The sequence below is a fragment of the Ochlerotatus camptorhynchus genome, unplaced genomic scaffold, assembly GCF_037179485.1.
Source record: "Ochlerotatus camptorhynchus isolate MF236.1 unplaced genomic scaffold, CSIRO-AGI_Acam_v1.1 ptg000298l, whole genome shotgun sequence".
Lineage (NCBI taxonomy): Eukaryota > Metazoa > Arthropoda > Insecta > Diptera > Culicidae > Ochlerotatus > Ochlerotatus camptorhynchus.
In genome coordinates, this window is record NW_027040786.1 from 139,367 (window position 1) to 357,539 (window position 218,173).

A 218,173-nucleotide genomic window follows, 5' to 3' on the forward strand; every position below is an offset into this window, starting at 1 on the left:
CTTATGAAGGTCAATATATAGTAGGTGAGCGTAGACTACACTTATTGGACGTGCATTGCTTACGGAAAATAAGTGGGCCAACTTCAATGAACATAATCCACTTGGAGCTTTCCATGTCCGCTGAAAATTTTAGTTAAGAGCATGTTTAACAATTTGTATCCAAAATGGACTAGGACTTGTACTTAATGATGTGAGATGAAATGGGTTTTGTTAACCCCAACTAAAGTATTTGATCCATGAAAAAATAAAGCTCTTGAATTATTGCTTATCGGCAGAGAGTGTAGAGAAGACTGGCCCACAAAAATAACAGTTCTAATTTACCTCGGGCCAGCCCCTAGATTTGTGCCTTTAGGTGAGAAAATCATTATCTAAAAGTTTCAGCTCATTTGGTTGTAGGATAAGCAGGCGCTTTTAGTTTGAATTTTGTATGGGGATTTTGGATAAAATACATGAAAAACTACTCTCTATCGATCATAAAAAAGTTTCCTTATTCTCGATTTAATTCAAATTTTCAAATTTTGTAATTCAAACAATGAGTAACAACTTTGCTGCAAACTGCATTATGAATTCGATGAGTGTTATTGAGAAATTCGCTTTTGAATGTATATGAGCATTTTGTATATGAAATTTTCAATTAAATCCCCTATATAAACATTAAACCAAATGCACCAGTCCGTGTAACAGCTGAAACATTCAGAGAGTTGTTATCTCACTTACTGGCTCAAGTCTGGATAATCTGAAAAACTATCAATACCAACTTAAATCGTGATGCTGTCTTGAGCGTTGTTGTTCCTTATAGTTTAAGCTACGTGTGCTGACATTCTGAGCTTAATCGAGTTTGCTGAACCAGTTCTATGTATGAAAGAGTGTAGGAATGTTATTTCTTCATACATTTCAACCAATATCCCCACCACAATTTTAATTCAAAAGAGCCAGCTCAAGTTACATCCGAATGAGCTGAAATTTTCAGAGAGAGGTTTTCTCACCTAATGGCACACAAATGACAAATAAAAAATCTTCCATATAAATGTAGGCCAGTCTAGTGTAGTCAGGGATTTGCAACAGATCAGCGATAAATGAAGAATATACACAGCAATAAATGGTTGTCAAAAAAAAAACCGTTTAATGGCACTGGTTTTTTACAAATGCTCAGCTTTCTTGATTAATATAAGTATGGCCAAATTTACATTTACATTTACAGGAATACATCTTAGTCCTTGTTACTTTTTATGCCATTTTGATAGTGACAAGACTTGGCTTTGTCCACGGAGGATGATCTTGAAACAAGGAAAAAAAAATGAGTTAATTAGTCTTCATCTATGTGGCTCCTAATCTTCGATTCGTTGTTCTCTAGTTTGATAAGGTTATGACTCCAACACTCCGAAGGGTAGAAATAGCCGGACCTTTCAATTAGAATCGATTTCTTGCGATGAAGGCAAGAATGACAACTGTATCAAAACCGAATACTTCATCATTTTTCAATAGTGATGGAGTAATACGACATGCACTAAACTAAGGACAGAACAGATGAAAAATATGGCAAAATTTAGCCTATTTTGAATCATTACTATGCAAATTTCTTATTAACCCTTCATTACGCATTGGCATCCATATTTTCACCAAATTAACCACCAAAAATTAATATTTTATCTGATCACTTACAATATATTTACAACTTTAACTGATGGAAACTTCTTGCGTTTTCCAACACTCCTTATTTTTCTGTGCCACATGAAATGTAAAATTACAATTTGAGGCAATATTTGTGTCAACAATATTGTTTGTTCTTAAAAATATAACAATTTGATAATGCATTTTCAAAAGTGATTTCGAATCTTTCTGAAGTGAATCAGTACTTTCCGAAATGAGTCCAAACATGTTTGGTATGGTTCCGCTCTATTTGAATAAACTCGAGCAATGTTGCCATCTCACCGTAGAAGTTCGAATCAGTGATGAAAATCCTGAATGGTTCTTGACCAAGATTCCAGAAAGTTGCCATCAGAAAACGATACCGAATAATTGAGCGCTATTTGTACTCGAGAAATGTTGCTATCTACATGTAGAGATGCTTGTTATTCATGGCAACTTAAGCGGCGCCGGTGGTGTAGTGGTAAACGTGATTACCTCTCACCCCAGCAGGCCTGGGTTCAATCCCAGTTGGCGCCGCCGGGATGTTCTGAGGCATAACATCTCTGATCACGCCTTCCTTCGGAAGGGAAGTAAAGCCGTTGGTCTCCGGTTCATGAGTTGATGGGTCGATAGGTAGGGTCCAGATGTGGGAGCTGCCTCCCTGGCGTCGGTAGCATTGGTGATCAGCACGGAAAACAAGATCGTCGGAAAACAAATCAAGGAAAAAATATCATGGCAACTCCTAATGGCTCTTGACTCATACTCCAGCCTCTCTGAATACTTCAATAATTACCTTGGAACGATACCAATATATTGAGATTCATGTTATTCTACCCAAGAAGTGCTGCCATCTAACGGAACGACTGCCATCTTTCGGTTGAATTTAGAGTCATTCATGGCAACTCTGGCTGCATCTTGACACATTATCAAAATTTACTGGACATTCGAAATCGCTGTCTTGAAACGAAACTGAGGTATTGAGCTATAATTTAGTCTACTTCATCAGTGTTTCCATCTACTGGTAAAATTTTGTATCATTCACGGTAATCCTGTATGGCCTCGAGATCCTGAGCAGATAGAAAGTTACTGTTTTCGACAAACTTGTTCAGGGGGTCAAGACTTTTTGGCTGGTGGACAGTAGCCCAAAATTCTCTCACCACGTGGCGCTAGTAAACGTGAACAATTCTCGCGTATCAATAGTTCTTGAACAGGTAGAAAATTACTGTCTTCGAAAAAGTTGTTCATGAAGTCAATGTCTATTGCTTGGTGCACAATAGTTCAGAATTTTCACACTACGTGGCATTAGTATACACGCGAAATTCTCGCATGTAAAATATCTAGAGATTCTGATCAGTTACTGTCGTCGACAAAGTTGTTCAAGTGGTCATAACTTTTTCGCTAGTGAAAAGTAGTTCAAAATTTTTTCACTACGTAGCGCTAGTATACACGAGAAATTCTCGTATGTGGATTGTTTCGAGAACCTGACCAGATAGAAAGCTACTGTTTTCGACAAAGTTGTTCAGGAGGTCAAAGACTATTGCTTGGTTTACAATAGTTGAGAATTTCCTAAGCGGCGCTTGTAAACACGTGAAATTTTCACATATAAAATATCACGAGATCCTGACCAAATAGAATGTTACTGTCTTGGGCAAAGTTGTTCAGGGTGCCAAGGCCTTTTGGTTGGTGGACAGAAATTCAATTTGTTTTCCACATCATTGCGCTTGTATACACGTGAAATTCTCGCATTAGATATATTTCGAGCAAGGTTGTCCAGGAGATCAAAACTTTTTCAGAGTTGGTTGGAAATGCTAACATGAAGCTTTAGTGTGATGATTTATTAGCTAGAGAATGATCTTTAGAAGAGGGTAGGTGGATAGTTCCGTTAGAGTACGGCAGTATGAAAATTGAATAGAAGTTGAAAATGAGCGAAGGGCCATTAAAGCGACAGTTTTCAAGATAGACGCACATTTTTGCCTAGCTCGTACGATGTACGCGGGGACTTGAAGTATGTCTCCAAGTCCACAGGCAAAAATGTGCGTCCCTCTTGTTGCTCATAAACTGACTGCGGCTGTGGAATAGTTCTAGCGACGTTTTCATCACTACCTAAAGCCCCACGTTGCGAGAGCATTTCCAGTCGATGGTGTGTTATAATGCAGCAACACAATAGTTGGGTAAAGAAGAATTGAGTTAAAAAATATATATTTGAAATTAAAAGTAGTAGTCGAACCCTTATTCTATGCCATTCATACCATTCAAATAACCTAAGGAGATCAAAAATTGGACGTAAAATGAGAGAGCTTTGAACAAAACACATTTGCATGAATTTTGGGGGTATATTTAAGCTTATGATCGGGAGTGTAGGTTACTCTGCGCTGAGTGAACTACGCTTTTGGAAATTTCTCCAGACGACTGAGTAAAGCAATCTCACGACTGAGATAGTCCTATGGCTCGACTGGCTAACTCGTGTGTATATATTTTATACATTTTACATTACATTACACATTTTAGACGACAGAGTAGATTCTTCTTGTTTAGATTTATGTAAGGTGTATGTAACCATAAATTCGACGTCACAATCCTAGCAGCGTAGGAATAGCGGTATAATGAAAGAGATGATAATTTCATATTATCAGGCATTTCCTTTATGACTATGGATGGACCTACACACTTAGAATGTTTTTGCCAAGATGGGCACCACCGAGCAGCTCGGTATTTTATTTTGCTGGATCTCACCGAAAAACTTGCCACGTGGTGAGAAAATTCTTAACTACTGTCTACCAGCCAAAAAGTCTTGACCCCCTAAACAATTAAGCCGACGACAGCAACTTTCTAGCTGATCAAGATCTTGAGCTGAATATGCGAGAAAGGCACTATATACTAGCGCCGCATAGTGAGAAAGTTCTGAACTATTGTCACCAAACAAAAAGATCTTGACTTCCTGAAAAACTTTGCGGAATACATTTACTTTCTATCTGGTCAGGATCTAGAGATATTTTATATGCGAGAATTTCACATGTATAGTAGCGCCACGAAGTGAGAAAACTCTGAACAACTGTCCATCTGCGAAAAGGCCTTGACCTCCTGAACAACTATGCCGAAGACAGTACCTTTCCATCTGGTCGGGAAGTTGAGATATTTTATATGAAAATTTCACGTGTATACTAGCGTCGCGTAGTGAGCAAATTCTGAACTATTGAGCACCAAGCAATAGGCTTTGACCTTCTGAAAAACTTTGTGCAAGACAGTAACTTTCTATCTGGTCTCGAGATATATCACATGCAAAAATTTCGCATGTATGCTAGCGCTACGTAGTGAGAAAATTCTGAACTACTATCCACCAGCAACAAGGCTATGATCTTCTGAAAAACTTTGTTGGTGACAGTAACTTTCTATCTGGTCAGGATCTCGACATATTCCATGTTGTAATCAATTAAGTCAAATCCCACGTAGTATGGTCACAGTTTACGCGGTTTCCTTTTACATTTTCCCTATTATCCGCGTTTTTATGTGTTTACTGTAATCAAAATTTAGCTTGTTTAGATCAAAACAAGTTTTTTTTTTTTGAGGAATACACGTTGCTTTCAGATCGATTGGTAACTCAGCAACAAAATGGCAATGGAAAATTCATGTGTGTTGTACAAAGTACAACAGCGCGAGTAACGGAGGGTTAAACAAATAACTGGAAAGGATCTCATCAGTAATTAGCTGGCCTCCGACTATCTCATAAACTTAAAATCAATCACAACTCGAAGTTCACCGCTTAAAAAATCTATATACATATTTAAAAAAAAAGTTAACTATATCGCGTCGTTATTTCAATATAAAAACCCGAATTTATCCACCTATGGTGTGATCAGACCCTTCTTACTTATTCAAGTTTATTTATTTTATTGTCATTATCAGTGACCAAGCCCCCCACCCCCGTGTCATCCAGTGACGCTACGCCACTGCCTGGGGGTACCCGGAATATATCCGGGTGTAGTCTATTTGGTGAGGCTACCAATCACCTTATCATCGTATTTTAATGTGATTTAATGGGTCTTAATTCAATTCATATTCAAGCAACTTCCCCGGGGTACCCGGAACATGTCCAAGTGTGTCCAATGTGGTCTGGAACACTTAACACGACTTGCATTGATCTTATTTTTGAATTCTGTAGTCACTTGATGTGTCGCATGATGGTTTTGATACGTTTTCCGTTAAATCCAGCGTGAAGGCCCATATTCACCGGATCTTATTCCGGCCATATCTCCGGAACCGGTTCACCGATTCCAAAACCGTTCACACATACACACACACACACACACACACACACACACACACACACACACACACACACACACACACACACACACACACACACACACACACACACACACACACATACACACACACACACACACACACACACACACACACACACACACACATACACACACACACACACACACACACACACACACACACACACACACACACACACACACACACACACACACACACACACACACACAGACATGTTCCGATCTCGTCGAGCTGAGTCGAATGGTATATGACACTCGGCCCTCCGGGCCTCGGATCGATAGTCGGTTTTTCAAGTGATATCTATACCCTTCTTTGTAAGAAGGGTAAAAAGTATTGAACTAAATTTTAGAAAATTCCCGAGCTGAAAATAAATTTTAAACATTAAACTCTGCCTAAACAAACGCTGAAAAATAAGTGAATGTGAAGATGTTCCATCATCGAAGAGCAGAACATAAACTTAAATAATTTCATCCAATATATCTAGCCTGAATAAAGGCTGACAAAGTTAATCATTAAAATATAAATCCAAAGATTTTCCATCATCGAAGGACTGAAAAACTACACACTACTAAAAACTCAATTTCGGTTCCCTGAGACCGACACATGTAAGCGAGCCTTTTGACATAAGAATCAGTTGAAAGAAACGTGAAAATCAATTCAACCAAACGTTCTCTTCGTTGACTAGCTGATGTTTCGGTTTGAGAACACTTAATTTTACATGAAATGTTTATTTACGTTCTATAATTTACGTCCAATATGGATTACGTCTCGTGTAAAAGTAGTTATTTCTAAGTGTGTAAATCAATAAACAATCAATCTTTACCAATTGATCGAAGTGTTTAAACATTTTTTAAATGCACAGTCACATTTACTTTAAGTGTATTTCACCTTAGTTCAATGTGTTATACACGTTAATTTCTAGTGTTTCACACATTGGAAAGTTGAAAATCTTTCACTATCTATTCAAGTATATTGCACATTGAATCACACTACTGTTCAAAACATCGTAAACATCGAAAACAAGAGTTGTGACTTTATCCTATCAACCCGCCTCATATATGAGAACAACCGTGGCACAGTGAGATCGAACGAAGACTCCGACAGCAGCACACCCCAACAGTCCATGATCGAATCCCAAATCAGACCCATTAAAAAGATATTTGAAAGCTCTGGCCTCTGAAATTTGTTTATATATTTATCGATTCATTTTTAGAGTCGGTATAGTAGAAGTCGATAAAATAGAATATTGTAGAATATTGAACTATGATGTGCAAAGCTATTGATATCACCATATGAGGCACATAGAATCCAAGTGTGTCACAATTCAAATCCATAGTGTTCAGGCATGGTTCATAGCGTAAGATTCACACATGAAATGGATGTGTTTCACAATAAGCGCAAAATTAGGTGTGAGACACATGATGGTGACGTGTGCAATTTTTTGAGTGCATGTTCCACATTCACTCAATCAAAAGCGTTTCTAAAGGCATTCTATACATTTTTTCATCGTATCATCCATTTATTCTACTTGCACGCACTCTACCCAACATCAAGGTCATGCAGAAAGAGGAACCAAGTGCTGCAAATCTACACACTTAGAAATAACTACACGCAAACCAAAAATCTATTACAATGAATGTTAGTTCCATTTCCTATCATCCTCTGTTCATGAACATCGCAGCGAATGTTAGAAGGTGACCTTGCAGGCGATGCAATGGTTTTTTGCCTTTTTTTATTTCGTGTTCTGTCTGTGCTTTCACCTACACAAGCAAGCATTTGCCTTGATTTTTATGTATGACATGGTAGAACGACGCACACCCTTGCCTCGAATCTCTCCAGCAGAAAAAGCATACGAGGTCGAGTGTGAGAGGAAATGAGCGCTTCTTGTTTGCTTTTAGGCTATCCTTATTCAGAAGCATGGAGAGAGCAGTGGAGAAAGCACAGGTCTGATAATCGCAACGTTCGTTGTTCGAGTCCAGTCGGCAACCTTTTTCCTATTTTTTTTTCGACATAATTAATTTACCTCACTAATACACTCTACATTTTTCGGTCTCCAATTTTCTTGCATTGGACCGCAGCTAGGTATATCGCATCCTCGGTTCATGCGGTCTCCACTTACATCCTCTGATGATGAATCCCACATAATTGTAAGCGAATCTTACATCCACCGGTTGGGTGTAGAAAGTTTTCTGAACGATACGATTTCTGTAAAGCTTACACAAACTGCAACTAAATGTTTACCAAGATTGATGAACTTGTAAATATTTCCTATGTGTCTGAAGTTCTATAAAAAAATGAATCTCTATGGAATTTCCAAAGCTATTCTATTTTTTTTAAAGAAATTCTAAAGACAAAAGAATATCCCAGAATTTTAAAAGAGTTATCTGCAATAAAACAAAGTTTCATTAACTTCATTGAAGCATTCCAAACTACGATTTCACTTGAACGTCTCCCAAGCCAATGTTTAATGATACTCAACGAAGGTATAGAAAAGTGCCAGAACTATTATAGGGCCTAAAAAGTTTTCTATGGTGCTATTGAATTTTCGGGAGATTTATTTGATTTCTTGAAGTTATATAAAATGCTCTAAACTTCAAAAGTGTCCATAAATCTACGAAACCAATTTCATAGTCATAGTTTCTACGAATTTTTCATAATTTCAAAAAAGTTGTTTATATCTCTGTAATGTTACGTCCAATTTTCGTTCTCCTTTGAAAGGCGTTGAATGAAACTTACTTTGTACATAAAGGGCTCATTTTATATTTCAGATTCTGTACTTTTACACCTAAAGTTACAACATTTTTCTAAATTTCCACTGTATAATAATGACTGATTTTTTTCAGAATTGCCTAGGCCAAATTTTAAACTGAAAATGTTGGTAGAATCCTTGTTTTTATTATTCAACGGGCTCCAGTTGAGAAAATTTTAAGAAGTATTAAGGAAACATGTGAATCATGTTGTATGTATGTATTCAAGTCATCGATCAAAAGTGTGTGGTCGCTCCACAGTATGATGTATATATCGCTTAAAAGTTTAAAGTCAACCTCAAAACAAAACATGACAATATGTTTTAATGATACCTTTGTTATTTTCCGTCGAATTTTAGATATTTGGTAAGTAGATTAACATATTTTTTAAATTTTAAAGTGAAATTTCACAATAACTTACACCATTGCCATACCGTGGAGTAACTCCAAACTTACCATCGGTGGCATGAATAAAAAATCTTAGGAAGTAATTAGATAAGAAGTAAGGAAAAATTTTATAAGCGGCGGCGGTGGTGTAGTGGTAAGCGTGATTACCTCTCACCCCAGCAGGCCTGGGTTCAATCCCTGTTGGCGCCGCCGGGATGTTCTGAGGCATAACATCTCTGATCACGCCTTCCTTCGGCAAGAAAGTAAAGCCGTTGGTACCCAGTTCATGAGTTGATGAGTCGATAGGTAGGCTGCAGATGCAGGAGCTGTCTTCCTGGCTTTGGTAGCATTCGTGCACAGCACGGAAAACAAGATTGACGGAAAACAAATCAAGGAAAAAAAGTAGAAGGGTATGTGCCTAGGGGCACGAACGGAAGCTTGACGTAGGACCGCTAGTGGACGGAATAAATGTGAAGAGCATTTAGTTCTTTTAATTGATCAATTATCTATTATCTCAGCTCTTTCCGTTTTTAAATTGTAGGCGTACCAAATTTGAAGTTATTTTTTTCAAAGAGAAAGTTGATTAAGAGAATCAATCAAAATCACAGGATTACAACTCTGGAGAGCATTTTGTGTGGTCGTTGGGGGCTTGTGGTTCTGAATATAGACAAACAAGCACAGATAAATTCTATTCCAGCTCTTTACTGATGTAAGCTTGATGGCCGTTTTATTGAAGATGACATCCATGGCCACTTACGCTTCACGTGTTTACTGTAGGTGACAGCATCACGGATCTCATTTTTCAGGAACACCTTCAGCACACCTCGTAAATCAGACCGGAGATACGTCTGACACCGCCACGGCGAGCCAGACGACGGATGGTGGTTATCTTGAAAAATTTGCGTTTGGTTCTGAATATGGCGATGAGTGTGCAAAATATTACGCAATTCCATCTTCCCTATTCGCACGCGCCCGAGGATCGGAGGCGAATGCCACTACGACTTGTTTCGTCTACTTACTACTCTCTGACGACTGTGCTGGGGAAGCAGCATATGCATGTATGTAATTGATGGATTTGTTAGTTAATCCGATGCTTTTGGACAATGCTGGACATTTACCAGTTTTTCAATAGTTTCTTGTTGAAAATCAAAATTCGGAAGCATTGTTATCCATGCGTAGCCACATTTATAAACAATTTGTGATAAAATTATTGAAATTAAACCAGGGGCAGCTGAGTTATTAACGTTCAAAATCTTTCTTAATTTGTTACATGTTCCATTTTCGGTTTTCACAAAGTGTACCCCCATATAGAAATCAAAGACGTAGTCCTACGTCAAAAACAAAGTAATCTGTATAACAAGAGAGCATCTTGTTAGCATTCGCATCATGTAACACCAATAAACCATAGGCACGTTGTTTCGACTTTTTGGCTGTATACAACTGAAAAATGGCTATACCAGTGTTTTCAAGTTTTGATGAGACCCGTATATAGCAAAAAAGGCGAAATAACGTGCCCATGGTTACTTGGGATGGTATCGATAAGATATTAAATCATCCCAAACGTGGGCTTGTTTATGTATGTTGGTGGAATGCTGGAACTAAGATCTTGAAGTTCTACATGCTCCAGCCGAGTCTGTAAAACCCAACAGAGCTTCTTGACAGCATATTCATCATGGAATGATATGAAAAGATATGTAATACTCACTTAATCTTTGTGGAGCAAAGATCCTGTACAGACTCAAGGATGTCTTGACCAAAATCAGGAAAATCTTAACGAGTCTGTGATACTACATAGCGCCTCTTGGCAACATGCACAGCATGGAATGGTGATATTAATTGCTGTCCAAACTATTCTGGAGCTAAGACATTGAAGTTCTGCAAGCTGAATAATGTCTTGATATGGCCTGAAAATCATCATACGACATATTAATTCACATGAAAATTAATATATAAGATCATTGGCGGTCTAATTGAGATCCTTGGCTCACATTGGCCACATCCAACTCCACACAGATCCAGGTACATTCGGGGAAGCCAAAACCACCACGGGAGCTATTTAACAGCTTCAGTGTAATATCAATGTACCCCGGAAATTCGGGCCGAATGGAACGCAAGAGAGGTACCATGATTCTAAAGAATATTAATTTATTGATTTTCAATCGATCAACTGGTGCCGGAGATATGGACGGAACAACACCCGGAAATTGTGGAATTCTGGAACTAAGTGCTATTTTTCGGCAACCACATAACCGAAATAAACGAAACACCCAGGAAATTAAAGATATTCTGATCTCATTAAAATTTAGAATCGGTCAATTATTTGTGGAGATATGGGCGGGACAAGTTCCGAAAAACATGGATTTCGGGAACTAAGTCGTATTTCTCGGTAATAAATAATACGAATTGCTCGCAAAAACCACCAAATTAAAAGAATGATGATCCCATAACATTATTGAACATATTCAGAATCGGTCAACCGGTGCTGGAAATGTGGCAGGAACAAGTTACGGGGAATGTGAGCCTAGCTACAAAATTTGACCGGTAAGGAATAAAAATGCCCGAATGCCAGACTTGAATTAAAACCTATCATAATGAATTTTAATTTCCTCAAATCGATTAAATTCCAAGATATAAGGAAAACAACTCAACATCAGTAATACGTCTCACTTAAAATTTATTCTTAGCTTGCTTTCGATGTCCACATGAAGTTAAACAAAAACATGTTTTCTGATGCGAAAAAAGTTGTGCCACTAACAATGGCTGACCGCACTGCTTACGCCCGGTGGAAACATCTACAATTTGTAAGTGGGTACGTGAAAGTAAGGTTTTCTGTCTAGATACTCGGGGGTCGCCAAAACCTAACATGACCAACATCACAGCACATGTGAATTTCAAATAACATTTCTGATGATTATATATTATACCAAGGTCCATCATTTTAAATGAGCCCCAAACTTATCTTGCAGTGCATCATATCACATGGAAGCTAAATTAACAAAAATACATTGGCTAAACAAGCCCCGGGTACCATCGGGAAAGTGGCCAGAATCTTAAGTAAACGAAAGTAACATCAACATTCAATTATATGCACCCGGCATGTTACGACTGCATTCTGTCTAAAATCTGCCATTCAGTCCAAACGTATCGCATGCAAATTCAAACAACAGATTCAGAAATTACTTTACTTCTCTTCCCTAAATGCGAGCTTGAGCAATTTTGTCTTGTGGGCGCTGTGGTTAGATTTAACGATGTGGGTAAATTTCAAATTGATTATTTTCAATTTAATTTTTAATTGACAGCCATCCCTCTCCCTTGATAGGTTCGAATGTAGTGTGAAACAAGTAAAAATTAACGCAATCAAATTTAACCAGGAAAAACGATTGATTGGTTGTTTGATTATTACTGACAGATGGATAACTAGAGAACGGGTATCTTCTTGACCAATTGGAAAGATAAATAAATAAAGTTCGAATATATTGATTGACCATGCACAAAATCTACCTCCAACAAACTTTCCGATCAATCTTTAATGTATTCTTCCTTTTTCGTACACAATCACTCACAATAATACAGGTTAAACATTAATCCCACTATTTCACCTAGCAACCTTCCGAAAGTCAGCGAACGGCAATCCGATTTTAAAACAATCAACCCACTTCAATTGTTAGTTAGCTAGCGAAGAGCGTCTAGGCTTTTCGCCTAAGTAGATAGCCCCCCATACTATGTGTTTCGACGACCTGCATGAGAACACACCCATACCATCCCACAGGCAACACCTTTTAGGTTTCCCTGATGATCGTGGAATGGAAGATGTATTCTGCCTCGTCCCAATCTTTTTCCGTCTCCTCTTCCCAGCCAACAATAATGTTTACACGTTGTGGCCTACTTCTTGCTATTCATGGAGCTTTTATTTCTCGTTACTTTGGTCGTAATGTGAGGAATCCCTCCGGTTCATCCAGGTTCCCGCTATGTTCAATGTTCTCGCTTGCCAGTTGATGCAGTTGGTGACTCTGCATCCCTGGAAAATGTGCCACAACAACATGTATGACAAATTTCAATATTCTGGAATGGAAATGATCAACTTTCCTCTACAATACTTGTTATGTTAAGCTGATAATAAACGTCAAAAATGCTCAGCATGTCCAAAAACAACTTTCATAATTTTCGATAAGTGAGATCTGAATAAATATGCGCGTTGTCCTCATTTAGCTTTCCATACTGCTTTGGTAAAGTTCTTCAGTTGTTGCTTGCATTAAAACAAGTCCATTTCCCGTAACCCGTTCCATCTCTTGGTTCTCTGGCCACAAGATCCATCCGATCGTCCAGCCGTATACGAACAGTTAGGTCTTTTCTGATTTACTTCCCTTGTGCCCTCCGCTTTCCCGATTCACCTTCCCTCCATCCCCCTTACTTGCTGATGTTCTGCTACTTCTCAACTTACCATCGTTAAGTCTCGTAAACGTAGTCAAGCTTGGTATGGAATGGTACGGTAGGTACCTCAGCCAGAGTGCAAAAAGAAAATATAACATATAAGAGTAAAAAGGCCTTAACCAACCAACGGAATAAATATTTAAATCATTTCTTTTCTTTTCGTCGATTCTGCTTTGTAAACTTTCTTCGTACTCCCCGGGCGAGCAGGCAAGAAATTTCTTTTTCATCCCCACCGCCCGTGCCCGTCCATCCTTCCATCGCGATCCAACCGATCGCAACCATCAGAAAGACCCACAAAAGCCACCGCGCGAGTCCCCGATTCGCATTTCCTCCCCATCCCCAGCCTCCCTAGCCACAACACACTCACACCAACCATCAACCTCACCAACGGCGGCCTAAAGCTGTTAGTATTTCCGCGCCGATGATCGCGATCATTCTCCAATCCTCCTTTTTGGAACTTTCTTCGCATGCTCTGCTCTTCTGTGTGGTGTCGCATTCGAGCGAAGAAGAATTTTTGTTCTCTCGGCTGCTACTGCTGGCCAGGCAGGCACTGCTTCATCACTGATTCCCTGTCCCGTTTTCGCACTCGCACAACGCAGCAACCCTTCCTACGACGGAGTTGATCTTCGCGCATCTTCGGGTGACCTGCTTTCTTCGGTGGCTAGATCAAATGAGAGAACGAGCCGATGGCGAAGAGACCAAAAGCTCACAGCCAGAGAAGCCTACCGATCGGACCCACGTGTGTGAGTTCTTTACAGTCTCAGATATTTTCTCGTTTTAGGCTCTGTGTGGAGAGTGGTACGATCGCTCACACATCTTTTTGGATACCTACCTTTTTTCTACATGGAGTACACTCAGGCAACAGCGTTGGTGCATGCTTTGATTGGGGCTTTGAGGAAAAAGTTGATTCTTTGATTCGCACATTGGGATCAATTTTACCAGTCGCGTGCTTGTAGCCAACCTATGAAAATTCTTGATGTTTAGCTGAAGTGACGTGTGTTGTTTGGGAATTGAATTGAAATTCCGTTGAATTAAAATTTGAATTGATGTTGTTTTTTTTTTTATTCGGAAATAGAAAAACGTTCTGAACCTTTTTTCGGTTACAATCCATTTCGAAAAATTTCATAAGTCCATGACAAATTGAATATATATTATTTAAGGTAAAATGAACTATACTTACATTAAAAAAAAAATTAAAACAATGAGTTCCAAAATTAGCGTTATAAAACCTATGGAAAAGCTTAAAAATCAATTACTGACCGAGAAAATCACAAAAAGAACGACTGTTGTTCATTTTTTTCCTTTCGTGAGCTGTTTCAATCTTAGCCACCGAACATCACCATCGTTACCGAAATGAGTAAAAAGCGCAAGAACATCAAATATTCGCCAATTTTTCTCATGACTAAACGATATTTGACTATTCCCGATGTCACAATCTTTATTTTTTTTCCTCTGTTCGGGACCTAATACCACTGCGACTAGTAATTTGATCTATTGTAGTATATCCCGTGTCTTTAGTTCAGTGCATGTCGTAGTACTCCATCACTTTTAAGAAATGATGAAGAATTCGATCTTTTTACAGTTGTCCTTCTTGCATTTATTGCAAGGATCTAAATCTAATTGAAAGGTCCCGCTCTTTCTACCCTTCGGAGTGTTGAAACACCCTCCAAAGGCGCGCCCCTTTGTCAGTCAAAATTTGATTCCTTAGCAACCAAATTAAGAAATGACAATAATAATGACCATGCATCGGAACCCTAGTCTTAACCACTTCAAACTAGGGAACAACGAATCGAAGATTAGCAATCACATATATTTAAAGATAAAGATTCTTTCTTTAGTAAAGAGACTTTCAGCCATCGCACTATGGGCAAAAATGGGTCCAAAATTACCCAAAATTCAATATCTCAACAGCCCGCTGAATTCCGGCCATGAAAAACGACTTTTCCGAAGGGAAATCATCCGGGGAATCGATTGCACGTAGTCCCATATACCGGAGAACCTTGTAGGTATGTGTTTTGGACCATTTTACCCCATTTACCCCTACTTTTTTGGAGGAAATGTTTTTTCACAGCTCTATTTTTCGTAAAACATAAGCATTTTATGCATGGTTTTAGAATACTATGTCTTTAAACAACAGTTCATGAGATATTAGGGGAATATGGGGTACACTTTATAGGGTAGTAAGAGGTAAAATTGAAAATACAATCAATGTTTTTTTAATACAAAATCCGTTTTTTTTAATATCATATTTTTTTTCTTAAAAATACTTTTAATTAACTTTCATTTGGTATTTTGAGTTCCGTCATCGGCCAAATAGTTCAAAAGTTATAAATTTTTGAAAAAAAATCGAATAATTTTTTTTTTACCACTCTAATATATAAATAGTCACCCTAATGACAAAATAAAAAATACGGGTCTAAAATGTTGCGATAAGGAACAAAACTACCAATTTTTACAAAATTCTGAGAACCACTATATCGTTTTGCTGTATGCAGACAAAAAAAGTGAAAACTCTTTTTTAAACAGATAGCAGTAAATTAAAACTTATTTAACCCCAATTAACCTTGAATTTCGTAAAAAAAAATCTCATTATTGCAGGCAACCTTTGGGGACATTAAAAAAATCGCAACGTTCAACATTTTTATGAATTAAAATAAATTTAGCGAGGGTTCACTTTTACCCCTTATTCCCCTATACATTGTACCCCGTATTCCCCTAATATCTCATGAGCTGTTGTTTAAAGACATAGTATTCTAAAACCATGCATAAAGTGCTTATGTTTTACGAAAAATAGAGCTGGGAAAAAACATTTCCTCCAAAAAGTAGGGGAAAATGGGGTAAAATGGTCCAAAACACATACCTACAAGGCTCTCCGGTCTATGGGACCACGTGCAATCGATTCCCTGGATGATTTCGCTTCGGAAAAGTCGTTTTTGATGGCCGGAATTCAGCGGGCTGTTGAGATATTGAATTTTGGGTAATTTTGGACCCATTTTTGCCCATAGTGCATCGGCTGGTTCATCTATGAGCAATCACATAGATGAAAACTAACTTACTCATTTTTTCCTTGTTTCAAGATCATCCTCGGTGGACAAAGCCGAGTCTTGTCACTATCAACAAGGCGTAAAAGTAACAAGGACTAAGATGTGTTCCTTTGATTACTGAAAAATCATGATCCCCTAGTTTGAAGTAGTCAAGACTAGGAATCGGTGGTAGATCTTACATCCCGTAACGAACCACAAAAAACTGATACACCTAAGTTAAGGGTATCACACTCTATACCAGTGTTTGGAAAAATTCAAAAACTTAAATTTCATGCATGAGCTTATGCGCGTATAATTTTACCTGAAATGAAAATTCAACGTCGCAAAAATCACCGATGAGTTTTCAGGTTCAAAATTCATTGCTTTATATTTTGGCGTTATTCATTGTTATAACTATTGTTTGTGCATCAGGGGTTGGAAAACTAACACAACATGCATAGGCATGAATCAATTGACGTTTGAGTGGTTTTTATGAGTTTAAAGCTGGAATGATTTTTCTTCGTTGGGTGAGTGCGTGACTATGCATGAGAATCTCATGAGAAGCTCAATGAATGAGATTTGAGAATGATTTTCCAAACACTGCTACATTTTAAGTATCTTCTTAACTTTTTTTTATTCATCGCTTCAACGATAGTTCACGTTTGCGAAGACCTACACGCAGCCGATGGGAAACGTAAGCAAATCCGCTGCAGAGCGAGTGAATCAGATCTTACTTCCTACTGTTTGTATACTTTTAATCATTTACAAAAAGAAAGCTAAAATCTAAATACAGAAGCTAATGAAAACATGGCAACCGAAAAAAAACAAAACTCGTCCATCCGCCAGCACAGCACACATAGAGTTACCATATGGTATCCTAAAGGGGGACTTGTCCTCCTTTTTCAATATTTTTTTCAACATCCTTCTTTTGCCCGAAAATGTCCTCCTTTTTAATCCTTGTATTTTTTTCCAGTAACATAGTCGTAAAATTGTTTTCAAAGAGCGTTGTTTGCAGAGCTTATTTGTATAATTATGTCACAACCTCATCTTATCTAGCAAATGCCATTCGATGGTGGTACTAGGAGTATACTACAGCTGTCAACCCCTCTACATTTAGGCTGCGGTCCATTTGGTGAATTTTCATAACTTATATTTGACAGATGGAAATTTTTCAAATAAACCTACTATTCTACCAGACTTGTTTCAGACAAACCAGGAATCAATTTTGACAAACAATTTCTTGAAAATCGGACGATCAACAACAAAGGGATTTTTGAACAATATAATTTATTTTCGAAGTGTCAGTGAAAATTCATCGAATGGAACACAGCCTTAGGGTTTATTTGATTTATTTGATTATTATCTGTCAAAATTAAATAAAAATTCACCAAATGGAACACAGCCACACAGATTGAATCCAACATGTGTTCGATTTTGACGTTCTGGTTCTATGGGATTTTAGGTATTTCAAGCATAACTATTATTCAAATCAACGTATCTGATTTTGTAAATAATCACTGCAATCGACGATTTGGGGCAACTGCAAGTTCACTCACAGAAACTAACAACACCAGCTAGTTGGCGAAAGTTTCCTCTGTCTGATGATGTTGTTTGTTTGCGTGGATGTGTTAGCAGTTAAGACAAATAGTCGATTAAAGAGATTGTTTACAAAAGCAGATACGTTGATTTGAATAGTTACGCTTGATTTGTTTAGGCCGCTGTCATACTAAGAGAGGAGAGGCACGCGAAGCGTGAAATCGAATGTAAGGAATAATAAAAAATAATATGAATTATTTTGTATAGCACGCTAAGCACGCCTCTTCGCTCCCACTATGGCAGCGACCTTGAAGTTCTATGCTTAATCAATGGTAAAATTAACAGTTTGCTGAGATGTTCCATATTGGTTTCAATCAGCGACGACATGCATCATAATGTATGTAGATGCTAAAAGTTGGGATGAAAAGCTGTAATTTTAATGTAAATCAGCTTGACTAGATTATTTCTAAGTATCAAAAATGAATTATGAAGGCTAGTTTGATGCATTTTTCAGAAGTATAACGAGAAGATGAATTGAATTGATAACGACTACAAGTTATGACAATCTCAATTGAACCTTTGCAAATCATTAGTTTTGTTCTTTCCTTTATTTAACGTCGGTCTCTGTTCCGCAATCTAGTGCCAATCACCGACGGACATCGATTGCCATCCATTGACGGCAATCGAATGTGCAGGAAGGCAGCTTCCACACCTGCGTAGGATATCGCACCCATTCAACACACATGGGCCGGGACCAACGGCTTTACTTTCCTTCCGAAGGAAGACGTGACCAGAGATTTTTATGCCTCAGAAAAATCCCACCGACCTCGGCTGGGATTGAACCCAGACCCATCGGGGTGTTAGAAAGCAGTCACGCTTACCACTACACCACCGGCGCCGGCTCATTAGTTTTGTGATAGCGCATATATTATTAAAACGTTTGATAAAAACTCAATGTTAAACTTTAATGTTAAGAAAAGGAATCATTGTCCTCCTTAAACTTCAAACCTCAAATGAAATGTCCTCCTTTTGATGTTTTGGATATGGTAACCCTAAACACTTCACTTTCTTCGACTCGATTGCACTAGTTGAGTATTCATACAAGACAGTGGAGAAGTCTGCACATTGTTGACGAAATACGCGTAACCTAATCCTAATACTAATCCTTCTATTTGCCCATATTATATTTGTTGCCTTCGTGGTCGTAACGGGTGGCAACTAAAATTTTGGAATTTCTTTCTCAAGCTGTCAAAAAAAGACAAACATACTTGAAGAAGATCTGATTTATTGAAATTAAAGATACATTGTCCTTCGCTTAAAAAAAATAGTGAACATTTGAAAACGGTCCGTAATCGGATGTTCGGCGAAGCTTCCGTTTGATGTCGGAACAGGAGCGTTGTACGGCCTTCATGTCAACTTTGCGAATGCATCCATGCCAATCAACTGTTTGCAATTCATGGCTCTCCAGTTATTTTTGTACACCAAGGAGTTCAAAACCCCGAAGAAATCTTCGATTGGGCGACACTGAGGCAGATTTGTCGGGTTGTGGTTTTCGGGTACAAATGGGATCGAATGGGTATTCAGGAACGATTGTGTTTTTTTGGCGTAATGCGATGACGCTTTATCTGGCCAAAACACGTATTGTCCATCAGCATGATGTTTTTGTAGAAACGGGATCAAAATTTTCTTCAAACATTCGTTCTGGTACACATATTGATTGATTGCCAAACCAGAGGGCTTGAACCATGGCACGAGAAAGAGACCGATGTCCTTTTGCGTCCATAATTTTGGCTGGTCGTCCACTACCTTGCTTGCGAGCAGTTGTTGGGGATCTTAGGATATGGTAAACAGTCGAAGCCGCAACATTTTCGCTTTTAAAATGTTGTACCGTATACTTTTTGCCGAGATTTCTGTGCAGTTCGTAGAACTGTACAACGCGCTCGCGAAATACTTCTCGTTTCGGCGGCATTTTGAGCAAAACTAAGCAAGCATAAATAATACAGAAAATACTAGCAGAAAGAGGAGAGAGAGCTAACACATACACACTCTTATTTCTCTCTGAGCTCGTTTGTTGTTGAGCATAGAGGCCTCGAAAAAATTCCAAAATTTTAGTTGCCACCCGTTATACTTCGCTCAGGTGAAGTGTGAGTGCCTCGGAGTGAGAATTCAATTCCAACTCCAGTCGGTGGAATATTTCATATCAGGAAATTACTCTACTGACCTATTGGCTAGTGTCAAGATTACTAAATAAATTACTGTAACTATTTACTACTTTTACTAGCGACCACAGTTGCAATAATCAGCCATTTCCGTCGATCTTGTTTTCCGTGCATCAATGCTACCGACGCCAGGGAGGCAGCTCCCACACCTGGAGCCTACTGATCGACTCATCAACTCATGAACCGGGGACCAACGGCTTTACTTCCCTCGGCGTGATCAGAGATGTTATGCCTGAGAATATCCCGGCGGCACCGACTGGGATTGAACCCAGGCTTTTTGGGGTGAGAGGTAATCACACTTACCACTACACCACCGGTGCCGCTTAGGTTAACTCATTAAATTTAAAAACGTTTTTTATCTAATAATGGGCAAAGACCTTGTACGTCAAATCATCGGGTACTTTTCATCCATTTTCTGAATTGTAACAAATGTATGAAAGGGGTGAAAAGTACACAACTTCAATTATTGATATAATTAGGATTGTCTTTAAAATTTTATTCATCCCACATTTCATTAAATTGAGGAAACATTGACTAATAAAGAAAACAAATTTTAAATATTTCAATTGCAATGAATCCAGCTCGTATTCCCACCAGTGTTGTCAACTTTTCACCGTTTCCCCTTTTCAAAATTTCATAGATTTTCTACGGCACTTTTCAAATAACCCTGAAAAATCTGGAAAATTCTTAGAGCCACACAGATAAAAATTCTGAATTTTAATTGTGATGTAATTCATCTCACGCAACCGAGCAACTTGTAAACAATGTTGTTTACAAAGATGGGCTTTTGTATACAATATTTGCTATATTGCATCAAATGTGTCAGAACTTTACATGATATATAATGTAAACGTATATGATATGTGACGCTCCATTTATGTGCATTATATTGAACAGAAATTTACACTACTTTTTCGAACTGTGCTTAGTTATTCTTAAATTCCGTAGATCTACCCATATGCCCAACACTGATTCCCACGTGGTATCCAAGAAAGCTCATGCATCTGCCACTTATATAATCTTATCCACAGATACTCCCAGAAGGATCCTACTGCTCGGATCAAGGGTTTCCTGTTCACTCGGAATCCGATGCATTCGATTGCCTCTGCTTTTTGATTGCGTTTCGATTGCCTGACGCTTTTGCTTCGGAAGCACCTTCTTGTGATCCGGGAAATTTCGTTCTCAACCACTTCAACCAGAATCTGAAATTATTCAAATCAAAATTATTAAATCAGCTCTGGCTGAATGGGTAGTTTGGCCGAATGCCATGTGGCCGAATAATTGGGAAGATATTTTCAATTTTCAAACACTACTTAATTTTTAAACATTTAAAACTTCTTGTTCGGATTGACTTTAAGGTCCCAGATCCCAAGCTTAGTAGAATGCTACAATCCGGGACTAAGATTTTTTTTTTTAATTTTACTCTTGACTTTTCTCATGGTTTAAGGAGATTCCGAAAATAGGAACATTTCAAGAGGTAATCAACATTGCACACTGTGCGAAAACACAGCATGGCACATGGTTCGGCACGCTAGGGCACACGTTGACAAGTAGGATACAAGCATTGTAGTATACAACAGCATCACTGTCGAATGTTGACGTTTTGCCAATCGGTGCTAAGATTGACTACTCTTTTACTCCATTGGACTTAACAGTGGGTTCGAGGATCGTGCTTTGCATTTTTTTCGGAAAATTCCAAGGAAAAATTTTGTTAGTATTTTATTCTACATGAATATTCTCAAAACCGACAAATCTCATCCGATTTGTATCGGAACTCTCAGCTGGTTCCATCCAGAACAGCTTCTATTCGGGCCTCATGCCAACATTATGGTCGGTAGAGAAGGATTTGCCGATACGGCAGTCAAGACGGCCGAAATGGGTTACTTCCAGCGACAGTTGGTCAAATGACTGGAAGATGATGGTACGGTTGGGGTCTTACCAAGAGTCTTCCGGGATGGAAATTTTCACGTTTTCCCCTGCATTTTTCCTCAGATATCCTTACCAGTCAGTTAGTTAGAATTGGGTATGGATATCGATGGGGAATCCACTCGACTTTATAGGAATGTCCATACAAGTCACTGTACTGCTGGGGGGTGTCGATACGCTATCCTCAAATATTCCATTTAATTTGGACCTATGTTCAGATCTCTTAGCGCAATAGTATAGGGTGCAATTACATTCCATTCCTTGAATCCAGCATCAAGCACATACCCATCAACAACGATCCGGTAATTTTGCAGATGCATCCTTGTCATCATCCTTCTGTTGAACTGGATTGTCTTAAGAGGCCGCGATGCGATGGGTGGCCTTCCGATCAGTTCTTGTAAGGTCAGTAAGGCCTTGCTCAATCTCTAAAATTTGTTTCTGCCCCTGGTTCAATTTCAATAAATTTATCACCAATCGATCAGAAATATAGCTACGCATCAATAACAATGCTTCCGAATGTTGATTTTCAACAAGAAACTATTGAAAAACTGGTAAATGTCCAGCATTGTCCAAAAGCGTCGAATTAACCAAAAAATCCTCCAATTACATACATGCATATGCTGCTTCCCCAGCGCAGTTGTCAGAGAGTAGTAAGTAGACGAAACAAGTCGAAGTGGCATTCGGCTCCGATCCTCGGGCGCGTGCGAATAGGGAGGATGGAATTGCGTAATATATTGCACACTCACCGCCATATTCAGAGCCAAACGCAAATTCTCAAGATAACCACCATCCGTCGTCTGGCTCGCCGTGGCGGTGTCTGACGTATCTCCGGTCTGATTTACGAGGTGTGCTGAAGGTGTTCCTGAAAAATGAGATCCGTGATGCTGCCACCTACACTAAACACGCCAAGCGTAAGCGGCCATGGATGTCATCTACTCTGTTTGGTTTCGGAGGTTAAATCATCACCAACTTTGGCAACAAAACGGCTCTTTTCAGGGCCACCAAGCTTATTACAGTAAAGAGTAGGAATAGAATTCATCCGCCCGTTTGTCCATATTCAGAACCAACGACCACACAAAATCCTCATGTAATCAAACTGGAAGCAGGGGTACACATTATTTTGATCAACTTTGAATCGCCACGGCCGGATATTTTCGATGGAAGAAGCAACAATCTAGCATCTAATTCGACGAAGACGGCAGGAAACATCTGTGAAGCCGAGTGTCGATGAAGAGAATCGATCAATGTAGATAGGACCTATTGAAAAGTGACGCGAGATTTGTTTTCCGTACTGAGCTCCAATGCTACCGACGCCAGAGAGACAGCTCCCACACCTGGACCCTACCAATCGACCCATCAACTCAACCGGGGACCAACGGCTTTACTTCCCGAAGGAAGGCGTGATCAGAGATGTTATGCCTTAGAACATGCCGGTGGCGCCGACTGAGATTGGACCCAGGCCTGCTGGGGTGAGAGGTAATCACGCTAACCACAGGCGCCGATATCTTTCAAGGTGATATCACGGCGAATGAGAACGACCCATATTTGAGCTTAGTTATCTCAGAAATAAGAAATAAAGTGCAGGAACTCAGCGATGAGTAAATTTGCTTCATGTTTTCCCAGGATTTTCCAGGGAAAAATTCCCGAATTTGAGAAAAGTAAAGATTGGATTCACTCAGTCTATTGGTACTGCTCTGATACTGAATAAAATTTTCGTCAATTTCCTCATTTTCTGGCAGATTTTTTAGGTTTTCCACAGGAAACCATGAGACATTTTTACTCATCGCTGAGTTCCTGCACTTTTGGCGATTATGAGTGAACTAAACTCAAATTTGGGTCGTTCTCATTCACCGTGTACGCAAAAGGAAAAGAGCCAGTGTCGCTACCTGATAGCAAACTACTCATAATGGGAGGAGTCTTTGTAGCTTTTATATCACTTGGTTGCACATAATTCTGCTTTAACCTGAAAAGATATAAAATAGCGCTGCTGTATGGCATTTGCTCATTTTCGCTTCGGACGGCGTGGTGAACAGCAATAGCAGCAGTAGGAAGGTGGTGGCTAGTCCACTCCTTCACACCTAACAAGCAACAATTGACTGGTCGTGGCAAAGCAGGAAAAGGTCTGGTAAAGGAGGCGCCAAGCGTCATCGCAAAGTTCTTCGAGATAACCACCATCGGTCGTCTGGCTCGCCGTGGTGGTGTCAAACATATCTCCGGTCTGATCTATGAGGTGTGCTAAAGGTGTTCCTGGAAAATGAGGTGTGATGCTGACACCTACAGTAAACACGCCAAGCGTAAGTGGCCATGGATGTCCTCTTCAATAAAACGCCCCTTTTCATGGCCATCAATCTTACATCAGTAAAGATTTGGAATAGAATTTATCTGTGCTTGTTTGTCTATATTCAGAACCACAAGCCCCCAAAGACCACACAAAATGCTCTCCAGAGTTGTAATCTTGTAATCAAACTTGGAAGCAGAGGTGCAAGTGATTTTGATTGATTCTCTTAATCAACTTCCTCTTTGAAAAAGATTACAACAAATTTGGTACGCCTACAATTCAAAAACGGAAAGAGTTGAGATAATAGATCATTGATCAATTAAAAGAACTAAATGCTTTTCACATTTATTCCGTCCACTAGCGGTCCTACGTCAAGCTTCCGTTCGTGCCCCTAGGTACAGACCCTTCTACTTTTTGATTACTTTTAAATATAGAACACCAACGTTAAATTCAGTTAAGTCATCCTAAAAAAGATAGTTTAATGCTTTTAATCTCCCTATCAAAATTCAAAATTTTTGAACCGCAGAGCCAAACTCTGAGTTTTCACTGAAGGTACATTTAAAAGCGCTCTCGAGTGCACCTTCAGTGGAAATACAGAGTTTTGCTCAGCGGTGCGCAAATTTTGAATTTTGATAGACAAATTAATACCACTAAACAATCTATTTTAGGATGGGTTAACTGAACATTCAACTGAATTTAACGTTAACATTCTATATTTAAAAGAAATGGAAATGTCCCAAAAAAGCGATCCATCACTGCCCACATGACAACACTAAGCAACTTGCTGTTCGGCAAGAGCTCATGGGCGAACTGATGAGCAACAACAACCACAGGGCCCTGCCTCCAGTAGAACTACAGATGTGAAGCTTATCTGGATCACAAACCATTTCCGAAGTAAGACTGATCTGGAGTGGGGAATATTTTATGGTTTTCAACGGTGGTACATTGGCCTTCATTGGTAGTGCATTGCAGAAGACATCATAATAATAATCAGCGACACGATAGGTTTGGGTGATGTCTTCAAGGTCACGTCTTTCTGAGTCGATCAGATGACCTGGTTCGAGGATGTTGTTTCTACAGTGGGATTGAACTTTCGCCCGGCCGAGTTCTGGTTTTGATTTTGTCAGGGAGCAGCTGGAGGAAATTTCGTCCACCACCCATCAGGTTACACCTTCGTTTCTACACACGTTTCTTTTGGACGGGTCGAATTTGCTGGAACACCATATAGGTTGGATGACATCGAGTTCCTCTTTCACTGCCCGTTTCGGTCACGCTTAATGTTTGCCAGAAACCATAAAAGAAATGGAAAATGAAAACACATTCACAAAAGGCATTATAACATCAGGGTTGCCAAACTCATGGGATATTGACACCTGGATTGGTACACTTCGGCTTACTTCGGTACGTTCGGAACAGTACTTTGAACAGTTTCGGCACAACTAAATTTCATGGCACAGATTAGAGCGTGCAGAGTTGAATACCCCCTGGAACATTTTAAAAATTATGTCTAAGGGAAATTTGCAACGCATGTAAACAATTCCTTCAAACGCCAATTTCCCTGAATTTTTTACTAGCCCACGTAAATTAGAACTACCGTCAAGCAAGTGTACATTTCCTGCATTCCATTTCCATTACATGAAGATGAGGTTAGTTTGTGTAGGAAAGCTAGCAGTTACGAAACATTTACCTTAGAAGTCATTGTTTACATTTACTACTACAACTAGTCGTACTAAGTTGATTGGAAACCTATAACAAATTCTTCTCAAGAGTAGCTGTTAACGTAGCAACAGCAAGTTGAACAGGAACTTGGTGGTAATTCCGGAGTGATTTGATATTTGGGCGTAATTGTATTTGTTAAAAAAACAGGTCAAACACCGATTTCTCGTGCATAAAAGTTCAATCTTATAAACAAACTACACCAAGTGATAGAGGAATCATACCTCTACCTCATAGTGTTATTATTTTTTAAATTGAGCTTTTGTTTGCGATAAATCGGCGATTAACATGTTTGTTTACAAACACAATTACGCCCAAATCTCAAATCACTCCGGAATTGTTTGTGAAATAAGGAGCTCGGTAGCTTTGTGGTGACCGATTTTGCTTACTGAGCAGAAAATTATGAGTGCAATCCCATGCTCCTTAAAATTATACTTTACATCGGCTGTCTATCATAATATGATGTAAAGCGGAAAGCAATTCGGTTGAAGGGTCGGGCACGTAAAAGAAGCAATATTTCAGTTTCAAATCCTTCTCAAGAGCAGTTGTTGTCGTCGTCGGTGAGGTCACCGCCGGGATAACAACAAGTTGAACGGAAACTTGATCGTAATTGTTTTGTGAAATAAGGCACCCAGTAGCCTAGTGGCGACCGATTTTGCTTACTGAGCAGAAGACCATGGGTTCAATTCCACGCTCCTTCGCGCTATTGAATCGTTAGGACATCAATTCAGCATATCGTTTACCAAAACGAATCCTGCTGCAATCCCAATCCTTTTATCCAACATCCCAGTGATATCTCGTGGTAGTGCAGAGGTGTTCTTGGCTTTCATTAAAGCGAGTATTACGTCAACATATTCTTACCCATTCTTTTCTTGACCAGCACTTGGACGTGGCCACATTGAGGATGATTTCTAGTCCCAAGCATCGTCTATTGGTTCTCTGTGTAATTACAGCTGGTCTGGCAATAACGGAGTTGCATCCACGGGTGGTCAATCATGCTCATTGCTCATGCTCAAAATGAATGGAAGGCACCCTAATCAGTATCTTGAGATATGCAGCAGTAACTAAAAAATATTTGCATGCTCACCAAACCAAATTGATTTGTCCACCACCAAACTCGGGAGAATACAAAGTGAATTCTCAAGAGAACTCCAAGTGAATTTTCCTGACAAATCTCCATTGAAAATGGAAGGGAACATTCAGAGGTCTTCAGAACTACTTGAAAGTTCCAAAAATTTCCCTGAAGTTAATAAAACTGCCATGAAGTCGTTTTGTAGTTTGAAAAACCAGATGCTCACAATACTTCTCATAAAATTTTTAATCTTGCTTGAATTTTTTCGAGCTTCCTAAAGTTTCCTGAATTTTCCTAACGATCATGGATCTTCTCTAAAGTTTAACAATTTGCTGACATTCATGAAGCATCTTTAAAATTTATGTAATTTCTCTAACGTAAACGGAACTGCCCTGAGCTTCTCTGTTCTTTTTTGAAGTTCTCGATAGTTCTCTAAAGTTTTTACAATGCTCATGAAGCTTACTGTACTGCCCTAAATTGAATCGAACCGTCTTCAAATCATTAAGCTTCCATGAACTTCTGAACTTATGAGAAGACCTCAATAATTTTCCTAGCATATCTGAAGTTCTATGAAATTCTGGAAACTTCTTAAAAGTAAAACGAATGGCACTGAAATCACCCTGAAATTCCTCTGAATTTTGGAGTGTTAACTTTTTGAAATGCTCTCGCATTTTGTTAATGTTCATGAAAGTTCCAGCAGTTCTCGGATCATCCTTAGGTTCCTTAGACTTCTATGAAGTTCTTAAAACTGTTTCTGATAATCCCTGAACTTCTGTGAAGTTTTCGAAGTTTTTCCAAAAAAAAAATTGGATTTCTTTAAGCTCCCAAAATTTTCTTGGAATCAAAACGGAATAATTAATACTGTTTTATGATTTTCTATAAAATTTTCGAGATTTTTCGCAAGTAAATGGAACTGCCTTTAAATAATCGACACTGATTAATAACTTCTTTACTAGTCAAGACTTTTGTGATGTCATTAAAACTGCCCGAAAGATTTCTGGATTTCCGTGAAGTTCTCTAGAATGCCCTTGATTTCTCAATAATGTTTATAAGAACCCGTTATTTTACTGAAATTGATTGAATAGCCGTGAAGTTTCCACAATTTCCCTTTAGTTTTTTTTTAAACTTTATAAACGCTCGCGGAGCTTTGCCTTAAATAACTAATTTTCCCTGAACTTATCTGGAAAGCCTAAAGTTTGCTATGCCAACCTGTAATTCTCAAAATTTGTTTAATGTTCTGGTAAATTTTCTGATATGTATTGGTGTATGTATCTATATGTATGCAAGTTTTCAGATCAATCGTAGAGTTCTTGGAATATCCCATAATTCCACGGAACTCCGAGTAAGTTGCTGTAAATTTCTTCAAGTTATTGGGATTGTTCTGAAGTTATTTGATCATCCTCGAAGTACTTAGAACATTTTTTGTCCTTGATTTGTTTTCCGTCGATCTTGTTTTCCGTGGTGAGCACCAATGCTACCGACACCAGGAAGGCAGCTTCCACACCTGGACCCTACCTATCGACCCATCAACTCATGAACCGGGGACCAACGGCTTTACTTCCCTTCCGAAGGAAGGCGTGATCAGAGATGTTATGCCTTAGAACATCCCGGCGTCGCCGACTGGGATTGAACCTAGACCTGCTGGAGTGAGAGGTAATCACGCTTACCACTAAACCACCGGCGCCACTTACTTAGAACTTCGTTGTATATCATGAAACTATCTTAACATATCTAAATTTATGAGGTGTTCTCTGGAATTTCTTGAAGATATCGGAGCTTGCTAAAAGTTCTAACATTTTTTTAATTAATCAAAATGTTCTCTTATACACTTAGCAACATTTTCTAAATTTTTTGAGGTTCATGAATATTCCATGATATAACACCATTAAAATACTCTCACTATTTCCGGATGTTCAAATATTTTTTTTTGGGTTTGAGAAATTCTCTCGGAGCTTTGCTGAAGTTTCCGAAAATTTCCTGAGTTTCTCGAAACTTCTTTAAGGTTTCTACAATTTTCTGTAAATTATTTGAACTGTCATTTGATTATCTGATATTTTTGTTTGTTTATTAATTTATTTGATAAGCCTCAACCGAATTAACTTTACAGAGCCAAAGATTATTGTTGACTATACAATACATCTTTCAACTATAGTCAAAAGGTACAACACAATAAGCATTTTATCTTCCGCTATCCAATAAGCCTCCTCCACCAGAACCTCCACGCTTCATTGTATGGCAGATTTGCAAACGGGGGTCAGAGCGCTTCCATTGCCGCAATGAACGCAAAACGTGGTCAGCACTCACACATTCATCACGAAACGGTTGCTTTCCAAAGTCGACGACGCATCGACCGAAAAAAACTGCTGATGAAGAACAATGAGGAGGACCACACAATGGTTGCTGCCGAGTAAACAGACGATCGCGTGACACACATTGAGAGTGGTCTGCTTCTGTCGACAGCCAAGTGAGCATTGGTTATCTGATTTGAAGCTCTCAATTCTATTGAATATTGGATCTGCACTGAAATAAATGGAATTCTCGTAAACACAGTAAAGCTTCTTTGAAAATTTCTGGACTTCTGTGAAGTTCCTGCAATATTTCTAAAGTTTTCATAAATTATAGGAAGGTTTCTGTACTTCCCTAAAATTCTCGGAACATCTTAAGGGTTCTCGATTTTTTTCAGCACATCATGGAATTTTCCTAAATTTTTTCAATCGATTTATTCAAAATCTATTCAAAATTCTGGACTACAGTTACGGAAACTGCCCTGAAGTTCTCTGAAATTTTCCAAAGATCTCTAGATCTAGATTTTTTGAGATACTCAGAACTTCTTAAAAGTTTCCACAATTTTCTTCAAGTTTTCTATATGTTTAAAGTTCTCTGACACCGTGAAATTTTAGGAGATTATAAAAACCTGCTGCAGTATTTCGGAAGCTAATAGGACCACTTTGAGGTTCTTAAAGATTCCAGTAAGTTCTGCATATTTTCAGGATGTTAACTTTCCTTATGTTCCCGTAGTTTTTTTATGCAGCTTCATTCTAATTCTCAGCATTTCTTTCATTCCTCAAAACATCTGTAAGACTTCTGTTGTTGCTGTGAAGTCAATGGGACTTTACTGAAGATCTTTAATCTTTCATAATGTTAATAACAAACTTTAAATTAATATGTTTTGTTTGTTAATTCTTCATTAATCCTACGTACAGCAGCCAATACTGACCAGCCAAGAGCCACTGGCTCGGAGGAAAAATTTGGCAATCGAGAATATTTAACATAGAAAGCCAAATTAACGACCAGTTTAGGGCAGGAGACAACTTGGCGGCAATCAGACATTCCGTCGCGGAGATGCTAAACTCCGGGTACCCCAGGCATAGGCACCGTTTTACGGACAGGTCGAAATCGCACAACGGAGTTGGGATAGGCATTGCGGGAAAGATATAGCCAACAAGTTTGAGCCTACCGCCAAAATGCTCTGTTTTTTTTTTTCTGCGGAGGTAGCGGCGAATTTCGAAGCAGCAATCAAACCATCCGACCGAGCAGTCCTAATCCTCACTGATTCACACAGTGTAATTTCTGCTCTCCGGTCCAACATGCCCACTCATCCGTGGATTCAGGGGTTCATCAGACATGCCCCCCCAACACAGTATTCGCTTGGGTTCCGGTTCATTGTGGCATCACTGGCAACTCCGACGCTGACAAACTGGTCGGGGTGGGACCATCTGGAGCCAGGTACACCGACGAAGTTCCCCTTACGAACATCAAGCGATGGGTCGAAACTTCCATGCAGGTTAGGTGGCAAGAAGAATGGTTGGCAAACCAACCATGGCAGGACCTTGGGAACCTGAAGAAGCAACGAGTCATCTCCAGGCTTTGCACAGGTCACACCCGGCTCTCACGCGATTTCGGCGGAGGAGTTTTCCGCAAGGCCTGCGTCGTCTGCAATATTCCAGCCACCGTCGAGCACATTTTCTGCGTTTGTCCAAAGTACGAGCTCGTGCGGCAACACTACGGCCTTTTGGGGAATATCGGCGACATACTGGGCGACGAACCTTCGATCCTGGCTGCTCTGATCTCCTTCCTGAAGGACGCTGGTTTGTTTTTCAATATTTGATTTCTTCCTTTCGGACGTTGGGGCATCTCTACCGGACGGGAGCACCGCCCTCCACGGTGGAGCTCTGCCTTGTTCGGATTAGTTAATAAGTTAACTCAATGTCAATGGTCTAGTTTGTTCTTCTGTCACTGGCGTGCACAGGGTGGGGCAAGGTGGGGCAATTGCCCCTCCTTTTATAAATAAGATTATGATATAAAATAACTTAGTTTCTTGATAACTTGATTTGTATGTATGTATGTATGTATGTATATACAATCCAACTTCCACTGTCCGGCAGTGTTTTTATGGAAGAAAAATGTTTGCAATATAATCTATTATTATCTTATACTGATCTCATTGCAAACAATTTTAGCCCGGAAGTTGAAAGGTGATAGCTCTGTTGAGATTCAGTAACCCATTTCAGAATGCCTGGTCACTCACGTCCATTCCGAGGTTACTTTCACTTACAACAAGCCCCGCATACACGTAGTACCGATATAAAATGTATATTGGTACTGCGTGTACACTTCCATCATCAAAGCAATTCCTGCTTTGTAGATGGCACGTATTTAGTAGGATGCATTTCATATTTTTATATCTAGTTGTAATCAGTTAGATCTCACCGCTTATGTATTGTGTCCTCGACGTGGAAGCATCGTAGTCTAATCTGCAAATTCATCTTTCCCGTTTTTTGTCCAGGGGGCAGAACGCCAATGCTTCCGGAAGTGGAGGCGTAGCACCGAAACACTAGCACGACGCTACAGCAACACAACTATTCAAATTATAACCCAGGAATTTTCACAATAATTTACAATATTAAAACACCGATAAATTAATCATGATAAATCTATATTCACATGATAATAATTTCTTGATAACTTGATTTGAAGCTAAAATAACTTCATTTCATAAAATAAGGGCACTGAAAACCTTTTATTATGTCATTTCCTTTGAGATGGTGCCTGAAAATTGCACCACAGAGGTGCATGAAGGGACAAACTTCAATGAAATTTTTTGGTCAAAAAATTATACCACGGTGGTGTGTTGCATACAAAAAATTTCTGGTGTAAATTTTTTTTTCAATCTGTTTCATGGAGGGTTAAAAGAAGAGGGTAAATTTAAGGCTGATAAAATTCACCTTCGTGATGGTAAATCGAAGAAAAAGCTTTTTATTTAACATTTCTAGTGTAAAAATATCATCACGTTGGTGCATGAAGGGATTAATCAAAATTAAAATTGGAAAAATTAATCACGCTTAAAATTTGGAGGTGCACATTTAACTGAAAATGTCTGGTGAAAAGTTTGCTACACTGTGGTGAATGTAGAAGCAAGGTTTATTCATTTTTCTGGTGCATAATTTGCATCGTTCTAATGAATACAAGCTTCATTGAAAATTTATGGTGGAAAATTTGCAGCATTCTGGTGGATTAAGAGGCAAAGCCTGAAAATTCCACCACAAAGGTGCATGGTGAAACAAACTTCACTGACAATAATTGGTGCACCGTTCTGGTGGAAAACTTGCACTGGTCTGGTAAATTAAGGCACAAGCTTTATTTAAAATTCAGCTATCTTGAAATTTTTTGGTGAAAAATAAGCACCGTTCTGGTAAACGGATAGGCAAGCTTTTTGGAAAAAATTGGTCTTAAATGTGCATCCTTCTGTTAAATAGAGAAACAAGCTTTAATAACAATTTCTGGTGTAAAATGTGCACCATTCTGATGATTGGAGGGAAGCTGCTTTACTGACAATTTATGATGAAAAATCTGAAAATAGGGCAAGCTTTATTTGGTGGAAAACCTGCAACATTCTGATGTTAGGAGAAGCAAGCTATATTGAAAATGTCTGGTGGAAAATGAAAAAAAGGAAATCTGCACCAATCAGAAGATTGGAGAAGCAATTTTTATTGAACATTAACGGTGGAAAATTTACATCGTTCTGATCAATTGAAATTTTCAGGTGTTGCCCCCAGAAAGCAAGTTTGTATTGAAAATTTCTGGTGTAAGATTAGCAACAATCTGTTGCATGGAGAGGCAAGCTGAATTGAAAATTCCTGATGTAAAAATTGCACAGTTCTGGTGAATGGAGGGGCAAGCTTTATTGAACATTTCTGGTTGAAAAACTTCAACGTTTTGGTGAATGTGCGGACAACTTAAACTTGACTGCCGAGAAGATCCTCAAGGGTATTGAATTCTGAGGACAGTTCTTAAAGAAAAGATTTCTGTGGATGATGCCATGAAAATTCTGCGAATAATTTACAAGATAATTTCGAAAAGAATACTGAGAGAATCAAATTTTGAATGAAATTCCAAAGGGATGTTGAGAAAAATTTCAAGGGAATCCCGAGGATAATTTCAAGCTTATTCTGGGAAGAATTTCTGGAGAATGCAGAGGAGATTCTTCTGAATATTTTGGGGAATTTCAGTTCCAAGGTGTTCTGAGAATAAAAAAGTTCTTAAATATTCCGAGAAGAACCTCAAGGATATTGAATTCTTATGACAGTTCCAAAATATTTCTGGGAAGAATTCAATAAAATTCTGCGGATACTTTCTAGTGCATCTTGTAGATAGTTCCAAGATAATTTTTGATGATTTTAAGCAAAATTTCAAGCGAATTCCGAGGATAATTTCTAGATCATTCAGTTCCAAAGTGTTCTGAGAAAAGAGTTCTAATGAGTTCTAATTTCAAAAGAGCTCTTAGGAGAGTTCTAAAAAAATCTGAGAAGAACCTCAAGGATATTGAATCCTGAGGACAGTTCCAAAGGATTTCTAGAGAGTATTCCAAGAAAATTTTGCGTGCAATTTTTAGTGAATCTAACATATAGTTCCAAGATAATTCCGAAAAGATTACCGAGAAAATTAAATTTTGAGTGAAATTCCAAAGGGATTTTGAGGAATATTTCATGGGAGTACTGGTAATTTCTAGCTCATTCCGGGAATAATTTTTTGAGGAAATTCTTCTGAAACTCTAAGGGAATTTCAGTTCCAAGGTGTTCTGAGTAAAAGTCAAGAAGAGTTCTAAAAATAATTCCAGAGGACTTTTGAGGATGGACTTTATCGCAGCTGTACAAAGACAGCTTTTGGATTCCCTAATTGAAAAGTGGGTATTAATTTGCCATTGAACTTTGGTCTGTTGTTGTCTTACTAAAAATTCGTCTAAAAATCTTCTCCGAAAATTTAAATTCATTTGTTACCGTTGTTAAATAGTTACAGCTGTTTATGTACGCTACAATAAATTCAGGTTTGTCCTTTATATCATCTTTAAGACATGTTGAATTTTCGGCATCATTTTCTTCAAGGCAAACTGCTTTCAGACAGCCAATGGAAATTGGCAATTTAATCCCATCGACGATGTTTTGATGAACCGTCCTAAAGTACGGCGGTACTTTAGGACGGTTCATCAAAGACATCGTCGATGGGATTAAATTGCTAATTTCCATTGGCTGTCTGAAAGCAGTTTGCCTTGAAGAAGATTAACCACCGCCGGAGCAAAAAATGAATAAAATTAGCTAAATTAAAACAATGGAAACAATGGTGGGTGGACAACACCATCTCCCACGCACTTTAAAGTACTCCCCGTCCCCAGATTAAATGCACCATAGAAACAAAATTGCCCCTCCTTAACAAGATTCCTGTGCACGCTAGTGTCTTCTGTGTTTCCCAAATTTTAAATGTTGTCTTACCAAAGCTCTGTAAATTTCAAATGTGTTTGTTTTTCCCAAGGCAGGCCTTATACCTCTGATATTTTTACTGCAAAGTGAAGTACTAGCCAATGGCTAAAATTCACTAAAATAAAGAATAAGAAGACACTCTGATTTTTTTTATCTTGAATATGTACATGTTACATGAAATTTGAAGACGTTGAATATTTTGAGATCTTAGACTTACTAAAATGAAGAAAGCATTGAACTTCAACATTTAATGCATTTGATTGATTGAAACTGAAGTAAAAGTTCTGGAATAACCTGGAAAACTCAGGGAATTTTATGTAGCCAAATGAGTGACATCCTGTAGATAAATAATGACGATTAAACGCCTAAAAGCTCTATAGAAGCACATCACCTTCGAATTGTTATAAAATAAGATCAAAATTTAGTATAAACGGCGCCGGTGGTGTAGTGGTAAGCGTGATTACCTCTCACCCCAGCAGGCCTGGGTTCAATCCCAGTCGGCGCCGCCGGGATGTTCTGAGGCATAACATCTCTGATCACGCCTTCCTTCGGATGGGAAGTAAAGCCGTTGGTCCCCGGTTCATGAGTTGATGGGTCGATAGATAGGGTCCAGGTGTGGGAGCTGCCTTCCTGGCACGTCGGTAGCATTGGTGCTCAGCACGGAAAACAAGATCGACGGAAAAAATAAACCAAAGGAAAAAAAAAAAACAAAATTTAGTAATCGATTTGATTATCCTGAGGACCTGTCCTTACTGGAAAAAGAATGATTAATATTGCAAAAAAAAAAATGTACTAAAATAGTTGAAAATAGTGGCTTACTACAAGAAACAGTGACTGGCTTGAAAAAAAGTGACTATATAAATTCGTTTCACGATAAAACATTATCAAATAAAATGGAGATAATATTGACTTAATATAGTGCTGAAGTTTTGCATCCGCCTTAGTCCATCTTACCCTACTGCACATGAATTTGAAGCACATCGCCACAGATTTAATCCCCAAAACAGCTATTTTATGGCCACCCCGGCCGTCCACCATTCCCACAGTGCCATCGATAGAAACTTTCTTCAGCTGTTGCGCTTTGCTGCTTTCTTCTGTTCCCATGAACGCACATGATCATCACCGCAAATACACCCAAACCCCTCTCTTATGATTGCTCATTCGCCTCGTCCGTCGTCTCTCGCCATTCGAACAAGGCTTAACCTCAAAAGTGTAGAATACGAACGCCTTCTTGTTCCACCACTCACGAATTAAAGCAGCAAGCGAAGAAAAAAAAACTTCTCCCCAAAGAGCACAAACAACAATCAAAACACACTTTACCTAGCGAGCATGCTAACATACATAGATCTCCGGGGGGCAGTTGATGGTGGAACTTTTCCTCCGAGGAATTTAAGCTTTCTAGCTTAAGCGGGTTGTAGGACTACCTACCGTATGAATGTGTTAGCGCACGTTATTTGAGCTGGGACTGCAAGTGAGTGTTTGCAGCCGCGGCGGAGAGTTACTCACCAAGAGAAAGAGCGAAAAGCTGACTTGACTGACTGGGTGGTTGAATTGCGGTTCGCTTTGGTGGGATTTTCTTCTTGTGTTTTGGTACACTCTTTCTTATACCCACGCGCGGCTCTCGAAGAAGTGAGTTCCTGCGGACGCTTTTTGGACTCGTCGAATTGTGGTGTCTTGGGGACCTGTTGGCAGCTAGAAAGCAGAATCACCAATCAGATTAGATCGTACCCGCGCCGAGGAAAGAAAGTCTTTTTCCGTCCTCCTCCCAAGAAGTTGACGGGCCTTCTTTCGGACCTCAGCGACTCCACCAGCAGTGTAGTGTAGTGTACGCGCGCATGTGAACGCGTTCAGGTCGCGTGTCTAGTCGGTAGATTATTGGGCATCTCCGAGTGCAAAACGGATAATCTCTTCTCTGAGCTGAAGAGGGTTCTTGAAATTTGATAGTTTGGTTCTACGGATCTAGGTCAGCGGATTTAGTTAAGTGAAGCTCCCAGCAACTGCAAGCGACAACGGAAAGTACAAATGTGAAGAATCATTCGCCAATAGTCAGGAATACAAACTAAGTGAAGGATTTTAGAGCTGCCGAGGAACGTAAATATTGAAAAAAAAAGAATTTATAGTGATTGAAATGTGTGCTCCGAAGAAAATGGGTTTCTTAAATCAAGTGTCGCCAACGATTGGCTTGGTGGGCCTTTAAGGCGAAAAACAACGCAAAGAAACAGTGAATGCTATTAGATAGTACTTATCTGATATCAGAGTTAGAATCTCCTACTACAATAAAACGCAAACGGCAGATAAGCAAGCAGGAAAAGAGACCAGTCCCGCGTGGAGGCCTAACAGATCTAAAACAGTTATAAACGAATTCTTGTTTTCTGTGTCACTTCTTCATCTGTGCGTTCGTGTGTTCTGCGCGGACAGAGCGCGATCTTCCTACCAATCACCGTCTTCATCATCCGCAGCAGCAGCAGCAACAGCAGTAGGCTAAGATTGGTCTCCATAGTGAAGTGAACCTAGAAGAGTGAAGCGAAGCGAATAGACGGAGAAAAAAAAACCGTAAGCCCAAGAGCGAAACGCAACCAAGTGCTGGAAGAGGTATAATAAAATCGAGAAAAATTAGGACACTGTCGTGTGTTCTTTCCCGATTGAGTGAGTGTGTGTGTTGAACAAGTTGTTCGAAAGAGTTACAGTACCTAAGGGGGAAGAAAAAAAAAAACTAAACTTTTCTCTCAATCAGTGGAAGAGGAAATCAATCAAACGCGGCAACTTTAGCGCTCCGACAATAATGACCCAGCCGATGAAAACGAGTGGCAATACTATGGTAAATAGTATTGGGAATAGCATTGGGAACAGTATCAGTGTCGGCATCGGAAACAATCTAGTGAACAATCTATCCAACTCCAACGGCAACGGAATGTTAGTCACCAGTAACGGACCCAGCAGCAACATGAGCACCCCAACGCCGAGCACACCGACCGGCAACAACTGCCAATCGATCCGATATTGCTGTAAGTATACATAGATGTTCTTATTACTGGGTTGATCGTTGCAGAAGCTCCTAAAACGTATGATTTATTACTAAAGGGATTGTTTACAGGGTTTTTGACTGAACATCAATGTAGGTCGACCATTGAATGATGCATCCATAACAAAAAGCAATTGATGGAAATGTTTCATGGTTCTGATACAATTCGTTCCAATGAAGCCATGAAAACGGAATCTAGAATTGAGAAGAACATGGCGACTCAATTTTTTTAAAAGAATGATATTATATCTTTTGCTTTCGGCTCCGTAAAGCTACAGCAATGGAGCCTGATCATACAAGAACAAAATAAAAATAAAACAAAATCTCTTTCACCAATTAAATCATGGTGATGCATAACAATCAATGACCCAGTCAACCAGATTGCATGTATATCAAAGTTGTTTTTATGATATACAAGCATATAAATCTACGAAAAAGTCGAAAGTAATACAGAAATTAGCGGGCAAATTGAGAATTAATTAGTAAAATATTTAATGTGGCATCTTATACGATTTGTTGTATAATAACAAATTCAGTTTGACAAGTATTACGAGTTTATCCAATTTATTTGATAGTCTTGTACGATTCATAACATATTATACAACTTAAACACTATTAAATTCATTCTCATATGCAATTTGGACTTCTGTAGTACCATTAAGGTTCTATCTGTACATTGCTATACAACTTCTGGTTGACTGGGATTGTAGCTGAACAGAAAGAACAAATGTTGGTTGTTGGCTGATTTAAGGTGTAGAAAGAAGATTGACAACAGACTGAATTTAAAGGTGATTAGTCGTTCTTACAACCAACTTTCTCCCCATTATTAAACTTTAAATCAGATGAACAAGAGACCGAACAAAACTTCATTGCACTTTTTTTATATTAGACTGAATAAGGGCTTATCATCTTTGGGTGCGGTGTTTGGTGGATCAATTTCAGCTGTGTAGGATCCATTTAAGGTGAATCCCTGTAAAGTCCTTTTACATGTAAAAATAATAAGGTTTCTATGAATGCACGTGTAGATCTTGAGTTGCGTGCTCTTTAAATTGCGAGGTGTGATGGGAAAATGGACTCTACAAGGAAACACCTTAAGCTTATCAATACTAATGCTGCTGGTGCAGTTAGCAAAGGATTTTTTTTCGGTTGTTGATTCATTTTGATGCTCACTTTAGTGTCATGTTTTGAATGAATTTTACTTAATTTATTACCAAAATGCATCACACGGCTGGCTTGGTAAATACTGTGTTGATTACACTTAAAATGGATGGACGAGTTTCACTGAAACCATTCGATGGATAAGATTTCCTGTATGAGCTGTATTATTCAATCACTATTGAGAAATTTTGAAAAATGGTGAACTGGGGTAATACGTGCCACGGGGTAATAGTACCAACGGCCCTTTTTCTTGTACTCATCACAGACTAGTTGATATGAACGGCTTAATAAATGATAGTTCATCTAGTAATTTTGGGTGAAAAAACTTTAAATTGGTATTGTAAAATTGTTATGTAAACTTGTAGGATATATGAAGCTTCACTTATTCATAGTAACATAAATTTACACTACTTTTTCGAACTGTTTACTCTTTGAAGAGTGGTAGTACAAATGCACGTCCTTTAGTCAACCAATATTAAATTCCATAGCGCCAAGAACAGGTCACAAGACGCATATTTTGATGGTGTAGAGCCATTAGGCCGAACGCCATTAGGCCGAACGCCATTAGGCCGAACGCCATTAGGCCGAACGCCATTAGAACGAACGCCATCAGGCCGAACGCCATTTGGCCGAATTGGTCATCAGGCCAAATGATGCATTAGGCCAAATGGTTCATAAGGCCAAATGGGCCATTAGGCCGAATTTCGAATTTCGCCAAGAACAGGTCACAAGACGCATATTTTGATGGTGTAGAGCCATTAGGCCGAACGCCATTAGGCCGAACACCATTAGGCCGAACGCCATTAGGCCGCACGCCATTAGGCCGAACGCCATTAGGTCGAACGCCATTAGGCCGAACGCCATTAGGCCGAACGCCATTAGACCGAACACCATTAGGCCGAACGCCATTAGGCCGATATTGAAAACATAACACAATCTTGAATATTAGCTTTTGAGTGGTGAGCCCAACCCACTTAAATGCTCTTCATAAGGGATTCCATGGTTTGACAAAATAAAAGTATATTTTTTCTGGAATTATCATTTAAATATTTGAATTGTATTTTTCTAGATAAAAATAAAAATCTTTAATTTTATCAAGATCTCATTCTAAGAAATATAAATTAGCATCCCAAACTCGGTCGTGCTAGCAAACTTTTCTAAATTTGGCAACTCAGATAAAATTTATGATCATGGACGTAGACAAAATTTTAAGAACTGAGACTTGGAAAGATTTGCGATACCTCCGCTGATGCATTTTTATGTAATGATTATTCGTAGAAGATTTTTCCTTCTTTGAATCATGAACAGGTCTTCCGAGTTTCAAGATTTTTTAGATAAATATTTTTCATAGCAGATTTTTCCATCATTGAAACTTTAACGGTTCTTTCTTGGCATATTGCAGCAATGGCTTCTGACATCCTGAATGAACTGTGTATCGACATTATTCTGACAACTTAATTTGTTGTTAATCATTTTCTTAATCTGGAATAATACAGATGCCTCATGATGGAAAGTGAACAACTATTAGAAGTTCGACTTAATAACCCATTCAGCCTAGTGACCCATATTTCCTAATGACTTTCGGTGTATGGACTAACGGCATTTGGTCTAATGACCCATCACCCAGAAAGCTAATCCATTGATTCTTGTTTGAAAACCATCCTTGTTTGATGAGATTCGAGTCTTCTAACTATCAACAAAATGAAGCAAGAATTAATACCCCGTTTACACCATAGCCTATATATCGTGATATAGAGTATTTTGATATCAAACTTCTTACGTATTATTTCCAGTGAAAACTTGATGTACGAACTCTGATATTAAGATAGGCTGAATAACGTTAGATAGGTTGTAGTGTGAACGGAGTATTAGTTCTTGTTTCGTTTTGTTGATAGTTAGAAGACTTGGATCACATGAAACGAGGATGGTCTTGAAACAAGAATCAATGGTTTAGTTTTCCGGGTGATGAGGCCAAATGCCGTTAGACCGAAAGCCATTAGGCAAAATGGGCAAAGATGTCCTCCTTTGATTCTTGAGTAAATCGGATTCCTTTCATTGAAGTAGTTAAGGACTACCCAAGTAACCATCAAAATCCCTCATCTACATTGTTTTGCTATATAAAGCTTATATACGGTTAATAAATCGTGTTGAAGTTGGATTCCGGCCACCATAAATTACTTAAGGTACACCGCGGCAAGTTGAAGTGTGGGGTAAGTTAAAACGGAAGGCGTAACTATTAGTAAAAGTGAATAATCACTAGTTTAAGAGAAGACATAGAAAATCCCGGTCACAAATGCGTTTTCCGAAACATTTAAAGCATTTCAACTTGCCCCACATTTTTACATACACCCCATGGGGTAAATCGAAATGAGAGCATCACATTCTCAATGCAAAAAATCAGTTTAATTGGTTGTAGGACAGCCGGGAAAAATCAATTGCGTTATCCTAACTAATGAAAATACACTGTTTCATGTACACACATTGGGTTAGTTTATTTAATTAAGCTGAATAAGTGCGGAATGAGCCTGCTTTTCGCTGCACAAGGCAATATTTGCCTGCACAAGCTGTTCTGTAGCTAAAACTGATTGCTGAGAAGCTCCATCCGATACATTTTTAAACTGATGTACTGTTGACAATTATGATAACACAAAAATGTACTGCTAACCTCAAGACAGTCGGAAGTACTCTTATTGTGGTCATACTGTGGTCATTTGACCAATACAATACATTTATAATAGGGTTAATTGTCAGCAATAAAATGTGTTTGTATGGTTATTTCATCGTCAGTTCATGGTTATTTTTTATGGACTACACTGCCTACCACCCAAGTAAGTTATAAGTTTTATCGAGTTTTATCATGGTCTACAGAACTCTAGTAAACAGTTACTTGGGCTGAAAAATGCTTTCGTCAACGGTAGACTTTAGGTAGTGATATACAGTGTTAGATCTATTCCCTGCCGCTGATAGTAGGGTAGAGAACTACTGCGGCCTCATCGCCTATTGTGGGCCTATCGAGCAGAAAACTTCAAATAAATCCGTGATTTCAGAGTTAACAAGTCTATTATGCGTTTGGTACGATACTTTAGTTAATAAGCTACCAAACGAAGTCAATAAGAATGCGTGATATAAAAGTTTGCACCCATTATTCCCAAAAACAAAAGAAGCGCTCCAACCGAATCAATTTTTATCTTCATTCGATAGGCCGAGGTGAATTCATTGGCGTTTCAATGGCGTTTCAATGCGTTAGGCCGAGTTTAGAATCCGTAAGCCGAGTTTGACGTCAAGAAGCAGTGTTAGACTTTTGAAAATATCTCAACGATTGGTTTCTCTTTATCAAATCTTACGGAACGTACGGAAAGGTAAATAAATTTGGAAGCCATCAGTAATTACAACATTCCATTTGGTGCTAAAATGCGCTAGATTAAGAAAAAATAAATGCGGGTTGTGCTTAATACGCTGGAAATGGGGTAGTTAACCCTACTTGAGCAAGTCATGCGCGCTCTTCTTTTGTCAGTGAAGGTAGGGTAGCCTCTACGTTAACCCTCCTTCCCTTCTCAAACTGGAAGTTTGGCAAAAGAAGTACTCACTTGATTCATGCTCAATTTCGACTTGTATTCAATTTTCATACTGCATCTCTAGCTAAACAAATTCGCTCCATGTCTCATGTTGATATTAGATTAGTACTTTCCTTTCAACTTTGACAGAGACTGTTTTTGAATAAAGCATTCCAACAGCTACCAAACTTCATGGCAGAATTGAAATCATGGAACGAACGCTTGTTGAGTATTACTTTGTTTTGTGAGAAGCTCATGGAAAGGGATTTCAAGTCAATCAACATACAGTGTATCGCAAAATTAAGCGTTAAGCTTTCCTTAAATTTAATGAAAACAGTTGTACTAGCACAATTTCAGTAGACAGATACCTTTATTTTTAGCTGCTATCTAATCAAACATTTATCGGTTATCGGTGTAGTATTGGGCTTATTTGGTTGAGTGTGTAAGAAGTTAGAGCAATTTTAGAAGAAAAAACGCATTTTTCTCAAAAGCCATATTTTCCGGGAATAACAATGAACCAATCATTTTTTAGTAAATTTGGCTCATTGTAGTTATAATATGCTACTAGTTTTACTATAATTCATCCACTGCAAAAAAAAGTTGAACATCGAGCGTTTTACCAAAATTACTCAAATTTAATACAAGTTCTGCCAATATAGTCCAAAACTATATCGATAAATCCGGAGTGATTTGAGATTTGGGTGTAATTGCTTTTGTAAACAAACGCGCCAATCTCGTTAAAAAACTATACCAAATAACAGAACAATAAATCCTCTACCTGATAGTGTTATACGTTTTCGAAAATGAGGATTTATTCGCGAGAAATCGGTGATTGACGTGTTTGTTTACAAATATGATTACGCCCAAATCTCAAATCACTACGGAAATCAAAACAATACTTGTCACGATTTTTAGAATCCATCTAATGACAGTTGCCCATTCAAGCGCATGTTCAAATTTGAGATGCTGTGTAGTCAAATGAGTTTAAGATCGCAGTAGGCTCTGCTCGAGAGTAGTTGATTTTCGATTTGGCTGTCACGAGTTTGCTTCGGATAGAATTTTCCCTTAGGGCCGTTGAATTTAAGTAAAAGTTTCCAATAATGTCGCGTATTACCACCATACCCTGTGTTCGGTAGTTGGCAAAGTCGTAAACTCGAAAGTGTTTTTAAATAACTGGAAGAGGAGAATCCATTGTGTGCTAAGGAGGATGTGTATGAGCAAGTGCAATCGAAATCAGGCTTGTTACAGATCATTCCGGTGAATCCCGAAATGAGCTGCAAAGCGTAGAGAAAAACAAAAATACGGAACCCATGGATTGGAGGATCAAACTAACATGCTGCTCCAATACTTTTTGCAATCTAAAAAAAAAAATACGTACCGGGATTCAAAAGAACATTTTGAAGCTGGAAGTGTGTGTGTAATACTAATATCCAATTGATAGAGGTGATACATACATGCGAGGCTTATTGTAAGTGAAAGTGACTCTTCAGACTATCTGAAATGGGTTGCTGGATCTGCAATAGAGCTATCACCTTCTAACTCCCGGACTAAAGCTGTCTACAATGACCATAACTGTGTGATTCAACGTTCAACTAAATGTACAATAATTGGTCTTGCATTCTTATTGGTTTCGGCGCTTTATCCATGTAAACATGGATTTTACATTTTTACTACTTTACCAACACCTACAAATACCTAGACGGGTTTTCTTTTAGATCTTTTCACATACATTCAGCGTGGTGATTTTGTTGAATGTACTGATTGATTTTGAAATTCAGCATACCTCCTCCAAATCTAGCAAATATCAGCGACATGAACTCGTAAGCAAAAGAAACGCACTTATACTTTTTTAACCATTTGGTGGTAGTTAGGGCTGGCAAATGTCATTTTCAATTGAAGATCTCACGCGATATTTGCAGAGATACTTCTGTCACTATCATTGGATCAGAAAACGATAATAGAGATTTTCTTCAAAATCTCATCGATTTTTTTTTTGTCATGACAGAACATGCTAGCTATTAAAGTTACTTGTACCGAGGAAATTTTAAAAATGTATTCACTTCACCGATTACATACGGTTGTTTGCTTAAATTCATCTTAATCAGTTAGAAATGTTGATGTCAAAACCACATAAGAATTAATCTCATGAGTGCTTGATCATTGAAAAATGACAAGAAAGCTAATGATAGGTAGTTTCATCTCGTGATAGTGAGAGGTCCTGTTTTCTCATCGTCACATGATGGCCGTGATATTTACCAGCTCTGGTGGTAGTGTATTGTACCCCGTTTCACTGTGAAGTTTCTAGGTTGCGCATCAAGTGGATATATTCACTACTTAAGTAACAATTAGAGTTTTATGAGGGTTCTGGAAACCATGATTTAAACTTGTAGAATGCTTTAAAACCATGATAAAACTTACAATGTTACTTGGGTAGACTGTTCGTAGCATCAGTAAGTTGCCTATCTTGCCAATTGAGAGTCTTTGTTTTGGGTCTAGCATGTAAAATTTATTTAATTAACTGGCAATGAGAAGGTGAGCATACAGCCAACTCTCCCTTGCTCGAAATTGAAGGGACTATTTTGGAACAATTTGATTCGCCCTCCTTCTTCGTGGATGGTTGATCATACGCTTTTACAACAAAAAAAAAATGTATAGACTATAGACACTTACCAACATCTCACCCTTATACTTATGCACTTTACCATTCAGTCTAAGGTCTGATTGTCCTTTGCTGTACTCATAGTTCGTCTCCATTCCATTCGACGCGTTTTAAATTCCAGTGGCTGGTAGGTGCCTCAGTACCTGAACCTTCATTGGATCAATCTTGACATTGGATCATAGGTGAGTGATCATTTTCGGAGTGCAATCTTCGATCCTCATTTCATCCAAGTTGGGACTAGTCCCTAGATCCTAGTCCCAACGTAATCTTGTGAACTCATGCCTCCCGTTAAGCTTAATCAGGTCAGTGTTATCGTCATCCCAACGAGTCTCACAGGATCAGCGGAGGGGAACATTTATCTCACTCTTGCTATTTCATTTATCCCGACAATCGTGTTGAATGAAGTGGAACATAGTTATCAGCTCGAACTAAATTTATCATAAAATTCGGTTAACATTTTTTTTTTTAAATACACAATGAGTCTATTATTGATCATTCAAAAAAATTAAACTATATTAAGAAATATGTCTGCCATGCGCTTATTCGATTTTAACCTCAAAATATGAGCCTGTGCTTAAAATACTTTATTTATATTGATGAAGATTCAAAGGCCCCACAACAAGTTTAAAGTTTGTATCAATATTTTAACGAATTCTTTTTAAATTTTACAAATAGATATCACTCTATCTTTAATTGTAGATGACCTAATGCTGTCCAAACTGAATATTTGCTGACTAAAACAAGTGTTAAACAGCCTATTTCTGTTGTGATGAAGTTGATCTTCTTCTTGGCATTCTACGCTTCTGTAGCGAGCGTTTAGCTGATTCTCAAAATAGTATTCTAGATGCACTTCTTTAGTTACCATTAGAGAGCTTTCTATGCCAACCAATGCATGAATTTGTGTATTGTGTGGCAAGTACAATGATAGTATATGCCCAGGGAAGTTGAGAAAATTTTCAACCCGAAAGACTTCTTCGACCGAAGTGGTATCCGAACTCACCGCCTCCAGCTTGGTTATACCATAGAGGTAACTCTAAGACCAGAAGGTCCCGAAGAAACGTGCTCAACTTTTTGGCTCAGCTCTGGTACTCTCTTCGGTCCCAAGCTAATCGATGCACCCCTCGAAAGGTAGGAAAATCCACGAACCCATCATTTTATTTGTCAAACTTTCATATCGAATCAAAAGAAACATAATGTAGTACTAGAATGGGGTACGTTAATCGATTTGCTTGGGACCAATTGGTTAGTCAAGTAGTGAGCCAATTTAAAATCGTTAGTTTCCACTGGTTGGTAATACTGTGTATTTACTGACTATGCTATCTGATACACTTTATGGGTACACATTTAACCAGCATGGTAGCAGGGTAATCGGGGTAACATCACCAGCATGGTAGCAGGGTTATGATTACGTATTTCTAAAGCCTCACACACATTGCATCTGTTAGTAATAGTAATAGCAAGAACACATTAAATTTTGATAACATTTGGACATGTAGAACCAAAATAAGAACGACCCTAATGATATTTAGAAATCTAAAGGGTGTTAAAGATCGAAATGAGCCACACAAAAACAGCTGTATCTTTGTTGATGTCACCATATAACTTAAGAATTGAATTGAATATTATTTTGATAATACTAATTAAATGTTAACAGTGTTAAGGATCTATGATGAGCAGCATCCCGATTTACAATTTAAAACCTTTTGCGTGAAACCTAAAGTTTCGGCAATCTTGACCATTTGATACACAGATTCATATTTTTGGGTTATCAGTCCAGGTATCATTAGCAGGGCTGGAAAGTGCCTCAGAATATTTGCAAAGCAACTTTGTGAATGCATCGAACAACACTCGATAAAGAGAGTGTTGTTCTCCCATTTGCTTCGCACACTCTTTTCCAACTAATCTTCGAGAAAGCGATCGACACAAAGAGCGTTACACTCCGTGCGGCGCAGGGAGCGAATAAAATACAACAAGCAGCTAGTGTCTTCTTTGAGTTCTTTGCTTACCACGATTGAATGCATAGGATATGAAGAAGTACATAACGAAGAAGAATTTAGTCTTTTTGCTGGGTTTTCCATTTGTAGCCGTACACTAAGTGGCGCTCTTTGCGCCGGAGTGCTCGGAGCGGTGGCTACACTTTGCGTTTTCGTTATTTCTGGGTGTGTGTTTTTCTTCTCTTCTCCGCTGCCGTACACTTACGCATGGTGAAATACTAGCAAACTTTGTGTTTACTTGATTCTCACTTTGTGGATTTAAAAAAATTCAGTAGATCTCCAAAAGGTAGCACCATTAGCAGTAAAAGGGATGCCAACCTTTTCCATAATTTCTAAGAAAATTAGGTACATGAATAGTCGTAACTAAAGGTAGTATGGGAAACTACAGGAATCAATATTAATAATCGCTTAGGTTTGCATTGTCGGATACCAATTTCGTTGTTTTTGCCTTCTCCGAAATTCAATTTCCATTCTGCTCTAAAGCTTTGATAACAAGATTCCAAATCTGATTAGTCTGAATCATACTAACATCACAAACATGGACGGATGGTGATACAATGATGTGCCCCGTTCCTCTAAGTCATCGACAAAACTCTCAGAACCCACACAACAACAAAGCCTCATTCTGCTGTTCATTTACCGACCTCACTCTCTCACTCCAACCCCCTCCCCCCGAAGGAATTATCTGCTCCTTATCAGCTGTGATATTTTCTTGCCCACTACACCCCACCTTCATGCCCCTTTCTGTTTAACCCCCGGTCCCATCCCACACGGCTCAATCAATGGGCAAGGTGATTTTGATTTCATATTTGGCTAGAATAAACTTGTAGTCATGTGGTCGTCCGAGTCAGCAGCAGTTGATAAGTGTCGGACCAAATAGCTTACGATGGCATTCCCCTTGTGTGGAGCGGAGCACTGATACAAACAACGCTTGGAGATTAGATTTTCAAGACAGTCTCGGTTGCACAGAACACTTGTTCGCTGTCAGCAACCGACTGGGCCCCACTACGTATTACTACGTGGACAAATTTACACTCATGTAAACAACAATGTTCTTTCGGAAACAGAGGTTGTGCGGCCGGGAGGCTTATCAGTAGAAGCCATTGACAGGAGCTTCTGACAGGTAGGCGGACAACTGTACTGTGTAGATCAGTGTAACTAATCTGAGTATGGGATAATTTACACCTTCAACTTGCTCATTTACTCTGGTCTCTCTTCAATTGTCGAATAACTTGCCCATTATTCGGAAATCTCAACACTTGCATAGACGGGAATTTCTACAAATTCTTTCCACTTAATAGCCAAAGCACTTCTTTTGTACGCCAGCAAAGGCCAGAAGAGAAAATAGAAAATTTCTCCACCAGCTTTCTTTCTCGACTTTTTATTGCATTTTCTGTTTTCAACTCGTTACCTTTGCTCGCGAGTAGTGCACACACACCCATTCACACTCGCACTCACACCTGGCCTAGCCATATATACTAAGCGCGTACTGCTTTCGCATGTCGTTCCTCTGCTCTGCTCTGCCTGCTGCGATGGTTCATGCATGCCCATCTTTATCTCGATATCGTAGCGTCGCTGGCATGGCTTGCTAAGCTCGCTCCTCGGCATCAGCAGTCAACGGAACGACGAGAAAAGAAAAGAAGCAAGATCTTCCACAGCCTGCTGCCAGCGCGCGCGATCGTTGCATTTGGGGAGGAAAGCTTCTGTATGTCTCTCGAAAAACCCCTCCGTGTATCCCCTGAAGCTTGATCTCCATCAAGGAGCAAAATGCTGCAACAAAAGAAGAAAGAAGTTTCTTTCAATCGTCGTTTCAAAAGCGAACCTGATGAGGAGAAATCAGCAGCAGCATTTCTCCTTGCCCATCTGCTGCTCTCCCGATGATGAAGAGGGTTGATAACTTGAAACCTAGCACAACTACTACCGTTGTTGGTGGGTAGGTACTAGTATTTCTATACAGTAACAACAGCGGGACCAGTAGTAAACCACTGCATTGGAGGTTAGTTGCCTTTCGATTGAGGCACATACTACAGCAGCTATTATAGGTACTTGAAGCTTCGTTGGCTCATCCATCCGACTGACTATAGTCGCACGTACGGGTGGTAGGCATGCGATCAGTAAGTAAGAAGTAACTGCGCGGCCGCCAGATCCGGGTCACCTTCTTGCTTTCTTTCTTTCACTATTTCTTGGGGTGGCTTCTCGCGTGTTGGGATGGGCAGAGGTGGGAGGGGGTAACAATTTAACATGGCCTGGACGGGGCTCCCTTAAAATTATAATTTAAAAATGTTCAAAAATGTCAGAGTAGTGTTTAAGGAATTCATGTTCTCCTTGACTGCACATTTAGAATATTTCATGTAAATTTAGGTGCTCTGAGAGTGACATATACGAACGTCAATTTTGACATAAATTTGAGTCATAACAGACGCGAAATGTAGCTTAATCAAACGTACTTTTCTTCGAGCAACGGACTTTTCAGTCTCGGAGCACTTAATATTACATGACATGTTTGTTTACGTCTCATCTTTTATGTCAAAGATGGATTCAATCACGTATAAAATTAGTTATTTCTCTTTGTGTGTGTGTGTGTCAACTGCTTTCATTATCTTTACGCTTGCCCTCTACTAAGAATTGATTGAGTTTATCCACTGTGGTTGGTGGAAATTTTTCAATGCTACACACTTAGAAATAATCGTTAACATGTTTACCGAAATCTCAACAGCTGAACTGTTTGGTAAAATTTAGGTAGTTCAGCTTAATTGTTACAAAGACAGGATTTGTTTTTTTTAATAAGGTTTAACCTGCTTTGAAATTATGTTTAAGTAAAACAGGCTTTAAAATTAAGGTCAAAGTTTTACCAAACGTCAGCTGTTGAGATTTCGGTTAAATATTACCGAACATGGTAATAATTTCTGAGTGTGATAATTTCCAACCTGAAATTGATCATCCGGACGGGTAGTCGAACCTGTTACCTCCAGCATGGATTTCTTTAGAATTGTACCTTAACCGACTTGTCTTATGTGAGGAATTCAGATGGCCATTTATAACCTATATATGACTAATTAATATGATTAATTAAATGGTGAATCAGTGGCCTTGTTGTTATATTGAGAGGTCTTGTGCTGTTCATTTATGGAACTGTTACATTTGGAGACAGTTGGGCAACATACCAGATGTGGATGCAAAGGAATTCGATGTTAATTTTAGGGATTTTCTTTGAGTAAACCCAAATCATGTCGATTACATGTCTAAAGGTCTTTCGAACCCGATTTCAGAGATTTGCATGGAAAGAAATTTGAATATAATGCTCAGAAGGCTTCACAAGTATCAATTTAGAATTTAATACAGTATACGACTAGAAGACCACGTTTGAAATTCAAAGAATTCTTAAAACCTTGTACAAAACTAGCAATGTTACTTCAGTTTGGAGACAAGTCCAGTAAAATACTGAAACATGACATGCAGTTATTATTTTGGAAGTCGATCCACAGGACTTTCTCATACAAGCCGAGAAAATTTCGGAAGTGGGGCCTGAACACACATTTATACTGAGCTTGCAATGTAAGTTCTGAAGGAGTTTGTACAGAAAGTTCTAAAAATCATCCAATTAAGTCTATGGGCCTTACCTTTGAAGCCCATTGAACTTATCACCATGATTCACTGGACATCTCGGTTGAGGCCTTACTTAATAATTAAGCCTTCTGAGATCGTCTTTCATGTGGTCAGTACCAGTGCTGATAAAAATCATTCCTTCTACACTAAACTTAGCTGGAAACGAAGACAACCTCAACAGATCGACCAACTACCTGCATGAATTTGAATTTTGACATAAAAACATTCTCTTGATCAAGGCAACCTCTGAGTATCGCAGTCAAATTTTGTTTTTGTGTGCATTCGTGGTTCATTATCGTTCGTTTTCATCCTGGTGGGGATGATTTTGAGAATCAAAAGAAAAATAATTACTTTCATATTACACAAATGTAGCGCTGTAGAACGAGTTGTGCTGGCTTTTACACATGATCTATGGAAAAATATTGCCTCATGCTGAATTGATGATAACATCGAGGTTTTAGGCTCTGGGGTATTTGAAAAAACTACAAAGGACAGCCCTATGGGGTTGTACGCAATGGTGACGTAGGGCTACGTGGTCTTATGTAATAAATGTTATTTTTTAACTGCAGCAGGAGCTTGTGTTTTGTGTAGGAATAGGAATTAGAGCGGGGTTCTCTCTGTTTATACTATGATTGCCCTGAAAAAAAAACCTTTTGATATGAAATTTAGTTGGGACATGTTCAGAAATTTAACTCTTTTGGAAAATCTTGGTGGCCCTGAAAAGAGCCGATGGTAGTACAGGCCTAAAGCCTTTGGAAGATGATAATTATTTTTATTTATTTTTGTTTTTTGAGAGGTATGGATGCTATCCACTACGCCGGGATCACCTTTGGAAGATGATGATGACGTGTAGGCAGCTGGATCTGCAAATCATACCGGACAATCCCATATTCTTCGGTTCAATGATTGGGCACTTGCAAGAGTCTCGCCCCGTCTGCTGTTGGACAGGGGTTGAACTGGTGTCTGCGACATGTCGGAAGGCCGCAGAATATCAGTTGTGCACTAGACTGATGCAAAATTTTAAACTTTCGCTCCACGGTGTTCAAACGGTTTCAAACCGGTTAGCCTCCGAAAGTTTATATGGAAATTACTATGGGAAAACAAAACTTTTTGTTCATTGTCTATTAGCCCTTTTACATATTGTACCGTTAACAAGTTCTATCGCTATTCTTATGGAAAATTTTCTCAGCTACAGCTTGCAGAAGATCGTTTTTTAGCCAAGCGTCAAACTGAATATTTATTAATTGATTAAGAGATTGATAATCTTATTGCATGATTAAGCAGTTCTAGATAGAGCTGGAACTAGGGCGTAACAGCTTTTGTAAACAATGACTTCTCTTGATGATTTCTCGAAAGTCATGACCCTCCCTGGCAAACCAACATCACTGTCGAGTAGGGGAAGACTTCCTGTAGGCGTACCTTGAGTTCATAGAAATCAACGAGAGAAGTCATTGTTTACAAAAGCTGTTACGCCCTAATTCCAGCTCTATCTAGAGTTGTATCAAGGGCAACACTGTATTCTGCAGTGGGACATAGTAGCCATGATTTTTGTGATCTATTATAAGCCCTAGAAACACCTATGTTGCTTGCTGAACAGTTGATTGAGCATAATCATATGACATCAGTGACTGGAATCAATAATAACTTATGTTCCTTACATGTAATCGAAAAGTAGTTTTGCACAAAGTTGTACCTGAGAAAATTTTCATCAAGCGCAGCTATCATTTTCTTAAGCAGAGTGAACTGTTGAATTTTGAGATAGATATGAACCAAAATTTTGGTTTTCCCATAGTTATTTCGATATAAACTTCAAATGCTTTGTACCAAGTCAGTTTCTTACTAAATAAGTTCAAATTTTGGGAGGCTAATCAAGGTCCAATTCGGAACCGTTTGAGCACTGTGGAGCGAAAATTTCAAATTTTGCATCAGTCTAGTGTCCACCCAGCTAAAGCTCCGCTACCTTTTAGTTTTTCCCGTTAAACTCCTTCCCTCAACAAGTTGGTAATTTTCGGAGAATTTATGATCCTGTTTCACGTCATGGTTCTTCTCTATACCTGTTCAGATAAATTACTACTTTTATTTATTTTCTCACCTGCGCTAAATCAAAGGAGTAGAAATAAAAAGGGATGTCGGTTACGCGCTCGAGTAATTGAAAATTCGATAACTATTCAATCGAATAGCTGGAAAAATCTTTACGATTAATTGTTAATCGAATAATTGGACTTTTAGGCATCCCTAGAAAATCATGTAATTTCATGTTTTTTTTTGTGGTCCTTCGAAAATGTCGAACAGCAGAATTGCAACCAGCAATTGTAACCCAAGAACCAAAAGCAGTGCTATGCTAGTTTTCGCTACAATCAAGACGACTTAATTAAGGGGCTTATAAGCAGAGGGATGAAAGTCAATTCTCTTCATCGATTTCTTCTTTAGATGACCATGGCTTCACTAACCTATTGCGCACTATTTCTGCTATGCTCTTCTATCATCCAGAACAAAAAACGTATCAATGAATGTGTTTGCCGTCGAGTTATTAACGAAACAGAAAGTCGATGAAGAGAATCGATCAAAATCACTTGCACCCCTGCTTCCAAGTTTGGTTACAAGATTACAACTCTGGAGACCATTTTGTGTGGTCGTTGGGGGCGTGAGGTTCTAAATATGGCGATGAGTGTGCAAAATGTTACGAAATTGCATCCTCCCTATTCGCATACTCCCGAAGATCGAAGGCGAATGCCACTTCGACTTGTTTCGTCTATCAACGACTCTCTGATGACAGTGTTGAGGAAGCAGCAATGCTACCTCGACATGTTTCGTCTAGAAACGATTCTTTGATGACTGTGTTGGGGAAGCAGCATATGCATGTACGAAATTGGCGGATTTGTTAGTTATTGCGACGCTTTTGGATAATGCTTCACATTTACCACTCTTCAAAAATTGCAAACATTGCTATCGATGCGTAGAAATGTTTCTGATCGATTGGTGATACAATTATTGAAATTGGTCCAGGTGCAGCTGAGTTACTAACGTTCAAAATCTTTCATAATTTCGTTACATGTTCCATTTTTGGTTTTCACAAAGTGTACCCCCATATAGAAATCACAGACGTAGTCCTACGTCAAAAGTGTGATACAAGTGCACGCTTATGTCGAATCATTTTGTTGTTTTTGGTGCACTTATTCCTTATGGAGCAAGAAATAAGTGCTCCGAAGACAACAAAACGATTTGACGTAAACTTGCATTTTTGGAGCAGTCCACAGTGGTTGAAAAGTCCATTTTGACGCTCTTAATTAATAGCACCATGGAGAGCGGATTTAGAGTAATGACGTCTTGAACAAAGTTGATGAGTATGACAAGCTTCATATTTTAAAGGCATGGGTTTTGTGATTAATCCCCCTAAAAGTGAAATGAAAAATTTATTTTTTCACAATGTCGAGATAAATGGTTGACGTTTTCAGCAAAGTTGTAGCAAAAATGATTACAAACAACTTTGCTGAAAACATAAAAGTCCTAAATTTCACTCAAATCGAGATAGAGAGCGTTGTTTGAGGACGGACCCCCAAAAACACGTTTTTCATCAAAACACATATTTTCTTTAATTTTAGGTCCTCATTATGTTCAACAAAGTTGATTGGTATACTAAAATACACATCGTTCTAGAACATACTATACCTGCATCATTTTAATAGTATGAGTTATTGATAAATTTTCTTCTATTTTCCTCATATTTTGGACTTGCGTTTCTTTCTTAGGTGCAGGAAGGTGCAGATGAAATCAAATGCATCTAAAACTACATTAAAAGAGCTTTCAAATGGTGGTTAATTTGTCCGTCCACGACCGTCTGCTGGGGAGTTGTGATCAAAACAAGTATCTATATCTTTAAACTGTTTTATGGTATAACCAGTATAAAAAAGATAATCAACTACAATATATCCACATATTTTTCTTGATTAAATTCTTTTTGTTCGATTGGTTTTGCATTTTTGTTGTCAATATTTTGTATTGTATTCAATTATCATCATTATTATCATAATCATAACCATTAATATAATCATTATCGTTTCCTTCAGCTTCTTCTGCTAGCAGCTGCTTAGTATCGCTCGGCAATGGCTTCTCGTGCTTTTTAGGCCATCCACGAATGCTAGTAATCAATGGATCTGATAATACTAGGATCCAGTTCAATAGATCACGATTTGTAAGCGATCTTGATTGCTTGCGGGTATTGAACTCTTGGTACCTGTCAAATAAAAGTTTTATTAATTTATTCGTTGTTATTTTGGTTAAATACATTTACCTCTTCCAATCCTTGTTCCTTTCCTCCTGTGCTTCCTCAGAAAGCTGACCGATTAGAACAAGGAAATGTTCAATCACGGCTGATCCATGTATCAATATTTTATGAATACTAGCTGGCAAGTAATACCAGGTTCGATAGGTTGGTGTTGATTAACAAAGCCAAAGCTTGTAGATCTGTGTATTCGGGTATAGGGTTGCTCAAGGACTTCTTCAAAGAATGAACCAACTTATTTTCATCTGCAGGACTTGCGTGAGAAACGGTTTTCAGGATATCCGTCACCTCTTTCTCACCTGATTCTCTCATCTTCATTTGTGTCGCAAATGCTAGCTCATTAAGATGGTAGCTATTCCGATCCTCTGCAGTTTTCTTCCTCTACGTTGTTTCACAACATTCTTCGAAAGGAACAACCTTCCGTTCTGCCACACTTTTTGCATTTTCAGAAGTAGACGGGAAGCAAGTTTAAAACGTTTTCAGGAAGCGTAAACGGCTTACTGAAATATTCGGCGTGACACTTGACAACCATGCAAGAGCATGTTTGGTCCAGAGCTTTTCAAAAAAAGTCGCACATCGTTTTCACGGGTTTTCCGACATGTGCAGCCACATCCGGCATAATATTAACATTTATGGCATAACACTGGAGTACCTTCTTATAAACGCAGTTGAATTTTGATGATCGGCCTCCACTCGTTTTTGACCAGAGTGATAAGAGATCACGCTTATCAATTTCAACTTAAATTGAATCAAGAAAAAAAAAGATCATTGGCACTTGTTGTGATCTAACGATGAATTGAAAAATTTAAAAGAAATTAAGCCCTTCCAGATAATGTCATTTTACTTCAAAGCCCTGATCTCGTAGCTTCCTCTGCTGTCCGGTTTCTTTGACAGAATTAGTCTCTCTCTCCTTCACTTGGCTTCCGCAGTTCTTCTATCTTACATGCTTTCATATACTTTCACAATTCTCGATAAAAATTTCAAATGGTCCTATCTGCTTTGATCGATTCTCTTTATCGACTTTCTCTTTTGATAACCACTGCTATGCAAACAGATTTCGCACTTATTATTCAACATAGTTTAATAAAGGAGATTCTTATCTAGCATCCAAAACGTGAAATACAATAGCGAAAGGTTTTGAAGCTGAGTTAATAACGGAAGAGAAAGTCGATGAAGAGAATCGATCAATGCAGATAAGAGCTTTTGAAATGTTTATCTAGAATTGCTTCACGCTTGATGAAAAACAGTGATGAGCACTATGGAAAAACACTTATCGACTCACAAGTTTAGCTGAATTTTCATTCTTGATGCTTCAGTTTTGCTTTCTGGGCAATTTTTGGAAAAAAAAAATGTGCCGTTCTTGAATTTTATAAGCTCTGAGAAGTAGGAAATTTGTTTATCGAGTCGGTTACTATGGAAACGAATTTATTACGCGGTATAAAACACACTATCCCCTTGTTGTTGACATGACTTCTATAAAGCCTATCTACGGGTGTTTGTTTTGATCATAACTCTCCAGCAGACGGTCGTGGACGGACAAATTAACCACCATTTGAAAGCTCTTTTAATGTAGTTTTAGATGCATTTGATTTCATCTGCACCTTCCTGCACCTAAGAAAGAAACGCAAGTCCAAAATATGAGGAAAATAGAAGAAAATTTATCAATAACTCATCCTATTAAAATGATGCAGGTATAGTATGTTCTAGAACGATGTGTATTTTAGTATACCAATCAACTTTGTTGAACATAATGAGGACCTAAAATTAAAGAAAATATGTGTTTTGATGAAAAACGTGTTTTTGGGGGTCCGTCCTCAAACAACGCTCTCTATCTCGATTTGAGTGAAATTTAGGACTTTTATGTTTTCAGCAAAGTTGTTTGTAATCATTTTTGCTACAACTTTGCTGAAAACGTCAACCATTTATCTCGACATTGTGAAAAAAATAAATTTTTCATTTCACTTTTAGGGGGATTAATCACAAAACCCATGCCTTCAAAATATGAAGCATGTCATACTCATCAACTTTGTTCAAGACGTCCTTACTCTAAATCCGCTCTCTATGGTGCTATTAATTAAGAGCGTCAAAATGGACTTTTCAACCACTGTGCAGTCCAGTTTTAGTTGCAACCAACAATAGAGAAACGGCTCGTTTCGGTATAAAGCTTGCGTCATTTCATTATTTTACTATTTATCACTCTATTTATTTTACTGCAGTGCTCCTAGCGGTTGGATCTGAAATGTTGACAGCAGTTTGTTTTGAAATATTTCCTCTTTCAGTGCTGAAAAGTTTGTCCCGATTCATTTTGCTTAAAAGATGTTATAGGGGAAATGGCTCTAATGTTGGCCTATGGATCTAAGATTGGGCCCATCGCTAAAAATCTGCTATTTATCAATTTATTCTAGATGGACGCGTCATTGGGCGGTACTAATGGATATTTTTGGTCGCTATTGAAAATTTAGTCGATTGCTGGATTTATGTGTGGGCCCAAATTAGGGGTATTTAGACCGACATTATATCCATTCTCCCTGCTTGAAGAAGCTGAAAATCGAAAATTAAATGTGGACGCCCACTTGGAAAATCCGACCTGGTCAGGTTCAAAAATCGAGAAGTCGTTGAAATTGGCTAAATCGACCGTGTGCAGTGTTCTCAAACGTTTCCATGAGCGGTATACTATCGATCGGCAGGATCATAGCAAGCGTCGTAGTAAAACTAAGGATCGGAAGCTGAATTTGAAGGTGTTGAGAAGGGCTGTCAGATTATCATATTGCCAAGAAATTCAATACCCGTTAGAAGGATTCGTCAGCGAGAAGGATTTCGATCTTCTTGGGCCAGCAAGCAACCAAACCAGGACTCTGAAGCAGAATCTAGTGGCCAAAAGACTTGCCCGGAAGTTGTACAATGAGGTTCTTACAAAGAAAGAAGGATGTATCCTCATGGACGACGAAACGTACGTGAAGCTTCCCGGACAAGAGTTCTATAAAGCCACTGGTCGAGGTGATGTCCCTAGCAAGTTCAAATTTGTTTTTGCCGATAAATTTGCTAGAAAACTTTTGATCTGGCAGGAATTTGCTGCTGCGGATTCCTTGTATTAAGGCTCACAATGGACCTGTAAAGTTTTGACATGCTGCCACTGCAGCGGATAGGTTCTACAGTAGTATCGAGACAACGGGGTAGATTTCTTCGAAAAGGACATCAATCCACTCAACTGTCCTCAAGACAAGAAATATTGGGCAATTGTCAAGCAGCAGTTGAAGAAGAGTGGAAAGGGGACTCGGGATGCGACAGAGATGAAGAGATGATGGAACAACACGGCTGCTCAGGTTAGCCAACAGAGTGTTCAAAATATGATGAGTGGTATTCGAAGAAAAGTTCGAAATTTCATTAAAACCAAATCGGATTAATTTTTTCGTTATTTGTCCTTTAAAGTGCAATAAATGACCTTGATTTTGAGTACTCAATATATTTATTTCATTGAAATGGTTCCGAGATACATCGGATTTTTGCGTCCAGATATTTAATGACTCAAGCTTTAGAAGCTGATCCTAGACTCGGGTAGGACATTAAATCTGAGTAGCTACGGAACAATGGAGTATTTTTCCAAGGGTAATGGAGCATTTCATCGTTTTATGGTACGAAAACAATTTTCCCGTTAAAAAAGAACTTTACAGAATCTGTTTCTCCGATCAAACATTACAAATTTTGTATACTGTTTCTGCAAATCTGTAATAGAATCTTATATTTCCCGGATGGGTGCACCTAAACCATGGTAATTGTCACCGTCAGACATCCAAGAATTTTGAAACATTGATACATATTACAACCCAGTTGTGGACCATCAGAATTCCTAAAGCTTTTTCCCATTGAATAGATTTCATGAGCTCGCACAAATAACCTGATTAGTACTTTCTACTTGAACATAACTTTCCATTTTTATCGATCCCTTTACTGCAAACACAGCTTCCTTCGCGATATGAAAAGCAACTCTGGCTGCATGCAAGAAAAATCAGAAAAATGTTCAATGAAAGGAACCCTAAACTATGTAAAGGAAAATTCAGTTGCTCCTGAAATCTCATGCTGGTAGACACTGATGCCCTGTTAACATTATGCTGGCATTTTTTTTTTAGAGTGCTAGTAGACTAGCGCTAGCTAATCCGCACAGATGTAAACACCACATAAGGGATGGAACATTCGCTCTTGATCACTTTTAGACAGTCGTGTGAATCCAATTAAGAAGTCCCAAGCGTCCAATATCAGCGGCTAAAGTTATCAGTTTGAGAGTTGTTTAGCCCTTCTACGCACGCTGGAGGTGATTTTAAAATTAACGAAGGTACGAAAAATGATTACAGGATCTCTTCAAATTTCATTAGCCCTCGGACGACTTCAGGAATGTTGCTCTCCTACTGTTTTTAGAACTCCTATAACTGCTGAAACAGAACCATAGCTATAGCTTCCGAAAGCATCGGAACTCAGAAACCGCGAGACATTTATGTGCTTCCGAAGTATTCTTTTTCTGGAACTGTAGAAGCTGCCAGAGGTTCTAGATCACCATTAGGACAAGAAGCAAGTGTTTTGAAAACTCTAAAAACGTCATAATGTGCATGGCTTTTAAAAACATAAACTAGAGAGGGTCTAGTATAAAGCTGGGTTTAGACAGAGCAAGTCAATTGATCAAGTCAGTTAAATTCAACTGACTTGAACGCGAATTGAACGTGTAAACCATGCCATTCAACTGACTTCAACAACTCACTTGAATTGAAAAAAGTTGAACCAGACTCAACTTTTCAAGCAAATTGAATTCAACTGAGTTGATCATTTGCCTTGTCTAGTCTAAGCCCAGCTTAAGAGAGAAGTGGACTGGCTGGTTTTGAGCTAAACGAACTGTCAAAGCCAGAGCTAATCGGGCAGCGCCTATCTATTTATTTATGGTACGAAAACAACTTTCCCGTTAAAAAAGAACTTTACAGAATCTGTTCATCCGATGAAACATTACAAATTTTGTATACTGTTCATGCAAATCTGTAATAGAATCTTATATTTCCCGGATGGGTGTACCTAAGCTATGGTAATTGGCGCCGTCAGACATCCAAGAATTTTGAAACATTGAAACATATTAAACTCCAGTTGTAGACCATGAGAATTCAGACCATCAGAAAGTTACTTCCCATCGAATAGTTTTTCATGAGCTCGCACAAATAACCTGATCAGTCCTTTCTACTTGAACATAACTTTCCATTTTTATCGATCCCTTTACTGCAAACACAGCTTCCTTCGGGATATGAAAAAGCAACACTGGCTGCATGCAAGAAAAATCAGAAAAATGTTCAATGAAAGGAACCCTAAACTATGTTAAGGAAAATTCAGCACCCACATTTCAAGCAGACGAAAATACATTTGAAAACAATCTCCTCAATCAATTAATTGAAGATGCATTCTCCTGCCTTATGGTGTTGTTCTTGTTTAGTAATTGAGCCTTTATTCAGCACTTGGACGAGTCATTGCTTACATAATCAGTATCGACCTTTTGAAATGTTTGCCTTCCAGTACTGATGACACTCGATTTCAAAGCTTCTTTCTTGAGCAGTAAATAAGTCAAGTACGAATGCGAACCGGCATACCTGCACAGAGCCGACGACCCACGAACGGAACTGGCATACAGGTGTGTCATCCGCGAACCACTCGGCTCTGCCGCTGGGTAACCTAAATTCATTTCACTTTCTTTTTCACGTTTCATCGAATCATCGACAGCAGCACCAGCAACGGGAAGAACTGGTTTCGGTTTAAACATTCTTCCAAAAGCCACGCAAAACAAAAACTATTAACGATCACTTACGCCATCCGGAACCGTTAACCCGTCGTCGTGTGTGTGTGTATGTGTTTTTTTTGCGTTGGTGACTAAATCCTCTCAAGCAACCGATCATTTTAAGAAAAAGCACCCAGTCCTTTTCCACATTCTGATCTCGCTTACTTTGCGAGAGTTTAAATTACGAGTTCCAGTTCGAAAAACTTTCTCCAACGGAAAGCGTTCAAGTCTCTTGTTCAAGGAGCGACATAGGAACCGTTCTCAAGACCCACAACAAAGCGCTCATACCATCATCATCGTAGACGTCGTCCGTTGTTGACTCTCGCAATCTGCGACGAGCACATACGGGCACAAGGGGCGGTCGTAAAAAAAAACAAAGCAAAACAAACCTTAATCATATTCCAATACTTTCGGAGAAAGTTTTGGCCCCGCTCGCTACTGCACCGCACAGCACAGGTTTCGGCCACTACCACAGGGCACTTGCTATGCGCGAAGCACAGTGCCCGTATAGATTTTAGCGATCCCTTCCGATTCGCCCGGTGCGTGACATGGCCTATGCGTGAAAACAGGTCTTTTGGGATGGTATGTCTAGTGGTGGATGTGTGTCAATTCAGCGGACAGGAAAAAAAAATCGGAAAGTGACCGATCCGGGCTGACAGGTAGACCCACCGACATGGTCCGTCGTTTGGTTGATTGGTCAATTGGTTCACGATCGACAGTTGTTTGCATTCTTATTAGCATCATTTCGATGAATATGAGAGTGAAATTTTCTAATATGATAAACGTCTGCAGACAGCAGGGTAGCAGAATATTTAAAAATAACAATTTTAGGAAGCTGGTTTATGATTCTGCACACGTGGAACTTCTGAAAAATCAGCAAATTTTTTATCTCCATGTGCTCTGGGGCCTCCCTCAGCTACGAAGCTACAAAGCAAGACCACGTTGAAGGTGGCTGGGTTCGATTCCCGGTCCGGTCTAGTAATTTTTCGGATTGGAAAATTTCTCGAATTTTCTGGGCATAGATTATGATTGTACTTGCCACACAATTATACTAATGAAAAAATGGTACAGGCATCGCAAGCTCTGAATTGATAACTGTTTTTTGTTTTTTGTTTTTTTTTTTTTTTTTAATAAAAGTTTAGTTTTTATTGTCAGTGTTTTTACAATTAGTTTTCTATATCTAGATGAAAATTCAACTCAGCTACATCAATTCTACCGTTACTTCCATTAACAAAGCAGATGTAATTAATAAAAAGTTTAAGAATTTCCACACGTTTCGCATTTCCTATTCCTATTAAGGCAGGTCTCACCAGGTCTTCAAATGTGAGTCGTCTCCATCCATCCAAAATGCCTGTTATCCTCTGTTGCAGGACCGTCCAAGCCGGGCCAACACGAGTGCAGGTGCAGAATTTATGGAGGAGAGTTTCCGCCGTTTGATTGCCACAATGTGTGCAGTTCTCGTCCGCCACTCGCTGCATCACAAAAAATAGCTTGCGATGCTCGATCTTCTCATTGACCAGGATGTACAGTCTCGTCCGCTGCGCTGAAGTGAGCTGCTTCGCCGCAATGTTGCGCCACGTGCGCGGCCAGTTGGTTGTCGGGCTATTACGTTCCACCCTTGGCAGGTCGGTTTGGAGAACGAAATGTCGGTGGATTTGATCGGTGGAGGGATTTTGTTGGATTTGGTGGGGAATTTGGGATAAACTAGATAGGATTATTTTGAGGTCAGGAAGATCTATAGAGATTACTGGGCGGGGATTTACGTGGAGCAGAAGGGATCTATAATAAGGAAGGGAATCGATCTCACGAAGGTGCCGGTTAATGGCCAACGACTTACATTTTAGTGTTGGTAGATGCAACTTCAGTCCTCCGTCTTCTCTGCTCCGTTCTAGCTGCACCATTGGGACGTGGGCCAACATTCCTCTCCACAGGAAGGTACCTATCGTTGATGTAATTTTCGCCGTGTGCTTGACAAGGAGCGGCAGTATCGACGACAGGTACCATATCCTGGAGGTGCCGAACGTGTTCAGCATGATGACTCTTTGGTGCAACGTTAGTGTCCGTAGAGAGTGCAACCACATTTGCTGCACGAACTTCCCTACCTGTACATCCCAGTTCAACGTGGTCATCAGGCGGATTGAGTTTGCGAAGACAACACCCAGAATTTTGACTACATTCGCTGTTTGCAGCCACGGGGTGATGATCGCGTTGCCTTCGCAAAACCCAACGTCAATGGCAATAGTCTTCCGCAAGTTCAATTTGGCGCCGGCGGCTAGCTCGAAGCGAGTGAACAGACCATTCATCGCCTCGATTTGCCCGACCGATGTGACGATGACGCTGATATCATCCGCGTAGGCCACTAGCAAAATAACTGTGGCAGTGTCTCTATAGAACACTCAGTTGAGAGCACGCAAAAAGAAAATATGCGCTAAAAAATAAGCTTGAAATGCAAAGAAGAAGAAAGAGAAGTGCTCCAAAATTTAATAGAGTTCTTGCAAAGCTTTCGAAACTCCAATAACTTTCAATTGAAGCTGTAGGAATTTCAATTTCAGTTAGAAGTCCCAACCCAAGTAACAATTTTGATTTAGTAAGGGTTCTGTAGACCATGATTCAGACTTGTAGAATGATTTACAACTTAAAAATTTGCATTTTTACTTAGGAAGAGTCTTGGAATTATCCAAACAATAAAACACGTTGGAAACAACGATCACACTAGAAATTACTAGAAATACTCGACTTTCAGGATATCTGGAAGTCTCTGGATTTCCTAAAAATCGAGTTTAAGAAAAAGCACCCAGTCCTTTTCCACATTCTGATCTCGCTTACAGTGCGCGCCAGGCTTTGCGAGAGTTTAAATGACGAGTTCCAAGAGTTACACCCGAACTTGCAGGAAGTTCTGAAATCTCAGGTACTTTCTAAGCTGCAGTACTTCAGGAACCTTTGGAACTTCAGCAACTCTCGGAGATGCAATAAACTCCGAGACTCCTAACATCATAACAACATTAAAGAACTCTCAGCACTTCGGAAACATTTAGAACAGGTGAAACTGCCAAAACTTCCAAAACTTTGAGAACAACCTGCAATTCCTCAAAACTCCAATAGTTACGGGGCTAAACGGAAGCTCCAGCTCTCTTGTTTCGAGTTCTTTACTGCAGTTTCTCGAGATACAGCTGTTTCTGATTATTTCCGGAAATTTGTGAGTTTTTGAAAATTTCCGGAGCTTTCCCGATATTGCTGGAGTGGTGTTTCAATTTCATGGTCATTTTGTTATACCTAAGAATCGGTGAAAATTTCTACTCTGTCACCAGATAGGAAATAAGATTAAGTTGTGAATGCTTTTCATTTAAATGATTATGTCTGAACTTTCGTAGTTTGAAGTATGGAATTTTATTAACCACTTAATTTTTGATTTCACTCAAATGTTACTTTATATTTTACCCCCAAAAACTTGTTCCAGAATTTCTGAATTTTTAGTATCCAATTACTCCAAAGAAATTTCTCCAGCTATCTCAGAAAATGTCATCCAACTTTCATTGGATCTTTTTTTATCGACGTATCTCTCAAGTTTTGGAGGATTCTGACAACTTTTCCAGGAATTTTTGTCTTGCAACTTCCTCTGGAAGTGCCTTCTGACTTTCTCTGGAAGTGTCTTCGGACTGGCTGTGGAAGTGTCTTCCAACTCCACCAGCAGTTTTTTTTTCTCGGATTTTCCCGGTAGGTTCATCCAACTTCATCCCTCCGGGGTTACTCTCAATTATCTTTACGAAGTTTTCTTTCAACTTCTCCGGAAATTTCTATCGATATCCTTTGAATCGATTTCCTCTGAATTTCTCTTGAAGATTATCTTGATTGCTCCTGAAAGTCCCAAAGAACTGTTTTCAGTATCCCCAGAAGTATCTTCTGACCTAGTCCAGAAGTTTCCGGAGGTACACCAGCGTCTGGCTGAAAATCTCCTTAGGGTTCGTCTATTAATTATGTCACACATTTAGGGGGGAGGGGGGTTTTGAAAACTGTGACGAGCCATACAAAAAAAAAATTAAGGTCCATACAAAAAATGTGACAAAGGGGGGAGGGGGGTTGAAAAGGGGTGCACGACGTTAGGCATACGGTCGTTAGGCATACGGACGTTAGGCATACGGTCGTTAGGCATACGTACGTTAGGCATACGGACGTTAGGCATAATGTAGGATAGGCATAATGGACGTTGGGCATAAAGGACGTTAGGTATAATGGACATTAGGCATAATCTACCGGATGAATTCCAGAAGGATGATAATGGAGACCGTCTGTTGATTGCTGACTTCGGTGACAATAATGAAAGAGCCTTAATTTTTGGAACTCATGAACGACGTCTTGGGCAGGCAAAGTATTCCCTAATAAAAAATAACCATAAACGAACGATAACCCAAATCATTGAACTATTCCACAAATGGTTTGGATGATACCCAGAACACGTTAAGCAAATTAACCATACAATTTTTATTAGGGTTGGGTTACAGATGGTACGTTTGCCACAGTTTGTTTGTTTCGGCAACTCGTCACTGTTCATGGAAGTATCGCTCCCTCACATCAGCAGACGGTTCTGCTAGTTTTCATTCTGATGACAACAAAATCAGAATCGTTGTATCGAAAAATATGGCAGGAAATCCTGGAAGCAGCAGGTATGTTTTTTTGTTATTGAATGAAAAACCACAGAATTCACCATTCTTTATTTCATGAGCTGTTCTTTGAGGAAAACCTTTTCTTCTTTGACTTTTGCAATATGTGTGTAAGAATTTATTACAACAAATGTGTGATTTTTTTATTTCTAGATGCGATTGATTTCAAGATATAGTTCAAAACTAAGCTGAGTTTTCATTGTAAGATTACTTAACCACTATCGCTACTAATCATGGATCTAAGTAAATATGTAGATACGTCACTTATGATATGATAAATAATGGATTCCAAACTGTGCTTATTAAATAAACTATGTTTGTTTAACTTGTATAATTTTTTATTCAACGCTAAGCCTAATTTAAGCATTGTTTACAGGTTTACAGGTTAAGCAGGTTTCTAGAGTTGCACAGTAGCAAGGTATTTTATGCCTAACGTCCATTATGCCTAACGTATATTATGCCTAACGTCCATTATGCCTAATGACTTTATGCCTAACGTCCATATGCCTAACGTATTTATGCCTAATGGGGTACACTCGTTGAAAAGGGGCCAAGTTTGTGTGACATAATTAATGGACCATCCCTAGTAAAGACAACCAACCAACCAATCTAGTCCAGAAGTTGATCCATACATTCTCTGAATGTTTCTTCCGGCGTTTCTTCCAAAAATTTCTATCAGTTTCCCCCGAAAGTTTCGTTCAACCTCCCCTGGAGGTGTCTTCCGACTTCTTTGGATTTTTTTCAAACTGCTTCAGGACTTCCCTTAACCTTTATGTGTGTCACTTCCCTTAACCTTGTGTGTCACGCAGGGTTAAGTTTCCTGTGGAAGTTTCTCCTAATTTATTGATACAACGTCGGGATAATTTCCGGGAATGGTTTCCAGGTCAGCGAAATATGTTATTCCACAAAAAATAGCTGTTTCCCGGGAGTCTGAACTAGTTTTCTGGGAATTGGAAGACGGAATATTTGGTAAATTTTCCATCAATGGTTTGTTGTGGTGCACCGATGGTTTTGGAATTTCAAAAGTTTCTGAAGTTATTAATGTTTCGAGTGCTCCCGGAGGCTCTGCATTTTCGATACTCATTTGCCTATGTTCTTTGAGCTCTTGCCACTAGCGTGCACAGCAGAAGGTAATGGGCTGTTTATGCTATTATACTAGCTCACCATCTCAATCAACTAGCACGAATTTCAGTTGCTCCTGAAATCTCATGCTGGTAGACACTGATGCCCAGTTTACATTATGCTGGCAACTTTTTTATACAGTGCTAGTACACTAGCGCTAGAAAATCCGCACACATGTATACACCACATAAGGGATGGAACATTCGCTCTTGATCACTTTTAGACTTATAAAAGTCGTGTGAATCCAATTAAGTAGTCCCAAGCGTCCAATATCAGCGATTAAATGAAAAAAAATGGCTAAAGTTATCAGTTTGAGAGTTGTTTGGCCCTTCTACGCACGCTAGAGGTGATTACGAAGGTACGACAAATTCCATTGACTCTCGGACGACTCCAGGATTGTTTGCTCTCCTAGTGCTTTTAGAACACCTATAACCAGGGCGTCACAATATCAACTTCAATCGACCAAATCGATGCGACGAAGAGACTGCTGGCTTTCTTTTTCTGTTAAAGTCGAACAGCTTCGCAGCATTCTAGAACCTCAGTCGGCGTGCACAAACAAATCTAGATAGAGCTGGAATTAGGGCGAAACAGCTTTTGGAAACAATGACTTCTCGCGATGATTTCTTGAAAGTCATGACTCTCGCTGGCAAATCGACATCACTATCGAGTAAGGGAAGACTTACGCTGCCCGATCCATATGTTGGTTAGTGTAGGCGTGCCTTTAATTCTTAGAAATCAACGAGAGAAGTCATTGTTTACAAAGGCTGTTACGCCCTTATTCCAGCTCTATCTAGAAATGTTCAATCGCTTGTCTCTCTTTCTTCCGTTGCTCCATTGGTCTTCCTTTCAAGCTTCGGTGAAACGGATGAGCGAAACAGCGCTCGACTTTGATAGTTTTCTCTTTCATGAAACACATCAACAGAGGTTTCATGACGTATATGACGGAAAATTAAATTACACATTTAAAGCATTTCTCACGTGAAAACACTTGAAGATTACACGTAATATGTTTAATTTATCTTCCATCCACATATCTATCTAAAAAAAAATTAACAAGAACGGGACATAACGCATTTTAAACAAATTGAAAGAGCGGTGATAGAGTGTTCGTGAAAGGGAATTGAAAGCCATAATGAAGTTTCGTTTAACTAGAAAATCAACATTCCTTACATTGAAAGCGATGAGCAAAGCAACGACGAGAAGATCCACAGCCAGCGTTTCCTTCTAAGCGTGCTTCTTTTTCATTATCATTTCTTGCTGATAGTCTAGCTAGGCGTTATAGAAATGAAGCGTTGAACACGTGTGTATGAGAGAAACAAAACTCGAGTTCATTTTAGAGCTTCGAAAATGTAGAGCCCTGCCTATAACTGCTGAAGCTGAACTATAGCTATAGCTTCCGAAAGCATTGGAACTCCAGAAACCGCGAGACATTTATATGCTTCCGAAGTATTCTTTTTCTGGAACTGTAGAAGCTGCCAGAGGTTCTAGATCACCATTAGAACAAGAAGAAATTGTTTTGAAAACTCTAAAAACCTCATAATGTGCATAGCCTTTAAAAACATAAACTAGAAAGGGTCTAGTATATAGCTGGGCTTAGACAGAGCAAGTCAATTGATCAAGTCAGTTGAATTCAACTGACTTGAACGAGAATTGATCGTGTAAACCATGCCATTCAACTGACTTGAATTGAAAAATGTTGAACCAGGCTCAACTTTTCAAGCCAATTGAATTCAACTGAGTTGATCATTTGACTTGCCTAGTCTAAGCCCAGCTTAAGATAGAAGTGGACTGGCTGGTTTTGAGCCAAACGAGAACTGTCAAAGCCAGAGCCAATCGAGCAGTGCCTATCTTGGTTGAATTGGCAGTGTTGCTAGAATTCACCTAGGCCAAGGCAGTTAGTTTTGAATCCGATCCTCTCTTGGTACATTATCTTCTTTAAAATTAGAATAGTCAAAACTGCCTGAAGTTCCGTAACTCCCCTTAAAATCTTGAAACTCAATTGAAGTTTTTGCAACGGACGCTCCTGAAGTTTCTCCAATTTTCCTGAATTTAATAGAGTTGCTCTGAAGCTCTTGGATGTTCACTGATGTTCTCTAAACTTTCCTGAAATCTATGGAACTACCCTGGAGCTATTGGAACCTACACTAAAGGTCTTAAAACTTCCATGTTGTTCTAAACTTTCTTGATGTTTTAGAAATTACCTTTAAATTTTTGTAATTTCTATTAAAATCTCAGATCTTCCTGATGGTTCTCGCAATTTTTCTGATGTAAATGGTTGGTAAGTTGGTTTTTTTATTAAGGAGATTTTTAGCCAGACGCTGGTTCATCTCCGGTAATGTTATGGAACTTACTTAATGTTTTCAAAAAATCTCCAAATGTTCTAGGAACTTCATCTGAATTCCCGCAATTTTCTGACGTCCATGACACTCTGAACTTTGTTGAAATTTTCTGGACTCCGTTCTTAGAACATCTGTAATGTTTCTGTAATTATTATGAAATTACTTGAACGCACCTGAAGTTCTTAGAATTGTTCTGAAGTTTTTGGAACTTCCCTCAAGTTTTCACAACGTTCCGGATGTTCATGGAACTGCCCTAAAATTCTCAGAACATTCCCAAAATTCTCTGAATTTTCCAAAAGATCTTTGAACTTACCTGAAGTTTTCTGAAGTTTCTTGAAGGACTTTTGAATATCATGGAATTTTCCTGAAGTTAATGTTACTGTCGTGAAGTACTCTAATCTTGATCAAAATTCATGAACTGAACGGAATTTCTCAGAACCAACCATGAAGATTTTTAATCTACCCCTAAATTCTACTTTCTAGTAACTTTTAGAAATTTTCTGAAGTTTTTGAAACTTCTCTGAATGCTTCAAATGTTAACTAATGTTCTTGGAACATCAATGAATTATTCTAAATTAATTTAAAGAACTCGGAACTTTCCTAATTATTTCTGAAGGTTCCTGAATTTTTCAAAACTTCTAAACATTTCCTGTTTTTTTCCTGAAATTAATGGAACTGTCCTGAAGTTCTCTGCGACGTACTTTGGAGTAACCACCTTGACAGGCCTGCATGGTAGCTGCTTGATCATTTAATTTGATTACGAATAACTATTTCATTTGACGTTTGACGCTACAGCGATCGTGAGCAATATAGAAAAAGGCTAGAAGGTGATGAACAAAAAGATTGCTATTCCCATAATTATCCCACATAAACTTCAACTGGTTTTTACACAGTTAGTTTCTAACCAAATGAGTTCAAATTTTGGGAAACCAATCAGGATCCGATATTAAACCAAGGAGTAAGTCACTCAGCACATTGTGCCGAAATTAGATTCGGCACAGTTTGGGCACATCCATCGGCACACCGTCAGCATACCTTCGGCACAATCTCGTAGGCATTGGATTGTTGTAAATAAAATGGGAGCACTGCTGGACAACTGTCATTGAAGTTGTTCACAACATTACGTGCTGTTTGACTGTATATTCAGGAACATCTTCTAATTGAATATACCAGAGGAGCTCAGACCAGCAGTTCACTTTTAGATCTAAATACGAAATGTTGGTTCTAGAGTGGGCTCTGACCCTTAATTCAAATAATGATGCAACTCCCACGAAACAGACTAGAGAAGTCTATTCATCATCCTTTTTAGTCGGTCTCCAACACTTTTCCCTACCGGATCCATCTCTTTCCGGCCGCTGATAGACCGTTGCTTGTCACAGCACGATAGACTAGGTTTCTGATATGCCTTTGAGGGCATTATTAAATCCTAAAATACAGGACTTTTATTATCTTTTGAACATAAAACACCAAAATTTCGCACACCCGCCACTTTCCGCGTCATCCTTAATCCGATTTATCCTTGCGATTTCAAACCAAAACATTCCTGGTGTCAGAAATACCGGGTTGCCGGGATAGGTATTTTACAAACAATCGCAGCTTGCTCTATGACCGACACAATTGGCAAACCTGCGGCACACTGACAAAAAAGATGACCCAAGATTGGTGTGTGGAGTGACCTACCCCTTGTATTAAACCGTTTGAACACTGTGGAGCGAAAATTCCAAATTTTACATCATTCTAATGGTCAATTATAATGGCTTGGTGCTGTCACTACCCGGAAAAAAATAACCATACAATTACCATAACATAAAATACAATCACAACAAAATCTATTGCCAACAATCAATCTTATTGAATGGAATGTATATCATACAAGTAAATTTAATATATTGTTATTACAATAGATGTACTATACTTTCCATATAGTATGGATTTTCTACAATATAAAAACAATAAAATTAATGGTAAATGGCTCAAGTTTGTTAGGGAAAAATGGGTTTTTTGTACGGTTAAGATACATAACAACCCCCTTTAGATTTCCCAATTTACCATAGATTCTATTGTGAAAACAATAAATTGTATGGTAATTTTATCGTTATGGACATTACGATTTATTTTGCATACCATAAATTATATTGTATGGTTACAGTACATTGCATTGTACATCTATGGTTCTTTTTTTACTGGTAAGAACTCGCATTTTGATTGATGAGAGGGAGATGCCCCAGAACTCTTCAAATTATACGGAACATCACAATTGAATGAGGATTTTTTTTTTTTAGAAGAGCAAGTATGTATGATAACTGTATCGAAAACGAATATCTCATTACATAGTAATGAGGTTTTACGACGTGAAATAAACAAACGACACTGGATTATCACAACAGATCAATGGATTGGTCGCAGTAATCTATGACTTGAATAGAAAAATTAATCCTTGAAACTCTAGGAGCTTCTAGAACTAGAGCAAACCTGTGGAAAATTCAAGGAACTACTATCAAAAGCTCCAGTAACTATCAGAATTCAAAAATTTTCAAGAACTTCAGCATCCTTTACAGCTCTAGAAACTCCAAAATTTGTGCAACTCTGAGAATTTACAAAAAGTCTACAACTGGAAGAACTGTAGAACTCCAGAAATATTAAGAAATACAGGAAAACTCACAACCATAGGAGTATCTGAAACTTTAGCAACCTAAAAACTTCGATAATCTCAAAACCTTTCAAACACTCTCAGCTCACAGCTTTAGAAACTTCATGCACTCTCAAAACTATGGATTTATTTCATGGAGCTTCAGATACATGCAAAACTTCCCCAAATGTTGGAATTCTCTAAACTCTGGGAGCTTTTGATGTCTTGGATCTCATGAATGAAAACTATCGCCTATATGAACTGTTTGATACTTTTTTCAGCTTCCTAACAAAGGATGCATAAACTATAACCAGTTTCAACAATCCACAAAGTTATTAGATCAATAAAAGGCAACCTCCAACAGCCAACCAGTTGACACAATTTCCTCGTCTCGAAAATGTGTCAATTCTCACCGAAACAATTCTTCTCAAGCACAACCCGCATCTTTTGCTACTGACTCATACTCTACACTCGGAGCGACACTTGTCTGTCACAATACCGCCAATAAAATATGTTAAACAGTTGAAAAAATAGCATACTGTTATATGAGTACTCTCCGGCGCTCCGCGAATCCCCTCAAAACAAAAGCTGCTGCCATCACCTTAAGCTCCCCTAAAGCTGACGGGGATCGTGGCACGGGAAGGGGTGAGGGTGCGACTCTTCGATGAAAGTAAAAATTTACATACTGCTGCTGGTGACAATGAAAGTATGATCTAGTAGAGGTGCCATTTTACTGCCAGTCTGTGTACTACTGCGTGCCATCACGAGACCTTAACTTCGCTTGCGCGTATGTGACATTCGAAAAGTTTCGATTCTCAAATGATGGCGGCGGCGATGGAATCACCTGTTGAGAGCCGAGAACATGTCATGAATGGGAGTTGTGCGGTGCAGAAAGTGGGTCAAATGACAAATGGCCGCCCTGCGGAATGAATTTTTCTCGCTCGGTGCTCAGCAAACCAAAGAAGAAGTACCTTCCAGTCGAAAGTGGGTCACGCCGCTCTGGTGGAAGAATGGTTTGGCTTGTTGCCTCGGTCGATGTGTGCTGAGCTGACTGCCTAAAGAAGACGCGCGGTGGTAGAGAAGAACCCGAGGAGGCCCGCACAGAGGTATTAATGTTGTCTGTTTGTACGTACACATTACTTACACACTGTAAGTTGGCAAACAAAAGAAGTGGGTTTCGGGAGGAACGGTTTTTCGAAAGTTGTTTCCCCCGAAAAATCGATGCTTTTGTAGCATTCTTCCACACGGGCAACACAGTAGTTGACTGCGGGAGACGTGTAATCAGCCTGGGGGCATAATTTCCCAGTTGCTCATAAGAAGAAATCACACGTCAAGCGAAAGTGAAAATGATTGATTAATGGCTTCTCTTTCTTCCATGTAATCAGCATTCTTCATCTGCTGCAGAAGTCGTCGACGAATTCAAATCACGATGCACCGCTCAGCGGCGTGAAGCCTTCTTATCTACCTAGGGTTGGTAGAAACTCTCGAATCCATTAAACCTGCCATCGTCGTCGTCGTCGTCGTCGTCGTTGTGAAAAGTGCTATACAAACGGAAAGTGTGCAATCTTGGAATCTCCTCAAAAGAGCAACCAACTAGCCGAGCCATTTGCCAGGCTCGTAGCATAGTTTCATATTTTTATTGCACTCCCTTGTGTGCGCGTGCACTCTCTCACACACACTCAAACAGACATTAACGACGAGCATATTTTGTTCCAACACACCCCGTGGTAATAATTCACGATGATCATCGAACTCCAGGTGAAAGTCTTTCTGTTTACCGAGCATTCCAAATGCGAGTAGGCAAACTTCTCGATCCGTCCGTCCGATCGTCATACCTCCTACCACAAGAGAGTCGTTTCGAAATTCCTTCTGCTCAACTGCGCCAGAGCCGAGGAGGGTGCCCTATAGAATTCGCACGGAATCGAATGCAACGCTGCACTAATAAGGCAAGGCAAGTTTTGTGTGCACTTGTGCACGGTGCAGCAGCAGCTGCATCGGTGGGAGGGGGGAGGGTGAAAATGTAAGCGAAGAAAATCTGTTTTCCACTCTGCAACACGGCAGTAGCACAAGCGACGAACCTTGGCGTGCACTGCACTCGAGCTAGCTGGGTAGGTTGATAGTCTTGAACTTGAACCTGGTTCCGATGCTGGTTTGTACGGATCGGTTTTGCGAGAAAACGCCACTGCATCCGCGGAGGAAAAGCGGAGCACGATTTGCGAGCCAGGGGTTGAAGCCCTGCATGATGATGGGGTTGCTATGGAATTGAGTGGGGTGAACAATTTCTATACAGTCAAAATTGGCGGTTTGAAGATCCGGTGTTCTTGGAGCAGTACTACGGTTGTATTTCCAAGACCCAACCAATACTTAGCCAAATACACTACACACTTAAAAAATTATGTCATTTTTTGAAACGTTATTGCTTAAGCAATTTTGAAAACCGACGAATCTTCAGTTTCAATTGGGAAAAACGCATTACGGTTTGTAAGATAAGAACTGAGCCACTCAATGATCCAGATGTGTAATTCCATAAGCTGAACCTAGTTAATAATATGAGTGTATGAGATCGGATCAAAGGCCTTAAAAACCGAGTCAACCGCACGACGAGCCGCTACTTCGTGATATAGTGAGTTGGTATAAACCAATAGGTTATTCATTGCTAACCGCCATTTGACAAAACCATGATGGAACTCGCATCGGCTTAGCGGCATTTCACAACATGAGTGCACCAGTTTTTTAGAAAACCTTTCCAAGGGCAGCATACAATCAAAATGGCTCAACAGTTTTCCACTTGATTGAGGCTACCGATTTGGGTGGATTATGTTAGAAATTTTCCACCTAGTTGGGAACGACTGAATATCAAGATTACGTGTGTCACTTGCTGTAATGTACACACTACAAAAAAGACATGTAAATTTCAGTGCCCTGAGGCCGACACATGCAAGCGGCCTTTTTGACATAAGAATCAGTTGAAAAGGACGAGAAAATCAATTCAATCAAACGCACTTTTCGTCGAGTTGCATATGTTTCAGTTTCAGAACAATTAATTTTACATGCCATGTTTGTCTACGTTCCATGATTTACGTCAAAGCTGAATTACGTCTCGTGTAAAAATAATAATTTCTAAGTGTGTACAACTTTCGATGATGAAAGAACGTAAGCCGTCTATGGCAGAATGGCTCACGTTGTACGATGGAACTTGCTGGAATCTACCGGGTGAGGAATCAGCCAAGATCCGCACAACGAGCTTTTTAAAATGTTTACAAATAAGGTTGCAGCAGTCTTCAGAAATTCGCAATTCGGATCGTGATCGATCCCGAATGAATATTTTGGAGCTGGTGGAATTGGAGTTGCAACTGAATTCAGATGAAGGATAGGTTTTCATGCGATATGGGGAACTTTCCATCGAAATGTACTATCTTTTTTAATTTGTCTTGATATTGATGTATTTATGGCAACCATTTGATAGCTTTCAATCAGCTTTTTTTTTAATATTGAGGCAACTCAGGTTCAGAACCCAGTACTAGGATTGAAGAAAAAGGTTCAGAAATATAAAGACACATACATGGTGATTCGAATTAGCTGTCACTTAAAACATGGGTCATCACGATTGCTCGTTTCTATTTATTTTTGATATCAGTATATTTCAGATATACAACACATTGCGGATCTTAAAAAAAATCCATCTGGCGGCTACCGTAGAGTTCTACCGCAGCTTTCAAAATTCTACAGCTTTGCAAATGAGCTGAATATTGAAAAAAAAAAACAAAGTATGCATTGACATACTTAAAGTGTTTTTGCTTGCGATTCTTCAAAGGCTTATTGATTTTAAAGTGGCAGTAAAACTTCTTCTAGGAGGAATTAATCCGAAAAACTGAAATAAATCTCCGTAAGAGCAATACATAACCTTCACCTTAGCATTTAAATCTCCCTCCTTTTACCTTAATAATAACCCACATTTGTCACGAAAATTTATTACAACTGGCACGCAAGTTTTCTGGAGTCCTGGCGATCATTGGCGTAGCTAATGGGGGTGCCAATGGGACCAGGCCTCTTCGGAATTTATTAGGCCCCTCCTCCAAGAATTTTGGGTGTTTTTTTTTATGTACCGGTATTTTATAAAGCAGGTTCGAGGTTACATTTAACAGCGAATAATAAAAGTAGTTGGTTGTCTTTATTAAGAAAATTTTCAGCCAGACCACAAACAACGACTATGCAAAATTCTAAAAATTTCGTTTTCGAGTTTTTTTTTAAATTTATTCAAATGAGTGATGTTAATCATCGATCGAGTTTCCACTTGCTGCAATTACGGCCTCCACACGCTTCCGGAATGCACGGCAGGTTCTAATAATGTAGTCTGGATCCATTTCTCTCCAGGTATGGGTCAATGTTTGTCTGAGGCTTGCTGTACTCGGGTGGCGTTTAGAACAGGCCTTGGCCTTCATGACGCGCCATATTGAGTAATCCAGCGGATTAAGATCGGGACTGGATGGCGGCCACATATCCTTCACCCAAAACGGAAGATGTTCCTGCAACCACTTCTGAGTGCGGTTCGAGGTGTGGCATGGAGCCCCATCTCGTTGAAAAACAACATTTGGCTTCGGACCGTACTGTTCTTTGATCCACGGAAGAACATACTTACTTAAAATCCCGATGTAGACCTCCGTGTTGACCTTGTCGCCTTCTGGAATGAACACCGGGTCCATTTTTTTTGCCATCGGAAGCCACCAATCCAAACACCATAACGCTAGCTGGATGCTTGGTCAGATACACGTTCTTGTGCTCGGTGGCCACGTCTTTTACCGGAAGAGAACTAATATACCGGTCGGTTCTGGAATTTGCTAAGCACAGATAAAAATTCTGAATTTTAATTGTGATGTAAACATTCATTCACGTAAACTTAAATTTAATTTCACACAACCGAGCAACTTGTAAACAATGTTGTTTACAAAGATGGGTTTTTGTATACAATATTTGCTACATTGCATGAATTGTGCTAGAACTTTACATGATATATAATGTAAACTTATATGATATATGACGCTCCATTTGTGTGCATCATATTGAACAGAAATTTACAACACTTTTCGAACTGTGAGGGGTCCACGGTAAACATGCTCTCGTCGGTGAAATGGATAACCGGATTTTTTCGGATCCGATAGCGATATCCCTCGGAACCCGAGCTGAACTCGGACGACCTGTGGCCACCTTCGCGGATAGTTGTCCTTTCTTTTCTCGGTCTAAAACCCTTTTGACGGTCCACCAGGACACTCCCACGGCGATTGAAATTTCTGTTTGCGACATTTGCGCGTGATTTGTCCACGAATACGCTGCCAATTCGTCATGGTACAACTGTCAAACTAAGTAAATCATTTTCTTTTATACACAGCCTACTACGGTATGAGCTATAGATTACGTGCATGCAAATTGGTTTTCCCAAGGCATTGTATGCACAAGTGAAACGGGAGTCTTATTTTTAAAATGGTGCAAACATTATCACGCATACGGTACAAGGGGGTCAGGGGCCGTGTCACCGATGTGAATATTCACACCATACTACACCAGGGAAGGGGAGAGGAGAGAGCAACACAGCATCTTTACCCATGGGGGTTAAAAAAAGTTCTGCGAGGTACACTTATGGTGAACCAGCTGCTCAGGGATTGTAGAAAGGAAAGGGTTGGGTAGGTTTTGTGTGAAAAACGCATAAGTTATTATCGTAGCGTATCGTTGAAAAATGACCTCGTTTGGTTTGCGCTCTCGTCACATAGTGCATCGATTACATCACACCGTCAATGAAAAATAAATTATAAGAGATTGAAAGGGGTATATTGTGTGATTTACCTATTTGAAATAAAATTGTTTCCGTGTACTTAACAGCCATCCTTCTTGCCCTCCCGCCACCAAATCGTCTGAAGGAGTGTGACGTCAAACTCCGTCATCCATTCAATCAGCCGGAGAACGAAAGAGCGTGCAATGAGCGTCAGCGACCCTAATAAAGGGTGGGGGGAGCACCATACATGAACGATACCACAAATCGTGCCACCGTAACACATATTGTTGGGATGATGACCCGAATAGGTTGTTAGGCACTCCTTACGGTTATCATTCATGTGGGTGTTTCAAAGCAATTTACATCTAATCCACCCTCTGTGCGACCCAACCCGTGCAATGTATTGATTGTTTAGAACCTTGTGTGCTTTATCATGAGTGATCACGGATCGGCGAAAACGACTACGATCTAGCCGGCTTACAATAGATTTTAAACAAGAGTACTAGAATAGATCGTAGTATACTTACAGTTTTCGACGTTCCCATGTACTTGGATATGCCACTTCCATCATCCCTCTGACACAAAATCAGTGTTGGCAAAATCAGAAATCAATTGATATTTTTCCGCTTTCATGCGCTCGCAATATCACGTATGATATTGGAACAAAATATCATGCTTGATATTGATTTTACAAGCCCCTTTGATATTGCGAGACTATCCACAACGTGCATAAATCAAGCTGAGAGTTGACTCGACTCAAAAATGATTCCGTTGCACATCGTTTTCTTCACCGATAACAGACACGAAGTGACTGCTGCCAGCCGTTATGGAAGTTTCGGTTGCATTCGGGTGTACAGCAAAAATCATGAAACTCAATCTCACCACAGTTTGTTGAGATTTGCAGCTGGTGAGTTTTGTTAACTTGATATTCCGAGCTGCGATATCACAGCTTGCAAAATCAACCGCCGTCTGTTTGCCTGTTGATTATTGTCTACAAAAATCAAGCGTGATCTTGGGCGTTGGTGAGATTTGATTTGTTGATACTTTCCAGATAATGGATCATCGCTCCGGAATGTCTTCAAAACTGGGGGGGGGGGGGGATTAAAATCGCTCCTCTTGCACAACCCTTCCAGATGACAGTCCACTCAGCATCCGAAAGAGCGCTCGGTCCGTAATACATTTGATATGGTTTGTAATGTGACATAGAAAACAACAAAAAGAGAAAACCGTAATATTAGTAATAACACAAAGAAAATAATACAAGCGTAACATTGCATAAGGTCCCAAGCAACACCGACAGACTCTCTTCATCGATCCCCTCCCTGCATCCCCAGGGCCATGAAAAGACATTTTTAGCCATTTGCAGCACACAGTTCGATATGTGCTGCTATTATCTATTATTATTATTATTTAGCTTTATTAAGGAGGCTTTCAGCCTTAGGCTGGTTCGCCTCCAAGGCTATTATCTAGCGCATTGAACGGAAAACACGAAAAGAAACAGTTTTTTAGCATATCGCTAAAGAGACTCGATCAATGTCACCTAGGACCCCACGCACTGCTCAGCTTGTATAAACAATATCACATCACTCCGCTTTGAATGGGAAATGGGTTCCGTATCATTTCGGCAATCATACAGTCATCGAAATGAAGGGTTCGTACAACAATTTGGAAAAACTTAATGATGTGATATTGTCACTGTGGAACTAGCACTTAGCTTCAGGTCTCTACAAGTAGGAACCCTTACTGAGCCCTTGCGGCACGTCAAGCCGGCCAGTTTAGCGCATGTCGAGGAATTATATTATATCGATATTTAATCGATAGCTTAGATGAAACGTCTTCAGGCTCTACAAATTGGGCAAGAGTTTAGAGATTTTTCATTAAGTTCAGGGAGCCTTCTGAATATATGTTAGCAAATTTTTAAGTATTTCAGGAATCCTCACGTCAGATTTATGAACTTCGTAGCTGTTTGGCAGAGATCTTACTTCAATAAACCTCGATGAACTTCATGGAAGTTCTGGGTACTTCGTTCAATTTCGAGAATTTTTTTGGAAGTTCAAAAATATTTGTAGATAATAGGGGTCTTTTCAGAAGTTCTAAGATGTTCAGGGATCTTCTTTGAATTAAGGTGAAAGTTAATGCTTTTCCGTTGATAGTGAATCCACACTGTCAATCCAATAATGGGAAGTATTGATATTTTGAACATATTGGTAAACACAATATTATTGTATACTACTGAAATGACAACTTCAATTCCAAGTTCAGGGCAGTCCTTCTAATGCTCAGGGAAGTCTTGCCGTCGTTCAGGGAAGGCCTGCCGAACTTCAGCGAAGTCCTGCCGAAAGTCCTGCCGAAGTTCAGGAAAGTCCTTCCGAAGTTCAGGGAAGTCCTTCTGAAGTTCAAGGAAGCCTTGCCGAAGTTCAGGGAAGTCTTGCTGAAGTTCAGGGAAGTTCTGCAGAAATTCAGAGCAGTTCTGTTAAAGTTCAGGGAAGTTCTGCCGATGTTCAGGGAAACTATAGGAAAGTCCTACCAATGTTGAGAGAACTCCTGCCGAAGTTCAGAGAAGTTCTACCGAAGTTCAGGGAAGTCCTGCTGAAGTTCAGGGAAGTCCTGCCAAAGTTCAGAGAAGTTCTGCCGAAGTTCAGGGAAGTTCTGCTGAAGTTCAGGGAAGTCCTTTCATTTCAATTTTCGGAATCAGGGAAGTCTTGATTCAGAGAAGTTCTGTTAAAGTTCAGGGAAGTTCTGCCGATGTTCAGGGAAGTTTTTCCGAACTATAGGAAAGTCCTACCAATGTTCAGAGAACTCCTGCCGAAGTTCAGAGAAGTTCTACCGAAGGTCAGGGAACTCATGCCGAAGTTCAGAGAAGGTCTGCCGAACCTCAGGGAAGTCCTGCCGTAGTTCAGGGAAGGCCTACCGAACCTCAGGAAAGTTCCTGCCGTAGTTCAGAGAAGGCCTGTCAAAGTTCAGAGAAGTGCTGCCGAAGTTCAGGAAAGTTCTGCCGAAGTTCAGGGAAGTTATGCCGAAGTTCGTTGAGTTATCTAATTATCTTTAAAAAATACCAAGATATATCAGAATACCTTCATAAAAAAGGCTAAAATTTTTACAAAATATACTCAAATACTTGTGATACCACTTGATAGATTTGAAGATCAAATTGGTTTAAAAATATTTTATTGATCAATGGCATATTTGAAGATATACATAGTTCAATTTATCTAATTATCTTTAAAAATAACAAGATATAACAGAATACCTTCATTAAATAGGCTGTAATTTTAGCAGAATATTCTCAAATACTTGTGAAACAACATGTGAAAATTGAGAAAACTTTTGATTAGAAAAATAGACCATACTGGAGGTGGCTGGATTCGATTCCCGGTCCAGTCTAGGATTTTTTTTTTGGTTGGACAATTTCTCGACTTCCCTGGACCACACAATTATACTAATGCAAAAATGGTACAGGCTTCGAAGGATCTCAATTAATAACTGTGGAAGTATATCTAGAACACTAAGAGCACGCAATAAGCTTCATATGCGAAGAAGAAGAAAAGAATAACGTAACAAATCATAAACGGTGAAGTTGATCTATCAAGTGTATCTTCAGTAAAATCTCTCTTACTCAATATGTCCTTTAATTCGACCAAGAAATGGTGATGAATCTGCCTACCACGCAGGTGGAAATGTGTAAGATCGGCTGAATAATGCGCAGTGCGAGGAATTACTCTGCTAGTAACTCTGCAGGAACTAGGTCCTAGGTAATGTTGTTCGTGCGCTTGTTTGTATCGGGTTTTGCAAAAGTGTAACACTGTCTACGGATTTGTGCATGAGCATGAGCATGATTGACCGTCCACGATTGCTACTCTGTAATTGCCAAATCAGCTGTAATTACACAGAGAACCAATAGAGGATGCTTGGGACTCGCAATATTCCTCAATGTGTAAAAACTGGTGATCTCAAACTAGGCAATACCAGCGCCGGCCGCGCCCGACCACAGGTCAAGAAAGGAAGGGGTAGGAATGTGTTGACGTGACACTCGCTTTGATGGAAGCCGAGAACACCTCTGCACTTCCACGAGGAATTACTGTGATATTGGGTAATAGGGTTGGGTTTGCTGCAGGGTTCGTTTTGGTAAACGATACGCTGAATGATGTCCTAACTATCATATAACGCGAAGGAGTTTGCGTTTGAACCCACGGTCATCTGCTCAGTAAGCAAAAACGTTTGCCACTAGGTAGACGAGATCCTTTTTAATCATCGAGTTGCTGTTATTACCATGTAGTCATGTTAACAAATAAAACACTTGACGAATCCTGCATGTGGATGGGCTTGAGATTAGAATCGTTATGTTCTACTCAGTAAGCAAAAACTGTTGCTCTAAGGCCATTGAGCCCCTCATTCACATTTATACCGTTTATCAAGTTGTTATAACTATTCAAACCTGGCACCGACGAAAACGAAAAGTTTTATAAAATACACGATAAACAAGCGATCCTACCATACATTTTTAATATGAAAGGTCCTGGGACCGCGTTTTTCTGCTCAGTAAGCAAACCACTGCAACCGACGATCTTGCAAATCCTAAAACTAAAAGCTACGAAAGAGTAGTCAGGCCTTGATTGAGTTCCACTTTCACGCGACGTTCAATGTTTCGATTTGCTCTTTACGGCAATCATAACAAGCTATGACCGACGTGACGATTGTTTAAGCCCTTGATCAGAAACCATGGTTGACTCGTTCCGAGGAGGTTATTCTATGTGAATGCCATCGTTTCTCTCGTTTTCTTACTTTTGCTACATTTTGCGTGACAATCGCCGTCGACACGATCAAGGTGTTCGACGCAGTCGCAGTGGTTTGTAGTGATATGTGGAGCTCAGTGGCATAATGGCAACTAATTTTGCTTACTGAGTAGAAGACCGTGGGTTCCAGCCCATGCTCTTTCATAATAACAAGTTGTAAGGGTCGAGTCATTGTTTTTTCTCTTCTCTAACTTAAATCGGTTCCAATTGAATAGCTTCATCTTGCTAAATTTGAGTGATCGTTAGTCTTAATGGTTTGTTGTAATATAAGGAGCTCAGTGGCCCAGAAGCGAAAGAGCAGAATATTTTGGGTTCCATACTAGGCTCAGCATTATCGTTTGTTTTTTGACATAGAATAAAAAGCAGGAAAATATCAATGGTAAAAAATGCTTCGGTCGCCATAGTTGGTTGGGATTAAAGAGATTCGGTGGCCCAATGGTAACGATTTCAGTCAAAACAGAAATCGGAAGTGTGCTGATTTGAAATTATGATTGAATCCCTCCAGGGAGGTCATTAATCCGGAATGGCTTCTTTTCTATCGTTTTGCTGCAGATGTATAATTACGCGTTACAGTCAACAGTCATTGAAGCCACCTCCGGAATTGAACGATAATAACAACAACTCAATCGGAAAATATAAAATGGATCGCGGTAGCCTAGAGGCGACCGTTTTTGCATACTAAGCAGAACATAAGAGGGTCGAAATTGAAGCACTTTCATTCTATTAAGTTGTTAGAGTTACATTGCAGTTCAAATTTACAGTACTTCTCACGGTATCTCTGAAAAACATTAATAAGGGGCTGTTCATTAACTACGTAGACAGTTTTTTTTATTATTGCCCCCTCCCCTTAGTATACAATTGTCCATTAAATTTTTTTAAAATGTGTATGGGCCCCCCTTGAACTTTCTACGTAGTTGATGATCAGTCCCTAAACACTACAAAATTAGGCAAAGATGTAATTTTACGGTAGTTGGCAAAGTTACATTTACATTGAAGATGCTCTCTAACGGTAACAACAAAGTGCTGGAGTAATTCTTGAAGATGGATGCAAGTAACGCTTAAGTAACGCTTTACGAATGTGTTCTTTCATAGTTTGAAATACTCCGAGCTCAACGAGTTCGAAAAGCGGTTCTAAAGCGCTCGGCAATTAGAGATTCGGTTACCGAAACAACATGGACGAAGGCTATCCAATCCAACTTTGATTACTGATTACCAAGAATCGTGGTTTGAAGTGAAACATGCAGTTTCTAAAGTCTTTCTCCAGAGCAGATCGTCTTTGCCCTTTTAACTCAGAGAGTTGATTATTTTCCGAAAGAACTTTAAACGATGATGCTTGACCGTGGTACTTAACACACAAATCAAATTCAAAAACATAAGCAGAGACATACACATTTTGTTGATATTCGATAATAAGACCTTCTCTCCTTTGATTGGCGCATCTATCAGTAGGAGGTCTTATACCCTAAGTCAGTTATATGAGTAAACATGAGCTCTCTCAAACTAATCAAACACAACCCTTCCATTTTGAAAACCGTTCTGTCCAAACGACACGAAAAATGTTTTAAGATTTTTCTCATCTCGATCCGACCCGCAGCCGCTGTTGGTTGCTTGTTTTTGACAGCTGACCTACATACTGTCCACTGTAGGCAGTCAGTGGTTGTGTTCAAACAGTGGATAAAAAACAAGCATTTATCTCCGTTGCTTTCTTCAACAAAACCAAACCTGATTTGGACAAACGACCGCACAAAAAAAACTGCCTCATCCCCTGAATAGAAGCAGCAGCAGCAGCAGCAGCAGCGGTACTACGGTTTGGTGTGGATTTGTGTGAGTGTCCGTACGCTCACTGAAGAAGGGAAAGCTTTCCCTCTCAACGATGACGACGATGACGACGATTCCGTGCATAGTGTGTGACTTCCACGGATCGTGATCATGCGATCAGCAGAAGGGGTCCTATAACAAAAGCAACCCCACGGCGGTAGTGGTGGTAGTGCGTCCATGTACGACGACGAAACCCGTCCAACCATCCCTCACAAGCAGCCATCCTTCAGCAACGAAAATAACAACAAAGCTTCAACCAACGACCATGCAAGGTGAATCAAATCGAGTTTATTGACTTTTGCCAGCTGCCTTACATCTCCTGCTAAGCGACCAAACCAACCAACCCTTCTCGCCGTCTGTCTACTAATGCTAATGCCACTACCACCACCACCACCACCACCTTCCATCAGCTGTGGAGAGGAAAGAGAAATGAGAGTCATCAGCAATGCGGTGTATACTAAAAAGCAGTTAGACGCAGCAATTTGGCCTTCAGGGTCGTATCCCTTAGTATCACAAAAATTGAAGATTTATAAGCATATATCGATCTGCATGGTAGGTAGTAGCTGCATCCCTGCAGCAACTTTTTTTTTCCCTCGAAGGGGTGGTATTTACAGAAGTAATCCGTTTTCTAAGCAGCCAAGAAACGAAAACAGAAAACGATTGTGAAACTTTTGGTTGGTATTTTTTTTTTCGGCAGCCGAAAAGCCCAGATCTTAGATGGAAACGAAACTTCGCGTAGCACTACTGGTAGAGCAAGCTCACGTTGATATTTTGTTTTCGGTTCGCTTTCCGACGACACCGTGGAAGGGATGCATTTTTATTATTGTTATTTCGGGCTGCTGTTGCGACTACCGCGCTGGTATACTAGCTGTTACTGCGTAGTAGCATTTTTTTTTTGATCCGTTGGCGAGCATGGACCTCTCATGGGGGTACGCGCTTGTTCAACGGACCTATTACATCAGCCAACAGCACAGGCGGTTCATGTATGTGAGAAGAATTGGTGGTCGTTGCTGCTGTTGTTATTGTTGTTTCCGAACGGTCGGTGGATGGGGTAGTTTTGCTTTGGGAAATACCCACTTGAAGAAAGGCGAAGCGATCCAAGTTCTGAGCTTTCGATTATGACGACCACGGGTGAGATGACTGAGCTCACGCAGATGTGGTCTTATGCAATAATTTGTTTGTGTGATATGATAACTCAAATCAAGATGCATTATGCTACTTTTCTGAAGGGGAAAAGGGGTGAATGTTTTTGTGTGATTCATCGGGGCTTAGGTTGAAGGAAGCATACTGAGCGGTGTTTTTAGGGCACAGACCGGACTTAATTTGCATCAGTGTGAATCATTGGCCATTCTTGCATTTATATGGAAGCTTTTATCTTTATTAATTTTAAACGTCATTACAGTTCTTATGTATTGTACATCTGCTCTGTACTTTGTGAAATGTTACAGATGAGAGTGGCAAAGTGCCCTACTATGAGGTTCGGTGAACTTCGGGACACATTGAGAGGACTCACAAATTTGAATTCATGATCAGATTCAGGATATTCAAGAATTTGGGAGTTCAAACACAAGTCCGACTCATATTGACACCAAATTGACCATTATAACTTGTTTTAAATGTGATACAGATGCGGGTTAAGGAAACTTTTAGTTAGAGGTGGGAAGTTCACGAAACTTAGAAGGTCATTCTGGAAGTACTTTTTTATGGTAGACTAACACTCTTGGGCCATTTGTGACTTGTCCTAGGGATGACCTATAAACTCGTGACTTTGGTGTGAGAGGTATGGATGTTAACCAGCACGCCATGGCCTTCACCCATTCTAGAAGACTTCAATGGACATATAGTGGGAGTTTCAAGACTGGCCGACATGACTTTTGAGGCAAGTTGAGGGGGTTTTAGTGAAATATTCGGTGTGCTTTATAGGAACGAAGCGGTTTACTTGAGCTTTGGCTGACCTCGAAGGTATATCTAGAGCATTCTAATAACAGATTCAAAAAGGTTCGATTGCAAGCTGTCATAATGTATCCGTGGGATCGGGAATAAATTTATCAGACCTTAATCACAGGCCGAGACAACTATTGATGGGTTGACTCTACTTCATTTACTGATCTATGTCTTCTGGAGAACTTCTGAGCAGGGATGGAAAAGTTAGTGACGTCCCTTTACGAATCGCAAACATTTCTCATAGCGAATGCTTTTTGAGCTTTTTAAATGAAGCTTCATCGTTGTCTATGAGATTTTTGGCTGGTTGGTTGTCTCTATTAAGGGGGTATTCCCAATCTTTTGCCTTTTTTCGGCCTGTTTTTCAATTATTTTTTTTTCAAGGAAAATGAATACTAATGCGCCTAACTCTTTGGGATTCTTGTTTATTGAACATTAAAGTTTACAAATAAATTTTTTTCGACATAAAAAAAGACATTATTAACGTCACAAAATGGCGGCAAACAGACCCCTATTCGCCGAGAACGCCTGGACGGGCGAAGACTTTTCTCTGGAACGGCTTCATCTGAAACAGATTTCGTGATAAAATTAATAATCTGCATAAGATTCTCTGGAGCTTCTCCCGTTGGCAGCAAAAAATCTTGCAAATTAACAAAATGGCGGCCATATGAAAAAACAGGCGATTTTTAGCCCGCTTTTTTGCAGCTTTAAGGTGCTTCAAACAATGTTAAATGTTAATATTTTTGGCTGAAAGTGGGAGAAGCTCCAAAGAATTTAATAAGGAACAAAATGCGCAAAGATTCAAGTCAATATCTTTTATAGTTTCTGAGAAAAATCTTCGCCCGATAAAAAAAATGTGGTTTCGAGAAAAACGCGTTTAAAGTTTTGACTTTAGTTAAAACCATTTGGGGGTTCTTACCATTAGTCAGCTATGCCTGGACACTGAATTCGCTGATCGGAAAACGGCTTGGGGGGATGAAAGTATATAGTCTAAAGTACAAAAAAACGTGAAAAAAAAATTTGATTTTTTGAAAAAAAAAGATCGGGAATACCCCCTTAAGGAGATTTTCAGCCAGACGCTGGTTCATCTCCGGAGCAGATTCCATGGTGAATAATCATAGATTAGTTCCTCCAAAGGGTACAGTACTGCTGTCGTAAGTCCAGAGGACAGAAGTTTGAAGGACAAAAGGTCCAAGGGAAAAAGATCGAAGGATCAAAGGTCAAATGGGTAGAAGGTCTAAAGGTCAAAGGTCATATACAAAAAACCAAAATTACAAAAGATTGAAGGGTCAAACGGTCGAAGGCACAAAAGGTCAACGAGACGAAAGGTCGAAGGAAAAAAGGTTGAAAAGATTGAAAATCGGATCGTTGCTGAGTTGAACATCCAAGATATGTTTTATGTATGTATATATGCATGTACAATTCAACTCCCACTGTCCGGCAGTGTTTTTATGGAAGAAAAATGTTTGCAATATAAAGCTGGGCTTAGACAGGCAAGTCAAATGATCAACTCAGAAGAGTTCAATTGGCTTGAAAAGTTGAACCTGGTTCAACTTTTTTCAATTTAAGTGAGTTGATCAAGTCAGTTGAATGGCATGGTTTACACGTTCAATTCGCGTTCAAGTCAGTTGAATTCAACTGACTTGATCAATTGGCTTGCCCTGTTTAAACCCAGCTTAATAGATAACAATCTTATACTGTTCTCATCGCAAACATTTTAAGCCCGGAAGTTGAAAGGTGATAACTTTGTTGAGTTTCAGTTACCTATTTCTGAATGTCTGGTCACGCACGTCCCTTCCGAGGTCACTTTCACTTACAACAAGCCCCGCATACTCATAGTACGAACATCAAGAGGATACTGGCAGTATGTGTACACTTCCATCATCAAAGCAATTTATGCTTTGTATATGGCACGTATTTATTGGTATGTATTTCAAGTGGAAGTAGCGTTAGTTTCCGCAAAAACAAAGGTTGTGTCGCTGAAACCAATCACTATTCCAAGATTGGAGCCTCTGGCAGTGATGAAAAATATCATGACACTCACTCGACTCTCTTCAACGCATCAACCGACAATCGCTGACAGAACATTTTGTCACTCAGTGAGAGGTAGAGCCATGGCAAACAACTATAACTAGATATGGTCGCTGTTCACAGGCAAAACATAACACTCGCTGCTGATGATATAAATCACAACGAAGACAAAAGAAAATGAAAACAATGCCTGCGCATTCCAGGTTCGTCTCGGCAAGCACGACTGTGTGAGTTACAAACAAAGCAGACAAAATTAAACGGAAGCTGTTGGGCTCACTCACCAACACACTCACATAAGCAAGCAAAGCAGCAGCTGCTTCAAAACGAGCACAGAAGAGTGTCGTGATTGTCGGGAATGACCAGATCGGTGATGGATCACCACCGAATACGACATTCACCAGTTGCTTTTTACTTCTTTCGTCAACTTGATGGATGGTCATTGTGATAGGTCGAAACTCTGACTTCTGGCCTGCGTGCTGGAAACACGACTCGCAAAATACATTATCGACGACCATTCCTACTTGATCAACGAGCGGGTATTTTGGAGCGACTTGCAATTACAGTCCCTATGTAGCGTACCGAGTGTCCGAGATATTGGAAGCGACCGACCGCAGCGAGTAGCGCTGGGTAGCATCGAAAGATAATCCAGCTGACGAGGCTACGAAGTGGGGAGCCGGACCGTACTTCAAATCCAACAGCATCTGGTACAGCGAACCTGGATTTATATACTTACCTGAACGAGACTGAAAGAGTGGTGATCCGGAAAAGCAGGAGAAGAGGAGCTACGAGCCTGTTCATCGGGAGATACACGTTCCCGAATGTATTGTGGACATCGACCGATTCTCGAAGTGGACGCATTTGCAACGTGTCATAGCATACGTCCACCGTCGCCATCAACAACTGTCGCAATGTTCGCCGTAACACCAAGGTTCTTACGAAGAAGGATCTGAAGTTGCTATTATTCAACTTTAATTTGACGCGTTTCAAGCTAATGATCATATCTTTTGCCACACATATGCTTAAGTAGTCCAGTAGGTATGGTTTTCGCCTGTAAATCAGCGACTGTCAGTTCGAATCTCGAAATGCAAAGATGATTTTTAGACTTACATATAATAACAATATAAATATGAAAGTCCAATTTGTCAGCAAACAAGATAATGCAGTCCCATGCAAAATATAAGATTATGAAGGGTTCTTCCTTTATATTTTTGTTTTAAATAAAACTATAAGGCTGAACAAGGGTTGAAAAAGACTGTTATTTAATGCCTTAAAAAGCTTATAATTTATTTTACTGTTAAGCCTTCAGCTGATTAAACTCACCAGATTTAAATGTTTAAAAGCTGAACAATGGTTTAAGTGGTATGTGAATAACAATTACTCAAGTTAAAGCTGAATTAAATTCGTCGAAACAACACTTGTTAAGCATCAAATTGCTACCTGTGTATATCCGAAGACATCACCAATGTGCTAACTTTGCTAAGTTAAGAGCAGAGTTTCCATTTCCCGGCTATTTCTGACTACCCGGGAATCGAAAATCAGCTAATGACATTTCCCAGGAATTCTCGGGAATCGGGATAAATTTTTATCCAGCGACTAATAATTCAGTTGAAAGTTTTTTTTTTTTTCATTAGGATTATAGCTATGTCCGACTTTGCACGAAAGTCTTTACCAAAATCTCCGCGAAGTTTCTTCAAACCTACCCTGAAAGATGTGTTGAAAGATATGTTTTTCTAGAAATTTATTCCAATGTTCTGTGGAAGTTTACTCAAACCTTCCCCGGAACTATCTTCCGACTTCCAACAGCAGTCCTACTGACTTCTTGGAAATGGAATTTGTTTCATATTTCTTATGGGAGCTCCTTCTGGCTTGCTACGGAAGACTTCTTGTTTTCCGACTTGCGCGGAATTTTTTTTTCAGAGTTCTCCCAGAAACTTCTTCCGATGTTTCCTGCAAGTGTCTTCTATCTTTCTCCGGAAATTTATGTCAACTTACATCGGAAATTTCTACCAGCTTCTCTGAAAGTTCCTTCCGACTTCTTTAAAAGTCTCTCTGGCTTCCTCTAGAAGTTTCTTCAAGTTCCACGAGTTGTTTTTTTTTTCGGAAATTGCTCACGACTTTTTTCGGAATTTTCCTCCAGAAGTTTCTACTGGCTCCACTGGAAAGGTCATGCTGGTTTTCCCAAGTAAATCAAATAGGTACATTCCCAGGTGGTGTGGTCTATTTTAAGTGAAAATTTATGTTTTTCCTCTGCCTAACACCACTGCGACCAGTAGTTTGATCTATTTTAGTATATCCCATGTCCTTAGTTTAATGCATGTCGTATTACTCCATCACTATTGAGAAATGATGAAGTATTCGATTTTTTTAACAGTTGTCATTCTTGCATTTATCGCAAGGATCCGACTCTAATTGAAAGGTCTCGCTATTTATACGCTTTGGAGTGATGGAACACCCTCCAAAGGCTTGTCCTTTTGTCAGGAATGACACCGATAATGACCATGCATCAGAACCCTACACACTACGAAAAAGACATGTACATTTCAGTGCCCTGAGACCGACACATGCAAGCGGCCCTTTTGACATAAGGATCACTTGAAAAGGACGAGAAAATCAATGCAATCAAACGCACTTTTCGTCGAGTTGCATATGTTTCAGTTTCAGGACACTTAATTTTACATGCCATGTTTGTTTGCGTTCCATGATTTACGTCAAAGCTGAATGACGTCTCGTGTAAAAATAATAATTTCTAAGTGTGTAGTCTTAACCACTTCAAACTAGGAAACAACGAATAGAAGATAAGGAATAACATAGATGAAAAATAACTAACTCATATTTTCCTTGTTTCAAAATCATCCTCGGTGGACAAAGTCACTATCAAAAAGGCATAAAAAGTAATAGGGACTGAGGGTTGATGCATATATTATGTCACGCTCTAAGGGGGGAGGGGGGTCTAATATTTTGTGACAAGCAATGCATTAGGTAGAGGAAAAACATTACGATAGGGGGGAGGGGGTAATTTTTCGCTCGATTTAGCGTGACATAATTAATGCATGAGCCCTAAGATGTGTTACTTTGATTACTGAAAAATCCTGTACCCCTAGTTTGAAGTAGTGAGGACTAGGAATCGGTAGTAGATCTTGCATCCCGTAACGTACCATGAAAAGGTGATCTACCCACGTTACGGGGCAAATGTGTGTTTAGTACAGCTTATTAAAAAAAAAAACAGATGTTTCCTGGGAAGTCGAACCCGTTTCCCGGGAATCTAGAAATGTGAAATTTTGATAAATTTCCCGGGAACTCTTCCCGGAATGTCCCTTCTAAAGGGAGGTCGATAATTATTGCGACATTTGCAAACTTGCGTAACTTTTTTCATACTTGACCGAAATTAAACAAATTTTGCCTAGATTTTCTTTCGAGTGTTATGTTTACATCCACTCAGATGTGCAGTTGTCAGTGAGATTACGGTTGAGATGGAAGAAAATCAGCAAACCGTTTGCGATAGGATTTTGTTCACCCACATGCAAAATCCCGGGGCATAGCGCCTTGGGAAACTGATGAATATACGTCTCAAGGGTCCTCCAAAGGTTCCAGGAACGGATGATAGTGGATCACAAACCAGGATCTAGACGGAAACCGATTGATTGCTCATATCAAGAGGAATCCGAACATTCCGACGCGGGACTTGGCCTAAAAACTTGATGTTTCGCAAAGTGTCGTCCAGAGGGTCAAAAAACGATCCGGATTGAAAACATACAAGGTTCAGAACTTCCCAAATCAGGACGAACGTCAGCAGAGTGTTGCGAAAACTCGCGAAATACCTGTGCTGCGTCGTAGATGATAAAACCTACATCAATGCGGATTCTAAGCAGTTGCCGGGACAGGATTATTTCACGAAACTCACTGGGCCATGAAGAAACACGAACATCAGAAGACCAAAGGAGAGGCGAAGGACGAAAAAGAAATGATGAATGGGAAAAAACTGAGAAAAACGTACCGGAAACGACTGTACTGGCTTTGATGGAGGGCATCAATCGCAGGGTTGGTAGCAGGTCACTTTTTAGTGACATGGTCACTATTTTCAAATCAGTCACTAAAATGTCAATTTTTTCATCAAAAAGTCACTTAAGTCATCAATGTTGAGAGAAAAGAGTTTGATTTTAGAAACTCAGAGTAAAGTCTTATATGAAGACTGTTGACGGAATCTAATATTTTGATTTTTTTTTATCATAAATTTTCATAGATTTCGAAAAAAGTACTACACTCAATATTCAGGCTATTTTACATTAAGATCTTGAAAGTTGTCCAAGCCTACACGGCAAAAAAAGTTTACGTAAAATGCACATGCCTTTTCGAGCGTAGATATTTTCCATCACACTTTTCAGGTGAATAATACGTGTTTTGGGGGAGAGATTACATTTGAGTGATTCACATTGGCATCTTCAAATTGGCATCACTTAAAAGTTACGGAAACTAGTAAGTTATGTTACTGGATTTTATAGTAATGATAAAGTGAATTGGTAATTGACTATATATATATATATATTTCGAATTATTTGAGTCATTAAATGATTGCATTCTAGGAAAATACACTAATTTACAAACGCTATATATTAGAAATACTCAGAGGGAGAGATAGGCGGAGAAAACAAAATACAATTCGGCAGCAGGGATTTGTTCCTAAATTATATTGCAACCCTTGCTAGAAGCTAACATTTCACATGACTTGTATTTTTGATTCGATTTAGGTGCAAAATAATAATTAATTGCATCGCAATATTTTGCACATTTCTTGGTGCCATTCGTTAACCGGCGAAGATCAATTAATCAATAGAGTTAGAATATTGTTTTTGATTCCAAAAACTAGTTGAATTTGAGAAGCACACAAAACATAAAGGTGATTGAATTTCTGTTCGATTGCAATACTCTCAAATTTATTCTAGTAAGAATAAGAAAAAAATCCAATTGGAATGTTCGATTGGCTCAGATTATGACAGTTCATGATGATGATGATGATGATGGTCATTCAGTTGAGTGTAACCTATACATAAACGGAGCTCTGGTCGACATTCCGGCGAAAAACCTAAGCCAACCAGACACCAACCTGACTTCTACCAAACCCCAACCCGATGTTGACTCGACATTGACCCGACATTGACCCGACATAAACCCAAAATTGAACCGACGGCAACACGACATTGGGTCGACATCGACCTTAAATTAGCCTTACATTTATCCGACATCGGGTCAACTTCTCCGTTCGGGACCATTTGTCTGGGTTTTTTTTCCATACTCCACTGTCGTATATCAAATGATAGTGAGTGACTCAATGGACAGCGACAATGAGCTTCGAATGAGAAAGGGGCTCTTCAAATTATGGTCATGTGAGAATTCGTTTACACAGAATTGATTGAATGGTTGTATTGGTTCATCTTCAATCGTATGATATGAAAATTTACAGCACTGATCCTGAGTCGTTTTGGCGTTTAAAGCTTATCTTGCTATTACTATTTTTAAGTCAATTGTAGTACTATTAACACCATGTTGGCGATTCTACGCCGTTTAAGAGTATTAGATCCATTACGATGTTAGGTCATTTTCAGAATGTTTTGACGTTTCATGCTATTTGTGCGCTGTGAGCTGTTTTAGCGATAATTTTTACGATTTTAAGAAATTGTAGGCATTTGACAGCTCCTTTGTCAATTTTCAGATCGTTATGAATTTTTTAAATCATTGTTGTGTTGTCTTGTTATTTCTAAGCCCAATCGTGTGGTGTTTTGAGAATATCTCGTGGGATTTGGGAGTCATATTTTGGACGGCCTATTTCACAGAAGAGCATTTGGAAAAATGGGTGCTTCGCAATCAACAGAGCCGCTGAAAAAGACCGACATACTGTGGCTTCATCACATAAGATTTGCCTGTCGCCTTTAAAAGAAACATCGGGCAGAACGTTTCACAAATGACAACTAAAACAAAACCCATCAATTCAAATATATACTTCAAATCTAATTTCTCATCTTTCTTTTTTTTTCCAGGGGAAGCCGACAAAGTGAAAACCCTGATCCGACTACGGGCAGAACTGTCACCACTTTTCACCGGCAAACGAAATGCATCGAAATACGCGTGGGCGTAAGTATCTTCCATCTTTGTTAAATCTTCTTGTGCTCAGACAGACCGAAAAAAAAAACTACCCACATTCCCCTTCCCGCTCCACACACCTCATCAGAAGAAACCAATCCGCAGAGACTAAACCAAAAACCACGTGACCTACATTTTCCCGACAGCGAACCGCCGTCGAATACAAAAAAGCAAAAAGTAAAACAACAAAAAAAAAACTAGGTTCTTCCTCGATCAGAATGCTTCCTCACTTTGTTGGTTCGGTGTTCAGCACCGGCCGAGCCGGAAAGTGGAACAATTTCCGATCCCGGCTTGTTCCCACATTCCATATTCGCGCCTATTATTCCACATCGAAACGTGGCTCTCTGTGTTTCCTCTTTTTATGTGTGTAGTCGATTCATGTTTTTCCTCCGCCCCTCTCCTGCCTCTCTCCGGCGGACTTCGGTTAACGGATGGAGATAAAGCGAATCATTAGACCCATGGGTCTTAACTTTTGGAGGGTTTCCTATAGTTCTTTCGATTATTTATTGTATTGTTTTTCGAGTAGATTTTGAGGCTGGAATTTTCTGAGCAAAAGATGCGCAATGCAATCGAAATGAGGCAGGCCTGGAGGGGGGAAATATAAATCCGTTAAACCATTAATGTAATTGAGGAAATTTTGCGGGCTCACGTTAAAATCGAACAAAAAGGGCGTGGACGCATCGACAGTGAGCTTCACGGGAAGGGAGCTTAGGGAAGGGAGAGGAATCTCGATGTGTGTACGATTTGGAAGTAGATCACCGGAGAAGAAGCTCATTTTCCACGTGGTCGGAAGAAGAGGAAGTGCATCTAAAGTGGAAAAATGGTAGACGCTGGTCAAGTTGCAATATGAGAACGTGTGCTAATTATTGAGAATTTAAGGAGCAATTCTCATTTCTGCTTGATGCCAAAAACAGAAAAAAATCATATAAACATTATCTACGAAATGCGAATATATTCTACGTATTTTAATGTTTAAATTAAAATAAAATCATGTTCTCTGACATTTAATAAAATGAAAATATTTGCTATCGTGTGAAATTTCAAGAAATTTTTTTAGAAGAAAAGCTAACCAGGGAACAAACACTTTTTGCGAAGTCTAGAAAATAAGATAGAACTAAATAATGACCTGCAAAGCTGTTGGTTTCTATAAGAGCTGAAATATGGTGTTCATTAATTTTGGGATGGATCACTCACTGTCCCCAGAACAGTACAGAACCTGTTCGGGGGAAGTGGCCAATCAACAAAACCAGATGTGTGGTTTATAAACATTTTCAGTTTTTCATGGGTAATTCAATAGAGACCAAATTTTCGCGATTCGGAAGGTTCTGCAGAAATGCCGCGAATACAACGTGCCCACACATCATTTGTTCATCGATTTCAAATCCACATACGATACAATCGATCCAGATCAGCTATGGTAGATTATGCACGAGTACGGATTTCTGGATAAACTGACGCGATTGGTCAAGGCGACGATGGATCGAGTGATGTGCGTTGTTCGAGTATCGAGGACACTCTCGAGTCCCTTTGAATCTCGAAGGGGGTTACGGCAGGGTGATGGACTTTCGTGTCTGCTGTTCAACATCGCGTTAGAAGGTGTGATCAGAAGAGCAGGGATAGCACGAGTGGCACGATCTTCAGGAAGTCCATCCAGCTTCTCGGCTTCGCCGATAACATTCACATCATGGCACGGAACTTTGAGACGATGATGGAAACGTACATCAGACTGAAGGCTGAAGCTAGGCGGGTTGGACTTGCCATAAACGCATCAAATACAATATACATGGAAGGAAGAGGTTCTAGGGAAGACAATGTTAGCCTCCCACCCCGAGTTCAGATTGACTATGATGAAATCGAGGTGGTCGATGAGTTCGTGTATTTGGGCTCACTGGTGACCGCCGAGAATGATACCAGCAGAGAAATTCAAAGACGCATTATGGCAGGGAATCGTGCCTACTTTGGACTCCGGAGGACGCTCCGGTCGAATAAAATTCGCCGCCGCACGAAGTTGACTGTCTACAAGACGCTGATTAGACCGGTGGTCCTCTACGGCCACCAGCTGCTGGGAGAACCATCCATCGTCCACATTGCAAGAATTGGGCGACTACGGTGGGCTGGGCACGTCGTAAGAATGTCGCACGGTGACCCAGTGAAAATGGTTCTAGAAAGCGACCCAACAGGAACAAGAAGAAGAGGCGCGCAGTGGGCAAGGTGGATCGACTAAGTAGAAGGTGACCTGCGCAGACTACGAGGCTGGCGGAGTGTGGCCATGGATCGAGTAGAGTGGAGACGAATTCTTCGGACAGCAGAGGACAACAAGGCCTTAGCTTGATTTGTAAGGTAATTCAATAGAGACCATGTCAATTAAGCAGAGTGATAATGGCCACCCAATTCTCTGAATAAATTTCCAGAAACCCCGAAGGAACTGACCGATTTCTGATTTCAACAAATGCTAAAGGGTGATACAGTCAAAATTTGGTCAAGGGAAAACGCGTGTAAATCGGTGAAATCGTTTATTTAAAAAATCAAATTAAATTTCTTTTTCAAGTTCAATTAGTCAAAATTCAGGAAAAATATTCAGTTAGGCTTCCGCTTTTCCAAATCCGAATTGCCGGGCCTTACGCTTGACCCCTGCCATCAGATTTTGTACAGCCACCTTGTCCACCTTCTTCGCCGCAGAAAGCCAGTTTGCCTTGAACTGCTGCTCGCCCTTAGCAGTTTTTTTGGTCTTCTTTAGGTTCCGCTTGACAATAGCCCAGTATTTCTCAATTGGGCGGAGCTCTGGCGTGTTGGGAGGGTTCTTGTCTTTGGGAACCACCTGCACGTTGTTGGCGGCGTACCACTCCATGGCCTTTTTACCGTAATGGCAAGATGCCAAATCCGGCCAAAACAGTACGGAACAACCGTGTTTCTTCAGGAAAGGCAGCAGACGTTTATTCAAACACTCTTTCACGTAAATTTCTTGGTTGACAGTCCCGGAAGCTATGAAAATGCTGCTTTTCAAGCCACAGGTACAGATGGCTTGCCAAACCAGATATTTCTTTTGCCGTATAAAACTCCTGTCCCGGAAGCTGCTTGTAGTCGGCTTTGACGTAGGTTTCGTCGTCCATTACCACGCAGTCAAACTTCGTCAGCATCGTCGTGTACAGCCTCCGGGATCGCGCTTTGGCCGTCGTATTTTGTTTATCATCGCGATTTGGAGTCACTACCTTCTTGTAAGTCGATAGTCCGGCTCGTTTTTTGGCTCGATGCACGGTTGTAGACGATACACCCAGCTTATTTGCGGCATCTCGGAGAGAGAGGTTAGGGTTTCGCTTGAAACTACCGGCAACTCTCTTTGTCGTCTCAGCGGCTTCCGGTTTTCGATTTCCCCCCGATCCAGACTTCCTGGCTGTTGACAAACGTTCCCCAAACACTTTAATTACATTTGTAACGGTTGATTTGGCAACTTTTAGCGATTTTGCCAACTTTGCGTGCGAGTAGCTGGGATTTTCGCGATGCGCGAGCAAAATTTTGATACGCTGCTCTTCTTGCTTGGACGGCATTTTGACAACTGAAGAGTGAATTCCAAAATCAAAATAGGAGCAACATTCTACACACACACACCTTCAAAATGAGGGGTGTTCAGGTTTTTTAAATGCAAAATTGAAAGATATACGTCAAGTTGATATTGACCAAATTTTGACCGTATCACCCTTTAGTCATGTGGCATTCCATAATGTTTATGGACATGTCATTAGCGGCCATCTCAATTGAGCAGAGTTGCAATGGCCATCCAATATTCTCGGAACAGGTTTGGGTAGCCCCGCAGGAGATGGTCAATCTCGTATTGCGACAGAACACTGCGCCATACCTAAAGTTTCATAATTTTATGGACAATGGCCATTCGATGTGCTCAGAATAGATTCTGGAAGCCCCAGTCCGAGGGAATTGGCCAGTCTCTGATTTGAACAGAAACAGGAGCTATTGACACTCTGAGAAATCAGAGGGGTAGCCATTGTCACTCTGTTCAAATGACATGGTCCTTAATTAGTTGTTTCAGAATTTAATTTCTGAAATATTTCGCACGTTGTTTTCGTTGAAATCAGAGATTGGTCACTTCTCCCGGGGATTGCGGAATCTGTTTCGAGGATATCAGGTGGCTGTTGCCTATCTTCTCAATTGGCGTGGTCCCACTAAAATTTCCGAAAAATATGATATGGCTCATGTATGGTTTTGTTAAAATCATAGATTGGTCACTTGCTGTGGGGCTTCCAGAATCTATTCCGAGGACATTGGGAGGCCATTGTCACGCTGCTTAATTGGCGTGGTCTCTAATGACATGACCAAAAAAAATCTAGAAAAGTGCTATATGCCACATGAGTAATTTTAGTCAAATACAGAGATTGGTCACTTTCTCCGGGGCTTTCTGAACCTTCTCCGGAGTCGAGGCGTGGCCTTTGTAACTCTGCTCAGTTGGCACTAGTCTTTAATATGCCGCAATTCTGGTTTTATTGAAATCAGAGATTGGCTTTTCTCGCGTGGCTTACGGAGCCTGTTTTAGAGACACGGGTTGGCCATTGTCACTCTGCCAATTCACATAATTAACTGTCCAAAAATTTCAGAAAATTCGATATGGCAACGTGCGGTTTGTTGAAATCAAAGATGGACCTCTTCCTCTTTGCTCTCTCTGCTGAAGTGACATGGTTTCTTGTAATATTAGCATTAAATTCTGAAAATTTATGAAATGCCGCATGACTTTACTCGTGATTATTTATTTGTTTATGACTAAACATCAACAGGCGTTTTTGGCCCCAATGATATAACCTAAGCAAGTAAAAAGTACTAAAACTAAACATCAATAAGCACATAGATAGTCAACTCGTAAAAAAAAATTCACATTAATAGACAATCTAAACTACAAGGGACAGCCCTATGGGGTTGTACGAAATGGTGACGCAGGACTACATGGTCTTATATAATAAATGTTATTTGCTAGCTGTAGCAGGAGCTTGTGTTTTGTGTAGGAATAGGAACTTGAGTTCTCTCTGTTTATACTCTTTAGTATGACGCGCTTGACATAGATAACCCACAGCGACTCACGAAAAGCTACTGATTCCGATCAATAGCGGTGTGGCTTCTTCCTCCTCTATGGATGCTCATGTGGGTTGCAGCTCACTGCTTGCAGGCAGCCTGTCGTTGTGTACTGGAGAACACCACCACTCACCACGTGGTTATTGAATAACACCGTTTGGTGAGACTGGATGGAATTCAACTTTGAAATCTGTGTTAGGGAAATCACGTTTCGCAGAAAATCTGTGATAATTTTAATTTTCATTGCAACATTAGTGCAATTTTCAATAATGACTTTTTAAAAATGAAAAAGTCTTAAATTCAACGGATGCGTAGAAATATTTCTAATCGATTGGTGATAAAATTATTGAAATTGGTCCAGGGGCAGCTGAGTTATTAATGTTCAAAATCTTTCATAATTTTGTCACATATTCCATTTCCGGTTTTCACAAAGTGTACCCCCATATAGAAATCACAGACGTAGTCCTACGTCAAAAAACGAACTAAACCTCCGGCGAAGCAGCTGACGAGTCAGGTCAAAGTAAAACAGTGCGGACATCCTATTGAAGAGTCTCTGTAAACCACCGATTGCACCGAACATGCTATAATTAGTTCGCTGTATGGACAGGCGCAGCATTGAATTATTCCGTAGGGCTCGGGGTTGAACATTGATGTCAACTTGCTCAAGGAGAACGGGGCAATCCGCAATTAGCAATGTCCTTGCTGTATCTCTTTGGAGCGATAGGGGCACCAGATGGATCAGTTGTAAACAACTTTCGTAGCTAGGCAATCGGAAGGGATTCGTCCACGGCAGTTTACGTAGCGCATATCTCAGAAGCCGTCTCTGAACAGACTCAATTCTTTCGACACTGTTGTTGTAGTGAGGAGTCCAGACAACCGAGCAGTATTCTAAAATGGAGCGAGACAAGAAGCAGTAAACGATTTAGGGCAGTAGATATCCGTGAAGTCTTTGAAAATCCTGAAGATAAACCCTCGAATTTTGGAAGCTTTGTCGACGGTATTCGAGATGTGCTGCTTGAAAGAGAGTTGTGTATCCAGAGTCACATCTAGGTTGGCTGACGCGCTCAATTTTAGTGCCTAACAAAACATACTTGAACATAATAGTCTCTTTCTTGATTCAGAATACACCAATCAGCAAATGCATTCAGCTGACGTTGAAGAAAGCAACAGTCTTCAATTGAGTGGATTCGAAGGAAGAGATTAAGGTCATCTGCGTAAGATAATCGTGGTCCTTCAATTACCAGATTCACGTCGTTGAAGTAAATCAGGAAAATCAGCGGTCCCAGGTGACTACCCTGGGGTGTGCCGGACGTTGCAGCAAACATACTGAACTGGTGATCACCAATGACAACAGTAAGACAGTGATCGATGAGGTTCGACTGAAACCATTGCAAAAGGCAGCCGTGGATACCAAGCCTGTCCAGTTTTGCGATTGATATGCGGTGATTCAATTTATCGAAAGCAGCAGATAAGTCAGTATAAATGGAATCCGTCTATGCACGATTCGATATATTTCTTGAGAAAATTATAGATTAACCACTTCCCCGGGATTATCCGGAACCTGTTCCAATTTTTATTTACGCCATATTTCATTTCTTATCCGAACCAACAACTTTTTCAAATCATTCTTTGGTTCTCATTGTATGAGCTTCGTAATAAGCGCCTCGTCTCCCTTTTACTTATGGAATAATCGTCACGCACAAAAAGGTTAAAAGTCATCAAAGTGACCTTTGACATGTAAACAAATCGTCATAGAAACGACAAAATGACTCGCGAAAAGGCTAGCAAATCGTCAGAGTTTGTTAATCGGTGGTGGCCGCTTTTGACCAAATTCGTTGGAAGTGTTTGATATCTTTGATCCTTAGTTTCTCTCCAGAAAACTCCCGCTTCATCAGAACCCAATATCTCTCGCTTGGACGTAACTCTGAACAATTTTGCGGATTTGCGGTTGTTGGCACAATAATCACTTGATTTAGTTCGTACCACTACATGCATAATGGCATCGTAGTTTTAGAACAAAGAGTTGATGAAGGGTAGCAATCGCTTCTGCAGACACTCTTTCTGGTAAATTTCCTTGTTGATTGTGCCTGTAGTGACGAAAGATTTACTCTTTCGGTCACACGTACAAATTGCTTGCCAAATAAGGTATTGTTTGCCTTCTTCGTCCTGAAACACTCAGCTGTAGCATTTTTGGCCATAGCAGAATAGAAAGCCAGTCCTGGAAGCTGCTTGAAATCCTCCAGGACATAAGTTTCATCGTCCATAACGAAGCATGAAAACTTCGTCGAATATTTGCAGTGCAAACGTCGAACCGTGATTTTGCTGTTAAATTCCGTTTGTCGTTGCTGTCGTTGATTTTGAACTGTTTTTTCTTTAAACGACTTCAGCCCCAAACGTTGTTTTGATTTTTTTTACAAAACCAGGTGACATTCCTTTTTTACGAGCCACCGTTCGAACAGAGGGATTCGGGTTTTTCTTCAATGTCCTCTTCACCTTTCATTCCATGACAGCATACAATGTTTTTATCACTTCTCGGTTTCCTCTCGACCGACCGTTCCGAAAATGATTTGAGCACACTGTGAACAGTGGATTTAGGTAAATTAATTTTTTTGTTTTGCTAGTTCCCGTATTGACAAATCAGGATTTGCATTATGTACAAAAACGGTCGCGCACGTGTTTTTCATTCGTCGCCATCTTGAACACTAAACCAGCGTTGCCAGACTGTTTTAAAGCTTATCGGTATGAAAGGTATTAAAAATCGGTATTTATCGGTATTTACTATTTATTTAATTTTATATTTTGCCGTTTTCGAAAGCGAAAATTTTAACGATGGTGACGACTGGGATTTGAAGGGACTTGCTTTGTTTGACGGCTTTTTTAGTCTTAAACCACTCTTTCATTTTTTAAATTTAATTTTTAAAATTATCGTTGTCCTCAAGTGGTGATCAAAATTGTGACCAAATAGTTTTTTTTCAATTAAATATCATTAAATGAAACCCAAATATGGAAAATCCGCCACAACAACTAAACTATTGACAATAACGACAAACAATATTTTACCTTGAAAAAAGCCACAACCTATGTCCGTAATGTCGGGCAGATTACATCGTAGTCGTTGCAGTGTTTTAAGACTGAGAAAGCTGTTAATCAAAGCAAAATTTTAGCTTTTGAACTATGATCGGAAAATTCCGGAAGAAAACTCCGGGGAATGTTTGAATTAGCTTCTGGATAGAGCTGAAAAAACATCCAGAGAAAGACGCAAGAAGCTCTCCTGGATGAAGTTCGAGAAAAGCTAGAAAAACCTCCGGGAAACTTCCAAGACACGACTTGAGAAACATGGAGAAAATTTAAATAAACTATCGGAAAAAAATCGGACGTCACATCCAACATCCATTTCCAGAAGTAGGCACTTCCAGGGAAAGCCAGAAGAAGCTCGGAAAACCTTCCACTAGACGTCGAATAAAAAAACCTTTGACTTATGGTCAAACTTCCAGAAGAAGACGAAAGAAATTTCTGAGAGAATTAATTGAACTTCCTTGAGAAGACGAAAAAACTTCCTGGAGACGCTGGCAGAAACTTCCTAAGGTAGATTGGAAGAAACATCTGAAGAAAGTCAGAAGGCAGAGCACTTACGGAACAGTCGAATGAAACAACCCAACAGACATTGAATGTTGAATTAGAGCTTATTCAGGCAAATGTAAGCTTCTTCAGCTAAAAAATAGCTTATTCAGCTGTTGATCAACTCAAATTGTTTGTTGGGAAGAACATACTTCCGCAAGAAAGAGATTCCTGGGGGATGTTCTAAAGATCCAGAAAATTTTTCTGATATTCAAAAAACATCCCTGAAGACTCAGAAATTTCCCAGAAGTTTTCAGAAAATGCATTAAGGAATATTCCATAATTCCTTGAAATTCCTTAAAAGTTCTTGTAATTTTCTTGGTCATCCTCGAAGCGCTCGGAACTTCCCTGATTATAATAAGACTACCGGAATATCTCTAATCATCTTAGAAGGTATCTGAACTTTATTGAAGATTACGAAATCTCTTAAGTGCTCTCACAATTTTCTTGAATTTATTGTAACATCAGCATTGAAGTTCTCTGATCTTCCCGATTTTTTAATTTTTAAAAGTTATCGATACTCCCATTAAAAAGCATAGAACTTCTCATAAAATTTTCTCACAATAATCTAATGTTCATGTAACTTCTCTTACGTTTCCTAAAATTTGCATGGACGTTGCTGAAGTTTTCGGAAATGGCCTGAGTTTCACGGAACTCCTTTATAATCTCAGCAATTTCATAGAAATTAATTGATCCTTCCTGATGTTCTCCGAGCTTCACTTAAGTTCCTGAAAATCATTAAATTTCCCTGAAACTCTTTGGACTTGTGAGGTTTCCAAAATATTTGTGAAGTTTCCAAAAAATTGATGAAGACTGGAGTTCGTTGTACTTTTCTAAAATTTTTGGGTTTTCGAATTTTAACAGAAGTTAATGAAACTGTCTTTAATTTATCGAAACTAACACAAAAGTCTGGAACTTTTCTGAAGTTTCAGAACTACTTAAATGTGCATGCAGGTAGTGTGGATCCGCAATAAAAATCTGATAGCATCCTTGTAGCTCCGGCAAAGTTAAAACACTAGCGGAAAAAGATGAAAGAATCATTCGAGCGAAGGCTGAAGAAGCTTTCAAGGTAAGGTGGAAGAAAATTGCAGGGAAAGTTGGATGAAACTTCAGGAAGATTAAAAATGAATAAAAACTTACGGAAGTAAAATAATGTTTAAAATATATTTCTCGATTTCCTAGGAAGTACCGGAAAGAGCCATCGACTATTTCTCGATTGATGGGTAGCCAAAAACGGTGAGGAAATATAATTAGTCGAAAGAGTATCAAGCATAAGGCATCTTTAGATGATTGTTTAGAATTTCGAAGGCTCAAAATATGAGGCATTCAGAAAGATACAAGTCTCTCACAAAAATTTTCTCCGAAATTCGAGCGTGGGCAGGCAATAATAATTTTGATTATATAAAAAAAACGGTATAAATCGGTATAAAATCTTAAAATCGGTATTCTGAGGAACCTTATCTGTATATCGGTATCTAGTTTGGAAATCGGTATAAGTACTGATAAATCGGTATATCTGGCAACGCTGGACTGAACATTGAATGTAAACACCAATCATAGTCTTTTTCGTCAGTGACTCATAGCTATACCTCAGTGAAATTTTTGACTCCTACGTGCAATATTTCAAAAGTTACAGTGATTTGAAGGCAGAGCTGCCAGGTGGTTTTATAAAAAATCTGTATCCACTCTATTAAAAAATCTGTATTTTCTGTATTGACGATTTTTTTCTTAATTAATCATGTTTTGTTGTTTTACAAATACAGTGCATACAAAATAACCATAAAAAGCGCTTAACCACCTATTCGGGCTATCGTACTAACCATACTGGATATAATTGCGCCATTTGTGATATCGTCCGTACTTATTTATAAGAGTGATATGAAGCCGTTTGAAAATGTATGGAGATTTTAGTTTCTATTCATTATCTTCCTGATAAGCAGTTTTAAATGCAAAAAAGTGCACGAGTTTATTACTATTTGATATTTTTAATATAGATGAATACAATTAATTACATCATTTGTGTGGTAGTTACACCGAAAAGTCGAGAGATGTCGCCCCGCCAGTGCTGGTAAAATCATTTTTTGCAGTATGGAGAATATCAGAAAATCCGCAATTTCTTACGAAATACATTTTCAATGCAAGTAAAATGTTTACGAGTACTTGTATTTGTACCATTTTAATGTGCTCGGGCACTTTTCTTGTATTTAACATACATGCTTATATTGGAAATATTCAATTAATACTGTAAATCCCCATACAATCTCAAATCGTTTACTACCAGCTCCATATGCATCCGAAAGCGGTTGGTCCTCTGGTTGTGAATGCTGTCAAAAACACCATAACATGATTAATTGTCGATGGAAATTTGATAGGTTCCCGAGCAGAGGGTGAGAACAAAATGAAAACAAAAATTATGTTGTTTTCATTATTCCTGATAACTCAAATTGATTTCATTTTGATGGAGTTGATGGCTAACAGAACAAAAATGAGAGCTAAAAGATATGCGAAGAATACCAAAATTATAACATATATCGATATTAGTGAGAACTGCTTGATAACTTATTTTGATATGGATATTTTATTTAGATTACAAATTTAGTTATCAACATGTTATTGCATGCATGCCGAAAAAACAAAATAAAAATACATCAAATTTTGATGTCATCATGAGTTATTAAAAGGCAGCTATATAAACGCACAGTGGAATCGATTAAATGTTCCATAAACTTTTTAATTTTTTTTTTATGTTAGAGGAGCATAGCGACGAGTAAGCTTCTTCTAGTCTTTTGAGCCAAATTGGATTTCGTTTTCTTTCATGTTCGCCTTTTTCCTTCTGTGAAGTTATATTTAGTAGAGAGTCGCGAATTTTGTGATATTCTCCATACTGCAAAAACAGTTTTCCAACCACTGGAGGGGCAAAAACTCTCGGATATTTGATAAAACTACCACTCAACCAAATATGGTTTTTAGCACAACAATTAATTTTGGAGAGAAGAGGGTACGCTGATAAAATCGAGCAAGTTATTTTGTTTTTATAAATTTTGAATTTTTTTTTCTCAAGCATTTTATAAAAATCTGTATAAATCTGTATTGTAATTTAAAAATCTGTGATAAATTTGTATTCTGTATCGGGTCTGTATTAAGATTAAAAAATCTGTATAATACAGATAAATCTGTATAAATGGCAGCGCTGTTTGAAGGTGTCCGAATTATTGTGAATAAATATCTTAAAGATCTTATGCGATGAGCAATGTGCTTGAAATACGAGGAGGAAGAAGAAGAATAAGACAACTTTGTTCATAGTGGGTTGTCCACTTCGAAAATAATCTTCAAAATATCAAAACTGCCTTCGTCAATGTCAAAATGGCCCTAACAACAACAAGGCATAACATCTCCAAAGGAGCTTTAAAACTGCAAAGAATCCAAAGAAGTTCTGCAAACTTCCATTGTGATTTTCCTTCGCTGAATGTATTTAAACGATTCCTTAGTCGTTCAGTTTCAATCTGATTACATTTTTACAACTGAGCATGTTATGCCTGGCTTTTCTTCAAATGAAACGTACGCACTTCATAATACGGCTGATTTCGAGTTGCGAACAATAAAACAGCTGATTAACGCACAGTTCAAATGGGAAACATGCCGAAGAAAAAGAGGCTGCCGACAAGTTTTGAGCATGGAAAAAAGGGTTTCAACCCATTTGAACGATTATTTCGATTGGAATCGATAGAATATAAAGCAGGAAATAAATTTGAACAAACAAACCCGTCATCTGTGTACGTAACGCTGAGAAATTCCTAATAAAAGTGCGGATGCTGCATAGATTGACGAGATTACTTAAATTCCCCTGTGTAGAAAAGGTCCTACGAAAAATTCAGCCCATAAATATTATGGAATACGCAATGAAATTGTCAAGCTTTAATTTAACTCGAAATTGCTCAACCCACTTCTAATGCTCCATTTAAATTTGTTTTCTCTTCCAAAATGGTTCTAAGGTAGGGGGCGACCCCGGCGTAATGGTTAACATCCATACCTCTCACGCCAAAGCCACGCGTTCAAATCTCACCCCCGGACAAGTCACGAATGACCCAAGTGACTATAATAATAAAAAAAAAAGTTCTAAGGTGATTCCTTGAAGAGTCTAAAAATGGTCGTCAAAATGACAGTTATGCCATACCACTGTGACATTGTTCATGAAATTTGAACACCCTGTTTGCTGAACTGGAGCAAAGGTGGAGTTACAGTTTCACTGTTGTATGTTTTGTGAGAGCTGATTTTTTAACTCTATAAATTTCGCTTTCCCTTTAAATTTTACCACTTTTCCATAATATTTAGAATATGTAAAACCAAGTTGTTTGAACGCCTGTGACCTATCTCCAGGATACTCACTACAGTGGGTCTTGAACCCTAGATTGAGCTCAGCAATGGCACAGATTGTTATCTCACAGAACTCAAATGAAAATCTCAAACATGTGATGTTAAGTAACGTCTTCCAACCAACCCAAACGAAAAACTCAAGCGACGAACCTGCACAACAAACAGCGGTACTTCCATACATTACCGACGACAGGATGTATCCAAAAAACAACAAAAACAACCAAATCGAAGCCCCACCTGCGATTTTCGAGCGGCTGTCAATGCGCAAAGTTGGTCAGCACGATGCGATTCACTTTCTGCAAACAACAACTAAATCTTTTGCGTACATGCCGAGCGTTGAAAGTGAAATTCGCACTCATTTGTGGCCGGGCAAGAGAGCTAACAAAAACAAATTTCGCACATCCACACAAACATCTCTGCGGAGGCAAAAGTGTGCTGAGAGGCAGAGGTCTCCGCTTTTCGAACTTCGTTGTCGTCGTAGTCATCGTCATCGGTTGGCCTTCTTCTGTTTGACTGCAGCAGCAATGGCATGGCATGCTAAATGGAGGAGGCTAGGAACGTATGAATGCAAATTTTTGCGGCTTCTATCTGTCACTTCACAACGCTGTACTTACTGACTGCCGCCTGCACCCCACCCGGCTGGAAGAAGCGAATGTTTATTTTGATCTTGTGTTGAGCGCCTTCTCTGCCTGCCTGCATGCTTCTCATTTCATACTTTGTTGAAGCTTTCTCTTTCGCAGAAAATTTCATTTTATTGCTGGAAGGTGCTAAAAGGTTGTCATTCTTTTAACAATAATTACGTACAGTCAGCTGATGGGAAATGTCAACAGATTCGTGTAAATTTACGATTCTCCAATGTTGACAAATTTGTAATTCTTTGGCTCAACTTGGTTTTGATGAGCTTTTTCTTGAGAGGCGGCAATGAAGAAGGAGAAAGTTTTTTGCGGTTCCGGGTTATTCGCCCTCTTCGGTTGAGTACTAAAGTAACTACTCATAGAATCTTGACATACTAATCAAATCCACGCGCAGTTTTACTAAATACCATCTAAAGGAGACTACTTCTAACTAACTCTTTCCCCTTTTTTTGCAGGGTCGTCGAACGAGAACTCAGTGTGCCTTTACCGATTTCAAAAATCATCAAAAAATGGAACAACCTGCTGCAGGAGTACAAGGTACGTGAATTCTTTTCTGCACCCACGGGTAACCATGATTCGTGGTTAAATGTGAAATTCCAGAGTTTGAATCAAATGACTGCGCACTTGGTTTTGATTGTCGAATCTCGGTTGTTTTACTACAAGTTTTACTGGAAGCTAAAAAAAAAAAAACAATTTTTTACTTGCTTACCCTAGCAGCACTTTCTTTTTCGCAAAATGGTTGTAGCAACTCTTATGCGACTTATTTCGGTCACAAGCAAGTTGCGGCAACTTTTCGTGAAGGAAGTGTGCTACTTGGGTAGCTATTGAGATTTAGTGAAACATTTTCCGAAACTCAGCAACCGAACGTTTCATTTGTAGAGATATTATTAAAAATTATTGCCGAGCTGCTTGGCGCTTGGCGGTGCCAAAATTTCTGTGAGTCGGCAACCAAAACTTAGTGTGTGGACGTGTCCAATAAATCGTATAATCGTAGAGTACGAGGACTTTTAAATTTTATAGACTGATAACTTTTTATTTGGATAAGTAAAACCAAGGCCAATCCACCTAATGGTAACATACACTCCTCGTACTGAAAAAAGGGGGAAGTTGATCATTTTTCACCGATGAACCTGAATAGTTTTCCAACCATATGTTTGATACACAAACAAATACCTCTCAAAAGTTTACTAGCAGATGCTTGGAATATTGGAAATACGAATTTGGATTTTAAATTGCATATTTGCTTTATTTTTTAGAATTGAAATTAGACTAAAAATTCATTTTTTTTTTATTCAGGAGTGAAGTTGATCATGAAGCTTTTATAGTTGATTTGAATACGCTGATTTTCTAAGCGTCCGAACACATATGACGTGTTTGTTTATTTACATTTATCTGCTGCTTGCTTTTCTATCCATTCCAATCGACACATGTGTCATGACATAACAGTCATAACACTCACAATCACATTCATCGCAAATAATATTTTAGTTGGGAATGTGCTTGCATTTGTCATGGTGGCGCCACTGAAGCATTGAGCAAGCCACCACATTTCGCACTTATCAGTGATGCCAGTTATTTTTCACGTCTAGTTAGTAGATGTCAGCTCTTGAAAATGATAAGTGGTCAAGGCATCCCACTGGAGACACATACCGTTCCTAATATTACGTTGTACAATGAACACAGAATTCGAGAACAAATCATGTTTATGACTGTAATATTCTATCGACTTTTACCAGTTATTGATGTTCAATACTTCACCAGGGTGTATTGATTGACACATATAATTTTTTTTCTTATGTGTACACATTGAAGTGATGAGCGGTGGTAGAAAGGGCTGTAATAAGTGATGCATTACCTCGTTTAAAAAGTTGTTTCCAGCAAAAGAAAAAGCACACTAGGCAATCAAAACAAATCCCCAGAAAAGTCTAAGCTTCTGAGAATTTTTGCTACGGATCCGTATTTTTGCGGAATTCAATCAATTCTATAGATCTTCGGAAAATTTCATAGAACCGACATCACTGACTTCCATCTGTTTTGTTTTTATTCAACACAGCTGACGCGTTGACAGAACGAGGGCAAAGCAACTAGTAAAAAAATTGCATGCACGAGGGATGCTCCGGTTGCAAAACATTGCTTGGGAATGTGGATGATAGATGGTGCTAGTGCGCATGCAAAATACGCTTGACGATATTTTTTGAAGAATTTTCTTCTAAGAGTTATGTCTGTGATCTATGTCATTGCAAACAATGACGTCAGATAGGTCTGATGATTTGAAATGTTTGAATGAAGCCACTCTCAAGTCTCACGATGGAATTCTAGTGCGCCAATGCATAGCAATCCAATGCTACAGTTGGATATTCTTGATGAATTAAAGTTCATTTCTGCCAGAGTTGCAAAATCTCACGATTGTCACGAGAGTGTACATAGTCAAAGGAAAAGACCAAAGCATAATTCTAGATTCTTAGATCTGGAATTAGGGCGTAACAGCCTTTGTAAACAATTACTTTTCTCGTCGATTTCTCGGAATTCAAGGCACGCCTACACACACCAACATATCCATATCCATGGTGATGTCGATTTGCCAGGGAGAGCCATGGCTTCCGCGAAATCATCGAGAGAAGTCATTGTTTACAAAAGCTGTTACGCCCCAATTCCAACTCTATCTAGAATTAAACGAATCTCACCGTTGACACTCACCACACCAAACCCCGACTGACTTGTTGAGCTATCTGAAAAATCTCGCGTCACATTTCAAATAGACCAATGTAAGATATCCACCATTTTGAGAAAATCGAAGTTGAAGTTCGACAGATTATTATTTCAACTGCAATTAACTACATTTTGCAATACTATTTTTAATGTAGTCAGTGTATAATAATATTCAGAAGAAACGGTAAAATCACAATTTTCCTTTGAATTTCATGCTACAACATAGAAAAAAAACCACATAGGACGTTTTAACAAGTCGAGTTGTACATCGGACATGTTACATTGGAAATTTTTCTCAATGACATAATCAATGAGTGTTACATTGGACGTTTTGTCTACATGATACTAGATTCCCTTTCACAGATTTCAGAGTATAGTACCTAACTTTAGATTGGCCCCATCTTTGGAAAATGAGCACCAACCATGTTAGGCAGTCCCAATGACCGAAGTAACAATCATATACCCATCATTTCAAACTGTACATTGGACAATTTTTGATCAATGATTATCTTAAATAAATGAAAGTAAATTTGGATGGATGTTTTTGTATCACATACAATGATAGAAGAGCAATAGTTTGTATCGCTTTGATACATTGGTCTATTTGAAAAGTGACGCGAGAAATCTTCGAAAGAGTTGATATCTGACATTCGGAACCTGAGTGTCGACTGAGTGACTAGATGATGAGACGTTAAAACTGAGTGAGACACAGACAACATGTAAGGATTTTTGTTGTTTTGATGATCTTGGGCTTCGTTTTTGTGTTATTAATACGTTAAAATCTCAAAGTTCTCCAGATTTGTGGACACAAAAACGCAGCAGCTCCAGGCTTCAATAATATCCGGATAGGCATGGATAATATTACTATCCGGAATGAGCTATCTAGTGGATAGAAATAAACGGAGTCTATCCCTATACAGATTTCTTTCCCTCCGAATAATATTTAAGTTGAAATTATCTGGATAACTTATTAATACCAAATTCATGAAAAATAGGATAATTGGCTACCTAAATATGGAATTAGTGAGGTTGACATAAGAGGTAAAATACCAAAAATAATACCTTAAAAATATTCTACGAATAACAAACTAATAAATAATTTAGCTATTACAATAACAAACGGATAACAGACGCGTTGTTAGATGCCAAAATACCACCGTTTGTTATTTTGAAGGTCTTTTAATACCAATGCAATAACTCTTTTAGGTGTTATTGTCCAAAAACTGAAAGATCCCATTTTGTTTTTTTGGTATTCATTTGATATTTTACAAAATATTTCGATAACTGAATAATATCAAAACAAGGTTTTATACCACAAGCAAACCAAAATCTGTTTTCTTACCACATTAAGATATTCATTTGTTATTGATTAGCTATCGGTTCCTGCTCGGGTATTCTCCATAGGGGTATTCACTAAGCGCATCGTTAACATATACACTGTCGTAAAAATATCAGGTTCCATTTAAGTGTAATAAACGTTTACGCATTTACCAAGGTGTATACGTTTACGATGCGCTTTGTGAATGAATTTTTCTATCCGTATAGTATCCGGAGTAATCCGAACAGTTTATGTTTAGAATAGAGATGTTTGATATCAAATGTGTACCCATCAATAGGGGTAATGTAGAGTCCGGAAATTGATATCCGACACCATTTTTAAATCCAAGATGGTGGTTTCTGGTTTCGTGAGAAGCGGGAAATACTGTCAATTACCCATCAATATGGGTATTTTTTGGAATCAGGGTGATGTCTAGCGGTAGGAAATTGATATCCGACATCATTTTTAAATCCAAGATGGTGGTTTCCGGTTTCATGAAAAGCGGGAAATACTGTCAATTACCCATCAATATTGGTATTTTTGAAATCGGGGAGATGTCTGGAGGCTCGAAATTCATATCCGGCGCCATTTTGAAACCCAACATGTTGTCCATTTGGTTCAGAAATAGTGGAAAATACCCTACAATATGGGTATTTTCAGAGCAAGGCACAACGTGTATGCGTCGAAAATTTATATCCGACGCCATTTTGAATCCAATATGGCAGCGATTGGGTTCAGAATAAGTGGCAAATACCCTACCATATGGGTATTTTCAGATCGGGATCGACGTGTAGATGTCAAAAATTGATGTTCGACGCCATTTTCAAATCCAATATGGCATTCATTGGGGTCAGAATAAGTGGCAAATAACCTACAATATGAGTATTTACGGAACGAGAACAACGTGTAGATAACGAAAATTGATGTCCGATCCCATTTTGGAATCCAATATGGTGGCCATTGGCTTCAGAAAAAGTGGCAAATACCCTACAATATGGGTATTTTTGGAAAGGGGACGACGTGTAGATGCCGAAAATTGATGTCCGACGCTATTTCCAAATCCAATATGACGGCCATTGGGTTCAGAAAAGCGGCAAATACCCATCAATATGGGTATTTTCAGAACGGGAACAATCGGTAGATGCAGAAAATCGATGTCCGATGCCATTTTGGAATCCAATATGCTGCCCATTGGGTTCATAAAATGAGGCAAATACCCTACAATATGGGTACAATCTCCCCCCAAAGAACGCAAACTCGGTCTACAAAAAGTCCATTTACGTTGGTCTTGAGTGATTCCACTTACTCGAGGGCATCGCGTAAATGGAGTACACGTAGCATATGGGATTTGACCTAATAAGGGTCAATATGGAATATCTCGCGATTCTGGACATATAGAAGGTTACTGTCTTCCGGAGTTGTTCAGTAGATCAAGACCTAATGGTTGGTGGACAGAAGTTCGGAATTTTCTCACTTCACGGCGCTAGTGTGTTTGAATTTATGATTTCCTAGTTTGTCTTGAAATCCTTGCCATCTAGAAAGTTGCTGCCTTTGGCAAAGTTGTTCAGTGGATCAAGACCTTGATTTTCAAAAATAAATTAGTTGATAATTCGGCAACTTCGTCCTGCTGCTGTATATGTGAGATGTTCTTCGTGCTTTATAACAAGAACCTGTCATTCTAGGAAAATATAACCTAGCAAAATATAACAAATCCGCCCTAAAATATTGTTTGCTGCAGGAGACGACTTCGAGCAACACAAAAGACCAATGTGGAAATTAGTCAAGGAGAGTCGACTTCGTCATTCAGCAATATCACTTCTATCATTCCTTCGTGTAGATAGTGCGTGTAGATAGTTGAAATTAAAATAACAATCATATTTGGTATGGCTGTAAAAAATAATCAATTGTTATTGTAATAATCCTATGATAACTTTGCCGAAGACTGCAACTTCCTAGATGGAAAGGATTTAAAGATATCACATAAAAAAGAAATCACGAATTCAAGCATACTCGCACCGCGTAGTGGGAAAATTCCGAACTTCTGTCCATCAACGATAAGGTTTTGGTCCACTGAAAAACTTTACCCACGACAGCAACTTCCTAGATGGCAAGGATTTCAAGATTTCACGTAAAATAGGAGATCATCATTACATTTACACTTGCGTCACGTTGTGAAAACATACGGAAATTCTGTCCACCAACCATTAGGTCATGATCGACAGAACAACTTTGCCGAGGGCAGCAATCTCCTAAATGGAAAGGATTTTAAGATATCGTATGTTTGCACCATTGAGCAATATCAAAATTAAAAAAATTCTCAAAAATTTCGTTTCCGAGTTTTTTTTATTTATTCAAGTGGGGGATGTTTTTCAGAGTCTTAAACTATGTTAATCATCGATCGGTGCAATTACGGCCTCCGCACGCTTCCGGAATGCACGGCAGGTTCTAATAATGTAGTCTGGATCCATTTCTCTCCAGGTACGGGTCAATGTTTGTCTGAGGCTTGCTGTACTCGGGAGGCGTTTAGAACAGGCCTTGGCCTTCATGACGCGCCATATTGAGTAATCCAGCGGATTAAGATCGGGGCTGGATGGCGGCCACATATCCTTCGCCCAGAACGGAAGATGTTCCTGCAACCACTTCTGAGTGCGGTTCGAAGTGTGGCACGGAGCCCCATTTTGTTGAAATACAACATTTGGCTTCGGACCGTACTGTTCTTTGATCCACGGAAGAACATACTTACTTAAAATCCTGATGTAGACCTCCGTGTTGACCTTGTCACCTTCTGGAATGAACACCGGATCAATTTTTTTTGCCATCGGAAGCCACGAATCCAAACACTATAACGCTAGCAGATGCTTGGTCAGATACACGTTCTTGTGCTCGTCGGCCACGTCTTTTACCGGAATAGAACTAATATACCGGTCGGTTCTGGAATTTGAAACATGCTCTCGTCGGTGAGCAGGATAACCGGATTTTTTCGCTTAAGGAAGTTCAAGATTTTCTTGCATCGTTCGACTCGTAGCTCCCGGATGCGGTTGGAAATCATATGAGTTTTTTTTTTCCGTGCCCTCGACTTGTCCCCGCAATCTTCCTTCCGTGCCGTAAAGTGACTGATCCCGTGTTCCTTTGCCATTTTCCTAATTGAACGCACTGGATTCACCCGAATCTTCCTTTTGATAGCAGCGATAGCCCTCGGAACCCGAGCTGACCTCGGACGACCTATGGCCACCTTCGCGGATAGTTGTCCTTTCTTTTCTCGGTCTAAAACCCTTTTGACGGTTCACCGGGACACTCCTACGGCGATTGAAGTGTCTTTTTGCGACATTTGCGCGTGGGACAAATCACGAATACGCTGCCACTTCGTCATGGTGCAACTGTCAAACTAAGTAAATAATTTTCTTTTATACACAGCCTACCACGGTATGGACTATAGGTTACGTGCATGCAAAGAAAACCAAGGCATTGTGTGCACAGGTGAAACGGGAACCTTATTTGTACGATGGTGCAAACATTATCACGCATACGGTACATGAAGACTAGTGCCGCGTAGTGAGAAAAAAATTCCAAACTTCTGTCCACCAACCTTTAGGTCTTGATCCACTGAACAACTTTGCCGTAGACAGTAAACTTTTTTTTTATAGTCACTTTAACACTCTTGGGTCATTCGTGACTTGTCCCGGGGTGAGATTTGAACTCATGACTTTGGCGTGAGAGGTATGGATGTTAATTACTTGTTTCGTACAGGAGTTTCACTCACACAACTTAACCGATTGCTTCACCTTGGTAATCCAGCTCATTGGGTGCGGTTAGCGGTTTCCGCCGTCGTTCAGACTTATTGTGAGTGCCACGAAGTAAGGGTTCGATTCCTGCTCCAGCCGGTGGAACTTTTCGCAATCCGAAAATTTCCCTACTGGTGTACTGGGTGTGGTGTGTTGTGTGTTGTCCGTCGTCTAGTGTTAAGTGTTCAGTCTGTGCAAACATCTGGTTAAATACGGTGCCAATAGTCTTTTTCGTTTAAAATTTTTCTTTGAGTTTACGTTATGAACATAATGTTGAAGCACCAAGCTTGCATGGGCTGCCTAGAACCTATTTTAAAAATACAGCCTCATAATATTTTGAGAGTTTTATAATTAGTGCGAAATAAAATCCTCAGAAAATCCGCTGTGAACAAATTTGTGACAAGTTTACAAATTTGGTAGAGAAGTATAAATCAAAACTAATGGAAATGCATCAATAACTAACAACAATAAATGAAAATTTCTTAAATAAATTAACATTTCTTGAAACATTTTGAGTTGTATGGCCCGAAGTATGATAAAGAGCCGGATAATTTGGATCGAAGATTTATAAATTGTGGTGATCAATCCTTGGTTCAGTCACGTCTTTCTCTGTAATAGCCGCTGCACCACAATGGCTTCTGACTGACTCAGATCGATCGTTAAATGAAGGGGGTAATTTTCCAATTTTCCACCCCATCTTTACGATCGCTCACATACTGACAATGCATCAAAAAATATTCTTCACCTCCTTTATGGTCGCTTGGAAACCCAGATTTGATCGGATGAAAAGTGAAACTTTTTTCTCCCGCGTTCCAAGACCCGCAGCACTTTGGCTTCCTTTGGGCTTTCATGCCAGCAACCATTCAGAGCGCTTCTCCCATTATTAAATCTCATTTGCTGATAAATTTTCCAATAAAGATCCACGCGAGCACTAAAAATGAATTCATACGGCTCTGAGCTGCAGCTGCTGATGTTGCCTGGTACTTTTGATGAATCCATCACCGACTCCGCAACAACGTGTAGATTAGAGAATAGACACACAAACAAAACACAGACTTGATGCTGCGGCTTTCAGACAGAAAACAAAAATGGAAAACTGCACAATGATATGGCAATAATGAAGCTCCGCCGACTTCTTCGAGAGGGTGAAGAAAATTAAATTTTTAATTTAAGACGGAAAAACTTCAAGCAATAATGGGGTGAGATGAGAATTTCTCTACTGCAGAGTGTAGCGGCATCTAATGAAGACGACGACGAGGCAAACGTCAAGATTAACTGTCAGTGATAGACGCATACAAAGCAGGGCGCAAAAAGGGAAAACATGGGACAATTTTTGAATGAAGTATCATGGCTTACGGGGCAACAATGATAATTGTTTCCTAACGCTACCCACTAGTGGATTTATTAAAAAATTCCAATCTGCTGGGGAAAAAGGTTCAGATGAAGATGCTGCTGCTGTTGGCTTCTCATTTCAACTGGTTGTCGACCGTTCAGCGAGCTTCAAAAGGCCGTGTCGTTAAATGAAATCGGAAGATTTTTTGAGCCGAATTGCTTTGAAACCGGTCAAGCAGATCATCGAAAACGTTTCAAACATCCAGTAATTGTAATCTACAAAATAATTCCCCTCAACAACACCCATGAAGATGATTCCATCTTCACTTAAAACCATTAACAACTATTTCTCTTAAACATAAATTAGTTTCATTCCTTCAAATAGCTGCAATCGAACCTGTTACTTTAATCCTGTTATACCCATAACTTATCAACCGTTCGCAAATCAACACAGCAGCGGGAACGGCAAGCGGTGTCTATTTTCCTAACGGATCCCTTGCAAATCAAAGCCCGGTTCGCGCAAGCAAAGCAAGCTCTTATTCTCCTCCTCTTTGGTTAATTAGGCCCGACTCAAACTAGAACCATTACAGTCTCTACATCTCTCACGCACTGTGAGAACGGTTTCTTCTGTTGTAGTCGAGCTTCCACTAACCGAACCCTTAACAAGCCTGAATCCAGCTCAGAAATAAAACTTCTACGATATGTGTTTGTTTCTCACGAAACAAAAAAAAAACGCAGTCTTATTTCTTTTTGAAAAATTTAATCGAACCTTAAAAGTTCCTAGAAACTCCCATCGATTCACCTGCCACTAGAAAACAAGGCAACAGCAATAAAGGGCTCATTTTACCAACACGTGGTGCTTGTTGTCAGCCGTCAGTCGGATCAGTAGGTAGTGGTTCAAATTTTCGAACCATTACTCAATCAACTCGCCCCGTGTGTTCGCCAAGTTTTTCGGCGGTGAAGATGATGATGAAATGATTGCGCTCGCTTATTAATCTACCATCTGCGCTGACTCGAAAGCTTCTTTTTCACTCCATCAACCCGATTTTGGCCAAACGCAGAAAAGCAAGTCAGCATTAATCAGCGCCATCGCAGCAATCGGAGATGCATTCCCCTGCGATGGCCGGTCTAGCAATCAAGCAAGTGCGAGTGAGTCATGCACTGGTTCGAGCATTGCGCTAATGTATCCGCATTTGATTATTCTTTAGCGTGCGCTTTCTCTTCACACCGTCGTTCGTCGTCGTCGTCGTCGTCGTCGTCGTCGTCGTCGTCGTCGTCGTCGTCGTCGTCGTCGTCGTCGTCGTCGCTTGAAGAGAGAACATCTTTTCAATCGGCACGTATCCAGGTACGAACTCTACCAAAGCGAGAGCTTTCTTCGGCCGAACTTTCTTCGGCAATTCTGCGGGGTTTTTCTCCTCGGCTATTTCTTTCAATTCAGCTGCCAATTTGTGATTTTATTCGACACAATAAATTCTGCTACTCTCGAGCGAGCGCGCGCTCGCTCGCTCGCACTACAGGTTATCACTGATTTCATTTTCTGATGGTTTCTTGCCATGTTCTTCGATTCGTTTGTTCGTTTCGGCCATTTTCCGATCACATTAATTAATCTTTTTGTTCGCGCTTTCCTCCTGCTGCTTCCTCCGTCCCGGTGAATGAAATGGGAAACGAATCTCCAGCTTCTTTTCTAGCACTTCTGGGAAGAGATGTTAAGCCGTTAAGTGGCTGCTGAACAGGGCCTTAGGAAGTTGCAATTTTGCGCGCTGCCCGCGCGCGTTTTGTGAGTAAATTAATTAGTTTCGATCGCGATTAATGAGAATCCCCGCCCGAAAAGGTGGCTGAGTTCGAACACTATCTTTTAGAGCGATTAGAGCTACGCGGAACGTACGTGATTCGAAAGTTAATGGTATGTCTGACCTCCACTAAGGGTTGATTAGAATACTTTTAAAGTTAGCTAGTACAGAGTTTTTTAAGTCTTAGATTATCTGACTTTGTATACTGTGTGGCAAATGCAATGAATGTTTTATGAACGACCATTTTGAATAGACTTAGACTATCAGACATAAATTTGGACCTCTAAATCTAGACTAACAAACCAACCAGTAACGTTACATACCTTTGGTTGATACTATACTTTATATGCACTATTTTTTGCATAATAACATGCATCACCAATTTGGTCAAAGTTTAACCTATTATGCGTTTTCGTTTTAGACTCGCATTCAACCGGACCCGAACAAAAAAGACGACTCAGTAAGTTCATATTTTCATCATTTTATTCAAATCTACCATCATTGGATTACACATGTGTAGCTACACTTCAATGCATTCCAACTAGACCAACTGTTCTATCGAATGATATTCTCCCATTTATATTCTACGATCAAAGTTTTGAAATCTTTAGACAAATCCTGAAAAACATGAAAATTTGCAATTTTATAAGCTTTCAAAAACCTGAACAAACGTTAAAAATGGGATCTCTAGAAAATTGCTAATCCCTAAATCTAAAATAAAAATAAGTTATTAAAACTCCATATTCGTGCTCTAGAAAATTCAAATTATAACCAAAGATTCCGACTAAGATAAACTTATGTTGAGGTTGGTGATTGGCTATTCAGTCTTCAGGATGGTTCGAAAGTTTCGGTGTTTGGCCATTAGGCCAAATAGCATCACAAAACGTTTTTGGCAACACACAATTTTTGTCTTCTTCACTTTCTAGAAAATCAATCCAATCAATTCACTTTTAACTACAATGTGTAGAATCGGAACCTACCTTACTCAAAATAAACCCAAAGATTTAAGTAAAGTAAAGGAGAAAAGTCTATACAACTCTCAAATAATGAAAAATTCCCAAAGGCTTGGTAGCCATCATAATGAAGTAATGAAATTAGGTTTTGTGTGAATGACAGTGATGAAGACTGCACATTGTAGTCGAAATGTGCATCTGTCATAGATACCAAAATCAATTAAATGGAAGATAATCTTTTTTACTATTTAATTTAAGCATTCCGCCTTTGGGAATTTTGCATTATTAGAGAGTTGTCACATAAAGTTGTATAGATTTTTCTCTTTTACTTTACTTAAATCTTGGTTTTTTAGTTAGGTAGGTTCCGATTCTACACATTGTAGTGATCTTGACATGTTTACCTAGAGGATGAGTACTTAAGGGGGTTAGATTTTGACAAGTTCTTTAGAGGGAATAACACTGATGAAGACTGCACATTGTAGTCGAAATACGTATCTGTCATAAATAGATACCAAAACTAATTAAGTGGAATTAAATGGAAGATAGCCTTGTTTGCTGTTTTATACGATTTAAAGTACTTCATTGCAACATTAAATTTGATGACTGACATATGTTCTCTGAACTAATTTCTGGAAGCATTTACTTGTGTTTTATACAAATATTATCAATGATCCGTGATATCGAATCTTAAAGTGATCTTCGCCAGCGCCATATTTCATTCAGGCTCTTTGGAACTACAAGTGGTGAAATGGACCTTTTAAAGTGAACTGCACACAGCAATGACCAATGTCATCACTTACTCACACATGAAATCTGCCTTGACCAACCTGAAAGAACGCGCCCTTACCCTAACGGAACCAAAGGGCAGGTTTTTGCACTTTGAAAGCTAATGAATTATTTCGTTAAGCTGCTGCATTCATTTTCCATCAGATGTCACTGCTGTTGTTGGCGGTGCCATCTATCGGAAACTAAACATAATCTGTTTTCCGTTAATTGTTCACAGAGGACAGTGCAGTGGTACCTCTCATTTAGATTGACATTTGAAGTCCCTACTCAGTCTGCACGCAAAATAGCTCTCTCTTCAAGGATTTCCCACCGATTGCTATGAATGGGGCGGGGCAGAAAGTACATATTGTACAGAATATGTAAAAAAGGAGGGACTTTGGATGTTAATCAAAATGTGTCAGGTACTCTACTTTGTAGTCTGTGAGAGCGAAATCGCAAATAGAGTGTCATCAAAATACATGGCATGTTGAGAATTTGAACTAGTGAGAGCAAATTTTCTCTCTCAAATTTGAATTTTTTGGCTCTCTGGGGATTGGTAGTAAAGCAGGTACAACTGTGTTTATAGTTGGGTAAAGAAGAATTGCATTATAACACACCATCGACTGGAAATGCTCTCGCAACGTGGGGCTTTAGGTAGTGATGAAAACGTCGCTAGAACTATTCCACAGCCGCAGTCAGTTTATGAGCAAAAGAAGGACGCACATTTTTTGCCTGTAGACTTGGAGACATACTTCAAGTCTCCGCGTACATCGTACGGGTTAGGCAAAAGATGTGCGTCTAACTTTAAAAACTGTCGCATTAATGGCCCTTCGCTCATTTTCAACTTCTATTCAATTTTCATGCTGCCGTACTCTAACAGAACTATACACCTACTCTCTTCTAAAGATCATTCTCTAGCTAATAAATTATCACACTAAAGCTTCATGTTAGCCATGTCCATGAAATGGCAATATTAAGTTTTCATTATTAAAAGATCCAAGTTACATAGCTTTTGTCCAGGCCAGGGGCCTCTTTTGCTTTCTAGGGATTGATGATCTTCGAAGTTTTTCGGGATGTGGTGGTGTGATTTCAAGTCCAAAGAAGTTTGGAATTTGACCTAATACTATGAGAAGATTATTTAAGCTAATGAAAATTAATACTCAACCTCTCAAAATCGATGTAAGAGGCTTCTTGTTCTGTGGAATTAGTTTCTGGCATGAGGAAACTCAACATGACTAATTATTTATAATTGAGGTGTACAGTGACCAGCAAAATTTCATTTACAAGCTTCATAATGGAAGATCGATATAAATCTCCGAGAATATTTTACTAGAAAAGGTCAGAGTAATGGTCAACTGTCACTAGAAACTTCCGTTCCCTGATACTCTTAGAAATAGACAGTTGAAAATTGTGATCAGAAACGGGTTAATTTTTCATCGCTGGTGTTTAGTATTGGCCAACTTCATAGTTGATTCTATTCCGACACTTCCATGAGCGATCGTCTAAGGGATGCAGGAATCTCTTCATCTCTTTTTTTGTCATGTTACTTAGAATTGTTCAGAATCCTCAATTTGGGATGACTGTAGTCCTCCCTGAGATTGTCTAGAATCTCCATGGTATTGTACGGAATCCTTTCTGCGATTGTTTGGGATCCTCTCTGGACTGTCATGCGTGCCCCTCAATTTTTACTGAAATCTTCCTTTTGACTGTCGAGAATCCCTGTTCGGTTTCCCAGAAGGAATCTTTTCGGATAATTGTCTGGAATCACCCCTAGGCTAGTTCGGAGTCCCTCCGGAGACTGTCATAAATCCCCTTTTCGATTGACTGGAATCCTTCCAGAGATTGTCCGAAGTCTTCTAGGGATTGTCCAGAATCCCTCTGGGACTGTCCTGAATTCTTCATGTGATTATCTATCAGAATCCGTATTATGTGGTTGCTAATGTTGCTACGACGCTTACTATGATCCGAGCAAAGTCTGAGGTCAAATTGAAATCTAAATTTGATGTTGTGATTTCACTGATAATGATTGCTCAGGTTGCTATCGTTTTGATCGGTTAAAATATCAATCCTGTGACATCACATTGAAAACTATTTCTGCTATCAGTGAGAGCAAACTGAAAACTCAATTTGATATCAATTTTTCCTGTTGATAACAAAACAAGTATTCAATTTGATGTTATGCTAAGGCAATGAAAATAAACCCGCAACAACATATTTTTGAAGAGCCAATGTACAGAAAATGAAAACAAAATTTATCAATTGCATGAACTGAAAGCAAATTAGTATTTCAGTTTGATGTTGATATCAAAACTTGATTTCAATTTGTTGTCATTTTGAGGCTGGACTTTGCTCGGGATGCCGCACACGGAAACGTTTGAGAACACTGCACACGGCAAGGGGTAATCAACTCTGCACACTGTGTCGAAACTCAGCATGGCACACTGTTCGGCACGCTCGGCAAGTATGTCACAAACAATTTTATATAAAACGGCAACACTGTTGAGCGATGAAGTTTTTTCTAATCGATTTACCCGTTGCTAAGGTTTGTTTGTTCCCAACTAAAAAAAATATCCTTCAATACAGGTCAATGCTAGAGATGGAGTGTGAATAATCTACACACCAAAAAATTCTGAATTTAACTGGCGATGTAAACATCCATGCATGCAAACATTCATACATGTAAACTTCCTTTTCACGTAAACTAACAGCTTGCAAGAAATGTTGCAAACAAAAGAGGACAGTTGCATACAATATATGAAATACTGCATGACATGTCTCATAAATTTACACGATCTATAATCTAAACTTGTATGATTTACGACGCTCCATTTATGTGCATCATAGTAACGGAAATTTACACCACTTTTTTTAGCTGTGTACCGCTAATTGTTTATAGGAATCAGATCATCGGCCTTTCGCTCTGTTATCAGTTCGGAAATAGTAAGGATTTTGAATGAATCATCATTCAATTAATTCTACGCATTCAGATCAGGAATACCTACTCCGTAAATAATATTTCCATTTGCATGAATATTAACATCCGCAACAGCATTCGCACTGCAACATGCAAATGTTATGTGGATGTGACAATCGATGAACCCAGGGGCATCCCGTAACCTCACTTTTTGCCTGTGCACCAATTTTCAAAACCAGACTTAAGCCATATTCATACTCGAATTGGTTGAAAAATACACTTAATCTTAGAACTAGCTTATTCAATATCTATACATTAGCAAGAGATATTTTGCTAATTGTTGATGTTTTGCGAGTTGGTGTTAATTGGAATAATTTGTCGGATTGTGGCTTTTAACTGTGCCGCAAGTGTGCCGCAGATGTGCCGCAGGTGTGCCGATTGTGCTGGTCATAGAGCAAGCTGCGATTTTTTGTAAAATACCCATCCCGGAAACCCGGTATTTCTGACACGGGTTAAACCACGAGGGCGTCCGTTAACACGCCAACATTCGTGTAGCAAGCGTCCATCGGTAAAATACCGACGACCACCGAGAGACCACCGTCGATCACCCGATCGAGCCCCAGTGCAACATCCGTCGTGCCATACGGTGACAACCGTCGAGCACCGGCATCCACTGTGAACAGTCCGTTCATTCGGCACCGAAAAACCCCACCCGCTGCAGAATCCCGTCATCGCTGGCCAGCAATCTACACACCCACACTACAGACATAACAAGTGAGTGAGAAACGACGTCCACGGAGTACGGACCGTTGAAAAACGTGCAGCAGTGGAGGCAACAAACTGTCCAAGTGCGTTTTGAGGAACGCCGATGGAATTCCATCAGGACCCGGATTGTACGACGAATTGAGTTTCGAGGAAGCCCTGGAAAAAATCTCGGGATTGATGTCGATTCTGCTCATGGTTTGGCCAGAGAGTGGTACGTAACTGGCAGCCAGTTGGGCATGGTCGTCACTCAGTCACTCGTCCGTGAAAAAACTAGCAAATTTTTCAGGGTACAGCTGACAGATATCATGCGTAGATGAGGACACGTTACAATTATGTATCATAGACGACAGCAGACCAGCTTCACAAACTTCCAAACTGTTTGGGACGTGACTTAAGCTTTCCCTGCAATCTACGTCGATACTGAAGAAAGCACCGTTTCGCAACTCGTTTGTATTAGTGATTGATCGTGACATAGTGACGTTGAAGGGATAGTTTGCGGTGCTTTGTTAAGTTCCTAAGAGCGGTTCTCTTTCTGGATTCTAGTCAACGAAATTCGCTCGTATGCCATGGTGGATGGATCGTATGATCATGAATCATTTTCGGAACATTAGAAGACATTGGAAATAGTTTGAGTAGTGGACTCAATGTCAACGGTGTCCAATAAGTCGTCCCAATCTAAACTGGAGGCGATACTACCATGGTCGGCGTTGCGAAAATCGTAAGAAAAGGTGGCAGGTGAATTATTATAATCATGCATCAGCTTAGTACTTAACGTCATTAGTAGCGGCGGGTGGTGACGATTCAGTCTCACCAGAGTAGTGGGCGCCTTGCATAAGAAAGGAACTATATCCTGGGCGATTACAAAACAAAGATCCAAATTGCGGTTGTGTTCCGGTTAATAACATGATTAATTTGAGAAAGAGTGGCTGAGCTGTAACTGTCCAGAAGGAGCGAAGCGTTAGAATGGATGACAGAGTGATTCATATCAGGATAGAGGGAAGGGAGGTTGAAGTCACCAAACACAATAACTTGATCGGTTACTTTAGCGGCATCCAGAACAGAGAAAACTGATTAGCAATGCGTTTCGCCCAGTTTTATCGACATCCACACCTGCTCTAAATATATCCAAGCATTATTTTCGAGTAACCTCGCTTTAAACACAGAATTTACAGCCACTAAAACACCTCCACCTCTAGCTTTCTGGCTATTGGCAGCATTTCTAACCATGTCTCCGTAAGAAAAATGCTGTCGTAGCAAAGATCCGAGGTAGCTACGCGAAAATCGTCGACATCACAGTTGATACCACCGACGTTCTGGTAGTACGGCAGTTGGCAGGACGGATGCATGGACATGGAATCAGGCAAAGGAGAGGCTGAATCGTCCCCCGACCTACATCTACCCTTAGGGTTGAGACGACTATGCTGAGCGCTGGCTGGAGTAAGCGTGACTGAGGCAGAGAAATCGGGAGCTTCCACAGAGCTATCCAGGTCCAGAAATAGTAGAGGTACCGTAAGAACGGTGTGCAATTAGGTCCGTTGTTGGGTAAACAATTTCGGAAAATCCCGTTTCTCGACTCAAGCGCAGGACCAGGATATCTGCTGGCGGGAAGCGTTCGAATGCGGAGAGTGGAAAAGGGGCTTCCTCAAGGCGAGCGACAAGATTGCGTTCCGGTATCCGACTAGCAGAGGAGGCTCCGAGAAACCAACGAGCACATATAGTTTCTTTGGCACTGAAATTCGGATCTACATCAGGTTCCGAAAGGTCACAATTACAGTAGTACTTGCCTGATGTAGCAAGCTGGAAGGCCCTCAGCCCAAGTTGAAGTTATATGTGTTAGTGAATCTGCGTTTTTCTTCCCCGGTTTTAACAGGATATTTGAATACTATCGTGGATGGCATTACATTTGATTAACTTCATGTCACCGGACTTGAACAATCATCGACCTGGTGGTTTGATGCGGTGTAAGGAGCTTGGTGACCTAGTAAAGATCGTTTTTGCTTAATGAGCAGTAGATTTTTCGTTCAATCTAGAGACGGTGTATAATAGTCAGGCAAAGAGTGAGTCCAAATCTAGCTATTTAACTGTCAAACCGTCTACATATTGTGCTAAGTATATAAACATTATGGTGCCAAGAATACGCAACGAAAGGTATTGCAATAAATATAATAATATTTTAGAATATGTGATCATAAACACACCGTCTGCATAGCATGTTCATTGGACTTCATACGTGATAGGATGAAATATGTGATTTTGAGTTATAGGGGAATATGGATGTAATGTCGGCCTTAATGCCCCTAAATTCAACAATCGACTAAATTTTCAATAGCGACCAAAATATCCATTAGTACTGTTGTACAATGACGCGTTCATCTAGATAAAATTGATAAATAGCAGATTTTTAGCGATGGGCCCAATCTTAGATCCATAGGCCAACATTGGAGCCATTTCCCCTAGTTGGTTATTGTGATTGGCCCGGTGATGGAACCAGCGTCGAAAGCGAAAATCTCCTTAATAAAGACAACCAACCTATTGTGATTGGGAAAATTCATTGATTTTGAAATTTAATACGGCTGCTATGATTTGCTTTTGAAGTTAGTGGACAAAGGCATTTCCAAAGAGAGCTAAATTTTTGCCACACTCATATATCAGGTTTGAGTGTGTGTAATCCTTGAGGCATCAAGTCTCCCCTAACTGAGTTTTCAGCTTAAAATCAAACTGAACATAAAACTAAAATAAACATAATGGTCCCAAACCGTTGTTTAAGCACAACGTAGTTTATGGACGGATCAGACTGCACAAATTAAGTTCCTCTTACGCATCATTCTTATCAGTCGGTCACAGCACCCGATAGAGATCTGCCGATCGTTATCAGAAATTTACGAACAAATTACAAATTTTCTACCTATTCATCTTCTCGCTTTACGAAGTAAAACCGATAGGAATATCCCAAATTAGATTAGTCTTTATTTGGAATTTCTGTATTTGGAATAAACAACAGTACACATCACGCCGAATACCGTTGTGACTTATACTCGATGGAGAATAAAATTATGTCGTTCTAACTTCTTCTCATAAAATCAAACACTTATTAAAAAAAGAGAAAATAAACAAACAAAACAAATTGTGTACATTGACCCAAGAACCGTGACAGTAACATATCAGGGAAATTCAGAGCAATTTACGGCAATTTATAAAACTTCAGGAAAGCTTCGAAAGCTTCATGGCTATTTCAAGAACTTTCGATATTCATAGAAGTTTCAAAAACATCAGCCATGTTCTGTGAATTACAAGAAAGATCAAAACTTTAGGAAATTTTAAAGAGCTTTAAGGGTAAGTTCTGAACTTGTTTTTCCTTGATTTGTTTTCCGTCGATCTTGTTTTCCGTGCTGAGCTCCAATGCAACCGACCCTACCTATCGAACCATCAACTCATGAACCGAGGACCCACGGCTTTACTTCCCGAAGGAAGGTGTGACCAGAGATATTAAGCCTCAGAACATCCCGGCGGCACCGACTGGGATTGAACCTAGGCCTGCTGAGGTGAGAGGTAATCACGTTTACCACTTGGTTGACAATTTCTGAATCTTAATAAAGCCCACCTAATCGTAAATGACACTATCAGCTGAAGCGGCCCAGGCTCAACATAATTCCGATTGCATCTGGAAATATTTACTGTTAGTATGAAATCAGAGTCAGACCTTTCTAGACAGGCACGCGTTGTAACGATCGCTGATATGATGCCTAACAAACGTTTCCACCGCTCTCCCAATCAACATTGCTAACGACGCGTACCACAAAGTAGAACTACTGTGCGTGCCCGATGCGTTTCACTATCTACTCTAGTTTCAGGGGGCCCAAGCCGAGGCCAGAGGCAGCTGCCTTGCCGTGCGTTGGCTCTACGGTACATTTCACCGCCGAATCGACGTGTACTTTGGAACGGAATTTATCCTCCCTGACTAATAAATACATCGTAGGTTCGTAGGTAGGCATCTGTTAAAAGACGGTTAGCAAACGGCTCCGTGGCGATACGGTACTTTTGGTTTGGTTGTAAGCAGCTCACTTGGCCGCCGGGCAGCAGAGTACTGAAATTTTCTGTTTTACGGTGGTGAGTTTCAAATTTTGTGAATTTAGCTGAGACTGCGACAAAGCGATTCGATATGGTTCGGCGCAGCTGACCTGCTTTGTAGGTCAGTTTCTGACGAATTTCGGGTGGGCAGAAGTGAAGCTTTAACGACCCCGTGCCTGATAGTAGGTTAGCAAATTTCTATCAAAAGCTCATTGCACCGTGACTTGGATTATGGATGTTAATCGCGTATAGGATGATGGAATATCTACCGGGATGTAGCCAATACGAATTGAGTAAAAATGAGATAACATCGATTCAAGCATTCAGTAGCTTTTAATAAAAAAAATATGAAGTATAAGCCACATCTCTTCTCTCCTGATCCAGCAAACAGGCAACGCACTTCCCGTAAGTTAACCCGAAGAGGTGACCCACAATTTCAACTACCGTTTCTCAGCCACTCGCTGGCAACGCAACGTCTGCGTACACCACATTTACAACTTTTCTTCACGCACCAGCACCCGACAGTAGGTCACTTCCCATCGTCGGTCGGTCGGTCGTCCGTAGAGCACTCGTCCGCAAAGCTGGTTCTAAGATAACGGATTCTGTTGAGAATATTTACGCGTCGTTTACTTTGTGCCTCCATTCCGTCCATCCCGCATCACACCACCGGTTCGACATCCGCTCAAGTTCTTCTCCAAAAGGGACTTCTAAATGAGATGGGAATTGAGATGATCTGGCAAACAAGAAGAAAATCACAAATAGCGATACGGGGAGGATGAAGCTCATTTGAATGCTATACGTCGTCGATTGGCAGAGAGAGCTCAATTTCGGCGGAACGGCGGAGGATGTAAAACCGAACAATAATGCCACGGTCTCTATCCGCGGGGTTTTGTTTTCCGCCTCTGGTGTAAACTTCACCCCGCCGAAACAAAGAAGACTTCGGAGAAGATTGGAATCGTGGGACTCGAGGTAGATCATCTTTCGAGTCACCACAATTGTTGGATGAATAGCAACTGCTGCTGGGCGGGAGAACACCTAGAAATGGCGGAGAAAGAAACACCCGAGCACCAGTTAAGGTGTGATTGTTTTAAAAAGCTTTCCGGAGGCTGTCTCAGAATATGATAGGAACTGGCCACAATGGTCCATCAACGGTTTTAATAGTGTGAGTTTTTGGGCTGAATGTGAAACGTGATCGCTGATTGGGTTTTATTGACGGGTATTGAGGGAAATTTGAATTGCATAGATTTGAGCCGGTGGCCCCCGTTTTTTTAAGTTGGACCAGATTGGTCTGAAACGGTTCTGAAGCAGATTGCAGTCCAAAGTGGCACTGATTAGGGTTTACACTGTACGGGGGCTAAATGTGTACCATTTTAAACAGTATCGAATGTTGTTTGTTTATTTTTTCGAATCACTTACGGGTAGAAATTAGATTTGAAGGGACTATATTTAATTATAAAAAATCCTATTAAAACTTCAATAGGAAAAATTGGGATTCTTTTTAATCTTATATTTGAAAATGTTAACTTTTTTGTATATTGAACGCAATGTACACTAGGGTTGCTCAAAATAACACATTTTCAGGAAACCTGAGGCTCACCCTCCAAATGATACGAAAATATATATTTTTGGCTGCATCTCTGAAAATTGTGATTTAGAGGTAGAACCGATGATATTTTTTTTTAAATAAGTCGATTTTTCATATTCTTAGCAAAACAAATATTTGAAATACATCGAAATTTAGTCAAACCTAACCCTTTTATATGTTTAATACATTCCTTGAGGTCCCTTTTATTAGAAAAACTTTGTCACAGCCTGCTAGATGCTCCATTTTTAAGATTTATTTTTTTTATAATTCTCAGAAATCAAGATTTTTTCGTTGCATGATGACATTGAATCATCAAAAGTGGGTATTATAATAAGACCTAAAGTATATTTTGTATATTTCCTTAAAATATTTACATATTTGCAATACCAATACAACCCTTCAAGGATATAATTTATTGAGAAATAATCGAGTATGTAATGAATTAAAAATTATCTGAGAGTTATCCCTATTTTTACTACTTATAATATATGTGCGTAGATCAAACTCCTTCAAGATTCCAGTCAATCGAAAGTAAATTGGGATGCCTAATTGCGGAAAAAAATTATTCACCACCCATTTGTTTATTTCCGTACTTAAAAGTATGGAAATTTGCAAAATAAAAATGTATATATTAACGAAAGTTTAGAAGATGCGCAGAAGTTTAAAAGTTGTCGAAGATATTTTAACAAATTATCATTGGAAACATACAGTTTCAAAAATACCATCACATCTTTGATATTAGATAATTTATTTGCGCTAGGCGTGAGTCATTTAATATCTGGACGCACTGTTTATTTTACTGCAGTGCTCCTAGCTGTCGGATCTGGAATGTTTTGACAGCAGTTTCTTTTATTTATTATCAAACATGGTCTACATGATTTAAACGTACAAAAACTTAAACAACTATACTAAATTGCGATTACGTAAACGACATTTAAATGTTTCACAGCTAACGTTAAAGTCAAACAAGTGGAAAACAGAGTAAAAATGTTACACATAGCACATATTGGTTCGTTTTGACCGTAAACTGTCCGGTGAAAAGGAAGACGGAGGAAGTTCGTGGAACGAAGAACTCTCGAGGTCACGTTCAAATTCAACTTAGCCAAAATGTTCGGGGAATCAATTATTCCGCAAAGTAATTTTCCAACAAATACAGCACGCATGTCATCTCTCCTTTTAGCCAGTGTGTCCAATCCTAAAAGCTTGCATCGGTTTTCGTATGGGGGAAGTACCACCGGATCAATCCAGGGAAGAGTTCGAAGCGCAAACCTAATGAACTTCCTTAGTATAGATTCAATCCGTGCTGACCAGATGTCAGTGTAGGGGCTCCAAACTACCGCCGCCGTCTCCAGGATGGAGCGTACAAGCGCATAATAAAGAGATCTCAAACAATACGGGTCACGAAACTCCTTTCCAACTCTCATGATGAAACCAAGGTTTTTGTTCGCTTTAGCAATAATACTGTGTCCAACAAAACTCCAAGATCCTTCACAACTGTCACACGCTGAACTTGCTGGCAATTTATGGAATAAAGATATTCTATAGTGCTCTTCTTTCGGCTGAAACTGATTACAGAGCACTTCGGTACGCTGATATTGAGCAAGTTGCAAGCACACCATTCATAAAACGTGTCAATCAATTTCTGCTTCTTAATGCAGTCATCAACTGTACGAACCTCAAGGTATATTTTAAGGTCATCAGCGTACACGATTTTGCATCCTGGAGGTAGTAATAAGCACACATCGTTGAAACAAAGCGAAAAGAGTAACGGCCCTACGTTGCTGCCCTGAGGGACACCTGATGTACAGTGGAAGACTCGCGACTCAGCGTTTCCCAATTTCACAGAAAGTGAGCGATTTGCTAGGAACGATTCAAACCAGCACACAAAAGCATCGGAAGCACCTAAGTGCCTTAGTTTAGCCAACAATATAGCATGATCAACACGGTCAAATGCTGCTTTGATGTCCGTGTACACCGTATCGACTTGTGCTCCTTTCTCCATGTGTTGCAGACAAAAGGAGCAGAACTCCACTAGATTTGTGTTAATCGACCGTCCAGGGAAGAAGCCGTGCTGATCAGTTGAGATATACTGCGCAACACTACGCTGCAATAAGCCTCCAATTAAAATCTCAAAGAGCTTTGAGCCAGCACAAAGCGAGGTGATGCCACGATAGTTCGTAACATCTGCTCTGTTTCCTTTTTTGAACACGGGAAAGATGAATGACTTCTTCCAGCAATCGGGAAAAGTTTCCTGACGAAGCGACTGATTGATGATCATCTGTAACGTTTTTGATAGCGAAGTAGCACAATTCTTCAGAACAATCGAGGGTATTCCATCTGGATCAGGAGACACTGACGATTTCAACTGTTTCATAGCACTTTCAACTTCGTTTTGTGTGAAGCTAGTTATGGTTATATCACAAACGTTCTCAGGAACGAATTGCAAGGCTTTCTGGACCTCTTGAGCTGATGCCGTGCCAGAGGCGAAAACACCAAAGAACTGCTGAGCGAAGAGGTTACAAATATCTTCAGGTGTGCTGGCTGAATGGTCACCTAGAACCATTTGCGCTGGAAGACCACTTTCTTTACGTTTATCGTTGACGAAAGACCAGAAACGTTTTGGATTTTGTTTCAGCTCATTTTGCTTACGCAAAACATATGTCGAATATAGATGACGGTTATAGTTTCTATACCGGTTGCTGGCTTTAGAAAAGTTGCGTTTGGTGATCACATCTCGCGCACGAGAGTATTTCTTCAAAGCAGCAGGGTTCTGAGGGGTCCTGAGGGGAATATGAGATGTGGTCTTAGGGCTAGGAATTCCGCTACCGGGTTATTAATTAGGTCTTACCTGACTCCGTATTCGGTGGTATTTGCCGGTATTTGTTGGTAACTCTTCACTATTTGACTATTAATTTATATGAACTACCTTGCGCAATGGCTGAAGTAGAAGAGAACCTTCTTTTCAGTTTGACCTAGTAGCTTCCCCCTTGACCTAAGCCCATTTCCACCTCCCTGCCACTTTTCCACCACCCCTTGTGCATATCCTTCTCCTGTTTCCAACGCCCACCTTCATCCTTACTCTTTCCCGTTATGTGTTCTGTGTTATGTGTTGTTGGTGTGACTGGGTTACAATATTTATTTGGACCGTTGGTTTGAGAGTGGTCTTTCATTTGCCTTACATATTTAATTATATTTACATTCAAAACAAGACTATATTGCACACAGAAACTGAGATTGAATTCACAATGAACACACATATACCCTATTCCTCGCTCTCGCTATCTCCTGATTTTTCTCGCTCGAAGTGAACCAATAGGGTACAGGAACCAAAACGTTAACAGGAAGTGCTTCAAAGAACACTGAGTTGAGAGCAGGCGTGTAAGAGCGTGAAAGCCAGGAAGAAGAAAAACGAAGAATGTGGCAATGGTAAAAAGAGAGATATTGGGTTGGAACTCGATATCAATTCCACATTGGTTCACCATCGAACTTCAATTGACTTAAAGTTGATCTGACTTCGGGATGAAATATCCTAATTCCTGGTTTAAGGGATCGAATTCATGCGATCTTTTATAAAACTTAAACATTTGTTTTCATAACTGGTACCCCAACTCTGCCCAAAATGTTTCCGAATCATACTGACAATTTTAGTTTTAAAAATTTAACTACGATTAATTTTGTTTGTCCAGCTGCATATTCAAAAAATTTTAGCAATCGTAACACATCAAAAAAATCTGATTCCTGCTCTAACTTCAATCTTAACCACTAAATCAACATAGCTACAACATCTTACCAGCAAAAAAGCAGGTTAAGATCGATCAACAAAAAACGTCGAGTACTGCGTGTTTGGCTGCAGTTGCTAATGCTGCTGCTGCTGCTGCCACCGCCATTGTTGGCTCTGAAGAAGTAATTAATTTAATGCGAGACTTTCACTCTTATTGATTGGTTCGCCACTTGGCGGGAGAGCTCCATTCAACATGGGAAAACATTATCAACCAAGCCACAGCAGCGATCGTCCGATTGCTTATTTTTGTTCAACTTAAATTTTCATATTTTTCCAATTTTCGTTGCTTTTTATCTTCCCAACCCCGTCGATCAGCACCGTGCGCAAACCACACGAGCGAGTGCCGTTCTTCATAAACAAATCAATCGAATCAGCATCCCGCCGCCGCCGCCACCACCGGAAGAGAAATTGGCCACCACTCATTCTTTGCTCTGTGCTCGTTTTTGGCTTGGATTAATTGATTTTTAATTGGTCGAAATCAATGTAAGAGCTGTAAACTGACCAGTTATCATCGGATGGAAAAAAGGGGGCACATGACGCGGAGGAAGCGGGAAAGCTTCTTCCGAATCTGAACAAGTTTCTCTCCAGATTAGCTTTGTTGTGATGGTTGTTTTTGGGCAGAAAGGTGTTTAGTTGTTTCGAGGTATGGTGAAACTGAGTAAATCGTTTGAGGAAGCAAATATAATTGCCATCGAACCAGCAGCAGAGCGGTGAACCCTTCAATCGCAGTTTGATCGGATGGTGGAAGGCGGTTATTGAATGTTTCAAAATAAAAACCTGTACTTTCTTGGACAGAATAATCACCAGGTGTGAGCAATGGTATTGCTGATCACTAGGAAAGTAGGTCCTAGATCCGCTGGATTTCTATTTTGGCCAATTAGCAGCAGCCGAAAGCAAAAGGGAGAAACTAATGGGCTTTGTAATTGCAATTTTCAGTCTTCAATTGAACTAAATTGTTAGGAAGTCCGCTCGTAAGTACTTCAGAATCCACTGGGCATTGAATCACTTTGCAAAACGCGCCTACGTCATCATCAAGCCTCTTGTTCAAATTTCCATATTCTTACGTATTCCTCTTCCAAGCCGTCTGCTCGATCATGATTAACATTCCGATCGCGTATGTGTGCTCTTCGAATGGAGGTCTACGTCTCACTACTGCTGGGAGGGTGCTAAACTGTGCCTCCCGAGTCCCAATTATTCTGTTCACGAAAATGTGATGGTTTCAATTTAGCTCCATTACATGGATGGCATGTCGGCACCTCCCCCACTCCCCTCCCCTAAACCCATTTTCAAACAACTCTCCTAGACAAGTTCTCAACCGGTTGAAACATGGCCAAGTCGGTCGCGTGGGAGTTCTTCCCGCTTTTCAGAGCGTAGGAGTCACCGAGAAATTACTCTCACTGAATAGACCGAGTTGGTTCAAGTTCCACAGAAATCCGCGCCCTGAACAAGGCACATCACTTCAGCGGGACTGTGAGCCACAGCCAAAAGCATGAAAGGCAAATAGAATGCTAATGCAGGCCTTTTTAACGTTCCCCCTTTGGAGCACCTTCCACACTTCGTGCTCCTCTCCATACAGAACCACTCCGATGGGGATGGAGAACGACCTACTTTTATTCCGGGGAACGATCATGGTAGATCTTTTCTTGGGACTTGTTTGCCCTTCTCCGCCTTCCTCGGCTGTCCTATCACTTGAAGAGAAATTCAATATTTTCTGCTTGTCTTCTTGACTTTCTTCTCCGTGCTTGTTTTGGGCTTGAAGGTAGAAGGTAATTGAATATGTTCGTATGTGACGTACACACACACAGTGCGCTATGTAGTTGTTCGTTTATCGAGGTTAAAGGATGTGTTGTTGGAGTCATACCTACTTGTTGTTGAATGCGCAGAAATTAAGGTTCCATCTTTGGTAGGCTAGAAACATTGTTTACGCGTTTTGAGCGGGCGCATTGTGTTGCTCCTACCTAGTTCGAGCCGGTAATGGCACAGTATGGAATGTCACTGTTGATGATGTGCAGATTTCTGTTTTGGAGTCATTGCTACAATTGGGTGATGATCGTGTAACGACGAGCAGCAGCAATTAAATCCGTTTTTATTGAAATATTCCGTTCGTTTGGTTTGGTTTATTGTGAATAATAAGCGTGACGCGATCGTTCCTTCGAATGAGCAGATTTAGTGCTGCTGGTTTCGGTAGATAAGCAAAATGAACAAATCTTATGTAATACACAAGAATGTCGTGTACTTGCACGAACGAAATCAGAGATATTATTGTTATTATATTCCCAAGTACCGCTGCAAGTTTTATTAAGGTTTTAAAGCATACGACAAGTCTAAATCATGGTATACAGAACAGGGCGTCACAATATCAGCTTCAATCGACAAAATCAGTGCGACGAAGAGACTGCTGGCTTTCTTTTTCTGTTGAAGTCGAGCCGCGTCGCATCATTCTAGGCACCTCAGTAGGCGTCTATAAATAAATTTTCAATAGTTTGTCTCTCTTTTTCTCGTTGCTTCATTATTCTTTCTTTCAAACTTCGGAGTGAAAGAGCTCTCGACATTGATAGGTTCGTCTTTCATGAAACACATCAATCGAGGTTTCATGACATATATCACGGAAAATGAAAATATTTATTATAAGCATTGTTCATTTACCTAAAAAAAATGATGGAAATCAAACAAATTGACAGAGCAGGTGACAGTGTCAGTGTAAGATTAAATACATTTTATACGATATAGCTGAGTGTGTCCAGCCTTGCTTGAGATTCAATATTAGCTTGAGTTTATGATTTTAAAAAAAAATGTATGTTATAATGTACGTATCCCCCCCTCTTATCTAAGGGGCTACCCCTATTACCTACACATGCCAAGTTTGGTTCCTTTTGCTTGATTAGTTCTCGAGTTATGCAGAAATTTCTGTTTTATTTGTATGGGAAGGACAAAGGGTGATGGCCACCGGGATGGCCGTCATGAAGTGCAACCAGTCGAAAAGATTTATACCTCCAAATGTAACACATACCAAAAAGCTCTTGGAGCTCAATAAACGGGCTCTTAGTATATACACTGGTCTAGTAACTGGGCACTGTCTGAGTAGATATCATTTGAAGAACATTGGTCGGGTTCAGAGCGATATCTGCCGTTTCTGTAGCATAGAACGTGAAACCTCAATAGCTCAGCTGCAAAACCTTTCCCTGTTGTATTTGACGTTTTAGACGGTAGATAAGAACGTCCTTTATCAAACTACGGGGTAGAATTAGCGCAAAATCTGTTTGCATAGCAGTGGTTATGAAAAGAGAAAGTCAATGAAGAAAATCGATCAAAGCATATAGGACCATTTGAAATGTTCATCGAGATTTCACATAAAAAGATGTTTTATGGAATAATGGAATCATAAGATATTATGATTATGATAATATTTTGTATTTGTTAGCAGCAAGAAGAGTTTGTAAAGTTTGTGTTTCAGGCATAAAACCTGACAATTTCACTTATTCTTGATTTTTCGCGAACAGCGATCCGAACAGCGCTGGCTGTTACTCTTAGAAAGAAAAAATGGCAGGTTTTATGTGAACAACAAATTCCTTATAATCTCTTATTGTAATCTATTATTAGTAGGTATTAGTAGGGGCTACTAATGCAAAATATCATTTAAAGACTTCTAAATCAATTATTCTGCTAAATAAACAAATCTCTCAAAAAACACGAGTAAATGAAAATTAAAACAAGTTACTTTTGATTTTTAATTCAATTTTCAATCCAGATACTTAGCCCATAAATCCGCTCAAAATGGCACGTCAACGTGGTTTTGTATCGATCTGAATACACATATTAGTTATCTTGTAAAGTAGACGTAATATTTAATTATAATTTAAATGATCGGGTTTTCGTTTCGTCCAGAATTCAGTGCATTACGCTAATTCAGCATTATTTAGAAAAGATCAATTCTTTTGTACCGATTGAAGCGATGGATCGATTGTAGTGCCGTAAATAAAATCGTTCCTCCAAGATCGATCTTTTACTAAAGATCGCCCAATCCTAGCATACAGGCCTCCCTTAGCTCAGTTGGTAAAGGCAAAGCTACAAAGCAAGACCATGCTGGAGGTGGACGGGTTCGATTCCCGATCCGTTTTAGGAAAAAATTCTCGACTTCCCTGGGCATAGAGTATGATTGTACTTGGCACACAATTATACTAATGTAAAAATGGTACAGACATCGAAAGCCGTCAATTAATAGCTGTGGAAATACATCTTACTAGAACACTTAGTTGAGAGCACGCAATAAGCTAATATGCGATAAGCAATAAGCTTGAAGTGCGGTGAAGAAAAAGAAGAATGCATCAACATCAACATCTTACTTTCTTTATTTGCTGGCCATTCATTTTTCAAGGCCTACTATTGCCTTATTTCTGATGAACACTTTCTTCATTTAGAATTACTAAGTGCATACATATCAGCTCCAACAATAACAATATGAAAATGAATCACAGTGCAGCAAACGTGAAGTTGATTTAGTTTCCGAAATTTGAACTCAGAACAATTTTAAGTGATAGTGTAAGTTCGGTAAGTTTGAGGCCTCCCTTAGCTCAGTCGGTAAAGGCGCAGCTACAAAGCAAGACCTTGCTGGAGGTGGCTGCGTTCAATTCCCGGTCCGGTCTAGGAATTTTTCGGGTTGGAAAATTTCTCGACTTCCCTGGGCATAGAAGTATGATTGGATTTACCACACAATTATACCAATGCAAAAATGGTACAGGCATCGAAAGCTTTCAATTAATAACTGTGGAAGTGCATCTAGAACACTAAGTTGAGAGCACGCAATAAGCTAATATGCGATATGCAATAAGCTTGTAATGCGAAGAAGAAGCTGAGATCTCAGTAAAACTTTTTTTGTTGAGATTTGCACATCCGAGCTCGGTAGAAAAAACTAAGTGTCTAGTAGCATTCGGCCAAATGGTATTTAACCTAGTTGCATGTGTTCTAATGACCCATCACCGTTTTTCAATTAATTAACTGGTGACAAATAAGGTTGCTCCCATTCATTTGGCTTTACAAAATATTCTTCGGAATTGTGAAATCGAGACCGCTCACGAATCATAAATCTGATTGCGTCTCTCTGATAGCAAAATCGAAAAGCTTTGTATGTCAAATACATATTTTACAACCTTGTTAGACGGTTTTTGGATTTGTGCATCAGTTTTGGTATTTTTTGAACGTAAACTATAATTAGTTGATTTTTAATATTTTATTCAATATTGATATGTTGCGTTGAATCGTATGATTCCAATCACCGACATCACTGAACCGGGATTGCTCCGATGCGAATATCAACCCGCATTATACCCAGATCGTCCAAGAAAGGAGACAGCTTGTAAATCGGGCTTGCTTTTTCGATGTGCTTCTTCGGATTCACCTGTCCCAGCTTCAGCAGAGCTATTTCATCCGGATACGATGTCGCCTGCGTTATGTGCCAGAGACTGGTCTTCGCTCGCCGTAGTTCTTCCTTTGTCAGGCAACCGGAGAATGTCGACTGCTTCTTGGATCGACGGCGGCAATTTGCTACGAAACGGTGAGCATAAGCGATTGCTGTCATCAAGCGCTCCCATTTAAGCAGAGCCGCAACTCTTCGTCGGTCTCAAGCGGTTTCGTGGACGTCCTCTTCGGCCATTCCGACTCTGGGAGCTACAAGAAATGTGGGCCTCGGAACCAGCGGGACTGGACGTCGGTGCTGGGACCTCTACCCCGCTTAGTGGCTTCGTCAGCCACATTTTGTTGTGTAGGATCTCAGCTGCTTCTGTCTTTTTCAGGATCTCTCCCACTCGGAAGGCCACGACTTGTCGGTACCGGTGATTTTGCGACTGAATCCAGGCCAACTTTTCCTCAGAGGCCGTCCAGAAGATGCGACGAAGCATAGGGAACGTGTGATACTCTCCCACTGCCTTTGCTTGTCTTGCTCCCAGTAGCGCTCCCATTAGCTCCAGACGAGGTACCGATACGGCCTTCAGTGGTGCCACCTTTGCTTCAGCCATCACTAATGTGCAGTGCACTTTACCTTTTATAACAGCCCGGAAGTAAACGGCGGTTGTGAACGCTTCCTCACTCGCATCCGTAAAGACGTGTAACTCCACAGAACCTACATCAGCGGCAGAGAATCCTAGAAAGTAGGGTCTAGGAAGTCTGATTTGACCTACCCTTTTAAACAGCGCGCTCAACCTACACCAGCGAGTTTGAATCGCTTCAGTCACTTCCTCGTCCCACTTAGTTTGGCTGCGCCAGGTGTCTTGGATAACCATCCGTCCTTGAATCGTACTGTGTGACAACATGCCTTGAGAATCGAAGAGACACATGACGCATCGTAATATATTTCGCTTCGTTGGAGTAATGTCGTCTAGTTGAACGTCAGTGGCGAAAGCAGGAAGATCTTCTTCCGGTAACCAAAGAAGTTCAAGAACTCGCTATGCCTAGCGACGCCGGTGGTGTAGTGGTAAGCGTGATTACCTCTCACCCCAGCAGGCCTGGGTTCAATTCCAGTCGGCGCCGCCGGGATGTGCTGAGGCATAACATCTCTGATCACGCCTTCCTTTGGAAGGGAAGTAAAGCCGTTGGTCCCCGGTTCATGAATTGATGGGTCGATAAGTAGGGTCCAGGTGTGGGAGCTGCCTCCCTGGCGTCGGTAGCATTGGTGCTCAGCACGGAAAACAAAATCGACGGAAAATAAACCAAACGAAAAAAACTCGCTCTGCCTGATTCTCTGTGTCGAAGGATATCGCTTCCGATTGCTGCTGTTTTGGTTCCCCGACCCGTTCCAGAAGTATAGACGAGTTCGAGTGCCAATTCCGTATCTCGAATCCTCCACGGGCGTGCACCTTTTTTACCTCCAGCGCAGCCTTGATTGCTGCCTTTTCCGTGTCGAAGCTATCCAAATAGTCGTCCACGTAGTGCTTCTTCAAGATTGCCTACGCTGCCTGGGGAAAATCTGAGTCATGCTCTTTCGCGTTCAGGTTCTTGATAAACTGCGCTTGAAAAGGAGAACATGTAGCACCGAAACTTCCAACGTCCATCACGAACACCTTGACGGGCTGAGACGGATGCTCGCGGAAGAGTAACCTCTGACTGTGTACATCTTGTCGCCGAATCTTGTACTGATGAAACTTGTGTCTTAAATCTCCGTTGACCGCTACCGGGCGCTCCCGAAAACCACAGAGTACTGCCGAAAAAAAAAAACAAAAAAGACATTATGGAAATAAATTGAATTTGGGAACGACTTAAGAGCAAAAAATAAATGAAAGGGAAGCTGGGCAATTATGAATCCAAAGATACCTTCAATTCCTGGTGTGTTTTGCAAAGAATTTTTATCGTGCTATGGAGAAAATTGGTGAGTAATCGCTATATCAAAAGAAACTCGTGAACTCGTTAACTTGTTCAAATATCCCAGATAGTTTATCCAACACTAGTTCTTAGAATTGTTGAGGATTATGTAGGACTACCGGCTACTTTTTTTTCAGAATGCAACTATTCTTATAAGTAAACGAGGAAATTTATTGAGATTGCTGAACTTCAAAATTGAAAACTTATCATGAATTCGAAACTCAAAATGACAATCTTCGATGAGAATTGTAATCTTTTTAAAATTTCAGTCAACTTTCAAGAATTCCTTAGTGTTCTTGAATTATTCGAATATTTTTTATGCCTCCAGCAGTGCTGCAAAATCTCGAGTATACACGGTGATATTCACAATTCTGATTTGGTCACTCATTTGATCTAATAGTGATCGTCAAGGCAAACCATGTCAATGCTGTCAGTGACGAACATTTGTGGATTTTTTTATAAATTAAATTTTTAACGAAATTAAATGACTTTAGTAACACAAATACATGGAGCCGTAAAAGTGAACAAGCACCTACATCCTGAACTGCTTGGATAACAATAATGTGACACAGAATGCACAACATTACACTTTTTGTTACCAGGTGAATCTTTGTCATTGACGAAAAAATGAATGAAATTTTGGCGAAGGTTTTTTTGAGGATCAAGTCTGTCAGTGACTATTTGAAAAGCAATTTTATCAATATCGCGCGAAAGTATGTCAATGACAATGACAAATTTCAGCACTGGTCTCTAGCAGCGTTACTCATACTAGAAAGCAGCGTCGGTGTTGTAGTGGTAAGCGTCAATCCCAGTAGGCGCCTTCGGGATTTTTTGAGGCATAAAATCTCTGATCACGCCTTCCTTCGGAAGGTAAGTAAAGCCGTTGGTCCCCGGTCCATGAGTTGATGGGTCGATAGGTAGGGTCCAGGTGCGAGAGCTGCCTCCTTGCAATCGGTAGTATTGGAACTCAAAACGGAAAACAAATCAAGGAAAACTAACAAGAACGATAATTATTCCTTATCTAACCTAAACATTTTCCAGGACGCTTTCTCGTACAGGCTGCGTTTGAATTAGATTAGAATAGTCAGAAATTTTTAAAGGTTGATTACAATAGTGTAGAAAACTTTCAAAATATCTCTTAAAAAAAATATCAAATCCCTGATCATGGATTTAATTTACCTTTAATGTATGTATGGCTAAATTACTTCGGTAATTCTGTTGGATTTCCTCAAACATTTTTTAATAATTTCCTAAGAACCTTCTTAGAATTTCTTTATCACTTTTGTTAGATTTAAATTGTCTTATAGTTTTCTACATCACACTTTTATGCCATCCAATGCTGAATTCTCCTGAAAATGCCCATAGATATCTTTGATACTCCTTGAAATTATCCTCGGAATCGCCTAGAATCTTTTCTAAGAACTCTCATGAACTTATCTCTAAAATTGCTCTGAAAGTCTCCCCAGAATTACAATTCTTCTATAATTCCCTTGAAATTGTCCTTGAATTTCGTTTGAAGTCATCCGCAGAATTCTATTCAAATGAATACGATTTCAAAAGTAATGGCATAAGCTACAAAATAGAATGTTTCCAATTTGGAAATACTGTAAATTGAATCATTATATTCTACGAATTATCAAAGATGCCCCGTTTCTTCGTTGTAAGAACTGTCATTACATTTCCCGAAAGAAACATATACAGAATCCTCTACATTAGATGTTCATGTCATTTGCATGTATTGCTAAAAAGTTTCACTATTGCCCTTTGTGGATGCCATCTCCATAAATGGTACATCAACCCTACGATGACGTTTCAACAACGATGCCGATGATCAAAACTCTGATCTGATTTCACAACTTCTGATTGGAACGACAGTTATAAGACACTTACACCATCATTTGCTTTTTTGCTATTCTCTCCCCATTTCGGTCACGGTGCGTATTCGCACAACCCGAAACGATTACTCACCAACCGACAACAGCCAGGATCCCGGCCAGAAGCCTCGCCAGAACGAGACAAAAACTAAGACAATAGCAGTCTCGCACTTCTGCCGGCGATACAATGTGTCTCGTCACGGTCGAACTCTCGAGCCACGCTCGATTCCGAACGAAGCTCGTTTTCCCATCCCAAGATTCCGCCGCCCGGTCTGGCTGGCGCGGTAGTCAGCGGAGGTGGTCAGACGGAGGGTTCAAGAACCGTTAGCTTTACGTTTAACCCAGTTTCCGCGGTCTGTTTTGTTCTGCTCATTCTTGCCGATCCAGGCAGCCGCCAGACGCGATCGTGAGATCTTTTCCCTCAGCCAGCCGAGCAGAATCTTTTTTTCTTTTTCTTGGGCCGGTTTGATGTGGAGAGAGGAGAGATTCTTTGATCGGAGCTTTTCCGCTCACCTTGACTTTGAAAGAGCTTTGCCCCAGCGACGCAGCAACCAGACAGAAGGTTCTCACTGCGTTCTCGTGTATGGGTGAGTGGTGAACCATGTGCGCGCGGTATACGATCACTTGGCACCGAAGCAAAGCTTTCATTATGGGGGGTGTGTTCTGTCTGGCTGCTACGTAGCAAAACAACTGTTCGATGTTGGATAGGGAGGAACAGCTGATCGCGTCGGGTGGTCAGGGATTGAGAAGTCGTTCAAACTGAACTGTTGCATTTGATTTTGGAGCTTCTCGATCACTTGTCTCAAGCGTGAACACACGTTAGAAATCACCCTTCAAAGCAAACTTTAGAAAACAGAAGATGATCAACAACCATATCGCTTGGGTCGTTTAACACGTGATGTTTGTTTTCAGTATAAAACTAAATCAGCTTGCGACACACGTTTCTAGGTCAAACGACCACAGCAGCTGAACGATCGACCGTATGATCACCGAACCATCCCCGGGTCACTTGCATCAGAAGCCCGAAGATAATGCATTCTGCACGCAAGACAGAACTTTGTGACACACTATCAACAACCCAATCCAAACCATTCAAGGTCACACCGTGACAGGTCTGATGAACCTCACACGATCGTTCCATCGATCGACGCCACAGTTGGTGCTTACGATTTTCTAACACTTTCTCCTCGCTCGTCATAGCGCCGATTGTATTTAGTACCACACGTCTACAGCATGCCCTGTAGTTGTTATTATTGCCTCCATTAGTACCCCCCAACAGTTGATGTATAGCAACAAGCAGCGAGAGCGATTGCAATCGATTAGAAAGTCTATGTACTCATCCCCGCAACGCAATTGACACCGGTCGACCGACAGCTGACGGTGGAGAGCTGTTGAACTCAGAACTGCCTGCACTATCAACCGTTGGCAATTAGTTTTCCCCTTGGCTGCAGATGTTTATCAACACTCTCGTGAGCTCCAAAAAATCTATGGCTCGAAACAAATCAACTTACGGTTTCTCTTTTTCGGCTAAATGACCACCTGCCCAGGCTACAGAGTTATTGTTTGTGCTATCTTGAAGAGGTAGGTATGTAATTAAAGCACACATGAGCGGTTTGGGTGCTATATTTTTTGGTCAGTGACCAAAATAAAGCAGACAGCGAAAATTGGGGTGATCTTTGATGCGTGTTTTCGTACTTAGCTGGGCTTTCCGCTACCGTGATTCCGAGCAACTCAACCCCTTTTGTCTGGTGATCGCATATCTTTGTTTCTGCTTCCTTCTGCCGCAGCTTTTGAACTTTGGGTTAATACGCGGGTTGGTGTACCTACCCACTAATGCCTATAGTGCCAAAACGGGAGAAAACACAGCTAGAGGAACACAGAGTAAATCCAAAATCAACAGGCTGGCAACCAACCAACCAACCAACCAACGGCGTCGTTTGGGCCGCTTTTGCTAGAGGCTTTGGCAAAAGAAAAAGTAGGTGAGATTAAAATCTACATTTCGGTCTTTGATTCGAGCTGGAAAAATGATGTTCCAACGACGACGCAGTTGAGCTACGTCATGTGTGATGAATGTACTTAACGGTGCGTTCTGATTATTTTTTATGGATTTTACTGGCAGCATTTTGAGAGTGAGCGATATGCGATTTTTGGTACCCCGAGTAGCACACATCAGTCGCAGAAACCGGTTTGCAACAAGTGTGGTACACAGTAAAAAAATCTGAATATTACTGATGATGTAAAGATTCGTGCTTTTAAACTTGTATTTCATATCACGCAAACCAGCAACTTGCGAGAAATGTTGCTTACAAAGATGGACGATTGAATACAATATTTGGATTGTTTCATAAAATGTCTCAAAACTTTACATGATGTATACTTGAATCATATGATAATGATAAGGGACCGAATTCTTACTGATTTTGGGGCCTAAGTATATTTAGGAATAACATAACCAAATCGAAAATACAACGTGGATCTGACGTACTGTTCTAAATCTCAAAAGCATCTTTCTGATCCTATCACTGACATAGTATTTATTGATAATTAGTCTATAATGTATATTTTGCAACCACACCCAATCGGGAGATGTAAGATTCTTAAAATGGCCTACACAGTCAAACAAGTAATAGTATACCGTATGCGTGATAATGTTTGCACCATTAAGCAATGTCAAAATTTAAAAAAAAATCCCAAAAATTTCATTTTAGAGTTTTTTATTTATTCAAATGGGGGATGTTTCTCAAAGTCTTAAACTATGTTAATCATCGATCGAGTTTCCACTTGCTGTAATTACGGCCTCCACACGCTTTCGGAATGCACGGCAGGTTCTAATAATGTAGTCTGGATCCATTTCTCTCCAGGTACGGGTCAATGTTTGTCTGAGGCTTGCTGTACTCGGGTGGCGTTTAGAACAGGTCTTGGCCTTCATGACGCGCCATATTGAGTAATCCAGCGGATTAAGATCGGGGCTGGATGGCGGCCAGATATCCTTCGCCCAGAACGGAAGATGTTCCTGCAACCACTTCTGAGTGCGGTTCGAGGTGTGGCACGGGTGTGGCATCTTGTTGAAATACAACATTTGGCTTCGGATCGTACTGTTCTTTGATCCACGGAAGGACATACTTACTTAAAATCCCGATATAGACCTCCGTGTTGACCTTGTCGCCTTCTGGAATGAACACCGGGTCCATTTTTTGCCATCGGAAGCCACCAATCCAAACACCATAACGCTAGCAGGATGCTTGGCCAGATACACGTTCTTGTGCTCGTCGGCCACGTCTTTACCGGAAGAGAACTAATATACCGGTCGGTTCTGGAATTTGATACGGGATCGACGGTAAACATGCTCTCGTCGGTAAACAGGATTACCGCATTTTTTCGCTTAAGGAAGTTCATGATTTTCTTGCATCGTTCGACTCGTAGCTCCCGGATGCGGTTGGTAATCATGTGAGTTTTTTTTTGGTGCCATCGACTTCACCCCGCAATCTTCTTTCCGTGCCGTAAAGTGACTGATCCCGTGCTCCTTTGCCATTTTCCTTATTGAACGCACTGGATTCACCCGAATTTTCCTTTTAGCAGCGATAACCCTCGGAACCCGAGCTGACCTCGGACGACCTGTGGCCACCTTCGGGGATAGTTGTCCTTTCTTTTCTCGGTCTAAAACCCTTTTGACGGTCAACCGGGACACTTCCACGGCGATTGAAATGTCTTTTTGCGACATTTTCGCGTGGGACAAATCACGAAAACGCTGCCACTTCGTCATGGTGTAACTGTCAAACTTAGTAAATCATTTTCTTTTGTACACAGCCTACTAAGGTATGAGCTATAGGTTACGTGCATGCAAAGAAAACCAAGGCATTGTATGCACAGGTGAAACGGGAACCTTATTTGTACGATGGTGCAAAAGTTATCACGCATACGGTAGCATAGCATAATTCAAGTTGCACAAAATCGTAGGTGGTACGAGTTCTAAACTGATGTTAAGAAGAAGGCTCACCTTTATCCGTTACTGCAAGCAAGTGATTTCGGATTAATCACTACCTCTTAGATAAAGGATGTGTCTTCTTCCAACAGTTCAGATCTGTCCTGGCCACGTCCTTGCAACTGGTTGGGATGGCGAAGGAATGTTAGTCCAACATTTACTTAAGAGAGATGCAGAGAACTCTACGACCTCTCATAAATGTCTCGGGTAGGGTGGAATATTGTTAGTAGGTCTGGTAGACCATACCCAAGTAATAATTTTGGTTTTATGAGGATTCTGTAGACCACGATTTAGACTTTTAGAATGCTACAAAACCGCGATAAAACCTGAAATGTTACTGGGGTAGGATACACCCAGTAGACTGATGCAAAATTTGAAATTTTCGCTCCACAGTGTTCAAACGGTTTCAAATCGGGTCCTGATTAGCCTCCGAAAGTTTAAACTCATTTGATAGGAAACTGACTTGGCACAAACCATTTGAAGTTTATATGGAAATTACTATTGGAAAACAAAACTTTGTGTTCATTGTCTCCTAGCCTTTTTACATATTGTACTTTTAACAAATTCTATTGCTATTCTTATGGGAATTTTTATCAGCTACAACTTTGTGGAAAATCGTTTTTCAGCCAAACATCAAATTAAATAGTTATTAATTGTTTCAGAGACTGATAATCTTATGGCAAGATTAAGCAACTGTATTGTGGGCAACACTGTATTCTGCAGTGTGACATAGTAGCCATGATTTTAGTCCTCTAACGCGCCATAAACACCAATGTTGCCTGTTGAACAGTTGATTGAGCATAATCATAAGACATCAGTGTCTTGAATCATTAATATTTTTTGTTCCTTACATTTAATCAAAAAGTGGTCTTCAACAAAGTTGTAGCTGAGAAAATTTTCAACAAGCTAAGCTATTTTTTTTTTAAATTATAGTGAACTGGTTATTTTGAGATAGATATGAACCGAAATTATGGTTTCTCCATAGTAATTCCCATATAAACTTGAAATGGTTTGTGCCAAGTCAGTTTATCACTAAATTAGTTCAAATTTTGGGAGGCTAATCAGGGCCCGATTTGGCACCGTTTGAGCACTGTGGAGCGTAAATTTCAAATTTTGCATCAGTCTAACGCCCAGCCGGCGATGCTAGCAGTGAACTATTTTTCTAACACGTAGTAATATTGCTGGTAAATAGGTTCCTCCGCTGATGCTGCTCATTTACCTAAACAAGGATAGTATGATATAGTTTATGTTCTAGGTTTCTGCGATACTCTACTTTGCTTAGTGCACTCTCCTGTTGCCGGCTTGCACATGAAAATTCAATTGTTATAAAACAAAGGGTAGATGTACCAGTTATGGCTATACGTTCCCATTATGGTGTGTTCCAATTATGGCCTTTGGAAATTCCATAGGCCATAATTGGAGCACACCATAATAGGAACGTATAGCCTTAACTGGTACATCTACCCTATGCATAGTTCATTCTTTCCAATATGGAACATGAGGGACACGTCAGTAAAGTCGAATAATTAATGTGAAGTTTCTAAGTAACTAAGAATAATTACGCAGTGGTTGACGTTCAATATATATAAATATTTATTTATTTTTTATTTTTTTATTGGTAAAGGGAAAAACCCGCAGGAGTGAGATTTACTGACATCTCTTTCTTCCGTAGGCACAAAACTTTCAGTTTTTTTTTCAAATTGTCAACAATTTAAAGTAAAGTAAGTGATAAAAATTATATAATAATCAAATGAGGAAAAGTTAAGATTAAAGAGATTTAAAGAAAAATTTGTGGCATTTCACTTGTATCGACGACATGGTGCATTGTTTGTAGGGCCATCCAAGCTTTTTTTGACCTGAAATTTAGATATCATCACAAAGAATGCCCATGAAATGGCTAAAAATCGGTAGTTTAGGATGCTTATGAATGTCTTCTCCGTCAGCTTAGATCACTCCAATCGATTTGCTTAAATGCAAAATATAAAGATTATTTGCAAACTACTTACTTAGTTTGAGAATACTATACAAAACAACATGTCGAAAGATCATATATGATTACCATTATATGGGTCCCTTCACATTGCTCAATCCCAGGCAATGAGAACGCGGACTCTCTCGCAAAGGTGGGCGCACAACAAGGCGAGATTTATGGTAGAAGAATTTCACATGATGAATTTTTCTCATTAGTACGTCAGAGTTCTCTTTTAAGTTGGCAAAACGATTGGACAAGTAATTCTCTTGGGCGGTGGTTACATTCCATTATTCCAAATGTTTCTTCGAAAGCATGGTTCAAAGGTCTCGATGTAAGTCGGGGCTTCATTCGCGTGATGTCAAGACTTATGTCCAACCATTACTCGCTAGACGCACATCTCTACAGAATAAACCTCGTTGACAGCCATATATGTAGGTGCAGAACCGGTTATGATGACATCGATCACGCAGTTTGGTATTACTCGGGTAATCGCGCTTCCAGAGCACGACTGTTGGATATATTGGGAACCCGTGATCTTCCATACATGCAGGCGATCTACGAATTCCTTTGTTTGTCTGATGTTAGAGTCTGATGTGACCATCCTCTCCTTTCCAAACAACGTCCAGCCATTGTGTCCCAGTCTTAATATCCTCCTGTCCCTGCGCTGCCAGGATTTGGTCAACCTTCAGAGAGTAGTATCTGAAGGAGGCTTCAGAAACTAGTTTCCTACCTTGCTCCTTCCAATCGAAATTGTTACACATTAACCTCGAGCCCGCCACGAGTAATTGGTACCCAATACTAACCTAGAACTACTTTTGTTTAAAAGGTAAATTCAAATATTACTGATTTTTGGCTCCGCAAAGTGTCATACACGACTGAGCCTAGTAAATAAACAAACAAGTTTAAAAAAAAAACTTTGTCATAGACTCCAAATCGATTTGATCTTTGTACAAAAAGCTACTAATCTTTCACACGTTCCTATCATAAACGCCTGTAGGCAAGGATCGCTCTTTCGAGACTTTTTCATAACTTTTCAATGTAGAATGCTTACGTTAAATGCAATTTAATTTGCAGTTAACCGATTTTAAAATATTAAATTAAATTAAATTAAATTATTATTAAATTAATATTAAAATTTTAAAGTTAACCCATTTTTAAATATTAAATTTTATATCAAAATTCAAAATGTCCGCACCGTGGAGCCACACTCTGCGTTTTCACTTAAGGTACACTTGAGAGCGGAATTTCCAACGTTTTGATTCTTCACAAAATTGGATCGATAAGTTATCGTTAAATATTTATATAATTGAATGGCATTTGCTTATAATTAGAAAAAAAAAACCAATAGGGGTAACGCACCTATGTTTAGGGACGTTGCGATACTACTGATATCAGTAAAGTATCGATACTTTTATTTCGATACCAAATAATTAAGTATCGATACTTTACAATCGATACTTCTCCAATATCGATACTTTTATCGTGGTATCGCGGTATCGGTATCGAATCGGATGGAAAAACAAGTCACTTGATTACGGTATATGCGTAAGTTGTGATAAGCGTGTTTGGGCAAATTGAGCAATCTCTTCCAGTTGCAATGGCCACAATCTTAGATCCCAGGTTCAAGACCCTCTACTTCCAGGATCCATCAGATGGCGCAAATGCGATCGACAAAATCCGGGAAGCTTTATCAGATGGTATCCACGATGAAGCAGATGTTGGTGATTTTAACGTGATCGAGGAACAAACTGATAAGTACGACTTCTGGGGACACCACAGGACACTCGCTTACGTCAAACCAAACAAACAAGTACATACTGATCCTGGCGATGAGTTGGCATTGTACCTGGCGAGACCGGTTTGCTCACTAAATGTGAACCCGTTGGAACAATGGAAGGACATGAAGTCAGTTTTTCCAGCGCTGTATCAGCAGGCTAGAATGCATATGGTCAGCATGGCAACTTCTGTTCCATGCGAGCGACTCTTTTCAAACGCTGGATCTATAATTACTGAGACCAGAAACCGATTGTCAGCAAAATATTTACAGAAACTAATATTTCTAGCAAGCGTCGATGATGCTGAATGGTTCAATTAGTTGGTTTAAATGCTTTTGTTTTTAATAAAATGATACAAACTGTTCGATATTGATCTTAAGCATGGACTTTCAATTTAAATTCAATCACATTGCTTTTTTATCAAATGATTCGATTCTTAAAAGTATCGATACTTTGTTTCGATAGTATCGCAACTATCAGTATCAGTTATTCGATACTAGTATCGAATCAAGTTTCGATACTTTTAAGTATCGCAACGTCCCTACCTATGTTGGAAATGCTCCAATTTTGGCCATGTTTTGACAATATTTCCTGTTTCTTACAAGTTTGGGATCTTAAATAGTAGATTGGTGATTCAAATATTATTCATGGGAGTGCATACACATATCACCCACAAACCGCATGAATATTATGATTTAATCCTTGTTCTGTGTTGGTTGGAAATGCTAACATGAAGCTTTAGTGTGATAATTTATTAGCTAGAGAATGATCTTTCGAAGAGGATAGGTGGATAGTTCCGTTAGAGTACGGCAGTATGAAAATTGATTAGAAGTTGAAAATGAACGAAGGGCCATCAATGCGACAGTACAAAGTCAAACGCACACCTTTTTGCCTAACCCGTACGATGTACGCGGAGATTTGAAGTATGTCTTCAAATCTACAACCTTATTTCTGATTTATGGCCAAAATGGGAAACTAAAGTTTCATTGAAATCTGAGATGATGCTTTGAGATGAAATTCGTCACATGGTTTCAAAGGTGGACACTACACTGATGCAAATTTCGACATTTTCGCTCCACAGTGCTCAAACGGTTCCAAATCGGGTCCTGATTAGTTTCCCAACATTTGAACTCCTTTGATACGAAACTGACTTGGCACAAACCTTTTTGAAGTTTATATGGAAATTACTATGGGAAATCCAAACTTTTTGTTCATTGTCTTCTTACCTTTTTCCATATTGCTCTGTTTAAAAATTCAAAAGCTCTGCTACAACTTAGCATAATATAGTTGTTATGGCAAGATCAAGCAGCTGTTTTGTGGCAGCACTGTATTCTGCAGCTTGTCATAGTAGCCATAATTTGTGTGCTCTATTCTAAGAGCCAGAACACCAATGTTGCCTGCTGAACAGTTGATTGAGCATAATCATAAGACATTAGTGGCTTGAATTATTGATAACATTTGATGCTTACATTATATTGAAAAGTGATTTTGGACAAAGTTGTAGCTGAGAAAATTTGCTACGAGCTCAGTTATCATTTTTTAAAGAAGAGCGATATGGTAAATTGTTAGATGGATATGAACAAATCATTTGGTTTTCCAATAGAAATTTCCATATAAACTTCAAATGGTTTGTACCAAGTCAGTTTCTTATCGAATGAGTACAAACTTTGGGAGGCTAATCAGGACCCGATTTTGAACCATATGAGCACTGACTGTGCTGTGGAGCGAAAATGTCAAAAATTTGCATCAGTCTAGTGGACACAGAAAACTTCAGGAACATGGGTAGTGCACTCCTATAAGGTTCGTTAAAGTTCGGGACCTATTGGAAGGTCTTTTTCTTTGAGTGGCCTTTGAGAGTATATTTGGGATAATTCAGACGAGGGTCCAGAAGACTTCAAGTGTAAGTTCAGAGTAGTAGAAGAGAGATTGGAGCGGATTCAAAACAATCCACCTTGGCAACCTATGCCTAGGTGATTTCTAGCAACACTGCCAAGCAACACTGCCAGGTGCTGCTTGATTGGCTCTGGCTTTGACAATTCGTTTGGCTCTCTTAATCTAGATCCTCTCTAGTTCAGAGAATTCAGATTGCAAGACTTAAAACGTCGTATATCCAATAGTGTGGGTCAACTTTACAACCATCTGCACCACACTGCGTTTTCAATTTGCATTAAGGACCCCAACAATTATGTCTAATTTTAATTAATTTGTTTTCGGTCTAAATCTCTTCATTAGCTTGCCAAAACTTCACATTTTACACAATTTTACCAAAATCTGAGACTTTGAACTGAGAGATTGAACGAATACGCAAACTGATTGAACAGTGCAGTCTAATCTAATCTACACACTTAGAAAAAATTATGTAAATTTAGGTGCTCTGAGACTGACTTATACGAGCGTCAATTTTGACATAAATTTGAGTCATAACAGACGCGAAATATAGCTTAATCAAACGTACTTATCATCGTGCAACGAACTTTTCAGTCTCGAAGCACTTAAAAGTACAAGACACGTTTGTTTACGTTCCATATTTTATGTCATAGATCGATTCCGTCACGTGTAAAATTAGTTTATTCTAAGTGTGTAATCTAACATCAAACAGCCAGTGCATGAAAGCAGCGTGGAAAATGATCCATCATTTTTATTTTGTATTTGATATATTTTTCACATCGAAGATGCATCACACATACCCAAACGGTCAGGCCTACTGGGCGGTATTTAAGGGGTAAGATGATTCAGAAAACATCGGGCCTGTTTAAATCGAAGATTCAAACATTATGTTTCAGTTTCCAATAAATGGATGAAACGTGGACTCTCGTACCGTACGTTCCGTTTTTGGTAATTATAAAATTTGTTGGTCGTTGGAAGCATCTATGCTAGAAAGGTTAAGTGATACTCCATTTTTCTCCAACGGTTGGGACATGAACACTTACTCTTGTCCTGTGTGTGCGTATTCCTTCTAACCCCGACTGGCCGGCAGTGTTATTATGGAAGAACTCTCTCTTCAATGCCGCATTTATGGTATTTGTAGACAGCTTTAGTCCGGGAGTTAGAAGGTGATAGCTCTAGCTCTTGAACACTAACTCTTGACCTTAATAGCTTATGGTTATAGCACCATTACTAGCGTTCTAAAACAAGAAGAGGAAAAAGAGAAGGAGAAGGACAAAGGGAAAAAGAATGTGTATAGTAGAATGATGCAAAATTTGAAATTTTCGCTCCACAGTGCTTAAACGGTTTCAAATTGGGTCCTACTTAGCCTCCGAAAATTTAAACTACTTTAGGAAGAAACTGACTTGGCACAAACCATTTCAAGTTTATATGGGAATTACCATGGGAAAACTTATGTTTTTGTTCATATCTATCTAACAATTCACCACATCACTATGCTTTTAAAAATAATAGCAGTGATTGTACCAAGTTTTCTTCTAAACAGGGATGGTCCCTACCCGAATTCTGGCATAAAAAGTAACAAAGACTAAAGTGTGTTCCTTTGATTACTTATAAATCCTGTTTCCCTAGTTTGAAATTGTCAGGACTAGGGTTCGTTGATAGATCTTATACCAGTAACGCACCACGAAAAGGTGATCAACCAGCGTTACTGGTTTAGTCTACACAGTCAAAATCAATCAATCTGTGTGCCGGTCCTTTTATCGGTGGCGGCGGCGTAGAAACCTTTTTTTGCCTCGGCGATGGTGGTGGCGTGGTGGCGGAACGCCGTTGGCTTTGATCGGTGGCGGCGGTGTGCATCGGTGTATAACAAACCGGTGGAAACTAACGATTTTAAATTGGCTCTCTACTTGACTAGCCTATTGCTCTCCTGTACATCTATAAGCGTACCCCTTCTAGTATTCTGGTCGAAATTCTAGTACTACACTATGTTTGTTTTGATTCGTTATGCAAGTTTGACAGATAAAATAAGGGGTTCGTGGATTTTCCTATGTTTCGAGGGGTGCATCGATTAGCTTGGGACCGAAGATAGTACCATAGCTGAGCCAAAAAGTTGAGCACGTTTCTGCGGGACCTTCCGGTCTTAAGGGGCACCCACATTAGATCCGTTTGCGTGGCGTTGACGTTAATTTGACAGTTAAACAATAGATTTAGCTGTCACCTTGCCGCAACGCGTCCGATCCGGATCTAATGTGTGTGGGCCTTTAGAGTTACCTCTATGGTATAACCAACAATCAATACGAAACTAACGATTTTAAATTGGCTCACTACTTGACTAGCCTATGAGTCCCAAGCAAACGATTAACGTACCCCATTCTAGTCGAAATTCTAGTAGTACGCAATGTTTGTTTTGATTCGCTATGAAAGTTTGACAGATAAAATGAGGGGTTATTGGTTTTTCCTATGTTCCGAGGGGTGAATCGATTAGCTTGGGATCAAAGAGAGTACCAGAGCTGAGCCAAAAAGTTGAGCACGTTATTTCGGGACCTTCTAGTCTTAGAGTTACCTCTATGGTATAACCAACAATCAATACGAAACTAACGATTTTAAATTGGCTCACCACTTTAGTAGCCTATTGGTCCCAAGCAAACGATTAACGTACCCTATTCTAGTTGAAATTCTATTACTACACTATGTTTGTTTTGATTCGCTATGAAAGTTTGACAGATAACATCGAGGGTGTGTGGATTCATGCAGAACATGCAGGGGTGAGTGAAATAGCTTGGGACTGCTTGAGACCGTTGTTCTGGTACTGAGTGAGCCAAAATTAATAATGATTTTCTTCGGGACCCAGTGGTCTTAGAGTTACCTCTAGGGTATAACTATGGAGTCTGTCAAAATATCAAATTTCAAAACAGAATGCGAATTCGTACTGCACTGGCCCTTTGAAGTTTATATGGGAAAGATAACTTTTCGTACTCATCGTTCTAGTACTTCGTCAACATGATTTACGAAATAGTTTGCTATATGCACTTATGTGCAATTTTCCTGAACACCACATTTTAATTGAACGTCAGGATAATTTGTTGCTACTTAATTAGGAAGATGATGTTCTTGTGACATGCTCCATCAACTGCTCAACATGCAACATTGGTTTACCTGGCGCGATGAATAGGGCAAACAAATCCAGGCTATTATGTTATGGTGAAACGTGCAGTGTTGCCCTGAAACAGCCGATTAATCATATCAGAAATTAATGACTAATTTTCATGCCGTCCAATGGAAAAGTGGTCTTGAGCAAAGTTGTAGCTGAGAAAATTTAGCATAAGTACTGATAGCAAACATTTCCGCATATTATTATGACAAAGGGCTTAGAACGATGAGTAGCAACAGATAAATTTTCCCATAGAAATTCCCATTCAAATTTCAGGACCAGTGCAGTACTAGTTCGCATCCAAAGGATCTAAAATTTTGGGAGAATGATCAGGTAGAGCAAAACCGATATTTTGAAGCACCCTAATGGCTGCACTTCAAGATAAAATTTCTTCGTATAACAAACTACCATGGCAACGCATACTACTTTGGAAGTTTTCTGGACACTCGAATAGGTGAACAAATGCTGTATCGTTCATATTGCCGATTTCTCACCTGATTAGATTACTGCGATAAAAATAAGTGCGCAGTAATATTTTCGCTCTGGTCATAAAATTTGAGCTTCTTAACGTTTTATAGACCTCAAATTAATTAGAGTAGCTTGCCAGTACTGTTCAAAAGCTGCTACTGCTTTCAAATAAGTCAATTTTGAAATTTGCTGTTCTGTGCGAAAATATTACCGTGCAACTATGGTTTGCACAGGAGTCCTTTGTGGTGCAAAATGTGCAATACATTCGTTCAAACTTTCACAGGTAAAGGTCAACTAGTCCAGCGAAAAAACCTACTAAAAATGACAACCGCAGCCTAATTATGACATGCATTCTTACCTGCGGTTACGCCGCTAGATAGCCACATATTCCACACTTATTTAAATCAAAGTCTAAAAATGCTTTCTACTTCAATACACATTTCTCTGATGCATCCAGTACGAACATCTAGTTGCAATACATACCCACTGAACTCATTTGCCGAACATATCCGACCTGTCCCGAATAATCATTCAAAAAACATAATGGCACTTGTCACAGCGGGCCTATCTCAAGAACACGTTCAGACACACATTTTCTCAGATCTCATTGTGAATCCAATCACATACACACTCTACACCGTATATACAAGGAAGACACACGAAAGAAGCCCAACCAAAGAATAAATGCCAAGAAAGACCCATAAAAAGCGAGAAGAAATGGAAAGACAGAGAGAGAAAAAAAAACTCCAAGAAACAGTAAGAACCACTGACCCAATTTCCAAACGGCAGCGCGATCTAACCAACCATGTACCAGCAGCAGCAGCAGCGTCCTCGCGCAGGTACCTACACAACACACCGACGACCGGGAACGAACGCCAGAAGAAAGAAGGAAACCGGAGATCATTCATTTCGATTCTAAAAAACTCAGCCTACTTTATGCTCGACTTGCAAGCCCTGCAACTGGCTGGCTGGTTGGCTGCCTGGAGGGATGGAACGAAGAGCCTACTACCATGCCTTCTAACGGATCTCTCGGCCTGCTTGGATGGCTGGGTAGCAAAGCCATCCAACCTTACAATCAGTACCGAAAGCCGTCAAGGCCCCAAACTGTATTTCTCGTAAGCTCCGGATGGATAGATGCGGATAAATAGGAGCGGGGATGGGTTGTAGCTTTGTGAGAGAGTGTGTGTGTGCGCCAGAAGATGAGCTGGGAACGAGTCCAGAACGCCTTCGCTACCTGCAGGAAGGAGAAGATGGCGCGAAGGAAATGTAACGGCTTGGAAGCTAGCTAGTTCACCTAGATATCGGATAGTTTCTTATTCTCTCTTCTGTTTGCTCGCCTTAAGCTTTATGATTGCTGAAGGTAACGATAGTTGATTGATTGGCAATTGTCATGGAAAGATTTTCCATATCGAATATCTTGATCTACGAACACCGAACGGATTTTCAAAATGAGTACTCAACGCCAAACGCTAAGGGGATTTCCAACAACAACAAAAACCACTGATTACAGGTTTACATCCTTCCCTTGTGCACCAACAGGTCAATCAATTATCGTCGATCTTCAGGCCGCTTCTTGAGTAGCACCAATCGATTAGGCGAGGCATCAACTCGAAATTGATGGCTTTCTTCACTTTCCATCTTCTAATTTCGCAATCCGCTGCCGGTCAGGAAATATTACCCCGCCGACAACCCTTGACTCCCTTCAACCTTCGGAAAGAATAGGCTAACGATCGTTTCCTCTTGTTCCGGGGCTTTTCCCACCATTTTCGAGCTTCTGATGGCCCGGAGATCCGGAAAGAAGCACAAAAAGATACACGCCGAGATGATGACCAGTACCGTTGCACGACTCAGCCAAGTTGGCCCACATTCTTAGCCAAAAATAACAAGCTCGCTCCAGCATATCTACTTGATGTTCACCCAGTTTCCCCGAAAAAAATATTACCAAGTAGGCTGCGCCGGGGTGGCGGCGGCGGGATGAAGATGCAGAAGACCAAGAAATCTAAATTACGACCAGACGCAAAAGGCCGGGTAAAGCAACGATCGAAATAAAAGCCAATCAAGCTTGGCAACAAATGAAAATAATTCTCATATCAGCCCGCTCTCCCTCAGCATCCCCATTGTTTTTGTTTACACTCACGGGCATTCTCCGGTGTTCCTTTTCTCATCCACGCTCGGGTACATTTTGACAGCTGTTACCCCTCCCATTCTTGCACTGCACTGTACTGCCATCTAGCATCTCGCGTTCGCTTTTTATCATCGCATCGCGCAGCAGACATAATTTAAAAGACCGCACACACCCGCTCTTCCCCACTCACCCGTCCCGTTGATATACAAAGCGAGCATTATTTATCTTGTCGTTGTTTTGTCTCATCTTACCATCCAACCTCCGGCCCTTTAGGAATGCAACTCTCCCATGAAGATGAAATTTTATGCATGGGAAGCTGGCTTTCTCGCGTGGCAAGTTTTCACCACGGCGCGGTATCTGAGTAGACGACTTTCTGGTTGTTGTCAGCTATGCACCTATGGAACCACCGCAGTAGGCCAGAAGTAGGTCGGCTGGTTTTGCGTTCTTGGGGAAAATAACGGATTCTCAAGAGCCGCCATCAGTGGCTGGTGCAGCAGGGCAGTGAGAATCTGTGTCGTGGTGGTAGAGACAGCCGGAAAGTGGGTCACTTGTTTCTCTGGGGCCAGAGGGGGTTCGTCGCTGGTTATTCTTTCGTTCGGTGTCCACTGAATTAAGTGCCCGGGTGGTTAATTTTCGACAACCAAGTGGAAGGTCGACACGTTTTTTATCGATTTTTATGCGTCGCCGAAAACAACGCTGCTGCGGGAAGAATGTGAAACGGGTTTAAATTGATTTAATTACACGAAGCAATTTCCAGATGCGTTTTGTTCAGAAATTCAAAAAAAAAACTTATGTTTCCTTTTTCTTCTCTATCTCTTCTCCGCAGGCCATCAAAATGTCAGAGGAACCGAAGCGTCGCGAGTGGCCCTTCTTCAACCTGATGGACGTATACTTCAGCGATCAGGTGAACGATCCGACCCTGCGTCTGTTTTCGTCGACCAAGCGGTTCGATACGGACACGCTGGACGATGCCCAGTTCGACGACGAAATCATGAACTCGACGGCTGCGGTGGCCATTGCTGCTGCCGCGGCCGCCTCAGCCGCCGCTGCCAACGCCGCTAGTCAACAGAAAATCAAGAACGAACTGATCCACGGTCACAGCGGTGGCAGCATGCTAGACATCTCGGACATCATCGAGGACCATCTGGGCAGTGGAGACTCCAAACTGGATCAGTTCAAGCGGGAGATCGTTCTCAGTCAGTTCAGCAACGTTTCAGAACGGAGTAGCAGCAACAGTCGGAAGGAAAAGAACAACAACAACAACAACAACAATAACAACAACAATAACAACAATAACAACAACAATAACAACAATAACAACAACAACAATAATAACAACAATATCACCGCCAACACAAATGGTAACATGAACAACAACAACAACAACAGTAGCAACAACAACAACAACAATGGCCCCAGCTACAGGGAAAAGGAGAAGCAGCTAATAGAAAGCTTAAGCCACAGCGCTTCCTCCGTGCACTTGAGCAGTGCGGCCAGCAACAATGGTAGCATGGAAACCAGCAGTCTAAACAGTAGCCCCACGAGCCACGTCAGCAGTACCAATGGGCCCAAGATGACCAACGGACCGTCGTCGCATGCAAATTTCAACGCCCTGCTAGCGGCTGCCAACAGCACACAGAACGGAGCGCCCCTGCACAGTAATAGCAGTGCGATCAGCAGTACAGACCGGGACACGGATTACGACGATTATCCGAACGATAAGGACAGCATGTACGAGGGTGGTGGCAATGCAAATCTGAAGAACCTGAACCAGAAACTGCTGCACCAGATGAACGAACATCACAACATAGACCAGGTAAATGCTTTTGGTGGGATCGCTTTCAGGTTGCGGCGGACGTAGGCCATTGCCAGCACGGACACGTGGGCGCGGTGGTGAAGGTGCCGGACGGAAAACGCGCGCTCGCGCCCGAGAGATAGAGAGTGTGACGAACTTGGCGCACGAAACGAACGCTGGCAAAGGCAAAGAAAGAAGAGTGAAACTTTCTTCTAATATTTATAGCAAATTGTTTGGAAACTGAATGCCAGTGCTGCAGCTCGTTCCATGGGGTTGTTTCGGATTTACCGTGCTCGGAGGGTGGGTAAGACGGTAGCAGCAGATTGTGATCAGCTGCGCACGGAACGGCGATGGCACAGTTAATGATTTGAACATCGGAGGGAAGCAAAATTAGTTTTGGATGAGCTTTTTTTTTTGGGGTTTGTAAAAGTTGATGATTAACGTTTAGTTATTTTTTTTTTTTGTGTTTTCGGGGATTGAAGCGGATAAGTGTCTCGACCTTTGCAGGCATTATTTTGTCGGGTTGCGATGATCAGTTGGCGTGTTGATGGTGAGTGCTGTTGGCTCATGGCAGTGAAAGCGTTGCAACTGCTGGAGGATCAATCAATCTTTGTCTCAAACTAATTTAACATGTCCGTCTTTCCCCGCTTGGGTGTTACTTTATTAAATCTGTATAAATGGTCTAAGTACGAAAGTTAATTGCAATCGATCAACAGATCTGTTCAAATTTGAATCAAAAATATATATTTTTAAGCATTAATTGTGAACAATTCAAATCTTTTATTTGAATAACCTAAGAAATGTCTAACTCCTCTAAAATGCTATACAAATTTTAGCTTTTACCTCTCAGTTTACTCTGGAATTTGACCATTTTTACTCGAGCCTTATTCTTCAAAATGGCGTATTCAATATATTTCAATAAACCACCGGCTTCGGAAAACGGCTCAACTAATCGAAATGACGTTTGAGACAAAGTTGTAGGAAACTGGATTGGTTTTTTAGGACTCGCCAAAAAACATCTCTGAATTTATAAATAGAGAGAAAGAAGATTTCTTCCGTCGATAGTTGGTGGTGGTTCAAAAAAAAGTTGGTAGTCCTCTGTGAAGATATGTTCTGCAACCTTTGATTTCATATGTTAGGCTTTTTTCCTCTTGCTTTTTGGCCTTATTAACCTCCACTATATGATCTTTAAATGTAGTTGCTAAAGTTCTCTTGGTACGTAGTAAATATACTTTGTTACAACGATTACAGCTTATTTTATACACACCTGCTTTACCTAAAACATTAACTGGGGCTTTAGTGGATCCTAACAATGATTTTAATTGGTTATGTCTACTGGTGAAAACTAAATCTAATCCGAATTGCTTTAACTGCGGTCTTAGCTTACTAGTAATATCTTGATCAAATGGAACGGACACTCGTTTCAATGGTTCAGGTGCTGCGGTGAGAGTTGTAAATAATCTCCTTTAAATAATTCTCGCTTTTTTATCAATGATTGCCTGGATTGTGATCTCCTTGTATCCGTTGAGTCTAGCTCTTTCGAAGATGTACTGCATTTCCTTAACCTTTCCTGTTTCGCTGAGTGGAAGAGTCTGCATCCAGTGAATCATGTGATGGAAGGCGGCCGAAGAAGGTGATGATTCACTGATGACTAGAAGATCGAGAAATGCGAGTTTTCCGTCTTTTTCTATCTCGTGAGTGAATTTATTATCCTTGTGAATTCTGTTGAACTCATCTACAATTTGGGGAAGGGCTTCACACACAGGAAGATGGAGTTGCCTCGGAAAGAGAAGTAGTTCTCTTCTATACAAAGGCGGGGCAGCTTATGGTACGGCCGAATCTTGTTTCTCCATGCTGCAACCTCTCGTTATGTCAATAACCAGTCCTCCAAATAGTTGATTGCTTCCTTGACCGGTACGCTGGGAAAAAGAGCTGTGACGTCAAAAGATACCATAATCTCCTCCTCGTTGATGTCTCCTGAAGATTGTAATTGCTGGGCGAACTCCTGAGTGCTACTAACTGCCTTACTCTGGAACTGAGTACAGCGTATGCCATCTGGAACTCTGTGACTAGCCATTTCGCTAGTTTTTGGGTAGGGGAACCACGGAAGTCACGATTTCTCGCATTTCATTCCCCGATTTGTGGACTTTGGGGAGACCTTTGATCCTGGGTAGAATGGGATTGGATTCCCGTAAACGACTTGCTCCTTCTCCTAATATTGATTTGCACTTCTTCAGTGTTTTCTCCACGTGTTTCACCATGTTCTGTAAGGGGTCTACTCGATTGTCGTAATCGTCCTTGTCCATGATAACGACCGCGTTGCCCTTGTCTGCTTTCACATAATTTACTGCTTTATTTTTGAGCTCCTTAACAATCCGAATTTCCTTTTCGTTGCTGCTACTTTGCTTCTGTCCGCCCTTGATTATGTTCGACTACTGTGTAGGACATTGATGCCACGTGTTAAAAAAAAATCTTCAGCGAGATCGATAAACTATTTAAAAAAAAAATCAATCGCGAGTGTGTTCAGTATTTCAAATTAATAAATCTGAGTCTCTGGATCTGAGCTCAGGAAAATTTGAAGCAATCTCGTAGAAGTCACGAATACATCATTTAATTTCAGAGAACTTCGTTAAAGTCCAGGAAAATTTTTAGATCTTCAAGGAACTTCAGGTAACTTTGTAGAACTTTCTGAAACTTCTTAAGGGTTTAGAGCAATTTGTTAATGTATAAAAGTTAGAGTACCTTCTTCTAACTTCAGGCCAGGGCAGTTTGTTGCAGTTAACGAACTTGAAATAGCTCAGCAATCTACGAAATAGTTCAGGAAACTTTGTAGAACTTGAGGGAGCATCGTAGAAAATCATCAAAATATTTTAAAAATCAGGAAACTTCCTGAATGCAGTGAACTGCATAGTAGTGAAGCAATCTTTGCAAAAGTTTATCAAATTACGCAACAATAAAAGTGGAGGGAATTTTTTATAGATGTTCAGAGATCTTCAAAATGACGGAGAGTAGAAACACTTTATTTTACTTCTGAAAGTAAACGAAATACGTATCTGTTGTAGTTTTTTTAAGTGATAGTGAAAGTAAATATTGAAAATGGTACAATATTAGTAGAATTGAAAGGAAAAACAACGTAATAAGGTATTTTGAAACCCAAACCAAGAAAACAATCTTTGTAGAACTACATCGAAATTAGTGCAAATTTAGCGAACGAATTTTGTTGAAATGGGAAGAACTTCTTTGATGTTCAAAGTTATTTTTACTTCAGGGATCTTTGTAGAACTTCAGGTACAAGAAGAACATTTAAAAAAAGTTAATGTACCTAAAAATGTCTTCCGTAAGATCATAGTTTGAGACCTCTAGTCTAAAAATCTGTGCGTTTTAAAATATTTCATCGGTGATAATTAATTTTTGCAATTTTGCAAATTTGAAAAAAAATTTTGAACTATATATCGAAAATCTAAAGACAACAGTGTTTTCCTAGCGGCACCGGTGGTGTAGTGTTAAACGTGATTACCTTTCATCCCAGCAGGCCTGGGTTCAATCCCAGTCGGCGCCACCGGGATGTTCTGAGGCATAACATCTCTGATCACGCCGGAAGTAAAGCCGTTGGTGCCCGGTTCATGAGTTGAAGAGTCGATATGTAGGGTCCAGGTCTGAGAGCTGCCTCCCTGGCGTCGGTAGCATTGGTGCTCAGGACGGAAAAACAAGATCGACGGAAAACAAATCAAGGGGAAAAAAACAGTGTTTTCCACTGGTTTTGAGCCTATCAAGCAATTAATTCATTAATTCAACAATAATTCATAATAGCAATGAAAAACTAATACCACATGTGCTGTGAAATTGTAATCCGTACATGAATTGCCTATTTTTGGGACAAATTTAGAGCACTTATTATTTTCATATTTTTCGATTTCTAAGCACCATGATCTTGCCGCATTATTGCATTAACGAAAATCCACACTGATAATTTCATGAATTGAAAGACTTAACTTTTTGTAACTTGCTAGCCTAATATATCAATGTCACACTTTTCACTCTAATCGTAGCTGTAGAAGATTTAACGCTTTTGCGCTTTATCGCTATGGGCCGAACATTGGGAAGGTAATTTTGAGACGTGTTCCTAATTATGGCATACGAACTTCATTTGACAACTTTGTTTTGGTATTGGTGAAACCATTCGTGTTGACGATCACTCTGCAACTGCTCATTGTTCTTATAGGAAAACTCCATAAGCAAATTTCGAATTTTGTGACACATACCGGATCGTTTCTTATCCTTTCACTTCTCTAGAAAATCCCATAGGCAAAATATTAATCTTTGCGTGAAAGGACTGATCGAAACGGTACACACGCTATTTCCAGCCAACCCAAATTTGAGAAGGATCTACTATAGATATTATAGGTTCCATAGATAAACGGAGCCAGAAAACATTATTTTAGCAACCATGAAAAATAAATGATCTTACTGGCATCGGTGAAAAATGTTAATGCCATCATAGAGCATGTTGTGCAGTTTTGTTTTGTGAATTTGAGTGAACGAGATTCAAATATGAGTCAGATTAATTTACCATGTAGACTAGGGTGGGTAACGAGAAAAACGTAAACTTGACCTCATCAAGCGTGAGAAAACCTTTTTAAGGTTCCATTTGGGGTCCCAAACAACTGTGCAAATTTTGGGACGATTGGTTGTAATCCGGGTTTCCGAATTGTGTTTGAAATGTTTACGAAAATTAGGGGAGCGGGATATTTCACCGAAGGACGTTTCACTGGAGGACGTTTCGGCAAAGGTTTGCCACAGAGCAAGCCATTTTCAATGGTTTTGATCTTTTCGGTGATTCGGTTTCGAGGATTCTTGTTCATTATACAATACATATGAAAACTTTAGTCAAAAGGTACAACATAATAAACACCTTATCTTGCGCTATCCAATAAGCCTCCTCCACCAGAACTAGAGCCGCTTCCAGTGGTTTCATTGTATAGCAGTATAGCCAACGGGGGGCAGAGCGCTTCCATTGCAGCAATGGACGCAAAACGTGGTCAGCGCTTACACATTCATCACGAAACGGTTGCTTTCCAAAGTCGACGACTCATCGGCCGGAAGAAATGCTGATGAAGAACAATGAGGAGGACCAAACAATGGTTGCTGCCAAGTAAACGGATGATCGCGGTACACACATCGAGAGTGGCTGCTTCTGTCAACAGCCGAGTGAACACTCATCATAGGATTGTAATGATTATATTTCAGTTTAATATATTCTACGATTTCTTAGGGTACTCTTTTCGAAGCTGTTCGATCACCTGAAGCAAATGTTGCTGTTGAACTGCATCTCAGTGGATTTCTTCTTAGGGTCAGAAATTAGTTTCAGGTTTTCGCATGAAGTCGGTTGAAATTTCAAAAAGGAATTAGCAGAGAGACTTGTCAGTCCCAATTAGATTTTCGTCATTTTTAAAATAACAACGTTATCCACCAAGGGACATCCCACGCTAAACTAAAGTATCAATTAAGTATTTCCATTTATCTGATAAGTAGGAAAAAGAAAATTCCTATTGCATTTCTATGGCTAATAGGCCCAAGAAAACCCGTAGCCCAAGTTGAGCCACCAGAAGCAGTTTTGCATTTTCAACAATAAACGAATATTTCGCGACCCCTGATCAGAACTAACGGTACATATGGATAGGTAAATAAATTTGGAAGCCTTCTGAAATAATAACATTCCATTTGGTGCTAAGCTACGTTAGATTAAGAAATACTAAGTGCGGATTGTGCTTAATAGGCCGGAAATGGGTGTTTCATGCTGCTTCTGAAAGCATTCAATACCAGAAGGTGAGCAGCCTTCAATCGTTTGAGCTGTTGGAAAATCGACTTGAGAATTTATGGCGTAATTCACGTTCATTTCAAAATATCAATAATGGTGCAATTTGTCCGATCTATTATTTCTTCGTAATGTCACTACTACACTAAAAGGAATAAAATGTAGAAATTTTCCCACCGCTGATTTAACGTTTGAAAAGAAATCGACAATTTTTTGAAAATCTTCATACCACAAAATTGATTTATCCACCACTAGTGGGGCGACATCTGTTGGATTTGATGGTCAAAACTATTACTCAAATGAATAGATGCAAAAAAGAAGTTTTAAACAAAGTTGCTACAAATTTTCTGTAGAATATGTTTTTTTTTTATTCCAATGATTTTTTTTTTAATTCCAATGGCAGTAGAGTAAGAGCTTGTTCAGTCAAAATTTTGCTTGCCAGCTACAAACTGACTTATTATTCAGCCATTCAGCTCAAATTGTATGTTCCGAAGTATATGTAGTGAGGTTTGCTCCGAAGTTAGATATGACTAATACACACAATTTCATAGAATCATATTGATTAAACTGCTATACAAGCAAAACTAGCCATACAGAGGTTATATAAACTGTTGTAGAACATGTGCGTTGCTTGGGTTGTCTTCATCCCGAAGGTATCGGAAACGGATTACTTCACCCAATTAGTAATAGGAATCTATATATTATGGCGTATTATATTTTTTAGCTCTGAACTGAGAGGTAAGACGTATGTGTATAATTCATTGTGAACACATGTATTTGTTTTGTTTGTAATGCTTTGAAATCCAACAAATACAATACGTTTGTACTAAGCAGGCACAAACTGTGACATTAATTAAACCCTATTTGTTCTTTCGTTTTTTTTTTCGACGCTGTCCACTATTTATCCATTTCCAAGGATGATGCTTCACTCATTTTCGAACTGTCAATTTTTTGCGTTTATGAACTGTGCAAAATTAGTTGCAGTAGCTGACAAGCATCTTCTGTCTGTTGAGACAAGTTCCTTAAATAGAATTAGCAGCAGAAATTAAAATAAGAAGCATTTTCCATGAGCATTAAAATAAGCAACACTGTACAAAGAGAACCAAACAAGACTGTTGGGAATCTGATAAGAAACAACTAAATCACATACAAACTGACGTATCGTTTTGAGCAATATCTCCTGCAATAGATCGTCTTGGAACTCACTAACGCCACTTCGTGAGCCATTTGCGGAAAATAAACTTGTTTACAATGTTGCAAACAACTTCAACAGTTTGTATAGAACGTCAAAGTGATTCGGTGGTAATTAATAAATGAAACTTGTAGTATCAAAATTGAACGTAGAATGCGTATACGATTATTGAGAATAAGGAGCTACGTATGTTTGTCTGTGGCTTAAGCCCCGCCTTTATTTCCACACATCATGAAATGATTTTTATATTCTCTTTTCTCTATTCTATTGAAATAATCTCGCATGGCACTCATAAATTGCATTGTCGTCATCGATCGGCACACTAATCCGAAGATCGTACAGAAACAAAGATCCACATTTTTATGTCAGTGCTTGGTCTGGGTTTCGTATAATTCAAACTTCTCTTTCTTTTCTTGTGAATCCAATTCCCCCTTGCTCCCGCATCCCACCAACGACTGCTTCCCACAGCTTGCACCCATCGGAGCATAAATACAAACTACACACATTCAAGGCGTTGCAAAGCGCGTTGTTGGTACCTATCTACTAAGGCACATCTCATCTCATCTCTCACTCTAGGACGGTCATTGAATCCGAATAAGTTGTAGGGGAGAACAATCCATAATGCACAACCTGGGGTAAAATGGCACGCGCCGTTTTTCGGTGCTTTCCCATTACTAATTCTGGGATTCTGGGAGTACTGAATTACCTATGAAACCCCGCTAGGGGCCATTTTACCCCAAGGGTGCGTTTTGGCCTATCCTACCCTACCTACCTTCGTTCGCTCAAAACCGTTTCTCGACAGCTTGATCGCACCGCTCTGCAGAGTTGGAAAGGAGAATTGTTTCTCGATTATTATATTATTTGTGAAAGCTAACATTATCCAAAGCAGTCAATCAGTCTCAGTGTTGGTGGTAACGCATTTAGAGGGGAACTGACTATAATGCTGCAGTTAAACGACATCACTACCTACATGGTTCATGGGTTATAGAAAATGGCCATTTCTGTGATGCATGTATTCTAAAACTGCCCCACCCATAAAGCACTCGGTCATTTCCTCGAAATTTCCTAGAAAATTCGGCTAGGCCAATGCAAATAGAGGCACCTTTCAAATGATACATGAGCAACTTCAACCACCATCGTCGCCTCACGCTCAATCAACGTACGTGATCCAACCTAATTAGCGTTCCACCTTTCATTGTTGGAGCTGGTACGAAGTTAAGTGCATGTGCGAAAGGGAAAGTGTCAAAGCAGCACCCGCCCCGCCACCGAGCATTACCCAACCGTTCCGGTTGATGTTGCTGGCTGTTTTAGAGCATGCAGGGAAGTGTGAAGAATTTCCGAGCAAAATTATTCTTTTACGCAATCCACCTCCGTGTCAGTGACCTCCTACTAGCTCCGAGTGCATCTACCTACGGGCTGTGAACCAAAACAAGTCAGCTCGAACCCCGAAAAGTTCCTCGCCGCTTCGCTGGAACCGTATGATTATGCGTTGCTATTGTGGCAATATCAAAACAACATCTCAGTCCGAAAACGCGCCGAACAGCCGAGCTAAGCTCCAACGATCTGCACACATTTCGTAATCGGATCTCCGAAAAAAAGAAGAAGAAGAAAAATGCCACAACGTTTTGGCTATTTCGACCAACTAGTGCTGCGACGACAGCGACGACAAGAAAAGATGGCCCAACGGAAAATGGCGCAAAACGCCGAGCGCTGGTTGATTGGAGTTCATCAACCGTTCGTTGTGGCCCTCGTCGTCATTGTCGACATAGGAGACTGTGCTTTGTTGTTGCTGCTGCTGCGTGTGGTGCAGATGCAACAAATATGGCTGACCAGCTAATCCTTAGCAAGCATTTGATTGGTAATGTGCGTGTGTGCGGATTTTGAAGCACTGCGGTGAATCTTCTCATCACGTATGCAGTCTGCATTAAGGTGTTTCCAGAGGCATATATTCCTCAAAACGGGAAGTGTAAGGTTCCATGTATTACGGATTTGTATAATAGATATACAGATTCGGTAATGTGGATCTCGGGAGACTATTAAACTAATTATATAATTAATATCACGCTAATTTAAAATTTAGATAATTTAAAACAAGTTGAATTTCATCAATGCACCAATCCTCCCGACAAAATATTGTCAGCATGACTTTCTCCAGTATTCTTCAAAACATGCTGTCAAACTGTACTTTAAGCACACACCTGCTCGCTGACTCTGAAAGTTGTAAATTCATATAGATAAAATTTCCACCAAGGCATAATAACATCCCCATAAAAAAAAAAAAAACAAATCTAAATAAATCACACACTACCACCACCCAAGATTCCCAATTCAAATGCAACCCCCGTTCAACTTCGCTTGGCTTAACCTCTCCCTTTAGCCCTCCCACAGGCCACACCACGTCGCATACTCTTCTACCTGCAATAAACCCCCCACCGACTGAACCACCGCTCAACCCGCGGCGTAGAAAACCATTTTCGGCAACTTTCACTTTTTTACATAATTAGAAGTATTTTGTCAATAGATTCCGTCTAGGCGTGTTCCACAATGACAGTGTGAGTGAATGAGTGTCACAGCGCGCTTGCCTAAGCAAGCAACCCCCCGAATCTTAACTAGATTGGCGACCAGTTGGTGAGCTTTTTTTTTGTATTCGGAACCTGAAACTTGGTACGTCACAAAACAGGCAAAAAGGCAGCATAAGCAGGCGACGATGGAAAAATTTTCTCGCGTGCAACTCCTCGCATACTTTGTTTTCTTGACAACCCCTATTCCTTACCCACTCCGGCTGCGACCAGCCTACTCCACACTGACAGACATTTAAATTGAAAATGCGCTTCGAGTAACCTGTTGAAGAATACCTTCCCGAAATGGAGAAAGAGATTAAAGATCGCGTGCGATCATACACACCATCAGGGTGGGATGGAATTGCCTTCTCTCGAACTCCATGAAAGGGTTGATGGGGCGCTTGGTACCTGACGTTAATATAAATTAGTCAAAAAAGTCATGCCGTACGCCGTGTTTCTACGAAATAGAAACAATGACGACGGGCGAACGAACGAAAAGTAATGTTTAATTGTTGTTTTTGGATGAAGGCTTAACATGCAGAGGGAAGAGCAGCAAGAGAAGCTTTTGTTTGATTTCTAATTCCGCTTCGGAGTTGACGCAAGACTTGCTTGTGTCTTGGCCGAGTAACCATGGTCTTAGGTATTGGAGTAAAAGCTAGGTGCCAAATGAGTGCACGGTGAAGGAAAAATAGTTAAAATTGTCTACCAGACAGATAGAGAGTAAGGTAATGCACCAAAATACAGATACTTGGGACACAATCCAGGACACTTTTAAAAGCTACTTAATAATGTTTACCACGGTAAATCACTACAAATCAGATGATGTCGTATGCCAAGGTTATTGCTTAACGCATATTAGCTTATTGCGTGCTCTCAACTTAGTGTTCTATAGTTGCACTTCCACAATTATTGAGAGCTTTCGATGCCTGTACCATTTCTGCATTAGTATAATTGTGTGGCAAGTACAATCATACTCTATATGCCCAGGGAAGTCGAGAAATTGGCCAACTTATAAGATTCCTAGACCGGACCGGGAATCGAACCAAGCCACCTCCATCATGGTCTTGCTTTGTAACTGCGCCTTTACCGACTGAGTTAAGGGAGCTCCAAAAACGAATGCAATGGTAGTCATTTCAAGTGGTCATGATCCAAGGTGGCAACTCAACCATGATCCATGGAGTACTGGGAAATTATCAGTTAACAACATCATATTCGACATAGGCATCCCTGCGGAGAAATTCGAAACGGGTCTGCACCCAACCGGGGAATTGAAGATTGATTGATTCGGGTAACATACAGATTTTAATAAAAAAACATTCAGACTTTGCAATGTTTCACGGAATGCACAGATTCTGTAATGTGGTCGACGCCATCCGTTTTTAAATAATTTTGAATTTTTATAGTAGGGGAATAACTCCTATTGTTGTGATACGTTAGGAGCGTTAGGTTTACATTCAATAGGTTCAATAGGAACCTAACGCGTCTAACCTTCTAACCTTTTAACCTTCTAACGGACGTAAATTCCCAACACGAAGAGGTAGCGATTTGCTTTTTCCTGCAAAACTATAATTTGTTTAAAAAATTTCAACGTTTTAGAATATTGAAAAAACGCTAAAATGCACCCTAAAATTTTGTTCAATTGAGGAATAGAAAATTTTCGTTTTCGACAAATTTTCTTAAAATGACTTCATTTACAATATTTTCATAGAGGTTTTTCAATTTTAAGAAGACATAAAAAAGATATTTTGACTTAGCACTACGTCTGTGATTTCTATATGGGGGTACACTTTGTGAAAACCAAAAATGGAACATGTAACAAAATTATGAAAGAATTTTAACGTTAATAACTCAGGTGCCCCTGGACCAATTTCAATAATGTTATCACCAATCGATCAGAAAGATTTCTACGCATATGTTAAATTTAATACTTCATCATTTTTCAAAATGTCCATATTGTTGCTATGATAATTAAAATTATCACCGATTGCCTGCGGAAAGCGATTTCCCTAAAACAGATTTCAAAGTTTAATTTCATCCGGTTTCACCAAACAGTGTTTATTCAATCACCGCGTGGTGAGTGGTGGTGTTCTTCAGTACACAACGAAAGGCTCCCCGCAAGCAGCGAGCTGCAGCCCACATGAACATCGATAGAAGGAGGAAGATGGCGCACCGCTATTGATCGGAATCAGTAGATCTTCGTGAGTCGCTGTGGGCCATCTATGTCAAGCGCGTCATACTAAAGAGTATAAACATAGAGAACCCGCTCAAATTTCAATTCCTAGCTTCTGCTTTTTATCTGAGTGTATACCCTCCTACATTTGACTGACATAATCCCAAGCCATCGAAACTTACTCAAAGCCTCAAGGCTGCAAAATGCGTGTTGACATGGCTGGTTCTCAGAAATGCGATAACCCATCGTTATGATTCAGCCACCAATCGAAAGATATGGCTATCTAATTTTATTTTGAATAGATAAAAACCCAATTGGACCTGTGATTGGCCAGCCGGAACAGAAAAACCCGGAAAAGTCCCGAGCAAAATGCGTGTCGATTCATGTTGACATGACTGGTTCTCGGCAATTTGGTTACAACATCTTAATATTGAGCCACTACTTGAAAGGTATGACTATCTAATTTCAAACGGAACAGACAAGGAACCGATTGAAGTTGTGGGTGGCCAATCGGAACGATAAAACCCGTGAAAGGTGGCTCTGTGGAAATTCGGATTCACCGGGAAATTAGTCAATTCCTGAAAGTAGACCTAGAGATTCGTGATTTTTTCTAACTTGCGTATAATCATTAGCATAGAGGAAATACGACATCAACATATCGATTCTGCTACCGAGTGGTCAGAATACGGTCCTCTGGATATCCGGAATCACCGGGAAATTAGTCAATTCCAGAAAGTAGAACTAGAGATCCGCGTTTTTTTTTTTGGAAATGTGAAGAACCCTTAGTTGAGAAGATATATCTCAGTGGTATATTGATTTGGTCCCCCGGTGGTTATTGAACTCCTTTCTGGATATCCGGATTCACCGGGAAAGTTACCTATTCTCAAAAGTATTCCTAGAGACCCACGATTTTTTTTTTCTAAAATGCATACAGTCTTGAGTATAGAGGACATATATCGCCACCATAGAGATTATGCACTGGGTCACCAGAAAACGATTCTCAAGATATCTGAAATCACCGGAAAAGTAGTCATTTTCTGGAAGTGCATCTAGAGCTCTGCGATTTTTTTTAGAAAATGCATTAAGCCCTAAGTTGAACAAATATATCTCAGCACCATATTGATTCGATCTCCCAGTAGCCATAAAGTGCGCTTCTGAATATCCAGTTTCACCGGCGAAATGGTCAATTCCTTAAAGTTATCCTAGTGATTCGTGATGTTTTCTAAATTACAAATATCTGCGATTGTAATGAAGTTATATTATTTATTTCAACGTCAAACGAAATGAGGGAGATTATCTCGGCTGAAGGATCCCCCACTAACAAGCTTGCTAAATCGCTAGTAAAGTAATTTCAAGATATGGCTAACCCCTTTGCAACTCACTCAGATAACTAGCACACAGGAATTCGCAAATCAACTTCAGGCCTCAGGAGAGATTCAGGAAGATGAAGTCATGGTTTCATTTGATGTCACAGCTCTTTTTTCGAGTTTGCCAGTAAAAGAAGCCATCCCTAGTAACATTGCATGTTTTAACAAGGTTTTAAAGTTTTCTACAAGTCTAAATCATGATCTACAGAACCCTCATAAAACCCAAATTGTTACTTGGGATCTGCTTTTTAGAGGACTGGCTTCTGAAGCAACGTGATTATTCTACTTGGAAAAACAAAGTTCGGTCATATCTCAAGCTTACTCGTCTTTGTATGGAGACAAATTATTTCATTTTCAAAGGAAATTTTTATAAACAAACTAAAGATGCTCCTATGGGCAATCCGCTTTTCCCATTTTGATGTGAATTGTTCATGGCTAACCTAGAAAATATTCTGGAGGATTGGAATTTGTTGCCGAAGTGTTGGTATAGATATGTGGATGACATTTTGAGTTTTGTTAAAAGGGAAGATTTATCAAAAAATTTGGAGGCCATAAGCAACGTTCACAAGGACATCAAATGTACTCACGAAGAAGAAAATGACGGCAAACTCCCTTTGTTAGATCTTCTCGTCATCAGGGAAACGTATTCGTTTAATTTCGAAATCTATAGGAAACCAAGAGAGTAATACCAAGCTCTTCAAACTATTCCCATTAGCTGCCATAGTTTTTCACCAAATGGTTCACAAACTCTTCCTCTATAGCGATACAGGCAAATCATAGGAAAAAGCTAATATTTTTTAAATCACTAGACTTATTGAGTTTCAAGAAAACAAATTCAAGCAGTAATCGATAAAAGGACATGCGACCATTTTAGGCGTACTTTAACAACTCTTACACCAGTAACTGAGAGTTTCATACGGGTAGCGGTGAATTTCGACAAAAACATTACCAACCCATTGAGATCGAAGTTTAGAAGTTTTGGCCTAGGTTCGGTATTCAGCAGCAGGACAAATCAGCTGAAGTCACTGTTAGGATCAACAAAAGATTCAATAAATGTCATAGGAAAAGACAGTGCCTACAAAATCTCTTGTCCAGATTGTAATGATTACAGACGAAAAGGACTTTGGAAATAGAGAGATTTTCAGCCTTGGGCTGGTTCATCTCTTGTTGCAGAACACATATTTACAAAACTAAAGCTAAAGCTTCACGATAATTCGAATGTTCCACATAATTTTCACTATTGCCTAGCCGTCAAGCTTATCACCAATCCCGAACACATACTCCCCTCATTAAACGTGTTATCTTATATGTTTGCGAAAACATTAAATCAGCGTGCACTTTTGTGTGACTCATCGCAGTAAACGAACAGTAAATCATGCACGATCGAAGTCATACTGGGCAACGAAGGCGAATACGTGAGCATACCAAGCACCATTGCATCATTTTTGTGTCGTTATCAAATGTTACGCCTGATATACTCACTAGTAGCAACAATCAATACGAAACTAACGATTTTAAATTGGCTCACTACTTGACTAGCCTATTGGTCCCAAGCAAACGATTAACGTACGCCATTCTAGTCAAAATTCTACTACTACACAATGTTTGTTTTGATTCGCTATGACAGTTTGACAGATAAAATGAGGGGTTAGTGGATTTTCCTATGTTTCGAGGGGTGAATCGACTAGCTTGGGACCGAAGAGAGTACCATAGCTGAGCCAAAAAGTTGAGCACGTTTCTTCGGGACCTTCTGGTCTTAGAATTTCCTCTATGCTAGTAGCTTATTGAACGATAGTCATGAGAAAATAAAATCTCTCGTTCCATTTTGGACAACAACAAAAAGTGAGAGTGGGATGCAAAACTCAAAATTACCCAAAATTAAGTAAAACGAACTTAAATGTAGGGAAAAAATTTGTAGAGATAGATATAGATAGAGATAGAGATAGAGATAGAGATAGAGATAGAGATAAAAGAGTAAGAAGCCAGCTGTCTCTTCTTCCTCTTAGCATTTTACTTTCACCGACAACCTGACATATAACCATCACCCGCGCATTTTTTCTCCCGTTCGATTCTAGCCGCACAATTATATGAAATAGGCGAACGGAACCCATTCTCGGCCTATGCTCCTATTTTGGGCCTAATGCGAAAACTCAGGATTGAAGCAGCATGTCATTAATTTTCATTTACTAATGATATTATGCAATTCATTATACTCCATTCCAGCAGAAAAATCTGATTAAAGTAGATTTAAACTGAGTTTAAGCGTAAAATAGAACCATAGGCTGAGAATAGGATCACTATTCTGGCTGGTACTTTCATCATCCGATCAGCCAAAGGCTATGCTCAAACAAGGGTAATACACTGGAGTCGCTTTTTACGCGGGTGAAAAACCACGTAAAAAAAACCACGTAAAAAAAGACCGTGTAAAAAAAACTGCGTTAAAAAGCGACTCTAGTGTATAACGATATACCGCGTTAATTCTGGAATCCGCGTAAAAAAAACCAAAATCCGCGTAAAAAAAAACGCGTAAATTCCAAAATCCGCGTAAAAAAAAACCGTGTAAAAAAACCGCGTAAAAAGCGACTCCAGTGTATATTCTTTTCATTTTCGAGTCACTCTGTGCTCAAAAGCAGTGCTCATCGCAAAAAAAACGAACAATAGATCAGTGCGGTCGAGTCATACCGTCAACAAAGGGAAGCTAGAGCACACCAAGCACCATCGCGCGCGAACGAGGTCAGCCCGAACTCCATAAAAATAAAATAAATTAAAAGAACGCAGCGGAGCACAATCATAATCATTCTCGATCGATTTTCAAAGTGAGCTCTTCTAATAACATCGTGTAAGGCTAGAAACGAATTACACAGCTGGCTAACCTGGTACAAATCCTTCAGATTTGCGGTGTCGGCTTTTAGGTACTGCTGGTAATGAAAGTCTTCGCATTGCCATCATTCTCTTTGGATGTTTTCTCGACCGCTTCAGTCTGCTTCTAGCACGGGCATGCTGCACTGTACCAAAACATCATCCACTGTTCGAATGAAACCTCAGACCATTCAAATCGAAACACCGAAATCGCTTTTTCGAGTGATGGCTGCTTCCGGATGACGGCTGATGCTCCTCTCGAATACGAGATGAACATTGATACACACACTAAGATTTTGTTTTTGTGTTCGGTAAATTTTACCGAAATCAGAACAGCTGAACGTTCGGTAAAACTTTGACCTTCATTTTAAAGGCTATTGAATTTGAAAATAATTTCAAAACATGTTCAACCTTATTTAAATGATCAATTCTTGTCATTTTAGTGGAGATTTAGTTTCAAAGTAGCTTAAAAGCAATTGAATTGAATTGCATAAATTTTACCGAACAGTTCAGCTGTTCAGATTTCGGTAAAAAATACCGAAGTCGGTGATAATTTTTAAGTGTGCAAGAAGCGAACGGACCACAGTTGAAATACGTAATGCTCTCAGTAGAATGATTGTCATCCCAAATTGAAATGCATGTGATTTTGATTCAGCCCACTATCGCCAATCATACAAAAAAATGATGAAAATAATTCTATCGAACGTCATTTGCTGATCTGAGCTGACAAACGAGGAGATCAGAGATGGTACGGACATTGGTAAAGTGTGAAAACCGAAGTTTGTCTATACTTGTCCGACTTGGCTGCTTCCTCTCGTGCTGGAAGTCAGCTAAAGTCATACCCATCTGGAAACCTGGGAAGGATCCGTCCTCACCTTAAAGTTATCGACCAATCAGCCTTCTCTCAGGGTTATCAAAACTGTTCGAAAGAGCAGTGTACCACCGGCTCCTAACATCCGCCGATGAAAACAACTTGTTACTCGAGGAACAGTTTGGTTTTCGGAAAGGTCGTTCGACCGTCCACCAGCTGACTCAAGTAACAAACATTCTCAGACGGAACAAGTCTGTTTCGAAAACATCTGCCATGGCGTTGTTGGACGTTGAAAAATCGTTCGACAATGTCTGGCATGATGGCCTGGGGTTAAAACTGCAGCAGTACGGTCTTGCAATCTTCCTAGTGAAGATAATAAATAACTATCTATCGGACAGGACGTTCCGAGTCTCAGTGAATGGCATCACATCGGATGCTTCCAACATCGGTGCTGGGGTTCCATAAACAAGCATCCTTGGCCCCATTTTATTCAACCTGTTCACCTCCGATATGCCGGCTCTCCCTGATGGTGGATCGCTGTCTCTGTTCGCAGATGACACATCCATCGTATACAAGGGTAGGGTTATCGGAGCTCTGACTGCCAAACTTCACAGAGGCTTGGACGTCCTGTCTGAATATTTCAACAGCTGGAAGATCCGTATCAACGCCGCAAAGACCCAGGTCATCATCTTTCCACACTCTAAATCTCCCAGACTTGGTAGTCTACCTCGGCTTAACACTAGATAGCACGCTGATTTTCAGGGAGCACATTGACAAAACCAAAACCAAGTGTAACATCTTGATAAGATCACTGTAACCACTCATCAACAAGAGGTCTACTCTGAAAAATAAGCTTGCTGTCTACAAACAAATCATCCTTCCCGTAATAGAATGCTGGATGCCAATCCGGGAGAGTTGCGCCAAATGCCATCACCTTGAACTCCAAAGGATTCAGAACAAGATCCTTAGGATGGTCCTAAACAGTCCTCCGCGGATTCACCTCTCCTGCCTGGAATTCAGACATTAGAAGATCGGAGAGTATTCATCCTGGAAAGGTTCAGAGACACCTGTCTGAGATCAAATCATCAGATCATACGTGATCTAGCACGTTAGGTTAAGTTATACTCCTAGTTAGGTAGGTTTTCATTGTCTATATTGATTTTTGTATCCATGATGGAATGGCTGTTCATGGCTATTCAATATGGAAATGTAAACAATTGAATTATAAATTTATTTTAAAGCATCTGCATGTCATCCTATTATTTAATTGTTGTCCTCTGAGCGCTGTATGTTTCACATCCAATTTTCAAATAAATATTATTATTTATTTGGATGCCAGTCATATCAAGAGTCACATGTGAAAGGGGCATACACGCTTTTTGGTTACTAACTTATGTAGGCCCTTTTCTCGTCAACCGAGGGTCGTCTACGCAAACCAACAACATCATCGGGAAGGGGAAAGTTTCCCCTACCCGGTGATGTTGATGGTTTGCGTTGGTGTCATCTGAGTGATGAGAAAAGGGTATCAGAAGATTTGTGTACAAAAAGCTTGTATGCCCTTTTCACATGTTGTTCTTGACATGTATGCTCATCAGCTGATGACGAATTCAACCATAAGACAATCACCCGAAATTCGAAACCATATTGTTAAAGGGCTCGAACAATGAAATAATGATTCGGATGTTTCCGTTCAGTGTGTGGCTTTCAAATCCAATATACAGGGTGGCTCATTCGAGAAAAACGGGAAATTCAATTTAACGGGGTTCTACGGTATTATGAAATTTTTTTAGTCATTTTGGAGTATTAACGCACATTTTGATGTTCTGATTACCAGACCATTATTGGATGTTTTAGCTTCTTAAGAAGAGTTTAGGTCATATTTTCGTTTTGAAGCTATTTCTAAATTAAGAGGCTGTATTTATGAGATTATGTATGCGTTTTGTAGACTTCATTGACGTTTAAAGGAAATCTGAGAGTTAGCAATGTAATTTTAGCCCTACAATACCCGAGTAGCACACTTTTATCACAATAAGTTACAGCATCTTGTTTAAGACTAAAATAAGTCGTATATAAGTTGCTACAATTGATTTGTGACAAGTGTGCTACTAGGGTACCTATCTTCAATAGGTCGACAGTTTGAGAACCGTTCCTCAATAGCAAGTAGATGTAGGTAAGTACCAACCCGACGGTGTTCTATAGCTAGTAAGGATGGGTTACTCGACCAAATTTCACTTCGAACGCCATTTGACCGAATTCGATAAGGCCGAAATGGGAATATAGTTCATGGAGTTGATCACTTTTCATCATACGACACCTGATTTGTTTCGGATTGAGAGAAGAATGTGTACGTTAATGCATAGTTTGTCGAAGATGCTCAACGTCTGATGAAAATTAACTAAACTCGAAAGTACTACTGCTGCTGCCCATAATCTAAGAAACAGTTAATTTGCCACCCATGTCAAGACCGCAATAAGTAAGTTAGTCAAATCCACAAAAACTGCTTTACGTGGTAGATATGAAGGCTGCCGTTTGAAAATTCATTCAAATTTGACACAGAAAAACATGAAGTTCATTTTTTTTCAGAACTTAGACTTTGCCACATATCATCGTTTATTATTCATTTCAGTTCTCATATTTAAATCAAGAAGACAATTGATATGCAATACAAACGGCTTAAAATTTCAAAGTTGCAAACATTCCACACTCTTTTTCTCATGGTATGATGCCTTGATATTGATTACCCTTATGTGCGTGAGGATTTTTTCGCTTTTTGACGTAGGATTACGTCTTTCGGCAACATATTGGGGGTGCAATTTAAAATAAAAAAACAAAAATCGACCGTATTACGAAAAGAGGTCAGGTTTTGACCACATATAACTCTGTCAATAACAGATGGATTTTAATTCTAAACAAGCCAATCGATTGGAAATTTATCTACCAATCTGCTAAAATGAGCACTTTATTAATTTTCAATAGGTCACTATTGAAAAATACACAAATGACCAACTGTTGCAATGGTGATTAAAATCATGACCGATTGCCTACAAACAAACAAACAAACGCATTCCCTAACACAGATTTAAAACAGTATTGAAGTGGTAAATACAAATTCTCGCAATAACCGAATACCACATGACCATGTCAAAAAAAAAACAAAAATTCCGTTCGTGAGCACGTAAATGCGTAATTTTGTCATCAGAAAACGAGGCGATTCCGTGATGGGAAAAGTGGTTTCCCTATCACAGTCGCCCAATATTGATACCAAGCACTGAGCATGCCAGACGGTATCAATCTTTATGCCTTTTGGTGCAAATTTTAAGCTATTTTCAATTTTATCTAGATGAACGTGTCATGGGGATGGTGCTAATGGATATTTTTGGTCAGTATTGTAAATTTAGTCGATTGCTGAATTTATGTACGGGCCCAAATTAGGGGCATTTAGGCCGACATTACATACATTTCCGCTACATATTTCATTTCCACACTGCTATCATCAAACATCGAGGAAAAATTTCCACAGTATTGTTCTTAACTAGCTTTCAAGCTTCCAACCCATCGGTCCTTTTCAGGACCACAAATGACTAATAAAAGAGTAAAATAATGAGTAAGAGCTTGAATCCAAGACATATAGTCTAGGATTGGCTTGTACTACATGAACATTGACAAGGGAACCTCACAAACAGAACTCTCAAATTGCTTCCTAATTTCAACCTATTGAAATTTTTCACTGATAACGAGTTAAGAAATCAATTTAATATTTACTATACTTTTGCTATGCCATCATAACTACCTTTCGTAATCCTACGTCAAATCTACGGTCGTGTCTTTAATACAACCTTTTACTTTTTACACTCCATGTCATTCAAATGGGAACTGGGTACCCCGTCCCCCACATAAACACAAGTTATTTTTTATATGTTCTAAAATTTACATTTATTTTATGTGTACGATTTTGCTGCATTATCAAAGATCCTAAAGCCTGACATTTCTTCTGAGCTCAAGGTTGCCAGCAGTGTTCCTTCTCAGGCAGAGGTCCTGAAAATAAGAACTCCGAATGTTGAAAAATATTTCAAAGAATACTATAAGAGTTAAAAATTCAACCTAATGTCCTATTCGGTCTACACCGTAAGACTGGATTGTGTACGAAATGAGATCGATCTCTACTTATGCAAGGCATTTTTGGTGTGATAACTTTATATTTTTAAGAAAGAGAAGAACTCGATAAGATTGATTATTTTGGCAAATTGAAGTAGTCTTGGATCTTATCCAACTGTATTAAGTGTTCGCAGAAAGGTTGTGATCAATCTCAGAATCCGATAAAAAATCTGGGACCTTAGAATGCTTCCAGAAACGTCTCCTGAACTCATCTTCAAATAATGCAGGTTGAACGCTTTGTTCTTCAACATCCAACATGAACTATAGAACAACAGTAAAGCTTGCCCCATCAATGCAATTGAGAAGAAACCAAATATTGCAGCACAGCAACTAGCCTTCCAATCTGAATGTATAAATTTCACCACTTACCAATTCTAGTTCCGTCTGCACATTGGCTCCGAACGCAGCGATGAGTGTGATAACACATCGTTTCGAATTCTTCACACCTTTACCCTCGACCATCCCTGGCCGGAGACCCATCGCAGCCGAACCAAGCAAGCAACTTTCACTTTTCGCAGTAAGTTTGCTCATACCTCTCTGGCGATACTCTGCCGGATGTGTTGCTGTTCTGGTGCGGTAAAGAGACAAAGTCACCGTCGTCGTCGTCACCGCATCGCCGTAGGCTGCCCTCAATCTGGGCCTCCTGCGCCCTCCCCCGTCCCTTTTCCCATGAAACGTGTGTGGTTTGGAATCTTTTCTTTCGGTTCGGTTTCTATTCCACTTGTTTGCACGACGTCGTTCGTGTGCTTCTGCTTCACAACTTTCACTTTATGTGCGGCGGCGGCGGCGGCGGTGTCACATCGAACGCATCCAAAGTGCTGAAAATGTCATTGCTCTGCTCGTCGCAAAGAACCTACAAAATCCTCAAAATTTTCGTTTGCAACAGACGAAATGAGAGGATCCAGTCCTATTTTGACCGGCAAGGGTTTGACACGCGTGGACAGCGGAACAGGTCAAACCGGGCAAGGTCATCCAAGGGTGTTCTGCTCGAAGAGTTCATTGCTCCGCGGTATTGCCAGCTGGAGAGCTGCATGGCCAGCTTGGATATATGTATGTGCGATTGCAAAGCACGGTGTGCAGGGGAGCAGAGCAGTAGAAAAAGAAAAACTTTCACTCGTTCGCTCGTAGAAGCGAAACTTTCACATACCTACCACCGCTTGCCAATCAAACGACGACGACGATGGCGGTGGCGACGACCGCATCAGGTGACATTTGCTGCCTCGGGGCATCCTTTTGGGGTTGGTTGGAAGAATCAGGTCCGCGTTCCGAGCAGCACCCGAGCAACCGGATAACAAAAGATTTCAAGTCGAAAAAGGCTGAGCTGAGCTGTGGGCACAAGTGAAGGAAGGTTACGAAAGAGTCCATTTTTCAAGAAGGACGGCTTTGCAGCCAAGTCTGACAGCTCGCACAAGTAATAAGCACATCAAGCACGAGAGTGCGCGCTTATTGAGAAATTCATAAATAAATTAAGATTTTTTTTTTTTGTTTGCCCCAAACGCGATGGTTGGCGACGTTGATGGTTGCGACACACGCGCTCTCTAGCGGAGCGTTGTTATACCCGTGTGGATGTTTGTTGTTATGAGCGTCGTCCGTCCAAGTCTTCGTCGTCGTCGTCGTCGTCGTTGTCGACAATTTTGGCTACGAGCTGGAAGAACGAGTTTGGATTTTCCCCTTTGGGGTCGTTGGTTTCGCCTCTGGGGTTGATCTTTTCGGATGATTGTTGTGGGCATTGGGGTGGGCTTAAGGAAGGGGGTTCTCAACTTAGCGGTTGTGCATACTGAATATGTTTCTTAGATATAAAGAGCGAGAGATGTTTTTTGTGTGGTTAACCTAGTTTTTTTTTTCGTTTTCGTTTCTAGTACTTGTTGTCCTGGCGTGGTTTCCATGGGAACATGTGCAAGGGCTTCCACAGCTTACAGCGTGATGGGCAGATGGTCGATGTCACGATTGCTGCCGGTGGAAAGATCTTCAAGGCGCACAAATTGGTCCTGTCGGTGTGCAGCCCGTACTTCCAGAAAATTTTCCTCGAGCACCCGTCGCAGCATCCGATCCTGTTCATGACCGACGTCAATGCGCACCACATGGCCGGACTGCTGGACTTTATGTACAGTGGACAGGTGAGTAAATCGTATGCGGGAATGGAAGGAGCTGTATCGCAACAGTTTGCAAAATAAAGCTTGAGGAAATGGTTACCTTGGCAGCAGTAGTGCAGTGTAGAAGTTTTGATTTGAGTTTCTGACCGATGATATTTTCGATCAACATTATCCACTATGCTTTAGGGCAGGTTTTTCATTCAAGGAGCACATTTAGGCAAAGAAGTCAAGAAATTGTGGAGGTGCAGCACATGTTCCAAAAAAAAATCATTCAACAAAATAAAAAAATCAGAACCAATTTACCGTTTATGAAAGGTGTTAACTGTATTCTAGTTACTAATAGGCTCCCATGAAAACATGCTCATTAACAGAATTTCTGTTTCATGACAAATGATTCTTGTCTCATCATTAAAAAAAAATTATTGGCGATTTAGCGCCATTTCCGCCCTTTCAATGGCCGGGTTTAAAAGCCAATTTGAAAGATTTTTGAACATCAATTGTATGCTTTTATGATATAAACGATGTCAATTTTCGATGGCAGTTTTGCCGATTTTACACCGTCTTTAAATCTTTTTTTTTATGATTTGATAATGTATTGGCGGTTAGGATTGGGTTTCAAGGAGATTCTGGTAACTATTCAGGTCATTCAAGAGTCAGCAGAATTTTTAGACAGTTTTTGAAGCTCAATGCCAATTTAACGTCATAGGGCAATTTTGACAATTTTCCGGCATTTATTTTGCTATAAATGTTTATCTAAAAAGCATTTGATGTTTGGGCCCATACATAAATTCAGCAATCGACTAAATTTTCAATAGCGACCAAAAATATCCATTAGTACCGTCCCAATGACGCGTTCATCTAGATAAAATTGATAAATAGCAGATTTTTAGCGATGGGCAATCTTAGATCAATAGGCCAACATTAGAGCCATTACCCCTATCTCGGATTTTAGTCATCCGTTTTCTTATGTTAATTCCTTAACTTTTTAATAATTTGTTGGTCACGGTACCTGTTTTTATCATAGCTCTACAATATTTTGCATTAAGGTTCAATTTACTTTGATGCATTTTCGAAAAATTCAAAAGCAGTTTTCTTCGACGCATTATTTCAGATTGCTAAAAGCTCGCGTCATTTGGTGTAGAGTAGCAAAAGGAATCGAATAGTGCGAGCATTAACCATTAAGGGGGGTGGGGGTGGGCAAACAAATTTGTTTATGGAGAGTAAGGTTTGACGCTGATTAGCTGAACACCATTATACCGAACGCTATTATACCGTATGGATTACTAGGTCGATCATCGTATGAATTTTCATTCATACTTCGGCATATGTTATCAGTATTTTATGAATTTGTATAAAAATACAACATGTTTAAACATAATTTATCCAGGGTTCCAGAACCTTTCAAAACTCTACAAGTTTCAAGTTCTTTCTAGTCGTTTTAAAATGAAGTAAAGTTTGAGTCTTACAATTCTCTGATTTTCCAATCCTGGATTTTTGACGTAGACTACGTCTTACGGGAAGGTACTGGGGGTAAATCGCTAATCTAAAATTGCGACCGTCACGAAAAGGTGTAAGGTTTTGAACGCTTATAACTTTGTCATTTATAGATGAAATTAAAATCCAAATATACCAATCAATAGGAAATAACTCTCACAATCTGCTGCAATAAATGCTTTTCAAATTTTCCATAAAAATACTGTTGAAAGATGTACAGATAAAAAGTGATAATTTAATCACTGTTTCCATGAAATAAACATTCTCCCCAAACTCAGTCGTCATAATCTAGTACCATTTGGTTGCACACAGGCATGGAAAATCATTTGCATTCATTTCGTGCATTCATTTACATTCATTTGCCTCTAACTTTTTTCTTCAACATCATTCCGCAAAATGATGCATAGAGCTTTTGTAGGTTTTATTATTAGCTACAACTTTTGTCAACAAGTCAAATCCGTTTCTCTTATGCAGGACGGATCAGAGTCAACAGAAGCCACTACTGTTTTTCAGTGAATGTATTTAACATTCACTGAAAAACAGTAACAAGTTCTGCCCGCTCTAGTTCGTGATGCATTAAAGATACAGATTTGAGTTATGAACAAAAGTTGTAGTTAATAACAAAACCTTCAAAAGCTCTATACATTATTTTGCGGAATGCTGTTGATGAAAAAATTTAGAGGCAAATGAATGTAAATGAATGTATGGAATGAATGCAAATGATTTTCCATGCCTGGTTGCACATCGTTCTGCTTGAATCTGAAAAGTTTTAAAACAGTGCTGCTGTCATGCCTCATCTCATTTTCGCTTCGGACGGCGGGTGAGCAGATAGTAGCAGCAGCAGTAGCAAGGCAGCAGTTCCTGTCGAGATCACTGGCTGCAGGAAACGAGCCCCGTCGCCTCGATGGCACAAGCACTCCGAAGTGGATCAACCTCGCCTGAGGGATACCGATCCTGCGTTCTACAACTCTCGATTACTTTTTTTGAAAGGACGTATCCGCTTTTCTAAACAACGCATTTTATCATCGGTTTGGCGTAACAGATAGCTCGCCCACGCATACCAACACCACTATCAGGCAGGGGAAAATTTACATCTCTGACTAAAAACACACTGGTACACACTTTGAAATAACTAATTTTACACGAGATGTAATCCATATTGGATCATGGAACGTAAACAAACATTTCATGAAAAAATTTAGTGTTCTCGAACCGAAACATAAGCAAGTCGACAAAGAGAACGTTTGATTGAATTGATTTTCTCGTTTCTTTCAACTAATTCTTATGTCAAAAGGGCCACTTACATGTGTCAGTCTCAAGGAACCGAAATGTATATGACTTTTTCGTAGAGCGCAATTAGTAATAAATTTGTAATTTAATGAATCTCATAACAGTATTCCATTGTAAATTTCGGGTTGATGAAATGTAGCTTCGAACTACTCAAATAATTAGATTATTGCACGATTTAGTTATGTTTAAACATATTTTTATGGAAGAGGAAAAAATCGCTGCTTTTAAAAAAGAAGATTTCAATAAAACTAGTGTTTTTATGGTCACTGTAACGCTCTTGGGTCGTTTGTGACTTGTTTAGGGATGAGATATAAACTCGTGACTTTGGCGTGTTATTTGTATTTGTAGATGAAAAGAGTCTGTTTCTACACCTAAATCGATGAAGGTGTGCTAGCAATGACATAAGATTTTTTCTTAGGCATAACGAAAACCATAATAGGGTTTTTGATGTAATTTCCGTCTTACTAAGAACAACCCGTGCTTTACCTCTCTTTTCTTAACGAATTTTAACCGAAAATGGAATATTTCTGTCAAAGATGACTTCTAAATTTATCCACCTTTCCATACGTACCGTTGGATTTGATAAAGAGTCACAAACTGTTGAGATATTGTTCAAAATCTAATACTGCTTCTTGATTCTAAATTCGTTCTACGAGTTTCAATTCCGTCCTAACGCATTGAAACGCCATTAGATTTTCTTCGTCCTACGGATAAACGTAGAAAAAGAGAATTCGTTAGGAGCGCTTCTTTTGTTTTGAGAACAATGAGCGTAAATATTCATACAATGCGCTCTAACAGGGTTTATGTTGTGGCTAATGAACTAACGCATTGGAACAAACCTATTATTGATTTGTGCACGGTGAAATCATTTATATTATTGATCTTTTCTGATCGATAGAACGGAAATGGGCGATTACGACGAAGTAGCACTCTACCCTATGTCCGAAAATACGATTTTTTTAGATTTCGTGCGTTTTGTGAACGCACATACAGTATTTTGAATAATAGAACAGGGTATTTCTATGGTGGAAAAAAGAGATTTCCCTATCACAGATTGGAGATTTCTTTACCAAGCTTCGAAATTATAAGACGGTACCTCTAATTATACTTTTAGATAAGCTGTGTAAGTCCATCCTTCTTAGAAAATTATGCTATAGAAAGGTTGATAAATTTCTGGATTTTTTGCTGATGGAGGCGAGGCATAGCAACAGAAAATGCACCGAGAAATTGACAGTGAGCATGCACAAAGGCCCATGTGATGATCGATTCTCTTCATCGAATTTCTCTTTCAATTCCTACAGCTAAGAAAAGCAATTTTCTGAAATTTGTCCAAAGTGCTGTAACAGGTTGTACTTGGCTATCAAAAGCAACAGCATACGCACCGAGAAATGTTAATCCAAGCGAGTTATTAATAAAAAAGAGAATCGATCACCACGGTCACGCCCTTATGCATGCTCACTGTCGAATTTGTAATATGTGATAGATTTGGAAGTCACTATTTTCCAACCACAGAAACGCCCCGTGTTCTTATGCTAAATACTGCATGTGCGTGCACAAAACGCAAACGAAATCTTTAAAAAACAGCTATATGTAGCATTATTTTTTGTCCAATCGGTAGATTAAAGATGTACCGAGAACTTATTGGAGGGATTTATGGCTAATCGCGATGTTCCAGATCAATTTATTCAAATAATTGATAAAGATGATGGAAATCATGCTCAATAACATTAGGAAGAAAATCAGATCTAATAATTACCAAGAGTGCAAAAGCGATAAACTGGTTTTAAGAATTAAGATCCAAAGAATGGATTTTTTAAGGTTACGTCATGTTTTGATCGATATCTGAATCTTATATTCACCAGACAGTGACAGATTTTTTTTTTAAATCGGAGTCTGATTTAATTTTAAATTTTTCCTACTTCGGTAAATATTTTAGCATTTTGAGCATAAGTCTTTTAAAACCAAGGCTTATAAAATGATCATAACCTTGCAATAGTCCTTTTAATGTTGTACATAAAATCAGCTCTAAACGATTGGACTGGTGGTCCAGAAGCAGTTGGAAATCGTAGAAACATCTACGATGTGTTCCGGATGAGCAGATGGACCATTCGGGGATAACGAAGACGCATCGTTTAGCCTCGAAGGATTCGGGAGTACCTGCTCAACATTGTTCCATGAATCGTTCTCGATGGCCATTGCCTCCAACCCGCTACCGAAAGCTACAAGGACTCTTCCACCAGTAGATTTACTGGAAATCACAGATACATCAGGCAATAACTGACCATCATCTAGTCTGAATGAATACTCGCCATAGTGGGTGGGTTGTAAGACCTCCTCTCCACATCCGACAGCAGGTCCGGAACGACTATGGCGAACGAAGGCTGCTGACGGCAGGACTGACGCGGAGGGATTGGGGGCTTCCAAGAGGCTTTCTACGGTGCGTTCCGGGTTCCCAGGATTGGATGTTACAGACACATCATCACAATGACTAACATAGTCCGAATTGCTGAAAATTTGATCGGCATCAGGCAGTGAATTGTCAATATATTGATTGTGCTTGCCTGTAGAAGCAAGCTGGAAGACTCCTGATCCATATCCAGCCACAGGGCCAGGACGACTATGCTGAGTGCTGGCAGGAATCGGCACGACTGGGCTGAAGCAACCATAAGCTTCCAAAAGGCGGTCATAAGTGCTTCTCAACTGGAAACAGCCGGCAGGTGCTTGAAGCGTCTCCCATAATGCGACAGGCAGTGCGTTCTGGTCTACAGCGCTCCAATTCACAACGCAAAATCCAATTCTGAATCGGCAGACTGGGTCTAGTCCGGAAATGGGAGTCGAGAACTCGGAAGGTCCCGGAATAGGAGAGATCGTGATGGTAGGCGTGTTCAAACGAGGCAACCACATGTTTTTTGAACCGTTTTCAAATTCACGGAACAAAATTCCTTTCGGCCATGTATCCGATCTAAGAGCAGCTTCGCGTAGTTTGGGATCCGTTCCGACTTTGTACGAGATGAAGCTCATATGGCTGATGTCGGATCATTTTTTGACTAACGGCACAACCTTAATCGGATCTTCGCACTGTACACAACCTTTGACCAGCTTCTCGATTGCCTCTGATTTCACGCTGGGATGAATACGAGAAAGGTACAGCCAAAACAGCTCGGTGGGTTCAGGGACAGTAAGGACCTCGGTAAAGGCATTGTCGCTTGTTACTGCTTTAGAACCACCAACTAGTAGTTTGCTAGTCACGGTGCCGTTTAAATGGCGGTTGACGCATGAAATCGGAGTTTGTCGGAGTTGTCAATGTGATTCGTTCTGATAGCTGAGCGATCTGCTGTTCTTGCCTAGCCATTTCCTTCCTAAGCTCAGGGTGTGCGATTTCCTGTCTCTCGGTGATAGAATTAATCACACTGCCGAACGACGAGATGGCAGTTTAGAACCGAGCACATTTCATCAGCTTCGCGCACTCGTTACACATCCAAAACAGGTTCGGGCTAGTGTGGACAATATTCAGAAAAGCCTTATTCAGCTTTGTGCCGCCGCACTTTAGGTGAATCATCCTGTCGCAAAAAGCCATGCAGGAGACGGATTCTTCGTCGTCTTTAACTGGTTTAGCGCATTGGTCACAGGCGGAAGTCATGCTGACTCAGTTTCCAAAAGTGATTTAGAAACAGCGGTGGAGATGCTCTAGTACGCAAAGAGGAATTGGATTCTCAAGATCGCCCAATGCTAGTCTGATGTCGACAATAACACAACAGTATACACGGTAAGAAAAAAGTACCCAACGGAAAGTTCACTTTTACCTACTATTGACTAGTTTGTCTCCTTTTCTCCTTCTAATGTTGTCAAAAACGGAGGAGCAAAACCACCCAACAGGGGTAGTAAAGTGTGGGAACCCAACGTTGAGTATAATCATATTTACCTACTGTTGGGTACAACTAACTTACTTTTGGTTAAAAAGCCAGTGGAAAATTCCATACGAACTGCACACAAGTAAATGAAAATTACTTTGATCCGCTTTACCTACTTTTGGGTTCCTGCACTATAGTGCCGAGATGAGTGAAAAGAACTTAATTTTGGGTACTTTTTTCTAACAGTGTACAATATAATCAGGGTGGCCAGATCTACCGATTTATCGGTAGTCCTACCGATTTTCGGGATGCCTACCCTAATAAAAATTGTATGGTTAATTTGCTTAACGACGTGTTCGGGGTATCATCCAAACCATTTTTGGAATAGTTCAATCATTTGGGTTATCGTTCGTTTATGGTCATTTTTTATTAGGGTACCGATTCACAGACGAAAGGTTGAAAACTTCCGATTTATCACTTTTCCTACCGAGAATCACAGATTTTTAGTTATCTTGAAAAAAAAAACATGTTCAATACTTATGTTTTGTTTACCGTGTAGTCAGAATTTGCATTAGAATTAGAAATATTGATTTCGACACGTTTAAAGTAGAAATACTCAGAGAGATAGATTATGTTTTGAGTGAAATGGACTGTCAAAATCTGAACCAATCGAACATTCCCATTAGATTTGTGAGTATTGCAATCGAACAGAATTGCAATCACCTTAATATTCCGTATTCCTCTAAAATTAAACTAGTTTTTGGGTTCAAAGACAATATTCTAACTTTATTGATTAATTGATCTTAGTTGGTAAATTAATGGCACCAATAAATGTGCAAAATATTGCGATGCAATCAATTATTTTTCACGTAAATTGAATCAAAAATAAAAGTCAGGTGAAATGCTAGTTGCAAGATAATTTAGGTACAAATCCCTTAATATTTCTAGTTTAAAGCAGAAGAACTGAAGGACAGCGTATTGTTCTGGAGCAGAGTCCCCCCCCCCCCCCCTACTCACAAAGGTTTCAAGTATTTGGAAAGCCTTAAGGTGATACTCTAAGAAAGCCTTAGCGTGAAACTTCAAAGGCACAAATGTCAGCTTCCACAAAACATACACATTTGAAATTGCTACTCTCTGTTTGTAGTTGCACAGCAAACAAGGAGTAGCAATTTCAAATTTGTATGTTTTGTGGAAGCTGACATTTGTGCCTTTAAAGTTTCACGCTAAGGCTTCCTTAGAGTATTACCTTAAGGTAGTTATCGGTAGGCCGTCTTAAGAATTCCTAAGACGGCCTACCGATAACTACCGATAAAGGTTTGAGAAGTTACCGATGATGAAAAAAATAATCTGGCCACCCTGACTACAATATGTCCGATTGGATAACTTTTTTACTGTTTTCACAACACAAAATATGCTCTAATTAGACGATTATCGCAACGAATTGCACTTTCCACACTTCGAATGTTTCGACAAATTTTTCAGAGACTGTACGCCTCTTGTTACACACTGAAACATTTCTGATTTTTATAAAAGATATTCCTAATTCCTCATCTTATCTCATCTATTTATCTTTAACAAGTTACAAAATTATATCTTAAACCTAATCTTGGTAGAGATCTACCATTTTATTCGATAATAGTTTTTCAATAATCACCATTTTAATTAACTCGAACATCTGTTAGCAACATTTTATTTTAGATTTTTCTTATAGTATTGGTTAGAAATTAAATTAAAAAAAATTACACTTTTGATCGGTTTAAGACCATCGTGGAATAAAGTTCAGGGAATGGTGCCCCTGGTGTAAAGGTAAACGTGATTACTAATCACCCCAGCAGGCCTGGGTTCAATCCCAATCGGTGCCGCCGGCATGTTCTGAGGCATAAAATCTCTGATCACCCCTTCCTTCGGTCCCCGGTTCATGAGTTGATGGGTCGATAGGTGGTAGGGTCCAGGTGTAGGAGCTGCCTCCCTGCCGTCGGTAGCATTGGCGCTCATCACGGAAAACAAGATCGATGGAAAACAAACCAAATCAAAGGAATAAAGTTTAACACAAAAGTCGACAATATTATTTTGTTTTCCACCCAATTGTGATGATTTAAAAAATATATCTAGATAGAGCTGGAATAAGGGCCAATGTTGCAATGGGCTTGAACTGAGAAAAATTAATCTGAAATTTTGAACCAGAATAATTTAATGTTAAATAAACTGTAAACCCATTTCAAAAACTGCACTATTTCTAATTATTAAATTATTGGTTAGCATTATTGTGAGATGAATAAAAATATTATTATTAATTTTTTACAGCTCGAAAAAAAAATGAAAATATTGCATGCGCCTTTTTGATTTATAGTATCTTGTATTGCTCCGAAGTAACTGAATTTGTAAAAAAAAGATGATTTCGCCCGGATTTAAGGATGTACAATATAAAAAAATATCGTTGTGCAGCATTTTAATAGTAGTATAACGTGATGCATTAACATCAGTTTGTTTACATTTGTGAATTTCGCCCTTATTCAAGCTCTGTCTAGATATATTCACAATTAAAATTTCTGACACACTAGAAACAAATTTGATTCTAATTGGAAATCCCTTCAAATGTTCACCACCGGCTGATTTTTTTTCTCTAAATTCACTCTACAGTATTGTAAGTATTCTCATGAAACGTCGCACTTCAGTATATTCTATTTATAAAATACTCTTGTTATATTCATTACAGTTCCTTTTGTAATTTCTTCAGATTAACCTATAAGCATTTTTCAGAAAGCTTTTGAAATTCATTCCAGATCTGCTATTGAAGTTTGCTAATAATTTACTAGAAACTTTCCTCAGAACACTCCTGAAAATTTCCTCAGAACTTTGTTAAATTTCTTCTTAGAATGTTGCAAGGGTTCTCCTTAAAATTCCCTTGGAGAACTCATTGAAATTATCTCTCGAGCTAAAAACTTCTTTGGAATTCTAGCCAACATTTTCAACCTTTGAATTGCCAGACTGTTGAAAAACAAGCTAATTAGTAGAACCACAGACAAACAGACGTAACTCTTCATTGTGTATCTTCATTCACGCATTTAACGGTTGATTTGAATATTATCAGTTCCGCGAACTACTCGCCGCAGCGCTGGCATCGGATCACTTTGACGTTTCTATACATTCTATAGAACTTTTATGCAATATTGTTTGCGAGTTAGCGAGCAAGCTTGTTTTCCGCGAGAAGCCTGAAAGATGTCGCTACTGAGGTCCTATGTTTTGAGATACTATGTTTTCAAGAAAAACTTTTTCAAAGAGTTACGTCTGTTTGTCTGTGGTAGAACTTTGAAAATATTTCAATATGTCAGATTATTGGGAAAAATAACAAAGGCTAGTTAAACTTAAAGTTTAAACTTTTTTCTAGATACTTGAACTCTAAAAAAATATATTTTTCGGCTGATTTAGGGGGGCAAGGAGGGTGGCTATCCCCCACCCCTCCAATTGCACCGAAAAATATTTTGTTAGAGTTCAAGTATATAGAAAAAAGTTTAAATTTTAAGTTTATCTAGCCTTTGTCAATTGACTAGGCCTATGTTCAGCAGGAATGCTTCGACTCACTTTGCTATAAATGTTTTTCGGAATTGTAGATTCAATAGATGCTATAATGATATGTTTTACAAGTAAGTTATAAGAAGAGGTTAAAAAGTATATCATTTTCAGAGCGTCAAAATCAACGATTTTATTATTCGTGAGCGCTCACTCTGAGTGAACGCTCACGAGTAATAAAATCACTGAGTGTAACTCTTTGAATGTGAAATTGCCAGTTTTTATTTTTTTTTCCTTTGGTTTGTTTGCCGTGTATCTTATTTTCCGTGTTGTGTACCAATGCTACCGACGTGACAGGAAGGCAGCTCCCACACCTGGACCCTACCTATCGACCCATCAACTCATGAACCGGGGGCCAACGGCTTTACTTCCCATCCGAAGGAAGGCGTGATCAGAGATGTTATGCCTCAGAACATCCCGGCGGCGCCGACTGGGATTGAACCTAGGCCTGCTGGGGTGAGAGGTAATCACGCTTACCACTACACCACCGGCGCCGTTTGACAGGTTGTATGTTTCAGGCTCTTCTTGTAATTTACATGAATTTTCGTCGTCCATAACGACACAGTCGAACTTTGCTAGCAGATTCGTATACAGCTTTCGGGACCGCTGCTTTGCCGACGTGTTTTGTTTGTAATCTTGGTTCGCCACCTTCACCTTCTTAAACGTCGACAACCCAGTTCGTTTCTTAGCCCGCTGCGCAATAGCATGGGAGACATTGAGCTTGCCAGCGACGTCCCGGATGGAGAGGTTAGGATTCCGCTTATATTTCACGGCCACCTTCTTCGTCGTCGGTGCCACGTCCGGATTACGATTGCCGCCGCTTCCACGCTTCCTCGTGGTCGACAGACGCTCCCCGAACACTTTTAAAACGGTTGTCACGGTCAATTTGGCTATATCCAGCAATTTTGCCAACTTGGAGTGTGAGAACGTTGGATTCTCTTACTGTGCGAGCAACATTTTGACACGATGCTCCTCTTGCTTGGACGTCATTTTGAATACTAGAGAGCAAACTTTGAAAACTCATCATAGTAACCATTATATATACACTCAACTTCCAAATGCAGCATTTCAGGTTTTTTTTAATGCATTTCAACAGAAATACACCAATTTGAAGTTGACCAATTTTTGCGCGTTCCAGACTTTATAAAATGGACATCAAAAATTGTCTTTATCGTTTTCATTTAACGTTGTGTCCATACGGAGCAGCTGCAGGACAAATAGCAATTAAATATACAAATTATAGAATTAATCTATTAGAATTCTATAAAACAACGCATAATTGTACTGTGATACTGTTAACATTCGGAAGCCGATTAAAAGTGCTTATATCAAATATTTACCCTATTACCTGCTTGCACAGGTGTGTACCGTATTTGGTGGTTGGCGTTTTTGGGATGCTGTTACTCAAGTAAGTACTGATCTCACTAATGCGAGCGATTTGCTCCTGCCTGGAACCTGTTCTTTATCGCCAAGGCTATTGACAGTCGGAGAGAAATCCAACCCCTTGTCGCTCAGCCTATCAAGTGCAAACTCACTAGCTATAAAAAAAAATGTTTTTAGGGAATTTGAAACCATTAGATGTAATAATGATGTAATATACTTGTAAGTTACTAAAAGAGGTTCAAACGAATGTTTTTGAATCATAAAACCTGTCAATTCTGCCTTAAGAGCGCCAAAATCAGCTCACTCTGAGTGAACGCTCACGAATCATAAAATCCCTGATTGTGACGCTATGAAAGCAACATCGCCTGGTTGTATGTGTCAAACACATACTTTACAACCTCTTATTGTAACTTACATGTACTGAATATCATTTGATCAACTTTAATTTTTTTTTTAACTTTTCCAAATCGCTTATTTTGGCATTTTGAACAAACTATTTTTTTGGTTTTACTCTGCCTAGATCTGTAAATTGCGAGAACTGCCATTACATGCGTTGTATGAAACATATGCAGAGGATGTAATAAATTGCATTGGATGTAAGAGAGACTTATTTTGCTTGTAGCCAATGTTGTATACTGAATGAGCATGAGCATGAGAAGAGCAGAAAATAAAATATGGACCACATTAGATGAGAGTTATCAATTTGGCATAATTCTACTTGGAATTATGCTGTTTGGCTTAGTGGTCGTTCGAAATAAATGCCGAAAAACACTAATTATACTCATAGGCGCCTCTCTTAGCTCAGCCAGTAAAGGCGCAGCAACAAAACAAGATCCTGCTGGAGGAGTCTGGGTTCGATTCTCGGTCAGATCTTGGAATTTTTCAGGTTGGACAATATCTTGACTTCCCTGGGCATATAATATGGTTGTACTTACCACACAATTATACTAATGCAAAAATGGTACAGGCAAAAAATGCTCTCAATTAATAACTGTGGAAGTAGAACACTAAGCTGAGAGTACGCAATAAGCTAATATGCGATAAGCAATAAGATTGAAATGCAAAGAAGAAAATACTCATAAATAGATCATTTGCCTTCTTATTAACCTATGATAAAAGAAAAGCTCATGAACAATTCAAGATTATTAAACAGTCTTGATATTTTCGCCAACAGGCTTTTATGCCGCAAACGGCAAATGTGCAAAACAGAATAATGCCAAACAGCGTTGCTCTCAATTAGATAACTAGAATTGAGAAAGTATCAGTTGTTGACACTAGTGAGCGGTTATTGGATCATGAGTGGCTAATTGGTACACTCATGGCTAAGACAGCCAATTCTTATGTTTATCACTTACACTCTGACCAACAAGGCAATTCAAATCAACTACAGAAAACACAGCACACTAATGCTATTTGTTAAATACCACATGCTTTCCCTATGTTAAGCCAGCTTAACAACTGCCTGAACACCCAAACTAAAAAGCGATTTAATTTCTATTTCTCCCCAGGTGAATGTCAAGTATGAGGACCTGCCCAACTTCCTAAAGGTGGCGGAAGCTTTGCAAGTCAAGGGCTTGCACGGTGAGGTGAGTTTGCCGTTTCAAGTTCGTTGAAATCTTTTGATTTCTAATACAATGCCTCCGTCCTTCACCCACAGAGTACCAACGATGCCGAGGAGCGTGACTATCAGCAGCAGCAACAGCAGCACGCAATTCGCTTGCAGGAACAGCAACGCATCTACCAGCAGCAGCAGAACATGGCTCAGCATCAGCAGAGTTTGGCTCAACAGCGTCAGCAGCTGATCCAAGCAGCCCAGCAGCAAGCACAAGCCGTTGCCCATGCCCAGCAGCAGCAGGCCGTGCAACAGGCTCAGCAAGCTGCGGCCGCTGCCGCTGCTGCTCAGCAACAACAGCTTGCCAGCCGGAACAGTTTCAAGGAACTGATGAAAGCCAAGCATGCAGCCGCTGCAGCAGTACTGAACGAAGACTACCTGAACAACAATGCCAACAGTATCAATAACAACAACAGCTCCCACGCAAACAATGCCAACCTCAACAATAACCTCAGCTCCATGAACAACAATAACCTCCAACAGTTTGGCGTCCACCAGATCAATCCGTCGAAGAAGATGCTCGATAGCCAAAAGTATCAGAAGTACTACTCCAAACGGAAGCTGGTCCAACAGTACGAACAGGAAATGCGAGCGGAAAAACGGAAACTAGGCATTGAGGACGTGATCCAGGCAGCAGCAGCGGCAAAGGCATTGAATCTTCGGCTCAACAACGGCGGCATGACAAGCCCGGTAAGCGTGGTTGCCCCTTCCACGCCAACACCGAATCCACCGGAAACCCCAACAAATGGCCACTCGAGCGGAACCGACGAAGAACAACCCCCGCTGATACAGAACATCAAATCCGAGCCCAATTACGATGAGGACGAAGGTATGGAAGTAGACCAGGATCACATCTCGTCACCAAACAATAACAACAACAACACCACCAGCATCAACAATAACAACAACAACCACGAGGAGGACTACTACAGCCAGCGTGACTCGGTCATCGGAAAGTCGATGAAACATTCCATCCTGGAGCCAAATATAGTATTAAAACAGAGCGACGAGTGTCTCAGCACCAACAGCCAGACGGGTAGTCTCAATCTGTGTAAGAATGTTAGTTAGGACAGCAGGTCCGGCGGTTGGCCTACGACTTCAGCAACAGCAACAACAGCAACGGTGTGGCGTGAGTGGGAATGAGTGCCCGTGAGTGATGAGCGCCCGGACGGATGAGTGGAGCATACACACACCCTCATACATATACGTGTAGAAATATTTATATTTATTTATTTTTTCTGTTGATTTTGTTAACGCTATCGAGCTTTGTACATAGGAATTTCGACGGTTATATTCTCAATATTTTCATTTTTTTTTATATTCGTCACTTAAATTATTGATCATTTAGTGTGTAGTAGGTTCGATCGACGAATCGGTTTTGTTTTCGAGTTGTTTTGATTGGCAGCGTGGGGATTTTTTTTATTATTAAAGTACATTACTTAGCGATAGCATCGTTTCCGGCTTCTTCTCCTGGACGGACGAGGTACTGACAAGGAATATTTAATTTATTGGATTCGTTTTGCGCAGTCCCCTGACTCCTTCGTTTCAATTTTTGTTGTTGAAAAATCGACTTGCACATAACCTCATCTTGTTTTAATTTTAGGCACTAGATTTAGGTGAATGTTTGCGTGTGTGCGTAAAAGATGAGAGAGCGAGTGAGAGAGAGAGAGAGTGAGATAGTGAGTGGAAGAGAAAAGGAAGAAGCAAAATGAAATCAGAAATTGATCTACGAAAAGATTGATTTTTCTCACCTGATTATTTGTGATCTATGTTCGCTATGTGTAGTAGACAGATGCTGGGCGTCGTGTGACAGTTTTGATTGTCAGCGCTCCTGAAATTAAGGGTAATGAAATCGAATGTCGAAAATGGCGACTCAAAATAACAATTTAAACGAAAATTAATGGTATGTAAAAGCTCAGGTCATTACTAATCTAGTTCTTGTTGCTTGAGAGATCGTTTATTAGCAAAATTTGTTCGACGCGTATAGAATGATTTGTCTTTGTTGGTTATTTAAAAGTTCTATTTAGCCCTAATTGTTTTGACTGCTAGCGGCAGCTGCAAAATTTGCTGAATAACTTAAGTTTTGATTTAGATTTATGAAACTAGAGCGCAAGAAATCAATTCATTCATTACTCACCTGATTTGAACTTTTGGCCTATCGTGGATTTGTCAGCTGTCAACTGTTTGTGTTTCATGCAAAAAAAAAATGATGATCCTGCCAGTAAGCGATGGTAAACAATAACACTAGCTAAAAGAAGAAAACAGAAAAACTAAGACAAGACGGATAAACAATCTTAGTACCAACTGCCAACTAACAAGAAAACAGTGGCATCTATTGTGCAATTAACCCGTTTAAATGTCGTTGTGAAATTAAACAAAAATATACAAAATTAACCCTAGCCTAAAGAATAAACGCGATGGAGAACTCAAAATAGAGATTGGTGTCAAAACTGTCTACAATATTTTCAGGTCTGCTGGGAACCAATTGCAGACCTGTCATCCAGTTTGTTTTTGTCTGAATCATTTTCCAGTGTGGTTCTTGTTTACAACCTTTATTTTCTATCGTTTTTGTTTATTTTTTCACGATTAATTATAGTTGTTAGTAGTTGTTAAGGACTCTCCTTTCTTTCGGGTTTATTTATTTATCTACCTTCTCCATCCCTACCCTCTATGTCAACCCTTCTGTTATCGGTGTCTGAATGGTCTCCTTTCTAAAGCTTCTATCAGTTTTCACACGTTTCTGTAGTGCAAAACGACTCTTAGTTAAGTGAGATTTTTGTTTTCGTTACAAAAATTAGCCGAAAAGAGATGCAACAGAAGATTTATATACATATACATATAGCAAAATGAGTGTAATTTAAACGTTGCTTAGTCTAAGTGAGGTATAGATAAATCATAGACTTACACATACACCCACACAGAAAAATGCAAAACTGTGCAAACAAAAATATACTTATATGAGTGTTAGATTTTTATAGAAATATTGATATTTACAAGATAAACAACAAAAAACAAAACAACAAAACAAAACAGACTTGTGAAAAACAATAAGCAGCATCGCATCAGCGACGGCAGAAACGACTCACACAATGAAAAAGAACGTAAATGAAACATTTTCACACACTCACACACACATACCTTACCTGAACAAAATAAAAAAAAAACAACTAGCAAGACGCGAAAAAAAACGACAACTAAATTATACTAAGTATACACTCTAAGGGCAAAGAAAAAGATACAATAATTTTAGGAAACACCCTCAAAACTCACGGCAAGAAGCTGAGTTACTAAATGAAAGTAAAAATATACCTACTAACATGAAAACTATTTATGTCGATGTGTAATAAATATGTGCAAAAGCAAACATAAAGTAAAACTACATTAAAGAAAATGCTATCATTGTACACGAGCGGCAACAGCAGCAGTAGCAAGCCAGAAAGCGGGAAAATATATTTCTATATTTGTATTGTGTAGCGTTCAGAACGCAAATTGTTCAACAAGACAAGACAAATAGCACAAATTCAAACAAACACGTACGCCCACACAAACACACACACACACACACACCCCGACACACAAACCGACACTCTCCCAAAGTGGAATAGAAGAGATAAAAAAAAAAGCTCGGGTCCCAGTGATGACAGCCAACAATGGAACGACGACGACGGAACCGGTGCAGGAGGGGAAATAATTACTCAACACACTTACATAGGATACAAATGCATAGAGATAAACAAGCCTAATGACAGTTTGCCGCCTAGAAACAAACAAACAAACAAACAAACAAACAAACAAACATGCAGATAATAGTGGGAAAATATTGAACTCAATTGGAAATAAATGAAGAATAAAATATACAACCTGAAAACCGGGAGTGTGAACGGAAATCATATACGATTTTTTTTTGTAGTTTACAATGCTTTATGTTGAAATTACAGAAACAAACATATTGCACGAAACGTAAACAATGTTTAGACGAGATTTTTTTTTTGTTATATTTTATAAAATTGAAGATTATTATAAATATATATTCTATATAATAATAAATGAAGAATGGATTTACTTGACTGAGAAAAAAGAGTGGAAAGAAATACATTTAATCAATGGGCGGAGCTGTGGATTGTCCTTTTCATCTTACTCACCTTATTATTCAGGCCAAGGCTTAGTTTTTCTTTGCTTTACACCTTGCCTGGATCACCTTGCTCGCTGCGCACCTCTTTGTCTTATTCGATTCAAGAACCATGTCCATTCCAACAACATGCCCAGCCTACCGTAGTTGCCCGAACTTTGCGGTGTGGGTGATGGGTAGTTCTCCCAACAGCTGGTGCCCTTCACAGGGGTATGTCATTTCACCGAAGGACATTTTGCCGAATGTTTCATTCCGCAGAATTTTAATCATGAGTCAATATACAATTAACATGAATTTGGAACGGATTTAAATAACAGATATTCCCATGTAAAGCAACTCATTGATTCTATTACTAGAAAAGGAATAAGAATTATAATATGGCACCACCAACAAGCTGAAAACCGGCTTTGTAGTGCTGCACGGCGAATGAGAACAACCCAAATTTGAGTTTAGTTCACTCATAATCACCAAAAGTGCAGGAACTCAGCGATGAGTAAATTTGTCGATCGATTTTTCAAAAATGGTCGAATTTGATTCGTATTAGTAAAACTCATATTGATCCACCGAGCAGGTAAGTAGAACCTTTGTTACACAGTATAATCTCTTTTTTGATATTATTCCTAGATAGAAGACTCAGTGCATGCAATGTTTTTGTTTTGATGCGATGGATCTAGTTCATGAACATTACGAGCTACAAGTCAATTAAACATGAGTGATCCCAGGAAATACATATTTGATTTCATGCTTCTTCAAGATTTACATACCTGGCAGGATCGTCAATGTGATATCCTGCTTACTTTAAATGAAAACAACGTTTATATTTTACTTCTAAGAGGAGCGATCGCCATCGTGTTCTTCTTCTCTTCTAAATACACATACAATTGAACACCAAATCCGCATACGACACAATCGATCGAGATCAGCTATGGCAGAGAATGCACGAGTACGGATTTCCCGATAAAGTGACGTAATAGGTCAAGGTGACAATGGATCGAGTGATGTGCAATGTTCGAGTATCAGGGACACTCTCGAGTCCCTTTGAATCTCGAAGGGGATTACGGCAAAGTTATGGACGTTCGTGTCTGCTTTAAAGTCGTGTTAGAAGGTGTGATAAGAAGAGCTGGGATAGATACGATTGGCACGATCTTCAGGAAGTCTATCCAGCTTCTTGGCTTCGCCGATGACATCGACGTCATGGTAAGGAACTTTGAGACAATAATGGCGGAAACGTACATCAAACTTAAGGCTGAAGCTAGACGGATTGGACTTGCCATCAATGCATCGAAGACGAAATACATGAGAGGAAGAGGTTCTAGAGAAGACCATGTTAGCCTCCCACCTCTAGTTCAGGTTGACGGTGTCGAAATTGAGGTGGTCAAGTTCGTGTGAGTTCGTGTATGTGGGCTCACTGGTGATGGTCAAAAATCATACCAGCAGAGAAATTCAAAGGCGCATTACGGCAGGGAATCGTGCCTACATTGCACTCCGGATGAGCGTCCTCAAAAAATTCGCCGCTGCATGAAATGGACTACCTACAAGACGCTGTTTAGAACCAACGGTCCACTACGGCCACGAGACATAGGCCCTTATTATGGGTGTCACTTCACGGTGAAAACAAAGTGAAGTGAACACAACCCTATTACGGGAGTCACCCTAGTGATAGAATGTGAAAGAGTTCATCCGAAGTTACAACTTGGATGAACTCGGTGTTATTATGGTTGCCACGTCACCGAGATTTCGGTGAAAAAAGTGACGCTTCCCGTGGATTTTTTTCACCATAGTTTTCAAAGGTGAAAAGCAGTCACGCAAGATGGAGTCAGTTCAAGTTTTGAATATTTTTACTTATTTTATTAATGTTTTGAATCTTTCTATACATTTTAGGAAGAAAAAGACAAACACGCGACAATTCGCTTGCATTGTGGCCTTTATGGAGGAAAATCCCGACATTGCGAAAGGAAATTGTCGTGACGCTTTCCGGCCATTTTTAAAATTGCTGTTTGCAGTGAACGTACGACTAATCGCGATAACTATCGCCAACAGAATGACGAACTCCAATGTTCGTCGGATTATCGGATCACACGAGAGAACCAACATTTATCTGATCGATAGGTCCTCTCTTTCTCACCTTTCTTTCACGACCCGTAACTTCTATACCTTTCTTGCTTCAATGAATCGTAGAGTGTCATACGCTCTCGCTTTCGCTACCTTGCTTGAGAAGCTCTCTCGTGAACCAAGTCCACTACCGCTGATTGTCATGATCGGGTTTCCGCATTTCCCTCTCAACCAACAAGCGCTGACAAATCCCGAATACTCGTTGCTCGTATTAAGCAATAACCAAACCCGAGCTCTTTTCCCGATCATTCCCCTTCAATTATACGATCGGTAGCTTTCTTCCGGTAAGGGATAGCGATTCTATACTGACTGACAGCATGAAAGCAGTGCGTTCTTTATAGAGCGGGTTGGTAATAGCATACACTGAGAAATATTATTACATTATTTTGAATAATTATTTCATTAGTTTATTTTCATCGCCCAAATCTACTACAGAAATAAGGTGACAAGTTCACGGGAATCGGTTACTTCCTTATGGTGGACGCTTACGGATTCACTGAACAGTTTGGGTCCTCCCACTCATTCTGTTGCAGCCTGGCAAAAGGTAAGTTGAATCGTGTGTTTCAAACGACAAGAAATACTTCCTATGCAAAACCTCTCTGCTTTCTGCTTCATTTTTGGACCGAAAAAAAGCTGCAGATAAAGCACAAGCTGCAGCATAACAAGAAAAAGTTGAGGGCCACTGTAGGTGGGCCAAATACTCTGAAGTCGTTCAACGATCTGGAAGAAACCATCATTCGCCTCCTTTCATTGGAAATAGCGATCAATCACAATGGTAAAATGGTAATCTACTGAAAAATTTGCTAGCATTATCAACATCCTCCTTTCGTGAATTCAGGTTCTGTTTTTGGAACGCAATCCTCGTCTAGTGCAGCCGCAACTGAAGAACACCAAGCAACAGTCCCCTGCGTCGAGGAACCGAGTGTCACGGAAAACTAACCTATGCATGATGATGCAGCCCGTGCGGATGAAACTGAAGGAGCGAAATTACCGTTAAGTCCTCCTCGAGAAGCAGACTGATGATCTCAGTAACATGAACCGACATATATCGGATTGTGCCCGATATTCGCGTAAATCATACGCGCTTCACGAAAAGCGGCTGGCGATTGAAACCAAGCTTTTCCATCTGGAAGAGGAGAAATTCCGCTTCAAAAAGGAAATGCTGCTGGAAAAGCAGAAACAACCAAGTCAGCAATTGGAATATCAATTGCAGCTGCTTCAATACAAGAAGCAGAAGCTTGATTTTGAGATGGGATGGACAACAGCTGGTAGTACTGATGCGCAAGATGATCACGGAGAGACGGACCTGGACGATAGTGACGAGTAATTCATCACTATTCTTTTTCATTCCTCATCAATAATTTAAATAACGTCATTGTTTTGAAGAGACAGAAGACTAGAATGAAAAGGTTAGCTTTTCATGTAAGTTGGGAAACAATTTCGATTGTTCTGAATACATTAATTAGAGTTGAAGTTTTATATTTATATTGCAACGATACATAAAAGAACTTCGCTTTTCACAAAATATTGCGCATGATTTCTTCCCTGATTCTAATTGCATCAGCTTGATTGTCCTCAACACCACGCAACTCTGCATCTCCTTCTCCGTCGGGTAATTCCAGTGAACTGTGAACTTTGATGCATTTGAAAATCCAATAATATTGAATATCATGTAGTTTGATATGTCGCACGGCATATTTTGGCCTGTATTTTGGTGATAAAAATAAATTGTGTTGAAAGAGGCCCTGCCGGAACCTGTTCCGGGTGTTCCGAAATAACCAGCACTACCCGGACTCGGCACGAACCTGATATGAAACTTGCACCAAATTGTGATGTTTTGGAAGTTATTTCGAAAAAAATGAATGTAAATGGTGGATTTGACGTTACCGAACTCAGTAATGTAAAGGCCCAAACGCAATGTGGACGGAAGCGAAACGTAAACGGAAAGTTTGACAGTTGTCTCAAATGACATCAAGAAGCCTAACCGATGTCGATTTGGTTCTAACTAGTTTTCAATCCGATAAGTAGGCTTACTCAGATCGGGCTTTACCGCTGCCGCTGCCGTTCCGCTTCCGCTGTCATTGCGCTTGGGCCTTAACGCTTTGTTTACCGAAACTTCAGTAAAATATTTAACCGAAGTCAGTGATGAAGCTGATTTACAGACGTGCCGGTAAAAATGTTTACCGGTTTCGTTAAATTAAAATGAAATTACCGAAATTCGGTCAATTCATTTACAGTTTTCAGCAATATAGGGAGAAAATACCGAAACATCTGTAATTTTTAGCATTACCGATCTAAGACGGTAATTTTTTCTACCGAACTCAGGGTCTCTGTTCAAGCGTGTACGATACTGTGCAACTTGTTAGATGCTAATGTTAATGCTTAAAATTGGATCCGAATGGTCACCACAACAGAAGATCCCAAACATCCGTAATTTTTTTTTTTTTTTTTAACGCTACTGGGTCATTTGTGATTTGTCTGGGGGTGAGATTTGAACTCGTGACTTTGACGTGAGAGGTATGGATTCTAACCAATATGCCGGGGTCACCCCCATCTGTAAAATTGATTGCTGTGTAAGAGATGAACTAGCCTATGGCTAAAAATCTCTATAATAAAAAAAAAAATAAATTGAGATTGCTGTGTAAATTTAATCAAAGTATGCCTTAATTTGTGCAACTGCATTAAATGTAGTTAAATTGTGATTATTTATATATTTGGTGGTCATTGGATCTCAGTGGTCATCAGATAACCCGCCGGAAGATCTGGAACATCCGTAAAACTGATTGCAGGATGCCTCGCTGGATACGCCCAAGACTGGACGGGCGCTAGCTGGTGGCCGTGAACGAAACCTGGGGAAAGCACTAGACGCAAACCTCCTCCCATGTGATCATGGCAATGCAAGAAAAATTGTTTTCGGACGGTAGATTTACCACTACTGCTGCCGAGGGCAAACTGAAGCTCCCGGAAGGTAAGAACTTCGTTGATCTGTAGAGCAGGAACATCGAATGGAATTCGCAAGTCGCGAAAGCTGCTTGTGGAAGGTTTGACGCGCTGGACGAAATCGCTGTCGTAGCCACTGACAGCGGACAGGCCGGCAAAATATTTTCCTAATTCGTCGGCGATTTCCTTCGGTTTTGAGATCGAGATGCCATGAGCTTGGATAGTAGGTAGAGTAGACCGCCGCTTGCCGCTCAGAGCGTTGACGCGATTCCACAATTCACCCGACGATTGGGATTCGTCGATTGAATCCAGGAAATCCATCCAGCTAGATCGCATTGCGTCTCTAGCTGTCTGCACAAGAAATGGTGTTCTCGGTAAAACTTCAGCACTTCCTTCCTACCAGGGTCGTCTAAGGCGAGACGTTCAAGCCAGCGTAAAGCTTTGGTATCCTCGTTCCACCAACGTAAGGTTTTTCGCCCAGGTACGCTACCCGTCCTTGGGATAGATACTGTTGCAGCTTTGTAGAGTACTTCCGTAAAGCTGGAGATGTCGTTTGGATCGCGTTGCTGAAGGAGAGCGTCGGATTTCTCCCTGAAGGCGTCCTAGTTGGCTTCCTCGTAGCGCCATCTGGGTCTCCGAATCGTTGGAGGGGCCGCGCCTACGGAAAGCTGTATGCGGATCGGGTAATGGTCACTACCATGCTGGTCGTTGCTGATATTCCACTGTGTCCTGTTTGCGATAGATCGACTGGCAGTGTCAATGTCGATCGCGATGGTGTGCCGTCCATTAAAAAAGGTGGGAGCGCCATCGTTCAGCACCACCAGGTCCTCACTCTCGAAGATGTTCGCCAGGGTATAACCTCTGGGGTCTGGGCGAGGGCTGCCCCAGTCCGGATGGTGCCCATTGAAGTCGCCGACGATGTGCCGCGGTTCCAGAAGCTTGAAAATAGCTGCACTTAAGTCTCCATCCAAGTTGGTTATTCGTCCGTATGGGAGATACGCACAGCCGATAGCTAAGTTAGTGGCGTTCGTGAGGTGAACACCAACGATTGGTAGGTCGGTTTGGAGGTCAAGAATTTGGTGTAGAATGCTCCTAAGCATCCCGATGGCTACGGAGTGCCTGAAGTTGCCGCAGCGCTTGTAGCTCCAATCGTATCTCCCTCACAGTGTACGATTGAGTTGGTCGGTTGTAACTTTATTGTCCTCTTGTAGAGAGCATCGCTTTGGAAAAGGAGCTCCAATTCCCCTAGGCAGCCAAGGAATTCGTTTGTATTCCACAGGAGAACAACGTTCACCGGCTTGAGCAGTGCAGGCGTGGGGTACGAGATGGTAGACTCACGGCATGTCGAGTAGGGCCTAGCCCCGTTGAGGAGAGGTGTAGGCATTCCATCTACGGTGTTGTAGATGCTAGATACGTTCATGCGACTGGTAGACAAATACGAAGATGGCACATCGGGAAGAACCACCGGTGGGCTCGAGGTGACAATTTTTTTTTTTTTTTTATAATTACTTTATTTGTACAGGCTCAATCGAATAAACTTTACATAGCCGAGTTATCCTTTGCGTTATACATTATTACTGTCTTATATTTAAAGTTAAAGGAACTGGACCGAGTACTCGCGGTTGTCTCGAGGTTAGTGGAGATTTACAATTTTTTGGATGGGAAAAGGGAAGAAGGAGGTTTTAAATGTGGTTTACGATATAACTATTTAATTAATCCTAAAGCATGAAATTATTTCTATTCATCTTGAAAACAAACATTAATTAAAAAACACCCCACACGTCCAAAATACAAACTAAACACAACCTTAATCAAACTTACAATCTAAGGTTAATATCCTTAAAGTAAACATATATGAGTTTCATAAACTCCAGATCGCGTCTAGCCAAAATATCCCGAACTGGAACATTAGGTTGTCTACCTCGAGCCCGAAGGGAATCATAAAAATGTGATCTGACTCCACGATACTCCACACAAGACCAAAGGATGTGATCAGCGTCCTGGTAACCTTGTCCACATTCACAGAGATTGCTGTCTCCCAACCCCACACGGAACAAGTGAGCGTTTAGACAATAGTGATTGGACATGAGACGAGACATCACGCGTATGAAGTCTCGACTCAAGTCCAACCCTTTGAACCATGCAAACTTCGACACCTTAGGGATAATTGAATTTAGCCATCGTCCCAAGCTCCCTTCACTCCATTGATGTTGCCAGCTAACGAGCGACTGCTGACGATAAATAGAGAAAAATTCACTATTGGCGATCTGTCGATCATAAATGTCGCCTTCCATAGCGCCCACCTTCGCAAGTGAATCCACCTTCTCATTGCCCAAAATTGAGCAATGCGAAGCGACCCACGCGAAGGTGATGATGAAAGAGCGCACGGATAAAGCACTAAGCAGTTCTCGTATTTTCAAGAGAAAATACGAGAAGTGCTTTACCTGCCTAATGGAACGGATAGCCTCGACAGAACTGAGACTATCCGTAAAAATAAAGTTGTGGTGCGGAAGAAGTGAAGCAATAGTTTCCAAAGTGTAGTGAATTGCTGCCAGTTCAGCTACATACACAGAACAAGGAGCTTCAAGTTTTCGAGAGGCGCTATGAAATTCATTAAATACACCAAAACCAGCGGACTCCTCTATTAGAGATCCATCTGTGAAAAACGTTCTTGCAGAATCAACATGGCCAAACTTTGCAGCGTATAATGACGGAGCAATCATAGGACGATGATGCTCTGGAATTCCGCGGATTTCCTGCGTCATAGATAAATCAAAATTCACTGAATTGCCGAAATCAGAGAAGACTACACGATTGGGAATATTTCTTGAAGGGCTGACATCCTGTGTTAAATATAGGTAGTACAATGTCATAAAACATGTTTGAGGATTTAGCTCCAGAAGCTTCTCAAAGTTTTCGATCACCAGTGGGTTCATTACTTCGCAACGGGTGAGGAGCCTCAGAGATAACTCTGAAAAACGGACGGATAGTGGCAACATGCCCGCCAGCACTTCGAGACTCATAGTATGAGTCGAGTGCATGCATCCTAACGCGATACGAAGACAACGATACTGGATCCGTTCCAGCTTGATGATGTGCGTTTTAGCTGCCGACTGGAAGCAAAAACTACCATATTCTAGAACCGATAAAATCGTTGTCCGGTACAACGTCAGAAGATCTTGTGGATGAGCTCCCCACCACGTTCCGGTAATTGATCGAAGGAATTTGATCCTTAGTTGGCATTTTCGTCTCAGATACTCAATGTGGGATCTCCAGGTGCATTTGGAATCGAACCAGACCCCGAGATATTTAAAAGACATGGAATGAGTGATCGGTTTACCCAAAAGTTGAAGCTTCGGTTGTGCTGGGCTATGCTTCCTAGAAAAAACGACCAACTCAGTTTTCTCCGTGGAGAATTCGATACCTAGCTGAATAGCCCAAGTAGACAAATTGTCTAAGGTATCCTGTAAGGGTCCTTGCAGGTCAACCTCTTTTGGCCCTGTGATAGACACTACGCCGTCATCTGCAAGTTGTCTCAACGTGCAATTGTCACTAAGACAGACATCAATTTCTCTAACGTAGAAATTGTACAAAAGGGGGCTTAAACACGAGCCTTGGGGGAGACCCATGTAGCTAAATCGAAAAGCTGTAGAGTTTCCATGAGAAAAGCTCATATGTTTTTCTGACAGCAAATTGTACAAAAAATTATTCATTAATGGAGACAATCCACAAGCGTGGAGTTTGTCTGAAAGAACTTCAACGGATACTGAATCAAAAGCCCCCTTGATATCCAAGAACACAGAAGCCATTTGCTCTTTCTTAGCAAAAGCCAACTGAATTTCCGAGGAAAGCAACGCGAGACAGTCGTTCGTTCTCTTACCCCTACGGAAACCAAATTGAGTATCTGAAAGAAGGTGGTTCGTCTCAACCCATTTGTCGAGGCGAAAAAGTATCATTTTCTCCATCAATTTCCGAATACACGACAGCATCGCGATGGGCCGATACGAATTGTGATCCGACGCGGGTTTATCAGGCTTTTTAATGGCTATCACCCTCACTCGTCTCCAATCGTCGGGAACAATATTGAGCTCCAAGAACTGATTGTACAAGTTCAACATGCGCCTCTTAGCGACGTCTGGGAGGTTTTTCAGCAAGTTGAACTTGATTCTATCAGATCCCGGGGCAGAATTGCCACACGAAAGGAGAGCGAGTGAAAGTTCCACCATTGAAAAAGGTTAACTGATTTCGTCTACCAAATTCACGGTTTCGCGAGGAATCAACTGCGACGGCACGGAATCCGGACACACTTTTCGCGTAAATTTAAGAATCCATCGATCCAAGTATTCCTCGCTTTCGTTGTTAGTAGACCGGTTACGCATACTTCGTGTCGTACTCCAAAGCGTATTCATAGACGTTTCGCGCGACAATCCGTCTACAAACTGCCGCCAGTAACCCCGTTTTTTGGCCTTGATGAGGCTCTTGAGTTCGCGTTCAAGAGATGTGTATGCGTCGAAATGCTCGCGTGTTCCGCGTTTCCGAAAAAGTTTAAACGCGTCGGACTTTTTACGGTAAACCTCCGTGCATTGTTGATCCCACCAGAGCGATGGTGTTTTCTTACGGATTGACGATCGCGGCATCGGTCGTGTTTGAGCTTGAAGTGCGCTGTCGACGATGAGATTAGAGAGGAAATTATATTCCTCCAACGGCGGAAGCTCTTCCACTGACGATGCTGTATCGTCTATCGCGGATTGGAACTTAGTCCAATCGATGTTACGGGTTAGATCATACGCGACGTTAACGGATTCTGACGAGTTGAACCCACTGGCAATCGAAATTTTGATCGGCAGATGATCACTACCGTGCGGATCCTGGATTACATGCCAAGTGCAATCCAACGATAGTGAATTAGAGCAAAAGGTGAGGTCTAATCTGCTACCATTCGAGGATGGACCAGCCAAACGTGTTACTTCTCCATTGTTAAGTATTGTCATGTTGAAGTTGTCGCAGAGATCATAAATCAAAGTAGAACGGTTATCATCGTACAGCTCCCCCCAGCCTGTACCGTGGGAGTTAAAATCTCCCATGATCAACCATGAAGCGGGAAGTACCGCACATATGTCGACAAGTTGTTTGCGATTAACAGAGACTCGAGGAGCAATATATACAGAAGCAATACAAAGGCTCTTACCTTTAATGGTAGCCTGACATGCGACAACTTCAATACCGGGAAATTCGGGAAGATACACTCTATAGAAGGAATGGCACTTTTTGATCCCCAAAAGTACCCCTCCTCCACGTGAATCCTCACGATCCAATCGAATAATGTTAAAATCATAAAAAGGGAGATCAATTTCTGAAGAGAGCCATGTTTCACAGAAGGCAAATGCATCGCAATTATTGTTATGGACTAAATACTTGAACGAATCTAATTTCGGAATAAGACTTCGACAATTCCACTGTAGAACAGTGATCAAATCCCCGACCTCGTTTGGAAAATTATCTGTGGAGTTCCCCCCTAACGTAGCCGGATACCCTTGATGTCTTATCCCTCGTTTAAGTGTCAAATGGATGAACATCATGCATTCATTCGACTTCAACATTCGGCAGAGGCAATCACAGCTTGCTACTGCTTCACTCTTCCTTTTTTCGTAGGTCGACCGTCGCCGGAGTAGGTCGTGCAGTGCGAAGCTCCTGCGTTGGACGATTCCCCCAGAGTGGAATTATAAATTCCACATTATCCATCGAAGGAGATGATAGCTGCAAGAAGGGGCCATTTTGAAGGATTTCACGGTGGGAAGCAATATGTGAGGACAATGCTTTTCAGAGGATCAGAAATGTTGAGGTATTTGAGAATACCGTCCACAATGTCATCAAATGAGAACAACCCAGATGAAGAAGGGGTTTCTGTTCTTAAAATTGCGACATCAGGGGTTTTGGATGCCCCCGGAAGAGGTGGAAAATCCTGGGTATAGTCAGTTCTGCGGAATCCAGGGGGAGTAGAAGTCTCCTTTTTTCCACCACTCCTTGATTTGGGCAAGCTGATTTGGGGTTCTTTATTTGCAACAATCCGCGAACGGATGCGCTTTCGTTTCTGTGCAGAACCTTCCGGAAAACTGAAAGAAGTTCCCTCCTCAGCCAAGTCAGAGTCAGTCTCGTCATCTGACAAAAGAGAAAAGGGATTTTTTTTCATTGGTCGATGGCGTGGCTGTCTTAAGCATTTCTGCAAAAGACCGCCTGGAACGTTCCTTAAGGGAGCGTTTCATTTTGTCCCCGAGCTGTTTGTACGCCGGGCACGACGAGAGAGCATGAGGAGGAGTTCCGTTGCAGTACACGCATTTTGGTGCAGTAGCTGCGCAGGCGCCATCCTCATGCTTCTCCCCGCATGTGGAGCAGCGTGCCTTGTTGCCGCAGTGGGAGGCCGTATGTCCCACACACTTAATCTAGCTCGGTAAAATCTCCAACAGCCGATTACCTCGGCATTTACTTTTGCTGATATCCCTGCAAAATATCTGTTTGTAAGCTGATTTCTCAGCAAAATGTTATTTGTTAGCTTAGTCTCGGCTGTTGGAATCTCGGCGAAAAGAATTAAGTGTGCAACCGCTTACAATTCTGGCAGTTCATGACCCGAGGTACAAACAACCGCACAGGAAGACGAAGTTTTCCCAGCTCGATGTATTGAGGAAGGGCAGATCCAGAAAAAGTCACCCGAAACGAGTCTGTGGGGGTAAAACTCTTTTTACCCTCGCTGAGCGATACTGACTTCATTCTATGAATGGCCAGTATCTTTACCGGAGGAAGCAAGGGGTTCTTGAATCGGCCAACCGCTTGCTTCTCCAGTATCTCGGGGTTCAGGCTCGCCTCAGTGACCACGCCTTCGATCTCCACATCAGAGGCTGGAATGTACACCCTATATTCCAGTGTGAAAAATTGGGAAACAGCAATTTCATTGGCCTGTTTCAGATTATCGACGGTCACACGAAGTTTGTTGTGCCCTAACCTTCGTTATTTCGGTCACGGCAGAGAATCGCTTTGTCAGATCATCAGATATCTGAACAACATTCAAGGGTTTGTTTTTGGGCTAAAAATAGACAACCCATGGGCCAGTCGAGTCATTCGGGTAGGACCGCAATCTGGAGCTTTTCTCAGCCTGCCCATTGTCAGACTGAGACGACGAACCATGGATGACATCATCATTTTTCTGAGATGAATGGTCATCCATGTCGTCTTCTGACAAAACATCCATTTTGTTCAACTAGTGGGAGCGCAAAACGCTCTCTCACTGAACGCACAGACACAATACAAAAAAAAACTACACACACAGAAATACAAAATGAAAATTCAACTAATGGTTCCTCCCCCAGAAAAAAAAAAATAAAAACTTATCTGATAATTCTATACTACTACCACCGAGCGTTATATGTGTAGGCGTTGCTACAGATGGCTGGAAGAGACGCGCTGCGTGCGAGATGGGAAATGACAGGTGGGCAGGAATTCACGGTCTCCCAGTGTTGGTGAGTTCTTTGCCGTTAATTTTGACGAAAAGTTCATTATTTTGCTATACAGAAATTCAAAACAAAATGTTTTATCTGAGGATTTGGACAGTTTTTGACCTGTTTCATACGACCGGAAGGTGTATGCTGGTCACAATTGCCATGCTAAACTGATTTCCTACGCAATTAATCAATCTTTGATGTGAATTTCGCTAAAAAACACGAGGAGCATTTCTTATAGCACAAGTTGCCATAACAAAATGGGCGGTTCATTTTAGTAAACAAACTAACACTTCTTCCGACTGTGGCACCTCTCTTACTCGCCTTGCGCTGCGTGGATGACCTTCGTTGTGGTGCACTTGATCGAGGCTCGGTACTCAGCGCACACAGGCGCACGATGATTGATGAACGATGTAGATGTAGAAATGGGTGCTCACACTCGATGATGATGATACGTGAGCGGGTATGCGTAAGCGCGTATGCGTGACCACGCAACGATGATGCCCAAATTTGTTTGCGAATTTCCAATAGCACGGATTAATCTTTCCGAAAATGACACTTTCTACTAAAAAAAAACTCACTTTTCGTTCAATTTATCGGGAACTATGCCAGGAGTCACTTAGTGAGAAAAAACTGATACTTTATATCAAGCGAATGGGGGTGACCTCGGGCGTAGTGGTTAACATCCATACCTATTACGCCAAAGTCACGAGTTCAAATCTCACCCCGGACAAGTCACGAATGACCCATATCAAGCGAATACCGAGAAAACTTCCAAAACAACGGAGCGCGAAACAAGTCGACCGTACTTCTTGCTAGGACGCAGTGAGATGACTTTCCTATTTTATAACGTAGGAATTATTTGTCAACGCCGGTGAAAGCAAACGGAAGTAGTCGAAGCTGAATGATGGCACCGCTTCGTGTTTTGATTTGCGCTGTACAATCCGCTCAGTTGTGTGGGTTCGTACATGTTTAGATGTTGATGTGAGTGTTTTCTTCCAACGCTGCAGTTCAACGTTGTCTCGTCACAAACCGTTTGACGCTGTTATCTGTCTCTTTAAATTCCAAAGAGTGAAGGGGGTCTGATTACAATCTAGTAAAGAAGGTACAAAGTTAAAACTATTAAATCTAACTTAAAACGAAACATACCTAGAACTTACAAGCTAAGCCCAGGGAGAGCGCTGCAAAGAATCACCAAATTTGTAAGTAAGGGCCAAATATTACCCTCTCCCCCCCTATCGTGACGTTTTTCCTATACCTAATGCATTGCTTGTCACAAAATCTTAGACCCCCCCCTCTCCCCTTAGAGCGTGACATAATATATGCATCAACCCTAAGATGTAACTATATGATAATGATGTATTTAATGAAATTAAATGGTTGTAGTGAAGCAAACGTTAGAGCAAAAACTAAGTTTGCTTTCAAAAGAGATTATCTGGCCTTTACCCCCAACCCCCTCCCCCCCCCCCCCCCTGCGCAGACAAAACTTCAAAATTTGAGGTTATTCGAGTGAACTCGATCGGAATGGATGAATCGAGGTTGGCGAGAGCTGTCGAACCGGTAATGGACGAGGAGTCCAGTTGCGTAAGTTGGCAACGACTGGATCGCACGGAAAACCTGGTCCAGTGTGACCAATGCGACAGGTGTAGCCCCGTAACGTGGGTAGATCTACCACCGATTCCTAGTCCTGACTACTTCAAACTAGGGGAACAGGATTTTTCAGTAATCTAAGGAACACATCTTAGTCCTTGTTACTGTGTCATACCTTAATTTTGTTGCTAAGGAATCCAATTTTGTCTGACAAAGGGGCGCTCCTTTGGAGGGTGTTTCAACACTCCGAAGGGTATAAATAGCGGGACCTTTCAATTAGAGTCGGATCCTTGCGATAAATGCAAGAGTGGCAACTGTAAAAAAATCGAATACTTCATCTTTTCTCAATAGTGATGGAGTAATACGACATGCACTAAACTAAGGACACGGGATATACTACAATAGATCAATTTACTGGTCGCAGTAGTGTTTGGTCCCAAACAGAGGAAAAAAAATGCGACAGGTGGCACCATTAAACGTGCGCCGGAGAAAATAATAGTGTCGTGAACCGGGTGTGGGTATGTGGCAACTGCACTACCCAGCAGAGGGATGACATCGCCTGCAAGCTTTCTGGTAGGACGACAACTACCAAAGCAAGCGACGACAACTACCAAAGCAAGCGACGACAACAAACGAGCCGCGAATGGAGAAGCAGACCGGTGCAATTCCCAAGGCGCGTCAGACTTTAGAATCGGTACCGGAAGCAAACTAGTCACTAGCACTAGTCTGCAAAACCCTCTATGGCAATGGAGAGATCGGGTAAACCAACCCAGTTTGCCTTCGGTAAGTAGACCAATCGCTACCTGTCGACCAGGTAAGCGTCAAGCTTTGAATCATACGAATGTAGGCCCTTCCTACCATTGCCCCACGACGATGATTACGAAACAACCCGTGAGCAGCTGCGAATTGACGCGCGCCCGGGAGAATTTAATATGCGCCCCTCAAATTTTCACGAGCAGCTGCGAGAATCCCTCGCACGCCCGAACGCCTCGAAAACCTTGACTCGACAACACTCAATCGGAGAGCAAACGTGTGAACCTTCCCCGCGTACGGTTGAGTCGTCTCAGTCCCCTCGTCAGTAAGAAAGTGTACAAAGATACCAAGCGATTCCTCCCCCAGTGCAACACGGTGCTCCCACTGAACAGAAGCTAGCAGCAAGGCAGTCCCTGGCTAAGGAACTTCCTCGATTCTCCGGTGACCCCGCAGACTGGCCGATCTTCATTTAGAATTATCGCTACATGGCTGAAGCTTGCGGTTTTTCGGATGGAGAGAATATGCTTCGCCTACAACGATGTTTGACTGGACCGGCTCTGGAAACGGTTCGGTTGGTGTTGCAAGCAGCGGTACCCCAGGTGATCCAGACTCTTCGTATGCGGTCTGGACAACCAGAGTTGCTGATAAATTCTCTGCTGAGAAAGGTGCGGGAAATCCCAGGTTCAAAGTCCGACCGGTTGGAAGGGCTCATCGACTTCGGCAGGCCTTATGCGACCACATTGAAGTGGTGAATGAACGCGTTCACCTATCGAATCCGTCTCTTCTGCAAAAACTCGTCGCGAAACTTCCCGCGGACCAACGAATGATGTGGGCGGGATACAAGCCGGGATTTCATCACGTCGATCTAAAAACCTTCGGTGACTATATGGCATCAGTGGTACAGGACGCGAAAAGTGTGGTATCGTTTGAGCCAGAAGGTAAAAGGAGCAGTGCTCGCGACCGTCCGAAGAGCAAAGCGTTTGTGAACGCCCATGCAGTGGAAAGCACTGGGAGTTCCGGAGTTTCATCGAGCGATCCGAGGGAATCATCCAAACAATTCGGCTACCTGAACTGCAACAAAAGTGGTCATCGAGTGCGCGATTGTGAAGTCTTCAAGAAACTGGACGTCGACGATCGCTGGAGAAGAGTTCGCGCGCTGCTGCTGTGCCAGAACTGCCTGTTTAACCATGGGCGTTGTGCGTGTCGAGGACGAAACATTTGCGACATTTATGGCTGCCAGTTTCGCCACCATCCTCTCCTCCACTCCCAAAGAGGACCACCAAAGTCGTCGACACCGATGCCGAGAGTTCAGGTAGCCGATAACCATACCCACCATCAGGCAATGTCATCGAAACTCTTTCGTATCATTCCCGTGATACTCCACGGTAGTAATGGGTCCATCGAAACTTTCGCCTTCCTCGATGAGGGTTCTGACCTGACACTAGTGGAACACGACCTGGCTACTGCACTGGACGTGAAGGGGATGTCTTATCCTCTATGTCTCCGGTGGACTGACGATACTTCGCGATTGGAGAAAAAATCTCTACGGGCCACTATCGAGATCGCTGGAATTGGGCAGAGCAAACGCCACAAGTTGGTGAACGCGAGGACCGTCAACAATCTCAGTCTTCCCGTCCAAAATTTCCAGGCCAAAGAAGCGGTGAAAGTGTACCCGCACCTGAAGGGCATCCTAGTAAGCAGCTATCAGAATGCCAAACCCAAGATCCTCATCGGCATCTGGAACTCCCGCTGAAGATAAGAGAAGGTGATGAATCTGCGCCGGTGGCTGCTAAAACTAGGCTAGGCTGGTCCGTCTATGGTTCTCGAGGAAGCAGCAATCGTGAATCGTACAGCTTCCGCGTTGGAGAATGCATCTGTGACGAAAAGCTCCACGAGACGGTGAAAGATTTTTTCGATATTGAGAACACTGGAACGGGTCCAGTGGATACTCCGTTGACGAAAGATGATCAACGAGCGGGACCATCATGGGAACTACGATTAAGTTGTGACGCTTGGCAACTTGGCACAGTACTCGCTGACCATTTGAATGTCACTGGCCAATCCGACTCTGTTGTTATCATTCTGTGGAAGGGGTCGGTCGATTCCAAGAATTGTTAAAGCATACAGTGGATCACTATCCGGTGGTTTCATGTTCTGATAACATCTAAAATGGAAATATATTCTTTATCAATACGTACCGTTTGGGATTGTAGTCCTCAAACCTTTTTTTTAACTCTTTATTTGTTTCAAATTCAAAATAAATTACATTTCATTTTAACCTAGGTGCACCAGTTACTACAGTAACTTACCAGCCTTAATTGTTATGATATATATCTAAGTATTTTTACATTGTTCCTGTCTTGGCAATTCAGTATTTTAAACAGGTTTTTTAAACCTGCATGTCAGTATAACAATTTATATCTTAAAACTAAAAACTAAAACTAAATCTTATCTAAGTATAAAGAGAATTAATCGATTTTTGCCTGAAATTATTAAACATTCGAAATTCTATGTACCTCAGTAGTACTGAACCAGGGAGGCAACTTCAAAATCATCTTCAGAACTTTGTTCCGAATCCTTTGAAGTGATTTTTTCCTGGTAGTGCAACAACAAGACCATATTGACACAGCGTAAAGCATGGCCGGTCTAAAAACTTGTTTAAATATTAGAAGTTTATTCGTCAGGCAAAGTTTGGATTTCCTGTTTATAAGAGGATACAAACATTTTATATATTTGTTACATTTGGCTTGTGATCTTTAAA

The 218,173-nt window shown here is 40.1% G+C and overlaps 1 protein-coding gene across 2 annotated transcripts; it reads left to right on the forward strand.

Moving 5' to 3' along the window:
* Positions 1-36,725: 36,725 nt before the first annotated feature.
* Positions 36,726-200,202, forward strand: LOC135706938 (probable serine/threonine-protein kinase cdc7). Of its 2 annotated transcripts, XM_065228623.1 has the most exons (8): positions 36,726-38,028; positions 94,232-94,325; positions 108,490-108,571; positions 119,387-119,425; positions 159,207-160,196; positions 182,965-183,222; positions 196,295-196,372; positions 196,444-200,202. In XM_065228623.1, the coding sequence occupies exons 1-8, from the start codon at positions 37,806-37,808 to the stop codon at positions 197,464-197,466; spliced, it is 2,787 nt and encodes a 928-aa protein (XP_065084695.1). In that variant the 5' UTR covers positions 36,726-37,805; the 3' UTR covers positions 197,467-200,202. The 2 variants fall into 2 exon arrangements, with proteins under 2 accessions (XP_065084695.1, XP_065084696.1); XM_065228624.1 differs by lacking the exon at positions 119,387-119,425.
* Positions 200,203-218,173: the final 17,971 nt, after the last annotated feature.

Bases quoted from the DNA above. Each gene is read 5' to 3' on its own strand.
- LOC135706938 (XM_065228623.1), top strand. From the start codon at position 37,806: ATGACCCAGCCGATGAAAACGAGTGGCAATACTATGGTAAATAGTATT. The intron at 38,029-94,231 runs GTAAGTATACAT...TTTTTTTTCCAG, and splicing joins CCAATCGATCCGATATTGCT to GGGAAGCCGACAAAGTGAAA. The intron at 119,426-159,206 runs GTAAGTTCATAT...TCTTCTCCGCAG, and splicing joins CGAACAAAAAAGACGACTCA to GCCATCAAAATGTCAGAGGA.